The sequence below is a fragment of the Orussus abietinus genome, unplaced genomic scaffold, assembly GCF_000612105.2.
Source record: "Orussus abietinus isolate OABI.00-Male unplaced genomic scaffold, Oabi_2.0 scaffold2, whole genome shotgun sequence".
Taxonomy (NCBI): domain Eukaryota; kingdom Metazoa; phylum Arthropoda; class Insecta; order Hymenoptera; family Orussidae; genus Orussus; species Orussus abietinus.
Genome location: NW_019396012.1, coordinates 1,347,494 through 1,623,023, shown reverse-complemented (window position 1 = coordinate 1,623,023; position 275,530 = coordinate 1,347,494). Strand labels below are relative to the sequence as shown.

The 275,530-nt window shown below is 53.6% G+C and overlaps 19 protein-coding genes across 53 annotated transcripts in view; 8 read left to right on the top strand and 11 right to left on the bottom strand.

Annotated features, from left to right (window-relative positions):
* The window catches only part of LOC105700571 (epidermal growth factor receptor), an 82,484-nt gene extending 5,588 nt beyond the window's left edge, over positions 1 to 76,896 (bottom strand). For 3 of the 4 annotated variants that reach the window (XM_012426530.1, XM_012426533.1, XM_012426532.1), the window contains exons 1-7: positions 31,865 to 32,368; positions 9,878 to 10,173; positions 1,902 to 2,237; positions 1,411 to 1,795; positions 647 to 1,323; positions 437 to 569; positions 1 to 218 (exon numbers count right to left, since the gene is read on the bottom strand). The exon at positions 1 to 218 is cut by the window's left edge and continues 93 nt beyond it. In XM_012426530.1, the coding sequence (XP_012281953.1) occupies positions 1 to 218; positions 437 to 569; positions 647 to 1,323; positions 1,411 to 1,795; positions 1,902 to 2,237; positions 9,878 to 10,007 (1,879 nt within the window). In that variant the 5' untranslated portion in view covers positions 10,008 to 10,173; positions 31,865 to 32,368. Of the gene's footprint in view, positions 219 to 436; positions 570 to 646; positions 1,324 to 1,410; positions 1,796 to 1,901; positions 2,238 to 9,877; positions 10,174 to 31,864; positions 32,369 to 76,484 lie in introns of those variants that run through there. The other variant, XM_012426531.1, reaches the window with a different exon arrangement.
* Positions 76,897 to 78,115: 1,219 nt separating this feature from the next.
* Positions 78,116 to 106,127, bottom strand: LOC105700528 (protein NDRG3). 8 transcript variants are annotated; one of them, XM_012426428.2, is made up of 10 exons: positions 94,667 to 94,991; positions 92,184 to 92,565; positions 91,392 to 91,445; positions 86,087 to 86,286; positions 85,424 to 85,544; positions 84,378 to 84,666; positions 83,353 to 83,622; positions 82,914 to 82,998; positions 81,050 to 81,094; positions 78,116 to 79,788 (listed from the first exon to the last, which is right to left on the bottom strand). In XM_012426428.2, exons 2-10 carry the CDS (start codon positions 92,396 to 92,398, stop codon positions 79,643 to 79,645), a joined length of 1,425 nt encoding a protein of 474 aa, XP_012281851.1. In that variant the 5' UTR covers positions 92,399 to 92,565; positions 94,667 to 94,991; the 3' UTR covers positions 78,116 to 79,642. The 8 variants fall into 8 exon arrangements, 7 of the variants coding, with proteins under 7 accessions (XP_012281851.1, XP_023290337.1, XP_023290339.1 ...); XM_023434569.1 differs by having other exon boundaries at positions 92,184 to 92,562; XR_002762404.1 differs by having other exon boundaries at positions 79,654 to 79,788; positions 80,975 to 81,094; positions 92,184 to 92,562; positions 94,667 to 94,983.
* Positions 106,128 to 117,882: 11,755 nt separating this feature from the next.
* On the top strand, positions 117,883 to 141,381 carry LOC105700529 (FK506-binding protein 2). Of its 2 annotated transcripts, none has more exons than XM_012426434.2 (4): positions 117,883 to 118,113; positions 138,810 to 138,973; positions 139,979 to 140,091; positions 140,386 to 141,381. In XM_012426434.2, exons 1-4 carry the CDS (start codon positions 117,902 to 117,904, stop codon positions 140,566 to 140,568), a joined length of 672 nt encoding a protein of 223 aa, XP_012281857.1. In that variant the 5' UTR covers positions 117,883 to 117,901; the 3' UTR covers positions 140,569 to 141,381. The 2 variants fall into 2 exon arrangements, with proteins under 2 accessions (XP_012281857.1, XP_012281855.1); XM_012426432.2 differs by having other exon boundaries at positions 139,979 to 140,103.
* A 109-nt stretch (positions 141,382 to 141,490) lies between these two features.
* LOC105700527 (FH1/FH2 domain-containing protein 3) lies at positions 141,491 to 193,054 on the bottom strand. 11 transcript variants are annotated; one of them, XM_012426420.2, is made up of 28 exons: positions 192,928 to 193,054; positions 188,705 to 188,918; positions 188,047 to 188,538; positions 185,897 to 187,987; positions 185,336 to 185,833; positions 184,552 to 185,123; positions 184,143 to 184,365; positions 183,759 to 183,858; positions 183,639 to 183,675; positions 169,331 to 169,440; positions 157,812 to 157,870; positions 153,874 to 153,941; positions 153,640 to 153,745; positions 152,883 to 153,396; positions 152,401 to 152,657; positions 151,841 to 151,972; positions 151,151 to 151,487; positions 150,387 to 151,008; positions 148,800 to 148,961; positions 148,183 to 148,365; positions 147,981 to 148,100; positions 147,494 to 147,628; positions 147,243 to 147,385; positions 146,667 to 146,934; positions 146,440 to 146,563; positions 145,707 to 145,865; positions 144,106 to 144,193; positions 141,491 to 142,099 (listed from the first exon to the last, which is right to left on the bottom strand). In XM_012426420.2, the coding sequence occupies exons 1-27, from the start codon at positions 192,943 to 192,945 to the stop codon at positions 144,138 to 144,140; spliced, it is 7,800 nt and encodes a 2,599-aa protein (XP_012281843.1). In that variant the 5' UTR covers positions 192,946 to 193,054; the 3' UTR covers positions 141,491 to 142,099; positions 144,106 to 144,137. The 11 variants fall into 11 exon arrangements, with proteins under 11 accessions (XP_012281843.1, XP_023290336.1, XP_012281840.1 ...); XM_023434568.1 differs by having other exon boundaries at positions 148,800 to 148,958; positions 192,928 to 193,053; XM_012426417.2 differs by lacking the exon at positions 144,106 to 144,193 and having other exon boundaries at positions 145,698 to 145,865.
* Positions 193,055 to 197,284: 4,230 nt separating this feature from the next.
* Positions 197,285 to 208,259, top strand: LOC105700530 (paramyosin, long form). Of its 2 annotated transcripts, none has more exons than XM_012426435.2 (16): positions 197,285 to 197,758; positions 198,441 to 198,497; positions 199,389 to 199,475; positions 200,124 to 200,290; positions 201,583 to 201,820; positions 201,901 to 202,020; positions 202,114 to 202,263; positions 202,348 to 202,494; positions 202,574 to 202,790; positions 202,864 to 202,991; positions 203,072 to 203,184; positions 206,087 to 206,282; positions 206,348 to 206,476; positions 206,549 to 206,920; positions 206,987 to 207,446; positions 207,606 to 208,259. In XM_012426435.2, the coding sequence occupies exons 1-15, from the start codon at positions 197,642 to 197,644 to the stop codon at positions 207,377 to 207,379; spliced, it is 2,631 nt and encodes an 876-aa protein (XP_012281858.1). In that variant the 5' UTR covers positions 197,285 to 197,641; the 3' UTR covers positions 207,380 to 207,446; positions 207,606 to 208,259. The 2 variants fall into 2 exon arrangements, with proteins under 2 accessions (XP_012281858.1, XP_012281859.1); XM_012426436.2 differs by having other exon boundaries at positions 207,527 to 208,259.
* Positions 203,216 to 205,415, top strand: LOC105700532 (paramyosin, short form). Its single transcript, XM_012426445.2, has one exon. It carries the CDS (start codon positions 204,213 to 204,215, stop codon positions 204,639 to 204,641), a length of 429 nt encoding a protein of 142 aa, XP_012281868.1. The 5' UTR covers positions 203,216 to 204,212; the 3' UTR covers positions 204,642 to 205,415.
* A 110-nt stretch (positions 208,260 to 208,369) lies between the features above and the next one.
* On the bottom strand, positions 208,370 to 226,071 carry LOC105700531 (TGF-beta receptor type-1). 8 transcript variants are annotated; one of them, XM_012426442.2, is made up of 9 exons: positions 225,343 to 225,425; positions 224,861 to 225,239; positions 222,361 to 222,472; positions 220,033 to 220,187; positions 214,938 to 215,171; positions 213,655 to 213,888; positions 213,221 to 213,561; positions 212,904 to 213,143; positions 208,370 to 212,829 (listed from the first exon to the last, which is right to left on the bottom strand). In XM_012426442.2, exons 4-9 carry the CDS (start codon positions 220,133 to 220,135, stop codon positions 212,701 to 212,703), a joined length of 1,281 nt encoding a protein of 426 aa, XP_012281865.1. In that variant the 5' UTR covers positions 220,136 to 220,187; positions 222,361 to 222,472; positions 224,861 to 225,239; positions 225,343 to 225,425; the 3' UTR covers positions 208,370 to 212,700. The 8 variants fall into 8 exon arrangements, with proteins under 8 accessions (XP_012281865.1, XP_012281867.1, XP_012281863.1 ...); XM_012426444.2 differs by having other exon boundaries at positions 225,040 to 225,239; XM_012426440.2 differs by lacking the exons at positions 220,033 to 220,187; positions 224,861 to 225,239 and adding an exon at positions 221,369 to 221,526 and having other exon boundaries at positions 225,343 to 226,071.
* Positions 226,072 to 226,539: 468 nt separating this feature from the next.
* On the top strand, positions 226,540 to 227,756 carry LOC105700645 (eukaryotic translation initiation factor 3 subunit K). Its single transcript, XM_012426685.2, has 4 exons — positions 226,540 to 226,682; positions 226,821 to 227,040; positions 227,111 to 227,330; positions 227,407 to 227,756. Exons 1-4 carry the CDS (start codon positions 226,630 to 226,632, stop codon positions 227,562 to 227,564), a joined length of 651 nt encoding a protein of 216 aa, XP_012282108.1. The 5' UTR covers positions 226,540 to 226,629; the 3' UTR covers positions 227,565 to 227,756.
* A 215-nt stretch (positions 227,757 to 227,971) lies between these two features.
* Positions 227,972 to 229,493, bottom strand: LOC105700644 (palmitoyltransferase ZDHHC3). Its single transcript, XM_012426683.2, has 4 exons — positions 229,180 to 229,493; positions 228,812 to 229,093; positions 228,566 to 228,724; positions 227,972 to 228,489 (listed from the first exon to the last, which is right to left on the bottom strand). Exons 1-4 carry the CDS (start codon positions 229,290 to 229,292, stop codon positions 228,213 to 228,215), a joined length of 831 nt encoding a protein of 276 aa, XP_012282106.1. The 5' UTR covers positions 229,293 to 229,493; the 3' UTR covers positions 227,972 to 228,212.
* A 316-nt stretch (positions 229,494 to 229,809) lies between these two features.
* On the bottom strand, positions 229,810 to 233,416 carry LOC105700455 (cytochrome P450 4C1). Its single transcript, XM_012426287.1, has 14 exons — positions 233,386 to 233,416; positions 233,147 to 233,274; positions 232,768 to 233,064; positions 232,274 to 232,444; positions 231,989 to 232,095; positions 231,805 to 231,895; positions 231,530 to 231,715; positions 231,375 to 231,444; positions 231,176 to 231,302; positions 230,926 to 231,090; positions 230,784 to 230,852; positions 230,540 to 230,702; positions 230,291 to 230,470; positions 229,810 to 230,221 (listed from the first exon to the last, which is right to left on the bottom strand). Exons 3-14 carry the CDS (start codon positions 232,835 to 232,837, stop codon positions 230,064 to 230,066), a joined length of 1,557 nt encoding a protein of 518 aa, XP_012281710.1. The 5' UTR covers positions 232,838 to 233,064; positions 233,147 to 233,274; positions 233,386 to 233,416; the 3' UTR covers positions 229,810 to 230,063.
* Positions 233,417 to 234,226: 810 nt separating this feature from the next.
* On the top strand, positions 234,227 to 239,056 carry LOC105700640 (sodium- and chloride-dependent GABA transporter 1). The gene is made up of 14 exons (XM_012426676.1): positions 234,227 to 234,353; positions 235,066 to 235,364; positions 235,708 to 235,927; positions 236,308 to 236,409; positions 236,535 to 236,703; positions 236,915 to 237,047; positions 237,464 to 237,598; positions 237,684 to 237,787; positions 237,854 to 237,978; positions 238,042 to 238,154; positions 238,232 to 238,363; positions 238,431 to 238,634; positions 238,695 to 238,862; positions 238,924 to 239,056. Exons 2-14 carry the CDS (start codon positions 235,125 to 235,127, stop codon positions 239,023 to 239,025), a joined length of 1,947 nt encoding a protein of 648 aa, XP_012282099.1. The 5' UTR covers positions 234,227 to 234,353; positions 235,066 to 235,124; the 3' UTR covers positions 239,026 to 239,056.
* Positions 239,057 to 239,147: 91 nt separating this feature from the next.
* On the bottom strand, positions 239,148 to 240,277 carry LOC105700641 (male-enhanced antigen 1). The gene is made up of 3 exons (XM_012426677.1): positions 240,065 to 240,277; positions 239,760 to 239,993; positions 239,148 to 239,689 (listed from the first exon to the last, which is right to left on the bottom strand). The coding sequence occupies exons 2-3, from the start codon at positions 239,940 to 239,942 to the stop codon at positions 239,393 to 239,395; spliced, it is 480 nt and encodes a 159-aa protein (XP_012282100.1). The 5' UTR covers positions 239,943 to 239,993; positions 240,065 to 240,277; the 3' UTR covers positions 239,148 to 239,392.
* A 161-nt stretch (positions 240,278 to 240,438) lies between these two features.
* On the top strand, positions 240,439 to 241,938 carry LOC105700593 (survival motor neuron protein 1). Of its 3 annotated transcripts, none has more exons than XM_012426581.1 (6): positions 240,439 to 240,695; positions 240,905 to 241,090; positions 241,169 to 241,283; positions 241,355 to 241,655; positions 241,723 to 241,793; positions 241,867 to 241,938. In XM_012426581.1, exons 1-6 carry the CDS (start codon positions 240,672 to 240,674, stop codon positions 241,920 to 241,922), a joined length of 753 nt encoding a protein of 250 aa, XP_012282004.1. In that variant the 5' UTR covers positions 240,439 to 240,671; the 3' UTR covers positions 241,923 to 241,938. The 3 variants fall into 3 exon arrangements, with proteins under 3 accessions (XP_012282004.1, XP_012282003.1, XP_012282005.1); XM_012426580.1 differs by having other exon boundaries at positions 240,439 to 240,713; XM_012426582.2 differs by lacking the exon at positions 240,439 to 240,695 and adding an exon at positions 240,704 to 240,791.
* Positions 241,939 to 242,030: 92 nt separating this feature from the next.
* LOC105700591 (katanin p60 ATPase-containing subunit A-like 2) lies at positions 242,031 to 245,009 on the bottom strand. The gene is made up of 7 exons (XM_012426577.2): positions 243,971 to 245,009; positions 243,817 to 243,887; positions 243,294 to 243,759; positions 243,051 to 243,219; positions 242,873 to 242,985; positions 242,548 to 242,747; positions 242,031 to 242,485 (listed from the first exon to the last, which is right to left on the bottom strand). Exons 1-7 carry the CDS (start codon positions 244,028 to 244,030, stop codon positions 242,107 to 242,109), a joined length of 1,458 nt encoding a protein of 485 aa, XP_012282000.1. The 5' UTR covers positions 244,031 to 245,009; the 3' UTR covers positions 242,031 to 242,106.
* Positions 245,010 to 245,290: 281 nt separating this feature from the next.
* Positions 245,291 to 250,380, top strand: LOC105700594. 3 transcript variants are annotated; one of them, XM_012426586.2, is made up of 4 exons: positions 245,291 to 245,429; positions 245,866 to 246,041; positions 246,129 to 246,277; positions 248,352 to 250,380. In XM_012426586.2, exons 2-4 carry the CDS (start codon positions 245,960 to 245,962, stop codon positions 248,520 to 248,522), a joined length of 402 nt encoding a protein of 133 aa, XP_012282009.1. In that variant the 5' UTR covers positions 245,291 to 245,429; positions 245,866 to 245,959; the 3' UTR covers positions 248,523 to 250,380. The 3 variants fall into 3 exon arrangements, with proteins under 3 accessions (XP_012282009.1, XP_012282008.1, XP_012282006.1); XM_012426585.1 differs by lacking the exon at positions 245,291 to 245,429 and adding an exon at positions 245,625 to 245,713; XM_012426583.1 differs by lacking the exon at positions 245,291 to 245,429 and adding an exon at positions 245,634 to 245,713 and having other exon boundaries at positions 246,118 to 246,277.
* LOC105700592 (omega-amidase NIT2) lies at positions 250,184 to 252,396 on the bottom strand. The gene is made up of 6 exons (XM_012426578.1): positions 252,137 to 252,396; positions 251,912 to 252,058; positions 251,583 to 251,767; positions 251,302 to 251,470; positions 251,000 to 251,233; positions 250,184 to 250,576 (listed from the first exon to the last, which is right to left on the bottom strand). The coding sequence occupies exons 1-6, from the start codon at positions 252,180 to 252,182 to the stop codon at positions 250,482 to 250,484; spliced, it is 876 nt and encodes a 291-aa protein (XP_012282001.1). The 5' UTR covers positions 252,183 to 252,396; the 3' UTR covers positions 250,184 to 250,481.
* Positions 252,397 to 252,429: 33 nt separating this feature from the next.
* On the bottom strand, positions 252,430 to 254,572 carry LOC105700463 (G-patch domain and KOW motifs-containing protein). Of its 2 annotated transcripts, XM_012426298.2 has the most exons (6): positions 254,459 to 254,572; positions 254,251 to 254,390; positions 253,778 to 254,168; positions 253,600 to 253,703; positions 253,180 to 253,487; positions 252,430 to 252,974 (listed from the first exon to the last, which is right to left on the bottom strand). In XM_012426298.2, the coding sequence occupies exons 2-6, from the start codon at positions 254,388 to 254,390 to the stop codon at positions 252,559 to 252,561; spliced, it is 1,359 nt and encodes a 452-aa protein (XP_012281721.1). In that variant the 5' UTR covers positions 254,459 to 254,572; the 3' UTR covers positions 252,430 to 252,558. The 2 variants fall into 2 exon arrangements, with proteins under 2 accessions (XP_012281721.1, XP_012281720.1); XM_012426297.2 differs by having other exon boundaries at positions 254,251 to 254,572.
* A 2,196-nt stretch (positions 254,573 to 256,768) lies between these two features.
* On the top strand, positions 256,769 to 258,346 carry LOC105700430. The gene has a single exon (XM_012426261.1). The coding sequence runs from the start codon at positions 256,769 to 256,771 to the stop codon at positions 258,344 to 258,346; it is 1,578 nt and encodes a 525-aa protein (XP_012281684.1).
* Positions 258,347 to 258,350: 4 nt separating this feature from the next.
* On the bottom strand, positions 258,351 to 259,661 carry LOC111674371. The gene is made up of 5 exons (XM_023434558.1): positions 259,305 to 259,661; positions 259,159 to 259,233; positions 258,761 to 258,907; positions 258,517 to 258,681; positions 258,351 to 258,458 (listed from the first exon to the last, which is right to left on the bottom strand). Exons 1-5 carry the CDS (start codon positions 259,659 to 259,661, stop codon positions 258,351 to 258,353), a joined length of 852 nt encoding a protein of 283 aa, XP_023290326.1.
* Between the last annotated feature and the right edge of the window lie 15,869 nt (positions 259,662 to 275,530).

Sequence of the window (275,530 nt, the reverse complement as noted above, 5' to 3'; positions counted from 1 at the left end):
TGTTGTTCTCGGGACCCTCGCATCCTCCCACGCAGTTCTCATGACAGTGCGTGCATTGGCCGTTGTCATTGTACTTCGAGGCTGGACACTCGGGCACGCAGAATGGACCATCTCGGACGTGCTTGCACTTGTGGCAATGCTCGGTATTCGGACCGGTGCAGTTGCCGTCGCACTCCTCGTGGCAGGGCTTGCAGATCCGCGAGTCCGCCTGGTAGATCCTAAAAATCAATGGAACGATTGAGCCCCCCCGAAAGTTATTAATTTTTTACACTAAGCAGGAGCGAGGAAATAAAATGGCAAAAGCGCAACATCGAGTCTTCAGAGGGGCGAATTTACCTTCGGTCCATCGTCTGCATCGACAGAGTAACGTTCTCGATATTAAAATTCATAAACCACCAAGATTTCATGGTACCACTGGGATTTCCCCAAAACTTACCCAGGAATGGCGTTGCAGTCTTGTATGCACACGTTTCCTAAGATGAAGTTCTTGCAGGAGAGACACTGCGCTGGACCCGGGCCCCAGCATCCCTCTTTGGAGCACTGCTCGTCGCACACGAGTCCTTCCTTAACTGAGATAAAAAAAAGGGATTATTAAAAAGAATCACCGATAAAAATGACGAACGCATAGATTGATAAGACCACTCACTGCAGTCGCTCTCGTTCTTGTTATTCGAGAGCAGGCTCTCGTGCTCGGAGGACTTCTTGATCCTGGACCAGTCGATGCTCTGGGCATAGCACAGGTCCTTGTTCTCCAGAATAGCTATCGACCCTGAAGAGATCTTTTTCAAGGAGCTGAGACCAAGAGAGACCAAAGCAGTCTTGACTATATACAGCGAGGCGAAGTATTCCGTCAGGGTCCTCCCCCCGATAATCTCCAGATTCCGGAAATAGGACAAATTCGTGAAGTCCTTATGATCCCCCTGGATATTCAGGAACCCGGTGATCTCCTTGAGCGTGCTGAAGACCTCCAGGCGGTCCGGGTGCATGGATTCGTATCTCGAGCCGAAGGTAAAATTCGCGAAGATGTGTTGGAATCCTTCAAAGCTCTGGTCCAGGATGGTGATGGAGCCCTCGATGATGGTGCAGTCCTTGAAGCTGTCGATGTTCCCCGAGTGCACCTTGTCGACCCCGGTGCAAGTTTTGGGACAAGGGCCATCGCAAGGGACGCATTCCCCGTTGACGTCCTTCTTCTTCGGGGGACAGGACCTCACACAGGCTCCATTATCCTTCAGCAGGTGTTCAGGGCACTTCCGGACGCAGGTCGCCCCGTAGGCGTATTTCCCTTCAGGGTTCGCCTCCCAGGAGTACGTTGTCGGGTTGTACCTGAGAAACCACGTTATTAAAGTACCTTACCAATTAATCCTTCTTCTTGTTTTATTTTTTTTATTACCAAATTCAAAGGATGCTCACTTTTGCATAGGTGGACACTCCTGCGTGCATACTCCGTCGTCGAAGAAGTTCTTGCAGGCGAGGCAGTCGCTCTGTTTGGGGCCCGTGCATCCCCCTGCGCAGAACAGGTGACAACACTCTCGAGGATTCGAGCCGAAACACCTTCCTTGCCAGCACTGAGGGGAGCAATTCGTCTTGGAGAACATCTGACAATTTTCTGGACCCTCGCCCCAGCATCCCTGCTGGCAGCTCTTGTCGCACTCCGGACATGCCCTCTCGGGTGAGGTGAAGTTGTACACGTAAGTGTACTTGCCTCCTGGACCCGTTATAATCTCGTCCCAATTAATCGTCTTAATGTGACAGAGGTTGTAGTTATTGTATACGCCGACGCTGCCGTTGAGGATATCTGCAACGAAGGAGACAAATTTAATAGTTCCTGGGATCCATCCTCGCGCGGTGGAAGTCGCTTGCTCCCTCCTTCACGTCTGATTAAATCGGATAGATTTAATTACCGCGTAACGCCGGCATCTCCAGGTTGTACATCTGGCACATGGTGACGAAGAGGGCGAACTCGACGTCGTGGATGTTGAGCTTGAAGAGCGTCCTACCGCGGATGATCTGCAGCCTCGGCAGGACGATCTTCCTGACGTCGACGTGGCTGATGAGGACGTACCCTGTGACCTCCCTGATGTACTGCAGGAAACTGAGGTCCACGGTGTCGTTCTGAAGCCAGGTGATCTCCAGGTTGCCGTCGACGTAAGTACAGTTGGTGTACCGGTCTCGAAGATTCCGGTAGTGGTGCTGCTTGTTGGACGGCACGGAAAGGCGGCCATTGGTGCCGATGCAAACTGCGCAAAGATAAACACCGTTGTGTTATTAACGTTAATCATTTTCAAGCAGGCTCAATGTCACCTCGAACTTGCACGACCGACCCAAGCGATGCATCTCCGAGGTGGAAAACCGCAATTTAAAAATCTATCCGCAATCTAAGCCTGAACGAATCCCATCCTGACGGGTGCGAGGTCAGAGGTGATCGTAGGTTATTTTGTATTATTTTCCAGGTTATCTTCCCCCAGTGCTCTTTTGTGGAGTTTCGCGTTCCCGGAGATTTATCGGCGCTGCTTTTGTCTTCCTTGCAGAGGATAAGCCTCCCGGAGGGAGGGGAGTAAAAATTGCATCCAGCACCGTTCGCGTTCTCCAGTTCTCCAGCCGCCCGTGGCGCCACTCGACGTCAGAGACTCGTTTCCAGGCAGATTTATGCGGCCGGGAATAATTTCCATGGCGGATCCCGAAGGATTTAGCTCCAGGACCTCGGGACCTATCGGCGGTTCCCTTAAATTTCCCTCTACGGAGGTACACCTCCATCTATCCACGTTTCTTTTTCCTCAAGGGCACGGAAAACGCGAAAGAGGGCAACGCGCCCTCGCCATGACCGAGGTTTCCAAAATGGCGGCTCCAGGGGAAGAAGGAATGTTTTGTCGAATTTACGAGGGCCCGGCGCGAAAACAATACCCGGCAAGGTATCGATTACGGCCCTGGGGGCGTCAACTACGGACGTGCTGCAATTACTCGGGGTAATTACTCTCGGCTTCTCCAGACCTAGAGAATTACTGGAGGCGCCTCTCGGCTCGACTAAAGGGGCCCGATGCTTCGGGGTTGGAAATTGCCTTAGCCATTTCCCCTTCACCTGGGAACTCGGAAATGACCGTTTAGGATAAATGAAAATGTACACAGATACGTGGTACATAATACATGTATGTACATGGCTCAGGATTTCGGAAAGGCCCATTCGACGGGCCGTAAAAGGTCCCTTCTATCCCAGAATACGAGCTGGCGAAACGCGGCGGCACCTCGGCGCGCGTTTCGTGGGCCCGCCGCCTCCAGAGGCGGCACTTTGGGCCCTTAATGGCGGGCCCAAAGTAATACGAAGGAACCGCACACGCCGTCGCGGCGCCGCTCGACCGAGCTCGTAAACATCGATACCTCGCTCTTAGGCCGGGCCTAAGGCTAAATATCTGCAGAAATAAAGGCCGGTATACGGCGTATCGTAAAGGCGCGAAATAAGCGCCCGGGCCCGCGAGTGGGCCCCGGACGGGGGGGCAATTTAGGGACCGACCGCGGCTCCGGACTCGGCGTCGAGGTGTCGAAGGAACAATAGAGACCGAGAGGAAGAGTTCTTTCATTTCCCAATAAAATCTCGAGTCGACCTCGTCTGGGCCTTATGGCCAAAAACCACAGCGGGCCGCGGCCAGAGTCACCGCGGCCATTTTGGAGAACGCCCTTGAGTCTCCGCGGAGAGGTCTGGGCGAGAACTCTGCAGAATTTTATAATGGGCCTTATGGGTTCGAGTTCTTTTTGAGTCTTCGAGAGTGGAACTCCTTGCGTTCGAAAGTGGAACTCCTTACGCTCGAGTCCCATGCGCGTTTCTCGACGTTGGCCGTCCGCGGGCGTAAAAACGTCAGCGGGCCCCGACACGCGGCGGGGCCCGACAGGGAACGGAGGAGCTCGACCGCAGACTCGAAAGCAATAAACCATAAAGCTATTAATGCTACGACCTGAGACGGTTGTGCCACGGGTTGTAACGTATGCGTACGACTTATACCACGAAGCCGGGCCCTTTCGCCCCCCTCCCTCTGGGCCCCTCCGCAATTCCTATCTAGGCGCATAAAACGGCTTGCAAAATGTTTACGAACATCGGCCGAGTGCGACGTTCCATTTATCAAGCCGCGATTCATTGACCCTCGAAGGTTTAACGAGGACTCGGGGCCTTACGTCGGGCACTCGCTCACTTCCTACGAAGGTAAGGCCCAGCGATCGAGCTCGGGCCCACATCTTCTCGCATAATAAAGAAAGCCCGTCCGCTTCCTCGAGTCGCGATCGCGGGACTTATTCCCCTGGATTTCGGTTCCACCCGGGCTCGGGCCCCGGGTTTGGGCCCGGGTTTTCCGGAGAAGCAGCGCCGACGAATCGAGGCGAAGTACCGAGGGCAGAGCTCGGACAAGGAACAAATGACGGCACGTGGAATGCGCTTTGTTCTCCCCTCTCGCTCGTGCCGATACTCCTGGGCCTGAGGCCCAACCGGCTCCCGAGGCCGCCCCGTCCGACCCCGCTCTGCCCCCCTGCCCGAGCGAGTCTCACCTCGGCGGGCCGCAGCCGGCAGCGGGCCCGACCGGCCCGGCCACTCCGAGGGCGCGGGCCCCTTAAGGCCCATCTCCGAGGGGCCCTCGACAAAAGGTCAAATTCTGGTCCAAGCAGGTGGACCCGCGCCGCGTCCATCAGCCAAGTAAAGTCGCATCCTCCGACTCGGCTCGCTCTCGAAAACCACGCAAATAAAAAATTGAAAAAAATCACTGAAAATTCCAATTTTCCACATTTTCGCCAATGTCATATTTTTGCAACGTCAAGAACACGAGTTGGAGGTTACGTTAGATTTCGATCATTATTCCTGTCAACCCGTCAGGCAGCTTCGGGACGAGGATGGACCGCCTCGGAGGCTGCGCCTCGGATCCAGAAGCGGACTTATGCAGATTCGACTCGGAGGCGAAACAACGTTGTCGCGAAGGTGAGACGTATCCGGCACGGTGAATGGAGCCGCCGAGTGGATGCATAAGTCAAGAGTCCCCCTTTATTGGCGATCGATGGCCTCGGAGCGAGAGCAAGAATGGATCCGCGACCTGCCCCAAGTCGAGCCTCGTCGAGCATCCTCGACAAATCGCCCGCAACTGGGCCGCGGCATTCGTCGGCGCATCTCGAGATGCATCTCGAGATGCACCGAGATGCGCTTTGTGCGCGTAGTCACGCGTGCCCTCGACCACCCTGTCAGCTCGCCCCCTGTTCGCGCGAAGACCGCACGTCCACCAGATCGGAAGGACGCGGAATCGCGCGCGTGTAAGGCATGCCTATTCGCTCGTGGGAGTATCCGCTCTCGATCTCTGCGGATTCCGCGTAGACGGAGTCGCGAGACCCTCTTTGGGCTCCTCGACTCCTGGACCAGGAACCGTCCAAGGACTCCGCGGTGTTTAGATTCAACGATCCCAGCCTCTTTACGAGTCGACGGAGATCGCTCGGTCGATCGCCTCCGATTTTCATATTAGTTACGTAAACCCCGATGTCGGCGACGTCCTCGGCGTGCACTTTGAATCCCCGATGGCGGCCTTTTATCCGTCTGCCCTGGGGATAATGCGACCCGAGGTAGATCGGGGAAAGATAGTCAAATGCGACTCGTTCATCTCGGAGCATAGACTACTTTCCGTCGGATTCAACGGACTCGGGCTCTCGATGTATTCCCGTATCTTCGGCTAGGTTTGATAAAAGGACCCCGATAAAAAATGGATCGTCGCCCCGGCTGGATGCGGCAGATGGGAATAGTCGGGATCCCTCGTCGTGATGGAACGGCGGAGACAATTACGGCGCAATTAGAGTGCCGGGGGCCATCGGGCAAACGCAGCCTCGGCAAGAAATTCGGTTTCCCACGTTCCGCGTGTCAGCCGCTCGGATCCACTTTTCCGCAGGCCGAGCCGCATCCAGTGGCAAACGGCTTTCCACTGCCTTTACGGGGTAGCGCGTAACGTCTCCCTCATTCCGCGTTTCCTCGGCCGGGAAAACACTTTCCTCTTATCCTAGGAACCCCATGATCCCTCCCTATAAATCCCAAGATTCATTTTTTTACTTTCCAGAAAATCACTAAAAAGGTCGTCTCGATTTCCTGCCATAACGTGGAATCCGAGGAATCCGGAATCCCCGTTGGCGGTGAATAATTTAATTAAAGTGAAAATGTTAAGTAGGGAAAGAAAAAAAAAATGACAAACACGCAGAAGGACTTTCATCCGCCGACCAAAGGCCGGTCGTTAACGGGAGCGCGAGGAATTCCGGGGAATCAGGTTTGCAGGGTTTCGGAAGGCTTCCGGGCGGACGTGTCGGAGAATTCCCTCCAGGTGGCGCGCACGCGCAGGTGGAACCCGTTCGGATCGATTTACGAGTTCCACCGATTCCGCCGTTCCGCGCGGCCGAGGCGCCGGCCGATAGGTCGATGACGCGAGATGGGGATCGAATTAATTGCGAGCGTTCGTTCGATCCCGCCACCTGTTGGCCTTCTCGCGAGGCGCGAGACGCGCCGAGGAAGCGATTAATAACTCCAGGTGCGGCACGTGTAGCGCCTTAATGCCCCAACGGGACCCGGTATGAACTATCGCGCCGCGGTGTGATATTAAACCCCCTTAATCGAGTTTGCGTCCTGCCGCATAAATTCCGCGGCACGTTCGCCAGGACCTCTCGATAAATTCGTAGGAACGAGGACCGATAACGAAGGTAAATGAAAATGGGATTAGAAGAACATCTCAGGGGGAGATCCGGGGATGCAGCATCCGGATCCTCGTGTGAGTTGTGTACAGCCCGCGATCAGGAATCCCAGCTTAATGGAATTCGCGTTAAGCCGCATTTACATAGCGGATCCGTCCGCGGTGTAAGCTACTTAACGGCTGCAAGATATGCTAGGAAACGTCCCAATAAAAAGCGCTATCGGGGACCCTCCCCTGGGGATTAGACGAGCTGCCGACGACACCGATCACGGCCCCGGTGAGACTTTTTTTTCAATGCCTTGACCGATGCGGTGTACCCCCCACCAAGAGCAGGAGTTGGGAAGTGGAGGGGATAGTAGTATGCGCGCGCAGCGCGGCTCGCCGTGGTTGGCCGGCGCTGCCTCCCATCACTCGCTCAGTCGGCCACGTGACGCGGAGCGCGACTGGTGGAGGGAGGCAGCTCCCAGTAGGGGTAAGTACTGGGACCGGGGAACTCCGTCCTTCGAGGATGCTCCAGGGATCCCTTTTTAACGTCCCTGGAGAATGCCTCCCCAAAGGCAACCGGACCGACACCCGAACAAAGCTCGCCCACTGCAGTGCTATCTACGCGTGTTGGCGCTCGTCGTCGATGTCGTTTACACGAGTACCGGCGTCCTTCCGGACGTCGGTTGGCCATACTTCCTGGACAAAAAAGGTCCCTCGGAAGCTCGACGTCTCAATCCGCCTCCCATATTCCGGGAGCGGTCTATTAAGGCGGGAAGGTCTTACGAAACGATCGTACATACGATGTCGATTCCAAGATGGCGGCGCGCATTGTGCGCGTCCCCGCGTGGGCTTTCGGCGTCCCGTGGTCTTGCTCCAAGGCGACCATATATCGGCGGCGAGATATACGTCGCCGTAAACGTGTAAATTCCTAAATCTATATACGTACGAACGTATAACAGTAGCCTCAAGTAGCGGTCCAGGAGATGCCCGAACGACGTCGCCCGGGGCGGTGACGACATCGTCAATTAGCGGAAACCGCAGGGATCCCTTCCGAGAGACTTTCCTTGGGATTTATCCGCGTTGCGGGGGGACACCGTTCGATCGAGCGCGTAATTTATACGGGAATCGATGCCCATGTAACCCCATTTCTACCGCGCAGATAAGGCCGGCAGGACTATTTACGGTCTCCGGTAACGGCGGTAACAGGGGACTGTTAAATCGACGTCAGCTCGGGGCTGGTGACATCAGCAATTAACGGCGGCCCACTCGCCTCGCGGTGCAGTAAACACGTTTCCGCGACGTTTTGTAAGACACTAGTCGATTCAGACAGTGGGAGTCATCAATGGCGCGTCATACGCGACCGCCTGTAACGACTCCCGATATGGTATCTTTAGTGTTTTATAAGTTGGTCCGAAAAAAAAAAAATCATCGCAACAATTTCCGATCCTCGGGGAGGGGTATCAGTGGTAGAGGAAGGTCTTGAAGAAGGTGCCGAGGAGGTGCACTCGCGATTCCGCGAGGTGGAGGCGCGCTTTCAGCGGCAACGACCGGTAACTCACGAGAAGCTCCTCGCTAATGGAGGCGACTCGCTTTCAGCCCTTATCGCTTTAATGGAAACCTTTATGGAGGCACTTCGGGCCGATATCTCCGGCGATGAATTGGCCCCGGGGAGAGAAATCGCCGTCCGAGAGGCCCCTCGTCTCGGGGCCTTTTTTTGCGAATTAGGACCCGGCACCTCGGCCTTATTGCCGCGCGCGGAATCCGCCGCGGCCCTGCCGCGGGACGTCGCCGGGGTTTATGCCGGCAAAAAGCCGCGAGCGATCCGCTCGGGGACCGCGCTTTCTCCGCAGGCGGTGGGCCCGAGTGACGGGCCCAGTGATACTCCGGGATTCGGCGAGGAGGGGGCCGCACTTTAGTCGGGCCCGGTGATAAGTCCCAGAAGGGGATAAATCACCGGCTTTAACGAAAGCCTTTATTACGGCCACTCTGGCCGATATCGCGGGCCCGATACCGGGGGCCCACTTTTGGGCCCGCTCTCCTCAGTATGCCCGAGATCTCGCCGGGAAACGGCGACGACTTCTCGTGAGACTTCTGGCCGATAAATTAAAAGGAAGCCCCCTCGAAATTCGGGAAAAAAGGCGACGTTACCTCCGTATTTGGGACTCGTTTAGTCGCGGGTACCTAGAAGGACAAGAACCGGGTGACGGGCCGGCCGCACGAAAAGTATGATAATCGATGAAATATTGCATTTTAATGAAGCGAATGATAAATCAGAAAAAGGGATTAATCACCCCCTGGGCTCGTTTTTCGCCTCGGGGCCCGGGCCCCGTCGCGCGGTAGGTACCCGGGGCCAGAGGTGCCCGGAACGAGTTTCGAACCCATCGAAACTGGTTCCCTTCCTCGTGGAGGAGACTCGAAACGAAGAGAACGCCCGATCTGGGTCAGCCCTAACAGTCACGTGGTCGTTTCGGGCCCACGCTTTCCCGCGGAAAGGCCCACGACGGGCCCCTGCCCCGGAACCGAGATTTTCAGCTGGTGCCGCTCCGGTGTCAATGTCATTGGAGACACTTAATTATGGCCGCGGCGAGGCGGGTTTTGATTCGACCGGTTATTAAATTATGGTAACGAGATTCACGGTGAATGACAGAAGGGAAGAGTACCGGTGGAACGTTCTGCTCCGTATTTGGCCCGGATTCCACCAGTCCCTTCTCTCTCTCTCTTTGCTCGTCTAATTGCGTAAGGAGGTCGGAGAGGAAGTTCCTCCCGTGGGAGTGCTTCCACCTCGGCTTCCACCTTCTCCAAAAAGGGCCTAAGGTGGACTAGGTCGAGCAACCTACGCCCACGATACCTCGAATTCTCTACTTTCGAGTCGTCGCTCTCTACTTTCGGGGACCGACTTTAGGGCCCGCCCGAAAAGGATGTTGGGCAACCTCGGAGACGCTTTCATGGAACTAGCACTGCACGTTCAATATCATATATTACATACATATTGTATGTATTTTTAAACAATACCAATGTTCCCAGGATAAGCGCAAAAAGTATATACCTCTCCTCTATACTCACATTTTCCCTTGACGAATTCGGAGTTGAGGTGCGCGGACATATTGTTCAATGTCATATGTTACATACATATTGTATGCATTTTAAAACGATACCAATGTTCCCAGGATAATCGCAAAAAGTATATACCTCTCCGCTATACTCACTCTTTCCTTTGACGAATTCGGAGTTGAGGTCCGCGGACACGTCGTAGCTACCGACAACCACCAAGAGGATGGCGGCGGCGAAGAGGCAAGGTGTCGTCAGCGCTCGCGGGCCGCGGTAGTGGTTGAACATGATGAGCTCGCATGCCCTCTACCGACCGGCGGTCCCTTCCAGGTCGACCCTGAAGAAGGCTCTAGTGATGGAGGTCGAGGTTCTTCCAACGTCGCCGGGGACCAGCGGCGGGGCCGCTGCCATCGCGGTCTCCTCACCGGAACCACATCGGGGCTATCTCGGCATCCTGGAAGCAAAAAGGGAAAAAATTTATAATAAACAATTAGTGCTTTGGTACCTGCTTAAAAAAAAAATGGAACCGAGGATAATATACAGAGGATGAAGAAGAGAGGCAAGAGAGTGGCAGAGCACCAATTTCTTGCTCCCCTTCCCTTCGGGTTAGGTTAGATAAGAGGACGAGGCTTCATCCGTAAATTTGCAACTCCTCGCAACAGTCGTAACCTCCAATTAGGCTCGCACGTCCCCCGGGAATCCGGAGATACGGCGTGATCCGGCTAAACCACCGCCATCTTGGCGATAACTTCTCGGATCGCTTTGGGAGACCTTAGGGGTCTTAAGGCCCTCGTAAGAAAAAAAAAAAAAAGGGCCGCCTAAATCTGTACTAAAATATCCGGCATTCCTAAACGTCCTCTTCAGGATATCTTGTCTCGTCGAGGGCGATCGTCGGTCGCGTCTCCTCGGCGTCCTTCTCGCGTTTAGTCATTCTTTTCTGGGGGATAATTCTTCGGGAGGCTGGAGGGCGAAGACGCGTCAAGGATTCCCCTCGGAGGCGGCGAAGGCAAAGGAAGAAGAGGGCCCGGGGAGGCGAGTAGACAATGCCGGGAACAGCAGGTGTTTGGCCCCTCGGTGCCTCTCCCGGTTCCTCTGGGTACCTCTCGGTGCCTCTCCTCTTTGTTCCTTCGCACTCCCTGCCGGGCGACGAACACGGCTCGCCTTATGAGGAAGCGCAACGGGCGACGCTCACCGATCGACTTAAACAAATCACCTCGAAAGGCAACCGCCGTGGCTGATTGCGCCTCTCGTTAGTCACCGTCCCGGATAATCCCCCTTAATTGCGCCGGACAATCGAGCACCATCCTAACGAGTCGCGGGATTTAAGGCGATTCCACGAGATTTAGGGGGATTTAAACTGACTTAAGGTGACTTAAGGACGGTTCGCCAACCACCGTCGGATATTCCCGAAACCGCGTCGGGAAGGTGTGGATTTTTCCCGCGGAAGTGAGGTTAGAACGGAAAGAGTTGAAGAGGTTTTCGACGTCTCCGAGAGCAGAGACCGCGGGACCAAGATGGCGGCGCTGGTACCGTCTTCGTTGGGGTTTCTCGCGGGGGTGCGATCGATCCTTCGGGACACTGCGACGCGATTCCTCGTGGAACTGCCCCGTGGAACGGCGTGCACCAGGGAACCGGTTCCAAGCATTCCGTTCCGGATGACGAGGTTAACCCGGAGTTAAAACGCCGGGCGCCACCGGCAAAGCCGTTAATTGCGAAACGGCCGACCGGGCTGCGACGTCCCGCGGATAGCCGTCGACTTTATGGCTCGTAAGGTACGGTTTTTAGGGGCGATCGGTGATCGTAGAGGGTCCCGAGGACGCCGCGACGCGGTCACGGACGCGCGAGGGACGCGGCCGCCATATTGGATGCGCCGCGACTTCCGCGTCTAGGACGACACGACGAATCATCCGGAGTTTCCTTCGTTCCAGGGGAGATTTTCGATACTCGCGTTAATAAATGTAAGTGGAGTAGAGTTCTTTGAACGATATTATTCGCGTCGCGACGTCGCGGCGCGTCAAGGGTCTACGATATTCCGAGAGAACCGCGATGGGATCACGAGAACGCGCAGAGCTATGGCCGCCATCTTGGATGCGCCGCGACGAAAATCTCGATGTTTTCCTCGCCTCAGGGAAATTCTCCATACTCGTGGGAATAAATATACGTGGAGCAGAGTTTCTCGGACGGTTTTATTCGCGTCACGACGTCGAGCGTCGACGGGAGGTCGGGGCGAGGCGTTCTCCAGGCGTGAACAAGCGCGTCCACGCGTTGACGCTTTCGCGCTTCCACCCAGAGCGCGCGTAGACCGTACGCGCGTACACACCTCGGCGAACCGGTGGCCCGGCTGCCCAGGGGCTTTATAAATAATAAACAACCTGGCCTGGCGAGACCGCGCGGTGACGTCACCGGCGAACGTACGCACTTTCCAGCGGCGAGTGTGCCCGGTACGTCGCGCTTTCCTAAACTCGAGCGAGCGTTGATAATAAAAGCGAGGCGTTATTATGTGTCGAACCGGCTTCACGCCCTTGGCTAAGCCGACGGACGGACGTGGGTGGAAGGAGAGGAAATCCAAGATGGCGGGAAGGTCCTTCCGGATTTTCTGAGAGTCGGCGAATACGTGGAAGAGGCGACGCCGGTAATGGCGAGGAACGGGGCCCGTAATGGCGTGTAATTTAAAAATGATTCCTGGTTGCAGCTTCAGGGAATCGTCCCGTAGGGCATTCGAGGAAGAGGCCATTCCCGGGCGTCGCGGGGCCCTAGGGCCGGATCGAATTCCCGGGCCCTAGGCTTTTTGCAAATCGGTCCACCCTCGCCGCTAAGGGCCCCTGGAACGCGGCCCTCGGATGGAGGAAGTCCCGGAGTTTCGGCAAGAAAGGAGGAATTTCCGCGAGGTCCCGGCGAGGGGCCCGATCGGGCCCCACGGCCGCGGCGCGGGGCCCGAGTGCCGGAGATGCCAGGCCGCTCGGAAAGCGAGCGAAGGGAGCGGGTAAAAAGGGGAGGGAATAAAGGGAAAGGGGAAAAAATAGAAACGACAGAGGACGTTGGGCCCACTCGGACTAACGGCGACATCGATCGTATTTATCGACACAAGTCGGGCCCGGGCTCTCCCCCGCCGGGGCCTCGCGGCCCCTTTGAGGGAGGACACCGGCAAAAAGGCCCAGACACGCCGGGCCCCCGTGTTAACTCGGCTGTTTATGCATTCATATCCTTGTTTTCAACAACCCGGTGATTGTTTCCACAAACCGCAACAACGGGGACCCGTGTCGGCCACCTTTTTCGGCCCGTAAGGCCGGAAGCGTGGGGCCCGTCCCGGGCCCAGAAGGCCCGTTTTCGATTATTCCCGACGTGCCCGCAGAGAGAATCATCGCTTAATAAACCGAGTCCCTTATTAAATGCTCCTCGAGGGCTCGATTTGGGCCTTAACCGCGTTCCTTCCCATCAGGCCCCGAGACGCGGCCGCGTAAAAATGGAGTAAAACGGAGCGGAGTCTCCGTTGACAGACCGCAGTCCCGCCTTATCGGAATCCGTCAGTTTACTCTGGATTGCCTCTCCCGGCGATAAGACGAAGCGGAAACTTTTCCCCCTCCGTCACCCTCTGAGAAACCAGGGTGAACTCTGCAGGAATGCACGCCCGGAGAACGTGTGTACATAATAGGGAGGCAATTCGAGCTCCGATAATGGGCCCGATGTCGATACGGGGTCGACTTTGGGCCCCGATCGATGGATCCCACGACTCGGCCCTGACTTATGCCATCGACGCGCTGGATAACAAAAACTTCGGAGATGTCAGGCCCCGAGCTTGGACTCACTTTCCCATTGGGCCCTATATGGAGGACCGTCCTCGTTCCCTCTCCGCGATCGGGAGGAACGCGGGAAATGGGCCCGAGGTCTAATTCGAGGATTGCGCGATTCGAGCACTGCGAGTCTTTTGGGCCTCCCGACACCCTTTCTTCGGCGTTCTACCCGCGAATCCACATTCGGGGCCCGGTTCGCCCATAAGGCCCTCTCGGGCGGCGCCTTCGAAGGCGCGGCGCTCTTTCTCCAAACTGTAATTTTCCACCGGAGCTTTCGGACCGCGGTATCTCAGGCGAGTTAATCAGCCGGGCGATTAACCATTTTTGGCAGGTTTAGCCGTTTAGTCGGTCATAAGGCCGGTTAAACCGGCCCCTCGTCGGGCCCAGCGAGTAAAAGGCTTAAAGGCTCTAAAACTCCGGAGCAAGGGGCGATACGAGGGATCGCAAAAACGCTCTCCCACCTGATAAGTCCTCCAACTAGGCTAATCTTTCCGCAGAACGACCCGTCCCCCCCTCGCCGGAGGAGCGACGTTAAAAACCAGGCGGAAAAAAATGCGTCGACTCGCAACGGGCAACAGGTACTCGTTAAAGCAACGGGCCCAGTCGGAGGTCGGCGTCGAATTGGATCGGCGTGCCAATGGCGTTCGTGACTCGTGCTTCGGATCACGATAACTCGAGACTCGTGGTCGTCCCCCGATTCCACGGACTATATAAAAGGTGGAGTTGCCCGCCCCCTTGGAATCTCTTGGCACGAAGCGAGCGCCGGCGGAATCGTGAGCCGCGGAATCGTGACCTCGCGGGACGGGCCCTAAAGAGGGGCCCGATCCCCCCCACTCTCCCGACTATTCACCAAAAACATACAAATCCTCCTGTAAAATATCGGCAAAAAGAATGCGCGGTCAAGAGAAAAAATATTTGAAAATGATCAGTCCCCTTGCGCTGCCTAGTTAGTCTCGAGAGGACTTAGTCCCAAAATCTCTGCCTATATAAATGATTAAAAAAAATTTCTTTCGTTAGAATTGGATTGGTAGGGTGAAAGAGGACTCTGGGAGGGTCCCATTAGCTATGTGGACGTCCTGGAGAAAATCCGGAACACGATATCTCGGACGTCGCTCGATCGAGCGGGGCCCGACCGACTAGCGGCATATAGTCGGGGCCCGACCGCACAACGCCGGGGGATTTTTGCGATCGACTTTATATGTCAATCCCCTGGAGCAACATTGCCGGCGAGAAAGCCGAGCCATAATTTACCGGACACAACGACACGACGAGGAACGGTGCCGCGAGTGTCGCGGCTGTCAAAGGGCCCAAGGCCCGGGGCCCGATCGCGACCGGCGACTCCTCGAGGTGCGCGATTGTGCGCGATTGTGTGCAATTGCGAGCAATTGTGTGCGATTGCGTACAATTGCGAGCAATTGCGGGCGGGCGATGTCGGGCCTTCCGATGGGCCCCGGCTCGGAATTGATCCTTGAGAATGAGATCCCCGAGGCAGGCTATTTGTTCTGGGACCAACGCCTGACCCATGGCATCGTCCTCGGAGAAGGCTTCAAGAAGTCCCCGGCCTCGAATAAATAGACTTTAGATGGGGTAGTTCGATCCACACGGGAGGCTGTACTTAGGCCGTGACGTATCGGTTTGGGCCCGGCATTGTTGGCCGCGGAAAAATCGGGGCCCGATCTGGAGCACCGGAGGCTGCATCTCGGCGTTACTCCCCGGCCCTCTTATTATATTAATCTATATACGGATATATTTTTTTTTTCGGCAATTTCGGACAAAATGCGCCTCCCTATGTACTCCCCCCTCGTCCAGCATGTCGAGGATACTTTTTTAATACTTTCCCGGCAATTGTTTCTGTCATCCTTGGATGACGTGCGGTCGATTCGATCGCTATGAGAAGCGACCGGGACTAAGTAACTACTAAGGAAGGTCCTTCGACCCCAGGGAGCCCTTCTCCTCGGAATCGAAATTATGCCCGCGTAAGTCCCCGACTCGGCAGACCGACGGGCGAATGCAAATCCCAGAGTAAGAGGCCCCCCGAGGATGGCACGATGAACCAGCTGAGGTACATCCTGAGCCTGCGGGTGCCTCGTCGAGTTTCCGCTGGTGGGTATCCTTCCCTGCAGAGCCCTAAGCCCTCGCAGGGAGGAGGTAAAAGGTAACAAGGTTAAGCACGCCGTATTACGTCAGGACGCGGAAGAGAGGAGGGTAACGGTGCCCGGAGGTGCCGTTCGAAGGGCAAGAAACTCGACCGGCGATTATCTCCAGACCCCTATTTTTTCGATATCACTTTTTGCCCGAGCGTTAATTTCGATTTTCCTCCCGAAGACCCGGTGCCGAGAGATGGCGGCCATCTTGGAGAGAGTTGCGCGAGGAGGTCCTGCAAGTCGAGGACCCCGCGGCACGCAAGGTCGGCTCCCTGGTTCTCCAGGTCCCCGAGTCCGAGGCTCTCCAGGGTGTTCTTCAGGGAGGGAGAGGAGATGCCGTTAGAGTCCAGGAGAGGAGGGAGGCTCGAGGGGTGTCGGAGGTCAGGGTCTGCGGATGACCCGGGGAAGAGAGCGGCCTTGGATGCTGCGCCGACACCAAGGAGCGTGGGACAGGTCGCAGGATTCAGGAGCTCCGCCGTTGACAGACTATATCCCATCGACATGGCGACCCCTGAACTCCCAGGGAACCACGTGGAGGCCTTAGGATTCCAGAATTCCGAGCGTTCCAAGCCCCAGGAGACGGAGAACCGGAAGGCACCCAGGTCCTACGCGAGGATGATCGCGGACTATTCCGAGGTCCTGGATTCAAAGAGACGATCCAGTCGAGAACCTCTGAGGCAGATTTCGGGGTTAACTCTAGGCGCCGGCACTCTTACGGGGAGATTTCCACCTGGGAGAAGCTTGGACCACGTGGAGCGAGTGGTCCCAGGAACTGGGGTGCCGCCTGAGAAGAAGGAAGGTCCCTCTTCAGGGAACAAGAGGTCGGGTGTCACCGAGGTTTCTGAAAGGACGTCCAGGGACGACTCCAGGACGTCGGCGTTGGTCCCGGGACCAGGTGGGAGTTCCCTTCGGGAGATGTCCTTGGACCGCAGCATCCACCTGGATGAGGAGCCAGGTTCCGGGACCAGTGGAGGAGCGAAGTTCGGACCTGAAGAATTCGTGGACAGGCGTACCGATCGGCTCGACAAGGCGGCCTGGCAGCCAGGGGTTCCCAGGACGGAGAGGTCTTCGGGGAAAAAAGAAGACGCTCCTTCAACGGCGAGACGGACGGACACCGTGAGATCGGATGGCCAGAAGAAACGAGCCTCGGAGGCTGGGCCAACAGCTGTTGCCGAAGACAGCCAGGACCTCGTTCTTGCAGGCCGAGAGGTTCGGACTCTTCAGGGGAAGGAAGATGCCAGGCTGCAGTCGAAAATGGCGTCTGTTGACACAAACGAGGCCCGAGGCGTTCTCCAGGCCAGGAGACCGGAATACCCGAAGAGCTCCAGGATGAGCTCCAAGGTTCCTGGAGAACCTGGAGAACGGGACCACCCCCAGTCGGTCAGAATAACGATCAGCGACGTTCCTTCGGGCCAGGGAACGACTTCCACCGCGAAGAAGATTGAACTTCGCATCAGCGGGATGTCTCGCAAAGAGTCGAAGACGACGGTCACCAAGGCCAAGGAAGTCGACATCGTGACCTCGGACGAGAGGATGGAGATCCTGATCCCGACGTCCCTGGACCGCGATCAGAGAGGCCGGACAGGTAGAACGACATCCTCGTCTCTCCTAAACCTCCAGATCTCGGCCAAACTAGAAGAGCCTAAGGATGTGGACCAGTCGGTGAAAATTGACTCTCGGGTTGAAAAGTCGAATTTAACCAAAGAGAGACCAAGAAGCGCGCCGTCGGTCAATTCTGAGAGAAGTGCCTTGAAGAATGTCGCTAAGGAATTGAAAAGCGAGAAGAGAGGTGGCAAAGGCTCTTCAAGGCTGCCTTCCAAGCCTAACCCTTGGTGGACGTCGACTGATAACCCTGATAAGGATGGTGGGCCTCCTTCTAGGATGCCTCCGGGTTCGCCCGGCCCTCGACCAGGTGACTAGGAGGACTTTTTCGAATATTCTGATTGACGATGGAGGATGATCATGCATAACAATTAGTGTAAATACATTTTCAGGATCAGGAGGGAGGAACAAGGGATCGGATAGACCTGCGGGATTCGCTGGCATCAGAAAGGACATGGGCTCTTCAACGTCCAAGCCTCCAGGACCCGGGAAGACCCTGAAGACCGGACACGGCGACTTCATGAAAAAATTATCCGGAAGCGAGAATTCCACCAAGAAGACCAGTGGCAGCTCTGTTGGGGTTGGTACTGGATCTGGAGCAAAGGGGAACGCGTCTTCAACAAGGACCAAGGTCGGGATGAGCGAATCGAAAAAACGGGCCGAGTCGAAGGACCCTCCCAAGGTGAAATCTTCGGTGGAGAAAAATTCAACTTCGGATAGGAAGTCGTCCGATATGAGTGCGGCAGACATTTTGGGGAACTTGAAGGAACACCTGAAGAAGGTGACAGCGAAAGAGAAGAGGGAATCTCTGACTAGCAGCCTTGTCAAGAAGCCACCCTCGCAAGGAGCCCTGAAGACCGAGAAAGGCTCAGAGAAAACGATCGGTGAATCCGTGGTCGAAGTCGCGAAGAAGTCGACGCAGTTCTTGAAGAACAAGGTGGTGAAGGAGCCGAGTGTTGAAATTTTCCGAACTGGGTCGAGGGGCGAAAGGGTGGCGGTGCCTCATCAAGGCAGAAAAGCGACAACTGGAAAAATTCAGGATGGACCCTCTTCAGGAAATCCAGGGAAAGGAAGTGATTTCTCGAGGAAAGCGGGTCCTTTAGGTGAAAATCGAAGTGACGCCTCGAAGGACGTGCCGAAATTATCGAAGGTCACTATCACAGTGCCTGTCGGTGCTCAAGCATCGAAGTCGCCAGGGAAGAAAAAGCTTAAATCCCCTTCCAGCTCTGTAACTCTCAGTTCGGAGTCGAAGATCGTTATAAAACAGACCCCGAAGAGCGCCACCAAAGTGGCGGACGCCGTAAAACCGATAGAGAAGAAGAGGGATGGCACTTTGATCGATTACGGGCTGAAGGTACCCTCGAGGGTGAACTCGAGGAAGCCGGAGGCTGCCAAGCCTCCGATCTTGAAGAAGAGCGAGGGAAAAATCGCGGACTTAGCTGATAAGACTCGAGGAAAGAAGTCATCCAGTACGTTGAAGAGTTTAGAGTCTAAAGGCAAGGTTCTTCAGGACTTGGTCGGCTTGGATGCGAAGAAAAACCTGGGGAATAGCGCGAGGAAAGAGGAGCAGAAGAGCAACTTGAAGAGCACCCCGAAGAGCACCCTGAAGAGCACCCTGACAAGACCGTCAACCAAGGCTGACGTACCCGAAAAGAAAACCCTCCCTACGAGTACATCGCGAGAGAAAGTCAAGGAATTGGGGCGAACAGTCTCGGGAAAAGGATCCAAGAACATCCGGGAAAGTGTAGATCCAAACTCAAGATTGACCACCTCGCTGGTGACCATCCTGCGTCTGCAGGATTTCGAGGAGAACCATATTTTCTCCGGTGCGCGTGAGCGTCGATGGCGTACAGGTTTCCGATCGGACGGTTCGCCGACAAGTTCGATCCGCAAGTTCCCCGGAATGAATTCTAAGGGAAAGTCCGCCGCGAAGCCCTCGGGGCCCGATTCGAAATTCGATGGGGCCCCGAGTCGCGAGGACGGCTCGAAAGTCCCGATTTTCCAGAGCTCCGCATCCAGATCGGAGCAAACTCGCCCGAGCGAGAAGCATCTCCTTTATTCTATCTGGCTGCAGCGCTGGAACGTCGAGTTGCCCCCCTCTGGGCCCTAAGGCCCGACATCGGGCCCAGCCCCGAAGACGCTCCCGCTCGATAACACCGTGCTGTAAATACTTGAATAAATGGACGAACTGCCCGTCGAAAGCGCGACTATTTTTCAACCGCGATACGAAGTGCCAGATCGGGCCCTAATGGAGGGCCTCGTCGCTGAAGGATCGGGCCCCGTTTTCCTTGCCCATCGCGGGGCTTATCCTCGCTCCATTTTTTCCCCCCCCTGGTCGGCTCGAGATTGGGTAATTAAAATTCTCATAAAAGCCGGCGTCGGCATCTTGAAACGCGCCGCGGACAATGGGCCCGAGTCGGTAAAGCAGGGCCCGGCTTGCGGGGCCCGGGAAAGGGGCCCCACCGAGCCGGGAACGAAACTAACCGGCCGTGAAGGGAGCCGCGCGCCATCTCGTTTACATCGTGGCATCTCGTGGTAAGATTCACGTTTGCCACGGCCATTTATCCGGCACTTCGCTTCCTCGCTCTTGCTCCGTCTCCTCTTTCTCGCCCTCGGGGGGCCCGAGTCTCCCTCTCTCTGTCGAAACGGCAGGGCCCCCTCCAAGGGGTCCGATCGCGGGCCCGACCGGATCGTGACGCCAAAAACAAATGCCTGGCGAGTCCCTCCCTTAAAAAATGTAATCCCACCAGCGGGACTTAGAGGCCCGAGATTACAGCGGGAACGATCTTTCCTCGAAAGCAGCAAACGTGCATTCACGTCAATCACCGAAGATATAAGGCCCAGGTCGAGGTGTCGGCCCGTCTCTCGTGCACCTTGTGTTCCGAAACCTGTGATTACAGCACCAGGACCCTTCACCCCGTTCCTCGAGTCGGACCCCCGAAGGCGAGTTGTAGAGGCGAGATCGACCCTCGGGAAGGGGCCTTACGTGGGCCTTAACGCGATTCCCGGTTCCCCGATCCCCCCTGGTCTACGAATCATAAACAGAATTTAAATCCGTAGATAAATCAAATTTCGCCAGCCACAATTCTCAGCCATATCTGCGACGTTTCGCTTCCTAACCGGGGCCCGTTTTACTCCGTAGCGGGGCCTTAAAGTCCCCTGACTCCGGGCCTCGAAAGGAGTAGGAGAGCGAAAGAGAGGGGAGCGGGCCGACCTTCGGGGGTCGGCGATCAGCCAGGTTCGACGACACCCATCATTACCGGAGGTATCAGGGGCAATCAGGCCCTACGTCGGGCCCTTCGCGCCTGGTCGCCACGATCCGGGGCTTATTCGGGTTAGAGTGCCGCTCGTACCCCTTGAAACCCGTGATTACTCGGACAGCGCACTCGGCCTCTCTCGGGGCCGGATACTCAAGGCCGAGCCGGCCGAGCGAGTGGAGGCGCATAAAAAGAATTCATTTCTCCTGGTTTTATTAATAAATCGCGATAGCGTGGACGTACAACGGGGCCCGACGATCTCGGTGAGGGTCCCAAAACGTCCCGAAATTTGTAGGATTTTTTTAACGGGGTAAAAAAAGGTACCTCAGAAAATTAGAGTCAAGTACCCTGAGGATCATTGATATGGCGAATCTGCAGGAAACGGATTTGTTCCCACTACTCTACCGGTAGGGCCCAATCGGGGGTCGTTTAGTCAAAGTCGTCGGTGATCTCGAGAAATTCCGGGGACTTTTACGGTCCACCCGCCACCGTGGCCGGCGAGCGGAACCGACATATCAAACGCGGATAGCGACGGGAGGCAAAGGGAGCAAAACGAGGGAATAGAGGGAATCTCTCTCGGAGAGGGTTATTAATCGCCAGAGGTCGGGCCCTTGACCCCTCCCCTCGCCGGCAGGGCCCCGTCCGGGAGAAAAGGCCTCGCGTGCTTCCTCGTTGCCCCCCCGGCTCGCGTGGGGCGCGAGGAAATACCTCGGCGTCGTCGAACCAGATACGAACTGACCCCTGGCCCGGGCCCGCCCGCCCCCCNCCCCCCCGTCCCCCGTTTGATTTATCGTCCCTCCGCACGCCGACTTGTATAAATATCCCGGGTCCCTCCGCGTCCCGGTCGCCCCTCGTCGCGACCGCTCCCCGCTGATCGGGGCCCTACCTGTCGGTCGGTACGGGCCCCTGCTCCGGAATTCCGGGGGACCGGGCCCTCCCCCTCGGTCCGCGCGAGGTGCGAAGGCCCTGCGCAGAGGAAGTAAGGCCCAGGGGACCGACCGCAGAGAGTCTGGGAATTTCCTTTTGTTTCTCCCATTTACGGGGCCCGCGGTTTCGGGAGTTTTCGGGGCGTGGTAGGGCCCCGGCCTAAGGATTTTTACTTTCGCCCTCCATTTGCGGTCGGGCCCCCGCGTCGCCCCCGCCGGGGCCCGTCCCGGTGAGATCGGTTTAATTTCTTACCTAAGGGCCCGCCGAGCCCTGGGAAACTCCCTTTGTTTCATCCCCCACGGGGCCCGGATTTCCCTGGGACCTTTTGTGGGCGGGTCAGGCCCCTCTCGGGCCCACTCCTCCCCCTCTCCGATCGCTACGGCCAACGAAACCCTAACGCGACCGTGAAGGCCGTATAAATTTGCCTTCGAGATCCGCTTTAATTTTCCTTTCACGGCGCAGCCTCCGCCTCGGTCCAGCGGGCCCCAGCCTCTCCCTACAAGGGCAGAGATCTTGTCTCTCCCTAATACACCGAAAACTCCCAGTCATCCACGCGATTATCCCTCGTCCCGGTCGGCGCCATCTTGGGAAGCCCCCTCCCCAAACCATTAGAATGTCAAGAAACGTCGAATAAAGTCTCGAGACTCGTAAAACGTTCGACGCCTCGGGAATTTCTCGACCTCGCGAGGATTTAGGGCCCGAGCCGTGCGCGCGGTATATATTAAAATTCGATTTTGCGGCAAATCGGAGCGCTCGCGCCAACGGAATGGCAAATCGCCTCGGCATCCGACATCTTGTATTCCCGGTGGGCACGCGGCTACGTGTCCTACGCGAATTATACATCGGCGGGGCCTTAAGTGTCCGATGCGTGCGCGCCGCCGATATATATCCCCCCCGAGTGGGGCCCCGCGTGGGGCCCCGCGTGCGTGTGCGCCGCAAGGACGACGGGCCCCTCTCCGGCTGATTCGCCGCGCTTCCGATGGTCCTTTGTTTGTTTTAATTATGCACCAACCACCTCCTTTGACGCCGCGACGCCGGCCGCGAATCGGCGATCCACCGAGGGGCCCACTCGGCTCGAGGTGGGGGCCCACTTCGTCGAGATGCATTGGCACGAGTTTTTGTTCCCCCGATAAAACCGAGAGACGTCTTAAGTTGGGGCCCAGGCGGCGCGGGATCGGGACAGGGCCCGCACAAAGGTGATATTAATCGAGGATTACCGCCTCGGAGGGGCCCGATTATAAATCCGCGACGGGGGCCCGCGAATCGGGGACCCGTCGCCACGTATTCCCGGCGAATGACGATTTACGAGGGATTACGGGGCCCGGCTTTCCCCGGACCGGGCCCGGTTTCCGCGCCGTTAATCCCCGGGGCCCACGGGCCCGGGGCCGGTTCCGCGAACCGGGCCCCGTCATTTCGCGCTCAGTCGAATTTCATAAGTGTCTCCAGTTTCGACACGGCCGGCCCTCGTCCTCCTCGAATGCTTAATCCTCTTTGGGGCCAGAGGTAAGAACCGGCCGATATTAAACGGGGGACAGCAAAAACAGAGACGGGGGGCCCGACGCGGAAAACGGGGGGCCTCAAGGCGAGGAAGAGTCCGCGGGAAGGACGAGAGGCGAGCAAATCGTCGCGCCGTTCTCCGTAATCCTCTTAGACCGACGTGTTCACCTCCCCTGATCATCGGGATGCTGGGAGGGAATTCTCGGTCCATCGTGAAAAAAAAAAAAATCTTAATAAGTTATCCCACAAAATATTCCAAGAAATATCAAGAAATTGATATTTCTTCTCATGAAATTTCATTTCTTATCAAAAATTTTAAAAACCTCTATATATCAATTTTTTTTTTTAAATTGAAGTGCTATGGGTGTCAGGACCTTCTTTATAGCTTCCCTATTCACATTGTTAACTTCTAAGCGATTCGGTACGCACAGTTCGGAGAAGAGGTTTCATAAATGAGATCTCCTCGCGGCACTTTCGCATCGCCTTAATCCGTTTTCCCAGCGTCCCTATTTATCAGGGGGAAACGCAATCTGGGAGGAGACCTCGCGAATGGGTTGTGAAAAAGAGACAAAACGAGGAGAACCGCGAGATCGCGGGCCATAATCCTCTTAGCCGGTGCATTCAGCTTCCCTTTAAGATCTCAGCGGGACGTCCAACGCGGGACCAAATCGCGTACGAATGGCAAGAAGATATCAGGATATCGCGCTCGTGCGTGAATATAAATCTCGGGGAACGAGGTCCGCGCATCTCGAGGACGACTCTCTCCTCTCCTCTTCCCCGTCGTCTCTTCAGGTCCGCCCCGAGTCGACCGATAGCGCGGCATTAACAGAGGGGGGGACCCGGAGGGGGAGGGAATCGCGATTCGAAGGATGCGGCGCATTCCAGCATCGAGTTCCCCGGGTTGGTGGGATCCTCTCGAACCGCTCCATCCTCGACCCGGTGGGGCTAATTGAGTGCGTGGTCGATATGCGCTCCTCCATTTGTGCGTTACTTTGCGCGGCCGCGCAGGAATGCGATACCCCTTCCTGGATGCGCAGAAGCTGCGTGGAGTGCGCGCGTTCGAGGGACCGCGGAGAAATGAAAGCGATAAATATCGGAATATCGAGGGAGGGCCGAAAGAAACCGGGCGAAAGTGTCGGGGCTTGGCGCCTTCTCGGACCGGCGAGGCGACGCCATCTTGGAGAACGCCCGTGTGGTCCGGAACGGCAGGGCCCGGTCGCAACCGCGGCCGTTGCTCGTTTTTCGGCGAACACGGCCGAGAGGGGGGCCCGGCACCTCCCGGCGGCGCGTCGGGCCCAACGGGCCAGTCCGCGGGTGCGTGCGCCGGGAATAATCGGAACTCCATTAAGGCCCCGCGCGAGAAAGCAATTCGTCGGCCAATCCGTATCTGTAATGAGAATCGGTCTTCTCGCTCGGCCGCGAGTGAGTTACGGCCGATATGCCGAACGGGGCCCGTATTTACGAGTTTACCGCTGGCGGTTCTTGCGGGGCCCTGCCCCCTCCCCGCCCCCGATTCCGCGGGCCACTTTCTCGGCCGGTTAAACGCGCCTTAACGGCGAATTAAACGCGCCGATCGCGACTCGGTACCACCTCGGGGCCTTAAGAAAGGGGATGCGCGGCGAGGTGGGCCTTGACCCGGGGCTCGATTTCCGGGGGTAGGGCCCAGTCCCCCTCCGGAGGTCGGCGGGCCTCGTCGTTCCATGGGACCCATTTATTCAGGGCAGGGTAACTCCCCGCCAGGAATCGGTTCGCCTGACGCATGGAACACCCAGGAGTCGGCGGACGAGCTCGTTATACGGCCAACGGGAATGCGAGGGACTCGGTGCAAAGGTGGACCACCCTGTTCGCGGATCGGGGCCCGACTTCTTGAATTTACTATCGGCCTCTTCCCCGTAGCAGTTCGGCTTTCTTGCCGCGGGTTTCGCCGTAGCTCGGCCTCCCCCGGAATCGGCGCTCCCGGGCCCGGCGATTGGCTAACGGGCCCAGCGGGCCCCGACAACGGCTTCTTCTGGGCCCGGGTTCCCGGCCTCGTAACTCTCCGACCCACGGATCGAGGGACACCCCACGTCGCGGCCCCGTACCTCCGGTAAAAAAAGAAAATAACCGGGCGCCGCGCGATTTCACCTTGCGCAATCGGGTCCGAGGGTTCGCCAGGAAGACCCGATTCTCTCCCGGAAGTCGAAACCGGGATTAAATCGCGGAATAGAGTAAAAGTCATCGCTTTTAATCCTGCCCGAGGTGCCGAGTACCTTTTTACGCGTATTCGTACCATTTCTTGTGTGGTTCGGCCGCAGTTTCAGAGTTTTTCGCGGTCTTGTTCGGTTCTCCAAAATGGCGGCCGGAGGAGCGCGCGTCTCGGAGCCGTCCCACGGCGTCCTCGGATTGCTTTTTCCTTTAGACGTTAGGACGCGTCGAGTTTTCCTCGATTCTTTCGCTCCATCTATGTCGAGTCAGCTGGTCGCGGATGATGTCACCGTTGCAGCGTACTCTGATCGCGACTCGCGACCCGGGACACCCACTCGCCCGGGCCGCCCACATTCCGCAACGTCACGACTCCCTCCCGTGCGTAAAACGGTCGACCGCGTGTGCTGGGGCCTCTTTCCCCCCTTTCCTGCCCCCTTCGCCCCTTATCCTTTTATCGACCGGTAGAAAAGGCGTCCTCGATGGATCGTCACCGTACACGGGGGGATTCGCCCACGTCCCCGAGGCCGGCCATTAACGCCGCGTCGTTAAACGCGAGGTCGTTCTCACCGTCGGAGGAAAATGGGCCCGATCACCCCTGGATCCTGGAGGGTAGATTACGGTGATCGCGCTCTTCCATTTCTTGCTTCGGAGTAGAGAGATCGGATCAACGATGGTGAGGGTGGAAAATGGAAATTTAGGCTGGCCCAAAAATCCAGGGGCCTCATCGCGCACTCCCGGGGCCCGTTCACAGTCGATCCGACGAGCGCAGGTGGCGGCTCTCCCGATGCCGAAATTTCGGGTGTCCCACGTATAATAAGACACGAGGGACGCTCGTTCGGACACCTCGGACACGCGTCCTCGGGACGTCCCTCCGCGGTTTGGGCCCATCCGTCCGGATCGTCAATTAGAAGCGACATCTCGCCGACACGAAAAAACCCGGCCCGACTACGCGGCCAACCCCGGGGATCCGGAAGAACGGCATTAACATACCGAGAGCGGGCCCCGAATTCGCGGCGACGGGCCCCGATCAGACCCCACTCTCGCGGTCCCCGAATCGAAAAGTTCGTTCCTCCCCGTTCTTCCCCTCGTTCGTTTCCATAATTTCGAATTTCGAGGCGGGTAGAAATCCGATCGCCACGGTGGGGCCGCACGTCGGAATCAATCGGGCCCATTTTTCCTCACCTGTCGGGGCCCCTTATACGTGGGCCGGCGGCGATCGGCACGAAAGGCTCGGGTACGTACGAGGCACCGCCGCGGCGCGGTTGGTCCGTAATTGCGAGCGATTATGCTCGGTTCTGATTGCCGTGCATTATGGCGCGGTAGCGCCTAGCACGAGCTCGGCGCGTTGCGCAAAATCCCGGTAGGGCCCATACTTAAGGCCGCCGACCCCGCGAATCGGGCAGCCCGCAAAACCCGTCGCAAAACTCAGGAGCACCTAATTACGAGCGGTGCCCGCCACGCCCCAAGAGCGGCACGTATCCAGGAACCCCCGGGCCCAGAAATCAGGCCCAAAGGTTCCAATTTAAAATTTTCCAAAAGGGAGGAAACCCTTTCCTCATAATTGGGCGTCTAAATACGGCGCGATTCAATGGGGTAATTAAAATTCAAGTGCAGCTCGTCCATCCTCGGCCGAGCGGTGCGGCCCGGGCGGAGATTTCAACGCTCGTTAAAGGCACGCGCTAGCGCGCCGCGTCGCCTTGTCTCCGTCGCTCCCTCGCTTGCCCGCATCGGTCCGTCCTCCTCACTCTCCCTCGCGGGCCCGCATCGCTCCGTCCTCCTCTCTCTCACGCGGGCCCGCATCGCTCCGTCCCTCCCGCTCTCGTTACTCTTGTCATCTCTCGCTCGTCCTCGCTCTCGTTGCCGGTCGCATCTCTCCGTCCCTCGCTCTCCGCCGGCTCGCAGCGTCCCTGGGTCTCTCTCGCTCTCCCTATTCGCCCCATCTCTCGGTCCCTTCCTCGAGCCCCGCTCTTTGACTGTTCCCCTTAAACGCCACTCGGCCGCGTGTAGGATAGAGACCTTCATAGGTATGGGTAGGTACAAGGCGTCGGGAAGACGCGAGTGTGCGTCGCGCGTTGCGCGCGGTGTACGCGCTGTCCAGATATGGCCGCCATACCGGTCCAGCTCCCCGACGACGCCGCGGCGGCTGCGCGAGTCCTTGACGCCCACCCTGCGCGCGCACTCGCACTCGCGCGCGCGCATCTCCGTCAACGTCGTCAGCTAGGAGATCACCCGGGCTCTCTCTTCCTGCTCCGGCGTTTCCCTTTCGTCGGCTACCGGATGAGATGGAAAACCCGGTACACTCCCATCCCCGAGTTCGCGATTTTCCATCCCGGACTCTTCGCGACCCCGGATATCCGATTCCCGAATTCATAGGAATTCACTTTCGCGTGAAAAATATTCACCTCTTGCACCAGTCACGTGTCATTGGTCAACATGTCAAAGTCATCCAAAAAGTCAGCCAACAAAATTCAGGGCAACTTTTCGGTGATTTCAAGCGGGGGATACCTGTTTGGGTTAAACAGCTGATTCCCACGTGACTTCCTAAATCCATGATTTTTTGTGAATCCTCCCCCCGAGGGGGGTGAAATTCGGACGTCGATGATATCGCGCAGGCCTGCCGGCCGGTCGAGAAATATCTCGGCCGAAAGTCGGGTCCCGGGTCGAGAGATCGGAACCCGAGAGCCGGCGAGGCGAGCTCGAGTTCCAGAGAAACGAGCGCCGGCGATCTCTCGGGGCCCCCGGGGTCAGCACGAGCTTGACTCGGCGCGAGCGAGGAGGACGCCGCTAGCCGGCCGAGCGTACGCGCGAGAGAGACGCAACGCCAGGAGCGGAGGACCGCGGGAGAGATCTCGCGGAGATAGGGAGCAGGCCCGCCTGGGAACTCGGACTCCTCCGCGTCGAGGAGGTTGCCCGCTGGGCGAGACAAAGGCCCGGCTCGGCGAGTCCGCGGAATCCGTGGGCCCTAGGGCCCCAAGGCCCCCGAAACCCGGGATGAACCCCTCGCAAGGATGATACGGTTACGCGGAAAGCTGAATAAACCGAAAATCGGGCTCGGAATCGAGCCAGGTCGCCGGTCCAGAGGTCCGCAGCGCGCTGAGTCGCGGTCGCGTCGGCTCGCATATCCGGGAGGCGGCTGCGGCTCTCCCGGCGCGGCTCCTCCGGCTAACCTCGTTCCCGCTCGTGACGTCACGCCTCGCCTTTCCCTCGGCCGTGGACCTCCGACATCTCGGGAGATGCACGAGCGTGCACCCATCGCCGACTATTATAGGTGCAGCCGGTACCCCCCCTCGCGAGAACGCCCGCGCGCAGGCGCATCTATCTCCCATCCGCAGCGGAAGCCCCGGAAAGCCGAGCGTCGCGAAATTGCGAGCGATCATCCCGCGGAGGGGGAGAAGATCGACGCGGTGAAGAAAATACGGATTCCTCGGGAAAATCGAACATCCGAAGGTCCTGGATACGAAGAGGGAGGAAAGAACCGCGGGAAGAAATCTGGGCCTTTTTTTTCTTCCCGACCCATGTTCGGGGCCTAGATGGGCCCCGGAGACCGGTGGGCCGGAACAAACGCGAGGTGTTCTCATCCGCGGGAGAGCAGGTGAGGCCCCGGAACGGGTCGTGGTCGTCGATACCCTCTAACTAAGGCCGAGCCGACGCGCCCCGGGCCTTAGGGGGCTCCGGCGGGCCCCGAGTCTGCCCGGCTCATTTGGGCCCCTTCTCGACGGATATTCGCGCCACGCTCGAGTAGAGGTCGTCGGGGGTGCTCTCTACGTCGTAAATCGCCTCTCTCGCTCCTATCGATACGCGGCCGCGGTCTTATCACCTTTTTGCCCATTTGAAAAGAATTCAAATATATATATATATATATTTGAAAAGAATTCATATATATATATATATGCAGAAAAAGATTTGGTGTCTCTCCAAAGAAATTGTGATAAGCACGGTGAAGCGACTTCTTGGCGTTACCTTGACGAAATGACGAGGTAACCCTTACCACGTTGCCCCGGTTCCTGCGACCGCCTCCCCAGGGTGTTCCGAAGTGTTTACGATTATCGCAATTCTAATTTTTCTACGTCGTCGGTTCGCGAGTACCGGCGATAAGCCGTGTGCGGAAAAGCGTCCGGTTAACGCCTCGATCGCGGTAATCAGCGATCGCCGTCGAGTGGATGATAAGACCGACCGGGATACGGAGAGCGGTTCCGGAAGACGATTTCCAGCGAGGCCGGCCGCCGAATCGGGGCCCTCGGCACTTCCGGGTACCGGGCCCCCAGGGGCCCGAGGCGTATTCGCCGGGGGCCCGCTTTTTGACGCGCGTGTCGCTAACTCCGCCGTGTAACGACGCGGACGAGAAACGAGTCCTCCCTGTTCGTCCGTCCTCCTCGCTCCTGGGCTGGGCCTCTTCTCGTTCCCCGACTCTTCTCCACGAAGGAACGGTAAACGCGACAGAGAGAGAGAAAGAAAGGGAGAAAGAGAGGGAGAGAGAGAGAGAGAGCGCCTCCAACGGACTTAGGGCCCCGGCGACAAAAGTTACCACTTTCTATGGCGAGACGCGCAACTTAAGTTATCTTCCCGAGACCTCGAAAACTGTACACCGTAAGGCCCAAAAAATCGAATCCACCCTAAATATCTCATGCCACTGATATTTATTATAAATTAAATTCACACGTAATTAAAACAATTTTTTTTACTTCATGTGAAACTCTTGACGCTGCGGCAGTCCCCAGGGAGTGACATCACGCTTAACGCGATATAAAAAAAGGTTATTCTAGATATATTTAACACGTAAAAATATTTCTCATGCTTTCCTCCAAACTAAGTGCACCGGATCATTTAAAACGTTAATACGTGATTATGGAGGCCCCAAGGAAGAACGCGAAGCTCGTGAAATTTCATTTTTCACAAAAACGACAAGAAATGTGATTTTGGTTTTAGTCTGGACAAAATTGAAGGAAAAAAAGATTTATTTTTTTTTTCGAGAAATTAAATTTCACGAGCATCACGTTTCTTTTTTTTCTTAGGGCCTCCATAATCACGTGTTAACACCCAGCTTGGAGAAAAATTTGATAAATACTTTCACGCTTTGATGTGTATAGAGTGACCCTTTTATGTCACCTTAAAGTGTTGAATCCAATCGTGTGAAAAATGGACACCGAGGGTGGAGGGGGCACAGAGAGTAGAAGTAAACAAGAAGTGCAATCGACGCAATCTCGGCGCATCGCGGTCGCGGAATCGCTCCATCCTGGCGAGGAGCCAGGATAGGTGTGGAGATAAAACTCCACGCTCGAGGAGAGCTCGATAAGAAAACTCGTCGATGACGTCCGCCGGTCGTCGTCGTTGAACGACGAGAGACGCAGACCGGCCGACCCTATTGCGTATTCTTTGCGAGGATAAAACGAGGATTACGTCCGGCGCGTCCACCGCGTCTTCTGGGAAACGCGAGATCGGCCACGCGACGTTAACTCGGGCGGGGATGGCAAGATGGCGGCGGGCCCTTCGGGCCCGATTTTCCCGGAGTCGACGTCGGGGTGCTCCCTCGGGAGCCGGCACCCCCTCGCGCGGCAGATGTCACGTGCTCTCGGGTTGATGTTTTCCGAAAGGGCGTCGGGACGCCGACGCACGTCGGCGTTCCTACCCCGGCGTTCGAGTCTCCGCGCGTACTATCGGAGCCAAGAAAGTCGGACCGGGGCCGATGGGCCGAGAAATTCCAGCCTTGCGTAATTCTCCTCGAAGAGGAGGCCCGAGTCGCTCTCCGGAGAGGTCCGGGGGAAATCTGAGAAGTCCCGGAAAATTCCAGGGGAAAGTTACGAAGGGTAAAAAAAATCAAAAGGGTGATAAGCGAGGTCTGGATGGAGAAAGAGAAGGAAATGGGGCCTAGTCGGTTGGATAATCAAAGGATGGCCCGTCTCTCGGAAACGTCCCGGGGGTAGAGTCGACGCGCCAAGTACGCGCGGAGGGAAGATGCGTAGACGCGTGGGTCCGCGCAAGAGTGACACCCTCAATCCGGAGAGAATGAGGTGGAAGCGCGAATGCGTCGCACGGGTAATTAAAACAAGGCTTGCCCGTACGAGGAATGCTTCGAGGAAGTGCCAAGGGGTAGAGTCGGCGCGCCAAGTACGCACACGAAAGCGCAGCCGGAATGCAAGTGGTTAGGAAACCCGCGAGGCGTGTCAGCTAGACTCTAGACTCTACTTTGCCTGAGTGGCCTACTTAGAGCACTCTCGCCGGGTCTGGGATCTATAGATCGGCCGGTCGGCGCGATCGGGCCCCGACTCGGGGATCGACGGGATTTTGAGCGACAGCGGTCGGAGTCCGCCCCCCTTCCCTTCCCACTCTACATTTCGATCTTATCAACCGCGACGAGATTCGGGGTCCGGATTTGGTTCCATTCTCCAGGCCCCGACGAACTGTCCCAATGTTTGGGACCGTCCGCGGACCGATTGGGCCGGATTTCCGAAAGTCATAAGGCGAGGGCAAAGTTTACGTATCGGACCTCTAGCAAGTCGACTCGTAAACAAAACATTGATCGAGCTCGTATTCGACTCTCCCTATCGCGCGTCTCCGTATATACAGGACGCGTTACGTGTAATGGCTTTTCGTCGGGTAATTAGGGCCCGCTGATCGATGGGTCCTACGGCCCGAGGGGTCCGACTTTCAAGGGGTCCTCCAAACCCCGTTCGAGTCAACACCGCGGCGGATAAAAAGTTGAAAAACTCCCTCGTCTCGATTAACAGCTGATGTTTGGGACTTACCGGTCGTCGGGCCCCGCTGCGTCCTGGAGCGCGCCCTGCGGCCTCATCCGAGAGCTTAGCCGACGATGGCACTGCACACGGGTACCGGTGACTGGACGTCCGTCAACTGGCCCAAACACTTCGGGGCCTGACGAGACTTTACTTTACGGATAGGACCCCGCAGATCGGGGCCCTAACGTCGAACCGCCGGGAAAACTCGGTTCGGACCGACGTCCTTTGCGTTAATTCGGGTTCTCCCGAAGATGGGCCTGATCGGGCCCGGTCGGGCCCTTTAGAGGCTGATTTCCCGCCTTGTCGGCCCCGCGCCGCATGCCGGGCTGTGCATGGGCCTCTTCTACTCGCGTCCTGGCACTCCCTGCGTGTCCCGGGCCCTAGGAATTCGGCTATCGGGCGGGCCCTCCGCACTCGCCGTGGGCCCCACGACGCTCGCTCGGTATCGGGCGGAATCGGTACCAGGCCAGGGGGCCCGCGCTCGGAATCGGCCACTCGCGTCGCGGTCCGCGCGTCTCACCTTGCGGAGCGGGTCTCCGGACCGGCCATGCAGCGCGGTCCACGCTGGGTCTACCCCCTACCTTTCCACCTTCCGCGCCTCCCGCCTTCTCCGCCGCCGACGCCGCCGCCACCTGTGCCCCGCGCCCCCTGGGCCCGCTCGCCCTGCCTCGCTCCCCCCACTCCTTTCGCCGACGCCGGACAGGTAAGTCGGGAGTGGGGGTACCGGCGCGCCGGGGAGGTGCGCAGCACCAGCGACGGTAAGGTAGGGCGCGATAGAGAAGGGTAGCGCGGGTAGGTACCTCGATGCGTTCGTTATCGGTATCGGGGACTTGCGAGAAGGAAATCGCTAAGCGAATTTAAGAAAGGCTATGAGGTGGAAATCGATTTATGGAGGAATCTCGCGAGAGATGGGTTCGTCGAATGTCTATTTGCCGTCCGTCGGGCCCCAAGAGGCCCACCCCAGGGGTTGCTTTTCGCCCTAGCAGGTGCCTTTCTCTCCTGCCGTCTCGCCGATTGTTTTGTAACGCGACCCAAACCCTGAGAGGGCCGGCACCTCGGCATTCAGCCGGCGGTTTGAATAACAAAGGAAACAAATTTCGGGCCTTACATCGGACGTCGATGATGCCCAATAGGTATCCGAACAATTACGGATACGAGTTTCGTGTCCATTTAAGTGAATGGGATGATTAAGAAGGTGGGGTGGTTATTGTCTTTCCGCGGGTAAAAATTTTGCGTTACGTAGGTGAGCTTTTTTGGGCCCGAGAGGAAGAGAGAGGGCCTCGGGCGGGGGAGGGGAGGAGATACAAGGCCCGTGAAAAATTGGCACTCGAAGCGCGCGAGACTCCCCTTCGCCCTGGGCCCACTCGAGGGGTGGCTTCTCGGCCTAGCAGGTGCTTCCAGGCGGGGCCCGACGGTGTATTCCCGTGACGGGGCCCGACCCCGGCACGCCGCCCGGGACCCTCGGGGCCCGGAGGGTTCCAGAAGGCCCCGGCGAGTCCCAAAGGGTCCCAGGTCCCATTGTGGCCATCGAGTGGCTCGGCTATTCCGGGCCCATTGTGCGGCCCGGTCCACCGCCGCGGGAGGCCCGGCCAGCGGCGTTAACTCGTATTACATCGACGGGCCCCGGGACGGCCGTGCGAATTCCGCCGAAAGGACTCCTCCGTAGGAAGTTCATCGTCGTCTCGTCGCCCTCGCGCGGGGCCCTATCCCTAGAGGCGCCACATGGGCCCGGGCCCCTCCCGAAAGACGTCATCCCGAGCCCTTAAAAAATCCTACCAAATTCCCGCTCATCCAGAGGTGACCGAAAGGCCCCTGCCCGCGACGGGCGTTGGACTCTCCGCAACTCGTCGGGCCCAACCGCGGCAGGGTCGGGCCCGGTCGTCGGGGGATTAGCGGGATCTCGCGGCGTGATAGATTCGCGCGTGCATACACGCATTCCCAGGGACACGCACCTCGGCGGGGCCGCGCACCTATTGTCGGGCCCCGCGAGAACACGAGTCGGCGGAGCCCTATGGGCCCGCCACCATCGGGCCTCTCTCTCCCACCCCGCGGTCCGCGGCGCGGCCCCTCTCTCTCGGTCCGCCGGCGGAGCCGCATCTCGCCGGTGAAATACTGCCCAGAAGAGAATACCGGTCCCGAGGACAGTGGCGCCGCTCGTGAGGGCCCTCCCGAAAAAAATCTAAGAATCGTTACGGGCCCCCTCCCCACTCCGGGCCCGATTTCGTATCCCAGGCCCCCCTCTCCCCTCTCTCCCCGCTCTTGCGGCGAGAGAGCCGCGAGCGGCCGAGACCCGGGCCCGACACGATTCTCGATGCTCTCGAGATTAAGAGCGTGCTCCGAGCACGTTCTTCGAGGGTGGTCGATTTCCACCGAGAGAGAGACTCCTCGGGGTCGCTGCATATGAGGAGACGGAGAGAGGGAGAGAAAGTGCGCATCCGCGAGGGCATCCGGTTGCCGGTCCGCGGAACGTTCCGACGTTCCCCGGGTCCGATTCGTCGATTCGTCGATGATAAATTATTTATCGATCCCCCTCCCCCCGATATTCCTCCCGTTTCCCGGCGTTGATCCAATTTGCGTCGCTCGCAAACGACCGGCGACCATTACGTCGTAGGTTGCACTTTTCAAGGCGACGCGCCGCCGCGACGCACGTCCGTACGCCGACGTCGCTGACGTAGACGCCGAGTCGAGCGATCTGCCCTTCGGCCGTTCCCGGAACTCGTCGAGAATAATACCGGGGTAAATAATTTATTTCCCACCCCCGAGAGCTCGGGTAGCGCCGCTACGTGACTTACTCCGCGACAATTGCTCGCGGTCTCGAGTACCACCGAGAAGGACGTATATCTACACAGGATAGATAATCGTGGATATATGACAGGTTGTTATTAAAAAATAGAGGGGGGGATTTTTTAGGGAAAGCAGCTCGGGGGGGGGGGGAATTTTTCTTCTCCCGAGGTCGCCCTCGCGGACGTCAGCCTCCGCCTGGACCACTTCGGATCTCCTGGATGAGAGAGACGGAGAGCGAGGAAAAAAGGGGGAAGGAGGGAGAGAGAGAGAGACGAGGAGAGAAGAGAGGCACGTAGGGTACATCACCTTCGCGTGTTTACCTCTTCGGCAACCGGTTTCTCCTCGGACCTTCTCTGGTCCATTCTCGCAGCTCTCTCGCACCTCTTGGCGCTCTCTCCCCGTCCCTCCTCCTCCTCCTCCCCTCTCCGTCTCTCTCGGCACCTCCGGGTTCCTCGCCGGGGTCCGGCCGGACCCTCTTCTTCTACGATCCCTCGGTATCTCTCTCTCTCTTTCTCTCAGCCCGGTACCCGAGGTATTCAAATGACCTCGGATGATGGATACCTCGGTCTCTCTTCCTCTCCCGTCGCGGCCCAACGATCTTCGCTATCTCCGTCCTTAGTTTTGCCCCGCGGTCGGAGCACCGCGAGAGAGCCGCGTTCCTAAGTGCGGTACGTGCCGGCACTCTTTTTCTCCCTCCCTCCTCTCTCATTATTCCCATTTTGCCCCTCGACTCCTCCGGCGATCGCGGAGAAAAATCGGAGCAACAGGTGTACCCCTTCTTGCTCGCACCCACGACTCCTCCGCTAAGGATGAACCTCTCCACTGGCTACGTATGTAATACGTAAGATACCTCCATAATATATGTATATAAATGTCTAATCAGGGAATAGAATTTCCTTCTTTGAGATTGCCGGTTGCCTTTTGTTTCATATATGATAACAATGCGATTCACACGCTTCGACACCGCTTCCGGGATTTTCCACCTAAGGACTTCTGCCCCGAGTGGGCGTTCCGGATCCATTCGAATGCGTTTAACTTTCGGCGGTCCAGAGTCGGAGGCTGCACCTTTGATTTACGGAGGGCGCCGCAGCAGGGTGCGAAAACCGAGCTGCCATTGTCCGTGGGAGAGGGGAGAGGCGAGGCAACAAGGGGAGGACAAAGGAAACGAGAACCCCCCGCGAGGTCGAGGTCCTCCCTCGCTCGTGACTTTTGTCATCCTACGGTCGATGCATCGATGCACCGGTGCATTCCTCGCCAAGGAACCGATCTCCGAGACGGCGATGACGATCCGGTCACTTGGGAGGATAGAGTCGAGCGGATTTTCCTGATATCGAGGGATCGATATCGATCGATCGCGGACCCCGCGGAATCGACTCGCGGTGGGAAAATTCTCGCCTATTGCGATCCGGGTCGATTTGACGGCTGATTATGCGGACTCCGACGTCGATTCCCATGCCACTCGTGCAATCGCTCAACCCAGATGATAATGAGACGCGCGCGAGGAACGACTACCGTCTCGGTATTGCTCATTAGAACCTCCCGTACGAGTCGCGGTGCATTCCCCGAGCCGATTGCGCCAGGTCGTTACTCGAAGTCTTGCTAGGCTAGAAATTGCTCCTAATCGCTATTGCGGAGTTTATCACGGCGGATAGGTGGATGAGTCACTCTTCGACCCCTCGGAATTCGTCCGAAACTCGATTTACCCCTTTCCTCTGTCATTATCACCTCCGGGCGCGAGGTGATAACTCGACCTCCAGCTCTGGTACGCTAACGATCTCGCAGACGATCCGTTTCTGCACTCCTCCGTGAACCGCGACGTCGTGAATTAGCGACCCCTCCTCGCTACTTCGGGGGCCCCGCTCTGCTCCGAAACTTTTCTTTTTCAATGTCGGCCCGGCAGCGCGGGATAGCACGCACGAGGAGTCTCGTCAATTTTTTTCTGACTTGGGCCGGTCTAAAGGTAAAGATTTCATCTGAAGAGTTTTTCGATCAGCCGGCAAGATTCTGAATAGCGAAATTTCGAACTTCGCGAGTAGGTATCGAGAAACTGGACGTCGGCGTTGCGCGGTCCACGCGGCCCGAGTAACGAAGCCCGATAACGCGAGGTAGCTTGGACGAGGGGTCACGCCGATTTTTTTTCAAGTCAATCCGGTCCGAAGGTAAAGATTTTATCTGAAGAATTTTTCGATCGGCCGACAGGAACACGAGTAGGAAAATTCCGAGTTCCGCGAGCAAGAATCAGGAAACTGGACGTCGGCGTTCGCGCGGTCCACGCGTCTGGAGTAACGGAGCCCGATAACGCGGGGTAGCCCGAACGAGGGATCGGCGGATAACACCGGAATATCTCGGAACCTCCGGGGACAAGTCCGGATAACGGGGAGGCCAATTGCAGGGACGGACCCGCCATTGTCGCGGCATCGCGTCGTGACTCAACCAAAGCCGTCTCCGTGACACGTCTAGTCGCTAGCTCGCCCACCTTCGGCTAAGACCACGATCCTTGGCAAGATCGCCGTGTGCCTTTTACCTACGTAGGCAATCGCTCGGAACGACAGTCGATTGCCCAAGCGCCGTCTCTTTCGTAATTCCTCGATTCCCGGCGACGACGCGGTCCGGGGACGGAAATGACGCGATCGGAACGAGGAGAAACCACGCCGCCTGGGATTAATAATCAGAAACCGATAGCCCGAATCTCAAATGCCTCTTATCGACACAATATTTAGTAACCAACCCCGTAGAGAGAACATTTCATTACACGAATCCTCGAGCGATGTCCTTTTTTTCCCATATAATTTCCCAAGAAGGGCGAGACCACGTGGATCCAAGATGGCGGCCATTTATCGGCCGTCACCTATCCGCCGCGGAAGGGCGAGACCGTGTTTATTCAGCACCTGGCCGATAAACAGGCGAGCGGGTATTTTAATCCCCGATATAGAGAAGGGGAGAGAATCGAGAGAGGGCCCGGGAGCCGTGAGGCCCCTCGTAAAGCAGGCCCCGGGACCAAAATGGCGATGTCATAAAGCAGCGCGGCCGGCCGATATCGTCCGGCGCTTATGCCCGGCCCCTGGGATATATAGCGAGCGATAGGTGATATAGAGCGGCGATGTCGCGTGCTAAGGCGAAACGCGGGGTTACATGGGGTTACATGGGGTTACATGGGGTTACATAGGTAGTCGATCGGCCGGCTTAGCCGCGCCTTATCGCGGCCGGCCGCGTCGTAATCCGGACGGCACATAAGGCCCCTGCGGTACATAGCTACATTGGGCCCTACGCGAGTCCGCGGATACATGGGTGTAGCATAATGCCGATACGCCATAACGTAGGCATACGATTTAACCTAACCTGACCTATCCTCGTGGCGATACCGGCCTACTGCCTGTAATGCTTATTATTAACGCGAGGGGCCCGACCGTAGTCCCTGGAGAGATCTGGGCCCGATGCGCACCCACGGCGCAACTTTCGGAAATCGCCGAAGAATAAGGTGGAAGGAACTCCCGCGGGATGGGACCCCGAAAGTGGTGGGCGGAACGAGGCCTCGCCAGGGCGGGGGGAAACTGGGCCTCATTGGGCCTGATCCGAGGTTAGCGAGAACTTTGTATTTTATTTCTTTCGCATCCTCGGAGCGTATAGTGTGCGGTTTTCGAGCACGGGGGAGGAAGGCCGAGAAACGGCATAATACGCCGGCTGATAATCGGCCCAATGGGCGGGCTTATCGGGGCGGCATCGATACCGCGGCCATAATCGACGTCGAAGCCAATACCGCGAATCGCGGCCGGTGATACGGCCCCGGTCTCCGTTTACGCGCACTTCGGCAGGTTTGCTCGTAAATACGTGACGCCACCGGGCTCGAAGAGCGAGGTCAGAAGACGTTGATATGGAGGAACGAAATATAATATAAAAATAGATATCGATATGGGTGCACCGTTCGAGAGAAGTGCAACATGAAATAATCAGGGTCGAGTGCCCGAGTTGGATGAAATGGGCCTGGTAGAGGTAGGGCCCAGAAGTTTGCTTGTAAATACGTGACGCCACCGGTCCCGAAGACCGAGGTCGGAAATCGGTGATATGGAGGAAGGAAATGTAATATAAAAATAGATATCGATATGGGTGCACCGTTAGAGAGAGTGCCATATGAAATAATCGCGTGGCACCAGAGTTGGATGAAATGGGCCGGCTAGCCGTAGGGCCCAAATCGGCGCGAGTCATTCTCAGGTGACGGGCCCCGGGTACAATGTCGTCCGACCACCTCGAGAGTCAATGTAGTCAATGCATTCGATCGTCGCGACGGGGCGACGCATAAACGGCGAGAAGCGCCGGGAGCCATAGGGCCCAAATTAAAGTCCCCGGCTGGTGAATTTGCCTTTATTCAAAGAACGTCCGCGGGGGCCCGATCCGGCGAGCCCGCGTCGCGATGCATCGGCCCGACATTCCGGGGCCCAAAGAGAGGGCCCAAAGAGAGGGCCCAAGGCCGCCGTCGGATTTGCCGGCAAACGAGCCGCGCGACTCGCGACATTGTTATCGGCACCGGATCGGGCCCGGCAAGAAACCGCGGGCCCCGGCAGATGTCCCATGCTCGCGGCGTTCTCCAATTACGGAGGGGGGCCCACTGCGGAGGGCACGGGCCCCGGGGGACCCCGCGGGTTCCACGCGCCCCGCGTAATTAATTCCGCGATAAAGTGTCGCCACGTGACTCGAGTCACGATCGCCGATAACGAACGGCGACCTCGCAACCCTTTAGGCCCCCTCTAGGCAGCGCCGAACGCTCGGGGACCGTTGGGGCCTTAGGAATGCGACATGCGTGCCGAAGGGCCCAAACTAATCTCAACATTTCCAGCTGGAGTTAATTCTCGAGCGCACCTAAACGCGAAGCTTCGATCCATGGACTGGGTCCCAGGGGAGGGTGCGCGCTCGCGGGCCCACGGGGCCCTAAGGCCCCTCGCGAAGACGGATACTCGCGAACCGCGAAGCAGATAATGGCGGATACCGATCGGGTGCCGTTTTATTGCCGACAGATGCGTCGGCCGCGCGTAATGGCCGTGGCCGGTAATGGCTAGCTGGGTCCGATAAAGTGGGACGTCCTGGCCGAGCTCACCCGTGAGTCCCATCCCGGCAGGGGGGGCCCACGGGGCCGCTCTCCACGCGGGGAATAATCGTTATTATCGCTCGCTCGTTCTCTCGACGCCCGAGAGGAGGCCGGGGGCCTCGCGGTATGCGGATTTCGTGTGTCCGCGTTGCCGAGCGCTTTGGGCCCGTCCTTGCGACCGGGCCCCAGGGGCCCGTCGCCTCAACGACGGCGCCTCTTTCTCAGGAAGCTGCCGAACCGTGACGGCACCCGATTACGGGAAATACAGGCGCACCCGGCCTTACGCCAATTCGGGGGCGATCGGGCCCCGGGGCCCATCCTGGAATAGCTAGTTAATTCTCCATTTTTTTCCCTCCCTTTTTATCCCCCCGAAGGATAGAAAAAAAAATCCCCTACTCGAGACGAATGACCGCCGTTAAATCGACAATCCGCGCTTCTCGCCGGTTGAGACCTGATTTTCTCTCTCGGCTCCTTCTTTTTCTTTCAACCCTTTATTCACATCCTGCTTCTCGCGCGAGAGGTCCAAATGGCGAGCAGCCTCCTCTGGTCGAGCACTTCGGTCCAGGAATCCCGGGAACTCCACCTCGAGGGGGGGCGCGCATGCGAGGTGTCGGTGTTAAGAGCCGAGGAAAGGAAGAAAGGGAACCGCGAGGGGGACAGGGGGACTCCGCGTGGCAATTATCGCTCCCAGGGAGGCTAACAATGCTGCCAACTGTCAAAGTCCGCGGCGCGACCGTGAACGCGCTCGGCGCGAAGATTAGCTGCTCTTTGCTAAGAGGTCCCGCCGGGCCCGATGGGCCCAGCCGAGCACGTGCGACTCCGCGCAGCGAGAGAGAGAGGGCGACCCGGAACTCCCTAGGAGAGACGGAGATGGGAGGTCGAGTAAAACGGAAGCGGAGGAGAGGAGAGAAATCCAACTCCGAGAAGCGATCTCGAGGTGGTTCGCGGTATTGGAAATCGGGTTCGGGGGAGTCGAACGGCTCGATGGGACCGATAGGCCCGATCGACTCGGATAGGTCGAACCCAACTCGAGTCGAGCGGAAGAGGAGCGGAACGCGTTAGGAAAGAGAGAGAGAGGGAGAGAGAGAGAGCGGGACACCCGACACCCCTCGGGAAAAATTAGCAATGTTAATGCCGCGGGCCCCGTTCTCGGGGGAGTCGGGCCCAGAGCGGGGAGACGGATGGTCATTAGCATTTCGGCGACTCGTTTTTTATACGCCTGCGGATCGGAGTGGAGCCGCGTGTTTGGGCTAACGCGAGCCGAAACCGCTGTATCGGGTTCGCCCTGACACCCGAGACGATCGGCGGAAATTTCTCCGCTATCCTACGGCCCCGACCTGGGGCTCTTCAAGGCCGCGGTTATCATCGGGATGGAGTGAAAAGAGGATTAAAATTAGAGAATTACGTAAACTTTGGGCAGACTCACCGTGAAGGGACGCATCTTCTGCCTGCATCCTCGCCAGCTGATATCCGAGGTGTCGTTAGGGTGTCCTCACGTCTTCAGGGTGCCGGAATCGAGCTGCAGGAGCTTCTCCTCCGCGTCTCGACAAGGTCCAGGGAAACGTCCCTCCAGGAGACGCCATTTATTTCCCGACCGGATAAACCGCGAGAAATACGGTAGGAAATTACCGATCGAGCGATCGCGGCTCGTGCTCGAGCGCGATCGAGATAACGCCCGATCGAGACCGATGGAACCGATCGATAGGACGATAAATCGGCGAATCGATAAATCTCCCGGCTGACGCGAAATCCCGCGGGGTATCGATCGCGATTTCCCGCCGGGGGTAAATCGGCCCCATCCGTTACTCTGGATTTATTCGGCCCCCCTTTTATTAGATCCCTCGACCTCGGGATTAATTCGCCGATTAATCGAAGGCGCCTCGTGAATCCGACGTCGCTCCCGGAGGGACGGCTCTCCCCGACGTTTAGGAAATCTGCAATCGTCCGATCCGTGTACAGCGAGTCCGCGGAGTCGATCCTCGACCCTCCGTGCGGGAAAATCAGCGATCGATGCCCGGAAAAGAGTCGCGGAAAAATCGGCTTGTTTATTCACCCCTTCCCCGTCCATTATTCCCCGTTCGGTCGATCTCTCGATCGCCCGGGGCGATCCTCGCCACCCGCGTCTCTCTCTCTTTCTCTCTCCGATTTCCATCTCCCCGTCCGAATCGTAATGCACAGTCCGGCCGCGTCGAGATCGCGCAATCGCTGCGGATTTACCGTCAAAAGGGGGGAGGGAATCGCCGCGAGTGCGGAATCGGCCATTCGCGAGGAGGAGGATAAACCGCGTAGGAGGGAATCGGCGAGTGTACAAATCGTCCTCGAGGAGATCGGAGAATCGATCTCGCCTCCGGCGAGTCGACCTCCGATTTTCCGATACGTCGACAGTTGACAAAAAAAAGAGAAAAGAAAAGAAAGAAAATGGATTTCATCCAAGATGAGAACTGGAAAATAGGTTCGACCGGCGGAAGATCGGCGCAAGCGTCCTTGGTTACGGCAAGGTGGATAACGAGGTGGCACCTTTTCGAGGCTCTAGCCTCCAGAGACAAAAGTCGGGGCCCGATAAGACGAAAATCCGCATCCTCCTCCGTCGGGCCCCGAGGGGCCCAGCATCTGCCTCGGTCCAGCATAATTATTTATGCCAGATAGCATCTCGGCCTCTCTCTTCGGGAGGAAACAAAAGAGGCGCTCTTCGCTGGGACTTCGCATGGAAGAGACCGAGAGAGAGAAAGAAATATATATACATATATTATATATGTACACCGTGGAGACGCAGGAGCGACGGAGACGGACCGACAGGCCTTGACGACGTAAAGATGGCGACTCGTCCGATAATTCCGAGTTATCGAGAAATTTCTCCGGCAATCTCGAAGTCTCCAGTCCCCATGAAAAAAAAATCCCCCTCGCTGCGATAGCTCGACCTGAAACTCTCGAATGTTAATTACCGCACGGGGGAAACTTGGGGAAAATCGAATCGCACTTGCGCAACGCTCGGCCATGTCGGGTAGAATAATCGCTACGATTATTATAACGCGAGCCTGTCTCCCGCGGCGAACACAAGGCGTAAACGGCCAGGTTGATTTGCATTAACAACGCCCCGTAATCGGCGGACCCCGTGACCGCACTTTTTACCGCATTCCCCGTAACGCGGGATGCATGAAATCAGTTCTTCATGCCGCTACGACGGCGAAGTAAAGAGACCTTATCAGGGCCCTAAATGTACTCGTGGCGAGACCAATGCTACATACAACACGTCAAGGAACATACACAATTCCCTACGAGTACATATTCCCACCAAACACCCTACGTCACAATGACATAACCCTGTAACATGATATATAACGAATGTCATTCAAAAGATACATTAATATCACATAACGTCGAATAACCGTTCATTAACCTCGTTACGAACATCTAAGCCATGGAGTTATATAATATTAACATAACATATAACATGTTATGTATAGGTTACACTATTCGTTTTACGACGGTGTTATATAGCTGCGGAGGAGATAGTAACACAAGTCTTACTTATATGTATGTTACATTACACGTTATGCAACGGTTACATTATTGTTACGTAAACGTGTTTGGTGGGTTGCGATGGATAAACTCGTATAAACTGGATTAAAATGAGGTGTAAAAAAAGAAATACACCGAAACCAGATAAACGACCCGCGAAAGTGACGGATGAAGCCCGGGAAGAAACTAGAGCACTTAGACGAGTGTACAGAGCTATGGCGAGTGCGATCCGTTTTCGTTCCCCATAGGCTGGGAGGGGGCTGAAAGAAAATCGGATTAGTATCGGCGGTGCTTAAGAAATAAAATGATACGGCTGGGAACATTGGTATCGGTATCCATTCCGGGGCTAGCGTTTCCATCATCGAAAGCCCGGCTTACATATGGATTATCGTTCGGGCAGCGCGCGAGGCCTCGGCGCATGGTCGCCATAAAACGACTCGCCATAAAACCGTCGTCTGAATAAACCCGGCGTTGACAAGTAGGTGCTCGGGACGGTTATGCCGCCGTAAACGACGAGGCCAGTGGTCTCCAGGGGCGAAAGAGGAAAATCGAGGAAAGAGAGGGGAAAAAAGGGCCGAAAAGAGGGATTCCGAGATTTATTGGGATTTTTCAGCGGCGCCCCAGGACCCCTCGGTGAAGGTCCGCGCGTCGCGGGGGCGCCTCGTCGAGACCGTGGGGCCCGAACTCGGGGCCCTCTAGGGGGGCCTTTCGCGGTAAGCGGGCCCCGGGAGACAAAAGAGCGCCGCCCGAGCCCAGCATGTGGCGGCCCTTGGGCCCATCCTTGTAGAACAACTTGTTAAACGAGGACGCAGAGCGCTGGGCCCCGGTGGCGCTATCGGGCCCGCGAATCTATCGGCTCGGGGTGGAAAAAACGGAGAACCCCGCGCCCGATATCGCGACCGGCGGATGGGAAAAAGAGGGACAAAGGAGAGGGAGGGAGGGAATATCGGCAGCCAATGGTGGAGAGGAGAGAGGGAGAGACGAGGCGGGGGCGAAAGAAAGGAAAGATAGCGCGGCATCGCGGAGGGACAGAGAGGCATAAATATCGGGCCCCGAGAGCGGGACCACTCTCGGAGGATAGTTGGCATTTGCATAAATACTCGGGGATCCTGGATGCGCTTAGCGCGAGCTACCGCGCCGCGGTGCACCGAGGTGCATCGTGTGCAGCGGGTGCAGCGTCGAGGGGCTCCGCGCGCTGCATACCGCGCGCGGAGCCGCCGAGGCGGGTCAGGGGTCGCGGATTCCCCGATGATTCGGAATTCCTCGCCTTCCCGAGGCCGACCCCCGATGCACCCTAGACGCATGCCTAGATGCAGAGGTATCTCCCGCCAGAATAGGAATCGCTCGATTTCCCCTGGACGCGATCCTCTAAGCTTCTACGACTTCGTCGAGGCCTCGCGCTCCGGGACGGCGATTTTTGTCGTGCCGTTAAAAAATGTGTCAATCCGGGGCCCGACACGCGTAGCGCGTTGTCGGGCCCCTCGATCTGACCCCTAGGGTCCCCCGACAGGTTCCAGCTTTTCGACGTGTCCGAGGTTGCCGCTTTCTGAAATGACGTCCCGACGTTTCGGGGGCCCCTTCGGCCAGGTGAGGAGAGGGGCGCATAATGCATCTCCGAGGTGTATCTCGGCCTCAAAGTCGGTCCTCGAACCTACTAACGAACCCTCCAACCTCGAGATGCTTATCCTTGGCCGCGCAGCGCCGCATTATCGCGCCGAGGGTCGGTCGTGGTCCCGGTTGGGGCCCCCTGGGCCCCCTGGGCCCGGTTGGGCCCCTCGGTCCGGCTGCTCTCGGGACGCCGCGTGAACTTACCTGGAACGCAGAGAGAGAAAAAGAAGGGTTAGTGAGCGACCGGGGATGGCTTCGCCTAATTTAATTGGTTGTTAGCAAGCTTGTCGGCCCGCGGCCCGCCGAGCCAATGGGTGGACACGCCGGGGGGACCGTCCGGAAACCGCACGCGATTTGTCTTTTTCGCCCGCGCGTCCACCTTCGGCCACGATCCCGACTTCTGTGATCCGGGGCCCGCCCCCCCCCCTCCGTTATATTCAGGGAACCTCCCAAACCCACCGACAAAGGGGATACTTTTATCCCGTCGATATTAAATTCTATCAACGAATTCAACCGCGCTCAATTTTTTAATACAGAGTACCCTCCCGTGTATTCATTATTGGGCCCGTGATTCAATTACTGCAATTGCATCCGCCCTGGAACAAGGCCTCACGGGTATCCGGATATGCGCAGGGCTCGGAATGCATCCCTGTAAATTATTCATAATGGGGGCATATTTCGCGCTAATGTTACTCGCCGGACGCGGAATGACCGCACTCGTTCCGATCCCGCTGTCATTCGTATTCCGTAATGCGTCGAGCTGCAAATCGACATTCTACCGGGAGCGGATCGGCGCATCCCGCGTCCTTGCTATCTCCGACCGGTCATGCGTCGGTCATGCGCCGGTCATGCACCGGTCATGTACCGGCGCGTTCCCGTGCGTACTTGCGTACCCACTTGCGTACCCACTCGATGTACTCGCGTACCGCCTCGAGGCGCGAGCACCTAACCTACGAGCCGAGGCCGAGGCTATACTTAGGCATCGGATTGACGCTTACCCGAGTCCAATGCATCTCTTAAAAATAGGAAAATAATTTCTCGAGGATTACAAGCCTCCATTAAAATGCGTAATTTTTGGACATGCCGCGGAAACCCACCTACAACTTATAAATCTTATCCCCGACTATTTTAAGCACCGGATTGACGCGCACTCGCGTCTAATGAAGATTTAAGAAAAATTAGAAAATAATTTCTCGACAACTATGAGCGCCCATTGAAATGTGTAATTTTTGGGAATGGCGTGGAAATGTCACCTAACCTATGAACCTCGTCATTGATTACCCTCGTGCTTGAAATCTCCCTGAAAGAAATGATTTTCGGGAGCGACGTCGAGCGGAGACCGGTCTTGCTCGGTTGACGAGCATTAATCGGGCCCGCTCGGTAAAGAGCATCTCGAGATCGAGCTCGCGGTTATAATTGCCTACTCGAAGGGCACTCGAGCCGTGCTCGGTGCATTCCTCCTGCGTTAAAGTTATCGGCAAAGGATCGCCGCAGCCGCCTTGGCTACGTTCCACCGCGGTGGAAAGAAATGTCCCCGAAGAAGGCCGCGGGATGTCGGCCTCTTCCTCGCGACCTCGAGATCGGGAGGGAAAATTCCAGATATCTTGTCGAAAAATTCCGCGCACCCTGAATATATTTTCTCTGCATGGCCTATTATAGTGTGAAAGTGTAAGGAGATTCGTTAGAGGGTCAGCGGCCGGAAGAAGAACGCGTTCCGAGGTGTGCACGCCGGAGGACCGAGATTCTTTACGACCGACTCGAGAGGCATTTCTCCAGGGTCGTTCCGAGACTTCTAGGGGGAAGATCGTACGTCGACATGAAATGTCGATTATTACCCTCGTACCTTTGACTTGACGGCCCTCTGCGCTGACCGGCTCTAATTACAATAATTACCGGCTAGGCTGGCGCCCTCGCGTGTCCGTCGTTGTAGCGGAGGGACCCGAACGAGGCACGAGAGAAATCGCGAAAGGTGCAGGCCGACAAAGCTCCTGAAAGAATCGCCGGGAATTTCGGAAAATCGCGGATGACAATTCGACTATACCGGAGGGACGCGAAAGAGGCACGAACAAAAAATTGCAAAAGATGCAGCCGACAAATCCCCTGTATGAAACGCGAAGAATTTCGGAAAAACGCGGATGATAATTCGACTATACCGAAGGGACGCGAAAGAGGCACGAACAAAAAATTGCAAAAGACCCAGCCGATTAAGTCGCTAAATGAGACGCGGGTAATTTCGGAAAATGCCGGATGATAATTCGATTTTACCGGAGGGACGCGAAAGAGGCACGAAAAAAAAAAATTGCAAAGGCGCAGCTGATGAAGCGCTGAAAGAGACTCGGAGAATGTCGAAAAATGTCGGATGATATTTCGATTGGCCTTAAAAGTAGCGGTAGGGCTGCTTAAAGAGGTCGAAAAAGCGTGTCGGCCTCGTCGCTTAACAAGCGGTGCCGCATTCTGCCATCATGTCGCATGCAAATGGGCCCGGAGGCCCCTTCCGTTCCCGACACGCCGCGAGTCCTATGCCTCGGCAGTTAATTAATTTAAAATGCTAACCGCGCTTTCTGGTCGACTTAAAGGCGGCTCGGTGTGAGGCAAGGTGCCCCGTTGATTGGAAGAAAAATAGCCCTATCGGCGAGATAATGGACGGGCCCAATTTTTCAGGGCGCCCAGAATGGCCCGCCGTCGAATCCCTCAAAGTTCCTCTCACATCCTGAATTTCCTTCGATTACGATACGTCTTCTCCTAGATCGAACAATAACGAACACCGTATCCTCTTCATGGCGATTGTCATCGCGAAGGCACGAGGAAGAAGCTACTCGACTTCCTCGAAGACGCGGATGGCGACACGAGTTCGATCGCATTATGCCCAAGTATGCGGCAATGCGAAGAGACAAAACAAGAGTCACATCTCGATATGAAGTAACGCCACGAGATGCGCTTCGACTATCTACGGGTCGCAGCATCCTCGACCATTCGTCTATCCAACCCTGGGACCCGACTCTCGAGTTCATATAACCAACTTTCACATGCGAAATTGACAGTTCCGTCCAAGGCTTTCAAACCTCGAGCAATTACGCGACTTTGCAGCAGTTTCCATGGGAATATCATTCCTCATTCGTTGTCTTTCATTTTCATTTTTCCTATGCGAAGAAAATCCGGATGAACTCGCGAATCGGGTCCCCGGGCCCCAGAGGGAGGGTTAGAAAAATTCGCGAAAAATTCTGGAAGACCTGGAAGACAGGTGGATTTCGGCAGGACCGTCTCCTCCCCCTTCGAGGAGTCTCTCTGGATGGAAAATCCAAGATTTCGAGCCCTGATCACCGGAGAGACGAGGGCCAGCTAACGGACGAGACGACTTGGACGTTGTAATTTAGCGGCCGCCTGCCGAGTCACGGCTCGCCGAGGCTTTTACTCCAGTCCTAATGTCGAGATTCTTAATTAAAGCCCGACGGAATAATAACGCGCCATCGGGAATATTCATTAAGGAAGTTTAGCCAGGTCATCGACGGTCTTCGAACCGTATCGCAGCCCGATCGGCCTTCCGCCGAGCGGGGCCCGACTCGACTTTGGGCCTTGATCGCGATCACGCCGGGCCGAAAGGGGCTAAAATATGGTCGAAGGAGGTTAAAAATACCGAAAGCCACGTGAGTAAGGTGAAGGACGAGGAAAGAAGGAAGGAAGGAAGGGGGCGAGAGGAGGGCCCGAGGTCGCCGAGGGGGCCCGAGACACCCAAAGGTCCCAAGAGGGCCCAAGGGAGCGGGAGGGCGAGGAAGAGGAGACCCAGGACACCGTCCACGGGATAGGTGCGATTTCGGGGCCCTTTGCGTAATGGTCGCCATGTAATTAGGGGCCCCACGAGTACACGAGTCGGGCGCCGCCGAGGGCGGATCAAAATTCGCTCTCGGCGATGCCAGACGCCGGGCCCAGGGGAGGGGAGGGCCCGGGGACGGGAGGGGGACGGCAAAAACCTTAAAAGGTTTAAAGGCTACAAATTCGCGTCGTGATGCACGAGCCGGGGCCGCTCTTTAGCCATTATTTATGAATTTGGTGCGCCGAAAAAGGCCGGCTGGCCCGTCGGCCGCTCGGATTTGAAATCGATCCGCGGGCCCGATAAAATATTTCCCAGGGAACGCGGTTTAATGGATCCGCGGGGCCCGCTCGGTTGATTTGTGGGCTCGGGCCCCGGCAAGACCGACGAGAGAGTCTTATCGAATCTCGCGTCTCCCGGCGTCCCGGAGTCGGGCCCCTCTTCCCGAAAGTCGGGCCCCGACTCGACGAATCCCTAAAAATGGATTCCGATCGCGATTCGAGAGCGGGCCCCGGGGTCCTGGGACCCCTGCGCCTCGGTTTTCGAAATTTATGCCAAGGGCCCCCTCTCGCCCGAGGTCGTTACTCGGGGCCTTCTCCGGGGGGCCCGGAGATCACGCTGGACCGCGGGCCCGTCCAGTCCCAGCTTCTTCGAGGTCTCTTTTTATTCCTCCCTCTCGTGTACGTAGGTATGCACTCGCATTGCACAGCGGGTCCCCGCATGCGCCCCCGTTGCACCGCCTATCTCCGTTATCGGGCCTTACGCGCATCTGGCCGTGGGTCCGGATGTCGCGCGCGTGCGCCGTTGCCGGGCCTCTTCTCGAGCGCGCGCGCCGTTAGATCGCGATCGACGATCCGTTATTGCGGCTTTCCTCGGTCCGTGCCGATAAACTGGTTCGGAGGAAATCGGAGCCGGTCGGTCGAGGTGTGCGCGTGGGCCCGTAATTCTCTCCCCGGGGCCCGTATCACCTCGAAGGGGTCTAGAAACCCCCCGATGATTTTTCCTACGGTCTCCCGGGACCTCGGAAAAGACCGTGCCTCCCTCGACCGCCACCTATACCCCGTGTTCTAGATGGAGATACGTCGGGGCTTGTCGCCTCGCCTATCTTAACACGGCGATAATGATACGCGGCAGGTACCCGCGCCTTATCGGAGAACTCGAGTTGCAGCGAAAGTGACAACGGGAGCGATGCACTCCCGGGGCCTGCGCCCGTCTCGATGCGCGTCTTCCTGCCCCCTCCCTCGAGCTTATAGGTGTAGGAGTACCGTCGATCGACATTTCTTTAATCTTTATAGGTGGCGGGGGTATCGTCGACCGGCATTTTTCGATTCCTCATTTGAATTTCGGATAAGATGGAGACCGCACTTGGGCGTTCTCGGACCGACCAGGGTACGTAACCCGGAACCGATCCGCGGGGACTGCTCGTCCCGGGCCCGGTTGACGCCTGATAAGCGGATAAGCACGTCTGCCAAATATTAGCACGCGATTAGAGCTGCAGCTGCTCGGTGTAGGGCTCACTTTTGCCACGTGCGGGGCTCAATCCGAGAAGGTGAGGTGTCTCCTCCACCGGATACAACGAGTCAGTTGTGGCCCTCGTGGCCTGGCCTTGGGCACCCTCTCTAGATTCGATTTTTCGGCGATTCCGCCCGAGTCGGCGGTATCGGAAGGTGCGTTCAAAGATTAGATATGTATACCTACTCCTCGACTTATTTTTAAACCGCGCAATCGGGAGTGCAAACAGAAAGTGACTTCTGCCGACTTCGAGCCGGGGAGAGAGGAACCGTCGTCACTCTCGGACATTGACGGACTTCTTTTTCCGCCTCGAATTACTGAATATTCCGCGGTTACTTTATGAATCGCTCTTCCTCGGCACGTGTACCGACTACGGGAATGGCCATTCTCGACGTCGTTCGACTCCATTACGATCGATCAAATATTTCATTTCATGTGCTGAACTGCCGAGTCGCGCGCGCGAAGAGTCCGACCACGTGGGTTTTGACAGCTGTCACGTGACGCCGACCACGTGGGCTCGACAGCTGTGCGGGTGCGCCTACACTCAGGCAAAGAAATTCATTGTACTAAATAAATATTTTATTTATTCAAAGAATAATTATTAGGACTCAAGTGAATTCCAATAAATTGTCCCGACTTAGAAGAAATCTTGCGATCCAATTTACTCGAATTAACGAAATATTTCTTAAGTACTGTTCCAAGGAGACATTTTTACGATTCGATGGCATTTCTTTCCCAGAGTAGATGTGTTACCCTCGGTCTCCAGGGATCTCTCCAAGGAAGTACATCGATGAGAGGAGTCTAGGTCCATTTTTCAATCGGAGATGGGTAAGACTGTCGCAAAATGGCCGCGATCAGGCCCGACATCTCCCAAGTTCTCGCTCGTAATCGCAATTAACCTTTTTGCCGGCGCCTCGAGGAGGTCGCGCGTGCTCCGGAAATTGGCTAACTCAGCGAATCGAGCAGCGAAGCCATCGCCATCGGCCGCGGTTCCGTTTACAAGATTGCGAATCTCGGCCTAAGGAAAGATCGGCAAAAACCCGGAAGCCGGTGGACATGCTCCCGAAGTCGTGCCCGGTGTAATCGCTGGGACGTTATCGCTCGTATCAAGGGAACGTCCTCGAGGTCGCGAGAAAATCTCCCGAGGGGAGGAGGAGGATTAGTTTCGTGAGTTTCTCCCGGAAAATGGGAAAAAGGAGACGAGCGTTTCCCGATCACCTCGAGGAGGGGCGAGGCGCAAATGAAAGGGGACGCCGCCATACCCGTCCGAGGGATGCGTACAATTATTCGCAATTAGACTTCTTCGCTAGCCGCGCGTGCTGTCAGGAAATTGGCCGCTAACTTGGCCAAACGAGCAGCCGGCCGTGATTCCGCTTCCAAGGCTGCTCGTTGTAGGGGCCCCACAAAAAAAAAAAAAAAAACCGAGAAAAATGGTATTACGAGAGATCGGCCGCGACTGCCCGGCATTACATTCGAGTAACGCCACTGCAACTCGCGTAAAAACTCGACCTGTACTCTCGAACTCTCGAGGCTTTCTCCGATGAGTCCCAGGTTCATCACCGGGCCCATCTGCATCCGCGATAACCGACTAGATCCTCTATACATACATTTGGCGCGGCACTCTACCGAGTTCCCTAATTCCCGTGGAACAATTGAGAAAAGTCATTGCACGTCCGAAAATAAGATTTTTATTCGCCCCCTTATCGAAAGTGCGGTAACCGTCAAAAGCATCCAAAGTCCGCGGCGACCGCGAGGCGGTCATCTTGGCGGGGCCTTAAGGCCCCGCACACCTCGGCGCGACGAATTGTCCGTGACGGACGGCGCCACCGGAAAGGCGGCCTCCGTGGTTTCGCGAACGCGATTATTCGCGGCCTCCCCTATTCTGGAAATCCGGATAGAGTAGAAAGACGCAGAGAAAGAAAGCAGTTCGGAAAACCGTCAGGCCCCGTCGCAGGAAAATCTACGAGTATCTCGGGGCCCGACCTCGCAGTAGGGCCCGTCGCCTAAAACGATCAACGACGCGTCGCTCGTACTCGCACCGTGGGTAATGACTGAGAGCGCGATAAATCACACCCGCGGCCATTAATATTCATAGGGCCCCGTCGCGTCGGGGCCCGACGCGTCCTCTCGGACGTTCGGAAACAATTACCCCTCGTGTAATTTCGGCGTGCGCGTCGAACGGCGCGTGTGACGGGAGAAAAGGCGCGAGAATGGAGAGAGGGTGAGCGGGAGGGAGGGGAAGGGGGATAGGACCCCTCGGTGGGGCCCCTGTTAGAGAAAGCGGATTACCCGAGGAGTTTCGCTCCTCGGCCGTTAGGTGATGCTGGACACGGGGCCCGATCTCGGGGAAGGCCGTCGACCTCCGAGTCGTAGACGCTCCTGGGCCCGCCGGGGAGAGGGGGGGCCCAGGCGACGGGACGAGAGAAGAGAAGAGGGCCTTCTTTCCACATCTACATCCACACGCGAGCCTCGCGGCGAGTCTTGGACGCGCGAGCGCCGCGGCGCATTGTCGTAGATCCGGGAAACCCGGTAACGAGCGTCGCGGACTCGGGGCCCATAGGGCCCCATGAGAGGCCCCGCGACCGCCGCCATTTCCGGGAAAAACCCGCGCCGCGGCGTTTCCTCGAATCCTCCCGAGAAGAGGAGACGAGGAGGGGACTTCCGCAAATTGGTACTTTGGGCCCAGTTTTTTTTTTCTTTTTTTTTCCCCAGCGGTCCCTAATATTCCTGTTACGGGTTTTATGTATATCGAGGGAGGACGTTTCCGCAAACGAGGCCCGGGGCCCTTTTCGGCGTGACTGTCGAGCTGGAATCCGAACTGGGGACACTTTTGCCGCACGTTGGGCCCGAACGACGCTGAAGAATCTCACCGGGGCCCCAGCAATTCTCCCGTCTTCCCGGAAAGCGTGCGCAATTGGTATTTATTATTGCTCCGAGGCCGGCATTCCTCGGGCTCGGCTTGCGGCCGTCATTTTTCCGCGCGGTTGCGACATTCCGCGCACTTAAGGCCGTCGCGGCGCTTTTCCCGGCACTTCTTCCCCCCGGATTGGGCCCAAGGATCCCCCTGGGGCCCAGACTTGACGCGCATCCCCCCTCTAACATTTTATATACCTTATATAAACCTGAACTTTCGATCGAACTTACCCCCCACCGTACCCTATATTCCCTAGGTATTCGTCTATAACGTTTAAATAAATTCCTAATAAATACTCAATTAACAATAAACATAAAAAATTAAAGGTCGGCATGTACACCTTAGGTACCTCAGGTGGGGTCCGAGCGTGTCGCCCTCTTTCGAAGGAAGGCGAAACCTCGCTTATCCCAGTTAAGTCGGGGCTTTACCGACGCGACTAAGGGCCTCTTCTTACCGACCCCAGCTAAGGCTCTTCCAACCTCGCGAGGATTTCTATCTTACCTACGACTCGCTCTTGCTTTACCGACCTATCGATTTTACCGACGAGAAAAGGGAACCGACAGGAGTTCGAGAGGGGAAGGGTGACCGATCGAATACATGGATAATCGGGGAAAAAATCGGGCGAGAAGGAAACTAGTGAAAGCGCGTGATTACGTCAACGACGACAAGCACGCCTCTGCGATAGTCGCGATCTCTCGTTTTGCCAGCGACTTATCATAAATCGATTACGCAAAAAATCTATGTCGACACTTCCGCCGATCGCGAGATCCGATCTACGGAGCCTCGCGCCAGGACTTGGAGAATTACGGAAGAAAAGTGTAGACAATGGATTAAAAAGAAAACTATTTTTTAGGTAGGACCCGAGGAACGAGAGTGTTATGGTATCCTACGATATCGCCCTACTCGTTACGTATCGTTAAGAGCGTCATTACGGTAAATAAGCGAGCGTTCCACCTGGCAAAGGTGAGTCGGCGGAACCTGGAGAAACGGCGAAGGCCGAGAGGCGCGTAGTTAGACTTGCACTATCTAGACAGGCGAGCAGCGATTCGCGAAATGTCACGTAACATCCGGCCAAGAACTTTGCCCGAGAAAGCCCTCGATTCGACTTCCCCTGCAGTTCCCTCAGAGGGGCTGATAAGAAAGAGACGCAAGAAACCCCCATTGTGGTCCGAGCCGGAGCGAGAGCGCCGCGCGCGGAGGTGCAAGAATGCAAATTACTCCCCGGGGGGAGGAGATACGAGAAAAACCTTCCCACGAAACTTGTCGATAAGGAGTCGAGGAGGAAGTTTCGTAGGAAGCGTTTTCCCCGATTCCGTAGCGGTTTCGCGGATATTCCCTCGGCGAAGTCGGGCGCGTCGACTCGCGGAGGCGACTCACGCCGCGGACGGCCCTCTGTCGAAATCCCTCTCGGGCGATTCGCGTGCCAGTAGCCGGAGGTTCCATTCGGCTATTCGCCTCGCGTTAGCCGAACGCGGTTAGGAGCGAAGGTAGGGCGTCACGGATGAGGTAACGCGACTCGAAGGAAGGCTGGCAAGGTAGGCAAAGCGAGCCGAGGAAGACGAAGGAGGACTTTTCGACTCGCCGGGCGAAGCCGCGGGGAAAACATGGCGACCTCATTGTTTTACACTCGCGTGGCCGCGGATAAGATAACCGCCGTTCCGCGGTGTTCTCGCGACTACGTCGCGACGACGCACCGGTGACGTCCCGCCATTGTCCGAGTGGCGGTCGTAAACCATAACTCGGCATAACGCGACATAACTCGGAATAACGCGACATAACTCGGGTCCTCGAGGCACTCTGATACGAAAATTAATATCGAAGTCGGTACAATTTTCGTAAAGCACGATACAGCTGATATTCCTCACGAGTACAGAGACGAAGGCCAACTCCGAGACGCGAAGAGGTACCCTAACTCGAGGAGTTCCACTTTTCATCTACCACGAAGCGAAGATTGAAAAAGGGCGAAGATGAGGGAAATCGCCCCTGAGCTTGGTCCAGCCCGATCACTTGTATGCATATTAAATGCGTGGATTAATCAAGCTGTCAGAATAAACGATCATTTATCTCCCGGAGACGGTACGGTCGAAAAGTGCGAACAGTACCGTCTTGGTACCCCATTGTTTACACTGACGGTTTGACAAAACCTACGCCTTTAGTACGCGTACCGAGTGATCGGGGTAACCTATAAGTTGTCTTGTAAAGAGGGGAAGATCGATATTAAAATAGTGATACCGAGAGTGATTTCACTCATCCGCGGGGGAGGGGTGCAAGGAGGTGTAAGGAGACGTAAAGAGGTGTAACGAGGTGTAAAGAGGTCTAAATAAGTCTAAGGAAGCGTAAATAGGTGTAAACTGGCGCGATCGAGCGGATCTCATCGAAGGCGTCCCTCCCGAGGGAAGATTCCTCGCCCGGGCGAAATTTCCACCGAGTACCCCCGAGAACCATCTGCCTCCCTAGCCGGGCCAAGGGAGGATCCCTTTCCCACGGGGTCCAGGGGGGGGGGCGGAGAGGACACCTCGGCGAGCCAGGCGCGAAAAAGGCATCGGGCCCCCTTCGAGAGGACACTCCGGAGACAGTGTCGGGTGTCCCGGGCCGGAAACCCTCGGCGCGGAACTCCGCGAAAACGGACTACCTGGCGGAAGTTCGGAGGATAACCCTTCCCCGGGTTCCAGGATTCCTCCTCTCGCCGGCCCTCGGAAGTGCAGATAAGATTTCCGCTTCCACTTATCTGGGGAGGAAGCGAGACAAAGGATGCGACATCCACACGGTGAAACGCGAGAGCCCCCGTTGAAGGACTCGACTCGCTCGTGCCCTCGAAGGTGGAGGCGCCGGAAATCTCGAGGCGCGACAATGCGCAGCCGGCCCTGAGATCCGATATCTCGCAAATATCCCTCCCTCCCGGAAAATTTATTAAAAAAAAATTAAGATCCCAATTTAATCGAACAAATCACCGTGGAGAAAATTTTGCGACCTCTCTCTCATAGGGCGAAATCCACTAGCCACTTTCTGGGGGTTCTAGGCGCGATCGGGATTTCCCAAGATGACGTCTCTCGGCTAATTTCGAAGCCCTTGACGGGCCGTCTCGCGGATTTCGTTGAAGAGATCTCGATCGAGCCCCCGGCTAACAGCGTAACAACGGGCGCGAGTAACAGGGCTTAAGCGATTTCCGCTCGGGCGAGTCGAAGCGAGCGGACAGTACGACGGAATCCGCTGACTCGGCCAGTGCCGAACACTTGGAGGTTGTTCTACCCGGCGACGCGATCGCGACTACTCCTGGAAAGCCGAACCTCCTCGCCACCCCCTGGTAACCCAACTCCACCCACGTTTCCCCGAATTCCCGGGTGTCGAATTTTAATGACGATCATTTCTTTTTTATTTTTTTCCCCTCGCCCGATAAACCTCGTGGAATTTATTCCCTTGAAATTCTCGCCTCCTGGTCGATCTGCGGGGCCTTACGAGCCTCATGGGCCTCATGGGCCCGAGGAGCGTTCGCTTCGGAACAAGTCCCGCTTTGTGCGAGGCGGTCCGCCTGGCTCGAATTACGCGTTGGTTTTTCTTCTTTTCCCCCGTTTCTTTTTTTTTTTTCTTCTTTCTTTTTTCTTCTTTCCCTCCCTTTTATGCCGACGTAGCTCGTAATTAACATCCAGAGGCCCATCTTGCCTCTCGTTACATCACGGCGTTTACTCAGGCCGCCTTCGAGCTAGCCGGAGAGATAATTGCGCCACGCGGGTGCGCAATTGCACTACCGAGTGTATACAGTAACGCCGAATGCAAGTCGGGCCCGAATCACGATCGGACTCGAGTCATTAAACGCCGGGTCGGTCACATGGCCGATGACTCAGGTCGATTACTCGGCAATTAGTCACGTAACGAGACGATTGTGCCGGGAGATCAAAGTCAATCGCGCTCGCTCTTAAGATCGACGCTGGAAAGAAGAGCGTCGATCTCCCCCCGTCCCCTTAAGACGTCTACAGAAATGAAAAAAAAAAAAGAAAGAAAGTACAGAGCAAAAGAAATCCCGAAAGGACCCGGGAATTACCGTTCGAACTCGTCAGCGGAGAGGGATATCAGTACCAGTCGGGATTCCGTTATCACGGGCGGCGATAAGGCCCGCCTACGTGCGCCGTACCTGCGCTCTTGTCTCCGTATTTACCCCTTTCGTTGGTATCATTTCCGATTTCGAGGTGCAAATCGAGAGGGCAAATCGCACGAGTCCGGCCCACGGGGAGGCCCGCTCGCGAGGACTCGACGAAACCCTTTGAGCCCTTTGTCGGCGTCCTGGGAACCGGCGAGAAGTCTGTCTCCGTATTTCTAAGACGCGGCCGATATGAAAAGGGAGACGGAACCGAGGAAGACGGGGACACGGTGAAACGCGAGCTTACGTGAGAACTTCCCGGGGGATGGCAGGAAAACAGGTGACGCACTTTTCGGGGCCCACCTGACCGCTCCGATTTCTCGGCGGATTTTCCCTTCCTCTGGGTATCTCCTCTCGAGATAATGGCGAGGGCTGGGATGCCCGGTGCGTTGACCGGGATTGATTTAAATACACCCAGGGTCCAGGACAACGTCCGCGTTTCCGCGGCCAGTTTGACTAGCCAGGTACGACGGTCTCGCGACACACCTGGCCATTGCGACGCCCACTGCGGCGGCCGCTCCTGGAGAACGGCAGATCGACGTCTCTCTCTTTTTCTTCCTTCTTTTTTCATTTTTTTTTTATATTTTACATAATTCCCGATAGAAATCCCCAAATCTCCGAATCTCCAGTCGCGTTTAATATCCGCACTCCTTATAAAAGTGCGCGGAGAGAATCGCGCGACCGGTTTCTTTGCCGGGGCCCGCTTCCGCTCAGCGCCGGAAACGCAGAGCCGCGGGTTCCCGAAGGGGTGCGAGAACGCGTTGCGTAACCCGCGGGGCCTTTTTGCGGAGGAGCGGGGCCCGGGAGCCTTAGGATCCTCCCCGCGGGGCAGGAATGCGGAATTCTGCCGCGTTTAATTTCCACGTTACGGCTAGCTTCTCCAGGACTCCTTCCCCTCGGGCCTCGAGGAAGACGTAATTATGCACAGGTACGTCCCGCCGGGTTCAGCCATTGCGGATATGACAAAGTTCGACCCGAGGCGGCCTCATCGTCCCCAGGGCAGGGATTTAATTTTCGAGACCTGGTATCGCGCCTTATCAATTTTTCTCCTGGACTTATCATTCCCATTTCTTGAGCCTTAACGCACTCGAGCCGGTCTTTTTAGCCGTCGATCTCCTCGCTCCGTCGAATCGGCCTCTCTAAAGCACTAAATCCGATCCAGAGCCAGTTTAGAGCGGTCGGATAGATGTGGAACGGATCTCGTTATCGATGCACGACCGTATGTGGTACTCGGTACCATTCTAACATACAACATACAAAATGAAAATTCTGAATTATGAAATTGTCATTGTCCACAGAGGGAGTTCGGACGACCTGGTGCACGGAGAGTGCGGAAACCGCCGGAGCCGACGAAACGGTGGGAACGGGTCGCCTCGTTAACGGCCCTCCCATCCTTGATATCGCGTTTCGGGCCCAATCTTTATGACGTGAGCGCGGTTTACGCGATATATATATATATATATATAATATACCCATTACCGCGTATTTCGGCGGTGGGGCCGCGTAAACTCCTGGGAAACTCGGGAGCCGGGAGCACCTCCTTGGGAACTTTCACTCCGGTTCTCCGCAAGTGGAGCGGACGTGGCGAACGGCTTCGTGTCTGTACGCAAAGGTAGGTACCGGTGTATGTACGGGTGCACCTGGGTAGGTGCCCAGGTGAGCGACGGTGCACGGGGCGCGTTTCAGGACCGTCGATCTCGCGAGGTGGGAATATCGGAATCGTAATCAAATTAATATTTCGCAATCATAGAAACGCCTTCGACAGGTGTACCTCCCAGGGTAGGTGCCCAGGTGAGCGACGATACACGGGACGCGTTTCAAGATCGTCGATCAGGATCTCGCGAGGTGGGGATATCGAAATCGTAATCAAATTAATATCCCGCAATCATAGAAACGCCTTCGACAGGTGTACCTCCCAGGGTAGGTGCCCAGGTGAGCGACGATACACGGGACGCGTTTCAGGATCGTCGATCTCGGGAGGTGGTGATGTCAAAATTATAATCTAATCATTATCACGCGATTCTCGAGACGCCTTCGGCCTTGAGGAGCAGGATTTACGCGTTTCCCTCGATTTGTATACCAGGACCACGAGGTACCCATAGGTGGGCAACCTAAGGCGACACAACGTGCGTGACAACGCGCTCGATGGACTCATCCGGAATACCAAGTGGGCCCAAAATCCTGGAAACAATGGTGAAACGGCGAGCCTTATTTCCCCAGTCCTCGGGTCCCTCAAAGATCCGCGACAAGGTCGAGGAGAAAGACGAGGAGTCACCCCAGAAAATATTTCCACGATCGCCTCCACTTATTCCCGAAGATCAAAGAGGCGCTATTTCGGTCTGGACGTGGAAAGAATGGGGAAAAAAAACACCGTCCGAGAATTTTTCGATTCTCCCCGGTATCCGCGAATAGAGCCGATGTTTAGATCTCCCGATCCCACCCGCCGCGGATCCTCCGCAAATCCTCCGCGTGGTTGCCCAAGGTGGCTCGCACTTTTTTCTCCAGATATTACTTTTTTTTCCTCCCCCGGGTGACAGAATCGCCGGATTAGTAACGTTTACGCCCCAGCTCCCCCCGGGCGACCGCAGATGTGCCGCACGTGAAGAACGCTACTTCCAGGTCTTCCTCCTTTTTATCAATAATAGAGACCGCATGATTTTACTTGAAAAAGAAAAAAAAAAAGAAAAACACATCGCAAAGTGATCCGCGAGACGGAATTCCTCGTCGACAAATTTTCCCACCGTGTCCCATTGGCCCGCATAGAGACACTTTACGGGGCGATATGGGCCACTTATGGGATTCTGAACGCTCGTTAAGACGCTCCCGTAATTAACCAGACGAGCACCGAGGGTGACCATCGGAATTACCGTCGATAATCGGCCGCGTCACGACTTGGCGTCGTTAGCAACGAAATGTCAACAAAAGAAATATAGAAAAAATAGAAGGAAATCATGAAAAAACGGGTGAAATTAAATTAAGTTAAATTAAGTATTAAATTGAATGAGAAGATCGATCACTGTTCGCGCATCAAGGATGGCGAAGTTAATGGGATATTGCGCGGGCGGAAAGGAGACCGGTCGTCCAGCGATTGGCGAGGGGTTCTTCCCCCTGGAAGATCGAGAGGCGCCGCTTATCGGGAGCAACGACTCGCGGCGCGAATCGATTAACGCGAAATAAGTGTAATAACGAGGTAATAAAGAGGGGCCCGGGTCGAGAGGGGGGGCGGGAACGGGCCCGAAAGGAGTTGGGACCGCGCGGAGAGAGGTCGGCCTCTCAATTACGGAATGGAAATGACGAGTCGCGGTGCCTAGGTATAGAAATCCCTAATTAATAAAGTATAATTGAATCTCGAGGCGCCCCTCCATCGGGTTACCTCCTCCGGAGGAAAAGTCCCGTTATCGGGGCCTTTTTATCGGCCGAGAGAGCCTGGGGCCCGAGAAAGAGGGGGGCCGGCCTCGATTCGCGAGGGGCCCTTTTACCGGTGAAGATCGCTCGTACACGGGGAAGCGTAGGAAATAAGAGTTTCCTAGGTATCGCGCAACAAAATCGCCATTTGGGCCTTAAGGCCCCGGCGCATCTGCCGACCCGACGAAGGGTTGCGTTCCCATTATCCAAATAGGACTCCTCGGATAGCATTATAACGAGAGCGCCGATACGCGCGCATTGTCGGGCGGATAATCAGGAGACGCCAGGTGATCGGGCCCACGGGGCCCGACGCATCCTCGCGAGGTGGCAGGAAGATGCTCCCCCTGTCCTCCCCTCGAGCTGGCTCCCTACATCCAAGGGGCACACGTCTTACGGGATCGGCAGAGGTCCCGATACGTCCAGTCGGGCCCGAGAATGGGCGGCATCACGTTAGGGCCTGATGGGCCCGAAAACTCGAAGGTACTTCCGCCGCATTGACGAAGTCCCCTCTCTCTCTCTGTCATGATAATCATCCGTACGCTGTTCGGTACCGTCCCGGGAGCAACACTTCGGGGCCCGGTTCGCGGGGCCCGCTCCGGTTCCAGGGGGCCTCTTCTCGGTCCCCGAGGATGGCGAGGCACGCGCTAGCCCGTTACCTCGTAATTCCTTCCGAGAAAGAGGCCTCTCAGGACGTGGGAAGCCCGCGGGAGAGGCAGGACCCTCTCCGGGGCCCCAAGCGGAGGATTGGGCCCCATCGAGCCGCCCTCCACCCGTCCCATCCTTCTCACTCCATCATCGTCCGTTTCAACCTCAGACATCGAAAATCCTCCTTCTCGATCTCGGACTATCGAAAAGCTATACCGGGAAAAATGGGACCCCGAGCTTCCGAGCGCGAACGGGGCCCGATTTGCATGAAATCGATCGCGAATCGATCGCTGGGCGTGCCGGGGCCCGGCTGGTTAAATCGCTCGGTTAAACGGCCGCCCGGAGGGGCCGACTCGTTTTTTCCCCCCGAAATTTCTCCCCTTCCCCCCGGCCCGTCCGAGGGGGGCATCTGCCTCTCCTTGGCAAGCTTCCCAGGGCGACAGCCTGTTGCTCCGTCCCGCTTCCCACACCGGGCACGCACGCGCGTACACGAGGCGCTCACGTACACGCACTGCGTGCGTGGAAACGCAGAAAAGGTCTTTTTCCCGGCCCTCCCCTCGTTTCCCCCGCGACGCCCCCGAGAACGCGGCCGATTCCCCGGTGATTAGTAGTCGCGGCTTTTGTCTCGCATTCCGCCGCCGCTCCGGATAAGAGGGGGAGGTAAAAACCCGCCGAGTTAATTGCGGGCGAAAAGGTAGAGATACGGAAGAGAGAAAGAAAGAAGAGAACCTCGAGCTAGATAAAAGGTGGAAACGATCGAGAGGGGATTTTCATCGAACCGAAAATGGCGAGGCTCGCCGATTCGGAAAACCGCCAATTAGACCTTTTTAGGTTAGGTCCCGCTCACCTGGGGGAATTTCACCTGACTGGGAACGCGTGACTCGCCGATGCGGAGGTAACGCACCGGCTGATAAATCATGAATCGTTGTCACCAGTGGCGATGAGGGAAATTCCACTTTTTGAAAGATTTCCCTCCTCACTGTGGGTCATTTAAAATTAGGAAAAGTATCATATCAAGTAGGGACTTCGATCGTTATCGAGACACGACCTTCGCTCGTGCCGAGTTGATCGAGCACGGCGAATGCGAAGCGAGTGGAGGCGAATGCGAAGCGAGTAAGACGTGAATGGAAGCGAGTGGAGCCGAGTAAGATGCGAACGGAGGCAAATGGAAGCTAGTGGAAGCGAATGAAGGGGAGAAAGGGGCGAGTAAGAGGCGAGGAGAGGCGAATGGAAGCGAGTGGAGGCGAATGAAGGCGAGCAAAGTAGTCGGCTCGCGGTCTCGCTTGGCGGAGCGCAAAACAACTCGGCCGTTCTGCACGGCTCCGCCGTCCCAGCCGAATAACGGGGCCCAGAGACGAGAGACGGGGCCCGATTATCCGCGAAGCGGATCGTCTGCCGCGGGTCGGGCCTTCCTGCACTTTTTTCCGTTATCAGGGCCCGATCGCCCCGCTTGACAAGAACGCGGCCCGGGCCCGAGCCCGGCTCGCGAGCCGTTCCGCCATTCTGGCCCGCGACGTCTTTTTCTCCTCCCCCTGATTCCCTAAAAATTAACCGAGACTACCTTTTTACCGACCCCCCCCTCGGGATATCAAAATGGTCCTCCCTGAGATATGACCTTCGATCGCCGGTCCCCGATTCCCGCCAGGCGGCGGAATCGCGATCGATGGAGGGAGATCGATCGACGTACCTCGGGAACAAAGCGGGACTTACGGAGAAAGGTATCGCGCGCACCTGAGAACGTAGGTAAACGGTACCGTTCGCCCGCGGTTCTTTGCCCAGGTACTAGACTCATTGCGACGTGTCGTTATCTCGACAATTACCGGAAGCCAATCAGGCCGCGATTTCTCACCTCTCTCGCGATATCCTTAATCGATCGGTTCGAATCTTGCGACGATCGTTTCGTATCGACTCTTTAAACGGAACGTCCCTACACTGGGAAAAAAAAAAATTAATTGACCGAAAGAAATNTATATATATTGTTGTCCGAGTCACGTATAATGGCAAGAAACAATTAATTCCTTGAGAGGAAAATTCATGTCGTTGATACGAACGAATTTTCTTTACTCTTCCTGACGTTTCTTTCGACCCACTTGATATAGCAGGATTTTCTTGTAACAATGGATATTACTTCTGGTCGACGGTTTTATTTTTTTTTCTCAGGGTACAGGTGTATTGGCGTAACAGGTCGCAGGTGAAATTGGGAGGATCCCCGGGTTTTCAGATTTCCGGGCGATCGTGGGGTATCGGGAAACGGTTTTGGCGATGCATCGGAGCGGGGGGTCCGATCGAGAGAGATCGGGCCCCCCTGACGAGGGGCCAGACATTTGGGCAGGTAAAGGTGCACCCACGGGGAGCAGGGGGCGATGGACAAAGAGCCGCGCAACCTGACCTAACGACCCGACCTGGGCCAAGCCGAGTTGCGGGACGGCAACCTGCCCGAGGGCCATAGGGCCCATGGGGCCTACAAGGCCCATGGGGCCCGCGGAGATGCGCCACCTGCTCTCCTCCCGGTGTGGGAGGGCCCAGGTACCGCCGAGTTCTCCGAGGAGAGAGAACCTTCAAGCAACGAGAAGAAGAAAAAAAGAATGAACCCGGGAATAACGCGGGTTTGCTCCATTATTAATGCCCCGTGTGAATGCGCGTCGGGGCCTCACAATGGCGCCGTCTGTTCGCCTCGAGTATCGATCCCGGTGCGAAAAACTCCGGAGACTCGTCATCGAGATGAATTCGCACGGTCACGATTCGAGAGCGAAGAAGACGGGCGACACGCGGAGAACGGCATATGCAGTTATTAATGTGGGCCATAAGGCCCGGGCCTTATGGCGCCGCGAAGGAAACGGGCGGGGCCTCGTTTTCCTCGGGTGAAGAAAAAAATAAAAATAAAGATCGATTTCCCGGAAATTCTTCTCCGGTCCAATTTGCTTAAGTTCTATTCCCGGGTCCCTCGACGTGGGGAGAGAAAAAAGAAAAAAGAAATGGGCCCGATGGGCCGGGTGTCCGAGACGTTCTCAACGGGGCCTGAGACGCGCGGGTTTCCGCGGAACCTCGGAAACCACCGGCTGTATTCGAGGTGGAGGGAGAAGAGCCACCGACGGGGGCGGGATGCTGCAGCTGCCACTTGGATGGCGCATCCTGGCTGGGCCCGGTGGGGCCCGGTGGGGCCCGGTCAGAGGGGGTGGGATCCTTCGACAGGACGCGTGCTCGCACGAGAGGAGGCTCCGCGCTTCCGGGTTCGCGGCCATATTCGACGTTCACCCCGGACCAGGAGGGAGGAGGGCGCCAGGTGGTCCCTCTTCCTCTCCAAGGGGATGGGAACTAATTTCGAGGGTCCCGAATGGAGGCGTAAAAACCGCCCAGGTTCACGGGTCTCTTCTCCCCGAGGACCAATTCCTCCTCCCGTCCGGAGTTTTCGACATTTTTACGCATATATACGATTACCTCCATTTTTACGCATATACGCGATTCCTCAATTTTTACGCATCCCGCGATATTCCACCCTCAAATCTGTTCGATTTCGAGTCGTTCCCTGAATACACTCCCCATATCATTTTTCAATTTCCAACCAGTAACAATATCCGTGACACCAACAGCAACGCGAGAATCGCGACTCGTTCCGAAGCTCTCTTTTCGCTGATGAGAACGTGCCGTCCTATCGACTTCTCGAGTTTCGATTTCCTGTAGACGAGGGGGAGAAGCCCGACGTCGATCGCGAAAGGGTGGGCCCATCTCGCGGGACCCTGTCCCAATATTTACCCCGGTGCTCCTACCCTCTTGAGAGGGACACGCGCAGTAGTTCGGGGCCCACTCCAGTGGGCCCCCGTGGACCCCCCTGGCCCCTGGAAGAGGCCCCGGGGCCACTTGGCCGAGGACTCTCCGCGGTTTCTCGAAAGACCCCCGATCATCCTCTGCACACACTTTCCGAGCAACCTGGGCCCCCTCCCCTCTCCTCACATCGGGCCCCGGAAACGGGCCCGCGAGAAAAACCAGACCGGAGAGGTCGCGGCCGACTCCCGAGGCTTTTCCTTCCCAGGCCGTGGCGCCTTTCATTTACCACGTGGGACCACTCCCAGGCGCCAAGATTCGCCTGAGAAGGGAACCTTTTCGGGCCCCTTTTAATCTTCTTTTTTTCCTTCATTTTCTCGGATTTCCCTACAAAAGGCTTCCAATTCCTCCCCGGGGGGAATCGGGAGGGAAATCGATACGTGCGAGTGTATGGCTACTTATGAATATACATGTTTACCTTCCTCCGCCACTTTTAAGATTCGGGCTCCGAGTCTTGCTCGAGCGAGGCGCGCAACAACGCCGTAACGCGATCCAGAACTAGAGGGAACGCTTATTATTATAATTAATGCGAGACGAAGACGATACAGGCCGAGTGAAGTTTCGCTTACCTATTTACGCTAATGCGACGCTCTTATACGCGGATAAAACACGCCGGTGTGGGCGATAAATGGCGGTATACCGAGCAGGTAATTCAATTCCACTCTGTGGGAGAAACACAAGGCCCCGAGAACACCGGGGCTCCGATTCTTCCCCGTCGCGTTGCAAATTTCGACTATTCCACCGAATTCCGCATGATAAGTGATCCTCGCTTATCTTCCGCGTCCCTCCCAGAAATATCGCGAGTGCAATTAATTACTCCACCCGCGCATATATCCGCGGAAAATCGGTATCGAACGTAGGTGCACATTGTCGCAATTTGCTTTGCAGATTTCAAATTTGCGACCTCACCACCGAATTCCGCACGATAAGTGATCCTCGCTTATCTTCCGCGTTCCTCCCAGAAATATCGCGAGTGCAATTAATTATCCCACCCGCGCATATATCCGCGGATAATCGCGATCGACTGATCGCCATCGAACGTCGGTGCACATTGTCGCAATCCGACGCCACGCATCGATTATTCGCCGCCACCTGTTCGGCCTTAGAACGCAATCGGAAAGCTTTACACACGTTTGCACAGGTGAGCTCGAGTGTTAAATGAGATGCAAATGGGTGTATGCACCCGGTGTCAATTCGATTCCGTCAATCGGCGTCGTCGATAGATCGGCGATCGAATCGCCGCAATCACAGGGGTGTCGATTGTTCCATCAAGGAGGAAAAATCCATCTCGCGAATCGAGATAAGTGAGGCTCTATGTGACGTCCGGATTCTGATGAGTGGTCACCGAGTTATCAATCGATGATCGATCAATACACAGTACTGAAGGTCGGATCGACGTCTCTGATGGCATAGGAACGAGGGCGGTGCGATACCGTTCCGTCACTCCCGAGAAAGAAGTCATCGAGATAAAAGACCCGACATGTCGTGTACGTCATTGTCGGATTTTCGGACAGGTGATTCGTCAGTTTCGGCAATTCACCTCGCGATGTCCGATTCCTTTGCCGTACCGATGCGAGCTCGATGACTTGGGATAGGGAGCGGGTCACTCGATCGAGCACAAGGCGATCATTGATGGCACAATCGGTCTGTTTCCCTCGGCGTTGGCTTTCAGGAATGTTAAGTTAAACAGGCCAAAAGCCGTCGATAAGCGAGGGAGATTCGAGTGGAGGGCGAGAAGAGGAATCGACGGCGATCTGCGCATCACAGCGGTGATAAGTGCAATCTTGATATCGCAATCTCGATATTGCAGTCTTGCGCCGGTATCGCAGGATTTATCCGGAGCAATGCATACTTCTTTGAGGCAATCGATTTTCATTTTTCGTCTCAAGGTGGTACTACAGTCTCGATCTCGCAGTCTTGCCATTGCAGTCTCGATCTTGCGGGTGCTCTTCCCCGCACCCCAGTACCTTCTATTCCGTCGAGTCGCATTCCAGAGGGGCCCGACCGGCGAGTGCGAGCTGAAAAAGATCATTTACGTGGCCGGACCCACGGACCCCGAGGTCGGGCCCTTCGGCATTCACGCGGGATCGGACTCAAAGTGGTCCCGGAGAGAGCCCTACTGGTCCGACGGACCCATCCGTCGTCATTGTTCCCCCGAGCACAATGAGGCCCCGATTCTGCCGCGGGGAGATCTGGCCCAGGAATCCGTCGGAGTACACCCCTCGTTGCGGCATGATTTTTACCAGGGTAATAAGTCCCAGATTCGTGAAAACCAGGTGAAGAATTCTCTCGAAACGCGACTCGCGGGAAGATAATCGAGATCCATCTCGAGAGAAAAGTTGGACCGGTGTTTCAGCGACCAGTGGGTCGGGGGGAATTTTTTCGAGGGCCTCGGGGGCACAGCCTCCCCAGGGGGAGGGGAGGGCCCAGGATCTCGAGAGGGCGGATTCCCGAAGGATGGCTAACTCCGCCGGGTAAAAAGTAGGGACGAGGACTTCTCCTTTCCCATGACGGGGCCCGATGGCCTTATGGCGAGGGGCGCCCTGGAACCTCGTTAAAGCCTCGGGAAATGAAATCCCTCCGCCTGGTCATAGATTCCATTATGTCGAGAGGGAAAATAAAAATTAATAACCGCGGTATAGATCTCCACCCGGCGCGACTCCGTCGTGGAAAGCGGTGGAGGCGCCTCGCGAGTGGGCCCACTCGCCTCTCCCGGGCGTCCCTCGGGCCCCGCGCAAAAAACTCGCCATTATCGCCGGGCGCGACATGTGCTCGAGTGTCGTCGCCAAGTGCGCGAGTGCACATGGCCTGTCCGACTTTTTACCGAGCGTGGTCCACAACCTCTCCCCCGCGTCGAGCGCGAATCCGTCGAGGAGCTGAGCCTCACGCGTCGACGGAAAGGAGGGGCCCGACGAGGACGACGTTTCCGTCGTCCTCCGGGAGCAAGAAATTGTTGTCCTCTGAAAACGGCCAGCGCCGACCCGACGACAGGATCCTCCCAACGGAGAGGATTACCGTGAGAAAATCTCAAGGATGAAAATGAAGAAAAATTCAGGAAAATTCAGAAACTTAAATGATCCAAGAACCAGACGACAAACCTCGCGACGTGGTCTAGGCGACTATCCAGTAGAATCCCCCCATCGTCGGTATAAAAAATATTTCAACCATTTTTCTGCACTCTCCTCGGACTTTGGGGACCTCCACGTCGACCGTCGTCGACGAAGTCCCCCCCTAGTTCCGCGAAGGGCCCATCGTGTATCGTATTTCGCTTTGGCAGTATTTAGCCGACGAGTTCTTTCTCGAGACGCTTGCGTGCCCGTCCCTCGGTCTCTCTTTCTCTCTCTTTCTCTCTCCTGTCCGCGTTCCCACACCAAACTACCAACTTGTAACGCTACACCCGGCCGAGGCGCGACGAGGGGCTCCTGTAGCGCCGCGGTGCATCGCGGATCTTCCACGTCGCGATATGAGGTATTCCGCACGGGTGGCCTCTCGCGTGTACTGCGCGTGCGATTGCTCGCGATGCACTCCCAAGTGCCCTATATACCGATTCTAAAAAATTCACTGTAGAGTGGTCCGTATCCTCGAGGTGTCGATATTAATTTTCGAATTTTTGGACGCGGAGCCAGGAGAAAAAAAAAAAAAAAAAAAAAAGAAGGGACCAAATTCGGCAGATTCGGCGCAGAGTTTGGGCCCGGTCGCCCCGTGAAATCTGGAATCGAAGGTCGGAGGGTGTAGAGAAAAATCCCGGACATTGTGCGGGGGTGGCCGGGACGGTCCGGGGGTGTGTTCCTTGATGGGCCCCAGGGGCCTTAGGGGCCCAGGGCTGAAAGGAACGAAGGTTGGGTTACCTGGGCCGCGACACTCGGTCCCGCATTGTTGCATCGACGGTCTACCGAGCCGGGAGGTAGGAGCGGCCAACCTGCGCCCGCTCGTAGGTGGCACTGAACTTGAGAGCAGCCTCTCCCTCGAGGCGGGAGCAAGAGAGAGCGCGAGCGCGGGGCCGGCCCGCGGTCCCGAGAGAGACGCAAGGAGGGAAATAAAGGAGGACTCTCGCGGTGGACAAAAAGCTGGCGTCGGACGACGCGGTTAGTTTGCATGCACCTTGCGCCTCGACGAAGCGACCAGCTAGCGCGCGAGTCCGAAAGCACTCGCGAGGGATTCGCCTCGAATTTCAAGAAGGCGAGTGCATCCGAAAGGGACGCCACTGCGCAGACGCGAGTCGAAACTCCGGTCGGAATATAGATATAGAGTACACCGACATATCGATACCCGCGATAGCCCCTAATCGCACCGCCAACACCTCGCGATCACCCCCGTATTCCATCCCCGCAACGCGGAAACGAAGATTAGCACTTTCTCATTGTACCGCCGGCGATTCGCATGCACCTCGCGCTCCACCAGGAGTCCGCCTCGAATTTCAAGGAGGCTCGCGACGCATCCCAGCCAGGACTGACGGAATCGTCCCCCCGCTCCCAGTGCATGGCAAACCCTCGGAAATCGATCCCGCGGCGAGTTTTCCCGGATTTTAATATTCCCGGCTGCGTGGCTGGTTTATCGCCGGCGGAGGCGAGGTCCAGCGTCGCGAGGCGAGGCAAAATTCCGGTCACGGCGATCCGCGGAATCCCGGATCGCCTCGGGACGAGGTCGGGCCCTCCTCTCTCGGATCGGACCGATTCCACGGACCGGCGTGACGAGCATATCGTCGTACCCGTACGCGGGAAAATGTCGACAGGAGGTTCGGCCATTTGCCGACATTGTGTAGAAAAAAGAAAAAAAAATTAACGATTAAAGGAACCGACATAAAATGGGCAGAAAATCCCGGAAATAGGTTAGGACGTCGGGCATCTGTAAATTCGGGCCGCACTGTCAAGAAACGTCGGAAGTTCCTTCCACGTGGACTGTTACCCCTAGGGAGACTTAGAGACCAATTCCGTCGGATTTTGCCCATCGCTCCCGGGGATCGACAAAAGCCTCGCCATGTATCCAAGACGAGATAGGGTTACGGGTAGATAGGTACTCTTCTGGGCGTCTCGCAACGCTGAAGAAGAGGAAGAGACCCCGGTGGGGGGGAGAGACGCGCCGTCGCGCGTATAGGACTCGCGGGAGGTGGAAAAAGTCGCGAGACGTATAGGATGTACGTAGGACGGCACCGAGGAGGTGGAGGAGGAGGACGGAAAGGAGAGCCCGCGGGTTCACCGGTTCTCCCGGGCCGTGGACGTTCACCCCGAGGTGGCCGCGTCCCGGTTTGGTCGCGCCGTCTACGGGGAGAGGACGTATCTGGTCTGTTTTCCACCGGGACGGGTTGCCCGATTTGGTAAAGCGACGCTTCGACGCCGCCGACCGGTGCCCCAGCACCTTCGGGGTCATCCGGGAGCCTACCTCGAGGAACCCACCGGGGGAAACGAGACCCCTGGAAACGTCCAACCAGGAGTCGAAAATCGAAAGGTCGCGACGTGAGTATAAAAGTCGTCACGAGAAACGTGAAAAAAAAGAAAAAAAATAGGAATCTGGAAAATGAGAACTCCAGGGAAAGAAATCCAGGAATCGAGAGGACGAGGTCGGACCTCGGGAATCGCACTTGGGGGACATGCGAATTCCCAGCGACCGCCGCGGCGCGGAGTCTCGAGAGCGGCGGCGGCGGCGTTGGCCAAGAGAGCGCGAGAAAGAGAGGGGAGTATAGGCCGAGGCGGAAGAGCGAGAGAGAGGAGGCGACCGGCAGGGCCGGCCGCGACGAGCCAGGGGACGTAGGGAGGCGAGAGGGGCGATCGGGGACCGGGCCGAGGTCTCGTAGCGTGCAATCTTCGCCCATTGAAGACGCGCTGGGAAACTGCACGGTTATTATGCCTCAATGGGACAGGGGACGGGGTGCAGGAGGAGGAGGAATGCCGAAGGTAGCAAAGGACGGACGCAACAACCCGAGGGAGGTTCTTGCTCTTCGAGGTGCACACGCCGGTGCACGCTCGACACGCGATGCACGCGGCCGACTGCCGACTGCCCCCTCCCCCTGGTCCCCGTGAATCCCCCACCAATTCTGATATTTAACATTTAAATTTAAATTTAACATTTTCCTTATCTCAGGAAGAATCCACACCTCGATCGAGGCCCTGTCGGACTCGAAAAGTCGCTCTCCGCTCGTCGATTCCGCAGGAATGCATCCCGACACGCCCCGCCATCGCGATCGGGAAAAGATCCCGGTGAAAGAGAGAGAGAGAGATATCCTCCTCGGCTCGCGGTCTTCATGGTCTTCTTCATGGTCTTCGTCGCGCTTCCTTCCTGCCCCTCGCCGCGCGGCGTGGCTCGCGCGCGCGATGTGGGCCCGTGCATCTCAGAAGTGCGTTGCTCTTATTTGCGGATGAAAGAAGTCGAGGGACGAGTCGAGCTCTTCGGGGCCTCACACCGGATCCGACCGGATCGTTTGCCCGGGCCCGATGGCGGGGCCCGGCGTCTCGACGCCCGAACTCGTCGCCGTAGAGTCCGTCGTGCCGCGACGTTACGTCGGGCCGTGCACGCACCCGTAATTCCCGACATCCTCCGCCGATCACGAGGGCCCCTCGTCCCCTCCTATCCCCGTTTTTCATTCACCAGGGCCTTTTTTCCCCTCCCGCGGGGAAGACAACCTCGCGGTCGCCCCATCCGAAGGTGGGCCGGCCGCGCTGTCGCTTAACCCGTGGTGGGCTCGACCTCTCCCGACGCGTAAATCCGCGGCCGACCTGCCTTTCGGAATCCCTCGACGTAGGTCTCGCGAGAGACGAGAGAAGAACATCGTCTCGGCATTGAATTCCGGGCCAATACGAGCGCCCCCCTCATCAACCTCAATTAAACTCCACCGTCTCGCACTTATGCTCACTTCGCGCCCGACCGCTCCGGCCGTTCCGAGAGCCGCTGGTGTCGAGTCGCCGCGCGCGTCGCCTATCGCGATATAAATAAATAAATAAATAAATAAATATATATATATGCACCTAAGGCCCCAAACAGAGGCGGCCCTTATCGGCGCCGAAATCCTCCCGCGAGATAACCCCTCGACGCCGCCCACCAAAGAGGGATCGCGAATTGGCACGCGTCGCGATCAGTTCAAGAAATCCTGGGTACTCCCCCCGAAATTCATCCGCCGATCGTCCCCGATCCCTCGAGATCCATTGCAGTCGCGATCCATCGACATCCCACGGCGTCGAGGCGCCGATATTGGAGCGGCAACGCGCACATCCCAGGCCCCACGAGACCCCGTGAAAAAAGTCGGTCGCCATTGACCCTCTCCCAGGGTCCAGCTCCAGGACATGCGTCCGAATATCAAGGCGAGATTAAGCGCCAGGGCGACGTCGAACCGCGATAAAGGCGCTTCTCCCCCTATCTCGGATCCGGCCTTTCGAGGGACGTCAAAGAGGCGCCCCGAGGCTTTGAACTTCATGAAAGGCATCCTCGCGAGCCGACTTCCTCCGGCAAGGTCGGGCCTCCGAGATCGCCACCTCGCCGCGGAAGTTCGGACGGAGATCGTCATTATTTATCAATTTTTTTTTTTCATTAAGATCGATACCTGTCATCGCGTCGCATTACGCGGTGTCCGGGACTGTTAAGGGAGTCATCCTTCCGGTTCATTTCCCCCAATCGAGATCGATAAGTCGGCGACGTAGTTCCTAGATCCCGGGGGACACGGGTATCGCGTTCGGGGCGCGTCGATACGCGATCGATCTATTCCCACAGTCCCTCTTTCCAGGTGATCGGCGCGATCGTTATCGGCCGGCGCTCAATGAGTCTATCGACGCGGCCGATCGGTCCGGACTCATCACACCCGGGGCCCAGGGACACGAGTATCGTGTTCATCTCGGTAGCGATCCGCGGTATCGTCCCGATGCGACTCGACAGCCGTGCCCCCGGCTTCCGACCGCAGGTTCTCCTTGGCCGAGGCGACGCGGAAAGCTGGATTCTTTCCGCGGACCGGTCGGCCCGATTGACTTTATGCGCCTCCTCGAGCGCCGTCAAGAGGACATCAAGAAAAGCAAAAAAGAAAAAGAAAAGACGAAAAGAAAACCAAGAGAACGAGAAATATAAGAAGAAACCTAGAAAAGAGGAAGAGACCCGACGCGGGCAAAAGCGCCGGGTCCGCGGGACGTCGTCGAGCGGATCGCACATCCTGCGGATAATCCGCCCGGTCGATCGGCAGCTCGTTATGCATCCGCATAGGTGCATCGCGTGCACCGTCTACATCATCGCATCCTGCCCGCCGACGTGCATCGGGAAACTGGTTCGGCACGTGCAACGGGAAGCTCGGGACGTCCTTCTGCTCTCGAGGTCTATCCTGAAAGTGAACCCGGGAGTCCCTTAGGTCCCGACTGGCCGATTCCCTGCTGAAAGGGCCCAAGAGCCACCGTAGGGAAACCCTCGCCGCGGGGATCCCTCTTTCTCCCGAAAGTCCTCCCGGATACCTCGACGCATCTCCCGGTGCACTTCGACGCCGCGGCGTCGTCACCTGGTTATGCCCGATTATTACGCATATTCCCAAATTTCATTCGAATTCGACATAATAAATTTCATGGGTCTAAGTACACGGTGATACTTCCAGATAGTTTTAATGATCCTTTTATAAAGGCCAGGAAAAATCATCCACCGCCACCGCTATTCATTAGTACCGACTAGATAGAGGCTCGATCGTCCACGAGACCCAAGATCGATAGAGGTCGATAAATCGTGCCGATTACTTAGCCCACCGCGGGCTTTTTCTTCCTTTTGCGGTATCGGAGACGCCGCCAATTGGCTTGGGACTCGGTCGGGACGGCGGTGACGTTCCCACGAAATCGTAACGAGTCGAGAAGACGCGCGAGAAGTCTGGTCACCGGTTCATCGGTCAACTCCACTTGAACCAATTCCGATGACGACGATCGCCGATGACGAATCTCCACGAATCGCTAGTCGAACGGCTCGACTGCGGCGCGTTAACGGCGCAAAGATGGCCCCTCGACGGGCCGAAAAGTGGAAAAGAAAAAAAAAATCGAGCCCATCATCCAAGGACCGTTCGTTCCCTCTCAAAATCGCGAGTCCAACGGCTCGATTGCTGCGCGTTAACGGCGCAAAGATGGCCCCTCTACGGGCCGAAAAGTAGAAAATAAAAAAAAAAATCGAGCCCATCATCCAAGGACCGTTCGTTCCCTCTGAAGATTCTCGGCGATCGAGGGGCTATTAGATGAATCGGTAACGTCGCCGCCAATCATTCCGACTCTCATCGGTAAACGGGCACAATCGATTGCGGATCTACCCCCTTCGCAGCGAGCGGAGTCGCAGGGCCCGGCACGTGTCGCTCCCTCGGATTTCCATATCCGGAGGATAAAGGGCCAATTTCGGGCCCATTAGAGCCTCGGCCGTCGTCGGGGGATTCGGAAGTGTAATCCCGTGGCGCAATTGCGGCCTGTCACCTCCTAGACGGGGAACGGTCATCGTGACTTATATCACGGACGGACTTTAGCATGAGGACTGCCCGGCAATTGAGCCATCTATCCCGTGGCGTATAGCCATGGCAATCACGGGCCCGGCATCCACCTATCTCCCCGTCTCTCTCGGCACCTCTCGAGTCGGCTTCGTCTTGGCCTTCGGCACCTCGAGACCCTCTCCGAGAGCTTCCCCGTCTTGACCCCGAAAAGTACACCCCTTCCTCAATTTACGCGACCGTCTTTTCACGCGGTACATTATAACGCAATTCACGTTCATTCATTACCTTGCATCTTTCTTAAGCTATCTGAAGTAAGTATGCATTTCGAAAATTTACATGTACCAGCTATTACCTCCAACAATTTTCCTTTCTACCGAGAGACTTTATTTACGGGACTTTCAATCGCGTGAAACGGGTATACTCCGCGTAAATCGAGTTACAGGTGTGTAATCGCACTCAGGAGTCTGAATCATTTTTTTTTACAGATTTTACAGGTTTTACAAATTTTGCAGATTTTACATTTTTACGTTAAAAAGAAAAAAGGGGAGAAAGTGGAATTAAATACCCGCGTTAGAATCCTCAGCACCTGGATTTTCGCCCTTTCACCCGGGAATGAGAAAATGCCCGAAGACGAGGGATACCTCGTCTCAGAAAACCGCGGAATGTCCGCCCTCCACCGGCAGAGGTTCCGGGCTTGGATTCGGTTCTCCACGGTTGGCCGACCACCGCTCCTTCGAGCCTTTCTTCGACGAGGAGAGAGAGAGAGAGAGAAAGAGCGAGGAAGCCGGGGAAAAACGGAGTAAGAAGGGCAACGTTATTTACAATCACCGAGACGGGAGCAAGGCCCGAGCCGTGCCTCCGAAAAATACTCGCGGCTCGATCTAACCCACCCGTCCTGGTATTTATCGGTCGCAATCGATGACTCACGCGAGCGGATATAGCCCCGATTAGAGTAATAGCTAATCAAACAACCGACGAAAGTATATATCACCATCCCGCGGGAATTTCCTGAACCCCGATTTCCCAATGTCCAAAAATGGGCATTTCCGGATTTTCATTAAAAATCCTGCATTTTTTTCCCCCCATATTTTATTTCTTATCAATGACGGTGTTTACATTACCGCGCGAACCTCGCCTCGCAAGAAAGGGATTCGATCCGGTCCTAATAAAGGACGAGGGCCGACGGAGTTCGACAGCCTTATAAGAAGCACCGGTCAAGGGGGTCCGAGGGCACGCTCGGCTCGCCGGGAGTTCCTAACCTCACTTCTCGAGGCGCCGGCCGGAATTCCTCGTCGAGCTCCGGGCGAAGCGATCTTATTAGGGCCTAATTAAGCGTTCAACGAGATATATTTAACCCGTGGTGCGTGGCGAAACGCTACGCCGCGGTTTCCAGGACGAAAATAAACGATGTCACACCTCGGGGCCCTCCTTCCGAGACGTCGCGAGTCGTATCTCGGAGGCTCGCGATAACGGGCGCGTACCGGCGCGTCTTGCGCCCGCTAGTCGGACATACCTCGCGGACCGTGCGCGGCAATCGGCGCGATGACGCAATCCCAGAATCCCAAGAATGATAAACCGGGATATTTCCACCCCGTGTAAAACCAAATCCCGCCAGCGATTCCACCTGTTGACCACCTGTAGCTCGGGGTTTAAAGGGCGACCCTGGTGCACTTACGCGTTCCTCGAGTTCGAGCGAATCCGCGCGTCCCGATTGGTCGAGCGCGGTCACGTGACCCGCCGCCGGCCGCCATCTTGGTTTTTGGCTTCGCGAGTTTGGTAAGTAATTACAACCCGGGGGGAATTTAAGATCGACAGCGCGAGGGAGATGGCTTAAAGAGCGAGAGGGAATTAAAATCCCCTCGGATTTTAGCTCCTTCGTGGAGTGGGTGATCGCTTTCCTGGGGCAACAGGTGGCGGGAGTCGCGGGGTGAAATTCGAATTTGCCGCGCGGTGGACGTTAGGATTTTTTATAGGCTAACCTCTCTCCTCGGTGACGTCGGCTGCCGCCAGGTTGGACAGGACCACCAGGAGCAGCAGGCTGCGCGTCCCTAGGAGGCCCATTTTTCTCCGGAAGGGGACCTACCTCACCACTCGGGCATTATCCACCGGCACCGCACACCTTACGCGGGGACGCACTTCGCACTGCGCACCGACTCGTGCGCGGTTGCCGATTCTAAGGCGACGCGCAACCGACTCGGGATGACCGACGCGACTTAGATCGAGCCGGGGCGATCGAGGAGGCGCCGCGACGCGCGGCGGATGCTCACCCGCATGGCAAGGACGCCTCGACCCGAGGGCGGCAACTCCGGCGCGGCCGAGAGGGTACCGACGCGAGAGAGGCGAGCGGATCGGCTACGGACGGGATCGGCGAGGGCGAGCGCCACCTCCTACTCCCACGCCAGCCGAGCGACGAATGCGCGCGCCCCGTTCGACGCCGGCCGCACTTGAGCGAGCCGCCGTCGAGTGGCGCTGCCGGCGAGCCGGAGAGAGGGGGAAACGCGCCGCCCCGATCGGGATTTTCAATTAATCGCCGAAATTCGTTTTAATATATTATAAGTTTGATACGTCATGTGAATAAAATTGAAAATATTACGCACCTGCTTTTCTACGTTATATTACAACGTAGTTTCCTACCCGAGCGCGAAGTATTTTATTATTCCATAGGAATATTTACGTGTTTACGTATGTGCTGAAAGACGTGTATAAAGTAGCGAATGCTTTTCGATCAACTGTCGTTGCAAATCGGCATTTCAGTCGAATTAGGCGGTAGAAAGAGAGGTTTGACCGACGCGTAAATATGCAGATGCGTAAATATGCCCTCCCGGCGTTCCCAGAGTTCCCACGTGGGATCCGGGATCCGCAGCCGGCGAGTCCCGGGTTTTTGCCCGAGGAAGCCAAATGTGCTCTGTTTGCTTTCGTACTCCTTTACGACGCCGAAACGACGCCCTGACACTCCGAGACTCCGGTAACCCAGGATTGCGAGCACCCTTCCCTCGGGAACCATGCCTGGCGACGAGGACTTTTCGGTATTAACGCCAATGTGTTATTATAGCTCCGCAAAGCAGTTCGATTTACGACTACACGAGTGGTGGACGGAGCCGATTTCGGGACCAAAACAATAACAAGAGCCGGAACGGTTTCAAATATCCGGGGGACTCGGAAGAGCAATTAACACGTTGGATACTAAGAGCGCCTAAAGGCGCCCGACGTTTGGTCCAAAATTGCGTGCACGGTCAGACGAATTTCGCCCGTATGTCGAAATGGCTCCGTCTTCAAAGGGTCAAGCTGGGACGTGGCGACATCCCGCAAAGATGTCCGGATAATTTCATTCATTCTTCCGAAATAAGTCGCAGAATGCCGATTATTAATTTTTTTCTCCCGAAATTTGCACCCTTGTACGAACCACCGAGAGGATTCGGCTTTCAGGGCCCCGTTCTGGAGTTCATAAGATTAACTTTCCCATGCAGAAATGATAATTTCGTGTGCGATTTCCAAGCGTTTATCAATTACGCGACTTCGGAACAATGGAAAATTTGCCATTAGAGAGAAATTCGTATGAACTCGAGTGCAGAGGAGGATAGGGCGGAATGGGGGAAGAAATATCGGTGCGTCCTTTTCTAGAGTCATTTATTATAAATAACAAGGTGTATATCATGTGCACGTGTCGTTTAACTTACAGTCAAGCTCCATCTAAGTTATTCGCTCTTAGGATTAATCAATTCGTTATATACCAGTTTCGCTACGATCTAGTCGTGTTTTCCCGGTCGCCGTCGCGGCGACGTCGACGGCGGAGTCGTCGCGTGACGGTGAGCCCGACGGCCGTCGCCCTCGCGATTTTCACCTGTAAAAATCGGCATATCCGGACTCGCTCCCTCAATCCCGCGAAAGTGCACCCCGACGAAAGCTGCTCCCTCTCCGCGTCCGGTCCGGACGCGGAAATCGCCGGCGATCGTTCGGCCGAAGCCGAATGGTCTCCTCGAGACCGACCTTGGCGGCAAAAAGCCACGCGAGATATGCACGAAAGAGAAAAAGTCAAAGGACGCTTAGAAAACTAAAGCGATACACTTTAAGCTACGTACGTATGTAGCAGGCACGTCTTATCATATCACGCTATAGGCTCCTTGAAAACCCGGTCGATGCCATACCCTACCGGACCATTTTCGTAACTTCTACCTACCTACCTATCTACCAGCTCTCCCTAATCTAGTCTCCCTGCAGTACCGACCGAAACGAGGGAAGGGTGCGGACGGTGCTCGAGCGCGAACAAGCCGTCAGGGAGGGGAACTCTGGAAATCTACCCGTAGCTATTTGGGCTAGTTTAAAAAGTACCGTCGAGTAACGCCCGATATTACTTCGCTCTAAAAAACTCCGCCGATCAGTAAAAGCGTTAATGACACCCGCCACGGAATGACGGAGAAGACGTACACCCTGATGGAAATTTCTCCCGCGGTCGAATTACGGTGCGATGGCGATGGATATGATAAAAATTGTCGACGCCGTTAATCAGTGATAGGGGTAAGGACGCGGTTCGTTGGCTCGCTGGTTCGTTGTGCACGTTAGACGACGGTAGCTGGGAACTCGGGGGTAGTTTCCTAGACGTCCTTCGAGGATATCTCTAGGAGATCCCTCCCTCGGATGACTCCCTACTATCCAGGGGGTAGTTTCCTCTCAGCGGGGTCTCACGCTTCCGACACCCTTCCGAGCACCATGGTCCTTATCGCAACCCGCGACGTTGCTCGTCGACAGTGTGTACGAACACGAAAAGCAGTGTCGTGCGTGCTGCGCGTGTCTAATCGCAAGCTTCTACGGGATATCGTAACTCCTCGGTCGATTCGTCGATCGATCCTCGCCCCGAGCCCTAATGACTGCAGGAAAGAGACCCGCTCCTCGAATTATCGCCGATCGGACGTCATTCAGGGGTCGGGCCGAAAATCGACGCGTCGACGAGATATCGCTTCCTAATCCGACGAGTCGATGCCAACATCCAATCGCGACGAGGTCCGCCACGTCAGGTTAAAATAAAGTTGAGTCGTTGTTTCGGGCCCCGGATTCTGGGCCCTATTTTCCTGCGGAACGGGCCCCCCCTTCTTTCGGTAAAAATCGCGACGATAGAAACTCTCGGCAGGACTTCGGCCGCTTAACAAACCACGGCCTCTGATATGGGATTCTCGGTGATGTGTATGGTGGCTCCGGGCCAGTCGATTCTCTTGGCGCAGATGTGGTTCAGGCCCTCCAGGGACGCCAACCTGTAGTCCGCCATCTTCAACGGCGAGAGGGGTGCCACTGAAACGAGAGGGAATATTCGTGAGTCCCGCCGACCGGCGACTACGCCGACAGGCTAAACGAATTCCAATTTTTTTTCCCAATTTTCTTCCTTCCCTTGAGAATGTTTTTTTTTCCATTTCCTTTTATTTCCCTTTTTTATTTACTCTTCCCTCGCCACGCGCGCGGCCCCGGCAACGAAAGACAAGCGACATGCAAATTAAACACAGAAATTACGTGTGTGTGATCTGTTGTGTGCGTATATATTATATAGATATGCAGCAAGGCACTGTGAGCCGCACTTACTACTCTCTACCTGGTGCAATAAACTTTAGATATTTTTCAAAGAGGTCCTACCACGGTCAAGAGCCGCTATAACAAAAATGGTCATGGTCTAGAAAACAACGTTCTCCCGTTTTCTCTCTCCCCTTCGTACAATGAAGAAATAAATAAATATTTAGATATATATGTGGATCGTATAGCGGATATTCGCGAGTCGGTCGAGTGCATCGCTCCAGCCTCCTTGATAACGTTTACGCGGTTCTCCAGCCAGTTTTGGAAATTTTACTGCCGCCTTTTTTTTGTTTTTTAGCAACAAGGAGTTCGTCGCAAGCTCGACGACGGCGACGACATTCGGAAAGTTTCTTTGGAAATTCCGTCGGGCTCCCAAAATCGTCAGCTCGTGGTTCTGACGCATCCGCTCTTCTTTAGAAACAATTCCAAGGACTCCTCTCTGGGCTCCGGACCAATCGTTCACTATTCATGACTCCGGTATTCAATATTCATTGCTCTCCTCGGTGGATAGCTCGAGAATTCCGAGCTCCGTTAATCGCTTTTCTTGCGACTTATGCACCGATTACGCATGCGACCGTCACCTCCCGATAGCGGAATTAAGAGGATCGAGGTCGACCCGGAAAGGTAGACCAGATAGACAGGGGACCGTGTCGAGGAAAAAGAGTGCGAGGAGTGAATATCCAGATAAACTTTGAAATCGATCAGCCAGTCTTTCATGTAATTAGAATATCGGCACTCTTTCTCCTCGGCATGGAGTAGCACCCGGAAAGACATGCAGAGTACTCCTCACCGTCCTAGAGAAGTACGATTAGTATAGTTAGGCAAATGATAGCCGATATATACCCTGCTTATACGTAATGGCCGTTCGTTAGTCACCGATATTTCCCCGGTAAAAATTATAATGCCGACTTACTGAACACTTAGACGGGGCCTAATCGACCGACAGCGCGCTCGACTCCCTGAGGCTTCAATTCCTAATTACAATTACCTTCGGGTGTTGTTGGCGTGACGGGCTTCCGCGTGGATCTCACCACTAAAACGTATAAAAAAGCAGATTCTTTAAAATCGCTGGAAGTTCGAGCAGGCTCGAGGGTCTACGCGTTTAAAGCGCCTCTCCTTAGGTCGATCCGATTTTCTCCTCCGCACGGCGAACAACGAGTCGCTGTCGCGACTTCACGATCAAGAAATGTACCCCCTAGTGCCATTGCGTGTCATTTTTCTACACGGCGTTACACCGAGGAAGCGCGTCTCTTTGCAATAATGGTTAAAAGCGTAGAAAAAAAAAAAAAAGTCCTGGGACATCCAAGGGTGCACTCTTCGCCGTGAAATAACGACCCCATTGGCGGACTCGATTCTTCCCCGTGCACACACTCGCTCTTAAAAAAAAAACGGCACTCGCCCTTAAGGAGCCAAGTACTCGAACAACGATCCATTAACGATATACTCATGCTCTCGCTCTCTTTCTCTCGCGGTTAGCTGCAGTAGCCAATAAGCCGAAGGTAAGAGGAAAAAAAAGAAACGATCAAACGACACTTCTACGGACTTTGCATTGATCATTAAGACGTATACGTACCACTCGAACGATCCGAGACGCGTGGGAAATAAAGGCGCAAATCGGTGAACAAGAACTTACATCTCTCGTTTAATATAGCTTTAGAACTTATCCCTCCGCTAACCGGAAGAGACACTGGTAATGAGCTCGGTCGGTGGTGAGGTTTTTTTTTTTTAAATTTCTGTTTATTAGTCAAGAGACGTCTCGCGCTCGATACATGATCGCCCAGGGTCGGGGGTGGATCTCGAGGTGGATCCTCGTTTGGGGATTTTTAATTCTTTTTTTTTTATATTTCATTTCATTCATAACCCCCCAAGCCGAGATCCAACCCCGAGGGAGAAACGCGCAGCCTCTGGTACAGGGTCCAGACTCGACCGAACGTCGACGAGAGTGAGAGAGGTATAGGAACCGAGACTCGAAAATTGGCACGGGGACGAGGACGGCGATAAATGATAAGTACTATCTCTTCAGTGGTTTCGGGGGGTCGCGATCCAACGGGAGCCTAGGAGGACCTCGAGGAGCCTTGCAGGACCTCGAAGAGCCTCGAAGAGACGCGCGAACTCAAGTAACGAAGCTTTTGTGTACTGTGATTGGTGCTGGGTGTGTTTCTGTGACCAAAAAGCCAAACGCAAGAAGGAAGGGCGTTCCTCTAAACTCCCACCGGGCGCATATCTCGCGGGCTCGATTAATCACAATATTTTCTCTCCTTTAATTAATATTCGATGCCGAGCGATCTCCCCTCTAGCCGAGACCGGGTAAAAAGCGAGCGCTGCCGCAGATCCAAGCGAGGGCGTCGCGACGCATGCGGGCTGCGCCGGATGTCGAGGTTTCGCCGCGGCTCGGCCGGCGAAAAACGAGGCTTAGCTCTGGGATTAACTCGTTACTCTATTATCTATACGCCTTAGGCCAATACGGTGCCAACGAATAAACATTCAAGCAAACTTAACGCTAAATCCGAGGGGACTCTCGCCCTAGCGAGTCCTCGCTCGCGGAACACTGCGCGACCCCTTCCTTGATGTAGTATAATACAATCTTTACCTTTTTCCCGCCGCGTTCCATTTTTCGCAACGCGTAATGCCCCTGAGGCGAGGGAAAAAAAAATGAGGAAAAAATAATTCCCGTCGTGCATGCGCCGGTTTTCCGCCGATCGGGCCGAGGGGTGCGCAGCCCCCCCGCGAGGAGCGTCTCCGCGTCGAGGTGCATCCGCGGTGCATCCGCGTCGGTGTCGGTGGAGATCGATGGTAGAGGTAACTTTGTAATCGGTCGAGAGCAAGGTTTCTTTACGGCGGGGTTCACTTACCATATCCTTCACCCTGGAGGAACAGTCGGAAGGCCTCGCTCACTTTTCCCGGCTGCTCTTCCAGCACCATGCCGCAATCGGAGATCTGAAATTCAATCGGGGGAATTATTAGCACCCTCTGGAATGAGCCTCGATGACCGGGGACCTACAGGTGGCATCGTCGAAAAACCCTAAAAAATAAATGGAACGCGATCCCTCTCTCTAGTTATCTCGAGAAGGTGATTCCGGCCTCGTGGATTAAGGTGGCGTGAAAGTGCCGTCAGAATTCTCGTTCGCGACACTTTTCTCCAACCTGAGTGGACCGAATGGATGTTCACGTTGTAAAGTGCGAAACAATTCAGCGTACTTAGTTCGGAGAGAAGTTTCATGAACGATTGACTCTTCGGATGGCACTTTTACACCCCCTTAATGGGTGCAGGGCACTTCTGCAAGGGTGTACCTTCATCCAGGAGCTGTTGGTGGGGTCCAGTCTCCCGTTTAACGTGACAGTGTCCTCGACGTGGGGACTCAAGGCCCCGGTGATGTTCATCACGGGTACCCCTAACGTTAACCCTTCCCTCTTGCGCGTTGGGTCCAGCTCTCTCGTGATGTTGAGGTCGGTTCGCCGGACGTAGCTGTCGATGAAGAGAGCCAAGTTCGTCGGGTTCACCCGACGCTCGAAGTAGTTCTTGTACACCTGGACCAGGTCGTGGTTCCTCTCCTCGGTACCCTGGGAACGGTGGAAGAAATTAACAAAAACGGTTTAAAGGGCCCGCCGACCACCCATTCGAGGGTGGGCCTAGCCCAACCACGCTTAACTCGGTACCGGGAACTCGGACGAAAGGGGCATTTAGTAATTTTTAATTTCGAATTCCAGAGTCCTGGAGTCTAATTTCTAATTTGAGCCAATCTTGGGGACCCACCCCCCGATCTAGGGACGGTTCGCTTATAAGAGTGCCCTCGTAACCCGAGGCTGCTCATGGAGGGCTAACCTCGTTAAGAGACACGCGTTGCGTAAGAAGCGCCGACTCGCTTTGGAATTGCCGCTGACGCTTTAATCCAATTGTCCAGCTTGCGAGAGGCACTCGCGAGGAAAGCCTTTGGAGCTTCGGCGAAGCGCGAGACTCGTGTCGGTAATCGAACCTCCCCTAAGCGTCCTCTTGGAAGTGAGTTCGGACTTCATCCCCTGTCTTTGCGGGTCGAAAGCGAGAGGGTACCCGGAATAAAAATAGGTTACCAACCCATTTACGATTAGAGCCCGGCAAGCGTTATCAAAATAATCCTGGAAGCCTCGCGTCGAATTTCACCGCCACTCGAATTTTTACTCGATTCTTTAATTTAACAGGATATTTCTTCGGTACCATTCAAAGAAATATTTCTCTGGTTGGGAAGTTGGACGATGTTAAAAAACGTGATATTAAGAAATTCGGCAGTTCCGCGCCAAACGTTTGTCTAATTCTACGGTCAACCGAATGAATCCCTTACCCTGCCGAAGTGGTGCCACATGAGGTAGTCCAGCACCCCCTGCGTCATCCCCTGGGACCGAAGATGGCGAACGTTCAGCTTCTGGTATCCCCACTCGATCCATCCAGCTTGCGTCGAGACGCAGTTAATCAGGCACAGGGCGTTCACCTTCTCGGGATGGGCCAGGGCGAATCTCGCGAGGATGTTGGCCCCGGCGCCGACCCCGAACCCGATTACCGACGTCAACCCAAAATGACCCAGGACGAAGAGCAGCTGCTCCGAGAGCTCGTCCATGGACGGATACACGTAACTGTGGAGGACCAAAGGAATTAGTATCTCTCGTCGGCATCGTCTGCAGCCTCGACGCCTCCGTCCCCCTTGCGTCGGTGCACCTACGTGCAAGGAAAAGGGCTATCAGGCCTTCCTCGAAGGGAACCACCGGCACCAGGAGTCGGACACGCGAATGCGGCCTGCTGGGAACCTCGCATGTTAATTCGCAATGCGGCCTGAATTATTCCATAACTCGCGGTTAGGTGTACGTAGAACTGCCGTTCCGAGTCGAGGTCAACTCGATCGGACGATCGTCGTGTTCCTCCAATTTGTCGGCTCATTAATCGAGGAACGAGAGCACCGAGGGCCTCCGTTAGAACGAAGGAGAGCCTTGATACCGCGACTAGATTGCCGGTGTTTGATCTTCTATCAGGACGCGATAAAACTATTCTACGTCACCACAGGGGGACCTTATCATCTAACTCGCGAATCTCATATCCTCACGGCGTAGCCGTGACGAGGGTCATTGCAATCATTTTTAACGAGTGCACGTGGCCGGGATGCACGCGACGTCGAACCTCGGATGTCGCTGCACTCGGGGCGATGCATTTGGTACACTTGGTCCCCTGCATGCTGGATTTACGCGCTGGTCTAATTAGCGAGCTCATTAATACTGTCTAGTCTCACTCCAGTCAAAAGCTGCGGCTTTCGAGAGAGAGAGATGGAGGACCCTCGATCCAGGGAGGGGCATTTTTTACGGATTTGTTTCGTGACTTTTTTCGAAAATCTGTACTCACTCTTCCGGTAACGTCGGCGCGTTCTCCTCTTGACCGGGCGCGTTCACGTGGTACACGCAAAAGTTCTCCAGGAGGACGCGCATGTCGATGTAATTGAAGAACGCTTGGAAACTCGATACATCTGCAACGAAGAGACGGTCCAGCGGCTCGAAATATATATCTCGCGGGGGATTTTTCCTTCGTTTCTTTTCCTACCACTTCCACGTGACTTTCGAGGCCGTTAAGGCGTTACGAAAGGGTCGTTCTATATATATATCAAAGCGTGAAAATATTTATGAAACTTCTACAAACTGGGTGCGCCGGATAATCTGAAACTTCAACACCTGATGATGAGGACCCTAATTAAAGTCTTGGATCTCAGGATATTTCATTTTTCAGTAAAAATTTTTATGACTGTTTCATAACACCTCAAGGCGACGTGAAAGTGGCGTCGAAGAGGTCTCGTTTATGAAACATTTCATCGAGCTGGGTGTACCGAATCGTTTCAGACTTTACGACGTGAACGTAGAGGCTGCGAGGAAGGTCCCGCCACCCATGAAATTTCAATTTTATTTTTTCATATTTCCTGAGAAAATGAAATTTCATGGGTGGAGGGACCTTTCTTATGCCTCTGTATTCGGGTTGCAAAGTCTGAAAGCTTAAATTAGGGAGGGGGGTACTCACAGTTAAGGCCTAAGTCGTGATAGGTGAGAATGGCAGGTCTTGCGCGATTTCCTTGCCGAGCGACCAGCAGGCTTCCCTTGTCGGTCTCGACCCTCTCCTCCCGAACGGATCCGTCATCTCTCGTCAGATATCGCAGAGCCGGGAACTGCAGCTGGATGTTCTTCAGCTCGATGTCGTCCATGCTGTCCGAAGGCATCGTGCTGGAGAAAAAGGAGACCCGTCAGTCGAATTTTTCCCCCCGCAGCCCCGATTCGGACTCTCCTCCGACCCAGCGAAACTGGGCCGAACATCCGACGAACGAAGTTCGAGTCGAAATTCCCTTCGGAATATTGGATTCGTCATTCGTTCCTCCGAATGTTGGCAAATGGAAGGGTGGTCCGCTGATTTCACGGGTCCTGGGGTGGATGGATATATTCGGGGAATTTATTTCCAGCTCCTTCACACCCCACGGTCGTAATCTTTTCCTGCCCCCGTTTCCCAGTTTACGAGAGGTTACCCCCGATTCGAGCGGCGTCCGTTTCGTTTCGCCTTCGGTATATGTGCCAATAAAGTATGCAGAGCGCAAACGACTCCGTGTTACATGACAAAGAGCAACGCACGGTCGTAAAGTTTACGGAAGTCGTCCTCCCTTTCTGTCCTTTCCCGCGAGAAGTGAAAAGGGAGCCCCGGGCTCGCCGAAGCGCCCGGCTGAAAGAAGTCCCGGGGAGACGGGAAATCCCGAAGGCGCGACTCCTAAAGGATCCCTCGCTTGTTAGGAATGCCAACAACCGGCTGAACGGCCAACAGTCGAGTCGCCTGGAGCTGTCCGAAGCCAATGAACCGAAAGACAGAAAACTGGGCCACCCTCCAGAATCCCTGGGAACCCTTTTCCGAGCTCCGCGAAAGGAGTCGTCGTTGGCCCTCCCCTTAGATTTCAGATTTTCTCCCTTTTATTTTCCCATCGTCAAGCCCTCTTTCTCCAATAAATTTTCACCCACGAATTTCCTCCACTGACCTCGAGGACGAGTAATGGGAATTTCAATTCCTTGGAAAGGGTTAAAATAAGCCCGGCCCGAGTACTCCAGGTCTTACCTCCCCGCGAATGGGATTTATTCCGCTACTTTTGAAGTATTTAGTATGACAATTCCCGAATCCGGTGAGCCGCTTAAATGATTACGAAGGGGTTGGTCCATTTTATGGTCCATTTGGGGGGGTTCTGATTTTTTTCCCCGATTTTTTCTTCCGGGGCCCGGGCGCTGCGCCGATCTTGACCTTTCCCCAGGGCCCTCCCAACGATTAATTCTTCAGCAGGAGAAGATATCGGCAAACTGTCGAACGAAGTTTACAATATCCACCTCGATTTGGACGGACTCCAAGCCGCCTGGCGTCGCTGATAACCCACCGTGCCGACCCACCCTCCGCGAGTAAATCGAGTCCCTTCATTGCGAATCGAGCGATGGGACAAAATAATGGAATCCTGAGAGGATCTCCGTTTAAAGCTCGATAAAACGCCTGCCATCTCCCTCGATATCCTGGATTCTCTCCGGTCGTGGGTGCGGAGGTGCAAAAAGGGCTGCGAAAGGGCTGCAAAAAGTGCACCGGCAATTCCGTCGGACGGCTCGGCCATTAATCGATCAATTAACCTCGGTACAAGCTGCACAATGGAGTTATTTCCCGGGTAGATCGTATCAGTGGGCGGGACGATATCTCATTTTTGTCAAAATGTACTCTCGACGATACCGTCCCTACTCTATCATCGATTAGTACGAGTTTAGAGGAGGTCATCGCCAAACTAGTCGTCGGTGCATCGCGTGCACTTAGACCCCGACGTGTACAAGTTTCCGTAGATTTCTGCGATATCGATTTCGAGGCCGCGTCCAGGGATTAAATTCTGGATATGAACTTTGGAAACCAAAAGGGTGGATTTGGAAAAAATTCTAGGTTGCAGGATATGTCAACGTTGGAATCGATATGTCATTTGGCATCGATTTGGAGGAGGTGACAGGTGGATTGGGGAAGGACAGGAAGGGATGAATCTCCAGGGCCGAAGGTAGGCCGCGAGACCACGTGCCCTTTACGGCCCCTTCAAGTTCTATCGGGAAATCATAAAAGAATATCCTCGAAGGATCGATTCTGCGTAAGGTCGCAGCCACGGTTGACCTCGTAACACTTCTGGAAACCAGCTAGAAACCGCCTGGAGTCCCGAGGTGCACTCCAGGTCCTTCTAGGTCGAGCTATTAGGGAATCTATAAATTCCCAGCGCCCCAGGCTCGCGGGAAAAAATGCCTCACTTTGTCGTTTTTAACTTGCTAAAATAGGAAAACAATGAATTTGAGAAAGATCTACTCGGATAGCAAGTTAGGTTATCGATTCCGAAACCACCCTCGGCCGAGTCGACGGAAATTAGGTCGAGAGCCAATCCCGGGAGTGACACGTCGCGACCGCGTGGGTTTGACGTTTGCCGACCACGTGGTCGGTCGGAGCGTCGCAAAAGCAGATCCGCTTAGGGGTTGATCTCGCGAAAGGACGGCGTCGCGGCGACCTCGTCACGTGTTTCAGTGACGGCGACGTCGAAACGAGCCAGTCGACGGGATCGATGCGTATTTTTAGTCCCCTCTGGAAGGAGGGGGCCAAGTGGCGCCGACTCTCGACCGAGCTTAACGGGTCCGCGTAATTAAGCCGATCGAAGGCGTTGCGAAACGTGCGACGGAAAGATTTAATCTCTCCCTCCATTTCCGGAATTAAACGTCGAACCTGCGGAACGACCGACCGCGCCCCTCTTCGAGGAGCTAAGACTAAACGACTGCACTCGTTGCTGCACCGAGACAAAAAAAAAAAGAAATTCACTGAACCAAAGAAATATTTTGCCAATCCAATTAAGTTGTCACAAATCCGAAGAAACGTTGCATCCAATTTATTGGAATTTACTAGAGTCGGATATAATTATTCCTTGAATTAACAAAATATTTCCCTCGTTCAATGACATTTCTTCTTTTTTCTCAGTGTATTCGAACACGCGATCGTAGCTCATTGTTCCGTGGAATTAAATCGATCCTGGCACTATTTTACATTTCTTTCTTTTTCCTTTTCAGTAATGGAATCATCGAAGACGTCGCAGTCAATGGCGGAGGACGGCTCATTAGGTTGCCGAGCACACTCGAGCGTACGGCGATCGGCTTCCGTATCTCCGGCACGTCACTCGGCCACTTCCGGTCCACTCGCGACCGGACGTAGGAGACTTCACCCTACTTGCGATATCACGAAGCCGGATAAGCACCGGCGTAAAGTATAATTCCCGCCCAAGGCCTCGTTCCCGACTGGCCGAGCCGGAGTCGCCTCGACTAATCAGGGGTTTTTCACGAAAGGGCAGCGCCGTGAATAAAAAGAAGAAGAGAAAAAAAAAGGGAAAACCGAGGAGGAGGAAAGGAAATAGGGTAATGGGTTGCAAAGTCGGGCGTTAGTTGCCCCTTTGCCGGGAGGAAAAATTCCCGCTGACCGGAAGCGAAGGGGCAGGGTTGGTCGCCGGGAAAATGGGACATGGCGACGAGGGACCCTCGAATCGGGCCAATTCATTTAACGCACGGACTAAATCGGCCGTATCCATCGGGGGTATATCGGGGTCATGCGAATGATCAGGTACGCCGTAACGACATACACGAGCAGTCATAAAGGAGCCTTTCCCCCCGTTAGGGTGCCGTAAAACGGCGCTTTGAAGCCGAGGTAAAAAGAGTCGCGCCCTTGCGGTCGCACCTAGGAACCGCAGGGCACCACTCGATACCTCGATACTCTCGATACTCGATCCGATCGGCTTTCGTCGATCGACGAAGAGGCCCCCTCTCGAGATTTCCCTCCTCCGCGGGTTTCTTTTTTGCAAAGGTTCGCAATTCCCTCCCACAGGACGTCGAGAGAAACTCCCGGCCGCTCCTCGCGATTGTAGAAACGCCGCCTTATGATGAGGATCGCCTTAACGAATTGCCCAAGACAATTATCGCATTGCCCTAGTCGAATTGCGAAATAGGCGCCGAGCGCGAATCGCGTCCCTCGGGCCGCGTTCTGCGTCCAGTCTCGATAATGCCTCCTAATTACGCTTAATTTCCACGGTAAACGTCGCGCGGTGCGACGCGGAGTGCCCTAGTAGGCCTGACAAAGACCCGAGACGCGGTTGCACAATGCCGGAATTGGAAAATTTCCATTTCCCTAGTCGCCTACTAGTGAACTAGGCTTCCAACAAAGAGCTACGTCTTCGCTCGGGGCCTTGACTTAAAGTTTTCCATTTTCCCGAGCAAACATATCGGGTACCACGAGCTCGGGATTACCCTCGACGATGTTTCCCTAACGATTAAATTTCGGGAGGTAATTCAATAGCGAGTTTGCCATTCCCCTTGTTAGTTACAAATTCAAATGTATGTAGATGCGTGTGTATATATACGGGGGAAGGGAGTTCCCTTCTTGGCTCCGCTTAGTCATGGCCCGAGCGAAGATCAAAAGTCTTTCTCTTCTATCTTGACAACGCGGATGACGCGTTATCGCGCCCACGTAGTACTCGTTACACGAGATTAAACCCCGGAAATGCTATCGAGCTCACGGTGTCACCAATTGCGGGCTGGTCGACCTCTTTAGGGCCGCCATCCCTCGAAGAGGATCCAAGCTAATTAGGCGATCGATCGTATCAATTCGACCCGTGGATAAGATCGAGGGAAAGTCCTGGATTTTAGTGCTCGATATCATGGAAAAATCAGCTGGAAATCTTTGGAAATCACCGAAACATGGGCACGGTTTTATGACCGTCTGTCACTTCTTTCCGAATCTCATTGTTATCATATGAAATCAAAGGTAATTGGTTCTTAATGAAGGAAATCCTGTTTACCGATTTACGAGTGAATATCCTCCTCGGATAAGAATCTTGCAATTAGTGGGCCTTGGATTATCGAGGAACAAAGGAAACAGATCCTGAACCCCGATCGCCTTTCCAAGGTCCGACGTGGAGTAAGGAGAAAGCGAGCCTACGTGATTTGGGCCCGGCCTCGGGCCTTAAGGCCCTTCTCCGTTCGCGTGGAATTTTTTCGGGACCGAGGCCCTTGTATTATGTCGTTCAAGAAATCAGACGGTGGAAATTTTTCAGAATGGATTTCTATAAGTAGCGAGTACGGGGGCGAGCGATCGGTACCCTCGAGCCTAGGGGGTTGGCCATCTAAAAGGGTGTTATCTAGCGACTCGATGGAAAGGTACTAGGAGCGTATTTACATGTCCATGGTGGGTGGTTAATCGAGGTTCTTCATATTTTTTATCACTCCCTTTCCGATCCGTTTCCGAGCGGAAAACTCACCCCAACAGAGCTGACTCCTCGGCGGTGGCAGCGGTCGGCATCTTGTTTCTGTCCCTAAAACAAAATGCCGGGAAATAATGACGCACCACCGGTCCTTCCGGTTCGGCAACTAGGCCACGGTCGCCAGGAACCCATTTGAACCTCCACCGATTGCTCTAAGGAAGCCTCGAAGCTTTTTTAGCCACCCTTCGTGGCCGCGCAGAACCACTGAACAAATCCTTGCACCCACTTCGAGACTCCTTCTCGTGAAGAAGCTAAGCTCGAAGGACGTGCGGAAACTCGGAAAACGACCGGTCTGTGTGCGAAAATCATGCAAAGCGTGCGTAAGCGTGCATAAGCGTCCAGAAGTGTACAGAAGCGTGCAGAGGGCGTGCACCCTTGTTCCTGTCGCATGCGGCTTACCTCGTGGCCCGTTTAACCTAGGCCGATCGATAGTCGCGCCCCAGGGTGGTCCTAACGTCCGTACTTAACCTAACTTCGAATATTTTGCGGAGTCTCAGGAAAGATCGATCGGCCGAGAGTCGGTCTCGAGCAACGACCGAGACCGGGCGACGCCATCGCCGAGGCGGCCCGGGGTCGCCCTCCACCTCGCGTAATGCATTTCCACCCCCGGAAAGTGCAGCGCGGTGTCCGCGATGTGCCGTAACTCACAATTCTCTCTCTCTCCATTTACTTTTTTTTCCATTCCCCACCACCATAGTAAGATTTGCCATTTTTCAGGACACCTCGGAAGGGACCAGAGCCAGGAGGAGGCAGAAAGAGCAGAGGGGACGACGCCGGAGGCTGTCCTACCTTGAGACGATCGAGACGCTCTCTCTTCGGTCATCGATCAGAGGGTCCTTCTTCCGGAGCTCCACCTTCGGGGCGGCGAAGCTGAAGGCCTTCTTCACGCTCTCCAGGACGCTCTGCCCCGTGGTCTGGGTCTGGTCGACGATGGTCGTGCTTTTGTAGACGTCTTCGCCCAGGTCGCCGAGCGACCTGTACGAAGCCCCGATACCTGACGGCATGGCGGGGCCGCGCCCTATTCCTGCACCCTGGAGGCCCCTGCGCCTGGTCCCGAGTCTTCTTCCTCGACCTGGACCTCCTCGTCCTCTGGGGGGTGGTCTCGCGTAAGGACGCCCTCGGTGCGCAAATCGCGTGCCAGTGCCGAAAGCTCGTACGCCGATGCTCGCTTCTCCCGAGCGAACGTCAAATGAGGGGCCAATGTCAATCGGGCCGCGACGACGCGAGGCGTCGCGACGTAGGGAGAGAGAAGGAGACGAAAATCCGGAGGTTGCACCCCTTCAGGGTCTCGGTCGGAGCGACGGGCTCGTCCCTCCTCGCGAGAAATACTCCCCGGCGCCGAGATCGGCGCCGTCCGCTGCGTTTCCTCCGCAAGGGGACCAGTGGCCGCGAGCCAAGGTCTGGATGCACCGAACGCCTCGAGAAGTGCAACCTGTTACGAGTCTCTCACGAGGATGACCCTTCATCGACGAGCGAGGTAGCCCGACTTCCGGACCTCCTCTCTATACACACAGGATCATATACTATGTACTCGTACATAGCTCTCCTTTATTCGTCTCCATTTCTTTCCCAATCGCCGACACCTCACGGCGCCGCGGGGGGTGCATACACGTACATGTACCTACGTCAGAGAGCGCCGCGACATGCACGCCTCTCTGTCGGGGCCTTCTTAAATAATGCGTCTTAATGGTACATCCAGAATGCATGCGCGGCTACATGCCAATTACATAAGTAATACGTGTAGGTGTGCGCGGTGCTAGCGACGCCGCCGAGGTGCGCAATTAGCGCGAGACGCTATCCTTTTGTCGCCGCTCCTTGAGGCCCGAGACTGTTTCTCAGAGCGAGGATTATCGTCTTTTTCGATCCTACGAACCGTGCAATTTGCATTTAGAGGGAGGTTGGTAGACGGGAGCGATGCGTTATCACAGGTGGATCCTGATTAGACGCGTCGTCGGCGGAGTTCACGCGGTCAGAGGGCATAGGGCCTCCTGGTGGCATATGTAGGGTGTACGCGAGATCGATAGCTCGTGGGTGGTGGTCGATAGATACGCGGAAAACCCGCCGATTCCTACGTAAGGCTGGGCGGGGGCGCGCGCCCCAATTTTCCCAGCTGTTTTCCCCTTTCCGGGCTTCTCGCCGCCGTGACGTCATCGGTGACCCGAGCCCGAGGTTCCCCGAATGTTCGCCAAAGTTCGCCGAGTCGATCGGATTGACATAGTTGGTTCTCCGACCGTCAGCTGGATTCCAATTGCGCCGACGTTTCGTTTCGACCTCCAGTCCTCGTTACCAGGGTCTCCGATGGTCACCGATCGAGCGATCGCGATTGCGGTTATCAATTCCGATTTATCTGTCTTCCGACCCCGAGATGGACGCGACCAATCGATTCAAGTTCGAATCCATTGAGGATCTTAATTAATAGGGGAATTTAGTGGATTGGCGCGGCGATCGCGATCAGCTGTTGCCAACCAGCTGCTCGTCCACCAAGAGGGAACCCGGAGCCCAAGGCCTCGCGTTTCCCCCGCGGCGGCGATTTCTCCCGCGCGGCCTCCCTTTGATTGATAAGAAATATAAGAAGAAGGAAACCGGCCCATCGAGCGGCGCTCTCGAATTCGAGAAATCAGCCCCGTTCTTTACCCCGGCCCGGGGAACACATCCGAGTATTTGCCCTCGCGACGGGGGTTATTGATTTTCCGCGTAAACGGAATCGGGGTTAACCAGAGCCCGTCGGCGAGAAATGGCATTACTCGGACCCGTAGTCCAACCGGAAGTACGCTGCAATGTAAAGCAACGACGGAAATGATAAACCTCACCCTCAAAAAAAAAAAAAAAGATAATTAAAAAAGAAGGACCACCCGCGCTCACCCACCTATTTACCGAAAGCCCTTCGTCTCCCCTGGAAATTCACCGCGTATCGAAATTCTATACATATTTACATGAAATATGTATTTAAACGATCCAGGGAAAACCCTTAAAAGGTCGGAGTACCCGGGTATCGACTTTTTCACGACATTCGGGAGAAGTGCATCGCTCCGATCTTCCACGATGATAGCGCGCACCTGTCCGCGCGAACGGACGCCCAGGTGGCGCCTATGGGTTTTTTCGCCCATTTTTTTGGATAACAATTGAAGCGGCTTTTTGGGGGGGAATGGGAAGAAAAGCGTGGAAAAAGCTCGACTCGCTCGACCGTCTCGTCGCGCGCCTCGACGGCGTCGCCTCGCGTCGCGCTACTCGCTAGTCGGGATCGATCGCGACGCTTTTAGAGTTGGACTTACCTTGGTCCAGTTGGCGAGGGCCGAGCCGCCGAAGGGGAGTATCACAGCTGATAGCTGGTAGCTGGGTGCTGGGGCGTTCGCTCGCGGTAGCGCCTCTAGGTTAACACCGTGTCGGACACCCTTGGAGTGTGCTGTCGCTGCGACGACCGAGTCGCAGGCGCCTTAGGTTACTATTGGTCGGGAGGCCTCGCTGGTCAATGGGAGCCGAGTGCGCACGGTCCTGCGCAGACCGCGCCGGAAAGAACCAGTTACGGCCGGACCGCCTGCGAGGACATCTGGAGGCAGCTGGCCCGATTTCGAGGCTCTTCCCGCCGCCCTCAGGCCAGCTGGATGGATAAAAGCGCGCCGACCGGCTGTCGAGGGACCAGCTGACGACCTCTGCTGGGAAGGGCCTGAAGGAGACGGTCCAGATGGATGGCTCGGTCGGTACGGCAGAGACCATGGGTAAGGGAGTTGGATGCTTGAGGATAGGGGGAAGAGTTTGGGTGGTGAAGGGAGATGGACTGATTTTAGGAGAGGGTGGAGCTGGACCAGTTGGATGGTCCGGATGAATTGGACGATCGCGGGGGAGACTTGCAGGCAAGACGGACTCGCTTCGCAGCGTGGGTACCAACTGCCGAGTTATGGAGGAAGGATAGGCGGGTATGATAAGAGACAATTGATGCGTGGATACCGGAAAGAACCAGTTTCGGCTGGAACGGTATCGACTACATCTACGTAGATGCGAATCGTTCTCAGGTTGGGTAAAGCAGAGTTCCCGGAAGGAACGAATACCAGCTGCTGGCCTCTGGTGGAGAGGGTGGACACGCTGGGTCGATGGTGAGCTCTATCGGTACGAAGAGGACTCTGTAGTCGGATGTCGCTCGAGGAGGGTTACCGTTGTCGGGAAACTAGACCAGCGGTGGGATACACTCCGTGCTCGTGATAACGCACTCGGGGGATCCGGGGGAAATGGCGAAAAATTGAAAAACTTCCGGTATCGGTTACGAAATCATTTCTTCCCGCTTCAAACGTTTTTTTATGACATTTGGATCAACGCCAAACACGCATTTATACTCATTGTTTTGATAATAGGCTAGAGATGTACTCGTGAATGGTGCACTTGGCGCGAAACTCTACCACGTGGATGGCCGATTCGCAGTTATCACCGCCAAGGCTGTGTTTCTCGATTTTCCCCTGGGAAAGCATTGTTCAACTCTCCCGGAATAATCCCCTAGGATGACGCGGGCGAAGCTAGTTTTATTTACGCCCTGTTAAAAGGGGGTTAATAGAGGCCGAGAGACGCGTCCCGCGCCATTATTCAAGGAGACGGCAGCCGGCGCGTTTCCCCCCCGCGGGAGGAAACGAAAGAAGCTTGCGGATAATCCGCGAATGGGATCCGACGTTTCCCTTTCCCGAACCGCGTCTTGGCACGGAACTCCGTGGGGATTCCTCGAAATTCCCATTTTCCGCGTTTTCCACATTTCCCGGCCCGGTCGCACGCACCGCCCTCGACCCGCGGCTCCTTTAATCCCGCGGAGTCCTTCCTAAATCACCAGGACCTCCGGTTCTTCTTCATCGCGGGAATTTTCGGGCCATCGCCAAAGGCGTCCGAAATATGCTTGCGGAATTTCATTTCCGCCCTGGCGGAGGAGGGCGAACAGCGATTCCGCCGCGGCCGGGTAAACACCTCTCCCCAGCCGAGGCCGCAATGTAAATTCATCCTGATTAACTTGCCGCGGTTTTTTCTTCCGTTAATTTTCCGCCCTCGATGCGCCCCGGGAAGTTCCGCCCGGAATTCGTTTCGGGGAATTCTTAACTACTCTCCGTCCGCCCCGGGAAAATTCAGTTTTCGAGCAAACAACTCATTGTTTTCCGAAGACTTCGCCTTTCACGGGAAGAAGCAACCCGCTGAAATGTTTCCCTTATTAATTAATAATCAATAAGAATCTGAAAATGGATGTTGCGCGCCATAATTAGGCTGACCGGGTATTCTAATTCGAGCACAAGTACCGGGTAATTTCGGGGGGTTTGAAAAGGACGCGTTGATCGATCTCGCGAGGGGAAGCTCGAGGGAAAGCGAGGGAAAGCTTCTTTATTTCCCGCCCCGGGCGAGGAAAGAAAAAAAGCAAGCCAGGAGCTTTCTTCGGCCCTTCCGGGGGCCGGCTCTCGAGTATCCACTCCGCTCTTTGAGACGCGATGTATTCCCGGGAATATTCATCATAAAAATGTGTATTTACGTGTACTTCCGCCGCCGCGTCCGGGAAAATATTGTTCCGGGCGTGCGTGCCCCTACCTTACCCCCCTAAAGCTCCGTTTCTCGCCCTCGGAAAACCTCCCTCGGGTTATCCCCCGCGCGCGACTGCGGGAAACGGTCGTAGGTGTTTTACAGTCTCGTAACTCGGGCATATCCCTTTGAGAGAAACGGCCGCCCCCGGCCGCCCTTAAGAAAGAGTTGTCAGGGGGTGGCATTTAGTCTGTCTCGCGCATGACAGATGGCCCCTGCCGTTTCCAGGGGAAAACGGCCACAGGTTCTCGCGAGCCTTCGTACGGCCTTATCCGCGAGGAAAAATGGGGATGCGATGCAGAAAAAAAGAAAGAGAACGGAAGAAAAAGTACAGGTCTAACGAGATTTAAAGGGACGCGAGGTGGCGCCTCCTCCAGGTGCCTCTTCCGGGGTCCGCAGGGGGTATTTCGTCGCCCCCGGAATTCCCTCGAAGGAGGGGAAACCGAGCTCGCGAACTCGCACATGGAAATGCGGCCCTGGAGACGCGGGACAAATTTTAATTCACCGTCTCCTAGGACCAGCCCTTCGGGGTGGAGCGAAGTCGGTCCCGGGGGCTTCGCTTAGCGCGGACGCGCGGATGCGGCCCGCCGCGTCCGGCCGCGGCCGCAACCGCGTCCGCACCGGTAAAGAGCACCGTGAAACCACTCAAAATGGTAATGCCGGAAAGTTCAAAGACTCCGCCCGGCTGTTTGCGGCCGAGAAAACTCGGCGTCCTCCCCGGCCACCGGGAGGGCGCGACTCGCCAAGACGCCGACCTTCGGACTTAATTAGCCGCCGTGCGGAAAAAAAAAAAAAAGAAAGGAAAAGAAGGTAGGACGCGGCCCGAAGAATCCTTTGGAAATTTCTCAAAGCGCGGAAAAAAGGGCCGACGTGAGGCGCGTACCTTTCCTTGCGTTACCTTGCCACCCCTTCGATATCGGATTCGCGAGTCCCCGGCGACGATAAAACGGGATAAGAAAGAATAAGGAAGACGTTAGGGAAAAGGAAAAAAAGGGATGCAAAAGAGGATCACGAGGCGGAATTCTCGCGGGGTCGCGGCCCCTTCCGCGGGGAAGAGAGGCTCACGTAATCGTCATTCGTATTCTCGCGCGGGCGTCGGGATAAATATTAGATCCGCGAGGACACGTATACGCCGGGTACGAGACAGTGGAACAAATTGTGTATTAATATTAAATTCCCGGAACCCCGGGCGGGGCTCCTTCGACTCGCTACCCGGGAAATCAGCCGAATTTTCCTCGAGGGGATCTCACGAGGTCCTACTGGTCCGAGCCGGACCCAACGACGTCCGAGCGGACGGGACTCTCCTCGGCAATGAGGTACTACGGTCTTCCGATAAATTTTCCCCCTCGAATTACTCCCACAGGCACCCCCTGTGCCCTGTAAACTCCCTTGGCGGTGCTTCTGTGAGGAGGAAATATGAATCGAACGTCGATTAAACGGACTTCTGAATGCTTTCCGGCCCTCGCCGACCTTCAGGGAGTCCAGGGATTGATGGCGTCCTCGATCAGCTGATCGCTGGATGGACCACGTGGCCGCGTTTTGACGTTTCGACCGAGTCACGTGGCCGTCGAGAGTAGACATCGTTCTTTAACGCTGTGGGATATTGTGTTATGCTGCGTAATGTTGCGTAACGTTGTATAACGTTACGTAACGTTCTGTAACGTTGTGTGGAAGTTGTTAGTCCATGGCTACCGAGAGTTGCGGGAATTCTTTGCATTCCAGGGATATTCCCAGTTGCAGGAGTAGTATCGAACGAGCCGAGGAGCCGCCCGGTAACTCAATCCTTCGGACAGGCTCGGACGATCCGCGGCGGCGTTTAAATCATTCGCGCTCGCATAAATAATTCATCGTACGGTTCGAACGAGACTCGAGCCCCCGAGAGGAGGAGGGCGAGGGCGCGCCAAGATGGCGGGCCGCGCGGAGGGTGGCGACCGCGGCCGCCCAAATCCTTCCGGCAAACTTCGGAATTTGTACGCACAATTATGGAAATGCGGCGAATTTGATATGAGCCTTAGGTTTCGCCCCTTGGCGTGCGCGGAAAGCTCCTGAGCTCGGCTCAGGAGGGAGTCCACACCCCCGGAAGTTACCCCCTGCAAATGAGGCTCACTTGTTTCTCCAAACAAATTTGTTATTTCTGAAAGGAAGAAAAATAATGTCGGGGGATCGTTTCGATTCCGGGGCCTGTTAAGACGGAAGGTGGCTCGAGGGGGTGGTCAAGTTAGTCGGGATAACGCGGGGAATAATTGCAGCCCTCCTATCGGGGGGAGGAAGGCACCCTTCCGGTCCATCGGAAGAGAGGCTTTCTCTAGGGCGCATCGCCTCCCCAGCGAGATGCATCCCCGGGATAGAGCGTTCCCTTCGGAAATTTATGGCCAGAGGCGAGTAACTCGGCGGATGCTTTCATCAAAACGCCAATAAATTTTACAACGGTGCCCGGGGGGTGGGGGGCATCGAAGGGTGCTCCGCGAAGCCTATACTTAAAACTCGGCGACCTTACTTCCGATTTAAGGCCTCGTAACTTCCCGGAGAAAAATTCCACCGTCCCCGGGGGGACGGATAAACCGGCTGATAAAGCGAAATTAAATAACTTCCAGTTCCCTCTTCCGTCTAATCGACCCCCCCTCTGTACCAATCTCCATCCCCTTTCGGCTAGAAATTTAAAGCGGAGCAATTAATCCTGCATTGTTCCCGAAAATAGGGAGCTTTTCGTATAATCGGCGATAGGGTATGGCGGCCCTCGGGGATGATAATTAAGGATCTCGGCAGAATAATCCCGGGGGTTGTAAATAATTCCTTAGGGAACGAATTATTCGGCTCCGATCGAGCAGTTCCAGCCGAAAGGGGCGAGGGGCTGTTTGTGTTCGCGAAACGAATTCTCACGCGCATCGGAGAAAAGCCGATACACCTTCGGGGTGCATTCGGTCCAGGAATGGAGTCTGCCTCATCGCCGAAGGAGGATCGGTCGCATCGATCAGATCCTGCCGGATCGTCGTTAAACATTTACCGCGGACCAAATCCACGGGACCACGAAGAGAGAGCGGCTGTGTGAACCTGGAATATCCAGTTTGAGGCACAAACAAAATTAACAGACCTATTGGAATTTGCAGCGATGCGACGTAGACGTTCGTGCCATGTTGAATTTTGTTTGTGGGATTTTTTTTTACAAAAACCGAATCTGTTAGAGAAAAATAAAGAAATTTCGAAAATGGACATTTTGCGTTTCCGAGGTTCTGGGAGGCTCTGAATTTTCCTAGAGGATCCTTATAATATCGATCCTTTCATTCGATCGATCCTGACTCCATTCCGTCATTCCGTTCCTATTTCTGGGTGGGCTAATATCGCAACCCGGGAATAATTGACCCCGTATTTCCTATTAAAGGACATCTCGCAGGTTGTTACTAATCTCGGAACTGGCTCTTCCTATTTCGGAGTCTGACGGAGGGCCAATGATATATGCATCTCGGTTCGCCCTGATTAAATGACGAAGGTGCATTTCCTAATTCGAGGCGATTTTTATTCCAATGACAGGTTGATCATCGACGCGAAAGGACAGCTCGCAGCATCCTGCTCTAGAGAGGAAGCCGTCTAAACGGTCCAGCTTCGTATCTCCTACGGAGGAAACACACTTCCGGTGGCACTACGACTCGCGTAACTTTTAATGGAGTTTCGGAAGGGGGGAATAATAGTTGGAGGCGCATAGTAAAAAGATGGAGACGTCTCCACTCGGCGGAACAACGGACGAGACTCCGATAAACTCTTGTATCGACATTACGAGAAAAGGTAATTCCCCCCCCGCGGTCTGCTTAACGAGTATTCATAAATGTCACCCGGAGTAAATGCAAATGCAGACACCTCCGGTAGCGGTAATGCAGGTCTTGCATAACTCGCGACTTGGTTCGTAATTACGATAAATGAGAAATTTCGTAAGAGAAATTTCAATGCAGTTGCAGGTCCTACCTCGAATGATCGACGGCGAGCATATCGGGTCGACCCTCGACCTCCTCCCTCTTGATGACAGTCATCTCGCGAAGTGTCACGACGGTTGACAGGTCTATCACGGGAGAACCCGACGTCACGGAAGCGGAAACGCCACCGGGTGTGGATTCTTCCCGCGGACTCCAAGTTCTCGGCTGGAAGTCCGTCGACTTCATCTCGAGGGATGTCAAGACGGTCCGCCACGTGGGGGGCTGCGCGCGCAGTTGTCAAGCCGATCAGCTGATTTCTTTTCGATTCCTCTTCAGGCCGCCGCTTTCCAGCCTGGTCGCTGTCAGACTGACAGCCTCGACAACCGATCCCAGGTAACCGGCGCCACTCCTAACTCTATTGATGGAGACTGAACAGGTTTTCCAGGGATACCGCGGCGATAAATGGCACCGAAAGAATGCCCATTCTGGTTACGATCCCGTCATGGTGCGTTGGTCGCGAATAAACGTCAAGCCCGGCCGCGGCGAGCGTGGCGTGGAATAAACCGAGGAGAAAAAAACCTCCACCAGAGTCGTTCCTTCCCCCGGAGGGTCCGGAACCTCTTCACCCTCGAAGTTGGTGGAACTTCGCCGAGACGGTCGCGCGTTGAAATTTTTTCATTAACGCGGTCCACCACCCCCTCCGAACTCGCGACAATCCGCGCCTCTTCTTCCCTTGTCGACCCTCCTCGAATTCCACCCTGCAGTGCGTCCTTCAAGTATTTTAAGAAGGGTGGTGGGTTGGTGTAGGAATTAATTCAACGAGGGTCTCGCTCATCCGGGGGTCCGTTTTTCGGGGGTGGATCGGTGTCGTTCTCCTCAGGGCGAGCCAGGGGCCGGGGGCAATTTCACTCGGAGAAGTGCAAATTCCCGAGATGGGCTCTCGCGCCTCGTAAACGAGAGGGGCCAATTGAAATGCTCGCTGCGTCCCCGTCGCGACGGTTGGGACGTCGTCGGGACGTCGGGGTCCCGGCCCCGGGCCGGGATGCGTCGGGGGCGGAAAGCACGCGATGACATATGCCCCAGGGTTCAGAATTTATTCCATTGTCTTTGCCGGTCGCCCTGGGCCTCGGCAGCGGCGCCCAGTCAGACGACCTCGCACCCTTGGACCCCTCTCGAGAGGATGCGATTCGTTAAAAATTTATACTACCCCCTCTGGCCGCTTCTCCACGTCGAGCGACACCCTCGACTCGGCGATCGTTCGCTGGCGTCGCGCTCCTGAGAGGGCGCGACCCCGACACCCCGAAGGAGACCCTCAAGAGCGCCCCTGGCGAGCCGGATGTCGAGAACGCACCCTGGATCGCGACGTCCTCCAATGGAGCACTTGAAGGATAATGCCGGGTTCTCATGGAACGTGAACCGTGCTTTCGTACACCTTTCATCTCTACAGTCCTGAAATTTGCATTCGAGATCACGATGCCTCGAAACGAGGGTGAGATCAAACGTGTTCGATTTTTCAGTCGTCACCGTTCAGCAAAATGCTCTTTAATGAAATTCAACGACGATGAAACTGCACGTTTCCTCGATTTTGTATAAAATGGAAAATCTTCTACAAGATCCTACATTAGAAGAATAAAGGTAAAGGAATTACCGATTCTTCAAGTATATATGGATTTGGACCTAGCGTTTCAGGACGTTCAGATGAAAAGCGTGGGACGAAAGCATGGTCCACGATCCGTGGGTTCCTGGCATAAGAATCAGGATAAGAAATGAGATTAGAAGTCCTCATCGGGGGTGGCGGTGCTTCGAGGTCGCCCCCCCGGGGGTGGCACCACCAGGGCGATTGATAATTCAAGAAGGGTGCTCGGCACCGCGGGCGGCATTTAGCCGCCGCGGAATGTCAAGACTACTCGGGTAAGCCGTCAGGGGGGCGAGTAAATAATCGCGGGGTGTGCGTGCAAGTCCGAGGCGCATCAAGTTCCGAGGGGCCGAGGACTTAATAATGCACCGTGCATTTAGCATCCCCGTCCCTGGGAGGGTGGAGGGGCTCGTTCGTGCGTTACGGCATCCCTCGACCCGCCGACACGTACACACATTTTCTGGGGCGGTTTTGGGACGTGAGCGAGCTCGGTAGGGGGCCAGGGGGTGGCAGGAGCTCGTTCGCGGCAAGGGTGTGTCTGAAATTCATGAGCTCCCCCGGGAGGCGAGCTCGCGGAGTCGCTTAGGTACGCGAGGGTGGCGCCTCCACCTAAGCTACCCCTGGCTACCTAAGCTACCCCTGGCTACTTTAAGGCCCCCGCGATTTACGAGGGCGAATGCTCCCTTGACGAGTCCGCTAATTTCCCCCTCGCCCTGCCACCCTTCAGTCGCCTCGTGCCTTTTGGTTCTTCGATAGAGTATGAGAGAGAAAAAAAAAAGAGAAAAAAGAAAGAAGAAAAAGTGACCCCTCGGTTATCAAAACCCTCTCCGATCAAAGAGAGCCTGGGATGGGGCATCCACCCTCGGGGGGAGATTATCGTCCAGGTGAATGTCGGACGTCGTTATAACTTGATCCGAGTTCCCGTCTTGATCCAGGACGTATCCTTCCTTCCTTCCCCCCTCTCCTCTCGCTATTAATTAGACCGGCTGAAGTTGGATCGTCGCCATCTAACGGCGACCCCGAGACTGCTAATTACTGCAAGTAACATCGCCTGCAAGGGAGCGACACCCTCTTACTCCCAATTATTAAGGCATTACCAGCCACGGAGATCCTTCTCGCGCGGGACTCACCCTCAGGATTCCGCGATTCCAGGACCACTCCAATCCCGGCTGAGGGGGCGACTTCCCTCTCGCGGCCGTCTTAAAAGCACCCTTCGGATTTCCACCTAAGGAACCGGGGGCGCCCTCCTGGTTTACGAGCCCCTGGGTCAAGCATCCGAGGTATCCCGGGATAGCTTGCACCCCTTCTTAATTTTTCACCCCCATTTAATTGTCGCAATGATTCCGGGGCACTCGGGGCCCCGGAACGTATTTAGGGGGGAAAGCGTGTCCGGGGGTTGCCGATTCACCCCCTGGTTTACGGCCGAGGCGTGGCTCGGTAAAACGAATTCGCATCGATTGGAAAGCTCCCGTAAATACTGTCCCTTTAGAGGCCCCTGCGGGGGTGGAGTGCTCCAAGGGCCGCAGAGCTCGCGCCGCGCGTTTCGGCCGCCTCCTTCCGCCCGCGCGCGGCCGCCACACTCTTTATGGCGCTCGTGCGATCGCCGCACTTTACGAGCTCTGTCGGGTTAACCCTGGACCCGAGATGCCGAGCACGGGGCCAACCGGCACGAGGCCTCGTAATTCAGGGTAATCCACTAATCCCGGAGCGGAGCTTCTCGCGGAAAAGTGAAACTGCCGCGGTTTGCCCGCCGGCGCCGCGCACCTTGGATAGAAATTAGCCAAGGATTTGCAGGCTCCATTTAATCGGGCCGATTCCCGATCGGTCGGACTTCAGTGCATTGAGAAAAAAAATATTAATCGACCGAAACAAATATGTATATTGCTGCCGAATCAAAAATAATTGGAAGAAATAATTATTTTATCGAGGAAAAAAATTATATCATTGATTTATAGGAATTTTCTTCACTCTTCCTGATACTTCTTTGGACGTGTTTGATTTAATGAGGATCCTGTTGCGGCAATGCATTTATTTTTTTTTTTTAGTCTATCAATTTCTTTTCTTGTTTTTTTACGGTCTCGCCCAAAAGTTCACTCCTTTTTTTTTTATTTCTTCGTATCCTTGCCGGGTAATTCCGGTGCCTTCCGCGCGGAATCCGCGACCCCGCGCCGATAAAGTTCGCACTCACCGGCGCGAGCTCGCAAAGCTCCCATCGGCGTTTTCGCGCGCGGATCTCCCACGAGTCTTTCGCCGAAGATTACGGGGGGTGCCCTACCCCCCGAATCTCTCGCGGTCCCCGGAAGGGGTTGCCGGCGTTAAGCGTTGCAGAAACTTCGGGCGCATCCGGCGCGAGCTGCTAATGCAACTTTAACGATCCCCGGTACTTTAATCCATTATCCGGCCGCGAGCGAGACGCAGCCTTTCCGGACGGGTTCGCGACGAGTCGCGCGCGGAACGACCGCGGTGCTCTTAGACCCCCATAGAAGATGTCCTGGGGTTGCGGAATGATAATAAACCCTCGTTACAGGGAAAAATTCATGAAATGGGTATCTTGATCCTCGACTATGTAAGGGTTGATTCGGAAGGGGACGGACAGTCCAGGGATGGGGGTCCTTTTCCCCCATTTTGGCGTTTTATCTTTCGGAGGGATGGTTCCTTTTCCCCCATTTTGGCGTTTTATCTGTCGGAGGGATGGTTCATTCGCGGGATTTTAAGCGATAACGCCGCGGCCCGGTTACCACCCCTTCCGGGGAATCGGCCTCGGAACGCCAGGGTGGACGTCCCGGTCCATTTGCACGCGTTTCGCCAGAACTGGCCGGGACTCGCTCGTAAATTCTTAAGTTCGGATACGAGGAGGAAGGCTCAGGTGGTTCCACGTCGGGCCGGCCGTTCCCGTGATGAACCAATACATAAATAAAACTTCCCGTGAGCTCGTAAAACTCGGCATGTTCCACTCGGCGATGCGTAACTTTGTTTTCCTCCCTTTCGGAATTTTTTCCCGGGCGCTCCTGCCAGGGGTAGGTGCAGGGCGCCCGAACTGTCGGTGACCGAACTTCTGCGATTCCAGAACCCTGCAGGACTCCTCATAAATGCCCTCCGCGAGCAATTAGAGCCCGAGACCCAGAGAAGAAGCTTTCAGGGGTGGTTTTGAGGAACCTTGCACCCGGGATGTTTTCCAATCTCCAAGCGGTGCTACAAATTGTCCTGGCTCACTTTTCCCGAACTACGGGCGCCTGGAGCTTTACTTGGGATTTCTCGACCCCGTCGTTCCCTTCAGCTTCCCGCAAGTGCGAGTGGTCTCACGGTTCCATCGGGCGATCGACTCGCTCGTGCGGCCGACACGCGCCGGTTTGAGGCGAATTCGCCGGCGTAAACATAAGGATTTGCGAGGGAGAGCATTCGGCTTTATCGGAGCATTAAATTTCACGGGGGGTGCGGAGTCCGGGGAAGTCGGCCCCACCGAAAGGCGCGCCGCGAGCTTCGCGCCGAGTCTGACTTAAGCTCGCGGCGAGCCCGATCTGGAAACGAGCTTCCAGGCGATGCTCTCCCTGTAAATAATGATACACCCTGTTATTACACTTACCCCCAAGCTCCACGCTGGGAGGGACCAGACGCGTCTCTTCTCCCCGAAGACATCCTGCGCCGGAAGGATCCAGGATTCCACTTGAAAATAGGAAAAAAAGAAAACGATTACATTTCAATTTTTACCGTTTAATTTATTTCAGTCAAATAATTATTCATTGGATTAACAAAATATTTCTTTGGTGCTGTTCATTTTTTTTCTCAGTGGGTGAACCGGTGATACGATGATTATTTAACTACCCTTATTCAGGGCACTGTCGGGCTTTAAATGGTTGAATTAATAAAAATTCACCCCTTTTTATCCTTTCAGACCCATCCTCGGAGCCCCTCGGAAGCGTGCCGGCCGCGTGAACGGCGCCGCGTGGCTCCGCGTCGGAAACGCACCCGTGCGTGCGGAAAACCCTGTCTCTGGCACTCGTTCTCCGCTGAATGGCCAGGGGGAATAAACGCCGACAAGGAGCCAGGGCTGGGGGGCGGTCGCACCGGGTCGGCCCTCTTGATCCGCACGCGGAATACGCCCGCCGCGGCCGCCACCTCGGCGGCCGTGTTTGCGCCGGACCAATACGCGCATCCGTCCCGCAAATATGAATCAGCAGTACACGGATTACTCGCCGGCCGTATTTTCGGCATTAATGAATACCGGCGAGCCGGGTTTTGTTTTAAATGTTTTCCCGGCCGCTGGAATATCGCCAGGCTAAGCCGGGCGACAATAACGTCGTCCGCGGCCGCGCGGACAGCCCGCGCGGAAAACGCGACTCGCGTGATACTCGTTACACGTTAATCGAGCGGGGGTACGGATTCGATTTCGAGGGCAAAACCGAAATCGAGAAATCCCGAAATGCGGTCGCTCTGAACTTTTTTCAGTTTTTCTACCTCTTCCCATATTTGCTTTAAATTGCATATTTGTCCCGCGCCAAGCTTTTCAGCGAGAAGCTTCCTTAAGGTGTCATTCTATATATGAAATATAATAATAAAATATTTATATAATTTTTCTCCAAACTGAGTGCATCGGATCCTTTGAAAGCCTTCAGCACGTGATTACAAAGGCTGTAAAGAAGGACTCCTGACATTTGGTTTAAAAAAGAATTTTTTTATTTATCCTGGACCAAAGCCGAGATCACATTTTTTTTTTGGTGGAAAATGAAATTTCACGAGCATCGCGTTCTTACTTAGGGCATTCGTAATCACGTGGCAAAGCTTCAAATGATTCGGTGCATTCGGTTTGGAGAAATGTTCTATGAATATTCTGACGTTTCATGTGTATAGGATGTCCCTTTCATATCAGCTTAATAAGTCCGCTCTCGATTCCGCTTGAATTCTGGAGCTTCCTCCGGGAGATCGGGCCGGGAAAAAAGAGAGGAGCTCTCGTCAACGATAACGGACGCAATCGCCGAGAAGCTCGTCCTCGTCGGAGGTCCGGGAGCTTCCGGTATCCCGCGGGTTCCCGGGAACGCTCCTGTGAAAAAAGCTCCCCCTCTCGCCCATAATCGTTAGGGGTTATTCCCACCTGGTGGAATTGTACCGTGAAATTCTCCCCCGGGACGAAAAATTTCAGGTCTCACCTTAAGCCGGGTACACATCTGTACACGAATGCGTACACTGAGAAAAAAAAATTGGCTGACTGAAAAAAAAAAATATGCGCCATTAAAATCCTGCGGTAGCATACGTCCAAAGAAATGTCAAATGAAAAATCTCTCTTCGAAGATTCCGCAGAATCGAATAAAAGTATATCGTTTAATTTTTCGCAGGACGTAGAGAGCAGAGTCGCACACCTGGGGAGGTAAGGAGAAACGAGGCGAAGAAAGAATCGAGCGAGAGAAAGTGGCCGAGTTTTGAGTGGAGCTTGAGTCAAGGTCGGCGCCTCCATCGCGTTTCCGGCGATCCGACGAGAGCACCTCTTCAAGGCTGGAGCATTATTCTCGAGGTAAAGAGGAATTATTGCGAGGCCGCGGAGAAATTCCCGGAGGAGAGAGCGAGCCCGGCCTGTAGTTAGCGGGCCAACGAAGAAAAGTGACCGAGCCGACTTTCTTCGCAACAGAGGCGTATTGGCCGCCATCGACTTGGCGGAAATCGACGAATTACCGGCAGACGTTGGTCCAGGAATCGAGGAGCCCCCAAAACCCCGCGGAATTCAATCCAGCCCCCCATACATCCGGAGCAGGGTCGCGCCCCAGAGATGGTCGTCTTCCGGAGGTAATAGAAGGTATCGCCGCCTCCACGGGGAGTACTCATTACTCATGGAAGATGGACTCTCGACTCATCACCATAAACCGGAAATCGCATTACCCGACTCGCCCTGAAGCTCCCTGGAGATGGGGCGAGGTTTCGCGAGGTTCGCGAGATGGAGTCGCGACCATCCGGTCCCCGAGGCCATCTCGCGAGGTGCCCTTTCGAGAGGGATCCGAGGTTTGACGACCCTTCCCCAGCTTCATGAGCACTTAATTAACCCTCTTAACGCTTTGGATAATTTCTACAAGTGCACCGAAGAGACGGTTAGAAAGTAGACCGGCGTTTCCGTTCTCCACTGAAACCACGGCGATGACCCCTCGCCCTGGATTTCGCGACAGTGGGTCAGCCCGATCACATTTCGCAAACCCTGGAGAAGGGGGACGACGAGGAAGGGGATTGCCCCGAAAGTCCCCCGGGATTTCCCGGGAGAAGGAGAGTCGTCTTTAAGGGGAAAAGGCCGATGTCTCTCTTCTAGGATTCCGGAAGTGTCCGATGTCATTTCGCAGTTATCATCTCGTGATAAACCTCTTAAGCGAGCGACCCTCCCTGCCGGGAAGACCGTGGACAAAAGCTTCCCAGCGCTCTCCAGATAGCAGCTCCCTGACTAATTTCAATTAATTAAATTTCACGCCCGAGATCCTGCAGGAAAGCAGTCGGGATGTTCGCTATCGGTCCCCGACGAGCCGCGAAGTGATAAGTAACGATATCAGCCGCTTGAGAGTTCCCTCCCGATCGCCGGATTTTTTTTCCAGGGGAGAATGGCGCGTTTAAAGGCGAGCGATAATGCCGCTTTTGTTCCCCGTAAACGAGGGAGTCTTTACGGCGGCCAAATACCGCAGAATCGTAATGCCACTGCGGAGGGGCCGCTCAATTCGCGCGGCCTGCAGCGACCGGCATTTCGTATCTTGCATTTTTTCCGCCGCCTCCCGCCCTAATTACACCTCCCATGAAAAAATCCCCCTTACAAAGATTGCTCGAAGCGAGTCTCTCTACAACTTTTATGGGAGACATTTTTCCATAGCGGTTATCGATTCGGCGGAAAAGTCGATCCTCTCAGGGCAACCTCTCCATGGCGGGGTTTCACGACAGCGCGAGGGCGCGTCCCGGAACGCAATTTCTCCGCGGCGTCTCCGCGCGTTTCCTCGCAACCACACCGCACGACGAGCGACCGCACGCGCTGCACTCGACGCGTTACACGCGTTGCAATTGCGGAGTAAACGCGCGTTAAGCGTGGAGGAGGTGTCGGAGTCGATCGGGGCATGCGTTACGCGAGCCGCGGAAGAAACGCGAGACGCTCGCCTGCGATCGCAGCCCGTAATTACACCTGGAATTCGGATTTATTCTGGATTACACCGATTCACCGGTGAATTTGACTCGATCCGCCGTGGGGTCGGAATTGCACCCCCACCGGGTCGTTCCTACCGGATAACGATAACGACGCCGAGGACGACGTCGACGGCGACGACGCCGGTCGCAGCTCCCGAGATGCGGCCCGGAATTGCTTCCAATTTAAAAGTAATCTCTATCGCCCCGTCCGGAGAATCAAAGAGCCGCCGAGCAAGGGGTGGTCCCTTGGACCGAACGACCAGGGGCAAGGGGGAAACGACGTCCCCAGGGACGTCATACGAGGAGGAATCGTCGAGCGTACGGTCTCTATGTACCGCATATCCCGTGAAATATTTATCCCACGGTCGTTCTCGCGAACGGGGACGTCCCGTCTCCCTCTTCCTCGAATAAACGGCTTTATCCGGCGGCAGTCGATGCGTTTTCCGGCGAGGTTAGGGGCGTGCGGGGCTCGTAAAGCGGCATTTTCGCGGCCGATCCGGCCGCGGCTCTCGTTATTAGGCGGATTCAATTTAAACTTGCAAGGAAGCCGGTACGCGAGCGTGCGGCCAACTCTCGGCCGAGGAAATTTAGCGGAAGTTTAATTTTTGCCAAGGCAGCCGCCGAGCCCGGCTGATTATAAATCCCGCGAACCTGCGAACGGGAAGGGAACGCCCTCTGGTCGAGGGGTGCGAGGGAGCGGGCAGGTGCAATATTAAAAATCTTCCACGGAAATCTGTCCCGTGACGGCGATTTTGAAAAATCAGTCGCCCTCCTCGACCCTCCCTCGGGGGAAAACCTCGGAGTCGCGAGTTCGCTCCGGCGAACTTTCCGCCCCCGCGACGAGACTGAAACTTTAACCACCCCCTCGGTTGACTTCGTTTTTCCCCTTAGTCTCCTCGATCTCTCGACACTTGCCAGGAAATTTCCGGGAGAAATTATTCGGCATTCGTGGCGACGATCAGGGTTTGCTGGAATTCTTGCCGAGCCTCTTTATGGAGATACTCGAAGAGTCCTGGAAGCCCCCTCGAGCTTGGCGACATCACCGCGTTTCGGCGCATGTCCTTTGACCAGAGGTCCGTTAATAGTTCAGAGGACTTCCGGTGCACGGGATCGCCGTTCGTGCGGTCATCCGACAGTAACGATAACCGGGCAATCCTGCGGTTCTGCGCCCAATTTAACGCATTCGAATATGTCTACGGGACGAGGGAGCGCCCCTGGATATGGGAAAACGCGAAGACCGTCCACCCTGAGAATGTCCCCGAAAAGGCTGCCCCTTTGTCCGCCCCCGAGGAGTCCTTTCCAAGGAACCAGGATATCCCGGGTACCGTCAACTTTGACCCCTCCCTAATCGAGGATCTCATAAGGGGACGTGTTTTCCGGCATCTGGAATTTTCAAAGGAAGTGGGATTTCCCTCCGCGGCTGTAATCAATTTTCTTGGGTGCAATCGACACAGGGTAACGCGATTTCCCCGGCGGGGTGGCTTGTCCCCTAGGGGGTCCCGGGAGAGGGGAACTCGGGAATGAAAAAGTGTTTAACACGTCGTTTTGCCCTTTTAACCGCGTAGCCGGTAATTAGGCTGATTAAACGATCGTACAAAGTGTCGGAAGGAACACTCGAGGGGGCGAGTCCCGGGCCGAACCCTCGGGACGCAGGGGGAGATCGAACCGTGTGTACATTTTCCAGCCGGCGGACCCGTTCGCCTGTATTTCCCTTTTTAATTGGACGTACTAATTGCGGAAAAACGAGGAGGCCGGAGATCCGGCGGAAGGTATAATGCGATTTCCGGATTTTCGGGGGCGGAAACGCTACCGGGGCTAATTGGACCCCCGGCGACCCTTCCAGCCTGCGTCGTCGAGTCCAACGCGGCGTAAGGACGCCTCCGTGTCGAATTATTGACTGCCAAGTGACACGAGTGACAAGCTTCTGGGAAAACACCCCCCGAGGGGGTGAGATGAACTCGCAATTACCGGGCTCGCGGGGGGTGTCGGGGCTTACGTCGTCCCAGGGAAAATCGGCACGCGAGGGAAGTCGGGCTTATCGTAATCTTCGGGACCAAGTCCTCCAGGTAATCCGCGAGGTAATTGCTCCCCCGCGACTTCATCCCCCGACGATCTCGAGATGCATTTCGATATATCGCGAGGTATCGGCCGAGATAACGCGGCGGCATTTTCGGGTCTTTATCGACGACCAATCGGGGGTGCAATTCGTTCCCCTGGGGAGAGGGTGAGAACTCGATCACCTTAATTGCACTTGAAAAGCAAGAGAGGCGGACTCTTGACTTCTCGAGAGGAAGAATATTGTCCGGGGACTCTGTCGACCCCCGAATTTCCGGTTTAACCCTTTCCTCCACTTTTTGCCAGGAACCAAATCGGGAATTCCGCGGTAACAATTCCCCTCCTCCGACTTCGAACACCCCGGCCCCTGCAATTACGGTCAAATTGAGGCAACTCCGGGTTCGTTAACATTATGGCCGCTTAACTGCCTGCCCTCGACGTTACGCAGTCGTTAAGTAACTCTTCACCGTTGGCCGACAGGGTGCGTTACGAGCGCACCCCTTACGCAGGCGGGCCGCAGTTCTTACAAAGTGCGGGGTTTACGCAAGGGCTCGGGTGCTCTCGACCCCGCGACAGTTCCGTCGACCACTTTGTCAAGTGACCATGTCACGGGGGACACACGCTACCACGGCAGCTTTGGTGAATTTTCTAATTACACGGTGGTGGGGAAATAATTCCACTCGTTCCCACCTGCCGTGGAGGTTAATAAAAATCCGCCGAAAAATCAGGTCGCCCGAACTCCATGAATTTCTCCTCTAATAATCCCATCTTTTTCTTTCTTTTTTTCCCATGTCTCATCAGCTGGCTCATCTCCTGCCATTATTCAGGCTTGGGACGGATCTCGATCGTGGGTAGCTTTCACAACTTCCTCGGGCATTCAGCTCCGGAGAAAGCGTGTAAAAGCTCGCCCTGGGCCGACGGATGCGTCACTCTCAGTTTCTTGTTCCACCTGAAATCGACCAATATCGATGAAAACTAGGTACAGTGTTTGACCGATTCTCGGGTTCGTACAATCAACGAGTTCATGGGAAATTGACAGTCTAATATACGACTTTCGAATATCAAACAATGACGTGATATTGCAACAATGGGAATTTTTTTTAAGGGGGATCTATGCGGAAAAAATCCGCATGAACGAGAGAATAGGAGTCCTAACTCGATAAAATGGCGATGTGGCCACCTGGTGGATTATTGAATAATTAAAAGGCAGTCTCGACTCCTCTCCCCAGGCTTTTCCCTTTCATCCGAGATGTCGGTAAAGAAGCCACCTAGACTTTCCTCGGGCACTCGAGTGGCGAGTGAATTGCAGGCCACCGCCATTAAGGAAGAGTAAGCGTTTACACGGTTCTCGAGCGGCCCCGTAAGGAGGTCGATTTACAATGGAGATCACGGCCAGTGAAAGTGGTGACGACAGAGCCGGAAGTGAGCCAAGAAAAAGGAAGAGGCTTCGAAAGTCAGGGGACCTTGAAAGAAGTCCTCCAGCTCGTCCCTAATTTCCCTAATTTCCTTGAGGACGGTCCCTTCCTCGCCGTCCTCCACCCTCTTTCCTCAACTTCAATCGATCCCAATAAATCCGCAATTCGTACGAACCGAGAAACGCTAACATGACCATAATTCATCGGCATTGCAGCATCGATTAGTCGGAGCGAGCGCGCCATCGGTTCGACGGCTCGACAGAGTGTTTTACGAGTAAAATGAAAATATGGTAAAATCCGTCAGATTTTTCCTCCCCGGCGGGGACATGCCCGGAAATCGGAGGATTCCATTGGAAATCGAATGTCGAGCAGGGAGGGTACTCGGAGGACCCTCGGAAATTCGGGGACCGGGACGCACCCAGGACGCGTCCTTTGAATAATCGACGGTCAGGATTCTCGAAATTCGGGTGAAAACTTTCATGCCCGTGTAACGAGATTCGGGGCGCCAGGTATTTCGGATTACATAGGCTTCCGGAGTAACTGGGTGGACGCGCCGAAATCCGGCAGGATCGCGTCGGAGGATCGGGGGTCGGACACGGGAACTCGTGCGTAAAAAGCGTCCCGGACGGGTTCGGGACGCGTCCGGGACGCCGGCGATTAAAATCCCACTCGGGGGGAATTCGCGAGGCTCGTTCCTGGCGAAACGAGGAAATGCCTCCCAGAAGCGTCGTGGAGTACCCCTTGCCCCCTGGCCCCGGTGCAGTCCCGGTAGGTCCTGTCAGAGCAAGGAAGGTGTCATTTTCACCGGAGAGTTTCCTGCGAGAAAGTTGACCTCGGAATAACTTTCTACTTTGACGACCTCGGCTCGACGTCGACTGCCGCGTCGCATCGTTTAAGCCTCTCGACCGAGCTCGATCTCGCCTTTATTTTCTTTCTACTTTTTTTCAACCCGTTCCCCAATCGCGTTTGACGTATAAGGAAAGACCTGTCGGATAATATGACCAGCCACTTGATCAGAAAGGAATAAATTTCCGCTCCCGAAATAAAATCCCCCACGCTAATGTTTTGCGAAATCAGCCTCCACGAAAGGGTTATTCTGTACATATCGAAACGTCAAAATATTAATAAAGCATTTCCGCAAATTGGATGCACCGAATCATTTAAGAGACCCCAGCACGTGATTACGGAGGCGCTAAGGATGAACGCGATGAAATTTCATCTTTCACCCAAAATATGTATCCGTCGTTCTAGTCTGGGGTAGATAAAAAAAAATGTCTTCTTGAAAATTGAAATTTCATTGGCGTCGCATTTTTCCTTAGGGTCTTTGTAATCACGTGCCGAGTTTCTAATGACTCGGTGCACCTAGACTGGGGAACAGTTTTATCAATATTTCTGCACGTTTCATATATAGAATGACACTTTCATATCACCTTAAAGGGACCGAGGAAAACATCCTCGCCACTTTTGCTTCCGAGATGGAAGGTGGAACTTCGGAAATCTCTCGCGACGTCCTGGAGAACTCGGACGAGAGAATACTTTGAGCATTACCGGGTCGCAGGCGACAGGAGGGGGAATCGACTGCCTCCGAGATGCTCGTCCAAGGAATATTCGACGATTCTCTCCAGACCCTATCGTCGAGCGAGCATTCCGTTAGTCCCAGGAGATGTCGATGTCAATAGCAACGATGCCGGATGCATTCCGAGTTCGATCCGACATGGGACTCGGATCGACTTCGGCTCCAAGAGCTACTTCAGCATCCCGGAACGCATCGAGATCCTCCGAGATGGCTCGAGTCCTGGAAACAGCGGTGTCTCGCACTTTCGGGAACGGGCACCGTTTATCCGGATTTCCGATTTCGAGATCCTTTCCCAACAAATGCCCCGTGTTTCCTCCTTTCCCCCGGTTACCTGATTAATTCGACTCGGGAGGTTCCACTTCCTGGATGGATCCCATCGACGCGGGCAACGGGAGTTCGGATTCAGAGAACGGGTTGCCTCCACCTTCGGGAACCCTCGGGAACCCTCACCGGACCTCGCGTTCCTGCACATCCGTCCCGAGATTAAAACTTCCCTATCCGAAACTTTAAGGCGCGTTCCCCTCTTCAGGGTCGAATGGCACCGGTGGGAGACTCGTCTCGTCTCGCGATGTGCTGATCTTCCCTTATCTCCCCGTTATCGGGCGCCTGGAACGCATTATCAGTCAGGTACACCTTTGATACCGGAATCGATAATCAAGAAGGATACCGAGTTTTCGAGGTTACACCTCCCCGGCTCTCGCTGGTCGCGAGGAAATTATTAGGGTACCTAGAGTGCGTACCAAGGGAACAGGTCTTACAGTGATATGAAAGGATCATTCTACATATACATGTCAAACGTCAAAATAAGGATAAAACTCCAAACTAGGTGCATTTGGAACTTCAGCACGTGCTTTTTGAGGCTCTGATAAAGAGCGCAATGCCCATGAAATTTCATAAAAAAAAAAAATAGTCTGAGGATGTGCTGTTTGTTGCATCCAAGGAAGAAGATCAAGGTCCCAGCCTCCGCTAGTTGGCAGGTCGGTCCTCTCTTGACGCATGGCTGTGTCGCACGCAAATCGCCAAAACTTTGTCTCGGAAGGAACTTATTGCCGTCGCGCCCGGCCTCGCGAGGCGACATATCGCGGCAATCTTAAGGAGTGCTCGCAAAACGTACCGCTGCTTTCCGGAGACTCGAAGTTTCCTCCCGACTGGAGTCGATCCAGGAGAGCGAGGTCCTGGCATCGCAGGATCGTTAGTAAGAAATATCCTCCCAGGACAAAGTCCTAACCTTCGGGCACCTTGATCTTGGATTTTCCCCGCCGTTTGCGCAGTTTTATGTCCACTTATTCCGCGATAGCTTTCCTCGCTCTTCCAGAGGACGCGGCTCGTTTCTCGTTTAATCGAGCCCATTGCCTCGCCGCTCGACTTTCGGAAACTTGGACGATTCCCGTCCGCGTTTCTCGCTCCAGAGCTTAGAGAGAAACCGGGGGGAGTCGCTTTTCCCCATTCTTTCCATTTTTATCCCGGTCGGCTCGCCCATTCTAACTCTACCAGGGCTCAGGAGTTCCGGGCAAAAGGACGTGAAAAAAAAAGAAGAAAAAAAAAATGGATCGAGGGAATAAAGGGGTGCTATTTGCCTTGGATAGTGTCACCTCGTCGGGTCCAAGACTAAGCTCCGAAATTCGTTTCCATCGGGGATTTAATTTTTCGTACTCCTCCCGTTCTCCCTATATACCCGATATGATTAATTCTCGAGTCTTGCGACCGTGGGTCTCGATACATTTTTTTTTTTCTAGCTGCAGCAGGCCAATCGCAGGTCTCGCAGCCTGCTTTCCCAGTTTCTCGCCTTGGAACCAGAGGTTGTTTATAGTCCGTCTCGACGAGGAAGGTTCGAACGAGCTCCAGAAGAGAAACGGATCGGCAAAACGAGAGGACGGTATTTGGCTTGCAAATCGATCCCCTGGCTCGTCCGGCTCGGCAGGCCAGAGTTCGGGAATATTGTCGCTGCCGAGGGTCGTTCCTAAGAGATATTCAAATTCCGTCAAATTTCCTCCCCGGGACGAGAATCTCTCAAAGGGAGCGCCCGAGAATCCCGCCCAAAGAGAGAGCGCGACTCTCGGATACGTTCCTCGCTCTGTCGCTTGGGCATCCGTTCCTCTCCTTCTCCCTCTCTCCATCTCGCTTCATTTAAGATCCGGAAGATCGGACGGTGCCTGCTAAATTCCCGACGCACCAGGAGGCGGTCCCCACCTCCGCTTCCAATCTCGCATCCTCATATGAAACGCGAGATCCGGACCCTCGATCCTCCGCGTTTAATCTCGTTAAACCTCCCCGTCGTAAATCGGACCGAGAGCCTCTCTTAAAGGTATTGCATTTTCATTCCTATCCTGGATCTTTATTCCAGGCTCGACGATTGGTCCGCGCGGATTCCTCCGACAGCCTCGCCGCCCCGTCCCACCGACCTATCTCAGACGTCACACAAAGCGCGGCGCGTCGTCGCGTCAAGCGCCTCTTCTTCCTCCTCGTGTCAATTTTTCCCCTTTAACCCAGGGTTTTGCAATGTCGTTAGTATATATCCCAGCGTTCATACTCTCATTTCTGTACAGGTCCCAATATGTCGTTTCGTTTTTTGCCCTCGGATTTCCTTTCCATCTCAGAATATTTTTAATTTCAAAAAATCTAACCTTATACTTAACGCAGTTTATTTACGAGACTTTCGCATTTCCCGACGAGCATAAGAAAGAACGTCCTGAGAACCATGAACGACTTCTCGAAACGGCGATTAACCTCGTTTACTGTTTCCATTTAAGTTTTGCTCGATTTTTCATGTTCGAGGCAACGATGCGCCGCGGTCAGTGCGACACCCTACGTGTCGAAGGCTGACGTCATCTGGAGATTCTGCCCGCGCTTTGGGTAAAAGAGGTTATGTACGTATGTAGAGCGTGTGTGGGCTGGACCGCTGAACTTACTTAACGCGGAATTTTTCCTGTGTGTGCTCCGTATAAGCGAGATCCACGAGGCCGTTCTCTCTCCTTGAACATAAGGCACCTCGGTACTCCTCCGCGAGCAGCGAGCAGCAGAGGGGAGGATGCGCGAGAGCGAGCGAGAGGATATGCGCGGGACTCGCGGGTGAGCGAGAGAGACGGAGCGACCGCCACATAGGCAGCGCGCCGGCCAATGGGAGCGCGCGATGTGGCGGCGAGCGGCGGCGCGCGCATGCGCGGCCTACCGGCCGGCAGGCGGCAGCGCGCTCGGCCGAGGACGCGGGCTCAGTCGTTCGCCGGCACCCGCCACAGCACGTAGACATGGCCGCTCGTCCATCGACGCCCCTGACCCTCGCAACCGCCGCGTGGTGCCTCCTCGGACTCGCCACCCTCGCGGTCAAGGCCGACCAGGGCGCCCTTAAGGTCGAGAACATCTACGTCCCGGAAGTATGCGACGTCAAGTCGAAGAAGGGCGACCAGCTCACCATGCACTACACCGGAACGCTACAGGACGGCACTAAATTCGACTCGAGGTTGGTGAGCTCCCCCGTACTTAATATCGAGAAATAAAAAATACTAACCCGAGAGATAACGATCTTCGAATCTAAAAACGTATCATTCGTTATGGCGGTCGTAAATCCCCATGGTGTGGACGACGTCGAAGTTCCCATGACGAGATCCTCCCGCAAAAGTGCATCTGGCGCTAAACTATATTCAGTTGATTGATTTCGATCTTGTATGTATTTCTTTTTTTTTTTCTCGGTTTTTGGGGATGCAACCGGTAGGGAGTTAACGAATAAAAGGGACGAAAAATGGCCGATAATTCCCGGACTCGGTGGAGGGGCATTTTGTCGGGTTTAATCGGAATCGAAGGCCTGGCGATCGGTAAATCGCGTAACCGGCGATCACCGCGGGGCATTACGCAGAGGTACAGTAATTGTCGGGGGGAGTACACAATATGACCCGAGCCCAAGTTTTCAAGTTTGCCCGGCGCTACGTGCGGTGCACGCGGGGGTTAATCTCTCCCTATCACTCCCGGTTATCTGTGCCGGTATTTGTTCTCACCTGTTTGCCCGACCCCGCACCTGCACTCGTACGACGCCCCCAGAGAGTCGACGAACTTTGATCGCGCGCCGCTGCGTTTGCACCTCCGTCAGCGGATTTTTCATCACGCGCATTCGCAGCTAGATTTATTACTAACGCTAGCGATATTAGCGGCCGCATTAATTACGTATAGATAGCCCTCGCCTGCGAGAGAATCTCCCCTTCATCGGCGGTACCCCGATAACCTGGAGAAAATTGCGTGAAAATTCATTCATAATTTTAGTTGAATTTTCCATTCATTTTCCACCCCAAATCTCCCCTAAAATCCGATTATCGCCTTCGTGCGATCAACTTTCGCACTCGGAATTGACAATTTCATATACGACTTTAAAACGCTGACTAATGTCTTTCTAACATTGCGAGATTTCTCATGCGAATCTATTCACGCGGGAAAAAAAAAAAAAACTCCGTTTGAACTCGATCAACATTCGCACGCGAAATTGTCAGTTTCATACACGACATTGAAACGCTGCCTAATGATGTGGCTGTGCAACAATTCGTAATTTTTTTCGCGCAAATCTATTCGTATGGGAAGAAAAAAATTCCCATGGACTCGAAAATCGAGTCCTTGGTGATTGGTATGAATTTCTTGTTTCTTTTTTTTTTTCCACGCGCTGGAATTAATGTTCCTTTTCGTTTGACGTTTGGCATCGAGTTCTCGGTCCGGTGGATACGGCCGCGATTCGTCGACGTGTCTCGTGTATCCACCTGTTTTCGTACCTCGGCAAAAAGGGGGAGCCGAAAGTCAACGAACTCGAACTCTGGAGGAGCGGTACCGTTAGGCCAGGTATCCGGAGGTAGTGAGGAAAAAGTTCCACGCTGGCACCGTCCCCGAGGAGAGACCAACGTAGACCTCGATCGACCCCCGACCGGATTAATGATAAACGAGGGCAGTAATCCGGTGACGAAACTCCCGCTCGACGGTTCGAAGAGCGCGGGGGGAAACTACGGGCTTTCTCTCCTCTTTCTCTTAAGGAAATTCCGTCTAGGTTCCCGTTACAGGTGCGTTTCGGGGTGCCCGAGGCGGCGACTGGCCACGATTTCGATGAAAGGCTTTCTACCTGGACGGCGCGTCCACCTGGTAGGACGTCTCGGGGTTCCCTCGCGGTAGCGACTCTTCCCAGGGTCGGCCCTGAAAAATTGACTGCCAGGGTCCTAATCGCGTTAACCAACCTCGCCCCCTCGACCTTAGCTCCCTCGGGAGCCGTTAATTCCGACCGCGGTATAAGATCCCGGGGGAAAAGTCGGGGGAAACTTCCCCTCCTGGGTTCTCCACTTCTGGGCCATCTTCGGGGGCGACTCCGATGGATGGACTTCCGGACAGGAATTAGGGCTCGGGTGGGATACTTTGAGGGATCGGATCTATTTTTCAATTTGGGCCCGCGTTCAGGGTAAACGTCGTCTCCGGGAGGGATTTATCCTCCGGGGTCTGGGAGTGGAGTTCCACCGGTTCCCAGCCAGACTGGTCATTCTCCCGCCGCAACTTCCCGGCGACACCGCGAACTCCGGCTCTCCCTTTCCCCTCGGGGGCCGTTTCACTTTGTCCGGGATATGCCGGGTGTCGTGAAAGGGGTAGTTTCCCGGATTAACCCCGGAGTTCGGCTTCGACTACCGCGGAATCACTGCCAAAACCGGCGGCCATTTTCCCGCCCACCTCCCCGCCACGATACGACGATGCGAAATCGTTTCTTGTATCCCTGGGGTTTTTCTTATTTCTTCTCGTCTTTTTCCTCCAATTCTCTTCGTCAGATCGGAATGACCATTGACCGGGAGTCGAATTAATCGCCTCCTGAAATCGGTGAGGCTACTTTTGGAGCTGATACCGCTGGTCTCGATAACGCTATCTACGGTCAGCCTAGATACCGGCTGACGGACCTCTTTCGCCTCCTCTCTTTCTCTCTTTCTCTCCTCAGACTCCGACGTGGCAGACCGGGGCTGAGAATCTCGCCCAGGCCCTCCTTGGCCGGTCCTGGACTCGTAAATTCGCGTTATCCCGGAAATGGAGCCGGGCCTTTTCATAAATTTCCCCGCACCTCGGGGTCGTTACTTCGCTTAATACCGCGATAACGTTATCGACACTCCTGTTTGCGCGAAACGGATGTCGCCGGCCTTGTTTTCCGCCTCCCCGGTCCCCCCTCCTCTGTCTCTGAATCTCGACCCCGAGCCGGATTCCGTACTTCTCGCACCCCATTTTCCCCATTTTCAACCCCTTCCTCGGATCCATCTTCCTCGACCTCGGTATAATCATAATTAATATACTCAGCTTAAAATGACCCGGAGTTTCGGGATTTTGGTTAATATCATCGGTAGTGAAAAATTGTCACGTGACGACTGAGATACCTCGGAAAGAGTTCACAATGAAGTACCTTTTTTTGTGCCTGGAAATTCACTTTGATCCCCAGGGATGATATTGATCTTCGTCCTGGATCAGATCTAAGAAGGAACCCTTCACGGGTCTCGTGCTCGATCCGGCCCGAAACCCTGTATCGGATCGCTTATCTCCCGAGTTGGCCCGGAAGTTCGGGGATTATTGATTAATTCCTGTTATCCGGTCGTATGGAACGCTCTTTGAATTCCCGCCACGTCCCGGAAGACCCTGGTCCCTCGACGGCGCGTTTTCGGTCTCGGTCGCGACGCCGTTTACTCCTTGACACGGGGCTCGTTAATTGAAATCCGAATAGCACCCTCCCCCTCCCCCTCACGGGTATCGCCGGATTACGGGCGAAACCGAGCCTGCGTAATTCGGGGCGGAATCGTTGCGGCAAATGCGCGGCCGATATGTGCAAATCCACCGCGAGAGCGCCGACCCACTTGCGACAATTGCGGAACGTGCGCTCCGCTCGAGGGCCGTACCCGGAACGGGTTCCAATCCCGATAGAGAGAATTTGCCGCGGGGGAAAAAAAAAAGAAGAGAAAAAAAAAACAAGAAAATATGTTAAAATCGCCGATGAATATTGCCGGGGATACCGGTAATAATTAATAACCCGCGGAAAGGCCGCCAGAACGAGGGTTAATAAATCCAGCAGCTGCGAGAGCGGCGCCGCGGGAAATCGCCTCCCTCCCTGGATAATCGGCCGGCGATAATCCGGAGTTTGGCAGCAACAAATTGCTCCATTATTAACGCTAATCCGTCGCGGGTGTCGGGCTACGATGACGAATCGGGAATTTCTGACGAGAAATCCCGAGAAGTTCGTCGTAGGCGAGGCGCTTCTAAATTCGGGGTGAAATGGAAAATTTAATGAGGGAGATTTTTTCCTTCACCACCCTATTGTTCATACACGTGGGGGGGTTGTTTTTTTTCACGACATCTAAGGCATCGCCACGTGGCGAAAGCTTGTCGAGGAGTGGTCTTAAATTCGGAGGAAAATGGAAGATTTAATGAATTCAAGATTTTTTTTTCTCCACCCATAATAATTCCTACATTTTGGAGTATCTAGTGCGGGGGGTGGTTTATCACGGTATCTAATTCCTCGCTTTTTTATCCCCTATCGGGAAATAGTATCGCGGCCGGGTGATCGGCGATTTTCGGTAGGGCGATCGATCACGTCACTCGTCGGGCTATCCCGGTCCCCGGGTCCCGCGGGAAGAAAACGATATGCCGCATTAATTGGCAGATAGGAGGCGCAAACCTCGTTACGAGCCGGCCGCGTTATACGGGCTTAAAGAGCCAATTTGTAGTCCGGCGTGCAGATGCGATATTACGATACGGTTCCATTACAATGGGGGGTGCATCTACCGAGGGAGGGAATATCGCATTAAATGCGGCCCGAGGTAAACGCCGGTCGCGGCCGTGCGGCGACGTTGCGTTTCCGCCACTTCCTCGGGAGGCGGGCCGAAATCGAATTCGGCCGGCACTTTGAGACGGCTACCTAAAAGTCGTTATCACTCCCCGGATGCGCGCAAACTTGTGAAATAATTTCTTCTTTTTTTATTTTTTTATTTTTTTTTTTCCCCCAGAAGGGGATAATTTTCTCTCGTCGAGGATTTTACCGGGACGCGGGGTCAAAGGGTGGTCCCGCCTCCGTTTATTTATCGCAAGCGTCGCTCAGAGGTCGCGTTATTTATCCGTCTCGCGGGCCGCCGTCTCGTTTTAAGCACATCTTTCGCGGATTTCGCGGTTTACTCAGGCAAGATGTCGAGGGGGCCTGAAAGTCGCTCTTGGAGAGCGAGTCGAAAACGGAGGGAAAAGCGCCGCCCTCGGCAGCGTCCCGACGCATCCCCGGGATTCAATGGGAGCATCACCGGGTTTGCCGAAAACGAATAACGCCGCGGCTACGGCGGGGGTTAAAGCGCGTGTAATGCTCGAAACGCTCGAAAACGCGTTTAACATCTCACCCCACCCCCCGCGAAGGGGGGTGCGCCGCTTCGGCATATGATCTATTTATGGAGCCCGCGGTACCCCCTTCTACCCCTACAATGCAACTGGTTTGCATTTACATACCTTCCTTACAACCCCTGAGCACGCTTTCGGTCCGATTCGACCGCACTTGTCGCGGAATGAAGAACCGGGGGCTTCCTCTCGTCAACCCTTGCTTTTCTACCCCTAACCTTCCTCTCTTTCTCCCTCTCGAAATTTCGAGGGAGAACCCTCTAAGCGGCGCCAAATGACCGTCGAGGGTTAGAATATATTCTCGCATTAAACAGTCATTTATTTTCCACCCTTATTTCTCTCTTTAAATCTCGCATTATGTGCTCAAATATCTTTTCGTTGGTTCTTGTCCGAGATAAGTAGAACATTTTTTCCGAAAAGAGAAATTTCACGAGCACCGCGTTATTCCTTAGGGCCTCCATAATCACGTGTTAAAGTCTCCGATAATTCGATGCCACCCAGTTTGGAGATAAGTTTAATAATTATCTTCACTGTTTCTTATGCATATATCACACTTTCATATCACTTTAACGTTATGAAACATATTCCAATGGTGGACTTTGCGCGAAAGTACGTTTTCCTATCCTTCGATGCCTTCCGGAAGCGGTTCTGTATCGCCCCCTTTAAAGGGTTTTCCTCCCCCCGACCCCACCTCGGTACCAAACTTTTCCCCCGGACAAACTTTCCGTCTCTTTTACCCCCTTCCGTCCGTGAAAGTTTTTCAGATCGACGCTAATTTCGGGGATCGACTGTTAATTATAATTTCGGGGCCGCGAGGGAAAAAGGGGGGAAAATTCGAGGACCAGGGCTCCCCGGATTATCAGGTGGGCTCGCTTCTAAGGTACCTGGTTTAATTAAGAAACGAGGCGCCACCGGCGACCTAACCGGATGGTAGTCGAGTAGAAAACACCGCGACGGTGGCTCGTTTCCTTGCTCGGGGGGTACTAGATTTAATTAGTGCCAGCGAGCCAGCCAACCGGCTGCCCCCAGGAGTGGCGGCGGCGGAGGTGGCGCAGTTGCCCCTGGAAAGGCCGGGAGGGGGTGCGCGCCCCCGTAAATGTTTTTCCTCGCGGGAGAACGCGCCCCCCATCCCGTCTGCGCGAGGACTCTTAATGAAAAGCGTATAAAGTGTAAATTAACCGGCCGATGCGGATTCCTGTCCACGGCCCGTTAAACCACGCAATCTGCGCGGCGCGTCCTCCCCTCTTCAGCCCCCCCAATTTCGAACCACCCCGACGAACGACCGAATTTCCTGGTGGCGTTCATCGGGTTGAAGAATTTAAATCCTTTTCAATTCCTTTCTTCTTTTTTTTATTCTGCCCACTCTCCAGTAGTCAATTTAATTAATCGACACCTCGCGATCGCTGCTTCCCCCCCAATTTTTAGCCTTCTCGAGGATGACGACTGATTTTAAGGGTGTCGTTTACGAGGGAGGGGGACGTCTCTTTCGTTCCCTTTCGTTTTTCATTCTTCAACGCCTGAGTAATTGAATAATTCGACAGCTCGTTATCATGAGGCCCTCGAGGCAAAAAAGTCGTTTTCATTCCACGTATCGGGCACCGCGCTAACTCAGCGAATTCCGCGGCGAAATCCGACGCCGAGGAATCCCGCGGAAACGGCGTTGCGAAAGGGTGGCGGCGGCTTTATTCGAGTTCGTGACACCTTGCGAAATTGGCCTCTTCAGGGGCGTACACCTCTTCAGGGGCGTACGCCGCTTCAGGAGCGAGGACGCGTAGGAAAATCGGCACGTCGGATTAGTCCCGTACCGATTCGACGAGTTCGCTGGGCGCTCTTTGATTTCTCTCTTTCTTCTTCCTTTTCTCTCGATTTATCTTTTGTTTTATTTCCCTCCCGAGGTGCCGAAGAGCTCCCGGAAGAGAATCGCAAGGTGACGCGGCTTTCAATTAAGCGGCCATTGTTCGTCATAAACTAAGCGCCGCACCGAGGGCTGAACAAGTCGGCTTCCTTCCGAAAGCCGGGGCCGTGTATATTCGGGGATTTACATATGTATTCCCCCTGTACATACGCGTTTCCGTTGGAGCCTTCGTACGAATTCATCCAACGACGGCAATTTGCACCCCTCGGATGCGCCGCGGCGCCCACCTCGCCTCCACGCGTTGCGCCCTCGACGCCCCTCTTCGTTCCTCGTGGCTGCTTCTTGTTTGGCAACCGGCATTATCCCGCGAGGAGGGCAAATGGATCTCGTTCCGGAGGACGGTAATTTCCCGCGATATCGCCGTCTCTTCGACCTCGGTCTCGAGAACGCTCCGGATGAGGCTTAAGAAGTGCTCGAGAGACCGAGGCCGGCCTTAATCCGACCTGGCCACCCCCAGGAATCCTCACGCAATCGTCTCCCTCCGGACGACAAAACCTTCCCTACTTCCGTTGCCCCCCCCTTTTCCCCCCGATAAAACATTTACCAAGCCGAGTCGCGACACGGAAAGCGAAAAATCCACCCCAGGAAGGTCGACCTTCGACGCCTCCTGGCGAACTCTTCGTTAAAATCGAGTCCTTAAGGCGTCATGAAAGTGCCGTCAAATATATCTCGTTTATGGAACTTTCCTCCTAACTGGGTGCACCGTGTAGTTTCGAACTTCAACGCGAATGCGGATCCCATAAAGTTCCGACACCCTTGAAATTTCCATCTTAAGGAAATTTCCCGACATTTTTCCAAATTCTTTTGTAAACAATGGAACTTCACGAGTGTCAGGACCTACCTCAGGGTTTCCTTATGCATGTGGGAGAATTTGAAGAAACTAGATTCATAGAAATTGTTTTAATTGTCTTTTTCTCAACGACCTCTTAGGCAATTTCTGTTCTATTTCCGCGTTTTGAACATCGCCTTGTTTTTTCTGTTTCTATCTTTTTCATATTTTTCATTGAGGTTTCCGGAGACCTCCGAGGGCTCGGATCGAGTTCTCGATTTTCGGGATTTTTGAAAGGACTTCGATCGAGGTCCTGGAGAGGAGATCCGAATTTCTAGGCGCGTTCCCTCGATCTTTGGATCCTTTGTATATATATTCGCCCCAGGGGGTGGATCGTCTCGTCGCCTCCCACCCCCGTATGCAGAGTAGATCTCGCGCACATCTCGCGTCTCCGAGGGTGTTACTCGGTAAACCGTTCAATCGTTAATGCCTCCTCGGGAGGTACGGAGGAGGCTCGTTAAATTTGTACGCCCCTCCGTTATTCCGGTCGCGATGAAAGTTTGAGCGGCCGCGGCCGTTCCGCGACGCGGGCCGCACTTTTCCGCGCGACGCCTGATCGAAACCTGCGGTTTCCGATCGGCGCCGCAACTCTCGTCCGGCGTTTCCGCCCCGGCGGTCCGCGAGGGTGGTTCGACGAGTAGCAGGGGATTGCGTTATAGAAGGCCGAGGAGGGAGCCGAAGCGTCCCGAGGGAGCGGACTCAGCAGGTCCTGGCTATTTTTCCCTCCCCACATCCCGGGGCAACCCTTCTCCCAAGCCCTTGTGCAATTTGCACCTTTCGAGATGGAGATTCCGGAGAAGGGACCTACTTGCGACCCCTAAGAAATTTCGGGGAATTTTTCGGGATTCTCGGGAATCATCAGGAATTTTTAGGAATTTTCAGGAATCTCGAGGGACCCGAGATTTATTTATTTTTATATTTTTCTTTCGTCCATAGCGTCTCTAACCCTGCCTCTCCCGGGGCACTTTCTCGAGGGGTAGTTGCAAGTCTGCCGAGGTACTTAGGGTCCCCCGAGCACGGGAGATTTAGGACCTGCGAAATTTTCCTGCAGGTGCATGTCTTATTCAGCGATTTAATGGCCCGACCTAGGGATATGTGTTCCGCCGGAGTGTGTGAGGGTAGGGGGGGAATTCCCCCACGCGGCTTTGTCGAGGGTGGGCGTCGATTTTCCGAAATTCAGGCGGGGGAAAAATCCGATTTTCCCCGGAGCCCTCGCGAAAACGGCGGGGCGGCTCTCTCGACCCGGTACGTCGATGTTTCGCAGGCGTTCCGCAGGCGTTACGCTTTCCCGGTGTGCCGACACTCGGAGGCGGGTCTGGTGACTCTCCCGAACGCGGCGGAAATAATTAACGAGCCTTGTAGCGGGTCGAGGTCGCCTTTTCCGGGGCGCGTTTCCGCCGCCCCGTCGCGCGTGCGCGCCACCCCCCCGGTGAAATTTAAGCCCAGCGCGACCACCTCAAATATTTACCCTCGAGCTACCACTTCAAATATTTACCCCCCGGCCGATGGACCGAAACGTCCCCCGGTGCGAGGAACACCCCCGGAATTTTCCACTTTTTCCGCGGAAGCACACCTGACGCGCGCCGCGGGAGACTGCGGCCAGTCTTCGATTTCCACCCCCTCAGGGAACTTTTCACCCCCGCGGTCTCCATGGATTTCATTGAGTCATTTTTAGAAACATCTCCCCACCTTGCCCACACCCTCTCCTCATGCCTAGAATTTTTCTCCTCCACCCCACGTATCTCAGCTCGCGATGACGAGGGACTTCCTTCCGCGACACCTGACCGCGATTTCTCCGGGAGCTGCGGAAGGAAAGTCTACTCGTCCTCCATATAGCTCTCGCCGCGTCCGGCAGTTCCCGCGGAAGATCCTCAGGTGAAATCCATCGAGCCGTTTTCTGAGACCGTCCCTTTTTTCTTTTTTTTTCTTTTTTTTTCTTTTCCCTTGCGTTCCTCACGTGACGCAAGCCCGCGACGCGCGCACGCATCGTCACCGTGCGCGGCGTCCGCGTTGCACGCGACGACGCGGCATGTCCGCATTCCGGTCGAACTTTCACATTCACCTCTATCGGCATTTAACCGGTCCCTTTGTGTCGGCGATTTCTTCTTTGAGCGGCACTTTCGGCCTCTCGGATGCGCCGCTATGTCTGCCTTGAATCTCAATTCGGCGCACCCAAAGAGAAATCTTCCTCGAAGAGAAACCCGGACGTCCCGTGAAATTTCCGCATGCGTTTCCCCTCTGGCCATTTTTATTTCATCTAGGCAGGTGTAAAAGCGCATCGCCCGATGGAGTCTTGGAGGTCCATACCCCCCCAGAAGGGGTGGAAAGAGGGGGTTCGTTTCCCGGTGGCGATTACGAAGAGGGCGAAGGCGAGAAGGGGTGAATCCGCGGTCAATCCGGGGGGTGATTACCGGTTTTAGCCTCCGAGGGGTGGAAACCCTTATTATCGCCATCCGGAGGATCTTCCCGGAAAATCAAACGCCCATCCGAGCCGGATCTCGTTCTTCCCCTGCGCCCACCCCTAACGAAGAACGCCCCTTAACGAGACCGCTCGAAATCGAGGGCGAGAGTGGAAACGGGAAAATCGGCAATGCATCATAATGCCTCTTAAGGGGGGGTGAGAACTCCTCGTCGAGGGGGTAATCGACACACCCGATGGAAGCCACCACCCCTTCCGACGGGTTCGATAAGCCAGAGAGTCTTAGCCTCCCTCCGGAATAAAGGAGGAATTTCCTTGGAATTTTTTCTCTTCCTCGTTTCCGTCCCCCCTTCATTTTTTAATCCGATTAGGGTGAACGGGGGGTCGTATCGCTACGGAGAGGGGGGCACCATCGTCGTTAATAAAGGTTTCATCGCGAGTTTACATCGAAGGAGCTCCATTAATTAGGGCGACGCCTCGGAGCGCGGGGGTTGGCTGGTCGTGGGGTCGTAAAATCGCGAGGAAGGAGCCGCGGCGGAATCCGCAGGCGTTTACGGCCGCGGCCAGAACCCGCAGGGCGTTTACGGCTGCGGAATCCGCCGATATCGCGGACAGGCGGAATCGAGGCGGTCGATGTTGATCAAGGGGGCGTAAAACCCCCTGTATAAACCCCGGTGCGTCTTCGATCCCCTTAATCCGTTCGGCGGAAACGGGAAGGCTTCCGGAAAGAAGGAAATAGAAAAGGAAAATGGTAAATGTACAGGGAATAATAAAAGAGTATCGCAGGCGGCTGGCGGAGAGGAGGAATTATCGGAGGGAATTATCGGAGTCGGAGTTCCTGGTGCGGGGGTGGCGGGTGGAGGGGCCGGAAGTCCGGAAGCGAGCAAAGAACCGGGCAGAGGGCCCAATCCTTTTATGAACGCCCCGGCGAGTTTGGATTGTTAGCCCAAGGCGCCGCTACCGACCGCTGATGGAGCGAAATTGGAAGGAAACGCGATTCCTCGGGACGGAAGTTGCCTGCAGTGCCGGCCGAGCCGCGCGCGCTCTTCTTTACCGGCGCCAGCCGATCTCCAGCTACAGCGGAGATGAGCCCACCCACTCCGGAAGGGGGACTTAACGCCGTATACACGGTCGCCTATCTGCTTGTCTTGCGAATTACGTCGCAAAGTGCAAGACACGTGTCCCGAGTGCATCCCTTAGGGATGCACCGGGTCAGGGGTCGCCTTCCCGATGATATGTCAAAGGGCGCACGCATATATCACCTCGGTAGGGGATAATGCATGGATGTTGCAAGGGGAGATCTGTCATTTGGGAAAATATTAAGTCCGTGATAGATCACCCCCGAGTCGGCCGATAAGCATTTTCCCTACCCCCTTCGCTCGATCTCTGCCCTGCCGTGTTTTGCCACCTCCCTCCCTCTCTCTCTCTGCACTTTCTCGCCCCACCTCTTTTCCCCAGTTCTCGTTGCACTTTTAAAGCGGGCCGGTGCACCCCCCGGCGGCCCCAGGAAATAAGGGAGACTCGAAGGAAACCGGGGAATATAAATAAACCCCCTCGAACCGGCTTGTCTCTCCTAGGGGTTTGCACCACCCTTTCGCAAGGGCCACTTCCTCCTCGTCGATTTCAACCCCGAGGTGCATTTCGTATGTTTATGGAGAGAGAGAAAAAAAAAAAGAACGAAATGCATCCCTTGAAATCTGTTTACATTCACGTAGGTAGAACGTATGTTTACGTGACTGCACGTGGCTATGAAAGGGCCGCATAATTAAAAATATCGATTTATCCACGAATCAATCGTCCCACCCCCCCGGGGGTGCATCGGCGAGTGCACTTTCGCGTGTATGCAACGCGAGGTGAGACTTTCCCACGTTGCGGAGTCGTCGGCCCAAACGCCGCGACGCCCTGTACAAATGCTCTCGTATTTAATTACACGTCGGGTTAATTACGGAATTACGCCGGCCAATAGGCGGGGAAGAGAGCGCGCTCGCTCCGCCGCGTCCCGGCCGCGAGAGACGCACCCTCGAGATTGCCCTTTTCCGCAGGCGGTTCGATACCCGATTTCGACGTAAATAAATCGGATGGCATGAAAGAAATACATATACGGGAGAAAGTGCGACCGTCCCGGATAACCCGTATATGCTAATTACCGACATTTGCGCGGCATCGACGAAAGAGTCGTCTTCTATCTTATATGGGCGGACGAGAGCGTGCACCCGGAAATGCACTTTCCCATATACGTCCTCGTATGCCGCGTTGCGTAATGCGAATAATCCGCATTACGAGTGGGCTCGGTGCCGCAAGAAATATATTTGCGAAGAGAATTGATAACGCGATCGCGGATTTATCGCCTTTCCCTCTGCTGGGCATCGGGTGACGATAAATACGAGTGGTTGTTTGATCAATTTGAAATCCCTCCGCGGTGCATCCGAGTGCAGCGCGGAATCGCATTGACCGTTCGACTTGGCTGAATTTTTTTTTTTTTCCGATCATGCCTAAAATTGGCTGTATACGCATGTATGTGCACTGAAGGAAAAAAAAATAATTCACGGGGAGGTTACTCTAGCCGAACCCTACGGGGGGGTCCCCCTTTGCGGGGGGTTAATATCGCGACATATCGGCAGCACGCGCCCGCTAATATCCCCCGAGCCATATTAATTTGTCGCGTTATTTTGCATCGAAGGATTTATCGGCTCGTTAGCGCCGGAAGTCCTGGCGGAGGGGGCCTTTATGTCGGCATCCTGGACGGACCAAATTTAACACCCCCAGCCCCTGGGGGGTGCGGATCGACGCGTGCGAGCAGGATGGTCCCGGCTTATTGTAAAAGTAAATCTCCCGTACCTTGACGCGGCACTTTGCTTGAAAAGTTACCCCCTCGGAGGGGTAGGGGTATGAGGGGGCGTTAAGGTCTCAAGTTTAGGGGGTGGACTTGAGAAGTTCCCTCTCGAATCGGGGAAAATCGAGGACAATCGGGGCTACCTCGACCGCTGCTTCTCACCCCGTAACGCGACGCCCACCCCCGGGTAGGTGCTTACGAGCATCGTTAATTAAGGCGAAGGTAACGAGGGATATTAAAATTTCACCCGCCCCGGGGGCACCGCAACGCCATGTCCAGCAGGGGGCAGGGGGTAAGACACGGGTCTAGCCTCCCTGAGAGGGGAGGAACGACCCCGGCGATCGCCCGATACACCTTGCAATTCCCTTTTCCCTCGCGAGGAAACCCCATAACAGGCTGTCACACCCCCCGAGTAGGGAACAACCCTCTTAACTCGTCTACAAAACATCTTGAATTAAAAAGGTGGAGGGAGAGGGGCGGGCTTTATGACATCAACACTACGATTTTTCTCCACACTTTGGAAACCACCCCCTGGGTGAACTTAAACGGGCGATCTTGACGACCCTTCCCGGAGTGTCTCTTGGTCGCGCATCGGAGGAGAACGGGACAGGGGAATCGAATTTCCATCCGCCGACTGCCCGGATTAGCCTATCCGCAGTCGAGGGAGGGGCGGACGGGGGAGGGATGAAAATAATCGACGTCGTTAACGAAACCCGAGAATACGTCCGGGCGAATTCTATTTCGCGTTCAAACATTATCCCGCCGGATGGGGTGGCTAAATCCGTGATCGCCTCGAAGAGAGCCGAGGCATCGATCGAACAGGTGAGGCCCCCCCGCGGTTCCCACCCCCCGCGAGGTACCCGTCAGGGGTGTCGGCGACATTGATATCCCGAGAGAGGGACGCTCAGTGATAAGCCGGGAGAGAATCGTTTAGGGGAGCGCGTCTCCTCGAATTAGAAACGTTAATTCGTTAATAAGGGGTCTTAATGAAGGACCCCTCGCGGGCTCTGGGTCACGCGGAAAGGAGGGCGGAAGGGTTGCGGCGTCTTTGAAATTCCCGGCAGGGGAGGTCGCGGGGGGGCAGTTAAATGGAAACGAGGACGAAAGCCCCGGCGAGTTTTAATTCCCTTTGACCCGGACCCGGTGGCTGGCTACGGGAGGGCGCATCAGGGCATGCGGAGGGATGCGCCGGGATGCAGCGGCCTCCTCGGGGGTGATTCCTTTTAACGAGGCCGCTTAGCCGGGAGGATCCCGTCGAAGGGAGGACTCCTCGAAGAGGGCTTACCTGCCGGGGGCGTATCGCACTTAGCAATGGTACTTTCCAACCCTTTGTAATATTCACCCCCCGCACCTCCGCCTCGCAATTTCTACGCTAATCCCGACATGAGTCGCCGCTCTCTCGTCGCTGAAGAAATAATACCCGGCCCCGAGATATCCGTCCTACCCCTCGTACATGTATAATCTCCCCCTAGGCCCCAACCCCCCCTTCCTGAACTTTCCGAAATATTTACGATGGCTACCAGAGATGAGGCCGTCTTATCCGTGGAATTCCGGAAATTGGAGTGCACTCGAGGATTAGGAATCGACGGGGGGGGGTGCCACTCAAAAAGGGGGGCGATTCGCCTACCACCCCTCGATGGGTCGACCTCACCCCATTGAGATCACCCTGAACGTTATTCCGACATGGAGCCTCATCCCGGAGGAGGTGAGATTCCTCGATTCGAGGCGTCTCTTCGCGGGGGTGCGAAAGTCGATTCGCGACCCAGGGGGTGGCGGGGGGTGGCGGGGGAGGCAGATACGGAGCAGAGCCGGATATATTCCGAGGCGAGGAGCCCGCGGAATTGCAAATGTTTCGCCCAAGACACGGGGTCGAGTCGCCGGACCACTCTTCACCGAGATATGGAAATTTCATATATATTCCTAGCGCGCGCTATTGCGACGTCGCCTAGACCGGCGACGCGGCCTCTTTTTACGGACGATGCAATTTTCCCTGCACTTATTGCACATCCCTCTGGCCCCTCCCTCGCCCCTTCCCCTTACGACTCGCCGAGGCCTAGACGAGGCTGCGAGCCTCTTTGGGCGCGACTAAGGTTGCCGACTTTTTATGCGTATGTCTATGTATGACTATGTACGTATGCAAGTGTATATGCACTCGTATATAGGGCGCGTTCGGCTACCTATGAACCCCTAGACGTCGTAAGGGAGACGCGTCGCGACGTAAAACGGAAACGCCATTCTTCGGAGCCTGGGGTAATGTAATTGGGTTGAGGAAGGAGAGGGTAGATCGACCCGGGGGCGGATTTACGAACTTACGAACTTATGCCCCCCCCCCTTCTGGGTAATAACTATCCTATGGGGTTGTGTACGCGTAGGAAGCGCGACGAGCCAGGAGTCGCGTTTTCGAAAATTGTCAATCTCTATATCCGCACCCTTCTTTCTTTTTTTTTTTCTTCCATCGAGTCGGACGTTAAGGAAGAGAGGGGGACGTTTTCTTAGGGGTAGGAGATATAGCTGACGATTCTTTACGGGGTCCGAGGTACTCGAGGGGGGCTAGCTTAAGCTCTATCGAATTCGATGGCCAGTTTGTCACATACCGGCGATATGTCGGAGGGTTTCCTGGGAGGGGGATGATTTTTCGAAATCTCGACCCTCGCCCCCGTCGCCGACGTCGTAAAGGCGCGCGGCCACGAGTTAAGATTCTATAGAGCGCCACCCCCCCCCCCCCCGGGTGGGGGGGTCGCCGACGTTTCCAGTGATTTACGGAGGGTGTGGATCATTTTCATTTTCTACTCGAGACTGTCCCCCGTGAGGGACGACCCCGGCAATAAATAACCCCCCGTAGGTATTTCCTCCCGGGTTTCGCTTTTTCCCGATTTTCCTGGCACTCCCTTTAGCGGATTCGCCACCCTCGGCGGATTCCATAACGGGGGTATGTGTTTCTTACGTGTCAGAGCTCCCCTTTAAAGTTCGCGATCAGGTCGTAGGGGGTGGGGGGAGGGTTGTTTTCATCCGGCCATATTGTTGGGAACGAGGAGCTCGGAAAACCGCGAGTACTCCGAAGGACATTGCCCGATAATTTGGCTAATGGACATTTTACGGGGGGGCGGTAAAAAGAGGTGCGGATTATGGTCATGGGGCCGTTAGGTTTTACCGTTTCCGCAGGCTCTGCCGCGGGGCCGGCCGATTTTCCGCGGCCCCCTTGAAACTGAGCCGGATATAAATCCAGGACCCGACTTTTCGGGGGAGAGGTTGCACAGTCGACCAGGGGGAAGTTCCTTTGTCCGGTAAAATGGCCGGCGTTAAAATGGCCCGGTTCGTCAGGGCGTACGGGAATATGGCTTCAACGACGGCGGCGTTAAAGTCTCCGCACCCTCTCTCTCCCTCTCATCTCGCGGCCTTCTATAAATCTGATCTCGCGGATCTAATGTACGGAAGTTTGACGGGGGGTTGGGGAGAAAAAGAAGATTCGCTCATTATCTCGGAGCCGAAGTTGGGGGGGCGAAAAATGCTATCGGCAGACCGAGGGCCGTGAATTATGGAGGCCATTTCCCGCCTCGCGGAAACCGTGCGGCCCAAGGGGTACGTAATTCCCGCGGCGCCGAACGCCGCCCGAACTTGGCGAGTGTTCCCTCCATTATCGATGGCGCTGCGTCCCAAGAATTAATTCGGCACCTCGGCGTCCCTAGGGGTGCGACGTCCAAGGGATTAGAATTTCATCGGGGGCCCCGTTTCGGCCGATGCTCTTTCGATTAGCGCGTCCAAACCGCGAGATTCCCCCGGGAACAATACTCTCCTCCAGTCCGACTCCGGAAGCACTCATTTATTCACTCGGTTATTTACGAGCCCTGCCGTCAGACGGCGCGCCATGCGTCTTCTCGGCCGCAAATTTGACAAATCAACGGGCCCAATCAACGGACCGACGTCCTCATCGCTCCCGAAAGTTGGAGCAAAGGGATAACAAAAAAATATAGCGAGGAGCGAAGGTGCACGTCTCATGGCGGATCAACGCGGATAACGCATGCCCCGCCCGGGAAATTACGGTATTCCGTGGAAAATCTCACCCCCCCACCCGGGAGAGTAGTCCGGAAGGGGGTGAAAACTCTCCACCGTGCATCCCAGGTTAATCCCACCCGGCGAGAGGGGTGTCCTTATGCCCGGGATTCTTCATTTCCAGGGCGGAAAATTGGTCGCTCGTGTGCGTAAATTAAATCGGCGCAATTGGGGTACTCGGCCCTCGAGTACCTCCCCGGGCTATAAATCGGCAAGGGTCGGGAGGGTAAGTACAAGAATTAGGAATTACTCTTAACGAGGCTGCTCGGTCGGGCCCGAGAGGGCATAATCGGGCTCCTCGGGTACTCGGTGCATCGGGGTGCACTCCGGGGGGACGCGAGTGCAGGGGCGAACTCCGGAGGCCGGGCCACGCGGATAAGGACGGGGCCTATAAATTAATTAGCCTAAGTCTCTAAGACCTAAAAGCCGCCGGCGGCGCCCTATGTATGTAGATCTGAATTAACCCACCTACCGGAGGCGCCGGAAGTTTACGACGACGACTCCGCGAGAGCGACCGGCACTTCCCTGTCGGGGCGTAAAGACGTCGCCTCCTGTCGGCAGAAAAAAAAAGGAAAGATAAAAAATCGAAAGGAAGGAGGACCTCGAGGATATCCGTGCACTTGGCGCGAGACTCTACCTCCCTGGACTCCTTGACGAAGAACTTTGAAACGCTGACCAATGACGCGACTCCATAAAAATGCGAAATTCTTCACGCGAATCTATTCCCATGAGAAAAAGTAAAATCGGTATAAATTCGAGAATTGAACGGCAGGTCGAATGCCGTCGTCCGCGTCGATCCCCGGAAATCGAGGAGCCCCGATGAACCGAGACCGATATTGGGAAGGCGAGGGAATTACTTTCGACGATGCACTTGGCGCGGGACTCGGCCCGATAGCGGAAAGCCCGCCAATTCTCCGGACACGCCTCGACCGACCGGCGATTTCCCGTCGTTTTTCTCCCTTTCGGGGGCTACCCCACCCAATAGAATCGGACAGAAATGAAATATTTCTTGGCGAATTGAACCTGTGACCGGGTCAGTTACAGGAAGGCACACCTGACGCCTGGATTCGATACCGCGTGCGGAGGTCCCACCCCACGTGTCGCCCCGCAGAAAGCGCCGGCAGAGAAATTGGAAAATATCGGAAATATCGAAAACGAAGGTGCGCCCCCCCGAATTGGCTCCAAGGGCCTCTAGATGGACTTAATGGACTCCACCCTGGCGCATCCTGGTGCCCCTCTCCTCGCTCCTGCAGGACCCAGGACCGATCCGCGAGTTCCTCGAGCGGCCTCGATTTTTATGCCGACCCCCCTTTGACATTTCTTCCCCCCGTTGGGAATGTCACCGGCGGCGTAACGTTTAATGATCTCGAGGAGTCCGTGTCCTCGCAGCCTCCAGATACGCCTTATGGTTATTCAAGCTGCAGTCCCGCGGGGCGATAAAAACGTGATGTATCAGCGCAGCAGGTGCAACTGCGAAGGTATCCAGGAATACGACGTGTAACGCTCGGCCTGAATATTAATACGGCCCGAGCCGCGAATTCTCGCTGAAGCTCGGCAATAAATATCCGGTATGGATTTTTCTTTTTTTTTTTCTCCCTCGTGTTTTATATATCTGTATATATTTTCGTTCGGTGAGGGCAGTTAATTATTCGGCCCGTGGAGTGGGTCGGCGAGTCACGGGACGGGAGGGCGCAATAATTTCCGGGGGACTTTTAATTGAGAAAAAAATGGCTCGATCCCCTTGGTCGATTTTTCTATCACCCTCCTCCCCCCCCCCCCGTGTTTTGGGAGGGCCCCGAATTTTCCCCGGGAAAATTGGAGGGGGAGGGTCCTTTATGAAAAGGCAGAAGTTGCTTGCGAACCCTTTCCCGGAGTTCTCTATGAATACCTACGCGGTACACACGAGACGGTTCGCTCTTCCGATACGAGCCTCCTCTAGGAATAAATTTAAATAACGCCCGTTCTTTGATATGTTAATACTCCGTCCCCTGTATATAGGTGGCCGCGTATATCCAGGTGGCCCAGAGGCACGAAATTCTTTGATAAGTATTTCCCCCTTTTCACTTCTGCCGGTCCGTATCGCTATCTTTATGGCTGCGCACACGTTTAGATATCAGCTTCACGGTCTACCTCCGTCGGCGCATAAATCATCGCTATTGGTCGCGATCTCTCCCCCCTTCTGCCCCGTGGGTTTCGTTGCATCCCGCGATAAATAACGAACGATTCCCCTCTTACGTAAATTAAATTAATCCCGCTGATCTGAAAATCAAGACCGCTCCGAGATGAAATCCACGAGCGAGGAGAGCCAACGCCAAAGGGTGGAGGTCTCGTCCACCGGATCGGCCGAGTTCCACTTTTTGCCTCTTCCCAATTTCCCAACAGTGATTTTCCTTTCCCCTCGAGTTCTCATCTGGGAACTTTTAGTCAGATCCCTCGGAGCCTATTTTCGTGAACGGCGGTAAATCCAGCGACGCGGAAATAGAACCCCTTTCTGTTATCTCTGCGCTGTACAAGGATGGTCCTCGTGACTCGGATAAATGATAACGATTATCCCGAGGATAACGCATCTACGCGTTTTTCTCCACTCACCTGTCTGGATCGACGGGTGTATCGGGTGCACACCACAGGTGGGGGACCTCCGGCGCGGTTTCGATTCCGCGTAATTCGCGGAATTTCGCGTAATTTCGCGGAATTCCCCGGTACTCGCGGATTCGCGGGACCACTCGGCCAATCCGTGGTCTTCCTCCTCGGCGACAGTTGCCAACTGAGTTGAAAAATTGCTGCCAACCACGAGCCTCGTCGGAGCCTACGTAGCTCTGCCACGTCGCGGTCCTCTGCTGACACACGTGTGTGTGTGTGTGTGTACGTGCTCGGAACGGGCCGATAACGTTGCACAATCGGCCCGATATATGGATGGGAGAATAATTGGCGGTCTCGACATTAACATCCGAGATACCCATGCCCAGACTCTTCGATTTGCGCCATTCCCCTCGGCCATTATCTCCCCGATTATGATAACTGCCCCTTGTCTAGGTACCCGATTAAGAATCGATTAAAAATCGACCCCGGTCGAAATTAATCGAGGCAAGGTCACGATCACCGGAGGGGATTTTATCCGAATCTTATCAGCTTTCCCCTATTTTCGGGGGCCTTATCACCATCGTTAATTGCCCCGCATTTAATCGGCTCTTATTTAAAAATGGTAATTTCGTGTGAACTCGTAATTTTTATATACACTTAAAAATCTGTCGCTGGTCGAATCTGTTCTTTCGTGGGGAAGGACTAGAGTTCGATGGAGTCCGGAGTCTACCCAGGCCTCCTGGACGGGAAGTTCGTCGGCAGTTCCCGCTGGCTGAGGATCCTGCCGAGTCGGCCGAGGGGACCAATTCCCTCTGCAAACTCTACGGGAACGAGGCGCGCATGACGGATGTCGAGCTATTTACCTAGGTTCCCACCTGCCTGGTCTCGATCTTGCCTCGATCTCTCCTCGATCTCGCCTCGATCTCGATCGCATTACCCGCTACTAGGGATGCGTTTCCATTCCCGTGCGGAGTTAAGGCCGATTTCCATATCAAGCCTCGCGCGGCTCGAATGGTCCCTCAGGGTCCCTTTTACGATCTCATCGACGCTCCCCCAGGGGATAAATAGGAATATTTACGAGAGTAAAATATAAGGAAAAAAAAAAAAAAGAGTGAAGAAATCCTCCCTTTAACTCCTGGTATTTTTAACCCCATGCTTTTCGGTTTCAGCCTGGACAGGGACCAGCCCTTCACCTTCCAGCTTGGTGTAGGTCAGGTCATCAAGGGGTGGGACCAGGGCCTGCTGGACATGTGCGTGGGCGAGAAGAGGAAGCTGACCATCCCACCTGAGCTGGGATACGGAACCCGCGGCGCTGGAAATGTCATCCCAGGAGGTGCGACCCTAACCCCCCCTCAATTTCCCGCAATTTAATTCTCGCGAAACAGGGCGCGCAAGGACACTTCTCCCAGGAGAAGAGGTCGGCATAAATACGCGGCACGATTTAAGGGGGGATATTTCGCCGACCCCGGAAACCTATCCCCCCGACTGCGGGATCCGCGAGGACGGAATCGACCCGCGAGCGGTTCCGCGGGAGTTCCCAGGACCCTCCCCAAATCGTCGCGCCCCTAAGTGTTATGGACATCGACCCTCCCTCTTTCATATCCTCCCAGGCACGTGACGTGCAAGGAGATCGCGAAATATCGTCCCTCCTTCCTTCCAATCCCGAACTGGGAAACGATTTACCGGAGGGGGCGGAATTTAAATGAAAGGGTGATAAAAAGGAGAAAAGTTGAAATTGAAACCGGACGTCTCTCGAGCTCGATTACCGCGTGGGGAAGGGGTTCCCCGGAAACCGAGGTCCGGGTCCACTCGGGAATGGCCGGTAAATCGGGAATCGAAAAGGGACGAATCGGCGACTAGCTTGAGCCGAGTCCTCCCGATCCCGCGGGACCTCCTCCCGTAATTACCCGGGGGACGGCTCGCGGGGTCCGGCCGAATCGTTAGCGACCAAATTCCGGCGGGGGCGGAGGGGGGATAGGAAAAAAAAAATGTAATTGGACGGAATTCCAATAAAGCGTCGAGCATTAAATTGGACGGTGTTATCGGGTCTCCCCGGTACTCGGGACGCGGCCGAACGTGTCCGGTTTGGCCGCCTCGTCCTTCCGCGATTCGCGCCCCCTCGTTGGCGGCCTCGAGCGATCGTTTCGCCGGTTTCAATTCGACGGGTAATTATTAAGTGGCATATTTCACCCGGGTTTCGACCTCGGCAATCGATGCCCGACGAGCGAATCGAAGGGGGGACCGGCCGAGAGGGTGCCACGGGGTCGTCGGAATGTTTTCTATCTCTTATCACCGCAACTGCGTGGCGAATACTCGATTTTTCCTTTTCCCCTTCCAGGCGCCACGTTGCACTTCGACGTGGAGCTTATCAACATTAGCGACTCGCCGCCCACCGCCAACGTCTTCAAGGAGATCGACGGTGACAAGGACAATCAGCTGTCCCGCGAGGAGGTGAGAGCAATGGCAAGATCCTTTTTCAGTTTCTTATTCGGGATCGCGACCGGTGGAGGGCCGATCTTCATATGAAACGAGGACGTATCGACGCAAGGAAAATTGCTAAATCTAGCTTAAACAATTTTTATATACATGGTACTCGGTTCCTAAGTGCACTATGGATATATAAATCTAGGATTTAACGTGCTGGTTTGAGGAGAAGATTTTTTTGACGGGCTAGATAGATGCATCTCTCTGGGTGCGCGACGGTAGGGTAGGAGTTAATCTCGTTGTCTCTCGTTAAAATTTCAGGTGAGCGATTACCTGAGGAAGCAGATCATGGAGGCCGAGCAAAGCGGCGAGAGCGACGAGGTGAAGAAGATGATAGCCGACCACGACAAGCTGGTCGAGGAGATCTTCCAGCACGAGGACAAGGACAGGAACGGATTCATCTCCTACGACGAGTTCAGCGGGCCGAAGCACGACGAGCTTTGAAGTCGCCGCCGGTGATCCCCGGAAGCCTCGTCGGCCCACCGGACGTCCGGAAGACACCCCGAAGACGTGCACCCTTTCGACGAAACGACATCCGCGACCGAAAGGAAGACCCGCGTCAGTCCAGGGACTCGTGGGTCGTCGCAAGCTCGAGGGGACTCGTGAGTCGGGTCCTTTGAAGCGTCCTGAGGGGTCCTCGGCCGGGAGGAGGTCCTTCCTCCCCCGGTGGAGGTCCTCGAGGTCCGCGAGACCGCGCCCGGGGAAATTCGGCGGGGACTCCACCGTCATGGAGAGCGACGAATTGATTTTCCCTTCCCCCCCATCCGGACGATCCTTGAGGTCCTTAAGATCCCCGAGATCCTTCGGATCCACGGGGGGGAAGATCAATCCCACCCCTCCGCAATCCCTCCGGGTGCGGTCAAGCACGCGCCCATGCACACCCTCGTTACCCCCAGGAACATTCCACGACTGTACATTGCTCGAGTCACGTAAAAAGGTGCAACCCTTAGTGTAAATACCGCCCAAGGGGTGGAAGACGAGCCGGGGCCTTGTCTATTTATTACGAAGGTCCTCTCGACCCTCGGACCTCTCGTCTCCCTCCCCGGGGTCGGGACCCTCCCCCGTGTCTTTTTAAACCCCTTCCCGACGACCCTCGACCTCGACACCTCCCCCGATCGCCCTCGTCTCGGAAGCGGAAACACCGAGCGCTATCATTACTGTAACTAATGCGTTTTTATTACTACATATATTGTACGCTGTTAAAGTTGGACGAAGGTTAACAATAAATCGTGCGCAACGCGCACAGTTTGTTATACACGAAGGGGATGGTTGACGTTGCCTCGAGGCCAAGGCCGAAGAGGGCCCTGAAGGGTGATGAAAAGGGAGGTACACCTCTTCTCTCTCTCTTTCTCTCTCTCCTCGCTTCTTCGTGATCTTACGTCCTTTATTCGATGCATTCACTTATCACGGGTGTGTACGTTGGTACGGAACAGCGTGTACCTACATCTCACGGGCAAGACGGATTACGACTAAGCTTTTAAGACACTTATCCTCCCCTCTGCCGAGGACTCGACGATCCTCCCAGCGAGCGCCGTGCCTGTGCCCTATGCGCATGCGTCCGTCTCTATAATTACACTTACACCTATATTTATACGTCTCTCCGTGCGTATCAATTGCAAATGCCGACTTTACTCCGTAATCTCTCTACCCAGGCACCGCGTCTCACCCCGTGGATCGTCGCGCCCTCTTATCAGCGTTCGGCTAGGTCTTCCTCCGATGAAGGCTCGGTTCGGAGATTCTCCCGAGAGTCCTGGGCCCAGGATCCAGGACTCTCGAATGTCATCCGACATTCGAGGCTCCCTATCCCTGGTTTCCGGCCGACGGCGGCTTCCGCTCTCGCCGTGGCCCCTCTTCCGGTGCTCCGCCGACGCCGAATAAGCAGGTGCCGGCTATTATCACAGTCAGTAGCCCTTGATGTAGGCGGCGATGTGTTTCCTCTCCTCCTCGGAGAGTCCATTCTTCAGGGTTCTACGCACTGGAACGGGGTGAAAAGTCAATAAAGGCCTCCCTTTCCCACCCTTTTCTACCCCCACATGCATCCGAGATCCGTGCAACACGAGCTCAGGGTTGGATCTCGACGTCCAACCCCTGGACCACACAATGGATGCATGAATTAAGGCCAATTAAATCGCGGTGCAATCGGTGGGGTATGTGCGGGGTGGATAGAGGGTACATATCGCGTAGATCGGAAATAGAGGGTCACGCGTGATCCGAAGAAAGGCATGCAGAGGGCGTAGAGGGGTACGTCTCAAAGGGCCCATCCCGGGGTATGAACCTTTTTCATCCCCTTTAACTTCAGGTCCTCGTTATCGTCGGATTCGACTCGTAAGGTGTCGGCTCTTTAATGCACTCCTACATTAAGGGATTTGCCCGAATGCCGCGAGTTACGATTAAAGCAGGCATGCCGGGTTAACACTCTGGGTCATCCCCTTTAAGATTCAGGGTCGACTCGATTTTCCGCGCCCCCTCGGGCCATTTTCCGAGCCCTTCGACCGACCTATAGGGAAGGACTTCTTGGCTAATATTTATTTACTAGTAATTAACGACTGGAGAATCGACCCCGAGTCCGTTTAAATTGACTTGGCACCCCTTTGCCATCCCCTTTAAGGTCGCGGGATTCCTCCCCGACGGGGATGCCGGACTCGATTCGCGCTTCCGCTCGTTAAGTGTCGGCTCGTTAATGCGATCGCACTTTATACGACAGTCAGGGCCAACTCCGGGGTGGAGTCTCGAGCACCCCTCCACTATTTCCCCGTTTACGATCGCGACTTAACTCCAAGAACCCGGGAAGGCGCGACTTTATTGGACCCTCTTGGAACACTCGGGGAAAGGGTGGAGGGGTCTGTCCCACCCTTGGGAAAAATACTCAGGTCGACGTTTCGAGCGACCGCGACAGGGTTATCTCCCCCTCGCCTCGATCGACCTCGCCGACAAAGACGACGGATTAATTTTCCATCCCCCTCGCGCGGGTTGGGGGGTGCAACGTTTTCCTCGATACCGCGAGAAAGGGCCGATACTTCCCTTTCGGATCTCCTTTCTTCCGGAATTTTTTTCAGCGGAGGCGCGCACGGGGAAGGGGGGCATACCACCCCCTGGCTATTTCCCTTATTACTATCCCACCCGGCCAAGTTTCCCGGGGCCGGGAGAATTTCCCAAACTCCCCTTTTCCCGGGCGCTGTTGCAATTTCATTAACAGACGTAAACAATGACCCTCTATAACGTGATATTACGGCGCTACCACCGGAGCTCGTTTTACCAGGGAAGACCGCCCCATTTTTTGACGTTCCGGCTAACGAACATTCTCCCGACGCGCGGGTAACGTCCAATTCCTCCCCCCAAGGTTTTTTACCGCACCTTGTTTGCGCACGTGATACGGAATTATACACGGCCGGTCAAGGGATGGGGCGGGGAAGAAGCTCTAAAGCCACTTCCGGCGGAAAGCGTTGCCCCTAGAAGACGGAGGCGACTGTACTTGGTGCGAGACTCCACCCGGCGTGGACTCTAGGGTGGCCGTGCACTCCTCCCTCAATGGTTTTGAAACGTCAATTAGTGTTTCTTTTTTTATTTTTTTTTCCATGCTATTTGAATTAATTACGTATTCCTAAAACTTACACGTGTACTAGCCTCTTATTTAGCCCTTATATCCAATATTTCACCTTTCGCCCCGAACGACTTTATTCACGGGATTTTTATTCGCGTAAACCGAATCCACGTGGAACGGATACTCCGCGTAAATTGAGGGAGGGGTGTATGCACCTCGAAGTGCAGGAGAGAATTAATGATGCATGCCGGTGCAACGGGCGCAGTGAGCGGTATTTTCTTTTTTATTTATTTTTTTATTTTTTATGGTTACACGGGAAACAGCCATGCCGAGACCATGCAGCGCCGAGGAAAATTAAGAGGAGGTTTCGAGGGACCGAGGAAAAGACAAAGATAGAAACCCGGAGAACGAGCAATTTAGAAGAGGTTGAAGAAGCGAACCTTCATCGCAGAGGACACGGGGTTGGCCCTCTTCAGGGTAGGTAACCCTCCGGCGTGGTGTTGTTCTCGCGGGTGCGGGATCGCTTCACTGTCGGAGAGAGAAAAGAGAGAAGGGGAAGAACGGGGGAAAAATGTACAGGACCCCGTGAAACCATCACCTACGGGGGTTAAACCATCACCTCACCCCTGTGCACGCCACCTGGCAGGGCCGAGGAAGCAGACACACCCCGCGAGCTCTCGCGGGGTGGAGATTCCACAGAGACCGCGACAGAGAGAGAGAGAAAGACACCCTGGGGTACAGGAGGAAAAGTTCGGGGGAAATTCGAGGGAGAATCGACGGGAAGGAAAGGGACAGGCCGAGAAACCTCTCGCGCCCCTGGCGGGGATTATTCCGGGAGGGATGAGAGCAGCCATTCTCGGCACCTGCAGCCCCGGGACAAAGGCTCCGAGAAAATCCGAGGAAACTCCGAGAAAACCACCCGGGCCCGATCCGTCGAATCCTCGGAGTCGATCGCGCGTGCCGCCCTTTGGGAAAAATCGAGGAACACCCCCGAGGCATGGGGGGGCTGCGAGCCACCCCCTCTGCGTTTTCTCGACGCCGCTCTTATTTCCCGAGATTCGTGGCAGAGAGCCTTTTAATTGACTCCGGAGGAGACGTCATTCGGACTCCTCGGGGAGGGTGGAAAAGAAGCGCGATTTCCCATTTACCCTGACTCCCTTCCGCTCCCTAGGATTTTTCCAATTGAAACGCCGCCCCGGGCGACCCTCCTTCGATTCTCGCCCCGAAAGGTCGACGATCGCGGTGCAGGGATTTAATTTACACCCGCGACGTTTGCCCGGCGACCCGGGGGTTGATCCGAATTTTCCGAGGACTCTCGGCCCACCCCTGCTCGGCAGAGTTCATTTTTCGGGGACCTCCTCCCAAGGATCTACGCCCGGGAGAGATCGAGTTACAGCGATTCGCGGAGCCTTATTGTCCAGTTTTCGAGGGAATGCAATTTATCCCCCGTTCCTTCCTCCTCCCCTTCGCTGGGGGTCCTTGTGTATCCGCGTCTCCGCGCAAACCGGGGATTCCGGGATGAAGATCTCATTGAAAGTTAAGCCTGGCCGTGGCACGCGCATGTCGCAGGACCTCCTTGAGATTCAGCAAACGTCCACGTCCCCGTGCAGCGACTAGAAAAATTCCTGCGAGTCCTGCCGTAGCCCAGGATCCTGCTCCTTGTACCCGGGATTACGGTTCCCCGGGTGCGTCTCGGCTCCCTTGGCGTAATCTCCCCCTCTCTCTTTCTCTCTCTCTCTCTCTCTGTTCCGGGGCTTAGAGAACCGTTCTCCAACTCCCTCGCCCGGGAGAATCGGTACTCCGGGTAGGTAATTACCTTTGTTGGTAACGCAAAGTACACCTTGGCTTTCAATTAGGACGCCCGTACCTGCGCATTCTACCCGATTCCCCGGTGGGATCTCCCGATAAAATTGCATCTCTTGTTTGATACTAATTAAACAAGGAAAATCTCATGTCCCAGGTCGGACTGGAAATTGCGAAACGATAGCTAGTGCGGCGTTGGGCGTGGTCAGGGTGCGGGGATCGCACTTACGGGACTTACGGTCGGCGTGTCGAGTCCTTTTGCGTTCCCTGGGGGTGGTCCTGGTCCCGGGGGACTTGGTGGCCGTCTTGACGAGCGACTCCAGCAGCTCGTCGTCCCCGTCGGTCAGGTTCCCGTTGACCGACTCGTCCCTGAGGAGCGGCCCCAACGCGGTGCGCCCTGCAAGAAGGAAACACCTTTCCCTGAAGAGGCTCCAACGTCGACGCGGAAACGCGACTCCCGGTGGGGGATCGGAACTGTCCCCCGAGGCTGGTCTCCTTTGTTTCATTTCCTTCCACCCGAGGACCCCGACTCCGGGGATGGGAGATATATTCCACGTCTGTGCCTTTGAAGTCCCGATAAAAATCCTACCGGCCCGGATGAAGGACCCCTCGAAGGGCGCAAACGAGTGGGATACTCTCGACATCGAGACCCGGAGGAGCTGAGCGTCTGCTTTGGGAGCCAAAACCGAGGAAACATTCCGCTAAGAGACGCCAGACCTCCCCCTCGGGGGGAATCCGCGTTCCCGGGCTGTGATTTGTCCTCGGGCGGCTTCCGGAAACGAATGGCTGGAAGGATCCTCGAGAGGAGCCTAACGAGCAGCCGCGTTTCGCCATTTTTGCTGCGAGGTAGAAAACTCGAGATCCTTCCACCTCGACTGGCGACGATCTGCCTCTTCCTTTATTTCCTTTTCCTCTATTTTTTTTTCTTTTTTTTTTTATTTCTTAATTCGACCCCCAAGCGGAGGACTCACCGTCCTTTCTCTGCCTTCTCCAAGGCAACGTGCCGTGGATGCTCTCGACGTCGGAGATGTCACTTCCCAGGAGTTGTCTGAGCTCCGCGTCGGCTCGGTCCTCCTTGGTCCTGAACTTGCCGACCTGGAGGACGAGGCGAGAAAAGGGTGTCACTTGCACGAGAGGATGCGAGGACGCGTCCTTACGTCGAGGATAGGTTTTATCAAAGACTCTGGAAAGGACCCACCTCCGTGATCATCTTCCCCCTGGTCTTGTTCCTCTCTCTGTGATTCGCCTTCTTCTCCAGCTGCTGGATAACCCTCTCCCTCGTGGTCCTGTACTCGAGGGCGAACTCGGAGATGATCCTGCAGAACTCGTTCGGCTTGGTGTCCTGCAGCCGGTGGAGCGGTATCCCGAGCCAGAGGACGAATTTGTGGAAGCGATTTATTATGCGCCGGTGAACTATCCCGAGGACGATGATCCTCTCGGCGCAGTCGGCCAGGAAGTCGGACATCCTGGAAGAGAAGGACCCAACTAGAGACATCCGGCTGAGCGATTCAAGGTCCGAGAGACCGAAGAGGTCCTTCGGAATAATTGAAGTCGAGGACCGTGGATGGCCAGGACTCGATGAAAACCTCCACCTTCCTCGGGGGGAAAGGAATCAAGGACCGTGGAAGGTTTTACGGTGATTAAGGGGATATTCCTCCTTCCTCCCATTTCCCGGGTGGCTGGAAAAATCCTCCCGAGGACCCGAGGACGTGCAGGATGGAGAATCCCCCCAGTCCTCGTTTCTTGCCTTTTAATCAACTTCCGGGCTACTCACTTGACCTTCATCATGGTAGACCCGTCGTGCTTGGCAATCAATTTCAGGTGATCCCATGACGCCTTGCACTCGCTCTCGAGTTTTCCGATATTGGCGGCGAGCTCGTCGAAGTCGACCTTCGACGCCCTGGTGACGGCTCCTATCTGCAAGGAGAGGGCGAGAAAGAAAATTATCAAAAGAGGCTTGAAACTGTTCCCACGGCCGGGGATCTCATCTCCAGGGGTGGTGAAGAATCCCATGGGACCACTCACCTCGGAGTACAAGTCCGTGGAGTCCGGAAACTTTTCCATGACCATGTGGCAGAGATGGTGCAGCAAGGAGTGCTTGTGCACGGTGTCCTTGACTTCGGGCACTTTGGCGAGGTACTCCAGCTGAAAGCCTTTTACCTGAAAGAAAAGCGAACTTTCCGGAGGCGGGCTTTCTCTCTCTCTCCGCACCCCGTTTCTCAGCCGGTTAGAGCGCGGGGCAGCCGCACCCCTCCCGTGAGAAAAACGCAGAAGGGTAGGAATTCACCGAGAACGCCGGATAACCCTCTGCCCTAACCGAATGGGCTTTGCTCACTTTGGCCTAACAGGGAACCGCGTTAAAACTTAACAAAATCCCTCTTCGACCCCCTCACTTTCCATTTCCGTTCCTCCTTTCCACTCGGATCCGACCCCCCGCGGCAGATACGCATATCAAATATTCCGGAGGGTCGATCGAGCGGATGCCGTTCCGCGGGAATATCGAAACACCCACCTCGTTCCCATTGAGGAATATCCCGATCGAGAGGAGCGTGCTGAGAATCCCTCGGAAGGTCTTGTTCACCCTCAGCGTCTCCATCCCCTGTTTGAGGTCCATCAGCGGGTCCGCGATTTCCTGGAGGGTCACGAGGGGGATTTACTTTCTGCCCGGTATATGGAGGAGATAAGGAATCATCCCCGGGGTGTAAATATCGAACCTTCTCCGAGTTCTCGAAGTCGAGCTTGAAGGCCCAGAGCTTCAACCTGGCCGGCAGCTCCGAGATGGAGGCCAGGGTGAGCAGGAACTGCTCCGCGGATCCCAGGGGAAGGTCAGGGTTGGCGGCCTGCGCCTCTTGTATCCTGGACCTCTCCTCCTCGGTCGGCAGCATCGTCAGGAGTTTCTGTCGATAAAATCGACATCGATCAAAATAAAGCTCGACGCAAAAACCGCCGGAAGTTCTGCCAAACCTTTCCAAGATAACAGAGATTGTCCTACGGGGCTAATTGACCAATATCTGATAACTATCTCAATTTATGCAAAATATGATACACAAAAATACCATCTATTACCTTTGCGTTACTGTACGTAATTTTTTTTTGTTTTTAATAAAATAGTTTATCGTGCGTTAAAACGCCCAATCAAGTTGACCAATCGCGCCGGTGTGCATAAGTAACTTTTTCCTTAATTTATTACAAGAGATGAATATTGGACTGCAAATGGGCTCGGATGTATGCTCCAGATTTCGATGAATAATATATTCTAAAATGTCGATTATCTCACTGGCAATTAAACGTTATCAAAGACTTGGTCAATTTGTTCTCCCTAAGGTCTCACCTCGATGCCCTCTCTGTTCATGATAGTGGCGTCCATCTTCAGGATGGCCGTCTTGATGGACCTAGGTGGAGGGAGCTTGGTCATCCCGATGTTGATGGCGTTCGACCTCTTGTGGTCCAGGACGATGATCTCCTTGTTCTTGTTCATCTCCTGCTGCTTCTGCTCGACAAGGAAGTCAGGATATATCAGGTAAGAGCACCTCGTAGTGTAGGAAGCGAAGCCCGGGCGACGTCCCCCAGTCGTCGGTTCATCGGTTCATTCGGTTCATCAGCTACGCTATTCACTCGGTGTCGACTAGTGTGCAAGCTCGTTAGAGGCGTCTAATTGTCAAGGAACAGTCACGACAAGTGGGTAAGGGGGTTTTCGTCTCCCGCCCGGGTCTTCTCCGGGTCGGGCGACCTCGAGTTTTCGAAGGATATTCATTAATGCAAATGTGCGCCGCTCGTTTCGGAGGTGCTTTTGAATAAAAAAAGAAAAAAGAGAGATGAAGAAAAAAGGCGCCGCCACCTGCGGGTCAAGTCATTAAGGGGACGATTGAATGCAGTTCACATGCCATGCGGTGAGAGAGAGGGGGAGAGAAAAAGAAAAAAAGTGCAGCGGATGCACCGACGAAATTCTCCCGGCTCGCTCTCAATTTTAAAGTCACCCAGAATCCGAGAGAAGTGTATACATTCGACCGAGGGGCTATTCACTTGGAAATCGGTGGAATCGATTACCTTAGTTGTGAACCGATTGCCTTTGATTTCAAACGATGAAGAACAAATGATTCGGTAACAAGTGACAGGCGGCCTTAAAATCCTGGAGACGCATTTTATTGATTTCCAACGATTTCCAGTGATATATATCTGTCTGCGATTACCAGCCGATTTCGAGCATTAAATTCCCCGATTCCTTGAGTGACCATCTCGGTTTCGTCGCATCGAAAATTGGGGAAAAGAAAGAGATCTCGTCGGTGCTGCATAGGGTGACATGCGGTGTCGTGTACAGAGTGTCGAGTAGTTGAAACGTAATTAAGACTCACCTCCTATATAAAGTTCCAACATGCCATTTCGTTTCGTGCGTGCACCGACGATATTGCAAAGAATACAATAAGGGATTAGTCGGTTGTAGATCGATACAAGAAGAGACGATAGAAAGGAATCGACCAGAGCCACCCTACGGCGCGACAACTAGGCCCTTCTTCGGAGCCTCGGCGGTACCCCTAGGAATTTCCGCAAGCCCTCGATTCCCTGCGGGGGTAACGCGAATGCCCGATCCAGCGGTTTAAGCGGTTTGCGAGAAGCAAATAGAAATGCAGCGAGGCGCAGGTCGCAGGGGAACGAAGCCGGTAATCCGCGGCCCGGGATCAAAAAGCGTTCCCGAAGAGAACCCGGAGGCGCTCTTTGCCCCTGGCTTGCGGCAACCCGGCGTGCACCTCCGTAAGAGGGTCCATCCCCTTTAAGGGGCTCTTCAGGGTCCGTCGAGACGCATCGAGATGGGTTCGCCCAGTCTCGGGACCCTCCCGGCTTTAAAAATCCCCGATCGGATCATCGAATATCGGTAGACAAGGTCGGGGGGAATAGAGGTCGATGGGAGCGATCGACTGACCTTGGTGATGAGGTCCTTGGCGCGGCTCTCGAAGAGGTGCTCCAGCTTCTGGGTGTCGACGGGCACGGGGGAGAGCTCGTCCCAGATCATCTTGTTCTTGTCCAGTCGAGAGAGGATGATGGGGTCGTCCCTTACCTCCTTCCAGAAGAGCTTGACGGTCTTCTTGCTCTTCTTGGGCGGTTGGGAGGGGTTCTTCGGGGAGTCGCCGAAGGGGGAGGGTGGAGGTTTGACGGCCTTGAGACCGGCCCCGAAGCCCTGGGGCCCGTAGGGCAGAGGTGGTGGAAATCGGTTTCCCGGGGGCGGCGGGGGTGGGGCCCGGCCACCCATCATGGGTGGGACCATGGGTGGCGGCGGTGGCGGCACCCCGTTAGCTACGTGCACCGGGCTCAGGACGTCGACCTCGTCCTCCGAGTCGAGGTCCGTGAAATCCAGGTCGCAGAGGGCCAGCGGCCTCTTCAGCCTCTTCGCCAGCTCCTCCCAGTGGAGCTCGTTCTCCGACTTCTTCGCCTCGGCGAGCTTCGGCAGGCTGTCCCCCGTGGGCGACTTCAGGACGTCGGCCTTCGACTTGGACTTCGCCAGACCCTCTTTGGCTTTCGAGATGAGGCCGCTCATGTCGCCTATCCTGGGGACACGTCGACAGACCCTCGAAAATTCGCTCCCAGGGGAAGGGACCACCTAAACGGTTCTCCGGAAACTCCAACCGAGGTCGGAGAGGCCGAGACCTTGGAGTTGCGTTTACCTCGAGACCTTGGAATTGCGTTTACCTTGAGACCTTGTCCTCGACGGGGCTGCTGGGTATCAGGTTCTGCGCCGCCAGCTTTTGCGTCAGGTCTTTGACGGTGCCCTCCCTCTTAAGCTGCAGCATCACCCTGCGGTCCTCGTCCTCGTCGGTTCGGTTGCCCTCGTCGCACTCGACCCCCTCGTCCGGGCTCTTCCCGTACCTGGGCTTCTTTTCCTCCGAGTCAAGCTTGTTCGCCGCGTTCATCAAGGGTGTCAAATCCTTCCTGCTGGTCCCCCTGGCCAGCCGGTTCGACGGCGACTCCGAGCCCCGCTCGTATGGAGAACCGTTCGAGTAGCGGAGCCCGTTCGTCGGAAATGGGCCTGCGACAAAAGGAACAGCCGACGTTTCACGGGCCTTAAAACTAGACATTTCCGTCGTTTCTCCACCGAGGAAGAAAAGCCTCATCGGAGCAAGGAAGTATCTCTTAAAACATTACCAAAGAAATATTTTGTCAATTTAAAAAATAACAATGCCGGCGGCACACGGTGCATCCGATTAATTCCCGTGTCGAGCGAAATAATTATTAGTCACGAAATATCGAGATATTTCTTCCGTACTGTTCAAGGCAAACATGTCTTAGACCGGTAATTCGATGAAAATTCTCTTCGATGGAATTTTCTTTCTCAAGGTAGATCCTCTACTCGAGATCCTAACCCTTCGAAGGGTTACTTACTCTCCTGATCGTCCGAGTTCCCGACCGATGCTCTCATGCTCGCCGTGGCTTCCTGCTGCTCCCTGATGAAGCTCCTCTGTCTTTCGGCCCGTTCCCGGCGTCGTCTCAGCGCCGGAGTTACGCCGACGTCCACTGAAACGCAGATTTCGAGAATGCGGCGCTTTAATCGTAACCAGCCTAGAATCTCTTGCGATTCGCTCGCGAACCGGCGGTGGGCGGTGGAAATCTTGCATTCATCGGCGGAATCGTCGTTGACGGATTTACGGGTCACTCGACTCCGAAGAGTGCTCCGGAATTGCATGCATATGCATCGTATGCATCGTTATGCATCGTATGCATCGTATGCATCGCTCGGCCCCGACCTTGACCGAGCCTCTCAACGGAACGCCGCCAATCAGGCGACGCTCCTGTACCGAGGCTCGCCCTCGTGCCATCAGCGAAATGCATAGAGATGCATAGGGATGCACCGCGACGCATCGCTGCATCGGACGATCCGCATCCGTCCCTGACCCGGGCACGCGGCGAGTCCGCTCAGGTGACCGGGTACCGGATTCTCTCACCTTTGTTCTCCTTGTAGCTGCCGTTGAGCTGCACGTCCAGGCCCTGGGAGCTCTGGGAGCTGCTGGACTCGTCGTCGTCGTCGGGTAGGCTCGAGTTCATCGTGCTGTCCAAGGAACTCAAACCCAGAGAGTGGTTCAGCCTGGGGCTCGAGCGGGCGTTCAGCGTCATCGAGAGCGGCGAGGTTCCGGTCGAGTGTCTTCGGGACTTCCGTCGCTCGTGGCTGTCCACCAGGGACTTCCGGTTCCTCAGCGTCTTCCTGGGAGCCGTTTCGAGGTGCGGGATGAATCTCGAATAGTGGGAGAACGCGAGATGGGGACCAGGAACCCGATTATCGAGTTCACGCGATGGACTATTGACAACCTCGTATAAGACTTTGAAATTTCTCTAATAACGCGACCTCGCGAGGATACAGTTTATTCACGAAGAAGAAAATTCGTAGGAACTCGACATCATTGGTCGCCACCCTGGGGGACCCTCTCACCTGATGTTGTCGTCGAGCTGCCTGATAGGCGAGCCCCGGTCGTTGCCGTCCTCGTGGTGCAGCACCGCCTCATAAATCTGGAACTGCCTCAGGAGGTCCAGGTCGGTGCCCTGTTTGGACATGTACCTCTGGACGATGCCCTCGATGCCCTGCTCCTCTAGGCAGTCCACCTGGTCGTAGTAGGTGTCCTGGTCGGGGATGCCGTTCAGGCACTTGTTCACCAGGGTGGTCGCGTATATCAGGAGCTCCGTGTCGGCCGCGTCGTAGTCCTTCAGGAGCTTCATTACGTTGGTCCAGGGGATCATGCCCCTGGACGTGTCTACCGACCTGACGGCCCTGACCAGCAGCAGACTGTTCGTCTCGACGTACTCGACGAAGACCAGCAGCAGCTTCAGGGCGGTCTTCACCACCAGGCGGAAGCGACTGGCGATCAGGGTGTACAGCCACTGGACCGTCTGGCCGTGCTCCATCACCCCGTTCATCCCGTCTACGTAGAGCATCACCTGACCGAGGGCTGGAAGAGAGACAGAGAGAGGAACGGGAGGATCCGTTATTGTCTCGGTTCCCAAAGGGCACCCCGAGGGCTCTCCCGGGATAATGGCCTCGGGGAGGACTCGCGTTTTGCAAAGTCGCCTCTTTTCGCCACTCACTACGCCCTCCTCGAAGAGGGCGACGATCGGAGGGTCGACTCGGGAACTCAGAGCGGGTCCGACCACTTAAAGGGGAGCTCTATCGTTCTCCATGGAAATTCCCTCACCTCGTAGAATGTAGTTTTGGTAGTTTTGGTCGGCCTCGCTGCCGACCTTGATGAGACACGCCAGACCATCATTCTGCACGAACTCGTGGACCAGGTCCTTATCCTCCTGCGCGGAAAAAAAAATGACAATTGCACTTTTGGCAACACCCCTCCCGATGAAGTTATGCTCTTCCTCTAGGAGCAATCGCAGCAACGACGGAAATCATTATTAACCATCCCGGAAGTGGATCTCACCTGGAAGATCTGCTTCAGGGAGAAGAGCGCCCTGCGCAGCTCGCGGCCCTCGCTGTTGAGCAACTTTTCTGCAACAGAGAAGAAACCCGCAACCCTTTATTACGGTAATGCCCCGTTGCGCATTGTTGCGGGTGGGACACACTTGCTCGGTAAAGACCGGCCTGATAACGCGGCTTTGCTAAAAGCACGATAAAGAGCCGCCGGTGTATGCACCTACGGTCTTAAAGCGCCCTTTATGCCCACGGAGAAAAAGGACATTTCTGCACCTTTAACAAAGGACATCCTTGCAGATAGTCTCGCTCTTCCTGCCGGAATAATCCCACCGACAATGGAAACCTTTGCAATCACCTCGAGTCATACATGTAACCAATATTAATTTTTTCTTTTGTCAATATAAGAAAAAATAGATTCCGGGGAAAAATTTTCACCGGCTTTTTTTTCCAAATGCTCACGTTTGTCGTTGCAAGTGAAATCTCTCGTTACGACCGTGAATTCATTTTCCGCGTGCACATTGCACTTGGATGCATGTATTCCCTCTCTCCCAAGCTCGTCAAAGGGTCTCTCTTATCTGATAAGAAATCCAACCGAATGAAAAATTGCATCGAAATTCGTACCTCCTGGTTTATTGTTCCGCGTGGCGGACCCTCCGTCGCCGAATTAATTCCCGCAGAGGTGTTCTTTACGATTCGACGCGAAATTGGCCCGCCTAGTGGGTTAATCGGAATTTTATCTCCGCTCTAAAGCCGGGACATTAAACCCCGGGTCCTCCGGTGTTGCGTCCTCGACACTCGCGAAAAGGCGCACCCGCGGCCGGTGGGAATTGAATCGTCGTCGGCGAGGTCTGTATTTTCTTCGCGATTAAATTTATCGCTCCCTCCGAACGGCCTCCATCTTTCACCGGTTAAGCACTTCGTAGCAGTGCGTAAAACCTGGCGGTTTAAATCAGCCCGGTTTCGCGATATTCGGCGAGGTCCACCTCGGCGGCTTCCCTTGGAAGATAGGCCTAATCGTAATCGATCCCTATCGATATATGCCGTACCTATGACGCATACTCGCGGTCCAGCATTACGAACGAAAGGGAAGGAAAACGATTTTCCGAGGTATGGAAGAGGAAGCAGGAATGAAAATCGGTGTACGAAGTCAGATTAGAAAGTACCCTCGAAGATAGGACAATCGTAATCGATCCTTATCGATATACACCGAATTTATGAAGCATACATATCCCAAGTCGCGCTCAAGCATGCCTAAGGAAAAGGAAGAAAAGGGAAATTCCGCTGTATGGAAGAGGAAGCAGGAAAGAAAGGCGGTATACAGAGCCAGATTAGAAAGTACCGGGGGTTTAACGATCTTAACTCGGCGAAGGGTACCGATACTTACAGTGCCATTAAGTAATACCCGCGATAATGGCCGGCTCTCGCGACTGGCGTCGATAAGTCTGACGAGTTTACCGCAAATCCGGGGCGGATCGATCTAGGGATTTCTCCAGGATCTAGGATTGATCCGCGTATTCGTGAGGGGAAATCTTCCCGTACTCTTCGGGGATGTACTAAACTATTGAACAAAAAGGAGACCGACCACGTGGTTCACCGGATTCCTGGAGCAATTGTACCGTATCCGTGCCCACTTCCTGTCCAGGAGGAGAGGAGAGGACGGGTCTCCTCGGGCGAGTAGGGATTCCTCCAGGATCTAGGATTGATCCGCGTATTTGTAAGGGGAAATCTTCCCGTACCCTTCGGGGATGTACTAACCACGTGGTTCACCGGATTCCTGGAGCAATTGTACCGTATCCGTGCCCACTTCCTGTCCAGGAGGAGAGGAGAGGACGGGTCTCCTCGGGCGAGTCGGCGCATCTCGATAAGAAGCTCGGCGATTACGTAGGCGGCCGGAAGCTGGGTACCTCGACCGCCAGGAAGCACAGGTAGTAGGTAGATAGTTAGGTGGTTAGGTAGGCTGAAAGGAGCAAAACCTGAACGAGTAATTAGGACCCGGCCGCAGGGGGCCAGGGCGGCGGAGCCGCGCCTACCGCCGCGGCGGAACCTCGAGTCCCCTACGCGGCCGTTTCGCGGCCGTCTTGCGATTATCCGGGAACGAGTCGAAAGGCGAGCACCCGCGACCGGGAATAAAACTCGACGCAGGCAAAACGCGTCGCGGAAATCCGATATCAGCCGCGACACGCGGTGCTGCGACGGCGGAATCGCCAAGAGAGATTCTCCGGTCACAACGTGACGTTCCAGATAAGAAATAGAAAAATAAAAAATGAAACTAAACTTCCGATTTTATGTAACACAGAAATTCCCGTACAGCAGGATTAATTCATAGTGCGAGTTAACGTACCACGTGCCATAAAAAGTGATGATTTTAGGAATGACTTGGTAATCTCTTTTGTTTTAAATTTTCTCCTTTTATTTATTTTCTCTCTAAGCACCTGTTTGAGAGGTGCTCTTCGGGCTCGGAGTGGTGTTAGGATCCGGGACCGCATTTCCGTTAATGCCTCACTTCCGGGGTCGGGGGTTAGGGGTTAAGTCACGGGATCAGGTGCAGCTCGTGCGGGACGTAACCCAAAGCTCGGGGCCGACGAGCTGGAGGAGAGCTGGAAGAGAGGCCGAACGGGAAGAGGGAGATGAGAAGAGGAGGTACTCCCGTACCCCGAAGAGCACGGGAATACGGGAGTACCGGCTCGAACGGAGTATCAGGAACCGTTAAAATATGTAAAACGCTCAGCCCCCGCCCCCAGTCGCGCCCCGTTCGCCAATTTATCGCTCCACTCCGAACCCGGGCGCACCTCGAGCCTCGGAGGTTCAATGCACCAGGACGGCCCTGGCGCAGGTGAATCGGCCAACCTGCCGAATGCACCCGGGATACAGGTTCTCCGATCGATCCTCCTCCCCCTGGAAGCCGGGCCGCGGCATCCTCTGGAATGAGTTCCTCCCGCAACGGGGACGCCTCCTCTTCGGCTCGAGGATAAATCGCGCCGTCGGGGATGGCCTTGATTTTATGCACCTCGCATCGCGAGCCTACAGGTGCACGGAGTAATTAGAATGCCCGATGAGCGCGCGAAGAAAATTAAAAAAAAAATATGGTAAAGAAAATAAAAATAAAAAGAGAAAGATGAAATCGACTGTCCCGAGGTGGCGCCCCTCGGCTCTCGGATATCCCGATAACACCAGGAGATTGCTAAGCGATCGGTTCCCAGGCGTGTACTTACACCTACGCGTACAGGTCGCCGGCCCAGCCCGAGCGGGACAATTGCCCGCTAAATTGAATGGTATAATTTTCAATTAAGCCGACGGTTTAGCCGCCTAAGTGGCGCGGCAAAGTCCCGGGGAACGAGCGCGTGTCGTTTCGAGGGCGATCGCCGATCGGCGATCGATTTTCCCCGAGGGAAGAAGGCCGAATCGATTACGCCGATCGACGGGAATCGAAGTCGCCGGATCTCGAGTCGCCTCCGAGAGGGGAACCGGGACCAGGAGGCCGCTCTCCGTCCGATCATATTTTTAGACGTAAGTGTCAAAGAAAGCCGAGAGAGTTAAAACAAAAAAAAAGAAGAAGAAGAAGAAGAAGAGGAAGAAAAGAAGAAGAACCAGGGAGGTGCTTCACCTCCGGAGTGACATCACCGTCCGGCGATTGGCCGGTGGAAAGTTCCTACGCGAGCGAAGACCCCGTCCCTAAAAAAAGCCGCCCCGATCCCCGGCTTTTCCCGCGGGTGCGTAACCACCGGCCGAAGGCCGATAACCCTGATTACTTATTTATCCCCGCCGTATTAATTTGCATACATCGCCACGGGCCCCGGGTCGACGATATTCGGCGGGCGAAACGGCGCCCGGCGTCGGGAGCGTTTCGATCGGCCAATTACCGATGGCCGGGATCGCCAATTACGGGGATCGTAAAATCAATGGCAGGTTAAACGGGAGTCTCGACCGAGGTGTATGTGTACTCACCGATGATGGTGTGGACGCGTACCGAGAGCTGGGTCCGCAGCACGATGGAGTTTTTCCGGCTGCAACAGATCGGAGATAATCCTCGAATTAGTCGGCGGAAGATGGGCGTTGATAGAGGCGTTATAACAGTTCCCCCGGGAAACGCGTCCTGGGAAAGGCCGGGTGCATTCCCTCCCCCTCTCTTTCCTCTCATCGAGGTCGCGAAACACCCGCGACGAGTCCAGGAGTCCAGCATTCCGAGGAGACCTCGGAAAACAGGGAAACCCAATCGTCGTTACCCAGGACTATCGATTGCCTGATCTCAGTTAAATAATCGACCTTCCCCGATAACCCTGAAAATTAATTAATTCCCCGGTAATTAAGAAACAATCCGTAGAACTCGTATCACTTATCACACGTGCCCGAATAGAATCCAGGATACCCCTGGAAATGAAATAATTCCCCCTAAATTTACCAATATTCCCAAGGACTCGTATCTCTTATCAGGTGCACCCGAATTGTATCTAGGACATATCCAAAGTGCATCCGGAGTGACATCACCTTATCACACGTGCCCGAATACTATCCAAGATACCCCTGGAAATTAAATAATTCCCCCTAAATTGACAAATATTCCCAAGGACTCGTATCTCTTATCAGGTGCACCCGAATTCTATCTAGGACGTATCCAAAGTGCATCCAGGTGCATCTCGCGTGCACCTCGCAGTGTTCCCCCAAAGACCCGTTGCCCTAGTAAAGCCCAAAGGGCGACCCCATCCGCGAGGCCCCCGATCTAACGGGGTCCGTTATCTCGGTCCGAGAACCATATCCATAAGAGCTCGCCGTCGACGTTTCCTCAATTAATCGGGGGGACAAGGGGCCCGAATTGGGTTAGAGTGCCGTGTCGGGGCCCGATGGATGCAGAAGTCAAAGTTAGCCGAGCCGGCGTAAAGGCTGCGAACCTTCCCACGCGCCTGCGCGGCGGCTGGGAGCCACGAGAACAATGGTTTTCAAGTAAGGCCCCAGTCGCGGCAAGGTGGGGTGCCCATGGGGGAGGGAGTAAAAAAGGACTAGTCCGCGTGTTAATAATGTTTCCGCTCGTAAATGAGCGAGGAGGGGGAGGGGGAGGGGGGGATAAGGAGCCCCGTAATTCAGGCTTTATCGCCGTTCTTTTCCCACGAAACCTCCGCCGTAAAGGCGTAGGGGGGAGGGGGCGAGGGCCCCCTCGAGGGTGTCTCTCGGGATCGCCCCCCTGCCCCTCGTTCCTCTTGTTTACCTTTCCCCCGACCCTTGTTTTTTTTTTTTCCCCCGAATCCTGGAAACGGCTCCCCGAGGAGTATCCCCGGGACGGACCTTTTAAGGACGCGCGCCCGAGCGTTTCTCCCTTGCGTCCAACCGAGAGGGGGTGGAAATCCCCCGTAATGCGAGATTGTCCGAACATCCCTTGGAAGCTGGGATTCTTTCCGGGAGACCGTCGGCGAGATGTCGCGAATGTCACCGTTCGCGGCTCGCCGAACAATAAAGGCCGTCCCCCCTTGGGGGAGGGTCGGGCCGGAAAGTGGAGGAAGGGGAGAAAAAGGGAGAATAAGGTAGAAAAAGCTAGAAACGAAGGGAGCGAACGGGGAGGAGGCGGCCCCGATAAAGACGTTTCCTTTTTTCCCGCCTCTTCCTCTGGCGTTTTTCCTCCCCCTCCCTTTATTTCCCCCGGCGCCTGCGGCGGCGGCCCCAGATGAAATTACCAATCGGAGCCGGCGGTCCGGCGGTAAATCTCGCCGGAGAGCGCCGCGTCGCGCCGGCTGCGGAACGGGGGCCGGAGTTGCGGAAAGACGGAAATACCGGAAACCTTGCAGCCTCCTACCGGAATCGCGTATCCCGCTTGTCTTCTTTGTTTCTTCTATTTTTCTTTTTTTCTTTTTTTTCAACATACACACGTTACACCCTTCCCTCCTCGTCTCGCTTCTCCGCGTCGCGAAAACGCTCCGGCCGAAAGCGCGCGTCACGCGCCAGCGGGGAATGAGTTACGGGCGAGAGACGCTTGTTGCGCAAGCGGCTCGGCTCGGACGTCGGTCGCGACGTCAGGTCAAGCGTGTCCCTCTCCCTCGCCGTAAATCATTTAGGAATTAATCCCCCTAATTGGCGAGCGAGCGAGAGAGCGAGCGAGCAAGCGAGGCGTTTTGTCGCGCGTCTTCCGAGCGGCCCCCGCGAGATGGGCCCCGGTAGATACGTCGAAGTGGGATTTATCGGGGGGCCGACGTACCGCGAAAGTCCCGGAACTGCGGAAAATTTACGGACCCCCCCGTTGGCCCCGCATATATCGAGGCATTCGCGGGGTCATTTTTCACATTTCCGCGGGGCGAATCGAGCGGCGGCCTTTCCGCGTGCTCCTCGGCATTCGTCTTCGCCGGGGGGCATTCCGACGTCTCGGTGGTAAATCGGACGATGAATCTTTAGCCCACGAGGGTGGCTCCACGTCTCCCCTTCCCTTCGACTCCCGACTTTTCCGGAGTTATTACACGGAGAGAGATTTCTCTCGTTTCTTTGCGAGAGAGAGTTATCTGAGCCAATGGCGCGTCCAACGATAGCACGCTCGAATCCCCCCCCCCCCCTGAAATCTGGCGAGGGGCCATCCCCGCTGCACCTCGGCGCACCGCCGGGGGTCGGATATCTCGATTATTCGGGAAAATTCCTGCGGATCCTCGTACCGGGATGCACCTGTTGCACCGTCCACCGGCAGGCCCCGCGACACCTGCCGCCCCGAGTGCATCGACATTGCACCGACTGCACCTCGCGGCCGCATCGGCGGCCCTCGGACTTGGCACGGAGACTGCGGCCTCCCGCACTCGTCCTTCCCGATTCCGCCGCGGTGGATTCGCACGCATTTAACCAATTACCATGCTCGACTTGCACTCGTCCTTGGCGGGAATTCGATTAAGGCCGCCTAGAGAAGAGCGGGCCCGCAATTGAGACTCTCTTGGGGAATATTCCGCGAGAGTCGGAATGAAGAATTATTGAAGAATAAAAAAAATTAATAAAAATAATAAAATAAAAGAGAAGAAATAAGAAGGGTATCCTCGGTCCTTGAGATTCGGGAGTAAGAGCGACCCCCCCCCCCCAGGGGGTGAAGATATTTACCAATAAGGAGGCATCGGGAGTCGCCCCTCCCGAGTCCCGGAAGCACTTTCACCCCCCTCTGATGCACTTCCACCCTCCTCCGATGCACTTCCACCTCCCTTCCGGAGTCCCGGCGAATATCGAGGCGCACAGGGGTGCTCCAAATCTAACGGAGCGTCGCGACGCCTCGCCGAGTCCCGAGCGCCGACTGAGGGCGAGCACTCGTCCTCGCCTCCTCGACGGCTCTCCTCGTCGCGAACCGTCGCGACAGGGTCCCTGGTGGGAGACCGGGGAGACACCCGGCCGTCTAGAGAGGCGCGTTCCGCACGCACGCGTCCACGCACCGACGTACGCCGCACGCACCTTCCTCGGTGCGGCCGCGCGTGCCGAGGAATGCCCCGCGAATACGTGGTAAGGCACTTTGCATTTCCCGAGCCCGTAAACGTTTTTAAGGACTAATTAATTCTCCGTTGAAAAATTCTCTCGACAGCTTCGATGTCAAATTCCTAATTGGTTTTACTATTTTCCATTTAGAAATGGAAGGGGGTAATACACCTTGCGAGAAATTGAAACGTGTACACACGTTGCAATGGGCACGTAGAAAAGCACATATTTTATCCAGCCAACCGTGACCAAGACGGAGACCGATTTCGCTCGTCCCAGTAACCAGGAGACGAGGGGAAGGAGGCATCCTTCCTGCCAGGAGCCTGGAAGGACACCTGTTGGGAGAGGTCACGGATGAGGGGGTCCGGGATGCACCGGGGCGTGTCTCCTCCCAAGGGGTGAACGGAGGCCGAAACGACTCGTTAATTCCCGGTCATTAGCCAGGGCGATACCGATCGCCGAGGTTTCCCTCAGGAATGCCGGGACTCGACGCCTCCTCCACAGGATGCAGTCAAAGGCCGTTCGGTCGGTATATCGATCCTGGAAGGGGAATCTGGATTTATGCTCCCGGCGTTTTTCCGGGGGCGGATGTCTCCCGCGTGGGGTGTCTCTTCGAGGAATAGCGACCCCCCCGAGTGCCGTAGGATCCAACGGGATGCGTAAGTCGCTCGTTTACCGGGCATTCCCTCGGGAGTCTGGAGATGGACGCCGGGAATGGCGCGAATTACGAGCGACTGCAGTTAGAGAGGTACGGGCGTGCGTATGCGGGGGACTCGTTAAGAAGTCGCCGTTTCCCCCCTTCCCGGCGAGTCGGATCGAAAAGTGCCTTCGACGAAAGTTCCTCGGCACGTTATCCTCGACATCTTTCTAAGGAAACATTTTCCTCCATCGCGCACCGTTAAGGCGGAATACCGCCTCGAGCGAGCGAGCTATCCCGCGCGCCGTTGCTCGCAACCCCCCTATCGGCGGCGCGTTCCGCGTTCTCCGTCACCTCGTTAGGAATTCTCAAAATATTCCGCATTCCGCGGGCCGTTTTCCCGCGGCAAACGAGGCGTCGCAACGCGGGCCCGTAGACGCTTTTCCTGGGAAACCTCTCTCGGTCGGTCCAGCCGAGCATTCCGCGATGCAGCGGCAGGAATTCTCGAGGGGGCGATACGCGACACGGGCTGGTGCGCACCCCGGACCATCTGGGACCACCTGGGACTGCATCGGGCTGCAGCCGACTGCATCCGACTGTAGCGTAGGACCGGGCCGAGAGACGCGAGCAAAACGGCCAATTTCCGTTCCCCGTTCTCCGGCGTGTGATCCAATTACCGAGGAGTAACCTGCCCCCTAAACGAGCCCCGACAAAGAGAGCGCCTCGCGCCTCGAGTTTCCCCTTATTCAAGGCTTCCCGAGGCTCGCCAGCGGAAAACTCTTAGAACAAAACATCTTCCTCGCCCCCTGCCCGACGTCTTTCGTCGGGAACGTTTTTCCGTGCCGCGGACCCCGGCGGCGGAAAACGCCGCTGATCTCCGATTAAGGGGTCAACGATAATGGTATCTCGCGTCGGGATCGCGTTTCCTCGAAGGGCCGAGAAATGGAGAGACACTTGGCCCTGTCTCGCCCGTCGTGGGAATTTCTTCAAGGACTGGCGTGCTCCCAGGACCACCTGGGACCATCTGGGACCGTGCCGACTGCAATCGGCTGCAATGAACTGCGGTGAACTGCAACGAGCCGCGGAGAACGCGCCAGGCCTCGCAGCCAATCCCCGTCTCTCTTTCTCGCACGAGTGATCCAATTGCCGGCAAGTATCCAGGTATTCAGGTGACCGTTCCACTTCCAGGCTTCCCGTAGATATCTCTCCGACGAGCGCGAGCGTCGCCTCCTCGCCTCCTCCCGCGTGGGCGCTGGACCACATCCTGGGATGCTGGGCTCAAAGGACTCCCTCAAAAAAGTAGTCCCAGGACTCACCACGGACCCCCTCCCCAACGAACCCGGCAATCCCTCGAGCCTAAACGAAAATCAGCTAAACATTCCACTATTTTAATAAAACCACGCCACCCCACATCCTCCCACGCGGGAGACGAGTCCGACAATTAAGAGAAAATCCGGCAAAAAATCGACGAGGCAATTTTTCTCAAGGATGTCGTCCAAAAAGTGAATCCGAAATACTCTCCAGGACTTTACTAAAACCACTCCATCAAACGTTCTCTCACGCGGGAGATGAGCCCGACAATTAAGAAAAAATCCGGGAAAAAATCGACGAGGGAATTTTTTTTTTTCAAGGAAGTCGTCCGAAAAGTGAGAGAAGAGCAGCGTGGCCTGCACAAAGTGGGCAAGCAGCGTGGAGAGAACGGTCTTTCATCAGGGAGCGCGAGTCCCGGGGCCACTTCTTCCTACCGGAGCGCGTCTCGTGTCGTCGCATCTAATTGTAAGGAGGGCGCGGAAGGTAGAACCTCGGTCCGCCCCTCCTAGGTACGTACCTCGGGTGTACCTGGTGAGACAACTATCGGGTACCCGAGAGTCGGCGAAGAAGCCCGAGAGCGGTACTGACCTAGGCTAGAGGTGGGTGAGCGCTCGGGTCACTCGGAGCGAGGGCGTATCGTAATCACCGGCGGCCGAGAAACGCGGAGAATGGGAGAGAGAGGGAGCGAGCAGATCCAGGACGGAAGGGGAGGTGCGAGGGAGGCGGAAAATCGCGCGCCGAAGAGCCGGAGCGCGACGAGAGCGGGGAGGGAGGAGGACGGCGCCAAGGGAAGACCCTCGAGAGGGAGGGAGACAGAGAGAGAGAGAGAGAGGGACAGTGGAGCGGAGCCTTGCACGGCGTGGGAACGCACCGTGGGAGGTCAGACTCGAAGGATGTCCGAGGTACGCAACGGGACGTCGAGAGGACGTCGAGAGGACGTCTCGTTCGCCAGGAGAACCACCGTTAAACGGCGTCCCGAGGTCGTTTACCGCCAGCCGGAAGCGCATCTTTGGGGCCCGGGTGGAGGGGCGGATTTCGGCAGCATCCCGCCCCCGGATGGGCCTTTTTTGTCATTTTTCTCCCGAGCCTGATCTCGCGGGCGGACCGTTATAGGCCCGCCTCGAGGACCCTGCCATCAGCTCCCGGTGGAATCGATCTCGTCCTTGCGCGGTTCCGTCTTGCACTCCTCGCAAATTCAGGATCAAGACCAAGATCGAGATCGATTTTCCTCGGCGCCGTTTTTCCTTGGCATTCGCAAGAGGCGCGAACCAAGGGCTCGTATGCAAGCCCGATACGAGACCCGGCCGCAGCGGGGGCGAGGTGGCCGGCTGCCGTTCATGAAAGGCTAATGAAGACGCCTCGTTGGTTCGCGTTCCCGGAATCCTGGCCCGTGTTCCATTCCACGCCAAGCCCCCAGGGTCAGGAGGCAAGGTCCCCCCGTCGGAGGGGATAAACGACGCTCCCGAGGCAGGAGGAGCCTCCAGGATTTTTTTCCCCGGTAGCTCTACCACCGATCGATCGGATCCTTGGGGCCCCCGCGAAAAGGACGACCGGGTCCAGGCTCGGGCCCACTCGGGTATCCCGGGGACGTGCGAGGACCATCGCCGTCGAAAGTTAAAACGGCGCGGTTTAGCCGCGGCCCCATGATTTCCCCGGAGGACGCCCCGGAGAATATACGGCCGCCGGTTCCACGGGTGCGGGGATGAAAGCGGCGGGATTAATCGCCAGGAGTTCAGGAGAGGGTCCTTCCCGCGTCGGTCCCGAGACGGAAATTTTCCCGAACGCTCCATCGGCGTAATAATAATGCCGCCTCCTCGGTCGCGCCCTGGATCCCGTCGAAGATCCTAGCCGCGACTCCGCTCGAGGATTCCGCAGCATCCTCCGCTAAGTATACCGCACGGTGCCTATCCGGTACCGGCGGTGCGGCCGAAACCGGTTATTCGAAACTTGCAGATCTCCACGTTGCACCTGTACATCCTCCGTCCTTCGTACCTGGGAGGCTGCATCGCCCTCGGCCCGGATCTACCGATCCTGATCCGCGATCCTCCCCCTCGCTCGTCGATCCCCCTCCCACCTCGCTTTTCCGTCTTCCCGGCGTGATCTCGCGGTGAAATTCCGCGTCAACCGGACCCCGGATGTCTCCCAAAGAGCGAGAGACATCCGCTCCGATGGCCGGCGGAGACGCTTCTCCTCGTTGCGATCCTCCGGGGTAAAAGGAACCTTCCCCCTCGTTGGCCCCCCGCGAAGCGTGCCCGTCAATCCGCGTAACCGGCAGATCGGTTGCCCCCCAGGTCGCGGAATCGCGCCGATCCTCGAGGATAGGCTATTCACCGAAGAGTCGGTGAAAACGATTTCCTACTTTAAGAACCGATTGCCTTGGATTTCATACGATTAATAACAATGAGATTCGGTAATAAATGACGTTCGACCTTAAAATTCTAACAATCCGATGATTTCAAGCGATTTCCAGGGATTTCTGTTTGAGACTTCCAGGCGACATCCAGCATTAAGATCCAGGATTTCCTGAGGGAACAACCCCTCGGGACGCGAGATGAAACGCCGATTTTAAATCATCCCGACCAGTCGAACGGATAGGGAGGCGAGATAAACGCGGAGCTCGGTCGGTCGCGATATAAAACCCCATGGAATCGGCCCGATACGATGGGGTGGCGAAACGGGAAAAGGAAGCCGCCGAGGAGCGGCCGGACGTTTATGCACATTCGCGCCCGGGCGACATTTCAAGGGGGCTTTAATGCTCCTTTTATTGCCAGGTGGAATTGCCGGGCTTTGCCTAGGCTCGCCTCGTAAAGTTTATACCGACCAGTCCAGGGACTCGTGACTTATACCACCGATCGTTCGCCGAGGAATCCCGAGGTCCGAGTCCTCTACCCTCTGGCTCGGGACGTCTCCCGAAGGTGGACGTCCCAGGGCCGCCGGACCCGGGGAAACCCTGACCTTCCCTACGCCCGAGCCCCAGGATGCCGGGACGAGTCCAGTAACGAGGGAACCTGGTCTCCCAGGTGTAAAAGGACATTTTCTCTGAAACAATGAAAATCCACAATTCACCCCATTCTCAGGGCCAAGATTCCTATATCTTCGATCGAGCCCCATATCCCGACCCCTGGCGACGTTCCAGGTGCCCCTGTACCTCCGATAGGCGCCAGAAATGGGGAAAAATGAGATTTCGAGTGGAGTGGTATGCTAAGAGGAGATTCTGGTCCCTCCCAAAATTAAAAAAAAAATTTTGTTAAATAATAAAAATCCACATTTCACCCCAAGATTCCTATATCTTCGATTGAGCCCCATATCCCGATCCCTGGCGATGTTCCAGGTGCCCCTGTACCTCCGATAGGCGCCAGAAATGGGGAAAAATGAGATTTCGAGTGGACTGGTATACTAAGAGGAGATCGAAAAATCTCATCTCGATCGGCGACGTCCGGCGTCGTCCCCGGCTGGCACGATTCCCGAGGCCGGTCTCGTTGGCTCTTCTTCGGTTCCTTTCCTTCCAGCGACAATAGCGACGATAGATTACGCTTACATGCACCCTAGGCGAAGGCGGTGGAGGAGAAGGGGGGGGCGTCGCGGCGACAGCGCGCGGTAACTAAACGCCGGGTCGGAAACTCGGACGCGAAGGATATTTATAAAGCGACGGATCTCCGGCACCCAGACTCCCAGGCGATGCCCTGGGAATAGATCGCGAAACCCAGTTATGCGATTTATTCCGAGCCGAGGTGGTCTCTCCCGAGGTCGCGCCGGGCCCGACCTCAGGCCGACAGGCGGAAGCGCGACCGGGTTCTATTTCCTTTTCTTTTTTTTTTTTGTTCTTTCCCCACCTGTTTTTTTCTTTTTTTTTGCCGGATTTTTCCTCGCCCCTCCGCGGGACTTCCTGCGCCCTTTTCCGCGGCGCGGCCTCGACGGTGCGGCACAGGAAACGCGGAAAGAGCGGCGCACGAGCGGCACGTTTTACCCCACTTTCCACGGGTCGAGGCATTTCCTATTCTCGGACCTCTCCCTGCTCCTTCCCGATTCGAGAATCGAGCGCGCGGCTCTTTTTCTTCTCTTTTTCCTTTCCTTCCTCCCCCTCCTTCCATTTCATTTCCGCTTTCGGATCTGGCCTCGCTACCCGGTCCGGGCCCGAAAACGGGGGAGAACAGGTGACGGGAACCCGGTCCCCGCCACGTCGGGTTTAACGGGATCGAATCCCTTGATCCCGACGTACGTCCTCCGAAGTCGAGTCCCTCCCTACCACCGCGTCCGAATTAAAGCCCTCAGCTTCCGGTGCGAACGACCGCCCGAGAGCCGGAAACGCATCTTCGCACCTTACGTACTAATCACCCTACAAGACCAGGCGAAGCATTTTTTACAGCGCACCCAGGAATGCAGATTTCTCGATTTCTCACCCTACACGAGTCCTTCGATTTTCTGAGGAATTGCAGAAATTCAGGATTTTAAGGAACTTGGTCCTCGAAGAATTTCCGGATTCTTAGAGGTCGATTCTTCTTTTACGTATATATATATTTTTTTTTCACGATAGAGGAAAAAAAATCAAACATCCTGCCCAGATTCCCTCGATATCACCCTGAGAAAGAAAGGGATGTCGGTCTCCGGCGAACACGTGACGCGGTTCCGGGGCGCGCTGAAAGAGCGCCTCGACGGGCAGGCCCGGAGGCGTCGTGACGCCATGACGCGGTCGGGCCCTGCGGATCGGTAGGGCCCATTCCGCGCGCGATCTCGGATCTGTCTCACGGTGTCCACGGAAGGTGGATCGGAGCTAAGTGGACGGGAAGCGGTCTTAACGAGCGGATCGGCGTCTCGATAGGGCGGCCGATAGGCGAGTATCGGCTGGAGTATCGGTCCGATATCGGCGCGATCGCCGGCATTGTTCCCGCCAGAGGGGACCGGCACGAAGATCCGGGCCTTTCGATTTCCGATCGTTACTCGCGTCAGAAAATTTCATAATAAAAAAAAAACACACACACAGAGGAGAAAATTGATAAATCAATCGATCGTCTCTCTCTGCACTTTGAGATCTCGGAGTCGAGATCCGGGAAAGGCGGAGCGGCTTCGGGAAAGAGCGGAAGTTTATCCTCCGCTCTTGGTCCAGCGGTAATCGCATCCGCTTACACGGGCGTCGGATTAAACGCGATCGAGCGAAACGAGGGGCAAGAGGGAGAGTGGATTAACGCGGATTAAAGCGGATCCTCCGGGGTGGAGGTTAATATTTATCGAAATCCGTGGAGGGCATTATGATAGAATTTCCGTCGATCGAGCTAGTGATCCTCCGAGAAGGTATTTACGTTGATTGATTTTTATATTATTATTTATATTATCGATTCGCGTAGTGGGGGCGACAACTCACCCGAGACCCGAGGGGATGCATCGGCACGTGCATCTGCATGTGCAGATGCACGTATCGAGTGCAAGCCCGACTCCGCGGCATGCAAATCGCGACTCGGCGATGACGTGCGCGGAATTTCGCGCCCTCCGGGCCGCGGAATCGGGGGCGGAAAGAGGCAACGAGAGAGACCGGTAAGAAACAATCTACGAGATGAACCTTTCGGTGCACGGCGAGATATGGGACCGGCCGGATAGAAATGAAATAAGCGATTCGAGTGCGAGAGAGGCTGGGGCTCGGGAAGAGGGTCGTCTAAATTTAACGTCACCTACACTCCCGGTTCCCGGGAAGCCGAAAATTCACCTGCCCCTCGACTAGGATTTAATAACCCGGCCCGGTGACAGAGAGAGGGAGAAAGAGAGGGCGGCGTACTCGTCGCGGCAACCTGCGGCCAATAAATCCGCGGACGGAAATGCCCCGCGGGGTGAGACCGACCCGATCGATCCTAGGTCCGTGGAAAAGCCCGAAGGCCGCGGGTAAAATCGTCCAGGCGTTTCGCCAGAGCCGCGGGAAAAAATAAACCCGAGTGACCGACCCGGGGGAGAAAAAGGAACGAAGAGGAAAAAAAAAACAAAGGAAATAGAAAAACCGGCGATACCTATTTAAAATCGCGGGGCAAAAATACGCGTCCCAGACTCGCCGTGATCGAATCGAGGTGTTAATAAACCCTTCGCTTAATTTTCGAGGCCATTTGAAACTCACTTGGTCTGGAACCCCTCGAACTCCTCCTGCTGCTCGCTGATGGACGCCTCGAGGTCCAGGTACGCCCCGTAATCGCCATCCTTATAGAGCTGAAGTGCCGTGTCATCGAGCTGCAACAGGGCAATAACGAGGAGTCATTAACCGTTCGCAACCGCTATACGTAGACCGCGAGGTAAACGATCCTATGAACCGAAAGATCGAGTCGAACCGCTTTGCGGAATCGGCCGCAGGACCCTCTAGATTTCCCGGTCCCGCCAAGAGTCCTTCGCTAGATCCAAGGAAACCGCATCTTCCCGCGTACAATTTTTTTTCCATTTTCCCGATTTTCAATTTTTATATACATATAAAAGTTTTCATCGAAAGTTCCATATTCGAGCGTCAGAGTAGCCAGGACCGCTTTGCGGAATCGGCCGCAGGACCCTCTAGATTTCCCGGTCCCGCCAAGAGTCCTCCGCTAGATCCAGGGAAACCGCATCTTCCCGCGTACAATTTTTTTTTCCATTTCCCCGATTTTCAATTTTTATATACATATAAAAGTTTTCATTGAAAGTCCCATATTCGAGCGTCGGAGTAGCCAGGACCGCGAGCGGAATCGGCCGCAGGACCCTCTAGATTTCCCGGTTACGCCAAGAGTCCTTCGCTAGATCCAGGGAAACCGCATCTTCCCGCGTACAATTTTTTTTCCACTTCCCCGCTTTTCAATTTTTATATACATATAAAAGTTTTCATCGAAAGTACCATTTTCGAGCGTCGGAGTAGCCAGGACCGCGAGCGGAATCGGCCGCAGGACCCTCTAGATTTCCCGGTCCCGCCAAGAGTCCTTCGCTAGATCCAAGAAAACCGCATCTTCCCACGTACAATTTTTTTTCCATTTCCCCGCTTTTCACTCGATATACATATATACGCGTTTCAATAGAAAATCTCGCATTCGAGCGTCTCGACTCGGAGCAGCTGGAGCCGCTTTGGGGAAGAGACTCAGGGCCCGTTCCGTTAGCCTGAGGATTTTTCGGGCCGACAGGCAGCCACGGACGTGGACTCGACTCGGAACGAATCCAGGACAAAGCGAACCGAGTCCCTCGACTCGAGATCGAAGGTGGAGAACGGGGCCCAGACGTTACGGTCGGCATAGCGGATAAACGTCGTTCCGTTCCGCGACGCGGTTTCGCCGGGACGGTTGAAAGGTCCGTTCCTCTCTCTCTCCCTCACCCGGGGGAGGATTCCTGGTACCGGGATTTCGAGCTCCCATTGATCGAGCTCTCGGATACCCTCGGATGTACGGGATATGTATTCCGGCGATACATATCGGGGATGCAGAAGTGATAATCCTCCGACGAGGTAGGGGGCACTCGATGGGAGCTTATCGAGCCGGAGTGCATTCAACAGGTGTCACCCTGGATGCTGGGAGGAGATGCGGCGCCACCTCTCGACTGCACCCGGCATACCTTATCCGGAAACGTGGAACCACGTGGAACCACGTGAACCCTCTTCGAGATAAAAATGCTATTTCCAGATGACCGCCTATTCAGACCTCGAATAAAAATTCTATTAAATATTAACGGGGCGCATCCCTTCTCCGGTGCATGTATGCCCTGCACCGGAACGTGCACGCGAACGAGGTCGGCGTTCGCCTTCAGCGATTCGCGCGCCTATTCGACCCGAATCCGTCGACCTATCGACCGGTCGAGTTCATCCCAGATACGTTTCCAGATACACGCGAGCTCGAGCTTGGCTAGCGTGTCCCAGAAAAGAGCGTCCACGTTTTATTTCAAGGCACCCACCGTCATTTTCGACCTCCCCTACCCCTGAAGCGATGGAAACTTCTCCGATCTCCAAAATCTGACCAGCTTCCAAGGACCCAAATTTCGCTAATCACCGAGGTAGCTAAAATTTCGCCGACCTCGAAAATGTACCTAAAACTTCGCCGACCTCGAAAGTGTAGCTAAAACTTCGTCGACCTCGAAAATGTACCTAAAACTTCGCCGACGAAAGTGTACCTAAAACTTCGCCGACCTCGAAAGTGTACTTAAAACTTCGCCGACCTCGAAAGTGTACCTAAAACATCGCCGACCTCGAAAATGTACCTAAAACTTCGCCGACCTCGAAAGTGTATCTAAAACTTCGCCGACCTCGAAAGTGTAGCTAAAACTTCGCCGACCTCGAAAGTGTAGCTAAAATTTCGCCGACCTCGAAAATGTACCTAAAATTTCGCCGACCTCCAAAATACCTAAAACTTCGCCGACCTCCAAAATGCCCAAAACTTCCCCGACCTCAGTCCATCTGCCTCTCAATAGTCTCGTAACGCGTTGTCGCAACGCAAGCGGAGAAAGTAATTCCGGACAATGCCGCAACGAGGATACGCAGTCAGCATATCGCGTAGACACGCGTGTGCGCACCTTTATCCGAGTAGAGAGAAGAAATAGGAAAGAAGTAGGTGGGCGCGATTAGCATATGCATTGCGCCTGACCCGCGAAAGGATCAATGATCTACGCAAGAGGCATCTAGAGAAAGGGGGAACGTTAACGATTCCCGCTATCGATCGGCGGTCCGAGTTAAACGTGTCTTCGCGGTGTACACGCCTAGGTGCGTGTATACATACACGGGGGAAATAATTACAGGGAATGAATATGAACGTTGCCCCGTGAATGGCTCTCGCCGAGTCATTGAGAAATGCCTCTCGGTAACTCTGGGGCGCGTTTCGCGAAGGTGACACGTGGTGCCACGTGGCAGTGACGCGTTAAATGACAGTCACCTAATACAGGACCGGAGTCGGCTTACGGCATTAAGGAGCGATTTGAGAAGGTTTAACGCAATCCAACCCTCCATAAAGGGAATTCAAAGCCTCGGAGGTCGACAGACTTATCGCGTCAGCCGATAGCCGTAGGGGAATGCGGAGAGTAGGGGGAAGAGGAAATAAAAAAATGCAGGATTCGGGAATAATTTCGGGAATAATTCCCGCATAAGGAAGCGGCCGGTCGGACGTTGTAGAAAGTGACGAGAGGCCGCTCAGGTACGACCTCGGAAACGTCGGAAAAGAAAGAAAGAACGGCCCCGGCCATTGTTTCCGCGTCTGTGCCGAAGGAAAGTCTCGTTACTCCGGCCGGCTCGACGGGCCGATATATCCTCTCGGCTATTTTCTCCGGTGAATGTAATTGAAAAAGGTACTCGGCTCGGGAATAGAGAATCAAGGAGACACGAGAGAAACAGCCAGGTGTTCCTTTCCGCGGTTACAGGACCTCGAGAGCAGGACTCCGGTCGAGGGTCGTCCTCCTCGGCTGAGAATCTCTCGCCTCGTCGAAGGCGCCCTTCCTCGCCTCCAGAAATACACGCCCGCGAGTGGCGAATCGCGCGCGAAATCGTAGAATTCGTGCCAAGTTTACACGGCGTCGGGCTTCCCGGGGGAAGGTTAATAAAGCCCGGGCGAACGGGCAGCTGCGGCCGCGAAAATCCGCCACGTGGGCGGGAATAAAGTCCGTAACGGCGAGGAGGTCGCGCCTCCACCGTCCCCCAGGAGTCTGAATTTCGAAAAATCGTCCCCCTCCAGGACAGGGCCTTTAATTTTAATCCCGTCCAAATAGGATCTTCCCTTTCTATTCGGGCAGCGCCCGTCCGCCTCCGCGCATTTCCCATAATCCTCGGCTTTCTTCCCGCGAGTCTCCGCTTTCCTCGGGAGCCCCTTACAAAGCAAACAATCGTACGGCCATTTCAGCGCGATCTCCCGACGCTTTTCCCCGGGCTTTCCATTAATTTCCATTCCCCCAAGGAGCCCCCGTCAAACAATCGTCCCGCCGACTCGACGAGATATCTCCCGAGCGCCCTGCTCGAATCCTCTCCATTTTTCCGCCGATCTCCCCCGGTGCCCCCGTTGAATTTCAATTTTCCAAGGATTACTCGTTTAACGCGAATCGCGCCTCCGTGGCGAGGTCCTCGGGTGTCTTCCTCGAATGAAATCGCGGCCCCTCCACGGTGTCTATTTTCGAGGGGCCTCCACCTCTCCCGACAATACCCACGCGCGTTTATCTGCTCTCGCGGCTCTCGCAACCGACGTTTATCACCGGACCGGAAGCCGTCTTTCTCCGAAGTCTCTTCGGGTTACCGGCGAGTCGCCTCCGTTACCTCCGTGAGAAGCCGAGGCGAGATGCTGGATAAAGATGGCCGGTCGGTATGAACAAGAGAAAGAGTATCTCTCCTTCGAGAAAAGACAAAAAGAAATCCAAAAAGTGGAAAGGTAAAGAATTCACAGGCTTCGTAACGAGCGTGGGGAAAAATTCCCGGGCCTTCCTGCCTCCCCGGGGAACCCCAACGGAACCTCCTGGAACCCCAGGGGGATCGTTTCCCCCCGGAGTCTGGAGTCACCCCGAGAGTCGAGTTGCGTCCCGGTTAAGCCGTCTTCTAACGTTACTCGATACTCGATCGCTCCTCGCCGGGAATTTCGCTTCGAGGGCTTCGACCATCGATACGCGACTCCGAATCCCTCGTCGAGCATATGCCCTAGGTATATATTTTCAAGGTTCCGAAGCCCCGACGGAATCCCTGTCCCTCGCCTCGCACCTGACGAGTCGGCGCGATTCGCCGGGAATCGGGGCTGCACTTTTTAGGGCGATAACGGAAGCAACGGAAAAAAAAAAATAATAAAAAAGAAAGAAGGAGAAGAAATCAGAAACCAAGACCAAAGACGCAGCCACGAGACGAGTCGGTGAAAAAAAAAAAAATGGAGTACTTCCCACGAGGCAAGCGAACGGGACCCCTCGGCTCCGGGGAAAAACGCCGCGGAAAACGCGCCCCTCCCGAACCCCATGCCCCGCGGCACGTTTTACGGTTCGACTCCGCGGATTTACGAGTCTTTCCGCGCACTTTGAAGAGGCCGCCCGATGCACATTACAAGCTCGCATCAGCTGCAACCGCGGCCGTGGCATTGTCATAACGCGCGGATGCATCCGTGAAGTCTCGCGATTCCGCGGAATACCTGGTATGCACCTATCTCGGTGCGTAGGAAAATCCCGCGGCGGGTAAATCGCTTCCGCGTTCAAGGGAGGAAAAGAGCCCGGCAGGATTTCCTTGGGATTTCCGGGGAAACATGAGATAAGAAGGAGAAATGTCATCGGGTATGGCTTAATCAGGGCGCAGTAAGTGAAACTTGCACCCGGGATAGGTAAGGGACTCCCCTTTGCCCTGCACGGCGCAACGGCGGCACCCAGTGCATTTGCAACCACGCGGCTACGCCCAGGAGGCACCCCGTCCTGGCGAGGCATTGTCATGCAAAGCGAAGGGGCAGCATTAGCATCTTGGCCGCGCAAATAACCGACATTCCATGCCGTACCCGCCAGTTAGTCCATTAATTCCGAAAGAGGAGTCTCGCCGAATCGCGGCCCGACTTTCCGCGCCCCGCCGAGCTGCTCATCTCGTACAAAAGGAGACAATCCATGCATTACTTGTCCACGTGACGTAGGAGTTGTTGCGCACGGGTATGCCCGCGGCTGGTACCGCGGTTGCACCAGGCGAGTGCATCGCCGAGCATCGGGCACTGCACGTATCCGGCGAGTTGCACTAATCGAGCGCATTGCTGGCATGCCGGGTGCATCGTGGCCCGGAACCTCGTCCGGTGAGATGCACCCGTCCATGGGACTTCTACGAGGATAATCGGCAAAGGTCGGCCGGAGGGAAATCACTAAAGGAGACAGCCGGAATGACCGACGAGAGAAAGCTGACCGACGTCGTCGAAAGTCATGCGAGATTAGCCTCGCGATATCCTACGGTCCGATCCCTGACGATCAGCTGATAGCATGATTTCCCTCCGTTGTATGCTTCCGACAATTTTTATCATAACCCTTGAATTAGAAATTTGAAATGGAGGGCTCCAAAATGGAACATTGATGTACCGCGGCTTATCACGGACTCGCCATGTATATCTCACATCTCCGTTGTATGCTTCCGACAATTTTTATCATAACCCTTGAATTAGAAATTCAAAATGGAGGGCTCCAAAATGGAACATTGATGTACCGCGGCTTATCACGGACTCGCGATATACCTCACGGTCCACCAGTTAACCAACCGATGGTTTTCCAGGTTTTGCATTGGTTTTAAGATTTCTTCCGCACATTTCCCCGCGAGAATTTCTCCCCAACTTTTGGATCCCAAAATTTACGATCGAGCCCATCTCCGAGGCCCTTATCACGGTTATCGCGAGCTCGGTCGAGCCTCTCCGGTCCGCTCGCAGGGGCTTCCGCGTATCGCTCGCCGTCTCGCGGTTATTTGCCCCCGCAAACTCGCGAGCCCGCGAGATCGCATTTGCATCCGTTTGTTTTATTTAAACGGGAGGCCGCTTTATTGGCCGTGACGTCAATGCTAACCGGCGTCGTGGCTGCTTTATTGCCCCGGCCACTTTTTGCAGGCCGACATTCTACGAGGAATTAAATGCATCGCTAGGCATCCTCCCCGATGCACCGCGTCCGAGCCGTCCGAAGGACATCCTAAGCGAGTTCTTGCGGCCTTCCTCGGGGATCGCGAATTTCGACGGTAACCATCGTTCCAAGGTGCAAGACCTCCTCTGATCCTTAAGCATACGTTTCCGCCGAAGGAATTCATAAGATGGAAAAAAAAAATAATAAAAAGAGAGAAAAAAGGAAAGAAATCTCCTCTACCTTCAGACAGAACCTGGGGGAACCTCCTCGAAGTGCACTCCGGGGAGCCATTGGGTCGACCTCCGGCGTAGGTTCGCGAAATGGAGATCGTGAAAAAAGGAAGGTAAGGGGGCCAAGGGAGGGGAGTTTCCGGAGGCTGTTCCGCGGCTCGAGGTCGACCACGCGGCCGGTTATCATGAATATTAATCCCCCGCCATTAGGGGCGGCCTCCGCGAAAATACGTAATTTGCAATCTTCGAACGGTCCCCGGGTAACGCGCCTGTTTATCTTCCACCCGTGGCTCATGAATATTGAACGCGTTCCCGAAATAATGTGAAATGCCCTCGTCGCGGCCGGCATTTCCTTTTTTCCCGCTCCCCGTCCTTATATCCTCGTGCCCCCTCGCCGGGGAGGAGAGGGAAGGGTCCTGACGAATTAATATTTATGAACGCCCGGAGGTAAGGTCGCCTCGAGGACGCTCCTCGGGTCCCGACAAAAACCGGCAACGGTCCCCTTATGTGTACCATCCCAGGTGAGTAGCCGATCCCCTGCACCTGTCCCCGGGTTTATTAACGAAACAAGTGATAAGCAAATCGACGGGTCAATTTTTATCGACGGTTCCCTGCAGCTGGCCAGCGCATCGAATTTAAGGGGACGGCACCTTCCGGTGCACTTTTATCCAGAAGATAAGACGTGCCGGGATAATTTCAGGTGACGGTCCCGGTACTCGGGGTGGGAATAAAGGATCCAGGGTCCTTAGGGATCGCCAAGGAGTCGCCGCATTCGAGCGGAATGCAAGCAACAAAGAGGCTGCTGCCGGCCATCGGCCCTCGACTATAGTCCTCGTCGTCGAGAGGTACAGGACGTTGACTGCAGTCGTTCGACTGCAGTTGTCCCGAAGGTAGGTAGGTGGGTCGGTAGGTAGGTAGGTGCCTGCCGACCTATCAGGTGACTTCTACGTCCCTGGGATCTACAGTCCGTGCCTCACGACTCCGGGCTTATCCGCCTCTGAATGGCATTTCCGTTCCTGAATGGCCGCGGACTATAAAATTTATAAACCGCCCCTCCCTCCCTCCCTCCCCGATTAATATCAAAGAATCGTTCGGATCGTCGCGTGTAAACCGCTTTGTCAGATTTTTCGAACGGGACTTTTCAGGGTTACATCGGATCCTCCTCCTGACCTACCTCACTGCGCGAGCCTCCCAGCCCTGAAATATACGTACCGGTCGGTACATAAAACGATTTTTACGTCTCGCCAGGCCCGACTTCCTCCTATTCCAGGCTCGAACGACTTCGAGCCTCCTGCCCCTCGGCCTGTTCCCTGGGAATCCCATTTTTTTTTCTTCCTCCGACCCCCCCCCCCCTTCTTCCGCTGCGTCGTGAATCGTCCGAGAGAATGCACCCGGAGCGGATCGAACGGAACGGACTTAACGGAGCGGCATCGATCCGTTCGATTCCTCCGGCTTTAGGAGAGCCGCGTTTCAGGTAACCGACGTGACCGACTCGATAGTTTGACGTAACCCCCGAGGCGTGGAAACCTAAGTACCCATGTATATATATATATTTACATATATAAATAAGTACATACATTTCCCAAGAAAGTAGCTCTCCTCGAGACCTCTCTTCAAGACCGAACCGCGGCCCGGATCGTCCGTGGTTCCCACAATAGCGATACCTTTTTTAAGACAAATCATTCCCCCAGGATACAGCCTCCGGGTCCACGGTCGAGATCCCCTGAAGAAAGGTGCCATTATCGGGAATACGTTTAACCGAAGAGATGCTCTCGGGAGAATGGAAGGTCCGTCCGCTCTAGCTCGTATTATCACGTCAAACGATATAAAAAATATATATATATATATAATCCAAATCAGGACTCGTGGAAGGTGAGAGATCTCCCGAGGTAGAGAGATCTCTCCTAGATGAAGCGAATCCAAGGGTACAGAGAGTACAGGTAGAGCGTCGCCGGGTAAGTGCGCCATAGAGAGGGGCCATTAAGTACGCGACAAACACGGGTAACGAGCACTAATTCACATTCGAGGTGCCGTAAAAGGGCCCTTTACAGGTGGGTGGCCAATTATCGGGTGGCCGGGCTTATCTGTAAATTTACAATGGACCGTACACGCATTAGAAGGAACGAGGCCAGGTACCCTCGGTAGCGCGATATCAAGGGCCGCGTGCATTACCGGCACCTCTTGAAATAAATCCCCGAAGGAAGTGCCCCTTACCCCGACAACTAATTCCCCCGTCCCATACCTACAAGTTTGTTGTCCGACGCGCCCACTTCGCCCCCTTTCCCCATTTTCTCCTCCTTTTTCCCTTCCGTTCCGACGTAACACGGTACCCTCGCATTAGGCGCGTCCAACCCGCTCGCGAAGTTTTCATGAACTCAGGAATTACTCGAACCTGTACGCGGGAATACCCCTCGGGAGGTTTTAACAGCGCGTAAAAAGTCGACGTGTAATTTGCCCCCCCCCCCCCTCCGATCTTCGAATAATTTACATCACCAGGCCGCGCGGCTAATTACCCGCGATTTTTCCACCCGCCGAGATAATTTATCCCCGGGATCGCTCCTAAAGATGCTCGGGCATAAAAGTACGAGATAACACAGAGAGATACCCAAGCGATGTCTATAGTCTTTCCAGGCGCCATTGGTCCATGTCCATTACTCCGGGCGACGCGGTTAGGAGGCGGAAAGCAAAGAGTAGAAAAGGGGAAGAAAAAAGGGAAAAAAAATCCGCAAAAACGCCCAGTCGACTCCTCGTCGCAGGACGCCGGCGACAAAACGGAGACCCGATAACCGAGAGGGGCCTGCTCCGCTATCGTCGCCACACGCGCGGCGTATATCACCTCGGAACAGTAAACACACTTTTATCCAAACGAGTACCGAGATACCAATTGCCTCGGCATGCTCTCCAACCCGGAAGATGTAAACATCGAGTACCGAGTGTATCGCGTCAACCTCCGGCCTTCTATTCCGAAATCCGCGATATTATCCCCCGCGCCCCAGGGGCGTTAAAAGAGAGAAAAAAAAAAATATAAAAGAAAAAGAGAGGGGGCCGATTAAACGTGCACACGTGGAGTTTAAAATCGATGTCAAAGGGGCATTATCCGAGGAGCGGCTGTCGTGCCATTTGCCAAGTGAGTCCCCCTCTTGGCGACAATCGCGAGCGGTCCCACGCGTCCTGTGACTCCTGACATCTCCATTGAGACTTTCGCCGTAAACGGTCCTGCAACGAGCCTTTATGCCCCCGTAATAATCCCTTTTCCATAGAGGCCGGAGCTACGGAATATAACAGCCCCTCTTGGTCTCTTACAAACGAGGGCACCACTCGGACGATCATCGAGTACGCGCAATACCGGTCACGCTCGGCTCGAAATACAAAGGTCCATGTTGCATCCGCTGTATTCACGAGAAACACATCTTTGAACGGTACCAAAGGAAGTTTCCCAAACGATACCTCTTCCACGCCACCCTCTCATCCCCTTAAAATTACTCGAAAACCCCTCTGGTATCACAATCGCAGGTATCGAGTAGTTCGATAAAAAATGCCCAGTTCTTAGGAAATTTTCCCAAACGATACCCTTTCACGCCACCCTCTTATCACCTTAAAATTACTCGAAAACCCCTCTGATATCATAATCGCAGGTATCGAGTAGTTCGATAAAAAATGCCAAACCGGTAGAATTGGAGATTTCCATCGTAACCCACCCCTGCCCCGTTCTTCGGGGACGCACCCCCCGTAGGTTATTGTCTCACTCACCCTGTGCGGCGCGCGCAGCAGCCGATGGACGGCGGCCAGCTGATTGATGAGCGGCAAGGTCGCGCTGAAGGTGTGAATCGGCGGCCGAGGGGGCTCAGGGTAGGAGCTCGCGTACGCGAACGGGTCGACGTCGTTCAGGTACTGGACCCTGCAGGTCAGGGAGACCATGGCGGCCCCCTGCCCCCCGGAGGGAGGGGTTCGACCCAGGGCGGGGGGCGCTAGCGGGGCCTCATGGGCCCGACTCGGCGCGACCCGGGCCCGACTCGGGGCCCGCGAACCGGTCCGCGGAGCCGGCTCGGCCGCGTCGCCGCCGCTTTATTTCGAGACCCGAGCGAGACGCTCTCCTCTCTTTATCCGGCGTCGCGCGCCGCGTCGAAGGACGCGCGCGCACGCGGGAGTACCGCCGCGTGTCTTTGTTTTTCGGCCGCACGGTCTAATGGAAGTCGAGGTGCCCGGTTAGCGAGAGACGGAGAGAACGCTGGAGAGAGAAAGAGCGAGAGAGAAAAAGAGAGAGAAAGAGCGAGAGAGAGAGAGAGAGAGAAGGATCGAGCGAGAGGGGACACGTGAAGAAATTCCTGTCGGGAGATAGCGCCGAGGTAATACCGGTTCCCCGAGCCGCCGCGGCGCCGCGACGCCGCGCGACCGACCGCGTGCGCCGGCGAAGTAGAAGGGGAAGGGAGGGGAAGATAAGGCCGCGAGTTCCTAACTTCACCTCGGATCTCGGCGGAATGAGTTTTCGCGAAATGTGTTTCGTTCACCTCGAACCTTCGGAGTCTGGGCGGGGAGGGGGCGTCCGACTGCCCGCGACCGGCACGATCTCCTCGTTACTACGGTGGGACGGTTTTCTGAATAGTTCCCGGGTAACAGGGCTCGCCCTCTCTTCCGCGATGACGAACCGGCGGATTTACATGGAAGTGGAAGTACCGCGGGAAGAGATATAAATATCCTTGCGATCGGGCGAAGCTACTCCCGGGTAAACAAGGTGGGAGGGGGGTCCTGAGGTACCGGCCGGGTGTCGCGTTACGACATCCCCAGGGAGACGGGGACGGAGGCGCGGGACAAAAGGAAAACACCGCGGCCCGCCGGCTGGAATGCGCGGCAAACGCGAAATAACGTCCGCGAAGAGGCTCCTCCGTGGCTCCGGAGAGACTGACCGGGAGGGGGTACGCGCGGGGCCCGCCGAGGGTTGGTCCGGGCCCGGGTGCGCGCGCAGCCTCGGAGAGGCGGCCGCGGCCCACTCGGAGCGCGACCGCCGAGCCGCACGGAGGACAATGGGCCCGGAGACGCCGGAACCGCGCCGACTCGAAGGACGGAGACGGATAAGAGAGACAAAGAGGCCCAAGGTGGAGGCGAAAGGAAGAGGCCCCTGGAAAGAAAGGCCCGCGGCACTCCTACGTGGGCGTCGCGGCGCTCGCCTCCGCTCGCGACGACGCGGGCCCGGGAACGGCCCCGCTCTTTTCTCCGCTCTCGAAATCCGATATATATACGGACGCGCGCGTCCAGGCTCTCTATTTAAATCCGCCGAGTACCCGCTCTCTCCCTCTCTCTCCAACGGACGTCTCCACGGGTCTCGCTATCTCGCTCCCTAGCACTGGGCACCTTCTTTTCTCTCGCACTCGCGCACTTCCGGAATACCTGCGAGGGCCTCGGGCAGGCTCGGGCAGGCTCGGGCAGGCTCGGTCGACCGGACCTGCGCGCGGGGGATGCTCGCCGACGGACCTGGCTCCGGAGACGCGAGACGCCGGCCAGACGGCGAGAGCGAACGACGAGCCCCTGTCCTGCCTCGCCAGCGGCCGCCGCGACACTGAGCCCCGCGTGGACACCTGTCGACCGCGCGACCGTGCCGCCGCCTGGCGGGCACCCTTCCTCTCGCGCCGGCCAACCCGATGACGCGCGCACCGTGCGTGCGCTGCCCCGCGACCGGCGATCGATCGATCGAATCGATCCCGTATTTCGATTAATCTCTATATTTACGGGCATACCTGGGAAGCCGTCACGGATATTATTTTTCTTTTTGCACCCATATCAATGGTTATTGAATTTTAACGGAGATTTTAAACCTCGGTGGCGCGACCGCCGACCGCGCCGTTTCGAAAGGCCGTTTAATATCGCGCGACGGATCTGTCGTAAAGGGCGCGTTGAAAAGAGAGACCACTCGCCTCTCATTAGTTCTCCCGGCGCGAAAGCGCGCTCATGCGTCGACGAAATTCGCAGCCGAGGGGCCGCCGACTGAAGGGGACCGCGGAGACAAAGGTGCAGCTAGTCGCGAACACGCGTGCGCGCGAGGGCTCGAGAACGCACGCACACCTCGGTGAAAGCGTCGAGCGAACCGAGCGAGCCCGATCGCACGCCTCGCGGGGTCGCGCTCGAACGACTAATCCCGTTCGAGTCGTAATCGCAGCCACCGGGCCCGATTTCGCTCGAGCGGTTTCCCTCCTCCTCCTCGGTCGATCTTGTCCTCGGAGATCAAGAGCGCACCCGGGAAAACCCAGGGAAAGATCCCCTCCCCGAGAAAGAGACACCGTATCCTCGTAGTGAACGAAAATCGAGATTTCCCCCTCCCCTTGTCGAGACACAAAAAATCACCTCTCAGAAGAAATGTTCATCGGAAAGTGCCGGACATCTTTCGTTGGAAGAGTTTCTTTCCATCGTGGACCGTTGCGGAGGAATATCCGGATTTCTAGCGCGGGCTTTAACCGCGCCGGGAGAGGAGTCGCCGGGCGAGGCGCAGGGTCGAAAAGGAAGCGACGACCCCGGAAGCGAGATCGATGCCGGGGGCACGTCCTACGCGTCTCGGCGGAAAACAATAACGCTCTCCGACTCCTCTTATGCGGATCTCGACGCCCCGGGCTTTGAAAAGTCTCTCGCGAGTCCTCCCTCTTTGTCCCCCGGCGCGTGTCTCTGTCGGCGTCTGCAGGCCGTGCATTCGCCGAGTGGGCGAATAAGCCGAGGGTACTCGTCGCGGGGTAAGAAGAGGGTGGCCGAGGGCGAAACCGAGAACGGGGGGCGAAAGCGAGCCGGGGTCTTAAATTTCACGGGCACGGAGAAAGGGGAGAAAAATGAGAGAGCGCACCCCTCGCCCCCGCGAGGCCATTTTAATGACGTCGAGTGCTTGGGGTCGAAACGCCACTTGTCCGTCCGCTGATAAATTCGTTCCGTTTTCGATGCGACCAGAGGAACGAGCGACCAGTTGATACGAAATCGCCCGTAATTACCGGCACCGTAATTACTCGTAACGACGACAAAGTGGGTCTTAAAACCCCCGGGGAGGAGCGAAAGAGAAAGGGAGAGGGAATCGTATTTCAATCCAACAATGCTCTTAATAACGAGCATTATTTCGCGACCGGGAGGCCGCTTAAACATCCCCTGATGGATTTATTAGACGTTTATGCATTTTAAAGAAGCGCCCGAAGACCGACTACAGCCTTACCCCGCTACCGGTTCCTCCGGGGGGACCTTCCGTTCCGGAGTATTTATTCACCCTGCGCGCGCCAAGTGACGATAAATAACGCCGATTAAAAAAATAGAGTGCACCTTAAGACTCGCACTTTACGGTCCGTCCGATGCTCCCGGGGGCAATCGCGATTCAATCCCCGGATAAATTTGTCCGGCGTTCGTGTACGTCGGGGAAGGATTTGCGGCCCGGCCGAGGGGACGGCTCTCTTCCCTTTCCCTCTTTCCCTCTTTCTCTCTTTCACTCCTCCCTCGGCGAATCCCACGGTAGCGAGGATGTCCACTCCGTAAATTAACCCGAATGGAAGTCCGCCTGCGATCGCGTGCCGTGTCCTCGGATTACGCGTTAAACGCCCCGTCGTCACGCGTGTCGCGCGACAAATGCATACAGGTGCATACAGGTGCATGCGAGCCGGAGGTGCCGAAGAGGGCACCGAGGGAAGAGTCAGGACGGGGTTCTCGCACACGACTTACGGGAATGTAGCCATCGGGCCGAGTCCCGTCGGCGTCCCTGGAAAAGAAACGATCCGTTGGCGGGGATGACGATGGGGTTTCCGTCGACGTTTCCGCCGTGACTCTAGGCGGTGCACTTACCCGATCCTTCGCTGAATCACCGGCGTCCTGGCCCTGCCGTCGTGGACGATCACCTGGGTCGCGTCGATCTCCTCGCACTCCGAGCTCTCCTCGGAGGACTCTGAAGAAGAAGAACCGGGGTCAGAACCGAATACCCATAGAAAATTGACCGGACTGATAAAAATCGATGGAAATTTACATACATAGAAATAATTAGTAAAACATAGTAAAGTGGAAAAGCTACACATTGGAAAACGTATAAATACCCGTAACATTGTATATTTAACGCATTAGTGCGCTTTCACGTGGATTAGATGTAATATCACATAATTTTGACTAACTTATGTGTATGTAAATTTGTATATTGATATTTTTATCAATGCAAGGTTCCAGAGGATGACTCACCCTTTCCGAAGAGTCGCGAGGTAACCGGGCCGCGGGTGGGCTCCTTGACCTCGCCCAAGAGGTCGTCGATGTCCCTCCTCTCCCCGATGAAGAGAGGGAGGTTCGTGGGCCTCTTCCTAGGCGGCGGCCTCCTCGGCGGCAACTTCATCGAGGACCTCGAGTCGTCGTAGGACGACTCCCTGGCTCGATAATCGGTGTCGGGCGGGTCCGGAGGGTTCTCGATCTGATAACAGGAGGAGTAGAGGATGCGTCAGAGCGAGAGGACACGTTTCCGGGATCCTTATCGTCCTATCGCGGCGAATCGCCCTCCCCTCGGGGACGACGATGCCACGGAGATCGTCGATCGCGAGGACTCGAACAGTCCATCGATCCTCGATAAGGACTCTTCGCAGGGGGTAAGTCCCCTTACCCCTTCGGGGCTGGCCCTGTCCCCTAGAGGTTCCTCGGCTGGGGGGGCGAGGCTGGTGCCGAGTCTCTCGATGTCGACCCTCTCCAAGGACTCCGACGACGCGGAGTCACTGCGAGAGCTCTCCTCAACGGGTATCCTCTCGACCCCGTCGGGGACGTTGGACGAGCTGTCCAGCCACCAGGGTTTCTCCCCCGAGTCGAATCGACGGACCCCCAGGGTTCTGGGCCGGTCTTCGGCCTCGGGTCCTGGAGTGCCAGGACTCGGCGTCGTCCTCTTCGGGGACGGCCTCGCCACTGGGATGACCTCGACCCCCTCGGGCACGCTGTCCGGGTCCTCGCTCATCCACCAGGCTCGCTCCCCGGACTGCTGGTGTCGAATGCGAGTCCTGGCCTCGTTGAGGCCCCCCGCCATGGTCTCTCTCCTGGACGGCGACGCCGAGGTCCTGTCCGGGCGGCTCCTCTCCTCCTCGGCGTCCCGGCTCCTGGCGTCGGCGCCGGACCCGTCCTCGCCTCCCTCGAGCCACCAGGCCTTCTCTCCCGAGTCCTGACGCCACACTCTAAACTTATACTTTCCTGAAAACGAGAGACAATTGTCAGTGCCAAGACCGACGTCGACTAACGACCAGGTGGGCGTATCTCGGATTTTCGCACCAGTGGCTACGCCTTGCCGACCGCAGGGGCTGATTCACGTGGAGAGATAATTCGGGAATCCTGGGACAGGTGTATTTCGGGGAGGGTGTCGCTGCCAGGTCCGGATCTCCCGCCTCCGGTCGAGGGTTACTCACCGTCGTCCGGCAGCGCCGCGCTGATCGTGGTGTCCTGACTGACGTCGTCGTTGCAGCCGACGGCTTCTGGACCGCAGTCCGACTCGGAGTCCACCCAGCCCCGGTCGGTCTTCTCGCAGCTGGACCGAATTCCGTTGTCGACCCAGCCATTCCCGTCGATCCTGGCACCAGGAGCGACGCGTCTCCTGCCATCCTCGCCGCCATCCGCCGAGCTGCCCCGACTGGGGTTCCGGGATGGACCTCTGGAGACCGACCCGATCACTGCGTCCTTGGGCGACTCCTCGAGGTCCTGCTGTCTGCTCTTGAAGAGGGTGGCCACGGGAGCCAGGGCCCTCGCCAGGAAGGACTTGGCCTCCTCGGTCTTCCTGCATCGCTCGCGCCTCGACCTGGGACTCGACGGCGGCCTCGGGGGCCGATCCGAGGTCAGGGGCAGCTCGTCCGCCGAAGACGCCTGCAGGCTGGCCCTGGAAGACCCGTCGCTGCTCCTGCCCTCTCGACCTACCACGAGGATGATCGAAGGTTAGAGAAACTAAGACCCCAAAGAAGGTGCCGAAGACCCACCTTGAACCGGAGAGCCCGAGGTCCTCCTCCTGCGTCGTCTGGGGCTGCCCCTGGACCTATTCGCGACTTCGGCGTCGGCGACGATGCCCTCGCCGTCCTCCTCGCCACTCGATGACGTGGTACCACTGGACTCGTCGTCGCTCTTCGGTCTGCGACTCGGCGAGGTCGAGGGTCCCCTTCTCCTCCCAGAAGCCGAAGAGGACTTCTGGGAGGCGTCCAAACGCGACGTCACCGGTGTCGCGACGCGTGGCTCGGCGCAAGGAGGGGACTCCGCGGACCTAGAAGAGGCGGTTGCAGGCCTCGAGCTGGAGGTCGAGGTCCCGGACCTTGAGCCCAGGGACCTGGCCGAGGGCGCCGGCTCCGAGCCCACCTCGGAGTCCTGCGAGCTCGCCGAGGCGCTTCTTCGAGCTGTCCACTTCTGGGCACGCGCGACCTCGGCGCCGCTCTCCATATTCAGGACCGACTTCCGAAAGTCCTTGTTGACGTACTTGCAGATCGGCCCCAGGCCCTTCGCATTCACTGCTGCGTCGTTTCTCGGCACCGGCGGCTTGCCGAGCGCCGCGTCGGGCGAAGCGCCCTGCCTCGTGCACCCTAAGGTGCCCTGGCCGTCGCGACGCCGCCTTGACGTCGACGGCGGAGATGGCGGCGTCGGCGACGGGGTCGGTGTTCGGATTTTCGTACCAAGACTCGCCGCCGGCGAGGGGGACTTCGTCGCGACCTCGCCGGACCTCGCCTGGCGAGGCGGCAAGGACCTCGAAGAGTCCTCTGCCTCTGACGTCGGGGTCTTTCTCGAAGTCCCACTTCCTGGCTTCCGGAGACCGGTGGGACTCTCTCCGGGTGATTGTCGGCGGGATGCGGGACTAGAATTCGGAATCCGCCCTGGAGAACGGGTGCCATCCTCCGCCTCGGACCTTGAAGAAGGCCTGGAAGAGGCTCTCGAAGAGGGAACGTTCGACTCCACCTTCGACCTCGAGGCGTCGTCCTCGCTAGTCGGCGACCTTCGACCCTCGGAATTAGATACAGCAGTTCTCCTCGAGGCTGGCAAGGTGACGGTCCCCTCCTCGGCTCGAGGTCGCCTCTGGTCCGGAGACCTCGAGACCGACCCTATCTGCCGCGCGCAAGGTCTGCCCTCGGAGCTGCTCCTCGACGACGTCCTCTGACTAGAATTCTGCTCGCAGGAGGATTCGCGCGCCGTGTCGTTGGCCCGTGGCTTCTCAGGACTCTGCGTCTTGGTCCTGGCCTGGTTCCGGATCCTGGACCGCGAGCCCTCGCTGGAGGCTGGCGAAATGTCCTCTCCTCGAGGTCGCCTCTGGTCCGGCGACCTCGAAACGAGGCTCTGTCGAACGCAAGGCCTCCCCTCGGAGCCGCTTCTGGACCTCGCGTCTCTCGGCGGCGTTCTTTGACTAGAATTCCCTGAATTTGCTGTCTCCTCGTGGTGGTTCCCGAGGGCGCTCTCGTTGGGCCTTGCGAAACCAAAGGCTCCGATCCTCGAAGAGGTGGAGTTGTATCCCCTGGACGAGTACCCGACGTTGCCGCTGCTGGGCGAGGAGTACTTGTCTCGGTAGGAACTCCAGGCTGTCCCGGGGAAGGTTCTCCCTCCAGTGGAACCAACGTTACTCTCGGCCCCATTGACATATCTGGGGAACTTAGGAGCGTCCTCGACACGATCGGCCTGTATCTCCTCGTCTTTGGTCTCCAGCTTCGCCCGGGAACCGTTCACCTCTTTCTGAACCACCTTGATGGCGTCGGTCCGGCCTGACCTGACGTACGTCGTGGTGGTGGGAGGAGTAGGAGACGTCCCCCGCGTCACCATGGTCACCATCGTAATGCCGCAATTTCCTTCCGGATCGTTTTCCACTCTTCTGCTCTCGTTTCCCGAGGACTTCGCCGGGCTCTCCTTAATCCTGCTCCCCGGAGGTCCGTCGCTCGTGGAGGTCGTCTTCCCGTTTCGATCGTCCTCTTTAAGCGCCCGTTCTCCACTGCTTGCTCGGAACCGCTGCGAGCTCGGGTACGACCCCGAGAACTTGGAGCTGGGTGCGCCATACCTCGAAGAGGAGGACGAAGACGGTGTCAGGCTGGAGTCTCGAGTGCCTGGAAACGTGGGAAGCTTTAGATACCCGATAGCCAAGAATTGTGTGGCCTCGACTTACTTAGGGACGCGTTCCTGTTCGCCAAGGAGGAGATCCTGGAGTAGGTACCCAGGGACGAGGCCCACTTCGACGGCTTGACGTCCTCCTCCGGACTGGGATCTCTCGAATTCTTCCCAGAAAACGCCCTGGTCGTTCTCTGACGAGGTATCGAGCTATCCTGTCTGTCTTTCCTCTCTAGGCGCTCCTCGCTCCCGAAGGACCTCCCAGGACGCGACCCTGGATACGTGGATGAGCCGAATCTACTTCCTCGGTCCCTCGCCGTGGATTCGGTTTCCGAGGGCTTCTCGTCCCGGGATACACCTCGAGAGTATCTTCCCAGAAGGGAGGAAGATCGCTCCGAAGTTTTCCCGTTCCCTGGGTCCCTGAAGGACCGTTTCTCCAGCAATGGGGTCCTGCTCGAGCTGGACGTCGAGCCATCCAGGCTGATCTCATCCGTGGACCCTCGTCGACCCAGAGACGAGCTCCTCTCCGAGTCTCTTGAGCTCGAGACCTCTGGGGAAAAAAAATGCGATATATTTTCCTGTACTTCTCCACATCTATCTTACGCTGGTTACCGCAACCGCCTATCCAGGTTGCCCCAAAATAATTTCCATAAAAGTGGTTTTTTCATTATTCTTTTTTTCTTTCCTGTATATTTCTACCTTCTACATTTCCTCACCGGAAGGTCTGTAGGTCGATCTGGACTCGGCGAGTCGATCTCTCTCGGTCTTCGCGAGTCGGGATCCGTACGTGGTGAGTCCAGCGCCGATGGACCGATCCCTGCTGGTGGGCCTGGAAGTGCTGCCGACGAAGCCGCTGTTCCTGTAGGTGGAAGCTGCTCCTCCCGTCCCCAATCCAACGGCAGCCGATCGGTAGCCGATCCCGGAAATGCCCTGAAAGCCGAGTTGGTCAATCCCTCTAGCTCCACTATTCGTCCCAGATACGTGGCGAGCGTTTTCCGCCGTTCGATCTCTATCGACTCGTGGCGATATTGGCTTTGACAGGGTGAAAACACGCGAGGGTGTGCCCAGACCTGCTAACTCTTAACTCGAGCTGCCAAGTCGGTTGCCGACTCGAGTGTCGAAAGTCTCGGCTGCCAATTTGGCGCGCCGAAGTGGCGAAGGGGTTACGTGGGTTTCCGATCGGACATCTCGAGAGACCGTTTGCGTCCACGCGAGAGAGAGAGCGATCGGTCCCGATCACGGGGAAGTTAATTCCGAGCACGGGGAATGCGTTTCCTAGGTCGCTGTCGCGGAAATTCCCTACTCGGCCGAGCGACTCGAATTCCCGACCGGACGTCTTGGGCATCGATCGGTGATAGGGAGACCTGATATCGCTAGTCGGTCTATACAGAAGCAAAAATGATAATTCGTTCGATTAGAGCTGGCAGAGTGCCCTGTGCTCGAAATACGTGCAAAGCCTGCCCGGGAGTAATAACCTTTCCGTTTCCACGTCTGTAAAGGGATCTTGCACTCGGAAGGCGCCTTCCGCCCGAAATCCTCCTCGAGAGACGGCGAGAAGCTATTCGCGACTTGGCGGATCCGCCAAACCCCTCGCGCCCTTTAAATCCCTCGCTAGGGAGCCCGGGATTCGAGTTTCGGTGTCGTTCCTAGGTTAAAGAAATTCTTTTTCTCCTCTAGGTCTCTTCCTAGATCTTTTCGCTTTGCCGAGCGCGCAATGGGCCTTTATAGGCGTGCGCAAGGATAGGGTAGGATTAATCTCGCGTCATTAGAGAGCAAGCAGGATATGTGGCACTCTCGGTGCTTGATGAGGATATGCTCGGTCGACGTGCACTGATATTACCAGAGGGTCGGAATAATTGAAGAGTGTCAGCTCGATTTAACCTCTGCCCATTACTCGGCGCATTATTCTAATTTATGACGCGCGGCACCAGCTGTTAAGTCCGCCGATCTGCATCGCGAAGTCTCGATTCAGCGATCCAGGGAAATGGACCTCCAGGAGGGTATCTTTACGGATTAATTTCAATATTTCATGCTAATCCCAAGTGCAGCGGTTCCGTCGATGCTTACCGTCGGATTTCATCGACTCGCTCGCCAGAAATAGTTGAAGGTTAATTTTTCATCGTTATTAAACAAACCGAGGTCGGACGGCGCGCGTCCCTCCCGTCCACGGGGAACAACAGAGCAATCATCGGCCGGCAAAAGTGCAGCTGCAAGGTGCTCCCCTTATTTATTAATTTACAATGCGCCGAGCAGGGTCCTCGGGATTGTGATCGATCGGGGATTCCGCGGCGAATTGGCCGCGGACCGCAAACCCGGCCATTATTTCTGCCCCCTCGAGGCGTATGCGTGTACACGCGCACGCAATGCACGACCTAATAGAGCGGATCGAGTGCAGCGCATGACTTTAGAGCTCCACAAGCGGCTCTCTAAACTAAACTATGACCCGGTCCCTAGAAGCCGTGCAATGTCATCAGTGGTGCATGCAAAGTTCTTCCCCCTCCCGTCGATGACCTCGAACTGCATTTCCTCATCTTTTTTCATGATCACTTTCCTGAACTTCGGGACTCCTAGCCTCTCTTTTTAAATCAAATTGACAAGGCCACACATCATGCGCGCGCCGAAGAGAATTCACAGACATGACAAGAAATTTGCTGGAACCCTTGAAAACGGGCCAATAATATTTTTGTTATATTGATAAGAAAGAAAAAAAATTTATTACTTCGCTTCTTTTCTAGTGACAACAAAGGGTACATATATCGCTCGTTCGTTTCAGTGACAAGAATATTTTTTGGCGGTTGCAACAAATCCATTTGCTAATTTAGCAAGTATTTCTTCTAAAGAGATCTCGCCGGTGGTTACATCTATGATTCGATGTAATTGCAAGAGATTCTTGTTGTCGGTGTGATTATTCCCGCAGAAAGGACGAAACTTCATATATAAGCAACGCTGTTCCTTGCTGAATGTGCAAATGTCTTTTTTCCGTGCGGTAAACGGCGTCCACCACTCGAGAGTTAAAAAAATTGGGAATACAAGAAAGAGCCTTGTTATCGGGCCGAATCAAGGTCTGTCGAGATCGAGGTGGGGAATGATAACAAACAACGACGAGGACCGGAGTGCATCCGCTGACGAACTGCGTGATCGCGAGAGAATTGCACGAAATTAGCGTCAAGAGGAACGGATGACGAAGCGGAGGATTAAGTGGAGAAAATCGAAGTCGAGCCGCCAAAGAGGCGCGTCCACCTTGAGGACCTCCGTCGAGGGGCTATTCACTCGGAAATCATTTAATCGATTTCCTCCCTTAAAAGCCGATTGCCATTAATTTCATATGATAGCAATGAGATTTAGCAATAAGGAACGATTGGCCCTAAAATTATGACATTGTTTTCGTGGTTTCAAACAATTTCCAGTGATATGTGTTTGGGATTTCCAGCTGACATCGTCATGAGTTCGGGCGTTAAGATCCATGATTTTCTGAATATCCCCTCGACCTCGCTCTTGGAATTGGCTGGCTGGTCGAATTCGCTCCTGGTCCCTCCCTTCGCTCCCTTCGACTCCCGATCTACTATCTAGGCACGTTAATAACTCCTCGTCCGTACATCTCCGTGCGACTAATACCCTCAGGAACGCGACTCGTGCCTGGCGCGGTTCATCGTCTCCTGCGTTTAAATATAGTCCGGGGTCCTCGTCTTTATTTCCTGGAGTCTGAGAGGTACCCTCTGGTTATTGTTCCTGTTTCTATCGGGCGAAAATAAGGGCCTAACAGGTGGGCGAAAGGGGATTTCAAAATCACACCTGAGAGAGTGGGAAAATCAGGAGTTCCAGTCAGAGTGCAAGGTGTTCTATGCGACACCTCAGGATGGGGTCTTTTCTTTTTCGGAAGTTCAGAGCCTGGGGAATCGTTTTATGGACGCTTCCCTGATCGAGGGATCGACGGATCGAAGGATCTAGGAAGTGGAACCGAATCGCACCACTCGCTTCTAAATTTATTCGGCGAGCGTGCGCCGTGCACGCCTCCGCGCGTTGCACGCACGTTCGGGGGTCCCCGAAACGCCGCGGCAGACGCAGCAATTACGGGAGCTCGCGAATCTCTCGGCAAAAACGTATCCCACGGCCGCGCATGAATGGAAATACGGAAATTGAGCCCGGGGCAAGCCGTCTCTGTTGGAAGTACGAGGGAGAAAACTCGAGAAATCGACGAGGAGCTTAAAATAGCTCCTCGAAAGCACGGCGAATAGACTGTCCAATTTTGCTAATTAAATTTCTTCCCCGCGTGAAATAATCGCGTACGGACGAAGAGAGCTTCCCGAGAGCCGCGGAGGATGTACCACCTTGGACTTGAACGTGCCACGGAGCTTTATTTGTCATCCGGAGAAAATAAGTCCACTCGAGGACGTATTTTTAACGCAGGTCCTGCGTACTCGACGCGCCTCGCGTTGCTCGAATGTCCTCCCGGTCCACCTGAAACCGCGTCTCGTCCACCGAGGTCACTAACCGAAATCCCCTCGTACTCCATCCCCCACGTTTGACACCGGCCCAAACGAAACAAGCCGCGTTAAACGAAGAAAATACTCCGATGGGCGTCCTTCCCTCCATCCGCGTTTCCCTTGGTTCCCTCATACCGGGATACAATGAGTCCAAAAGGAGAGACAGCTCGCCACCGTTTCTGTAATGGCAAAAATAGAAGCGCAGGCAACCCCTCGACGAGTTCGTCTCTCCTGAGCGTCAGGTAGAGGTGGACAGAAAATCGACCGATCTGACCTAGGCTCAGCCAGGGGTTCAATATTTGAGAAAGCAGGTTAATCGTCACTCCACTCCTGGCACTCGAAACGTTCGCAGTCGAAGTTCGGAGGGAACGGTCGAAAGGGTTAATCGTAACGTTAAGAGTTAGGTAGAGAAGTGGAGGATCCTCTTCGGGGACCTCTTTGGGGTCTCGACTTACGTAGCTCCTGTAGGACATCCCGGGGCCTTGGCGCAGGGGGCGGACAGGTGCGGCTCCACCTGCGCGACCTGCAGCACTCGGGTCGCCGGGACCGCGGCGTCGCGACGCGCGAATCGAGGAGACGCCCGGAGGTCGGCGACGCTCCAAGTCGAACGACCGGGGCGAGTAAGAGCGACGTTTCGCCCGAGGCCCGGACCCTGAAGAGCCGGCGACCCGCGGGTCTTTCCTCTCTCTTTCTCTCCCTCGCTTTCCCGCCTTTCCTTCGGTGCGTCTCCGTCGGTCCTCCCTCTCGCTCGCGATAGACGCTCCTCCTTCGCTCGCTCGTGCGAGCTCTATTTTAAGAGTACGCAGCTCGGCTCCTTCTCTCTCTCTCTCCCTCTGTTCCTCCGTCCGTCTCTTAGTGCTCTCTCTTTCGGCACGCGAGTGTGCGTCGATGCGTGCGACAGAGCGGAGAGACCGCGAAGACGCTGATGGGGATGATGATGAACTGCCGGAGCTATTGTCGTAGGGTATACGCGTCGTCCGGAAGGAGGAGAGAGAAATATGAAGACTCCGATGAGGGCGATGAGGAAGCGTTCGAGTCCTCCAGGGGGAGATCCCCGTAGATGCCGAACGGGTTGACGATGACTTCCCTGGAAAGAAATATACAGGGGATGAGAGGCCCCTCCCTCGACTTATCGTTACCTTCTCAACCGTCTTCTACGTCTCCCTCGCAATTTCTAGCAATCTCGAGACATCTGCCTCGACGTCCGACGACTTCTAAAGGTCCGCCATTTCGAATCGCCTCGCTGCCGATAATTTCAGGCCGCAAATAAACGTCCAACTGCGCGCATCCGTCCGCGCTCTCGGATGCGAGACCACGAGGAAAGAGACGGAGAACATCTCTCGTGATTCCACGCGTTTCCACCCTCTGGAAGCAAGAAAGCAAGAAATAACAGCCGGCCGTAAAACAACCAAGATACGTGTCCTCGCTTCAACCCGTTACCCGAAATTCGAGAAATCACCTCCTGGTCCACCTTCTTCATCCCCCACCGCCGAAGATGAAACACCTGAAACCAATGAACATTTTCATGCGATCCATACATTGATATTATCTAATAATTCATTGTTTACCTTGAATATCGTCCAACGCTTCCGCGGCATGAAAGGTGCCGCCAGCTGTTGGATACTCGATGAACTTCCCAGCATTTTTAGCCTCTGCCGAAGAACCAAAGTGTCGCCGACCGTGCTGAACATCTTTTCGTGACCGAAAGTCGGAATTGGTTGACCGATGCCAGGCTACATGAGCTAGAACATAAACGTTTTACCAGCTATTGCGGAGACTTCAACGCGTGGCCCGACGTCGCCACAAGATGGCGCTACCTATCTCGTCCACAGCCGCGTTTCGCCGTCTCTTCTTTCCGACCTATCCATCGAGTTACTCGAAATTCCTCCTGGGCAAGATTAGATGGCATTGCGTACATCGTTCCTTCCCCATTACTCATTTAAAAAGACGGTACACGATAGCACTATCATTTATTAAAAAAGATCGAGTCAGCAGGACCATCCATCATCCCACGCGATTTGGATGCTGATCGTTTCGATCGCCCCCTGCCAAAACTCTGAGACACAAGTTGCTAATCCTGACGAGGCGTATTAACAATAATAGCGGGAGATAGTCATTGAAGGTGGGCGATTAAAAATAAAGTCGCTTTGTCACGTCGCTTTTTTTTTTTTCACGATCCACGGGGGCGTCCACGGATCTCTTCGGCGTGAGATCTCGCCAGCGTTTCGGTGCCGGTGACTCATACGGCGCAACGAATGACGAATTATTATATCCGCGGTTGTATATTACTTTCTACAGCTTAATATAGTTTATTAATAGTGCATTCCGCGGCCTCGCGGCGGAGCATAACGCCGGCCACGTCGTCTTCCTCCATTGTCGCGGAAATAGGATTCGGGCTAATTCTGCTTTTCGGCCTTTTGACATTCCTCGGCCGGGCGGTTTAGGTGATTTTTCATTTCTCCCCGGTGAGCCGGCGTGGAATCCGCTTTTCCTGGTGTCAGGTTACAGCACACCCATCACGGTTCTCCGGGAAAGAATCGGCCATCGGATTCTTCACCGCCTGGTATCCGTCATCGGTCTCGCGATTCCACGTCAGGATGCTCGATCTCTCCACGTATCACCTGAAAAGGGATAAAGAAGAATGGGGAGTAATCGTGGAATTAATTGGTCCCTCCTCGCATCCTTGAATCGGTTCCCTCTCTCTCGCGCTTGTTCCCATTTCGCGCTCCGGTTCGCCGAACAAGGGTGTTTACGAATAGCGGGCCACGAGTCAAGATCTCTCCCCGAGTCGCTGCGCGAGTTCGGAAGAGATTCGGTCCGCGAGACTCGGGAGGTTATATTTAGGGAATTGGGCCAGCGGAACGCATCGGAAGCTCTCGAACCGCCGTTCGTCCTTAAGGCTCGAGACTGGCAGTCGCCATTTTGGGGCCGCTATTCAAGGCCGCCACCGAGGTCGGAGGTGAACCGCGTAAAACAGGGTCGCGCCTCGAGGACGAGGTACCAGGGATCGAACTCTCGAGTTTCATACGGACTTTTTTCCCACATACCGAATATTTTCCACATGAAAAATGTCAGTTGCAAAAGTCATGTCAGTTGCAAAAGTCATGTCATTGCTCGATATCTCAAAGTCGTGTACGAAACAGTCAATTTAGTACGGGAAAATTGATCGTATGAACTGGAGAATCGGGTCCCAGGTGGAGACCACTGGGTACCATCTCGGTACCATGTCGTCGATCAAGGTCGCCTCCTGGGTCGAAGTCGGACATGAGAAATCGAGGTCGTAGGAGGGTTTGACGGGCCCGAAGACTCGTGGGGCGGCTCGCGAGAAATAGTTCCCGCTGGAAGCTGCGTTTCTTCCTAACGAGCTTAGGGCAAGCCTCGCGGTGGTTGCGCAAATATAAGGAAGTCCTACGAGCGGCTCGCCGGTCGGCTCTCCTCGGCACCCGAAACCAGAGTTATTCTGGGCACCGCGGACACGTTAATGCACGGAATTCTCTGCCAGAGCTCGCCACGAGAGCTCGCGCTAACAACCCCGAAGAGCGAGGAAGAACGACTCGGAACGGAACGAGAGAGGCCAATCTCAAATTACTCGTGCAGCTCTAGCTAGCCAGAGCGCACGTCTTCGAGGCTTACCGCCTCTGCTCGCCCCGACCTTTTATAGCCACTCCGTCGGTACTGACGGGAGGGAAGGAATCTGCGGGAAATTCAGGAAAGTCCTGCCCATGGACCTTCGTCCTGGGTTTCCTTCGCGATAGCCCATCGCCGACGCGTCGATCCCTTTCCCCGGCGCCCTGGACTTCCGGCCCGGAAGAACACCTCGAAGACCCGAGGACAACCACAAATCCATCAGCGCACATGTCATGCCACGCTACAGCCCGATTTATTAATACCTTATTAATTTATTAATAATCCTCAGGGTATCGGTAACGCCGCGGGGACATCCCGAGGATGTCGGAGTACCTTGTCATCGGCTGTTTTCGTACGGGGGGTATTTTTAGCCGGACATTTCTCCGGCGACGTGCTACCGATACTCGACGGCCGCGAGGCTGGGAAATAGCAAACCGGGTGACAAGTGTTTGGGCTATCGGCCCTGCTTATAGATACCCGGATGGGACGTCGTTGTTTATCGCGATCCCGGAACCCGAAGTAGCTCTCTCCCCGGGGGTGTCCCTGAAATCTTCGAGATGCTCCCTAAACCCTGGGAGGATTTCCACCCAGGTGGGCACTCGCCCTCCGTTCCGTGATTCTTGACACGTCGAGGTAGAGTGCCGAGATGCCTTCCTCCGACTTTGACCCAGTGGTTCGCGTACCCGGGAAGTCTCCGTTGAGAGAGTACAGAAGTCCGAGAGGACTTCCACTCCACCTGCAATCGAATTTCGTATGAATTAATCTGATATATTCGTAGCAAAGTGGGACGGCAATCGAGAGAGAGGTTGAAACGAGAAGTGGTCCAGTCGGGGCCATCTTGCGACGTGTCACCCCACGCCTACGCACCCCGTCTGTTCCGGACAGCTTTCGACAAATCGCCACCCTGAGCCAAGTCGGCCCTCTCCTGGTACTAATGAGACATCGGGTACAGGTAAAAATCGGGGCCTTAATTGAACGGTCGAGATCTGAAATTTCGGCGGGACGTTTCGCGGCACCCACGCACCGGAGGATTCCGGGCGAGGCATCCGGTAAGCCCGGCCTCTTCTTGGCGGTTCGAGTTCCTCGGGGGCGGTAAATGGCGGAGGCAGCGCGCCAGAGTGGAGGCAGAGTGGAGGCAAAGTGGGGCGCATGCGTGGCCGGTGATTTTGACGGTGCCATGAAGCGGCCGGCGCGCCATACGAACGACGACGGGTCGCGCACTACGAGTAGGGCGCTGGTCGGCTCCGAAACCCTCGAAACGCGAAGAAGAGGCTCGACTCGTGCACCGACGACCCCGCGAGGAGGAGACGAGCCGACTTTCCGGAGCACCTACGCGCGCCCCCGAAGAAGAGGGTCGCCGACACCCCGCTGACCAGGCCGACCTGCTGACCCGTTGACCAAGGGTCAAGAGCCCGCGTCCTCGCGACCCGACCCCACGTCCTCGGCAAGGAATCGACCTCGGCCAGGTCGGCGCCGCCCAGGAAGACGCGCCTCTCGGTGACAGTGCGAGTTTGACGAGGGCGCAATCGACAAGCGGGAACCATGGCTTCTTCGGCGGTGGCCAAGAGCTCCAAGTACACCTACCGCTCCACCGGCGGAGGCTCTGCCGACGTCAGCATCGAGTACAGCGCCGACCTGAGCGCTCTCTCCAGACTCGAGGTAGGAACCCCGAATTTACCGCGATCCAAGTCCGCCGAAGCGTTCTCCAGCGCCGCCATTTTGGTTCCCGCGCGAGCCTCAAGAGACCCCGAAAGGAACGATCGGACGGCCTTTTCGGCGATTTCTTTCAAGTAGAATCGAATCGGAGACAAGAGGCGGACTTTTAGAAACTCAAATTCGGTGTAGAGTCCCTCGGTTGGATAAATTCTTAGAGTAAAGTCTCTTAGATAGGGTCTAAGATCGGTCCCTAGAGGGGCTAAGGCGGTAAGGTGACTGACCGCCAATAAATAGATGGATCTGTAGATCGTCAAGGTAAATTTATGCACAGACGTCAGTGCCAAAGGAAGCGATTTGCAGAGTCGATATAGTCGACCGTTGTATTGTGGTCATTAAATCATTCACAAGAAAAACGGCAATCGGAGAGACCTCGAACTTGGGATAGATGCGGGGATGGATATCGGGCGATCTTTACAGATATCTTGGGTGGTTTAGATCTCTTTTGATTGCCTTTTCCGACACCTTGGGCCGTCTCTTTGCCATTTTCGAGATACCAGGCCCGAAGGAGATATTTCCGTCCCCGCGTTACGTAAAGGCCGAGTAGCCTTGCCGCTTCCGCTGCGAGGCTACTCGCGTTTCACAGGGCGAAACCGTCTAAGGCCGCATTCCTCGTTTCCTTTTGCAGGACAAAATTCGTCTCCTGCAGGATGACCTGGAGTCCGAGAGGGAGCTGCGCCAGAGGGTAAGCGAGACCAGAACCGATAAAATACTCTATTCAAAGTCCGATCGAATCATCAATCGATTGGGGTCGTACCGGAAACGCCGTAAATTTTTCTAAAAAATTCTCACGGGGTGTTTAGTGTTAATCGATCCGTTAATTAAATTCTGAAGGGCTCTAAAAACCTCTGACCGTTGACATTCCGCGTTACCCCCGGAAAAACCGCGAGTTCCAGGGCCGGGAAACGCGAGACGGCCGTCCGGGCCGTGGAAGGAGAGGCCGGATTATTTTCGGAACTCGGTTATCGAAATATCGTGATTTTCTCGAATGAGAAAGGACGTCTCCCGGCGCCTCTCGGGGAGGGGAGTGGGCTAAAATGTCCAGATCGCGTCGTTTCTATTTCGGGGATGCGCCTGCGGCGTCCTTTGCCGAGAGCTCTCCCCGTTCAAACATTCCTTCGTCGGGTCCATAAATCGCGAGCGATTATCGCCGCCATGATCGGATGCATAACCGAAGATCGCATAAAAAGTCGGGGGATTAATAATTAAAAAAAAAAAATAAAAAAAGAAACCACACCTCTTCCCTGGAATTCCGGAAAAGGGAGCGACCCCGATTTCCCTCCAGATTTTCAGGCTTGAAAATCGGGAGGGACCGCCGGAAATCCCATCTCCCAAATTTTCCCTCTCGCATTCGCGATAAACGTTCACTCTTCGTAACACGAATAAAGATACGGATATAGAGCCGGCCCTCCGAGTTTAGATCGTGCTATTCGCGGGCTAAAGGGGCTGACGTCACGCGTGCCCGAGACGAATCTACACGTCGCGTTTCGACCCCTTCCGCGAGCCGAGACCGGGTCGAGGCTTTTTTCATTTCTTTTTCTTCCTCGAAAATGCAGAATCCCCCTCGAAATTTCAGATCGAACGAGAGCGGGCCGATCTGAGCGTGCAGGTGATCCAGCTGTCCGAGCGCCTCGAGGAGGCCGAGGGTGGAGCCGAGTCTCAGGTGAACGACCGGAGGAAAGATCTAATTAATCAATTCTCCTCCTCCTTATCTCTCTGACGTTTACAATGATCCATGAAATTAAGCTAAGTTACGCATCTGAAGACGAATGCCTTGCACGCGCTTGAAGACGTACACCCGGATTTTTGGACGCGGACGAATTCATGCAATGATCGAGGGATCGATCCGATCATTTGTTTGTAAACGTGATAACGTCATCCACGTCCGTTCGATCCATTGCGAGGTGTCATTTATAAATTCATATCTGTATGCGTTCGTGCTCAGATGTGTACCCAAGATCAGACATCCTCCACCCCTTTGGTTCTCGACGCGGAGTGAAATTGGAGTGATAAAAAGAGGGGCTATTCACTCGGAAATCAGTGATAACGATTTCCATCGTTGAGGATCGATCGCCTTTGATTGCGTGTCATAACAATGCGACTCGTTAACAAGTGACAGTCGGCCTTAAAATCGTGGCGATGTTTCGGTGATTTCCAACGATTTCCAGGGATTTCCCTTGCGATTTCCGTATGATTTTCGCATGATTTCGAGGATTAAGATCCATGATTTCCTGAGTGAATATCTCCTTGGTCAGGGCCGGAAAGGTCTAGATCCCTCCCCTAAGTACAAGCCGGAATGTAATTCCCGCAGTTCGAGATCAACAAGAAGAGGGACACGGAGTTGGCGAAGCTCCGCAAGCTCCTGGAGGACGTCCACCTAGAAAGCGAGGAGACGGCCCACCTTCTGCGCAAGAAGCACCAGGAGGTCGTGGTCGACTTCCAGGACCAGATCGACCAGCTCTCGAAGGCCCGAGCTAGGTGGGTATACGTGATCCCCGAGATGTCCCCCATCTTCGGGTCCGACTTCCGGATCGCGATCTCGGTGACAATCGTATTTACGCGTCTTATTTATCGGCGCTGACTCGTCCCCCTCGTAGGTACGCGTGAATCACGGGAAACCGTGCGCCGTCGTGTTAAATATAGACCCCGGGGTGGCGAGAAGTCTGAAAATTTCCTCGGATTATGCTCCTAGGACTGGCCGGTGTCCAAGCGCAGAAGTCCGCGCACCTGAAATACATAGAGAGTGGTCCCTCGGTGTCTAAACATAGTCCGGCGTTCCGGTGCGCCCCGACGTAACCGGCATAACCGGCGTTACGGAACCGGCAAAAGGAGGATCCCCTCGATTACGCTAAACCGGAGAAAAGTGCCTCCAAAGCGTGGCGATTCCACCTCCGGGGAAGTTCGAATAGTTCCCAGTCCGAATAGTTCCAAGCTCGGCCGCTCGAGCGCTGCAGAGGCGGACCGCGGCGCAGCTTCCGAGCCCCGGAGAAGGCTCGGTCGGGTTTTCTCCGGTTTCTGCGGAATTCGGAATAGCGGGCACGATGGTGGACCTCGTTAAAGCCGCGCTCTCGACTTCGGTCTCCCTCCCGTGGCCCCCTCGGCTTACAACTATTTTTAACCGGGCGAGTCGCGAGCAATCCTGAACCCCAAGTCGGCGCGCCATATTAGTCCACGCTACCGGACCGAATCCCCACTATCCTCGGGATCGGTCCACCGACACCTTACACCCTCCTCCGCGCGTAGGTGGATCAAAGTGTCGTAGGAATTTTCGCCGAGCCGGACAAAAGGACGGGAATTTCGCTAGACGGAGGCCGAGGGTCCATGCATCCCTTGCTCCTCGCTCATCCCCCAAGATCCGAGATTAGGAACTCCTCTACGAGGAATTATATGAGAAAAAGCCGGAACGTATAATTAGGCACGGTCTAAACTTCCGGCGCCTTCGGAATTGGACCGTCGACACCTTATACCCTCCTCGCCGTAGGTGAGGGGGGACTCGTGGGAATTCTCGCGCCAGAGGACACGTCTCGGGGATATTCTCGTTCCGAATTCCCAACACGCTCCGAAAATAAAAGATTTGTTGGACGTTCCTCCGGATCGTTGATTTAAGGACCAGGGACTGCCTTGGCCCTTGGGTCGTCGACGCCTCGATTGTCTTCCGCACTCGTCGAATCTTCATCTCGGAGGGTGGAGGCTCGCCATATTTCACCCTGTTTCCACATCCGAGATGAACCTGGAAGGAATAATTAATGACGTCACCTTTCGTTCTTCAGGGCCGACAAGGAAAAGTCGAAGTTCCAGCAGGAAGTATACGAACTGCTCGCGCAAATCGATAATGTCACGAAGGAGAAGATACTCTCGATCAAGACCGTCGAAAAGTTGGAGATCCACGTTTCTGAATTGAACGTCAAGATCGAGGAGCTGAACCGTACTATCGTCGACATCACCAGCCACAAGACCCGTCTTTCCCAGGAGAACATTGAACTGACCAAGGAGGTGCAGGACTTGAAGGTCGGTGTCGATGCCGCTTCTAAAAACGAAGAATTAATTTCACTTAGATCATTGTTACGGATAATTTGTTATACCCTTAGGTCAACATCGAGAACGTCATCTACCTGAAATCTCAGATCGCCGGTCAGCTGGAAGACGCTCGTCGCCGTCTGGAAGACGAAGAGCGTCGCCGTTCCCTGATCGAGGCATCCCTGCACCAGGTCTGTAATATCTGTAACAACCGATTACAAGGTCTAATGACGGTCCCTCTCGAGTTAATGATTCAGAAAGTACTTACTGGATTTCACCCGTAGGTCGAAGTTGAGCTCGAGTCGGTCCGCGTGCAGCTGGAAGAGGAATCCGAGGCTCGTTTGGATTTGGAACGTCAACTGGTCAAGGCTAACGGAGAGGTGCAAATATGGAGATCGAAGTACGAAACCGAAGCGAATGCCCGCGCCGAAGAGGTGGGTACTTACTTATCGAGTAATCCTTGATACCGGACCGATAAAACTCCTTGGGAGTACCTGACGCATCGATTACCTTCCCAGGTGGAGGAACTGCGCCGCAAGTACACCGCTCGCATCCAGGAACAGGAAGAACAAATCGAGACCCTCTTGGTGAAGATCAACAACTTGGAGAAGCAGAAGTCCCGGCTGCAGTCCGAAGTCGAGGTCCTGATCATCGATCTCGAGAAGGTGCCACCTTGGTTTCCACCCCCGACCCTTGGAGAGTCCTCCGGAGACCCTGAAAATGGTATTTCTTTTTAATTCCCAGGCAAACGGAACAGCCCGCGAGCTGCAGAAGCGCGTAGAACAGCTGGAGAAGATCAACATCGAGCTGAAGTCTCGGCTGGATGAAACCGTCGGCTTGTACGAGCAGAGCCAACGAGATCTGCGCAACAAGCAGCAAGAACTGATGCGCACCAACGCCGAGCTCGACAAGACCCGCGAGCTGAAGGACCAGCTGACCCGCGAGAACAAGAAACTAGGAGGTGCCCCTTCTCGTTCCTGAACGACCCTAGAAGTCCCTAGACACTTAAGCTAAAATCCTAAAAAATCTTTCAGACGACCTAGGCGATGCCAAGAACCAGCTGTCCGACATGAACCGCCGTCTGCACGAGCTGGAGCTGGAGCTGCGCCGCCTGGAGAACGAGAGAGAGGAGCTGGCAGCAGCCTACAAGGAAGCCGAGGCTGTAAATATCGATTCCCCTCTTCAAGATCCCGATAGCGATTCATTCCGACATCTATCGAGTGCTGTAATAATCCTTTCCAGGGCCGTAAAATCGAGGAACAGCGCTCCCAGAGATTGGCTGCCGAGCTGAGCCAATTCCGCCACGAAGCCGAACGTCGTCTGGCCGAGAAAGATGAGGAGATCGAGGCGATCCGGTGAGTTCGACATCCGAATCGGTTCCTAGACCTGGTGTGCTTGTCCACCTCTAATCCATTCCTCCTCTAGCCATTTCATATCCGTTCCTCCACGCGGTGCACAATGTACAAAGATCTTGGTAAAGCGACCCTGAAGAAGCATCATCTAGCAAAGGTGGTAAAGATTCATATAAAATTAGATTCTTATCATATAATAAATAGATGAATAAGATAAAATGACAGTCAAAGTCGAGACGGGATGGCAAACGTAAAATACGAGTATCAGAGGCCTATCGCATGTATGCATCCGATCGACCAATGCCCGTCGCGACGTCTCATCGACTATTAATACGCCCGAGTTAAATCGGTCGACGTGGATATATACGATGATGAATTAATCATCGAATCGGCTCTTGGGGGTCAAGCATCTCAAGGGAAGCCACCCCATTCATCTGGATAGCCGAGCCGAGGGAAGCTGGGATTTCCGCAAAGCGTATCCAGCATCAGCCAGGACTGGGTCCAGAGTATCGGACCTTAATTTCCGCGGCTTTTCCTTATCACCGGTGGACCAGAGGAGATAGATAAAGCGAGAAACTCGGCATTCCTCGCGGCACACCTGGCAAGAGCAAACGTCTATTAATATCGGCAATACCGAGACTCGATTTGCCCCCGAGGGTCCTGATTGGACGATCTCGATCGACCCATCGATGGGGCAATCGGCAAATCGGGTACAAAAGAAAGGGCCGACCCATCAAGCGGCCCCAATTTTATATTTCACCGCCGATAGGCAGACATTCGCGTTCTCCACCCGCGAGTGGCGATACTCGAGAAAGGAGAAGGCGCCGAGCAGCGTCCTTCGATCCCGGTCGACTCGCCCCCAAAAGAGGATCCTCTCTTCCGGGGGTGCCGAACGAACGAGAAATAGTGAAATCGAAGGAAAGAAAGATAGAGGAAAAATCCAACGAGACCGAAGGACATCGAGAAGAGCGCTTTGAAACGGCCGATACTCCTTCTTCGAGGTCCTCTTCGGGGTGTCCTAGCCGAGCGAGATGTCGGGGCGGCTGCCTCTCTCGCAGATGCCGGTGGACTCGAAGTGGCGCCACGGGCCCACCTATGTCTACGACATGAATTACGGTTACGGTATGAACTATTACCAGCCGATGATCGACTATATCGATCGGAGGCAGGTCGGAGCCAAATCCGAGTATCCCCACCTACCCTGGTCGGACGGCCGGCTGGTCTGGGAGAGCAACGAAGTGCTCCCGTACACGAAGCCCGACCTGGTCAGAAGAGCGGTCGACGCCGAGTTGCAGGCGAAGCAGCACCTGGCCCACTTCAAGGTACGTCGCGCCTCTTCGAGGTGGGTTCTCCGCCAGGGTTGGGTCGAGGGGCGCGATCGGTTCGAGTTCGGCTCGGGCTCGCTCGGGCTCGCTCAAGCTCGCTCAAGCTCGCTCAAGCTCGGCGCAGCGACCGCCTGACCTTTCCGGCTTCTAATTCGGTACCGAGGCGCCGCCGGGATTCTCCTCCCCAGAGACGCCCAAGAGCGTCGGCACGGAAGACGCGCGACGTCGGATCGAGCTTGAAATACGCGGCCTGAGGGTGCAGCGTTAATTTTAATTCCTACTAATCGCGATTAATCTCGATTAGTCGGGATTAACGGAGCCGCGGTTACCTCTGGGGAAGGCTTAGCACACGAGACGATCGAATCTCCTCGAGATCGACATACTTGAATCGGGTCAATTCCCCGGATACGCTGGCGACCCCAGGGTCGCGAGTCCATCGGGTGGGTTGTCCTTGATCTCCTACCCCGTCGGGAACCTTAAAAAAAGCCTCGGGTTAGAGTCAATTCAGGAGATGGAATCGGTCGGGTCGCGATATCTCGATGTACTTTCGGAGCGCCCGGCAAGCGCTCCGGATGCCAGATCGGAGTAGCGAGACATCAAAGAGGTCTCAAAATATCCCCGGCGTGCAGAGGCAGCGGCCAGGTCATACGAATTGGCACCGGCCTCTAGAGCGCCTTCTCTCGTCGCGACTTTCCCGCCGTGGGTATCACGGAGTATTATCGGATAGTACTCCTTGATACTCCGGCATCGAGCAACATCCCGCGAAATTCCCGAAGATCGCGAGGCGTTCCGACTTCAGCCTCTCGAAGACGATCGAGGCGAGCCGAGTGACGAAGGACGTCCTGACCACGGCGACGTTGGCGAACCCGATCGTCCGGGCTAGAAGCGAGCCGCGAGAGATCGCCCGGAGGAAGAGGGTGGAACGCAACCTCGAGGAGCACCTGGAGAAGAAGATGGAGACGCGGATGCAGGCCCTGAAGGAGGTGCAGGAGGTTACCTCGGTCAGGGAGGCCCTGGAGCACGGGAAGAGCCTGCGCGGCAAGTCCGCCAAGGCCATCGAGATACAGCTGCAGGTGGACGCCCTGAGGAACCTGGCGAAGGGCGACGAGCTGGCCGACATCCGGAAGCTGCAGAGGGAAGCGATGCACGTCCTCTGGGACGAGCGGGCCCACGATAAGCTGATGGAGGACAGGTCCAGGGCCATCGCCACCGAGGAGAGGTCCGTCGAGTCCATCGCCCTCGGCCACGAGCTCAGGGACTACGAAAAGAGGTCCGACGGTTACTTTCTCGACAAGAGGTAAAGCGTCTCCGCAGGCCGGACTTCATCCCCCTAAAAGACGGTATTTATGGCGATTAACGAAATGCGACAACGCCGATACAAAGGTACTTACTTGGCTTGAAGGCCGAGGCTTTGGTAGAGATTCGGCGGTGGCCGAATTAGGTAGTCGTGGTTGTGAAACTGGTGCGGGAGATGTCTTCCATTGCACCGCGTGTCCCTTGCCGAGTCCTTCGTCCTTTGGTAGAGTGTGCACCCTGTGCGCTCGTAATGGGAGGTTTGACGTTTCCTTCCGCATTCGCAGCAAGCAGACCAGCATCGAGATCGAGCAACTCAGCGCCAGGGTGGTGGAGGCCGAGACCAAGCTGAAGACCGAGGTGCAGCGCGTGAAGAAGAAGCTGCAGATCCAGATAACCGAGCTGGAGCTCTCGCTGGACGTCGCCAACAAGAACAACATCGACCTGCAGAAGACCATCAAGAAGCAATCCCTGACCTTGACGGTGAGTCGTAGATCCTCCGTGTTCCCTCTGAACAGGCCTAGAACCGCTCGACCTCTCCGTTGCAGGAGTTGCAAGCTCACTACGACGAAGTCCAGCGCCAGCTGCAGGTGACCCTGGACCAGCTGGGCATCAGCCAACGCCGTCTCCAGTCCCTGACCTCTGAACTCGAGGAAGTGCGCGGCAACTACGAATCGGTGAGCTTCAAAGAGGAATTACGAGCGAGGATAGGACCGAGGTAGGACCCTACGACCTTCCGCTCGTTTCAGGCCCTGCGTGCAAAGAGAACCGTCGAGCAGCACTACGAGGAGTCGGTCAGCCGCATCAACGAGCTGACCACCATCAACGTGAACATCGCCTCCTCGAAGGCCAAGCTCGAGCAGGAGCTGGCCACTCTGGCCGGCGACTACGAGGAGGTGACCAAGGAGCTGCGAGTCAGCGACGAGAGATACCAGCGAGTGCAGAACGAGCTCAAGCACACCGTGGAGATCCTCCACGAGGAGCAGGAGCGCATCGTCAAGATCGAGTCCATCAAGAAGTCCCTCGAGATCGAGGTGAAGAACCTCTCGGTGCGCCTCGAGGAGGTCGAGGCAAACGCCATCGTGGGAGGCAAGCGCATCATCAGCAAACTCGAGGCCAGGGTAAGCCATCCCAACCCGCGTTCACCCCGATCCCGATCGAACCACCAATCACGTTTCTCCCCCCAGATCCGCGACCTCGAGCTGGAGTTGGACGAGGAGAAGCGCCGACACTCCGAGACGGTAAAGATCCTGCGCAAGAAGGAGCGCAACATCAAGGAGGTAATGATCCAGGTAGAGGAGGACTCGAAGAACATCGCGCTCCTCCAGGAGGCCCTCGACAAGTCGAGCCAGAAGGTCAACATCTACAAGAGGCAGCTGCAGGAGCAGGAGGGCATGTCCCAGCAGAGCGTGACCAGGGTGCGCCGGTTCCAGCGCGAATTGGAGGCAGCGGAGGACCGCGCCGACACGGCCGAGAGCAACCTGACCCTGATCCGCGCCAAGCACCGCAGCTTCGTCACCACGTCCACCGTCCCAGGCTCTCAGGTCTACCTCGTCCAGGAGACGAGGCAGGACTTGTAGAGCCCCCACATCCCCGAGCCCCGAGCGGCCGATTTCGTCGCATCGATACCACGTCGTCGTCGAGCACGTGAGTGGCCTCCAGGTCCGCCAGAGCCTGGAAAAAAGTGGCCTGGATTAATTATTAATTATCGCTCTACCTACGTTTAGTCTATCTGGTGTTACCACATCCCTGGGACATCTCCCAGCGACGCTAAATCTCCTCTTCGCCTCCTTCTCTGGTCCCCAGGCACGCCGAAATCGCGGAGACGAAACCCCCGGGACGAGTCGAAAGGACCGACCCGCAAGAGAGAGCATCGTTGTGTGTACATTTCTTCAGTCGCAATACATCACCGTAATCGCCACAGTCATCGTATTTCGTAATCGTTATCGAGTCGTCTGCAGTCCCCGACAGACGACGGCAGCTACCGCTGGTGTCACCGGTACGTCCCTCCGACTTTGGACGAAAGCGCGTCGCTCCTCGACTTGTCCGCTGTGCGTGCATGCCGCCCCCCGGCGCACCTACGAACAAGATTATATATATAAATATACATAATATATATATATATTTACATATAAATGATGCATTATGCAGAGATCAAGGAAATGGATTAATTACGTCGTGTCGATTGAAAAAAAAAAAAAAAGAAAAATACATGGTCAAGTTAAGCCAGGCCGGAAACTTAAGCGAGCACGCAACCAGGTACACGCACACATACACACCCCCACTGTGGAAAACATATACGCATCTATTATACGTACTTATATTTAAATAATTGTAATTCTATTCTATTATACATAGATAGGTATTATTGCCCATACACAAATTCTCGATGTACGACATAAACAAGTAACCTGTGTCAACATTAATTTAATAATAAACTGAAACGCGTACGTACGAAAAGTGACGAGCGCTCCACCTTACCCCTTAATATCTGCGTTCGTCCAGGGCGTTCCAACATCGGGTATTTCTTTCACTTCAGGCCAGGGGAAAAGAAGATCGAACATACCGAGTTTCCTTCAACCGGGAAATCCTTCGAACCACTGTGGCTTTATTGATAGGGAGCGCGGCATAGAGGACTTAGGATCGGACCGGGATCGACGAGTTCTATTCCTAAGTCGGTACAAATCCTCGCGGTACAAAAGTTCAACGATAGGGCGCAAGGGGGCGCCCCCCGATAAATCTAAAATTCCGAAAAATCCGTGAAAAACCTGCTCGAAAAGACCCGCGGAAGAGTTCCGAGAGCGTAAGAAACAGTCGGGGAGTCTCCGTCGGTGATTCGCGAATAAGAGCCTCGCAAGAACCCAATATCAATCCTGTAAACGGCACTGAGAATCCATCACCACCCCCCGAGAGGGTGGCAATTGGACATCAAATCAAGAGGATACCCGCCAAAAGAAACGGGGAAGCCTCGAGTCCCCCGTTTATCCCTCCCAAGATCCACCACGTGCCGAATCCTCGCTCGCAACTCCGGGCCAAGAGGAGCGACCTCGAAGAGGCAACCCCGAACTACCAAGCACCAATCTCTCCCGAAATTATTGCTCCATCCATCGTACAAGAGTGCACATCACCTCCGACCGACTATACGTCGGCCATATCCCCTTTACTTAACTCGAAATACTGTTTAAAAACCGGCTAAAAAGTGGCCCGGCCGCGGTTTCAAGAGACGGAGGTTCTCGTCGAGGTCCTCCTCGTTGGTGCCATTCATACCTACCGTTTACTCGTCTCAGCCGCACCCTTAATTCGCTACCCATTCACGACGCCGTCCCTCTTCCTCGCATTCAAATCTACAGCCGAGTTACAACCTTACACGCAACTAGTCTAATTTATGCGGATAAACCGCGCCCGGCCGATATACAAATCTCTCGGCGCTAGATCGTTTACGCCCGACTTAAGTCGACAGACTCGGCCATAAGAAGAACGAATCGACGCGAATCTCCTATTCTTCTCTATTTCCGCTCGAAGCCCCGCTAAAAGGCCGCCGACCGAAGAGAGAAAGAGAGGGAGATACAGTGCAGAGTACGTAGAGCCACCGCGCCAAGAGCTCGCGGATATAACACGAGCGACCACGTGCTGCGGAAGTACGCGCAATTTTTTACGGCCCTTCGAGGGAGCATTTACATCGGTCTATGTACAGAGTATCGTACACGGAGGAGAAACGAAGGGGGCAATAAAATTATTAACAGGAGGAAAGGAAAATACGGCGTCGATAGCGAGCAAAACGTGGGACGACTATCGACTCTATCCGCAGCTAAGTCGACGGAATTAAAGCTAAAGGAAAAAGGGAGAAAAAAATATATATATAGAGCTCAACGGAAAGTCGTTGCGAGGAACATTCGAAGGAAAAAAAAATTCCAGCGACTTGTGAAGAGAAAAAAAAAAGAAAATATATGTATAGTATAGACGTATCCTAGTAGAAATCACTTATCGAGCGGAACATCGACGAGTCGCCATTTCGACATTTCGGCCGAATCTACGCGGGGGACGTTACCTTAATGCTTATTTGTATCACCTCTTTTTTACACGTGAAATCCTCGTCGTTACACCGGGCATGCAACGGATATATTACTCTACACCCTGATCCCCTCCTGCGCGCGATTTCTCTCCCTCTCTCGTATGTACAACTTTATAAATATCTGTTATGTAAAGACTTTACACGCGAGGCGGGATAAGTCGGAGCCTACACACCTTTGTACGAATTTCCCTTCCAAGGTACCCACCTTTTCGTAGTGGTAAAATCTCCCGGATATAATGCACGATACGTTAAATTAACGCGCGCCACTCCGATAAAGCTAAAAAAAGAATGCGATGTCTATGAATAAAAAAAGGAAAAAAAAAAGATACGCGCGAAGAAGTATCTACAGTTCTGGTCCGCGCGACGGTATGGCGAACGCCATGGTAATTTATTAATAATCTTTGTACACGTCAATTTCATGTTTGTCCCACTTGTTCCACGTTCAACAAACAAGCACTAAGGCAACGAGGGTAATCACCAACCTCGGGGGCGATGCAACGAAAAACGCGTGCAGAGGTCTCGACGAGGAACTTCGGCAATCGCCGTACTTGCGTGTATGTTAACTCTTATCGTGGTTATCACGGCGCATCGGATGGCGCATAGACCCCCTCGAGTACATTATATATATATACATATATCGTATGTATAGTCCATGGGACAAAATACGTGACATGCGAGTACGCGCTAGAGTCTCGCCGCACAACCGGAACCGGATAAGAGCGATTGCGGTCAATCCTGTGAAATTACCATTAGCGCCAAGACTCGTAGAAGATCCCTCGAGGCCTCGAGGAGGGAAGTACGGATTCTACAGGAGGGCTCGGTAGAACATTTCGGTCATAGGTGTGAATCTTTTACTATTGGTCTCTCGTTAACTCTCGACGGGGGTATATTGGCACAAAATTGTACTAGCGGTATACGGAAACCTATTGGTAGGATACTGCCGGAATCGAGCCGGAAGGTCGTGGCAACGTCGACCGGGGCGACCTGCTGCTCCTAATCCATACGCGCTATCGAAAAACTCCTCGGACAAAAGTCATTCCCAACGAACCAAGGAACAACTTTCGTCCGAGGGAGTTTTCCCTGTCGCGGGCCGTTATCCCGGAAATCCACGATTTTTCGCACCGACAGGCGAGCGCTCTCACGACCCTCCGGCTCGGCAGGGTATAACAGTCGGCCGAACTTTGCGTCCGTTGCAGAAGTTCCTGATTGATTCACTTAGGGGACCTTAACGCGTTACTTAACACCTTTATAAATCAGCCTACCTGCACTGGGAATGTATATGCGTTTCACTTCAGTTTTAATATATAATATATAGACACGGTCAAAGGGAGATGAGAGAAACGGACGGAGGCCGGTGTCCGGATGACCGATGCTCTCTTTTCGCGAGGGAGGAGACGAGTATGCGAAATTACCAGTCGCGCGTATCCTCGACATTATATCCACGTTAGATGTGTATGTGTTGACGGCAATGTGTGAGTGTGTGTGTACACGCTTTTCAGTCTTGAGAAGTCGAGCTCGCGGAATTACGTGCCGGCGAAGGCACTTGGCAAATCCGTGCGATGATCCGCGCCGAAGGAAGGAACAATGGCGGCGATATGCTCGCGAATGCGTCGTACAAAAGGAGCAAAACAATATAGAAAAATACGATTACAGGCATTACGAGATCCTCGGCTCGCACCTAGGCATTTACGCGTAATCGTTAAAATCGCAGAGTCGGCTACGATGGACGATTCCTACTCCTTGCTCCCCATCTCGCTCTGTCATTTCCCGACCGTTCGTCATTTTCCCGCAACACGGACCAACGTCCTCGTCTACACTTCTCTCTTCTAGTTCTCTTCGCGCCAAGGTTCGTCCTCGGCGAAGACCGTGGTCAATACGATTCAAGACTCGACCGCGCCCTCTCTGCACGCCTATTTAGTATTTGGTATGAGCACTCGGTAAAGAGATACCTCAAGGTACATCTTCCACCTGCCTATACGTACGATCAGGTACGTACATCCGGTGAGTCCACGAAGAGCGCACTCGAGTGTCGAATCGCAGATCCTTTGAACCGGTCGAACGAAAAGATCGACTCGACGGACCTCGAGGTCGTGCCTGAAAGACGTAGCTGGGCCCAGCTTTTCGACCGTTCGTGTCAAGTGAAGCGGTTAAAAGTAACCCGAAGGAACCCGCGCTGATCGTCCGAGGCTCGACCCGGCGACATATCTATTCAATACACGAGAATCCGTAAAAAATATTATACAACGCAAAGACCTCTCCGAGCGAATCCCAGGGGCAAGGAGCGCGGGTCCCAATCCGAAGTGTCTGTCCAAAATTGCTCGGAGGCGACGATCGGAGCCGTTCGATTAGGCCTCGGGCATAAGTCTTCTCCTCCGGTACTTAGACGCGTCAAGCGATGCTTAGGCTTTAAATCGAGTCCATTCGCATGTACCGGTCGCAGGTCCGCACCCTCGGCGATCGAGCTTTCCATTTCAGGAAAATACCACGAGCCCGCGGAACGAAACTCGACCCCTTTCCCCGCATACGATGCACTGGGACCAAAGTGGGTCCGCGTCCCCCACAAAATCCGGTCCTCGTTTCCACCGTGTCTCTCGGACATGTCCACGGTGACGTAAAAAGGTACTACGTAAAGTCCTCCCAGAGGAGACCCTCGAGAGAGCCGCAACGTCCCCGGAGGGTCTCCGAGCAGCCGTTTCACGAGTGCCCTTTTCCCCATCCCGGACGCCTTCCGGTCTCGCGGGGGTACAAGAGTCCGCGCTTCGTCTCTAGCCGAAGCCGCGAAACGAATGAGAATTCGAAGAGACACCCCCGGTGCCTCCTCGTCGAGCTCTACTTCGACAACGAGTCCTCCATGATGCCGTAGTTGGCGAGGGACTTCTTGATCCTGAGGGCGGTGAGCCTGGCCGCGGCGTTTTGGTACCAGCACTCCTTCATGACCTTGGACATCACCTGAAGAGCCTGCAAGGCGATTAACGCGGATTAAAATGTTCGAGTGCCCCGCACCGTCCGACTCTTCGAGGATCTGCGCTCACCTCGATCGATTGCCATCTGTTCGGGATCGAGGGCCTCTGCCGGTCCGTGCAGACCACCTTCCTCATCTCCTCGATTGTAGGATCCGAGGGCACCAGATCGTAAAAAGGCAGCTGGTACTCGTCGTGGATCCCGCCCACGTTGCACCTCCTGGCGATTTCCCAGAAAATCAGGCCCAGCGCGTAGACGTCCGCTCTCTTGAAGGAGTCGAAGTGGTTCATGTTTATCGTCTCCTCGAGAACCTGGAAAATAGAACTCGTACGTTAACCCACCTCCGGGATCTCCGATGCCCTCTGAAAGGAGAACGGAATATCCTCACCTCAGGCGCCATGTACCGTTTCGTGCCGACCCTGTTGTTCAGCTGAATGTCAACGGTGTCGGTAATGACGTCATGCCTGACGGCGAGGCCTAGGTCGCCGATGGCGCAAGTCCCGTTGGTCTTTACGAGGATATTCTTCGACTTGAGGTCTCTGTGAGCGATCGCGGGCTTGCCCTGGGTCCCGACGATCTCCATATGCAGATGCGCGAGCCCGGTGGCTATCGACAGGGCCATCCTGATCATGCCGTTCGTGTCGACGGTCGATCGGTTCAGATAGTCGAAGAGGGAGCCCTTCTCGTGGTAATCCGTGATGAGCCAGAGCTGCGTCCACGTGCCGTTATCTGCAAAGGAAAAGAAACAAAATAAAAAATAAAAAAATAAAAATAGCCCGACCATTCAAGCGGCATATCGCGCATCCTCTACAGGTATCTCACCTTTATTATCGGCAGCGATGAATCCCAGGATATTGTCGTGCCTCAGCATGACGGTCTGGTAGATCTCGGCCTCCCTGAACCAGGACCTCTCCTCCCTTGAGCTGAATATCTTCACGGCGACGTTCTCCCCGCGCCACCGGCCACGCCAGACCTCGCCGAATCGACCCTTACCGATGGTCTCGACCAGCTGGATCTGGCGGGCTATACTCCGCTGAACCAGGAGTGGCAGTCCTACTTGAGAGAGAAAGGCATTGGAGAACGTCATTTTGGATAAGGCTCGGCCCTCGTCTTACTCTACCCCGGGAAAAAATCCACTTCGACCATTTTAAACCGCAAATATGTCCGGCGTATTTTCATACATAATTGCATCCGTTCCTCATATATATATATATGAAATTCAAGGTCCAGTCGGAATGACGTCACCTGGGAGTACCGCCGATATACCGCTACGGGTCTGCGTACCTGATTTGCGCCTTCGGGAGGAACGTCATTAGCGTTACTTCCCGGGGCGATTTGCCTCCGCGGAATCGAGGAGTCGATTTGCATAGACCCACCGATCGGGAGTAGTCGGGAGAAATCGTCGCTCTCGAGGGTCGAGAGACCCGAAGAGCTACATGCGCGGCGGCCAGGCATTAATTTGCATATACAGACACGGCATGCCGGGTCGCGCGACTAGCGCGACCTCGTCCAAACTTCGCGCGACCACTCGCCGGCGCCAAAGGCGACCTCGAGCGAGTGCGCGCGCACGAGAAAAGGTCTCCCCCCGGGGGGGAACGAGGGGGCGCGTCTCGTTCGATCCCGAAGGCGATCGGCTCTTTATCCGGCCGATCGAGCCGATTCGCTCCGACGTGCCGGCGAGAGAAGGAGCGTCCTCGATCTCTCGCCGACCTTGGCGACCTTACGGCCCTGAGGCTCCGCGGTAAACGCCGGGAATAATGCCCGCGCCGAGACATGCGCGTGCTCCCATACCACGAAGAGACCCTTACCCAGAGAGTAGAGCGAGGTACTGTTCACTTGGAGATCGGTGAAAACGATTTCCTTCACCGAGAGCCGATTGACATTGATATCATGTGATAACGATGGGATTCGGTGTTACAATTGTGAGAGTACTTCATTGATTTTCAATGATTTCTAGGGATACCCAGCTGATTTCCACGTGATTACCAGCGTTAAAATCCATGATCTCCTGAGTGAGTACTCCCTCGCTTTAGAGTCTTTCTCATCTTTAGAGTCTCCAGGGTGGATCCACCTCCTCGGTAGGCGGATTCCTCCGGTGAACCTACCCGAACCGCTGCCGCTGGTGGTCATCTCCAGCATATCCCTGATGGTGACTCCACCCAGGATGGGTCTATCGGGTGCCTCCAGGGAGTCGTCCGGGAAATGTATGACCGGCCTCCTCCTGGTCATGTGCACGTGGTAGACGATCATCACGACCACGCAGATGGCGCAGATGGGCAGGGCGATCGTCAGGGCCATCTTCCAGGTGACCCAGGTGGCATCGTCGCCGTTCGCCGACGCTTAGACACAGAATTCATGATTAGACACGGGAGAACCAACTCCGTCCCCTCGTATACATACGTAAGAAAAACCGGCCGTTCAAAAGCTCAAGATATCCCGGCTTGCGATTGCGTTCAAATTGAAACCAGAGCGGGAGGCAAAAGCCCTCCGGAGAGGGCGACGGAGAGACAGCGAGGAAAGCGCGCAAGGGAGCGACAGAGAGACCCCTCGGGAAGCGTGCGGAAGCGCGCCCCGAAAGGGGCGGAAAGTTAGTGACGGAAAAGTGCCCATGACCAGAAGTCCCATGCAGGGTGCGGGGAAATAAGCGACGAGAGGCAGCCAGGGGGACGAGGAGATGTCCCGCGTGCGGATTAGTCGCAACGGTCCAGCGCAATCTCGCTAAGAGGTGGATGAAGGAGGAGGTACTCGCGGCAAGACGCGTGCGAGTCTCGTCCGCGCGGGGTGGCCGACGCGGATCCGTCAGTCCGGCCTGCGGAATCCTGACGATCCGCGGTTGCACCGCGGGGAAGGTGCGCCGATTTCTCGACTCGCGTTCTTTTTTTCTTTTTTTTTTTCCCCCTCTCAAGGTGGACGTCCTTTTTCCTCCTCGTGGCGTTTCCGGTGCGGCGACCGGGAGTCCTCTTCTGGCCCCTCCGCCCGTTTTTCCCTCTGGCGACCCGACGGAGGCTCGCTGGTATCGACTCGTCGAACATCCCGACCGGCTAGGTCGACGTCCTTAGACGTTTCCCGGACCGTACTCGGGGATGACGTCCGGAGAGACGAAGATGGACCTCTCGATGGGTCGATTATGGTAACAATTCGGACTCTTTCGACCGGAGGAACGAGCAGGGGTTGGGAGCGCGAGGGATGAATCCGGCAGGGCCGACGATTCCTTCGTTGCCGCCCTCTCGATATCCGGATGTGCGTTTACGCACTCGGGCCCCCGTTTTCCCGAATTTCAGGCGAGAAATGTAATCCATTCCCTTCCCCTCGACTCTAAACGCAACCCCTGGGATTCCGCATGCGAGGGGCGAGGCTCTCGTTTCCTCGCCGTTCTTCGGCCCTCCTCGCCTCTCTTAACGAACGCGAGGAGCGAACGAAGAGCCTTCGCCGACGGTCCGGCACTTCCGGAAAGAGTCTCATGCTCCCCGAGCAGGTGGACACCCCGGTCGAGGCGTTCCCTTCAGCAGGCGATCGCATGCCGATTTCGCAACGAGCGAGAGAAAGAGAGAGCGACTGGGAGACGCGCTAGAGAGAAGAAGAAAGACCCGCGTTCCGCGTTGACGTACACCGAGAAAATAAAAAAAAAATAAAAAAAGAGAAAAGTTTATTAAACCAAAGAAATATTCTGCCAATTCAAGGAATACTTATTCGACTCGAAGAAAAAAATCAAATAAATCCTTACAATCCCGAAGAAACGTAGCGTCGAATTATATTCGAGTTTGTCTGAGCCAAATAATTATTTCCTTCGAATTAATGAAATATCTCTTCGGTTCAATGGAATTTCCTTTTCCTAAGGGTATATACACTCCCGAGTTAAAACAGCGATTCGCTAAAATGACGAAGATAGCGGATGATCCGAGCGACCCAGCGGCATATGGCACAAAAAATTCACGATCGCGAGAAAAATGGTGAAAGAAAAAAAAAATAAAAAAGCGTACACGCACGTCACCCGTCGGAGCTAATCGAATCGACAAGTGTCCATACATTCCGTTTACCTCGTTGAGAAAGAAAAAGAGCGAGAGAAAAAAAAAAAGGTATCCTCCCAAAGAGATGCCCTCGACACTTCGGGTATGCAAATCAGCCCGATCCCGGTATTGTCGATTCGACGTTTTCTTGCCAGCGATGCGTACGAGTCTCGCGACAAGGAAAGGAGAGAAAGAGAGAGAAATAACTTCTTTAACCTCGGAATAATAAGCCGCCTAGAGAAAAAAAAATAATAAAAATAAAAATCGGCTTGCGGAGAAAGCGCGGAATCTCGGCGCGCTCCGAGTCGAGGAGATCGCCTCGTAAAGCGCGATTAGATTAGATAGAAAGAGACCAGGGTAAGAAGTAGCGTCCTTACTTTTCCCAGATTCCGCGCGATCTCCTCCGTAGGAAGATTACCGCGGGGCCGGTATTTGTGAAAACATTTCGCCGCATCGCATTCTAAATAAATCGGCCGCTTGTTTACGGGCCCGATGAACAGACGAAACACACGTCAGCCTCCGCCGAGCGGATCCGCGATATCGATAACACGTCGTCGGCGACCGTTTATCGGCAGGGCCATTCATAACGAGCTCCGAAATTACATCCGCGAGAGACCGGAGCCTCGCGATTCCGCGTCGTGGTCCCCGCGGAACGTCCGCGGGCAAAAACACTTCCGCGTAGGAAGCGTCACTCTTCTCGTGAAACAAATCTCTCTTCCTCCCCTTCCCTCCCCTTCCCGGGTCCTACCTCGACGCCCACGAATCGACCATCGGCGACAAGGATGTGCCCGAGAAGGAAAGAAAAAAAAAAAAACAACTCCAGGGTGAACAGGAGAGCGCAGAAGACGTCACAAAAGCGCTCTTGATTGAGTGTTCCCGAGTGTTCCCAAGTGTTCCCAAAATTCCGAAAATCGCCCCCCCACCGCGAAGGTCGCCTGTCGATGTCCGTCCGTGTTCCTTAAGAGAAAGAAGAAGGAAAAAAGAAATAACGAAGAAAAGAAGGAGGAAGTTAGAAAGAAACAGTCCACGGCAGGCAACGTCCGCGGTGGGGTACAAGCGAGTAGTTTCGCGCGTCGATCGGTAGGTACCTCCGTCTTCGAGGTAGTGAGACGAGCGAGAAGGGTTTCGCCTTGGCTGAGATAGAAAAGGAAGCCTGAGGTCACGGTTGCAGAAATCGGCGTGGTCGCAGCAGGCGACCACGAATTCGCCGCCTCCTGGGCCCCTGCCGTTGGAGCTACACCAAACCGAGTACTCCGGCGCCGGGAAGAACCGCGTCTTATCGTAACACCTGGGGGCCAATGTCACCAGTCTGTAAATCGGCGCTCAAGGAGAGAGGTTGAGTACGCGTTCTTAAGGCCATCTACAGGTAGAACGACCACCGCGAACCGTCCAAAGGAGAAGAAACCTCGACGGAGGACGCCGAGTCTCCCGGAAGAGATCTCGGGGTCGTCCCAGCTCCCTTCAAGGTGTCCCTCCGGATGTCCAGTTTCGGACTTCCGCGTTCCCTCCCCATCGGGTGGGCGAAAGGGGTCGCAAAAGGAGCTAGCTAGACGCCGTAAGCGACCGAGAGAGTCCGGACCAAGACCCGAGGCCAAGGAGTCTATCTACAGAGGAGAAAGAGAGCGCAGTACCCTGGGCGAGAGTCGTAGAGGGGACTTCTACACACGTACGGGTCTACATAGGGCATTACCACCTCGAGTACCATTATCGCGTGCCGCGATTAGTTACGGCAACGCGTGATTTCGCGTTAAAGGGAGGTGGAGGAGCCTACGGGGCCCTTGCGGAGGGCGCGCCTCGCCGGAAACGCGGCTCTCTCCGGACGGCGCGTCGAAACGGCGGAAAAGGGAACGGCGTTAATTCTAGCCCGAGCCGTTTGATGTAATTTTAACGTCCGTTCGCTTCCCCGGCAGTTCACAGGCGGGAATGACCGCGAGTACCGAGTCATTCCCACCGAACAGCGGAACGGCCCATTGAGCGCGTTTCCCGTATTCCGCCGTACTCTACCCTTATTATCATTCCAAACGCAGCGCCGTCCAGGAGACGCGGATCCCCGGCGAGGGATCCGCACCCGACAAGACATGCATTCTCCTAGACAGAAGCTAACTAAATAGTAGCGCTCAACCGAAGGAGAACAGCGAGAGATCCAGACAGAGGAGGGTCGGCGGAAAGGAGTCCGCGAGTAATCCGAGGGCGATCGATCGATCGATCGGGTGATCCGGGCCGATCGATCGACGGTTCGCTGGGATCCTCTTCCTGGTCCGCCGGGCAGGACTCGGTCACCCTTCCTCGGGAGAATTCGGGCTCCCCTCCTGCCGGCCGGTCGCTCTCGTGCGCCATTACCTATAATACACGTATATATACAATGTAATATCTAATATACAGAGACAATAGCCGTGTGATCTACGGCGCGCGCTGAGAGATAAATATAAGTGTCTATGTACAGATAGTGAGAGATAGAGAAGAAAGAGAAAGGAGAGGACCGCGTGAGAAGCAGATAACGTGGTACAGGGTCCTCCTAAATATACATGGGGATCGCAGTGCAGGCTGGCAGCTAGAGGGTGCGTCACGTAGAGGAGGTGCAGAGCGAACAGATTCGGAGCGGCTACAGAGCAGAGGAACCGCCGGGGCCGAGATCGATCGCCGATCGATCCTCGATCGATCCCCGGTCCCCGGCGATCTCCGGCCGGCTGCTCGCGAGGACCGAGCGCCTTCGAAGGTGGCACGGGACAACCTGCCAAATCCCCGAGAAGGTGGGAAAACGTACGTAAGTGTACTTGGCGCGAAACTCTCCCGACTCTCCAGACCCCCCGTAACCCTAGGCGCGACTATCCCGAAGCACGAAAAATGGAAAAAAAAAAATTAAGAAAAAAAAATAGAAAAAGAAATCACCCTGTATCATGACATCGACCGAGTAACAAAGGTATAAGTAATAAAAAAAGGTCCAGGCCAAATCCACGTGGAGCGTACGGTGAAGCGAGATCGCTCCTAGGAGAGGAAGGGAAAAGGTAACATCCACCGCGAGAAAAGGGGACAGCGATATATGGGGGAGCTCGTGGGAGCGAGAGAGAGGTAGACGGGGAAAAAGGGATTAAAAAAGAGAGACTTAGAGGATAAGAATACCCGGAGGGGGGAAAAGGAGGTGCCACCTTCGTAGGTTCTTCCGCCGGCTCGTCCGGAGAGAGACAGTAGGTACCTTCTTTGTTGCGGGGGTGCAGCTGGGGTTTCAGATCTCGATTGCAAAAATCCTCTTTGCAGCACTCGATGACAAAGGTCGTGTTTATCGAGTCGCTCGTCATGCAGAAGATCAGCGGTTCGGGCTGCGACGACGACAACTGTTTCTGGACGCACCTTCAAGCCCATTTTGCATCTCGTTTGAATCGATCCACGGGCACCCCCGCGACCTGGCTCGCGGGGGGGAATCGCCGAAGGGAGCCATCCCCGCTCCCCTCGCCGTGGGATTCCCTCGAACTCGTGAGAAGACTCAAATTTCTCGCGGATCGCGCTACGGGACCGTTCCATGGACCGAGGATATCCCGGTGCACTTGGCGCGCGACTCCACCGAGTCGCCGCACTCGGCGCCAAGTGCACGCGCGAGAGACCGCGGCGTGGGATCGAGATAAAATCGGGGAAAAATGAAAGAAGGAAGATAAATATTTAAAAAAAAAAAAAGACAGAAAGAAAATTAAAGGAATCAAGAGCGAAAGAGTTTGCAAAGAGCCCAGGCCGATAAGACCGGGCGAGAGATCGCGGAGGGAGAGATAACACGGCGGGACGAGGGGGAGAAAGCGAAACGGAGAGGAGGGGGGAGGTCGCGTGATAAGAGACGAGCGATTTCCCCGATCTTGGCGAACGGAAGCTGCGATCGCGCCAATGTCCCGCGAGTCCGAGTTCTCAAACGAGGAGGGGAGCGCACGTAGGGGGTAGGTTCGTCCTCGAGGAGGAAACGTCATCCAGGGTGGAGTTCAGGGGCCAGGGAGCTCTGCGCAGGGGTCCACGCCAAACGGCCAAGGGGCAGAGGGAGAATGGGGTAGCCACCGCAGAAAACGGGTGCAGTTAATATATCAACTCGTTATCGCCTTGTCGGTTCCGGGGGTTAGTACTTAACGCGCGGCACCGGCGGTTCGATCAACCCCTAAACGGAGATTCGGGTCGCATCGGTCCAACGTCATCGATACCGTTCCTTATCAGCCCATTATTTAGAGGGCCACGTACCAAAAGATATGAATTGATATCGAACGAATGTGAACGAAGCCCCGAGAGGTGATCAACTCCACCGGCCCGGGGGAGGTAACCGCGAAAAGGGGAGGAAAAAAAAAAGGGCCAAAAAAAAAGAAAAGAAAAGAAAGGTGCATCCACGCGGGAGAAAATTCCCCCCCGAAAAAAAACCAAAAGGAGGGGGGAGGCGATAAACGTAAGACAAAAAAAGTAAAAGTCCAAAAGGGAAACACGGGGAAAAAAACAGTTAACGCCAACTTCTCTCTTGAGAAATGCCGCACACACTCTCGCCGGCCAACCCGTAAACTCAATACCTGGGGGCATTTCGCTCGTGTCGGGAGATAGTAATACCGGGATTAAATTCAGGTTGCAGTACTCGGTATCGCAGCAAACCCGGGACCGCGAGACGCCCGGCTTACCGTTGCAGAAGATGGGCGCTTCCGGTGGGAACCAATTCCTTCGATCGAGGCACCTTTCACAATGGCACAAGAGAGATCGCCGGTTTAAATCTCGAGCCGAGCCCCAGACCTTCCGTGTCACCGTCTCAGGTCGAGCCACTAAGTCGCAATTAATCGATTAACCGACCGGGCGGCTCATATCGGCCCGACCGAAGGGACGACCGCTCGCGCCATCCATTCGGGGGAGGACGCCATCCCTACGTCCAGGTGGAGGTCGGCAAATTATCGCCCCAGGTAGGGGCCATTCCGCGTGGCCCGGCAAAGGGGAGCCACGCGGGTGCAACGGACGAATCCCGCGGATGCATCGCGAGGGGGGTTATGCCGATGCAATGTTTACAGAGGGGAGGAGCACCCGGCGTGGGTGCAAGGGGTGCAGAGCGTCGGTGCCGAGAGAGAGAGCACATGGGCGCACATTTTGCCAAGACTCCCCGTCGCCATGGTTATTTGCAAATCGATCGAGTTGTCTCGTTACAGGGGCCGTTCACTCGCCGTTCACAGACGGCGAGTGGGAAAAGCCCTCGCGAAAAGCCCCGGCAAATAGGAGAATCTTGCGAAAAGGAGGGAAGGGAAAAAAAAAAAGAAGAAATAAATCGCAGTCCGACTCGACTCGCGAATCCGGTCCGCGTTTACGTTAACCGGGTGTTCGGGTGATCGCGTACCGGGTACCGTCGTCCACCTGAACTAGGTCGCCCCTTCGGGGTGGCCCGGGCGGTGCGGTCGGAAGGTCCGGCTTTGCCGCTCTCTTCGGGACGTCGTTTTCACCGTCGCGGTCTGCCGTGTATGCAATTACCGAATGCTCGGTCCTGTTCCGGGGATGAGAGGTTCTTATCGAGTTGCGAGTACATTACCTATACGCGTACGTGACGATGTCGTGGTCCAGGCTCGTGCTCGCGAAGCAGTAGCCGTCGGTGACGCACGTGTGGTTGCTCTCCACGCAAATGTCGCAGTGGCACTTCAGACCTGGAACGAAAAAAAAAAAAATAAAAAATCTCAAACCGGAGATTCGAGGCCGATAATCGTTGCGCAATATATCGGGGCCACAAAATTATGGCCCGAAATCATAGCGCAAAATATGTGCATAAATCCGAGCCCGAGAATCGAGGGGCCACCCTCGTCTACGGCCGGGTAATCCCTCAGCGCGGCCACAAAGGGTCGCTTCTCCAATAAGTAAACAAATGGATAAAAAAAAAATGAAGAAAAAACTAAAAATAAAATAAAGCGAGTACCCCGAAGAATCGGTCGCGGTGCGCCGGAATATAGCGGCCATTGTACCGCGGAAAGGTCCGCCTGGGCGCGGTTTCAAAAGAGCGGCCGATCCGCGAGGGGTGGCTCGCCGAGGGGAGGCGGATAAGAGACGAGGCCTCGTCGATAAGGGACGATTAAAAAGCGACGTCTCCCCCGGCTTGCGAATCCGGACCTCTCTCTATCTCTCCGAAATAGCCGGCATCCGATAAAACGCGACGGAAACCGCGACGAGGAGGCCGCTGCTAATTCCGGAGCGGCGGAGGCTCCTGCAGCTTTGATCGACCGAGTGGGCCTCCTCCTCCTCCGTTATTGAATTATGAAATTACCCGAAAGGAGAAAACCTCTCGTGACGTAATCGGGGGAGACGCGTCGAGGCCGCGGTTTGGCGCGTTCGCGACGCGTCGCGACGCGGTGCGGCGCGGCGCGGGAAATGCGTAGCTCCCGCGTTAAGTGGAAAAATACAGTTTACGGCGGACCGACGCCGAGTATCGCTGACCCGTCATTAATCTCCCTCTAATGCCGAGCATCCTTAAAAATGCCCCCGCACCAGCGCTCCGGTCGGACGTCAATAATGCTCGGCTGGAAAAAAATAAAAAAGAAAAAAAAATTGCGGATGCGGTTTAATATACCGAGGATCTTTAAAAATACCCGGGAGAGCTCGACAGCCGAACGTCAACGACGACGCTCGACGAAGACGCCGATACGAATACGACCTAGGGGGTATTCGCTCAAGAAATCGTGGATTTCAACCCTCGAAGTCGGAAATCACCGAGTACGGACACAATTTTAAGGTGTCACGAAAGGGTCGTTATAAATATCAAAACGTGAAAATATTAATAAAACTCTTCCAAACTGGGTGCAACGAATCATTTGAAACTTCAACACGTGATCGTGGAGGCGCTAAGGAAGATCGCGATGCTCGTGAGACTTCATTTTTTTTTTCCAACAAAAGTACACATGTTGAAGTTTACAACGATTCGTCACTTGTTATCGCATCGCATTGTTATCATATAGGAGTTAAAGGCAATACGTTCTCTAAGAAGGAAATCGGTGAGAACGATTTCAAAGTGAATAGCCTCTCGGATGGGATTTCTTAGGATCGACCAGAGCCCGAATAACTCATTATTATTAATTCGAGGCCTGGTGAAATTAATCACGCTAAGTGATATACCGTACCTCCGATTACGGAGATCACGTGAGGTCGACGTAATCCGGTGGTCGCCCTTTCGCGCATGACGGTCGCGTGCGAAACTCGGTACTCGTAATTCTCCCGTATTGCTCGAGATCAAAGAGAAAGTTCAATTCGCGCCACATACTGCGAAAGAACGAGCGAACGGTCGTCGCGTCAAATCGTTCGCTGATAATAATCGATTTCAATTAATATACATTTCTACACGCTTCATAAATGAAGGTTTACATAGGAAAAACTTGTTGCGAAAAAATTATAATTTTATCGCAATTTATTGTGCCATCGAAATGACCAATGATTCGAGATGTAAATTAACGTGGGCATTTTTATCAGTATTTTATCAGTATCTTTCGGAGCACCCGATTGTAATTTTCTAAGTTATGTTAAATGGCTGGTGCTTCGAATTCGCGAATTAGAAACGGCGGAGACGAAGATACATGCGCGAAGATCGCGCACACCTGCCGAGGGCGTTTTGATAGGACCGTCGAGCGGAAATATTTCCGCACCTATATAGGAGCATCGCGTGTACACGGCAAGACCCGAGCGGGATTCGCCATGGCGGGGAGCCGACTCGGCTCGATGTTATCAGCCCTAGCTCTGCGACCGATCGACCGGCGTCATCGAGATAAACGCGTCGTGGTTTTTTATCCGATATCGATCTCGCTTCCTGCCACCGACGCGTAAACACTCCGTCGTTGCTCTTCCCTCCCCTCGGAGAGAACCGCGAGTTCCGAGTCACACTCCGCGATAATCCAGCGAAATCGATTCTCACAAACGATCGAACCCCCCAAAGCAACATTTAGCAACTGATCGCTAAGTACATTAATTAACCCGAGGCACGCTGCCTTTCGCCATTGTCGAATGCAATGAATTTCCATTCAGTAAAAGCGCATACACGTTCTTGCATAACGTACCGAGAGAGTGGAGGAAAGCAACGGGCCAGCCACTATCAGCCTTGCAAAATGCAGGCTACGTAGTTGGTATTAATCTCGCTGCGTTAAGTAATACGACACTTATCGGCAGAGATTACGCGTCAAAAAGGAGGATAGGATACAGAGGTACCTCTCCGTCGCAATAATTTATATATACACACTTTGTAAAGATATCGTAGCACACGAATGTTTGTCAGTTGACGCAAGGACGAGACCCTAATTGGATATCGTGGCTTAGCAAAGGTTATCTCTCCGTGGAGATAACCGAGCGTCGTTCCAACCCTTCGACTCTCCTCTAACTCGGCGTAAGGTGAGCCAAAATATGAGCGATACGGGACCGACCAGTTCAGAGCTGCGTCACCTGATAATTTACGAGGCCCATTATCATAATATTCTTACGCTAGGTTACAGAGGTTACTCCGGTTGTACCCTAGGTGTACAACGAGGGACCCGGGTCAACGTACCATCTACTGCGGGCAATGCCCGCAGGAGGCAGAGGAGCGCCAGGGCGAGTATCGCCGACGCCGCTCCGCCGGCCGACTTGGACGACATGCTCTCGAAGAGAGGCAGACGGAGTACCGGATGGCGTCGGTCGCTCAACGGCGACGAGTCCTGTGCCCGCGCCTCTGCATCCCGCCTCCTCGGCGAGCGTCACCGCACCTTCTCCGGACGTGGTCGTCGCCGTCGCTTTTGGCAGCCGGTCGCCTCGGCCGACCGCGGCCCTTCACATGGCGCGACTCGCACCTGCCGCGCCTTCGGTTGTCGCTCGTCGACCCGTTACCAGGGCGGTGAGGCGGCCCCGATGCGACACGCGGCCATTTTCTAGCCAGCCGCGAGGTAGGCGCAGCCTGTCTCGTCGTTCGCCACCAGCTTCGAAACTAGTCGCCACTCTCACGCAAGGTTCCGCTTCCTCGGTTCGCCGTCTCCGCCTTTGGAACGGCCTTCTGACATGCCCGGCACTCGCGCCAACACCTCGGAAATTGTCACGCCGCGTTTACGAGTCACCGAAGCCGATCCGCAGCTGTCCACAGCCGTCGACGCAGCCGTCGCGCACCGTGTCGAGTCGCCATGACACTTTCCCACGCCGAGTGCCGGCGGCGCCCAGGTCCGCGGAGAATAGGCTGGCTGACGGTTCGGCCGCCGCCATGACACTTTTCCACCGCGCTCGACCAATCGCGTGGCTGGAAGGATTCACTGAAATATATAATAAACTGGAATGCAACCAGCGGGTTCGGCTCGAGCTGCCCTTGAAGTCATCCCTACTCCTAGGTGTACAGTCCTATTTCACATTTTTTTCTTTACAGAAACTATCCTTATATAATTACGGAGTACAATAATTAAAGGTAAATAATGCGATACGGGTTGCATGATTTTACTATACAGAAATATGACATTCTGTCAAACTATCGTCCCACCGATAAGGTTTGCCCTATCGCTTCCCTGCATTTCACTGAACTTTCCTTTCAGACTGTACAAATGATGCGCATGCATTGCTTAAACAAACGCAAGTATATTTTCTATGTGGGTGGGATAATGATGGAGAGCCGGCCATTACTTATCTCCGTCGCACCAATGTTTACTGGAACCTGTGCGACAAGGATGTAGGGACTGACAAATCTCTCTCTCTCCGGGTTAAACTTTGTCCCTCTGAATCGCGACGGTGGCAACACTGCTGTTCGTTTCCTTCAATTCCCTTGCTAGAAGCAAACACACCGTTATTTTATATTATATTAATATTAGATCAGTAAAAAATGGCCGAGGCAATGAGACAAACTGTTGCGGATATGCTGAAAGGGATTGAAAGGTATTTACGCGACGTCGCGTATATGTATTCGTAACAGTCCTGGATTTTATATCTACGAAATTTTCATAAGTTAACCTCTTCGGGGTCGTCCTGTCTTGCCTTTGCAGTTTGGTATTTTTATGTGCTTTCCGTTCCTAGGTATAATCCGGATAATCTAACAACTTTGGAAAAGTATGTTGAAATCCAATCAAGAGAAAACGCATACGACTTGGAGGCAAATCTTGCCGTTTTGAAGCTGTACCAGTTAAATCCTCATCGCTTCAATACTGACATAACGTGCCAAATTTTATTGAAAGCCCTTACTAATTTTCCTCACACGGATTTCGTTCTTTGCAAGTGTCTCCTCAGCGAAAGGATCGTAAGTACTGTCCAAAGCAAAGAGCCTCTGAATTTAAGTTTTTTATAACTTTCATTTTTTATTGCAACAGTTGCAGGATACTCCTATCAGTCAAATTATGTACTTAGGGGATATTTTGGAGCAATGTAATTTTCAATTATTCTGGAGCGAGGTGGCATCTATTCCAGAACTTTGCCATAGAATAGTTGGATTTCAAGATTCTATCAGAAAATTTGTCTGTCACGTTGTGGGAATTACTTTTCAGACGATAGACAAAAGCTTATTGATGCAGCTACTTGGAAACGTCGACGGTATGATTTTTCTCCCTTAAGATCTTTGGATGATATTTCTAAGTGTACTACTAATATAGATCGTTTTCAATTTTAGAAACTACTCTGAAACATTGGGTAAAAAAGTATGGTTGGAAGGAAGAGAGTAAGACAGTGATTTTTATTGCCAATCAGGATGAGAATATAAAAACGAAAAATATAACTGAGAAAATTGATTTTGAAAGTGTTGCTGGACTGATGGCTTCCTGTTTATAAATATTAATTGCACAAATAAGTGATTTGTATTTATATGTTTTTGGAAATACATCTCGATAAACGTAAAAGAATTTAATATTTTTTATTATAATTACACCAAAATAAAGGTGTCACATTTTTGTGATCATCGCGTAAATGATACACAAGAGCAGGATATGTACGAGCAAGAAAAATACACTGTATGTACATTAATTTCGTGAAAGGTTGTCTACCACATATTTCATTTTCTAATGAATAATAAATGATCTTGCTGCTTTAATGCAGTGGAATCAAAAAGCTACAATATGTTACTTACATAATTATTGACCTGTCATCATATTAAATCGAAGTACTATCTACAAACTGCATCCTTATTGTCAGTAATAAATAGGTTCCAATTAAAATCTCAAAGTGCACAGAAGTTGAATATAGTTTTACATTCTTATAAATATGGATACAATAAGAAAAGTAGAGAAAAATAAATAACTGTTTCTATAATAAATAGGAAGTGCATGTTTCCATATTGAAAAATATTGTGATGGAATATTATTGACATAATTCTATGTTAACTTAGTGGTTGTCGATAAATGCAAAAGTCTGCAAAGAGTGTGCATCGAGTTTGACCTCTAGGTCTTTCAGTATCTACAAAGGCTTATATGATACGTTTAATTAAACTTGATGATCAATCAGATGTGCATCTCGTCTAAATGAATAACGTGGTGGATTGTGACATGGTAACAGCCACAGTACCGGATGACCTTTTCCGCAAACTTGTGAAAGCAGAGTTAAAGCACGAGGGGCTGGTTTGGTATAATGATGATGGACTGCTTGAACTCTCTCAACTCCTGTCTCATCACCCAAGATTGCCTGAAATTGATCCACTAGGATTGCTATAACGAACAATCCAAATAATGCAGATTCTAGCACCAACATGACGCAATGCAAACTGTGAATAAATGAAATAATTAATGTACAGACTTTGCCTAGTTTATACCGCTTCAAACTAATCTCAAAAAGCTTACATTCTACTATGTTTGACAGCAATGTCATTGCTGCATTCCTGGCAGTCGTACGCCCAGGACAGGGCGACCAGAACAATGGCATATAAGGCCAAAACTCCAACATATACCAAAAACTGTATAAAATACTTGTGATTCCTTTCACCAACGCAATTGTTTATCCTTCAAAATTACAGTTGTGCTGAATACATGCACATATTCGACAAATTTCAAAGATTATTATGCATATAATGGACTACAATATTTTACCAAGGACAGTGATGATCCATTCTTCTAATACATCGTTTACAAATTCTGCAATGATGTGCTCGAGGTGGTCTATATGTTTCGCACCTTGTACACACGGTCCAATCATCTCTTTCATCGCAGTCATCGGCAGGACTGGAACTGCTAGTATGAATGTCTGAGAAATCCATTCTAGTCTGTGGTAACGGTACCACTCCTGGATCGCTACAAACTGCTTTTAAATGAGCCATCATCAATAGTAGGACGACAGTGTTGAATGCCACTACATGAAATGGTCCCCATAAGCTAAAGGAAAGAACGGTTAGCTGCATGATTTATAAATGTAAGCACGTTACGATCTAAATCCAATGTAAAATTTCCAGAGTATTAACCTGTCTTGCATGGTATTTAAAATGATCCATCGTATGACTACATAGTCAGCATAAAATACAGCAATATAAGTAACTATGATGCATACGATGCCACAGGGGTCTCTTACAAACATCTTTGTTGAATATCACATTCTCTCCTAGCGGTCCGTACCGCTCCCATCACTGACATCACAAACAATTCTTCATTTCTGACATCCTCATTTTACCAGTCTTTGAAATTTTAAATTAAAAGTCATTATCCACGCCTAGATCACGTTAATCCGACAGCTCTCTTTCCAGAGATGAGTCGGGAGATCGCTCACGAGCAGGGTCGCGCGATCGCGTCCTGTGCTGCCCCCTGGTGGCTGATGTGGATGACTAACGCACTTGCCACCTGATACCCCCCAATGGCGGCCCAAATCATTTCAAATCAATTTGAACAAAAAATGGACCCTATCGTGATCCACCTAAACCTGGACAGGGGTACAAAAGAACAAGCAAAACAGAACATTAAGAAAAATCCAGGAAGTCTGAGATTAGACAGCGAATAAGTTACTAAAAGTAAAAAATATTAATGGTAGATCAATCTCGTTAAATTGCCTGAACTGGTATTTTTCAAATCACTAAGTAGGAAAAACTTAATTTCAATGTAGTATTGACAGAATATAATCGAAATGATCGTTCGCCGTCTCTTCTCCGTCAATCCTGACAAAGTGACATAGAAAAAAATAGGAGGGACAACGTGGCCAAAAATTGGATGGCTGTCCGTTTGGAAGAACGGAAGGCCATCACATCAAGATTTATTCTATTTTCAAGCATATCATTTCTTAACCTTTACAATTTACTGTATATACAAATATTCACACATTTTCCAACCATAAGTAGACATGCAGAGAGAAGAAGTATCAAACCCGATGAATAGACATTCTGTATCCATCTTTCGAACGAACTGAAATATCAGATTTTAGCCGAATATCCTCGATTTTGGAGTTCGAGGACAACTTGTATCGTCTCACGACATTTCCGATTACCGTTTTCAAGCACATGATGGCAAATTTTTGACCTAGAATTAGATGTAAATGAGTAAAAATAATTGTTCAGCTGCTGCAAAAATGTCTAGAGTACAACTTACCAATGCAGCCTAGTACACCCGAGCTGAAAGGAAGATAAGCATAGGGATGTCTATCGATTGAATTTTCAGGGAGAAATCGTTCAGGGATGAATTTTTCTGGTTCGGACCAATATTTGGAGCATCGGTGAGTAGAGTAAAAGCCTAGCACAATGGAACAGCCTTCAGGTATAGTGCAGGAGTCTGAAACACATTATCTTAGATTACTTTAATTTTTGCCAACCGATGAATAAACAATATTATAAAAATTACCCAGCTCGATGTCTCCTTCCAGACGTCTCACTGTTATCGGTGCAATTGGAAACAGCCTTAGAGTTTCACGAACCACCATATCGGTATACTTCATGTTTGCAAGATACTCAGCAGTGATGTTGTCGGCCCCCAAAACTTCAAGGAGCTCCTGTCGTACTTTGTCCTGGTAAAAAATAATAAAAGAATCTAGACTCTTCAGGAACCTCAAGATATTGATTCCAAATTCACATTTCTAAATAGAAACCTGAATTTCTGGATGCATCGCAAGCATGAGCAAAGCGAAGGAGCTGACCACAGCGACCGTGTCTTGCGCCTGGAAATTGCGAAAGAATAAATCACTGACATTTATGACAAAAACATACAAAGTATAAAATGGCAAAATTTACAGCCGTAAACAGAGTGTATATTTCTTCTTTCAGTTCCTGGTCATCCATCGATTTTGTAGTTTCCAGCTGATCGATCAATTGCTCTAGCACCATCAATCTCGGTCTATTGGCACGAATGACTCCCCTCTTGAGAGCACTGTGTTCCTTCTTCTTTCGAGTTACTACCTGAAGAGAAAATCGGTAACAAGCTCGATTTTTCTACGATATTGATTCTTGTGGTTTGTCGGGTATACAATAAATATGCAATTACACTTTCGACGAAGCGGTAGATAACACTTCGCCCAGTTTTCTGTTGATTCCCCAGATCTGTAAGGTCGAAGATCCAATCGCAATGAAGCCACACCTTCATTATCCTCGTGTAAACCATCTCGTACATCCTTTATTAGAAAAGGAAGATTTTCAATCTTACGAAGAAAAGGAAAAAAAAGTAATATTTAGACTACACTTACTTCTCGGTCCAGTATATCAGGTTCAAGTAATTTCCCGTTTGCGCATTTCCAGGAACTCCCATTATAGTGTCTGGAAGGAGTTGAAACCAACGTCAACAGGGAATAAACACATTCTGTATAGCTGGACATTTTATTGATATTTCTGGATACCGTACCTAGCATCACGTCGACGGTGCACTTAGTAAGAAACGGAGCGACGTCGAACTCTCCGTCGTCGCATTTCTTTACCAATAAATCGGCGCAGTATCGACTGTGTTTGTCGAAATATTCCACACACACCGCCAATGATTTGCTGTTTAACATCGGCATTATAAGTTTCCGATGAGCTCTGTGACGCGGTCCTGTTAACCAGAAGGACGTGCACTTCTTTAATCATCCAGTTTAAATGTATCATCGACTAGAATGGCTAAGTTCCTTGAATTGTTAATACCTGATTCAGTAATTAGACCTTTTCCGATGAAGGGCTCCAAAAATCGGTACGTCCTATCCTTGTACTGCGCTTTAGGATTGTTCAATACTACCTACGACACCACAAGTTACAAAATTCATATTCCATTAAGACGGTTTTTTTTACATCCATTAGTTCAATAATTTTATATAATTAATTACAAAACCTCAATATCTTCGGGTCTTGTAAGCACGACGAAAAGTCTAGGTCCCAGCCAGAACCGAAACGGGGACTCATAAGTCCTGGTGATCTTATCGATGCGACACAGGATATCTAAACGAACAATGTGCCATGCATATCAATACCCGTTAAAATGATTTATCGAATTGATGTGCCGAATTTTGGCGTCAAGTATTCGGTGCCGTTCGCCCAGGCTTTTAAATGTATTTACCGCGAGATTCTCTCGAGTATCCTTATTAGGAAGAATTGAGCCATTGAAATATGTTTCTACCTTCGTGGCTGCAGGCGAAGGAAAGTGCATTTCCAATTATCGGCAAGGCAGGGGGGCCAGGTAATGAGGCGGCTAATTTCAACATCTTCACCCGCTGATGCCACCACTTTCGCAGGCTCTTCGTCAACCAGAGGACAATCGAGAAGAAAACAGCCCCGAGGAAGAGGCTCGCTGGAAAATGAGAAACAACTAGTAACGCCGCTCTTTTACTTTCGCTTTTACAAATACTCTGTAATTGCATCGTCTCCTTGCATATCCGCACGTACAATCGATTAATCTAGGACGCAATCAAGGTGAAAAATTTCGGTAACAGGGCATTGTTATCAGCAAATATGCCGATCACATAGCGCTTTTAAAATATTTCCGTCACGTTTTGCCTGCCGGGAAATATCGAGAAATAATTTTACACGTCGCCTAGGTCCTCGGAAGAGTTACAAAGCGAAGGAAATGACAAGTTGTTGCAGCCGTGGTTTTAATCCAGGACATTGACTTACCGAAGACAGGACTTATCCAGAAGCACATGTCCCTGTCCTCGACGAATCGGCTCGCGAACGACCAAATCATTTCCCCTGTCGATCACTTCTAGAACGCGTCACACTTTTCCAGGTAATGTGAATATCCCTTTCCTCTCCTTTACTACGATTAATTGATGAAGATCTTCAAAGTTCCGGGCCGACGAAGAAAGAGGAACGGAAGAGGTGTCTTCGAGTGCTCGTCCAGATTGCGACTGTCACACAGCACGTGGCCAGGATCCTTATACGAGAAAGAAGTATTTCGCATACATCCATCCCCTGCGCATAAATATGGAGCCGGCGTACGGGAGGTGAGAGCACACATTTAAAAGCGAAAGAAAGAAAAAAGATAAATAAATACCCAGTATAGGACCATGCCAGAAGAGCCTTGAGAAACGGAGTCGTTACGGTTTTCCCCATCAGCGGCGTTTTATCTCCCCTGTACCGCTTCCTTCTTATTCCAGGCAAACGGTCGACACAGTTCTTGACCTGTGGAAAATGGAGTAAAATAACAAGCACCGGGTACATCGTTTCGCGCGACACCGACCCTTGGCCAGCGGACCAGTAATTTATGCGCAAGGATGAACGAAGGTAAAGTACCTCGAGGTACGTGTCCCCATATCGAGACAAGCTTTACAGCCGTCAGCATGTAAGTCATGTACACGTCGCGTCATGTAAGCCGTGTACCATACTGCGCAATTTTGTCTGTCGAAACAAGGTACCCTTGAGCCAGGAGAAGGTCCAGGCAAGGCGAGTTGGAAGTTCCCTGGAAAATTGCAAATCACCAGTATTTATCGCGGACCAGTCAGACAATCAGAGGCAATGACGAAGGTGGCCAGGATCCACTTACCAGAAGGCAGGAAATCGTTGAGGAAGGGATACAGGGATATAATCGGCGCCCGGAAAATCAGGACGGCCTCTGCAATTTTTTTCCCCGGCAATGCCATGGCGATCTCCCCTCGTTAGGTCCCTCGTCTTGCGCCAATCGAATCGGGCGCAATTTCTTCATCCGTCCCGTTTACCAGGCGGTGGTCCATTTCCGGGCCGAATCCGAAGGACCGGGTCCACGTGTCCGGCTGTTTTTTCCGCCAGGGGCTTCGTCGAAGAAGAGAGACCAATTCGCGGCCACCGGCTCGGCCTATCAATTATATTACCCAGGGCACACGGGGGGCCCTCCGACCATTCACGTTCTGCAACCTAAATATAGAGTGACACTGTGGCACCAATTTGTCGAATGAATCCAGAGGTGTGTTGGTGGTGGTACTCTCAGGGCTCCCGGTACGATCTCTACTCCGCAGGGTGGATCGGCAGGGTACAGAAATCTCCGCACCGTCCGTTCGTGAACTCCTGGACCGCAGCCTCCGTCGAGAGAGGTGTACCCGGTCCACACATTTTCGGGATCTCCCGTTGCTACTCGTGCCCTGCAACCGCTTTCCAAGTCGCTGGGCTTCCGGTTCATTTTCCGTCAAACAATTCCGCATTTCGCCAACGTTCCGCCAACAGTGAAAATCCGCCACCGCCGTGCTACCGGATTTTTCCTTCCAACCCTCGCGTCTTGGACCTTAACAGTGAGTTTTGTTAATTTTATAATACCTGTTTAACTAATATCTAAGACCTCGCCGACATAAGAGTGAGCGTTACAGCTAGTTTTCTCTGTTAAACGCGGAATCCGGGGGGAAGAATGTGTAATGCCATCTCCCCCATTTTCTCATTCTCAGAGGTGAGATCATTACGCGAAGATGTCCTAATCATTGCAATCTATCCACAGCATCTGAACATTTGAAAATCTACATCAGCTAGTGACAAGACATTATCTACTTAACGATTATACAGCGCGCCCAAGTCCGCAGATATGGGCGCATCCGGACCAGGCTAAAGCAAGACATGACACCCACCCTTATTACCATTTTGGCCATTAAGAACAATAGCCTAATTCGATACAGCACCTCATTATCTCATGAGACAACGTCTCTTTCTCCGTGTAATAAAATGGGACAAGGTTGCACGATGGGAACAACGTTGGTCGAACAGCGATTCCCGGAAGTGGCTCATTGTCCGTCATCCATCATCATCAAGACCCTTGTACAGATACGTTTCACGTGACGACGATGACCGCGGCATGATTTAAAGAGCTTCATATCGGCGAATCTCGCATGTTGGGGGTCCTGCATCCTCGAGGAGTCCCGAACTCGCGTCCTCGTCCTTGTCAGCGAGCCCTCTTAATCGGTTCCTTCCCCGAAGTCGACTCAACGTTCACCTAACGAAAAATGGTCATTCCAGCAGGTCGAAGTCGGTAGGATGACGTGACTGGACATTGCACGTCCATTGAATGCTAAATTATGCCTTCAAGTGACTCACAATCTGCCGGTCGATCCCGGGTGGACAGGTCCACGAGTCCTCTGCCCCAGAAAGCGACCAACCCCGTGCAGGAGTTGAAGAACCTCTTCTCGGAGCCGCCTCTAAAGCTGACCAATGTCGACAAGGAGCAGGACTTCCGGTTCGAGGCCATCCAATGTCTCCAGTCCGCCGTCCACAGGGAACCGGAAGTCCTCCCCGACCGGGGCTCCTGGAGCAGCAAGGTGATCCTCTCGTTTCTCCGTCCTTAAATTATATTTTTTTTCTCCACGAAAAGGGCGCGTCGAAGAGGTCGTTTCTGACATTAACAAGGGTCAGCAACCCTGGTGGAAATGACTCCTTGTGGGTCCACTTCCATCTGGGCTGCTGAAAGGTTCCTGTGCCCATTCAGCGTACAAAGAGAGAGGAAGAATTCGCGAGTACATATATGTCGAGCATGCCTATAAACCCGTTCCGACGATTAGGCAAGACGTTACGTAAGGGTACGAATAATGACGTTTCGTCAGAGCGTCCGGATCCGAAGACTGGCCAGGGTTAAATTCGGCTATCGGTGTTCTTCCCTTGCAGGTGGAGTTCATCCTGTCGGTCGTGGGGCTGGCCATAGGGCTGGGGAACCTATGGCGCTTTCCGTACCTCTGCTACAAGAATGGGGGAGGTGCTTTCATGGTCCCTTACTTCATAGCCCTGGCCCTAGCAGGGGTGCCGATGTTCTTCATGGAGCTCGCCCTGGGCCAGATGATGACGATCGGCGGCCTGGGAGTCTTCCAAATAGCGCCGATATTTAAAGGTCCGGCTAAGAACCACCGATTATAAAATCCTTCCACGACACATGCCTCGAGTTTAATTAATTTAATTTATTTTACCGTCCTTTCTTTCATCGGGTGACTAAGTTTCCTCCGAGTAGGTGGTCCTCGGTGACGAGTTCACGTTTATTGTGAGAATCCCTTGTCGATATTTAGAGGTCCAGCCCTGCCTATGAGATCGTTCCATGAATTATGCTTTAAGTTTTAACTAATTACAATATTGTTTTATCATTATTTCCCTCACCTTAGTTTCGTCTAAGTAGGTGGTCCTCGATGACGAGTCCACGTCTATTGTGAGAATCCCTCGCCGATAGGCCCAGCCAGGCGTGGGTGGAATTGATGAGAGTGAAAATATTGTTCGCAGGAATTGGATATGCCACGTGCGTACTATCGTGTTGGACAAACGTGTATTACATTATCATTCTGGCATGGGCGCTATTCTACTTCTTAGTTTCTCTGCGCGCCGGTAAGCATACATATTTTCGATTGCGCAGATACCGAACGGTGTCTAAATGCACCGTCTATGTGTCCGCTCCGATTAATTCCAAGTCAATTAGTACTTGCAGGTGATTTATCGATGCTGCGTTTCAGACGTGCCCTGGAGGTCGTGCGACAATCCTTGGAACACGAAGTACTGCATCGCCGCAGCGGAACGTCTGAATGCGGTTTGCTGGAACGAAACAGGCGTTACAACGTGTGCGACTTCCGTCGGTAACCTTAGCCACACGCTTCTCAAGGATCCGGTAAAAGAGTTTTGGGAGTAAGTTAACAAGTAGAAGAGTGAATCCTTGAGAGGGAAGTTCATGGGAGGACGAAGAGTAGTCCTTGGCCCCCAAGGACTCTCCGTTCTTGGGATTCCTTCCGAATGCGAGAAAACCTTCCGTCTGGAAGACTTTCTAAAGAGTACTCACGCATAAACCACGTATATAAATAAATCGAAAGTTGACCCTGTCCTCTGGAATTGATTAAAGGAGGCGTACCCTGCAGATCTCAGGAGGCATCGAGGAGGTCGGCGGAATACGATGGGAACTGGCCGGAACACTCGCCATTGTCTGGATAATGTGTTACTTCTGCATATGGAAGGGCGTTAAGTGGACTGGAAAAGTAATTAAGTTTGTACATTTCTTAAGGGATTGTGAAAGTGGCATCCGAGGGTTCGATCGTGCATGACGCTTTTCTCCTAATTGGGTATACCGATTCGTTTCAAGCTCTACAGCGTGAATATGGAGGCTATAAGGAAGGTCCGGACCCCCATGAAATTTCACTTTTTATAAAAAAAATGTTTAAAGTGTCTATGACAAATTTAAAAAAAAATGGAAATTTCATGAGCTTGAAAGGATTCGGTACGCGCAGTTCGAAGAAAAGTTTCATGAATGTCTTTGATGCCATTTTCACATCACCTTAATTCCAGGGAATCTTAACAAACACGTATACATGTAATACCGATAACTGGACGAGGAAGTAGAAGTCAATGCGATTAATCAGCGGTCTCTAGATTTAAAGAAGATCTTCGTTCGCAGGTCGTCTACTTCACGTCGTTGTTCCCGTACGCTTTGCTAGCTCTTTTACTAGTAAGGGGTCTAACGCTTCCAGGAGCCATGGAAGGTTTGAGGTACTACGCTACACCTAACTTATCCAAGCTCGGAGATCCAGAGGTAGTTTCGCAGTACTAGTTCTAGGTATTAAATTAACCGAGCGACGGTTAACGAGAATTAATAATAAAAACCATGTTTCGACCAGGTGTGGATAGACGCCGTGACGCAGATTTTCTTCTCTTACGCCCTGGGCCTCGGCGCACTCGTCGCCTTGGGCAGTTACAACAAGTTCAACAACAACGTTTACAAGTAAATTAAATTTCCTTAGAAGTGTAAACGACAATTGACATCGGTAACGTGAATGTTCCTTAACAGGGACGCGCTCATTGTCTGCACCATCAATTCTTGCACGAGTATGCTCAGCGGTGTGGTGATCTTCTCAGTAGTTGGTTTCATGGCCCATGAGCAGCAAAAACCAGTGGCTGACGTAGCTGCTTCTGGCAAGTGTTTCTTTGTATTTGGATTTGTCTAATTAATTTATTTTTTAATAATTTTTCTTTTAGGTCCGGGACTAGCCTTCCTGGTTTATCCCTCCGCAGTGCTGCAGCTTCCTGGAGCATCGATCTGGTCATGCTTATTTTTCTTCATGCTTATCCTTATCGGATTGGACAGTCAGGTAAAATACTGCATGGGGTTCTTGGTTGAGTTATTAATATGGGGATAGATGAAAGATAAGAACAAGTCTTATTTTAGTTTTGCACCGTGGAAGGCTTCATAACTGCTGCGGTGGATGAGTGGCCTCGACTTCTTAGGAAGCGAAAGGAGATTTTCATTGCCATTGTCTGCCTTATCTCTTACCTTGTTGGACTCACCTGCGTTACAGAAGTAAGTACGATGAAAAATGGTTAATGCATAAATGTAATCATCTTGGTCGCTCTGATTTCATTCGCAGGGTGGAATGTACGTTTTCCAACTTTTGGATACTTATGCCGTCAGTGGATTTTGCTTGCTATTCTTGATGTTCTTTGAGTGCATCGCAGTCTCCTGGGCGTTTGGTGTAAATCGCTTTTATGATGGTATCAAGGAGATGATAGGATACTATCCTTGCTTTTGGTGGAAAATTTGTTGGATGTTCACTACACCGGCAATTTGCATCGTAAGTTTCAGCAATCGACTGGACCAATGTATAAGCTTGAATTAAATCTTTGTGTCCTAGGGTGTCTTCACATTTAACATTATTAAATTTGTTCCTGTTAAATACTTGTCATATGAATTCCCATGGTGGAGTCATGTACTTGGCTGTTTCGCTGGACTCTCATCGATGATGTGCATCCCAGGTTATATGATATATGCCTGGTGTGTAACACCTGGAACTACTTCCGAGGTAAATATTTTTCATGTGGGGTAATTTATATCGGTTACTAATTTGTAATGATTAATTGCAGAAATTTAGAAAACTAGTGAGAATAAAAGACGACATCGCCACACTGAGAAGAAAGTTGGCTGCATCTAAAACCACTGTTTCCACGGCACAGTGTGAACTATAAAACGGTTGTGTAACTGTGGTTTAATACAAGCTATATTGCTAAAAGTGTGAATGACAATGAGAACTTATTAAACTGTTGATATCGATGCGTGCAAGAGGCATGTATGTACATTAGCAACGTTATAAGGTACAACAAACCATTTATATTTAATATAGACCATATGAAAAACCTTAATGTAAGGCAAATAAATATTACATGTGAATGATATTAGATTACCTGATAATTACACGACAGAATTATATTTAGTACACCTTGCTAGGTAAGTTAAATAATTCCAAGTGGATAGTACAACTTAAACAAGAGTTTGAAAAACTCAATAAATTTACTAATATTTTTAAATTGGACATTTGGTAACTTAACATGCAGCTTATTTATCTCTTTGTTGTATTTCCTTAATACGATCCATAAGACGTTGTTTCCACTGATCTTCCGAAACGGTATTGGCCCACTCCGGGATCGCGACATCAGGTAATTGAATAACTGTCATCAATGACTTTACTTGATTAATTTTTTCAGCATCTAAATCAATGTCAGGTCGATGGTTCTGAGTTGACCAAACTTGGATGGTTTCTGAAGGAACGTTCTGTGTCATTTGTTGATCTCGCATCGAAGATTCCGTTAACATTTCACTTAAGTCACGCGATGGCAGAGCCCATTCGTCATCCTTGAAAGAAATTAAATCTATGAGTACAAGGAAAGGAATAAACTATTTCTTCAAATATAATATTACATACCTCATCATCTTCGAGCATTGGTTCGGAGTCAATAGGGATTTGAGATAGTGGCATGTAACCTGCCATTGCCATGTCCTCTTCATCTTCGCTATCGGAATCAGTTAAAGCTCGCGCTCCGATACTGATATCAGGTGCATTTAGATTTTCTTTTACTGGTTCTTGCGTTGGTTCGGGAGACATCATTTAGCGTGGAGTTAAGAATTACCGAATACAATTGAATGATCGACAAGGTTTCTAAAAGTCATACGGATGTATAGTTGCCATGGGTAACTGTACAAATAAATTACGTTTCTTGGCATACTTACTGGTTAACCTATACAATTTTGACAGATGACTTTCAATTTTCTTCCTTTCCGAGAATTGAGTAAACTTCGATACTTTACTCGCCTTGATTCGAAGGAAATAGACAGAATACGTACGTTTCTGCGATACTTAATTAAAATGATTATGTTTAAATATAATTAGTTGATATCCGACACAATAAGCTTGCAACTGAAAACAAATACCACGAAGCACCGTTACTAATCCTTTAACTATATAAATCAAGGAGCTACTTCTGATGACAATGAAGCGAATAAGTTAGTGCTGCCATCATACGGCATAGCTTTGAAACCTATATACTTTTTTAGTTGATCATTCTCTTCCATTATTCTACAGGGTCAGTAGTCATGTTCTGGCACGTTCAATCGGGACGCAGACATATCAATTGATTGTTAACAATTGTTAATCTGTCTTGTTTTTTTAAAAATACAAGCAAGTGAATTTGTACCAAAAGCTATTTTTTGTGGCAAAACTTATCGCGAACACGGTGTCGTGAGATTATAAATTGAAAATACACGATTCAATTAAAAAACTGACAATTTACGCTTCTGGATCCGCTGCTTCTATCAACAAATATATCTTTACATTGAAATGGCAGATGAGAATGTCTTATTTGTAAGAGGAAGTAATGATGTATGTTTCGTTCTCTGTGATGGTTTTATAATTCCATTTTGGCAGTAAATTGATAATCATTCAAGTTTTCAAAAAGAGGTTATAATAAATTGTAGTTGGATCGATACCAAACAGTTTACTACATAGTTAATTGAGTTAGAGTTTATTTTTAGAACTATACGGTAAGTCAACTCTTTTATTAACGCTTTCAGAAAAGTAGCGGTTCGGAAGAGGATGTTTGGGATGATACTGTGCTTATAAAAGCGTACGACAAAGCTGTAAATTTAGCTAAGGAGACAGCAGCTAAACGAATGGGAATCAAACCACAAAATCCTGTCACAAAACACACTGGTAAACAGAAATCACAAACTAATAAGACACCAAAGAATACAAACAAGGTTTGCATATTATAATAAATCCTTTCACCAGTTGTTTTAATCAAGAATTTTGTAATTGATTTATTCTATTTATGGCAGGTGTGGGTTACAGGGTCTCCGTGCCGTGCAGTGTATTCCGAAGACCAAGAAGTTTACGAGGCCATAATAACAAATATACATGACGATCATAAAACGTGTACCATTAAATTTATAGGTAATACTTCAGTTTCTCTGAATCTTCATCGATTAACGTCGGATGGTATAAAATTTTAATTTACATTCTAGGATATGGTAATACACAGACAGTGGAACTTGATTCACTTTTAGAATCAGAAGGCTTGGAAAGTCAAATACTTCAGCAAAAAGAAGCACTAGCAGGTGCAAGTAATCAGAATGGGACAGAGTCTGCTTCAAATTATCCATATCATTCAAAAGACACTAATGGCACATGTGGAGAAAAGATGGATTGTGACACGGAAGACTCGAAAGTGTTCAAAAACATTTTTTCTAACCCCACTCAGTCTGTTAGTCCGATGTTGGGTTTGATGCCACCTCCTCCGCCAATGCCACCACAAATGATGGCTAGGTGAAATATGTTGTTTTAATCAATAACAATACAAATATAAGTTACAAAATAATCAATTGCTTTCCAGATTACCGGAAAACGATGCGGATGCTCTCTCCAGCATGTTAATGTCATGGTATATAAGTGGCTTTCATACAGGTAATTGCATAATTTTTAGTAAAACATGTATGCAATGCTCTTCAATAACTAAATGTATCGATCGTATTTGCAGGATATTATCACGGCTTAAAGCAAGCTAAAAATAAAGAGAAAATGAGTAAACAATAAACGATCTACTTTTGAAGAAATTCAATTTGCTTATTATTCAAAGTAATGTCATATTAATTATAAGAAGTCTCATGATGTAAGACGTTCTATTTTTATTTAAACTACGTGTTACTCTGATTCATTGATTTATTTGTTAAACAGAAGTAGTAATTAAAATTAACATAATACTTTGAATTTCTGCGATTCATGTAAGATGTGATTGCTGCCATTTTCTATACTTGTCTACAATTTTTATATCTAGAGGCTTTACACTTTTCAAAGCATTCGTTAGAAACGATGTCCTAGTAATTAAGACATCGGTTGGTACATCGTTTAATGTAATTTTCTTGCTTTCTAAACCTGACCAAATTGGACGCAGTTGATTCATCCAAGCTTCCTTGCATAAAAGCTTCAAGTCTGCACATGAGAATCCCTCGGTCAGACTTAAAAGATAATTAAATTCTTCCGTGAAGAACAGATCAACATGAATGAAGGATTGTAAAAATCTAGAGCGACTGTGTCGGTCTGGCAAATCAACGAGAATTTTCTTCTCCAACCGCCTCAACAACGCGGCATCCAAATCCCTGTAATAGAATCGAGTTCATTGAGTCCTGTAAAATTACATTTCCTAGAAGAAAGTCGTTACCAAGGCACATTTGAAGCAGCCAGGAGTAATACTCGGGCACTTTCCATAGACAGCAATCCATCGAGTCTTGCTAAAAGCTCTGCTCTAAATCGTCTCGATGGTTCAGAGTTTGATGATGGCAAATCACCAGTCGCAGTCCAATCGACCTCATCGATGAAGATTACAGTAGGTGCGTAATACTTTGCAAGGTCAGAAAGCACCTAAAACAATTTTCTTTAATTGTAAGAGAAAGAAAAAAAAAATGTATACTTCACGTGGAAAGAACAATATTTTTTAGGCGATGTATAAGTACAAAAAAGGTTTACTTTAAGGTACTGAAACTCACGCGAATGTACTTTTCAGAATCGCCCCTCCATTTGCTGACGATTGAACTTGACGTGATGTTAAAGAATGTACTCTTGCACTCGGTTGCTACAGCTTTTGCTAGCATGGTTTTTCCTGAAGAAAATAATTATTTTGGTATGACAATCATAAGCAACGTATATACAGAGTAATAAACGTACCTGTCCCAGGAGGGCCATACAAAAGAATTCCTTGCCACGGAGTCATCTTTCCTTGAAACAAACTTGGATACATCATAGGGTATACAGCGGCTTCCTTTAAAATAGTTTTGCATTCATCCAAGCCTTCTATATCGTTCCAATGTACATTTAAATCGGTTATTACGATCTCCTACAAAGAGAATATATTAAACGTATTAAAAGAAATATAGCTTTCTTCATCTAATTCGATATTCCATGACTTACCCTGCATATAACATCCGCCAGTTCACGCCATTCGGATCCAACTGGATACAAGTCCCCAATTGGCTTTACGATCCTCTCATTGTCGAATACATTGGCCTCGAAGGTACTTTTGTTCTGCGGTTGTTCACAACTGGCGTAATTTGGAAAAATAGGAGTGACCATAATTTCAAGATTCGGTTCACTCGAAGGAACGGCGTTTTCCTTTAGCGTTGATTTCTGCTTAATCGAATGATTATCCTCGTCCAATTTTCGGATATTTTTATTTATCTTCTCTTTTTTGTTATACTGGGAAGCGCCTCCATTAAGGACATCCACCTTCTTGCATATCTTCGGATACTTATTATACCTCGCGTAATAATACTCCGAGTATTCCAGTAAAATAGTTTCCAGGTCGACGTTATCACATATCCGATAGTCATCCGACAACTGGGCTTCCTTAGCTAAATTCCCGGCGGATTCTAGATACCTGGAAAATATTTAAGTACAAGAGCCATTTCCAAAATCAGAGAATGTTATTACTTACCGGTTCTCTTTCAGATAATCCGCGATGAGGTAAATCAAGCTCCTACGCCGTTCCTGGACTCGTTTCTCCGCCTGTAAATACAAAAACAATTATCTCCGCCGAATTCGGATTAATTTCTATTAATGGCTTAATAGTTATCCAAGAGTTTACTTGCCTTCTCGCGTACGAGACAATTAACTTTGCTGCTCGACACCTGTAACGAGGCGCAATCCATCGCGAGAGTAACAGGTGAGGACGGAATAAGTAGTCCAGATTAACGGCGGAATAGTTGAATATCCTTAATAGACGGAGATAAAACCGTATCGCTTGTGGAAGCTTATTGAAATAGCCAATCAATGAGAAAATTGGTTGCTCGAAAAGCAGCGTCGATTCGTCGCCATGGCAACGCAAAGGTTGTTGTTTCCAGTGGCTACTCATTTCCTGTCTCATCATTTCACCTGTACACGGTGCCTGTTAAATCCTCGAGTACTCGATCCAAAGGTTCGTCGGTTCCTTCCAGTTATCATCCACGGATGCAATTACAATGAAAGATTATTCCCCGAAGTCGTTTCACGCTCTTCGCTGACCTAAGACAATCAATTCGACCTAATCCAAGGTTTCGGCCGAGAATTGGCACCTGCCGTAGAAGTGGTTACTTCGATTCGATGCATCACACCTGCATTCTAAATTTCCTCCGCAACTCGATATACTTCCGTCCTCCCCTAACGATCTCTTTCCTCTCGGTCGAACGTGTCCTCTTAACAGAAAAAAAAAGAAAGGGAGAAATTAAGTACAATACTCGACCCTCGAGACGTACATTCTTTCCCTCTTGGGAAAGACATGGGATCATGAACATGTCTTATGGCGTATGTAGCCCGAAAAATCCCATGTCTACCCCACGAGGGAAAGAATGTACAAGGACGAAGTGCTCGATGAGCATGAAAATGTACAGCGATGTTAATTTTCAGGGTGGACAGAGAATGCGTTAAAAAGCAATGTGAGACTTTTTACCGATCCTTAGCTATAAGACGTTCATGTGAAAATCAAGGAAACCTGCTTGGACCTTTTCTATTTATCCGTTTAGTCGGGACGGAAAGTGAACATTGTGGTGGGCAAGGATTCCGAAATACAGGGGGGAGACTCTTCCCCCACGTGTCGAGAGCTTTTAATTGTCGGTGCAGCGTGCAACGCGCGGCCGCGACCTACGTCAACGGGTCCCGAATGCGACGCTACGTGGGACTTTTAATTTGACTTTGGCGGGGGTGCGTTGTGCTTTCGAGGGGAAACGCGGCCCGGCGGGGTGGCGGCAACGAGGCAAGGATGCAGAGAACGTGTTCGATCGACCCATGAACGTTGCTCGTTTTCACTGCGTCACAGAGTAGTAGAGGCGGGTGCCTGGAGCCGAGGCACAAATCAGTGCATCCCGAGCTTGCAACCTGGAACGGTCGGGTTGCAGGGACCTCGGGGAAGCCAGCTTGCAGCGTGCTTCCGGCGAGGAAACCGGGAATTCGGGAATTCGCAAAAGTCTCGAGCCTTTGGCGCCATCGAAATCACTGGAAAAAAAAAAAAAAGAAACGTGAAACCGAAATTCGAGGGTGCTTTCGGGGTACCCCGGATGAGGAAGCTTTCCGAAGGTAGTGCCTCGCACAAGTCGAAATACGGCGATAAACGCTGAGATTTTTTACCGGTTATGTCGTTACGTAGGTGTTGGGAATAATTAAGTTCCCCTTTATGACTGGCACTGCCCACGTGGGTTTGACAGTTCGCGTTCATCCCTCTGCGTTGGGTCTCTCTGCCGGAGCTTTGAATCCAAACCAGGCTTACGTCGGATTTCTTAACTCCTCGTAATTTCAGATCGACTTGGAGAGAAGTCTCGAAGAAGATGTTCCTTGCAATAGTTTCCTCGGATGATTCCGAGGTAACGAGTCGAGTCGGTTTGTTATTACCGCGATCACGCGACTCCCACATGCGGCGGATCGGTCCAGACCCACGCGGAATCCGCAATATATGCTAAGCGGGAATTATTCCTCCGATTCTGGCTAATCCTTGGCAATTGTTACTCGTGTCCAGGGAGCATGTTCCTGCCGGCAGTTCGCGGGAAGAGGCTGCTCGTCTAGCTGCTCCAGAAGTCGTCTTAAGGACCCTACACGCTTCCGGGAACACGATGGGGTCCTCGAGCGTCCACCTGGGGCTGCTCGGAAGGATGTTCCTTTTGACTGCCTTTCTTCTCGTACTTCAGAAAACAGGTGACAGACGTTTACCGCGTTTTCCGAACCTTTAAACCAAGCTATGCATGATTCGGACACTCCAACTCGAGATAAGTCTTACCTTAGATGCCTTGGAGGAGAACTGCACGGACTTCCAAGGGAGCACCGTGAGACACGGACTTCTTTACGTGCCTGGACCAGCAGTGTGCAGCCTCTGTGTTTGTTATCATTCGGAACCCATGTGGTGTCAGGCGATCTACTGCTCTCCGCCCTACGTGAGTAATTTCATAAATGTTTCGTACGCATTCGCGTAATCGAACCAGCCCCAATTCCCGATGAGATTTATTGCCGTCCGTTCTATGTGACCGGTCCTTATTGGAAATTGCTCCGCTCGTTGCACTCCCGGTACGTGACCTATTCTGTTGAGGTATTCGAGAGGAAATGATATGTCTTTTCCATGCCTTCTTAGATACCTTAAATAACTGGTAGTGCCAGGACAAGAGCGTCGATATGGGTAGTTCATTTATCAGTTCCCCAAGGATTACGTAAAATGCCTTAATGCCTACCTGCATAACTATTTCCCGAGCTCGCGTGTTCCTTTTCCCGTATAGAAATTCGATCGCTCCACTTCGTCATCGTGGAAAAGAGTCCTTTCCGTGCATCGAGGTCGTGGAAAGCTCGCAACCTTCTCGTAATCGTAATTTACTTCGATACCGTGCACGGTCGATATTTTTATCTCCATAATTGCGCTCCGAGTTCAGCTCCGGAATCACTGAAAAAAAAAGAAACAATATAAATAATGTTCACGTAAAAAGAAATCCCCTCCACGCTAAGTCCTTCGGGGGATCTTTACTAAGTGCGAGGGAAATTGCGGGTGAATTGATAATTCCATGACGCGATGAACTTTTTTTCCGCATTCATGAACCGTTTCCACTTAGTTATTACGTCGTTTGATGTTTGCAAATGCATTCGGGTTTGCGTACGATGGAAAATGAAAATGCAGCTATTTTAAGAAATACGCGGCGCATTTAAGCGCCGCAGTTGAGGCATTCTGACGATGCCAACAACGATACATATTCATTGCGAGTACTCGCAATGCCGGCGAACACCTCTCGTCCTCGGCCGCGACTTCGGTAGGAATAAAAATTACAAATGAGGCCCATTTGCCTCAACTGCTGCCATCCTGTTTTCCCCTTTGATTCCGAGGAAATGAAATGGATCATTCCCTAATGCATCGTTCTACGCGGATAAAAATGTCCCTGTAAATTTACACAATCATTGGTTATTTCGATGCCACGATAAATTCCAGTAAAATTACATTCTCTCTGTAATATCACACTCAGCAACCGAGTTAAATTATAGAAAATTATAATGTAACGTTACATTAAATTCAAGTAAAAATGCGCCAATGCGGTAAATATGCAATTTTAGGAATACGTATACGCTTTCTAATCTGTAACTCTTCCATTTTACGTTTTTCTACGCGAAACTTAAGTTACGAGGCGTGTGAAAATGTATGTAAATTTTCATCGATTTTTATTGTAACAAGAAAAACGTGGCGTGAAATTACAGGAATTAATAATAAATATTCGGAGAGTCAGCAGGAAATGACCTAGACATTTATTTCCTGGACAGAGGATTAGATGTTGTAATACTTGTAAGCTGATTAGGAAGACCCTAAAGGAGCGTGAATAAGAATAAACACGACGTTGTCACGTGTAATGGGTAAAGTCAATTTACCGTTTACTCTTCAATCCCATCTATATTTTTCATCAACCTCTTCCGGACATATCGATCGCGCACTATATAAATGATTGCCACTTTAAACCTTAATTGCCCCGGTACGATAATTAGTAGGAGTTCGTGGGACGTTGCTTGTTAATTTCCGTAATTAATTTCTTGCGTTATCGGCCAATGTCAAAGTTCTTAATTATCGGTTTTGCCTCCCGGTCCCGGTCGAGGGGGGGTACGGCAAGACGTATAAAAAATTGGGTCACGAGGAATACCCCTCTATTCGTACATGTATTTCCACTTCCGTACATACATTTATGTATCTACTGAGCGATTCTTCGTGCCTTCATTGGCACACCGCACAAGCTGTAAAATGTAAAAGCTCGCCACTAGAATACCAATGTCATGCAAAAGTGGGGACGGTACATGTCGGCTCATTTATATCTTCATTTTCTCCACGTGGTATCTCATTAACTCGTTAATGATCTGTTTCCCTAGTTGGTGAAATATTCACGCGAAGGTCCCTTGGTCTCTTACTTAGATATTTTCGGTATCGACTGCAAGCTAAGGTCACGGATCGTTTTCAATGGCCATTATCTAATTTGCATCTGTTATCAGAAATGCAAGAGGTTTCGAGTCGGAGAGCGTTGTTGCGAATTCGAGTGCCTGGACGAGACGGATGCTGATTGGACCGGTCCCGATTTAATCATCGCCGCAGGATCATCGAGCAGACCGAAGCTGAGTATTTTCAGCGTCCTGGCGATCCTTGCTCTTATTATAATCCCCTAATTTAATTCGGTATCTCCTTGCTCCTTTTCTTATAAAAGTACAAAGTCAAAAGCGCGCCTGACTACGGTAGCCGTCTGCTCGCGAGAATATTTATAAATCATTCAAGCGGGTAATAAAAACCGAGCGGGCGTCCGGAGTTTTTTAATAGGCTAGGCGAAAATAGGGGAGAATCGACCGCGTCTAAGTGCCGCGTGCATTTCCGAAGGAAACTGCTTTTGCAAGATACCTGCAATTATATGCAGTTAATGGCAGCTTCGTTAAGTCTTTCGACGAATTTCACGCCTATTGAGCTCTAAGCGAGTCGCTTCGATTTTTATTCCAGACTTGGATCCCGTAGGTCGGCTTGCGAAAGAATTCAGAATAGCGATCGAGCGGTCAGACTATTTAGAATGTTAATTACCCCCTGGGCCATTTCAAGGGAATAATCGAACTTGGACTCGCAAATCGGCTGGGCCGGTTGAAAGAAAATCCATCCACTTTTTCTTTTTTTCCCGAAGACGTTCAACGATTTCTCATATGTCACGTTTAAAGCCGACGCGTCGGGGAATTAATGGGATTTATATCGGTATGGGGTAATGCGAAGAAAAAAATAGGATCCACTTGTTAAATGGCTAATTTGTACATTTTAAGACGTTTAAAGCGGGACCCACTTAGGTAATCGACGAGTACATATCCACTTGTATAGAATTTGGTGCTACTGATGGAGTGAAAATATAATTGAAATATTTATATAGCCTGTATGCGAGAGATTAGACTAGTTAATGGCGAGGGTTCCAAAGGACCGAACGTTGCCTAATTTTACGTGATACGAGAACCTCGCTTTAATATAGTTTAATACTTTCGCATAGAAATGGAAACAACGCGACATATCACGCCATTAATAGGTTTTCGCTTCTGCGCTATTGCAAATAAGATTTTTCCACTACCCTATTGAAAGAAAATTGAAAAGCAAATATCCCAGATTGTGGAACAACTATGTATAGTAATTCCGATTCTTTCAATTTGAAAAGCTGGAAGAGAGCACGTTTCTGTTTAATCTACGAGCGTAATCACATAATGGAATAGAAGATTGTAACGTTTGGATATTATATCTAAAGGTGAGCTTAAGTTTGGCCATCTTCGGCAGGTGCCTTTTCGGAAACAGCTCAATGATCGAACGAGTTCACCTGTTTCTCAATCTGGGAACTATTTTTCGCTAATATTTTTAATTCGTGACAGGGTAAGACGTCTGTGTTAGAATAAGGTCGCGATGCGATCGACGGGGCTAGAAATACTCGTGTGTAAATAATTCATAGGACGGGAAGGACGTGCAAGGAACGGTTCATTTTATCGGTCAAAAGAGCCCGAATGCTCTATAAGCAAATATTCCTTTCCATTTCTATATCTCTTCTCGCTTTATAAAAAATAAGCTTGAAAGTACGATTGTTATATCAAAAGGCCCACCCTAGGTTGTAATACCTGGGACGAGTCCCGACTTATAAGTTACATTTTAGTACATCTCTTTGATCTAATCAGCCAATTACCTCTTCTTGATATCGATTAAAAGACGAATGTAAAAGTAACGAAAAATCAATGAAATCGTCACGATGGAGAAAGCCATAACGATGCTTCTAATGTATACCGATTGACCAATTTCTCTAAGCTTACGATTAACATTAATATTTACACGTACGAATATTTATTACCCAGTACCAGTGTAAATACATCGATAATGATTCTTGCATATCATTACAACGTGTGATTACTTCTGACCATAATTCGGATTATATAACGATAAAGGGGCCTTTTATGTATAAACGATAATTATAAATTCACCGCAATTATCGACAGAAGTCACATTAAACGAATTTGAAAATAATCCTCACTGTTTTCTGAATACTCCCTTAATAAACCTACAAAATGTATTTCTTCTTTACCGTATCAAGTATGTCCACGATTATTCCGTGGAGTGTAATAAAATTAGTCCTTCTTCTTCCAGACAGTTTCATACAAGTCGGTGCGCCTTTGACGGAACACTGGAATTTGTGCTCTGACTTCGTCCACTTTTTTCAAATCTGAAAGAAGAATATTTAAATTGTTATAGACGGGTATATTGAAATGAAAGTACTGTTGAAATTCCATTTTCAGGGGCGACGAGAGATGATATCTCGATTTTTAAAACGACAGTTCCAAGAGCTTTAACGAGAGCGAAACTCCGTGCGAACGCGGACGATCGCCTGTGTCATACATGACATTTTCACTGACGAATAATCAAGCAATGTCCTCATTCGTGACGCACAGAGAATGAAGACGATTTAGCGCGTGATTGCGACATGAGCTATCTGCTTTTTGCCTGGCTTTGCCACCCCTCAAAATTGGCCCTAGCAAACTGTCGTCAATTTATCGACAATCATGTGCAGCCAAGTGGCCAGCAAGTCATTCCGAGTACGTGTTGGATGACTGACCATGCGTGTCTCCATTAATTTCTATCTCCTCACCTACGTCGGATACGATCATGTCCTCTTCGGCATCCAACTCCGCAAGGATTTCGCCCCAAGGATCGGTAAGTTGGGAATGACCCCACGCAATGTATCCAGCACCTAGTCCTCGTGCAGGAGATATGCAGGCAACGAACAGCTGATTGTCATTTGCTCTTGCCCGTTGAAGAAGACTCCAGTGCAGAGGACCAGTTGTCATATTAAACGCCGCCGGGTATATCAACATTTGGCAACCTGATGACAGGATATTTCCGTTTGACGAGTACATGCACTCTATGTATTCAATTTAAATGGAATTTTACCTAAATTTCTGTACAACCGTGCCATTTCCTCGAATCTGATATCGTAGCAGATCCCGATACCGATCTTGCAGCCCAGCATGTCAATGGTCGTCAAGGAATCGCCTGCACTGAGGGTGTCACTTTCTCGGAATGTCATTTTTCCTTTAATGTCAATGTCAAACAGATGCATCTGCCGATTCATCATGTTTTTATATCAAAAGCGTGTACACTCGAATTGGACGTTTATGTGAAAGTATATGTAAAATAAAATAAAATAGGAAATGGAATTAAAAATCCCGTACCTTCCTGTGTTTCCCTATGAGCTTTCCTTGTGGATCCCAAACGGTACATGTGTTGTAAAATTTGTCCCCATCCTTTTCGGGTATTGTGCCGCCGATCACGTGAATACCATTTTTTTTTGCTGCCGCAGACAATGCCGTACATGTCTGACCGTCTGGGATAGGTTCTGCGTACTTTGGAAAATGGGCTAAAACCCGAATATATTATTTACGTGATCATAATGAATAGATTTTATTTAGTTCAAGTCTATCAATGATCCGTTGAATGTTTTTTTTTTTAATGGCAAAATCTAGTATACTGGTATACAGTTAAAATGTAGAGAGGTGCTTACCAGTTCCATAAGGAGAGTTAAAACATTCAGGGAGAGCAACCATATCAGCTTGTTTTTGCTTTGCACGTTCTATGAATGAAATTGCTCGAGAAACATTTTCTTCCTTGTTGCTGTTTACCGCAAGTTGCACTAGGGCGACTCGAAAAGCTGAAAAATCGATTACATATAAAAAAAGGTATCAACTGCAAAACTAAGAAATTTATCCTACGAAAATCTTTAACATACTTGACATTGTTGCGTAGAACCGTTTGCTGATTAATCTGGATAGCATGTCACTTTCGATTTGAGGTTATGTCATAGCAGATTAGCACCAGTGACGTACACTTCGGTTTATGTAAAATATGGGAACATGTTATTAATTTGCATTTATGTATAAAAGAAATATTCGTATAAGCCTTGAGGGAGATTTAGGAAAAAGAATTTGTTTCACCTAAGGGAATAGAAAGTAGGAACGATTCTTACAGAACCTTGGAAAGTACGGTAGATGAAATGTAGGATACATCTACTGTATACTGAAGTAGTAAGAAAAAATAAGTTTTATTACAAAATTGTATAAACGAAATTGTACAATGGAGTCAAACCTTAAAACTTTGTCTAATATTTATCATCGTCATCTCATGGATAACTGAGATCGGGGTTTCTATAATTTACGATTTTTTACATCCAGATATTCGGTGACTGCTTCGGTCTTTTCTCCTTTCTCGTTCCTTGTCTTTCTTTCTACTTTTTCTGCTCGCACGTTCAGAAGAACTATCTTGCCTTTTGTGCTTTTTTGACTTCTTTGATTTCTTCGATTTTCGATCACTGTCACTATCGCTGGTATCTTTTCGTTTCCTTGACTTTCGGTCTAAACTGCTGTCTTCACTGGAAGAGTGCTTTCTCCGCTTTTTTGATTTTGATCGTTTTTTTGAACTTTTAGATTTCTTGCTTTTATTCCTAAGTTTATCGTTGTTCTCGTCTGAACTCATATTTTTTAGGTCCCTGTCATTTGATTCCTGACGAGTGTCTTCTGGTTTTTGGTCGTTCAAGTGTTTGTCTTTGTACTTTTCGTACGATGATGAATCTGAAATTAATTCAGGAAAATATTAAAGCCTAAATCTTCTGATTTAGAAATCTTACTTTTGAATCATGAAAATGGGACTTTTAAAGAGAATGTGGATAATTGTTACTGGTTTCTACAATTACATAGCTGGAAAAATCTTCAAATATTTGACAAAATTTCAACTTTCTTCTCATTAAAAGTCCCGGTAGTTGTACGGAATACACACTTAAAACTTTAGCATTTTTTGAGTATTCGTCCTTTGTTACTGCTTGAACCATGAATTCATTAAGGGAAACAATGTTTCCCCCAAGGGCTAATTTGACTATTAATCTTCCGGCGTCATCATCCAATCCTTCAATTTCTCCATAATTATTGTTGTATTTTCCAGCAATAATTTTCACGAAAGCTCCCTTCACTAGTTTCAACTGTTCTTCATCTTTCCTTTTGACTTCTTTTTGTTTTTGCAACGTTACTTTGTCTGCACCTAGCCCCATACCTTTTGGCCGTAATTCGGGTATTGTTGCTGCGACGACTCTAAACATTTTGCAAATCTTATGTTACCAACATTAAACCTGAAATTTTAACGGCTATGTCTATAGTGCAATAAATACACATGCAAGAGTAAAATATTCAAACGAGACAGTACTTTTCATTTCTCCCAATGCCCTTCCCAGGTTGCCATCCCATTCCTCGCAGCATTGCTACGCCAAACTTATCAATGGGAATTTGCTCGTAATCTTCTAGCGTGGACTATAATGCAGAAAACAGCTGTTAATTACGTCATCGGTGTAATGACATAAAATATTTAGATTTTAATCACAAACCTCTTCCTGACCAAGCAGAGATTCATTTTGTGGAACAGGTAATGCCACGTCGATATTGTTTTCCACCTTAACTTCAGCAGTTGTAAGCTCTTCGATAATCTCCTTTGCAGCTTGTTCCTCTAAAGTTTTAGTTGGTTCTTTAACATCGTCATCTATTTCCATTTTAATTTCAATACGTTCCGTCGATGGCAGGTTACATTTATTCAAAAGAACCCCATTGTCAGTGATGTTTTCAGTTTTCTTCTCATCTTTAATCCGTGATGCATCATTTTCGCTCAATTTTTCTTTAGTTTCAAAGATGTCGGCATCTACTTTGTTAATAATTCTGTCATGCCACGTCTTTGGTCCCAGCATAGGAATTACAAGAGGCTCATCTTTCTTTTCTTCCTCTCTATAAAATAAAATAGTAAAATACCCTGAAAGAGGTTATGTCCTACTCTGCATTTTCTAACCAATCTAAATTTCTCACTCACCCGAAAACCTTGATAGACTTTTCGTCCAGACATTCGATGTAATCGACTTTTTTCTCTTCGGGAAGCGGAACATTTTTCAGAGTAGGTTTCTTTAACGACTTTGAAAATCCGAAAGACACTTTCTTGCCTTCCTCTGCCATCTTACCCCGAATAGTAATTACTATAAATTATACTATTCAACTCCCTGAACGTTAAATAATATTCTTACAGGTAAAGTTACATCTTGTCCACAGCAGTAAACTCTGCGACTTCTTTTTCGGAAGATTTTAAGGATAAAGGAATCTTGCTTCACACCATCACTTTACATGAATTTTTGGCACTGTTTGGCACAAAGCCGCACATACATACACGAAAAGTCGATGCATTGAACCGATGAATTCACATTTTCTTAGACCCGGTATCAATGCAAAACCGTGAACACATCTAAATAGTTCCGCAAAGTGGCGCTGCTCTCCAAGTATCCTCGAATCTACATTCCACGCTGAAGAAAGAAATAGAGCTGGATAAAGAAATTAAAAGTATCTAAAACTAAACCAATGACTTCCTTTAGATTAAAAGCTCCAAATACATTATATTATTATAAACTTCGCTAAATACTCTATAAAAATAAACATCTCGGAATAAATTTTCTCGCGGCGAGAAGAACGAGAATCTTGTATTTTTTTTCTTTTCCTTTAAGGAAATTACTCCTTTTTCTGCCCTGCAGTTCGTTTTCGCTCTCAGGAATCTGGTACTGTTATGCAAAATGACGCGAGTGCGTTGCACCCGCAAATGCCTCCTGGGACCTAGACAAATACATGGGTCACAGCGAGATGCGGTTTCAGTCAGCATCGTTCCACCCAACTGACAGCTTCGTGTCTACCGGGTCCGCAGTTTATCCCGAAGTAGGTAATTAAACCCTTGTTACTCAGTCCTTATTGCTAGTTGCATTTATTTTCCTACTACCTGTTAATTTAGTTGCTCAACAAGTTGGCATCGTTAGACGTGATTATAGTGTCCCTAATGCGGAGGGATCCGCGCAAGAGTTGTGGATTCCCGGAAACTTCGACCATCGCTGGAGAATTTCGAAATTTGCATGGAAATTGTCATGCAATCTACCGAGCGGGAATTATTAAACGAAATAAAATTAGGCGCGTCAAGATTTTTATGCGAATTCCCGAGTTTTAAAGGATTACCCATCTACCCGATATTTGGGCATTTTGAATCGCGTTCGATTCGATCCGTTGCAAATTCACAATCGACTTTGCCGTTATCTTCGACTCTCGCGTATCGCAGATAAGCGGGAATTTTTAAACGAAAAGAAATTAGGCACATCACGGATTCGGGATTTTTAAGGATTATCCATCTGGGCATTTTGAATCGCGTTAAATTAGAATCGTTAGAAATTCAAGATCGACCGTTGCCGTTATCTCGAATTCGCGTATCTTAGTGAATTCGTCGACGCCTTCGTTACACGTTTCGTAATCGGTGATTCTTCGGTGTGACGGACAGATAATCGTAAGCGCGCGGTAATGAAGTCTTTAATTAAAAAGTCATCCAAGGTACGTTGAACCCGCCCTAACTGTAAAATCCGGACTGTAACTGTTGAACAGTCGAGGTGCGGAGATAACGGCAGGACGAGAGGGAATTATCCTGGGGAGATTTGTTCCGCTATACAGCGACATCCCGTGTTCTTCCTGTCTCTCGGGCCCGTTTACAATGAAACCGCCGCTATGTGCGACATGACCGATCGTTGAACCGTACAGAAGGTATTTCAGCACTCGACGAGTCCCGGTGTGCTCACATTTTGCTCTTATCTTTCGAACAACCGCGACGGGACATATCCCGCTTCTTTAAAGTGCCTCTATCCAGCCGCGATCGATTAAATTCCCGAACAACTAGAGAATCGATCGACTTCTCGAGTTCAGGTGAGTCGAGCTATTTCGGGATCCTAATATATATTTTTGAAAAGTGAATGTGGGATTTAGAGGCATTTTAGTATATTTAACAAAATTCAACGCAAGGAGCGTTTTGGTCGGTGATTTCAATGCCGGGTCGTCGGTGGTCATCTAACTCGTTCTCTGGTCACTGTACGTTTAAACGACCGGACAATCACCGGTTGGCCGGAACTTAGTATAATACCGCGGAAACGGCTGGGAAATTATATTTGTTATAGAGAATCGGTGGCTCGTCGGATGGGCATTCGAATTCGACAGTCGAGGCCGATGAGATCTAACCGCAAACCGGAAGCTGCACATTGTGTCCAGCCCATTGTCTATTTCGGTGAAAATCCAACCCGTGACATTCATTCTGGTCAGACGTGACGTTTCGTTGGGTCCCAAGGTCTGCCTCGATTGCACATCGCGATAAATTTCCCATTACTCATTAGTGATAAGCACAGGTCTAATTTGATTTTAAAGAAAAAATGAATCGATACACCCAGTTAGGAAAATAGTTTCATAAACGAAACCTTTGACGCCAGTTTAAGATTATGTAAAGCCTGAAATAAAGGATTAATTTCTTTTTAGGACATTTCGCTATGCCTCCGGCCTTGGAGATGATTTTGTTGCTGCTCCTGGCAGTGGGTGCCAAAGCTGGAGGAATAGGCACGGCGTGGGACATCTCTCCGTCGACCGTGGAGGACACTTCTTCCCATCGTCCTTCCTGGCCTAAACTGGAGTCCTCCGCCTTCGAGGTCCACAGCATCAGCGGAGTGGGACGACTCTCGACGGTCGAGAAGCACCAACCGTTGGAGAATTACCGGATCAGCAAAAAAGACGTGGCCGACCTTAACGGATTCTCAGAAGTGGGCGAATATTCTCGCAGCGGTAGGCAAAGCGAGGACTTCGAGTACGAAACCGAGGACCTCGTCTTGGAGGACCCTTCTTTCGACGAGGAGTTCTTTCGCAGTAGAAGGGATCTCCAGGACGCGGATCGGAAGGAGTACCTCGTAACCAGGAGCGAAATCCCGGACTCCGAGGAGGAGAGTCTCAGGGATCAAAGAGAGCCCGAGGAAGTCTACAGTCAAGGCAGCTCCAGCAGCAACTTGGTCCACGTCCCGGAGGTTGAGAGGTCCCGAGTAAGGCGCGAAGCGGATAAGGATATGGAGAAAATCTCTGGGACGAAAAACGTAAGGGAGGCAAGACTAGGTTCTCCGGAATCCTGGTCAAAGCAGCCAGTATCCGTGGAGTTTCGCCACCGCGTAAACCTCGACCAGGTAACTCGAGATAATTTCTTGCCGGTCGCGGGACCTAACCGAATGCCTCCAAAGACGGATTTCGTGACTAGTCAGAGAAGGGATTTCCCGGAGACCAGAGAGTCCCGAGATCTGCCGTTCTCGCGGTCCTATGACGATTACGTCCCTATGTATCCGGATAGGGTGCAAGAACGAGTGTTCGATGTCCATATACCGCGAGGCTACTACCCGGATCGTTATAGGACGGAGAGAGATTATTATCCCAGAGGATTCGAGTCCCAGTACTATCCTAATCGCTACCACGAGGACGATTTAGACTCCATGTTCGGCAGGGCCAGGCCGAAGCCGAAGAGAGTCATCTACTACGCCACGCTTCCAGAGGTGGTGCGCAAGCCTGTAGATTTGAGAAACTATGAGAGGCCCTACGAAGGTTCCAGGTCCCCGGCCGTACCTTTATCCAGTGCAGGCTCGCATTTGTACAAACGAGTGCCTGGCAATGTAGATCCGAACAGGTACCGCTACAGACCGACCTACCTGTACGACAACTACGACCCGTACTCGAAGAAAATGGACGGATTTTACAGCAGGCCCTATCCTTCCTATCTGGCCAGAGTAGAAGACGACGGCCGTCCTCTCCTAGAGTTCGAGCGAGTTCCCACAAAGGAGAACCTTCGAGGCAAGGAGACTCCTGACTCGAGCGAGGATCGTAAGCTGGAGAGTCAGATCGCCTCTAAGGACTACGCCAAGGTACCCTGGCCGGTTCACATCGGGGCCGAAGTGAACGTCAAAGACGACGAGAGGATCCCCGGGAGAAAAATCTTGGGTCAGGTTGACAGTTTCAATGGCGCGTACAACAGTGCACGGCTGCAACAATCCGAGGACTCTGCCAAGGCGAGAGACGGTCGTCTTCCTGGAAATTAATTTCTCACTCCTCCCCGACCGTCGCGGACTTCTCGAAGAGAAACTTGGCCAGGTCTTCCGCGAAGCCGCTCCTCGAAGTCACCTTTTGCAGCTCCGTTAGCCAGGACTTGATCTGCAATCGGGCAATGATTCACGGAAATGATTTGAGGATTTTGCTACCTTCGTAACACCGTGCTCGATGAACCGGCGTTCATGAATCCGGACAGTTCACCAGGCGTGATGTTCAGGATAGAGCACGCCGCCTCGTGAACCTCTCTATCACTGGTTTCGCCACCATTTGGACAAGCCTCGGATTTCTTCTTGTGGTCGCGACCATGAACCATTGCCAGGAACCCCTGGAATTCCTCAAGGTGTAAGGGAATTCGTCGCGAATGGATTTGGGAAAGTTTCGGGGGAACTCGCAGCGACGAGTACCTTTATCCCGTCGTGGTACTCTTTGTTGCGACTTTCCGAGATGTTCATTTTCGATTTAATTATCCCGACAGCCTGGTCGCACTTAGCTTTTACCGAGCTCATCTCCTGCTGCATCGATCGCTCGTACTTCAACGCTTGCGTCTCTACCTGATGATCCATGGAATCATCGCGAACTATTAATTTCATAAGTTATGGTTGCTAGCTTGGACATATCAATTTGGGAGGTACAGTAGTATACGTTACGCGAGTTTGCGCGATCCTTATAGGTATTTAGTTCGCTCGGTTAGTTACTCGAAAGGGTTACCCTCGGGTCTATGTGTCAGTATTACGTGTATGACGAATAAAATAATTTATTCCCCTCAACCAGAATGTTCCCAATCCGAATGGCATTGTCTTACCCTCTCCTTCACGCTCGATTTTGACTTCTCCGACTCCAGAGCTAGCTTTTCCTTTTCACTGTTTAACAACGATATCTACGGTGACATTTTGATATCAAGACTCCTACCGATATGATAACCATCAAAGTTCGTAATGATACTCATACCTTGCCTTTCAGCTGAGCATTGCTATTTCGTAAAAGAACATTTTCACTTTCAAGCTCCTTACACCTAGATACTTCCTGTTCCTTTTCTTTAGTCAGCTCTGCTAATTGTGCCTTATAGTTGTTTATTAAAAATCCCTTGTTAGCGTTGGCAGACTCGGACCGAAGTAATCTACAAGTAATAACTAACGAAGTAATCTTCGTTTCAAGTTCGGAAATGATTCTATCGTGCTCCAATTTCGAATAAACCTCGTTGTCATCGTCGGTGCTCGTTGACTTCTCCAGCTGATAAATCGCGCACGTCGAAATTTCTACGACACTCTTATCGTTCGCATCTTCTGAAAACCTCGATTTTATCATTTCCACCTACGTGGGTGTCTGCGTATACACGTGAATTAATTCAGGGATGTCTCCACCTGTATAAAATAATTAATCTTAACCATAAAAGTGGCCTCCTCAAATTCAATAATTAAATAAGAATGCAAGAATTAAAATGACATTGCAAAAATTAAAAAGATTTCTATAATTTTTCCGGTTAGGATCCAAGCTGTTATCGACGGAGCGTCGAGTAGCCGAGCGTTCTGCAAGGTACTGCCACCTGGCGTAGAACTTTCCAACAACGTCCCCAACAACGGACGTATGTATGTAGCGAATATGCTACAACAAATACTAATTTCTAAACAATAAGTCATTTCAAGTCCAAAACACACGAGAGGTTAACTCTTTAATGGCCGAGATAGTAATAAGCGTAATTAATATTCTTCTCGAGATAAACCTTCGGGTTGACTCAAAGGAAACGCCAGATGGTGCATGATCGAAGCGTGGGGAGTAATTCAGAAAGGGTTAAACGGCTTGAACGGGTGAAGAGTGGGTCAAGCTCCGTGGTCGTTCCGCCGGGTTGTGGCCCTTCGGAAAAAAGCATTGGAAAAAATTCCGAAAAATCGGCCGATCGAGTTTCTGAATTGCCTTTAGAGAGGCTCAGAGCGAGAGAGCCCGACTGGGGCCATTATATTATCGGACATTATCGGGCCATATGGAATTTGGGCCCGAAAATAGTGCCGTGCAGGAAATTGCTAACGACTTAAACGCCGGGGCGGTACCAGGGTCTCTGGGTCCTACGGACCCCGTGATGGATGGTCCCTGGCACTCTGTAATTTGGAGGCGTTATGTGTGTACCCCCTAAACACGTAGGTGTGCACCAAAGTTCCACATGACGCCGACCGTGTCCTGCACGGACCGACATCCGAGGAGAGGCTGTCAACCGAACGTCGAATCCTCGACCTCGGGGATTTTCTATTCACCAAGTCGCAGCTTCTCAAGTTCTCGCTTTTTCGGATAATTCGCGTCGGACTAGGGGGAGAGGAAGTCACGAAAGGGGAGAGAACCTCACGAAAAAGACGAAAGAAAAATTGAAAAGGGGAGGAAGACCTCCCAGGTCTCGCCGACTCGGAAACGGACATGTCACGAAAAGGATCAAGGAAGTGTCTCTTGACATTTCGGACGGATATGGGGAATGGTCCCATTGATTTAGTATGATATGCAGGATGGATTAGGATATCGACTGGCGTTGGATTAGTCTCAAGTGGAGACGGTCGTTACGGGTCGAGCCCGTCGTCTCCGGCGTGGAATCGGAGAAGTGGAAACGCTCGGCTCGCGGTCAGCCGGTCGCCCGTAACGTGGAATTATTCCGGATAATATGTGGATAGTTAGTCCGCGATTAGTCTGTCCGGTGGATTATATTCCTCCCCTTTTCATTCCGGCGTGGGCCCGGAGGGCACCTCGGGACGCCGCCGTGATAAATGACCGAATCCTTTGGAGTTTTTAGCCGCGGACCGCTTAGCTCTCGTCTCGGCCGAAGGTCGCTGCCACAATTTCGCCGTAAATCACTGTAAACGTTGACGTAAACGCCAGGGTAATTAGATACACTTACCCGCGGTAACCCGTACTTCTTGCGCGTCGCTCCGGACCACTTTGTTCCCGACCTTTTGCTGCCGGACAGAAAGAAGAGGAACCTTTAGAGTCACGTACCCCGATCGGCTCGTCACTATCGCTCCATTCCCCGGGAACGTTTATCACTTCTCGGTAATAATTACGTTATTCGTCGCCCGGAGACGTCCTCGCGGTCGCCTACGTCGACATATTCCGCGTCTCCCGGTCCACTTCGAAAGGACGAGCCGTCCCCCTCGCCTACTCCGAGTCACCGCAACGACATTAATTTCCTTTAATTACCGGGGGTGGCGAACCCCAGGATTTTTCTAACGAGGGTGGAGAGGTCCCCGAGGTCTAGGCATAAAAATTAAAAGGACAGCTGACGCGTCGAGCTTGGAAGGAAAAAAAAAAGAAGGAAGAAAAGAGCCAGCGAAAGGGAGCCTCCCACGCCCATAGCCTCGCTCCTGCTTTCGGGGCCATCGGCGACCCCGGCTCCCCCGCGTCTACTCCGCCAAGGGATCTTTATGCAGATCAGCCCTTCGTACACCTAATTCCGAGACTCACCGTTGTTTATTGCCGAATCCTTTTAACCTCGGATGGGGCGGCCCGCTCGTTGGACCCCACTTCCCGTAGTAACGAGAGTATCAAGGAACACCAGAGTCCCCGGGTAAGGTCTTCCGCGAGTAACGAGACTCTCTACCGCGAGATATTAAAAAGTCCCGCTCCCACGACGCCTAACGACATTCGCACTTAGTTCATTTACGGGGCGGCGAGGTTCTCTTAGGTTTTAATGGGGCCCGTTTAGGCTCGCGAGAGCCAACGCCTGCCGATCTTCTCTCTCCTCGCGCCGAGGAGTCGTTTCGACGAGTCGTTAGTGACACGCCTTCGAGGATATCTCCAGGACCGACATTAAAATCCCATTTGCCGTTTCCAGGACCCCCGGGACCCTCGCGGATCATCGATTCGCCCTCGCGTCCGAAATCCATTCTTCCTCTCCCTCTCGCGTCCCTTTATTTCGACGTAAATTCGCGGCAATCTCGGGTGCGGAGGAATCGCCCCGGAGTCCTCGGGTCATGCACGAGACGCGGGGGCAAAGCTGTCCCTCGATGAAGATCTTCAATAATTGCAATCGCCTCGCGTCGACAGAGGAGCCGCCGGTCGGGGGAGAAAAACGTCGGCGCTACGTTGGGTCGTTTCATCAGGCTCCCATAAGAGTACACCTATAATTTGTAATGCGGCTCAACAACGGCCTAATGGAAAAATGCGTTCCGGCCAATTTTATGCGCAGCCGTCAGGGCAGGTTGTTGGCCGGAGGAGCGAGGCAGGAGCGAGCGAGAGGAGGACGTCTCCGGAGGAAGGAGGAAAACGAACAGGAGGTGCAGGAAACCCGTGGTGGCGTTATCGAGAAGTCGAATCGACGTCGATTAGGATATCGGAGGTCCTCCCGCGGTCGGTGGTCCAGGAAAGGGCCTCGAAAAAGGGATAAAAATCAAGAAAAAATCGAAACCGAGGTCACGTAGATTTGGACTAAGTGTCGTCGTTAACTCGACCGGCGGATGTAATTTCGATGGGGTCGATTTTCCGTTGAAATTCTTCGCAAACCCGGTATCACTTGCACCCCCTGGCATCGCGAATGCGAGATGCACGCGCATTTTCATTTTCCAGGACGATGGGGCGGAGGGTACGAGTGGGAGGGAGAGGGACCGACGCCCGGGCCCGGGGGAGCGACGCAGACGGCAGGAGGAGAGCACCGCCGATTAACGCGCCCGCGGCCGCTTTTGTAAAGACAATTATTTAACTCGTCAATATTGAATACCGTTCAATTAGCGGCGCACCTACGCGAGCGGTGCTCCATTCGTGCCGACTGCGGAGCCGGTGCGCGCTCCGACCGACTGCCCGTTCAATTCTTCCTCCTTTTTCGCCCTATTCCCCCCCATTTTTTTTTTCATTCGACGCAATGGGGAAAAAAATGGAAAAATGTATCACTGGCTCGATCGAGGTTTCGCGCGTAACGGGCGGATGGTGGACTCCGAGGATCCAGGGTAAAAGTCCGAGGAACCGGTAGTAAATTTTCAATAACACCCCCGTGGTACCCCGAGGTGTAGGGGCGGCCCGGGGCCCAGGTATTTAAATGTTCCTGCGGTCCCGTCGTTATTGCCCGTGGTCTTTGATTAACAACGACGCCTGCACGCGGTATCGCGGACCCATGCCATAACCGAGTAACGAGCCAAGCACTCGCGGACGTAAAGATGTCTCGGCAGTCGGCTCGGTTATATCTTCATTATAGCCCGGCCAGAGTTACGTACTGTGCGGTGCCTCGTGGTGCACAAAATTATGCGCCGCCCGGAGTTATCATTGCCTTCGGGTCGGCCGGACGAATAATTGGCTTCCACCCATATAATACGCCGAGGCGCCTCCTGCGCGGAGCTGTCCCACCGACGCCGAGGATCGCGGACGAATCTCGCGGGCGTAGGTGTTGCTTTGATCGAAGACAAGCCGGAGAGGGAGGAACGGCAAGGAACCCGAGCGCTCCCCTTTTCCTTCCCTCCACCCGCAGTTTCGGCCGCCGCGTTTTTCCCCCAAGGGCGCGGAATCGGTTAACGGGGTGCAACGCTTAACAACGGGGAGGATGTCATCGGCGACCCTCTCCCCCTTCTTAGGGAGCTTATCAGACTTATCGGACGAAAATGGGATGCACACGTATTTCCGCGAGGACCTCTCGACCGCCGGGTTTTTCCCCCAATGGCGCGGAATCCGTTAATGGGGTGCAATGTTTAACAATGGATAGGACGACGGCGACGGTCAACGGCGACACTCTCCCCGCGCTCGGGAACCGAGTCCCGGAATGCACCGGCACCGCGGCTTACCAAACGAAAACGGAATGCATAAGTATTTCCGGCGATATCCCCCGAGGAGGGAGGATTCTCGAGGCGACTTCCGGTTGCGAGGCGAGCTAGTGTCCCTAATTACCGTGTCGGTTCATGAATACGATTGCCGCCACGGCACGGAAGCTAGCGTGGCGTCACTGGTTGTTACTCGCTCATGAATTTATGCATTTGCATCCTCGAACGCAGTTCGAGCTGCCTCGGAGATCCCCAGGACAGTCTCCGACCGAGCGATCGATCTGGGCCGAGGACCTTCGAGGATCCTCTTCCCCGGGGAAGAGGATCCTTCCTTGAGCTCGCTCCCCTTTCTCGCCCTCCGAATATCGTCGCGACGGTCCGTTTCCTCTCCCGGAATCGCTTTCGAAGACTAGGAAACGACGATCCCACTCGTGACCCTTATCGCGTCCATCCGAAACGCCTCGATAAGCCGCAAAACGCTGGGGGGTGCGGTCGATATCGGCGATCGGCCGCGATAACTCGAGGCGAAGGTAATCGCGTCGCGAGTCGCGTCTCGCCGAGTACCGGGACCGGACAAAGGGGAAACCGTCTTGATTTAACATATTAGCGTTAATTAAGGCAATTATGTCCCCGCCGTGAGCATGAGAGTGTGTCCGCGGCCGCAAAGACTCATCCATATTCAGCAGGCATTTCCGACCGAGGACGTTATACCGCGCGCAAGAGAGAAAGAGAGAGAGAAGACTGGTCGCTCCCCTTGGCAGCGCCTCGGCTGCCACGGCTGCCACGTTGACAGTCATCGTGGGACGGTAACGCTCGCCTTCGCAGGGAACGGATCGAGGACGATCCGGCGCCGTTACTCGTGTACGTCGAGACACGAGTCGCTGTTATCGGGAGATCAAACGACGTCGAGGACGGCGACGCCTCCGGTCGGGCGAAGGGGAACCGAGAGCCCTGGGCCTCGTTTCTGCGGTTTCCGTCGCGGTGGAGGACTCGAATGAACCGGGCCAAAGACGATCCACCCTACGGGGACCCGTGAGGAGGTCCAGGGCGGAAGCTGCGCGCGGGAGGAGCAGGAGGAACGCGTCTAGGTCCGCGATGACCAATGGCGGACGGGGACACAGCGCGCGCCGGTCGTATCGATCCCGCCGCCTACGGAGGGAGTCCCGGGTCGCCTCGTCCTCCGTGGGTTTCCGTCTCGAGGTCCTCTTCCTCCGGACCGGGGATGGGGTCCAGAGGTCGAGGGGATGAGCGGGATTGTCCAGGTGCCGCTGCACCTCGTTCCTCTCGCATTTTGTCCTCCCTATTCCGGGATCCTCCTGCGTCGTCGCGAAGCCGAAGAGTCCACCGGGTGCGTCTCTCCGTCCCTTTTTTTAAGGAGACGTTATTCCGCGCGTCGTTCTTACGGTCGATGCCGGCGGAGAGGACGCCGTCGGGACGGCGGCTCGAGGCGAAGGACGCATGCGCGCCAGGGAGGACCCGGGAGGTCCCTCCCAGGATCGGGCTGGGATCGTTGCTCGACGCCGCCGCCAGATTCGAGAGTGTGTCACCGCGTCGCGTGTCGGCGACACCGCGGTGACATTCTCGCGGGACATGCGTACTGCCTCGGCCTATCGGTGCCGGGGTTATTAAAATTTTCTAACCAATCAGCGGACATGGGCCGTGCCTGCGCCCTGGCGTTCCTAGTCCTGCCTCGAATCCCGAGAAGGGGAGGTTTCTTCCGTCCACGGTGGACTTCCTTATCCTATCGAGCGAAGAAGATCGTCTCGATCGAGTACCGACATCGGAACGACACCTCGCGACCCCTCGGAGGTTGTCCCTCTAGGTTCCGCTTATTAGGCTGAACCCGATGTCCCGGGTTCTCTTAACCTGCTCCCGCTTCCTCCGGGATGGCTGCAACGGATGTAATCTTCTTAACGCGAACGGAGCGCTGATTTATTGCCCTCGAGATAAGCGCTCTTCCGCGGAAGATCCTCGTGCTCCTTCGTGCGGTGGGGAATTTTTTCCTCGAGCAATCGTCGCCCATCAATCGCACTCGCCCGGAAGAGGCGCACTCGTTCGCGAACTCCGGTTAGCTTACGCGTGGGACCGGCTTCGAGGATCGACGATATTGGTACCCCGAGCTGGGAGGCACCTCACTTTTCGGGGTCGACCTACCCTATTTCCTCGTTCGTCCCGGGGTAACTTCGACCACTCCGACCCACCCTTGGTCCAACTTTCCTATCCTATTCCAGTCCCATTAGCAGCTTCTCCGGTTTTTGTCCCGAGCTTGGACCCTCCACCCCTGGCCGGTCCCGATCCACAGCGCCGATTCGCCGATTGCACCTGTCAGGACGTCAAGGGTTAATTCAATCAACATCAGAGGTCGGGACCATCAAAGCCGCTTTGCCCGGGAATTCCTCATCGGGAGCGGAATCGGTCCTCCGTCGAGGGGGCGGAAGAGAGTCGGGGAGCGGAAGGAGAGAGCCTCGTAATTACAGAGACGCGGGAGAGGAACGCTCCCTCGTTTCGGAGCCGCTGTCCGTCGAGGATGTCCTTCCAGGTCGTGATCTCCGTCGGAGCTGTCGGCGGGCCCCGGGAGAACTAGGATGATTTTATGGTCGTGCGGCCGAGGCAGGGTCGTTGAGTGGCGGTTTTTGTTGCGAGTCTTCGCGAGTGGACTGGACCGGCCATCCAGCATCCTCCGTGGACCGCCCACTCCATTATCTCGGTGATGATGAGTGCGCGGGCGGGTAGGCCTCGTAACACACATCAGCGAGGGATTACCGACCGGGACCGGGTTCTCTCTCTCTCGCTTTCTCCACAGCTGCCCTCTCGCTCCCTCCTAGCCGTCCTTTCCGACCCGATATCGTCCAGCGTGGGCTAATGGGTAAAATGATTTGCGAGCAAAAAGTATATTGCCCGAGAATGCTCGATGACGGAACCGAGCGTTCCGCCTTGGGAGCCGTGTCTCTCCGGCAAAGAAAAACTGGGCCCGAGATACTTTTGCCGTATTTCATCCGGGAATCGCGAGACGGCCGATGCTCGTGAAATTTCATTTTTCACGAAAAAAAAAAAATAAATAAATGTGAGCCATCGATTGTAGTCTGGGATAAATTGAATTTTTTTTTTTTTGTTGAATGATGAAATTTCATGAGCATCGCGGTCTTCCTTAGGGCCTCCATAATCACGTGCTGCGGTTGTCAACGATTCCATGTGTTCAGTTTGGGGAAAATTTTTATTAATATTTTGATGTTAAGATTTTTTATATATTGAATGACCTTTTATATTAATTTAATGGCAGCGAGGGTCCGCCGGACAATCTTATCCGAGGCGAAAAAAAAATTGAGACGTCGGATGGGCACCCTTTGTGCGAGCACTCGGATACGAGAGGCCGCGGGCTGTATCGGGTTCTGCGCCATCCGATGTCGGGAGATACCAGGACCTGGATGCGGTTTGTGCGTAATCGGAGCCCTGTCCGTACCGAGGGCGTCCCGGGGGGAGCGGGACAAATCGGCTGCAACCGAGACCGTAAACCGGGTAACCTCTCCGACTGCCGGCCACATTGCAAGTGTGCATTTAAATCGATCGACCGAACGCGCGCTCGATTTGGCTCCGTTTGCGCGGACGTTTGATCCGCACCGCCTCCGCCGAGGTCGAGGCGGAAGAACCGCGGAGGAAATTTTCGAGCCGGGAGCTCCGCGCGGTCGGAGTCGCGCCGAAACCTCGGGAGGGAGGGAATAAAAAGAAGAGGAAAATGGGAAAGAGGAGGAAAAGCGAAGCAACGCCCCGGCGTTGGGTGTATTATTCCGTGAATATTACATTTGTGACTTGGTGCGGGATGCCGGTCGCGCGGAAAGGAGGGGCTGTTTGCCCGCGTTTCCTAATTTCCTTCGGGAAACGCGAGTTGCGTCGCTCGCGAATGCAACACCGACCCTCTGCATTATTAACGGAACGTAGAATTGTCTTTTCCGAGGAGCGAGAACGACGTCTCGGGGTGAATATACGCGATCGGGCATCCCTTTCTCGGGATGGGAGCGCTCTGAGATAGATCGATCGATCGATCGATCGGTTGATAAGGTTGCTTCTAAAAATCCCCATCGATCTAGGGAAAGAACGCGACTTTTGCGACCTCCCGCGGATGAGGCCGAAATTTATTGGCTCGAGCTTGCACTTCGTTAGGAAGGAGAGAAGGCGCGCCAGGAACGCGTTTTCTCGTTGTCACGGCGAACGAAACATTTCCGAGGAGTTATGATTATAAATAGTCTTCCTTCAGGAGCAGTAAAGAACGGGGAGGCCGGGGCCGAGGGGGTTTGTCAGCTAGAGGCAAATGAAATTGTATTAAAGTTTCACCTCGCAGCGTGGGGCGGAGGGTGTGTCGGTGGCGTCGGGACGCGCCCCCACGACGTCGGATATTAAACTTGTCGCTTTTACGCAAAATAAAGCGCGAAGACGCCCCGGAACAGCCTTCGAACGGCCCTACCCCCGAGGTGTCTTCAGGGCCTCCTAAAAGGGGAGAACGGGCTTGATTTTACCCTCGACTTTGGGCGCGGCGAGTCGTAAACGACTTATCGAATCTTGAAGAGGTGTCCTAGGGTCTCGCAATTTTCCAAAAGTTTATTGAAATCGGGTCGACCGATCTTTTTAAAAAGTCTCCCCCGAGCCGTGCCGAGCGGCGAACGACTCGCGACTACGTGACGCGGTGGCGATTAGTCGGTCCGGCATTTTTTCGGAAAAGTAACGCGAGCTTCGAACGACCGGCCCCGTCTATTACTTTGAAATTTATGCGGCGATTACGGATCGTGATGCCAGGTGTCCGTGCTCTCGCGTGGGCACCTCCGTACACGCTGATGACCCCTCACGTCGCCGCAAGCATTTTTTCCGCAATTTCCCGTTACCGCATTAAGCTCGCACGCACGTTTAACAAAATGCGAGGGTAGGAGGTGAGGATTTCGCGAATTACAGAGGGTCGTCGCCGGTTTGGAGGAAAAAGGTAGACCCATGCCGACCATTACCGGATCCGACCTCGAAACTTGAACCGTGGGAGTTGCTCGCGTTATCCCGCCCCCGATAAGAGATTTCCAAAAATGATTCTCGCTCCTTTCAAAGGAGAGATTCCCCGCAGCGGAGAATTAATTCCCGGATATTTTGCGGCTAGAAGAGAGCGGTCGAGTGGCCTCGTGCTTGGTCGAAAATTTTTTTAATATAAACTTCTAAGTGACTTTCCTATCGAGGAGATGAAGTAATCCGCGCCAAGAGGCGAGTCGGAGGAAACTTCGGAAGGTCCTCCAGGCCGGCGTTAATTCCGCCAATGACGATTGCGCGGAATCTCGCGCCGCAAATCCGCGTTTCCGAGTGTCCTCGAAGTCGCGACTCGCGAATCGAAGTCGATGGTTCCGGTCCTTACGAAATATCGATCCCAACCCCGGGGTTACCCTCGAAGATCGCTCATCCGAGCGAGGAGAACAGGTTCGCTAACGGACACCTCAGCTGCCAATTTACCGGGCGCACGCAACTAGGTAGTCATATTTTATTTACGATATAATTGAGATATATTGAAACGCGAGATACAGACGTCCCGCTGTGCCCGCGCCGAAGAATACGTTCTCTCGGCCGGCGAGCTATAATTTAACGTTCTCGCAAAAAGACGCCTAATGCATCTTATTAGACGGAATATGGGAAATAAGTAAGAGGCCCGAGTCGCGCGGCGGATTCTCATGATTCCTCTGTCTGCCCGTGACTCGAGTCGAGCCTCTTTACCTTCGTCGTCACGTAACTCGGCGATCGCTCGAGACTTTCATCGATTAGCGTCTAAACGGGCCCGCTTTACGGGGAAAAATTTCTCCCTCGAGAAGAAAAACAAGGAAAGAACAGGAAGATGGCAGGAAACCGGAGCCTCTTCCTGGAGATTTCGCCTAAAGAAAAAAATCCTTCCCGGTTGGTAGACAAAGATCAGACCGTTAAATGGACTTCTCGAAATTCCCGGAGGGACTTAAATGGAGTTATCCTCCAGGAAAAAAAAAAAAAAAATACGAAAATCCGGCAGAGAATCCTCCCGATCTGCGCCTCCCTGGAGAGAGACGTACACCAAATCCCGTAAACGTTTCCTCGAGGGAAGGTTTCCTCCCTGTCCCTCTTTTTCTCTCCCCGGATTTCCTTCCTCCTCCCTCCGGCCGTCTCTCTCTATCTCCGGCGCGTAAGAGAATGAATTTTCTCCGAGATTCCTAACTGGCTGGCAGTAACTCGGGGAAAGTTAAATTTTAAAAGCGTTTAGCGTCCACCGACCCTCGTAGCTCGCTCGTCTTACGAGCCGGGGAGGAGAAGATGGCGCGGGGTGCGAACATAACCTACTTCCAGGGGGCCGTCGAATTTTAATATCGCCCGGCATCGATTTTCCATTTTGACGCCCGGGAAGGACCCTTCCTCGTCGCGCCGCGAAAATTCCCCGAATCGGAGTAATCAAGGGAAAGGAAAGCGCGGAGGAAATCCTTGCCCTTAAGGCGATGTCAAAGTGGGGCCGAAGAAGTCTCGTTTATGAAACCCTTCTCTAAGCTCTCCCGAATCGTTTCAAACTCCTCAATGTGAATATGGAGGGTAAGATTTCAATTTTTCAATATTTCTTTACCGATATTCTCAAGACTTTGTGTAAAAGAATGGGATTTTACGAGGGTCAGGACCTTCCTTACGGCTTCCACATTCCGAGATACCGCTTTCACGTCCCCTTAATAAGCAAGAATATATGCCGATTGGCCGCAACGGGGTGTATTTAGGGGTTTGGCCCTTGCAATTTGTAAGCCGGGGGGAGTCGCATTAGAATTGGATAGACTTTAGCGCTACCGCGACAAGATTTATCCGCAGGTACCGGAGTAATCACAGGGTTAGACCTCGTAAGCATTGTTATTGGTGAATTTTAATGACGCGAGTTCAACGGGGGGGTGTTATTATTCTTGCGGTTTTGCGGTTGTCCGAGAAAATTATCGGTTGGCCGAGGCGAGGGCGGACTTCTAGGGCGGGCGGAACTTTGAAATCCATCTGTCATAGCGGGGCCGTTTGCCGAAATTTGTCAGTCCCTGCAGCCGGGATATGGAAGGTAATGCACCCGCCGACGAGGTGGCCGGCAATTTGCGAAAGGGGAATTTGCATGGGGCCCGGATGTCCCGCAGCGACAAGACCGTAACGGCACCTGTCGCGGAGAGACACGTGCTCCGGTCCCTTTAACGAGCAGAAAGTCTGCCGATCAGGTCCCTGGAGGAAATAGACCGAGGAAAGCCATCTTTGCCGAAGTCGATCGAAGCGGCTCCCCCACGTTTAGGGGGTCTTCGAGACCGTTTTGGCAAACGTGGTCGCGTCTCTTCAAGGTGATCCAGCGACTCCTCTTGTCGGTGGGATTCTCGCGTCTAGGCTAGGCCGTCCAATCGGGACCATATTGAATTTCGGATTCTCATCAAGCGGTTGATCGCCGAGCTATCTTCCTTAATTACAGAGGTGGCAGTCGATAATATCCACCTTGGAAATGCCATAACGACGGCGCGGCCCGGGCGAACGTCGGGTTTGATTTATGTCCGGGAAATGGGTCGTGCCTTCCAGGCCGAGACGGCTGCTTTTCGAAAATGGCCCGGCCTATTAAAAATTTGGTAGCTCAGCTCGGCCAGGAGAGCGTGCAATTATCGTTTACTGTTTTGCAACGGCACACGTTGGATATACGGCGCGCTCCCTTCGTCGTTTCGCCCGGACGGTGCGTGCCCCCGGCCCCTTCTCCTCCTTTTTTCATAATGTTTTGGCAGCCATTTTCTGATTGTCTCGACCCGGTTGCGGGAACAATTTGCAAGAGCTGGAATATTTAAGAGCCACGAGAACCGCGCACCGAATCCCGACGTTAAGTGCGCCCGCGTACCTTGCGCCTCTCGTTGGAAATATTTCACGAGGACCGAGGTGCTCCTTTCCGACGGGCCCGGTTATCGGTGAAATTCAGAATTATACTTCCGTTTTTTACGTCGGTCCGCCAAATTACGATTTATTCCTCCCCCGATTAATTAGATTCGACCGGGTCGCGTCGAGAATCCGAGCTCGGTCGGCGCGACCGACGCGATGCTCCCAAGCTCGTCATAAGTTTAAGTCTCGCGTCGCGGAATGTATTATGCATTTTCTGTCCACCCGGTTTCCAGGCCGCATTCAGGCCTCTTGACAATTATCTTTCCGCCGGGTAAGAAGCATGTAATATTCATGCCGCGGATGTAAGTGGACGAACGGCCGGCCGCACAATACCCGGAGATCCCGAGATTGCGCGCTCACCGTGACACTAATACCGCCAAGGGAAACCGAGGAAATCGGACTTAATTGGTGCGCCACTCGGCAACGACTTTTAATTCGATGCACGAGTGGACTTCGAGTCATCCTCGGGAATAGCCGGGGCGAATCTTGCCGTTTTCTCCGCGGCTCTCTCGCGCCGAACTCGGGGAAATTTCGCCCCTCTCTCTCTCTCTTTCCCTCCGCACCCGAGAGAAAAGCCCACCCGACATCGCCGTAGAGTGAAACCTCGGAGGAGATAAAAATTTCCCGGCTTTTCCGCGAGAACGCTCCTCGTCCCGCGAGCGGTGAATAGAAAACCAGCCGAAGAATCCGCCGTAAAATCGCACCCACCGGCCGAGAGGGAGAAGATACGGCATCCAGGGTATCTCCCAAGCCGGTCGCGATTCCGCGGCGGATTCCTGCGGAGATTGCGCGCCCTATCAAATGGTCCGCGTTTCGGAGTAATGGGTTCGCCGATCCGACCTCGTGGATGTTTTCTTTTCCCGGGACTCCCGAGCGCGTGGCTTCCGGCGCGTCCTGCCCGCGTCCAGGTATTCCCTCGGGAATGCCGGCACAACGTCATTGCCTCGGCACGAGCGTGCATCTCGGGGATAATGTGACAGGCTCGCTCCCCAGGGTGTCCCTCCTTGCCTCCGTGGTTATTTCGTCCAGCCGGCGTGCAATTACTTTCCCGAAGAGGAGAGTATAAGGCGCCTCGCGTGCTCAAAAAACGAGGATCCCCCCGCCGCCGTTAAAGCGTTTATCCTCGCGCTATTAATTTTAATGCTCGAAAACGGCGCGTAATCCGTTTCGCCGAACGCATTACGCTCCGGGACTGGTTTTCCCTCGGAAATCGCCAGGGTGGCGGAGGGTCCGTCGTTCCCGAGAGGCCTTCGATTTCCTCGTTAAACGACACCCCGGACCCTACGTCTTGCCGATTCCGCGGCGGGTCCGCTAACTTACTTACACGCCTTTCGAGACGCGTTAACGCCACCTTGGATTCTCCTGCACGCGACCGCAGGATCCCGAAATCGGCGCCCTTAGTCGTGGCGATTCCGATTTATCGGCGCGAGAAAACTCCAGGAGGGACGGGATAGACTTTTCGGGTCTCCTTCGATTCCCTTGCCCAGGGGTCTATCGACCTCCGTTCCCGGACGAAGCAATTATAATTCCTCCTATATCGCCACCGTTATAATTGGAGCGAGGCTCGATAATGGGGGTCCAAAGAAGATTAAGAATAGGATGCAGCGGCCTGCACGTAGTGGGGTGTGCCGGGGGACGTGGGGCAGCGCAGGGGCAGCGCAGGGGTAGGGTAGGACCCCTAGGTAGTCCCGATGACTTATGTGGCTCTGACGCTATCAGCGCAGCGTCTCTGGAGTCCGCAGTCCGGCCGCACCGCACCGCACCGCGCGGGTCCTCGTAAATCATCGCGAATCCACCCACGCCCGGTGCCCTCTCGCGATCTGCACTTCGCAACGCTCGGGAAGATACGATATGACAATTAACGGGGTCAGGGGGCGAGTTTGCCTATGGAGTCCTTCGGCGCCCTCTCCCGCAGGATCTCCTCCATCGATCGGAGCCCGAGATACGCGGCTGTACTCTCGTTGCGACTCGAACATCGAGAGGTCCCTCCACCGGGGATCGGGGGTTCCTGGAGTCGCGGGAACCCCCTGGCACCCCCGGGTTTCCCTTCTTCCTGGGGGCGACTGCAAGCTCTGCCATATCTCGGTACTCCACGAGCGCAATGCCGTGCTCTACAAATATTGCCGCGTAACCACCGGGAGATACGTGCACGTGATACGTCACGGCGTACGGCTGCACGTACGATTATACTTAGTTTCTCTTCCGCGAAGCACTACCGTTCCGAGGTGCGCACTCGGTGCCTGCCAGGATTTATGGCGGTCGTTTTCGAAAGCTTATCCCTCGCGACATTCGGCGAACGCGTCTCCTGAGTAGATATATACCGAACGCTGCACGGCGACTGCAGTCGACCGCACGCTACATTTTCGTACCCCGTGGCGTAAGGTACCTCGGGGTTATCAGGGTACTTAGAGGACGGTAATTGCTAATATATATATTTTGGGAAGGCGTGACGAGCAAGGTGTACGCGAACGATGTTCACTTCGGGTATAAATTATGAAAATATAATAGAATTCATGTAAAGAGATCCTCCGCCGTAGGAATTGCTTCGCGACGAGGCTTCGTGTAAGTGAAATGGGGAATAAAATTCCCGGAACGCAAAAATGGGGGAAAAAGTCCGGCCATCTTCGGACGGGCCGAGATCGCCGGATAGCTTCGACACGCTACGCAAAGTGGGAATAATTCCCTTTTGCGGACGTTCCGTGTCAGCGGCCAATGACGAATCGACTCTTCCAACTCCGACGGTGATTCGGTTAGAGGAGCCGGCGCTTATTAAGCGCCGTGCGCGTTTTAAGTGGCGATTATAATTTTACGCGAAAGGGGCCAGGGGATAATTTCACGGTCCCAGATGTGGAGGCGAGATAGTATCGAGATTTGCGGCGTTGTACGCGGTTAATTATATGATGCACTGCCGGTTACGCATTTGTATCCCGCGGTGGGTATCGCGAGAGGTAGGCGCTTCTTTAGGGGCCCGGGAAACTTGTTATCGACTTGGTTGCTTAATCATTCCGCGCGGTGCTTAGAACTTTGTTACCGGGAGCACCCCGGTCTTCTAATTAAAGAATAACAGCTTCTGGAGTAGGAACTTCCGCCGACGGATCCCTACTTCGATCCAATCGATCGAGACATCGACCACCTCGTCGGTGGAGGTGCGATCGCTTCAATTTTTCTTTTTCGTATTTCCGGTCCCTCACGACCCTCTTTCGAGATGCAAAATCGCACGGTATGTACGATATCGAGGGACCAGGGTGAAAAGGTCGAGTCGCGAGAACGAGCGGGATTTTCGGCACAGAAGGGCCGCGCGTCCTTACGGCGGACCCCTCGCGGAGAAACAAACGACGAGGCTAGCCCTCGGTGGACTACCGTATTCCGGGGTATCTTTAAGGCGCATCGCGACTCCTTTTTAGGCTTCGGTCCCATCCGCATCTCGCGTCTCCCTCCGCAAGCGCGTACCGCGCACACGCGTGCGGTATGCGCCGCGGCGCACCGACGTTTTTATTAGGCCAATTCAGGTTACCGACTCCGAGGCTCGGGTTCCCGCCTCGGTTTAAA

Coding starts and splice junctions, on each gene's coding strand:
- LOC105700640 (XM_012426676.1), top strand. CDS start 235,125: ATGCCTTCAAGTGACTCACAATCTGCCGGTCGATCCCGGGTGGACAGG. Junction 237,048..237,463: donor GCGTTAAGTGGACTGGAAAA/GTAATTAAGTTT, acceptor CTTCGTTCGCAG/GTCGTCTACTTCACGTCGTT. Junction 238,635..238,694: donor CTACACCGGCAATTTGCATC/GTAAGTTTCAGC, acceptor TTTGTGTCCTAG/GGTGTCTTCACATTTAACAT.
- LOC105700594 (XM_012426583.1), top strand. CDS start 245,678: ATGTTCCTTGCAATAGTTTCCTCGGATGATTCCGAG. Junction 245,714..245,865: donor TTTCCTCGGATGATTCCGAG/GTAACGAGTCGA, acceptor ACTCGTGTCCAG/GGAGCATGTTCCTGCCGGCA. Junction 246,042..246,117: donor TCTCGTACTTCAGAAAACAG/GTGACAGACGTT, acceptor ACTCGAGATAAG/TCTTACCTTAGATGCCTTGG.
- LOC105700644 (XM_012426683.2), bottom strand. CDS start 229,292: ATGTTTGTAAGAGACCCCTGTGGCATCGTATGCATCATAGTTACTTAT. Junction 228,725..228,811: donor ATGGATCATCACTGTCCTTG/GTAAAATATTGT, acceptor GTAATTTTGAAG/GATAAACAATTGCGTTGGTG. Junction 228,490..228,565: donor GCTGTCAAACATAGTAGAAT/GTAAGCTTTTTG, acceptor ATTTATTCACAG/TTTGCATTGCGTCATGTTGG.
- LOC105700527 (XM_012426417.2), bottom strand. Junction 169,441..183,638: donor GGCCCGATGGCTACATTCCC/GTAAGTCGTGTG, acceptor GCCCTGTTGCAG/CTCGATGACACGGCACTTCA. Junction 147,629..147,980: donor TATTCCTCAATGGGAACGAG/GTGGGTGTTTCG, acceptor CTTTTCTTTCAG/GTAAAAGGCTTTCAGCTGGA.
- LOC105700530 (XM_012426435.2), top strand. CDS start 197,642: ATGGCTTCTTCGGCGGTGGCCAAGAGCTCCAAGTACACCTACCGCTCC. Junction 202,495..202,573: donor TGATCATCGATCTCGAGAAG/GTGCCACCTTGG, acceptor TTTAATTCCCAG/GCAAACGGAACAGCCCGCGA. Junction 202,992..203,071: donor CCTACAAGGAAGCCGAGGCT/GTAAATATCGAT, acceptor AATCCTTTCCAG/GGCCGTAAAATCGAGGAACA.
- LOC105700532 (XM_012426445.2), top strand. CDS start 204,213: ATGTCGGGGCGGCTGCCTCTCTCGCAGATGCCGGTGGACTCGAAGTGG.
- LOC105700645 (XM_012426685.2), top strand. CDS start 226,630: ATGGCCGAGGCAATGAGACAAACTGTTGCGGATATGCTGAAAGGGATT. Junction 226,683..226,820: donor ATGCTGAAAGGGATTGAAAG/GTATTTACGCGA, acceptor TTCCGTTCCTAG/GTATAATCCGGATAATCTAA. Junction 227,041..227,110: donor GTCTCCTCAGCGAAAGGATC/GTAAGTACTGTC, acceptor TTATTGCAACAG/TTGCAGGATACTCCTATCAG.
- LOC105700528 (XM_012426428.2), bottom strand. CDS start 92,398: ATGCCGTCAGGTATCGGGGCTTCGTACAGGTCGCTCGGCGACCTGGGC. Junction 91,446..92,183: donor AGCGTCTCGATCGTCTCAAG/GTAGGACAGCCT, acceptor ATTTTGTTTTAG/GGACAGAAACAAGATGCCGA. Junction 82,999..83,352: donor CCAACAGCTCCTGGATGAAG/GTACACCCTTGC, acceptor ATTGAATTTCAG/ATCTCCGATTGCGGCATGGT.
- LOC105700531 (XM_012426437.2), bottom strand. CDS start 220,358: ATGGAACGGTCCCGTAGCGCGATCCGCGAGAAATTTGAGTCTTCTCAC. Junction 213,889..214,937: donor CACCAGCGGCAGCGGTTCGG/GTAGGTTCACCG, acceptor TTCTCTCTCAAG/TAGGACTGCCACTCCTGGTT. Junction 213,562..213,654: donor CATCGCTGCCGATAATAAAG/GTGAGATACCTG, acceptor TTTCCTTTGCAG/ATAACGGCACGTGGACGCAG.
- LOC105700463 (XM_012426297.2), bottom strand. CDS start 254,390: ATGGCAGAGGAAGGCAAGAAAGTGTCTTTCGGATTTTCAAAGTCGTTA. Junction 253,704..253,777: donor CTCTGCTTGGTCAGGAAGAG/GTTTGTGATTAA, acceptor TCTGCATTATAG/TCCACGCTAGAAGATTACGA. Junction 253,488..253,599: donor GGCATTGGGAGAAATGAAAA/GTACTGTCTCGT, acceptor CAAAATGTTTAG/AGTCGTCGCAGCAACAATAC.
- LOC105700430 (XM_012426261.1), top strand. CDS start 256,769: ATGCCTCCGGCCTTGGAGATGATTTTGTTGCTGCTCCTGGCAGTGGGT.
- LOC105700592 (XM_012426578.1), bottom strand. CDS start 252,182: ATGCTATCCAGATTAATCAGCAAACGGTTCTACGCAACAATGTCAA. Junction 252,059..252,136: donor GTTCTACGCAACAATGTCAA/GTATGTTAAAGA, acceptor TCGATTTTTCAG/CTTTTCGAGTCGCCCTAGTG. Junction 251,234..251,301: donor ACGGTTGTACAGAAATTTAG/GTAAAATTCCAT, acceptor TCCTGTCATCAG/GTTGCCAAATGTTGATATAC.
- LOC105700641 (XM_012426677.1), bottom strand. CDS start 239,942: ATGATGTCTCCCGAACCAACGCAAGAACCAGTAAAAGAAAATCTAAAT. Junction 239,690..239,759: donor CAATGCTCGAAGATGATGAG/GTATGTAATATT, acceptor ATTTCTTTCAAG/GATGACGAATGGGCTCTGCC.
- LOC105700529 (XM_012426432.2), top strand. CDS start 117,902: ATGGCCGCTCGTCCATCGACGCCCCTGACCCTCGCAACCGCCGCGTGG. Junction 138,974..139,978: donor TGGAAATGTCATCCCAGGAG/GTGCGACCCTAA, acceptor TTCCCCTTCCAG/GCGCCACGTTGCACTTCGAC. Junction 140,104..140,385: donor GCGAGGAGGTGAGAGCAATG/GCAAGATCCTTT, acceptor TTAAAATTTCAG/GTGAGCGATTACCTGAGGAA.
- LOC105700593 (XM_012426580.1), top strand. CDS start 240,672: ATGGCAGATGAGAATGTCTTATTTGTAAGAGGAAGTAATGAT. Junction 240,714..240,904: donor TTGTAAGAGGAAGTAATGAT/GTATGTTTCGTT, acceptor TAACGCTTTCAG/AAAAGTAGCGGTTCGGAAGA. Junction 241,091..241,168: donor CACCAAAGAATACAAACAAG/GTTTGCATATTA, acceptor TATTTATGGCAG/GTGTGGGTTACAGGGTCTCC.
- LOC105700591 (XM_012426577.2), bottom strand. CDS start 244,030: ATGGATTGCGCCTCGTTACAGGTGTCGAGCAGCAAAGTTAATTGTCTC. Junction 243,888..243,970: donor ATTGTCTCGTACGCGAGAAG/GCAAGTAAACTC, acceptor TTGTATTTACAG/GCGGAGAAACGAGTCCAGGA. Junction 242,748..242,872: donor ATTCTGAAAAGTACATTCGC/GTGAGTTTCAGT, acceptor AAATTGTTTTAG/GTGCTTTCTGACCTTGCAAA.
- LOC111674371 (XM_023434558.1), bottom strand. CDS start 259,661: ATGATAAAATCGAGGTTTTCAGAAGATGCGAACGATAAGAGTGTCGTA. Junction 259,234..259,304: donor ATGCTCAGCTGAAAGGCAAG/GTATGAGTATCA, acceptor ATGTCACCGTAG/ATATCGTTGTTAAACAGTGA. Junction 258,459..258,516: donor ACGCCGGTTCATCGAGCACG/GTGTTACGAAGG, acceptor GCCCGATTGCAG/ATCAAGTCCTGGCTAACGGA.
- LOC105700455 (XM_012426287.1), bottom strand. CDS start 232,837: ATGATTTGGTCGTTCGCGAGCCGATTCGTCGAGGACAGGGACATGTGC. Junction 232,445..232,767: donor CTGGATAAGTCCTGTCTTCG/GTAAGTCAATGT, acceptor CTCATTTTCCAG/CGAGCCTCTTCCTCGGGGCT. Junction 230,471..230,539: donor GGAAGGAGACATCGAGCTGG/GTAATTTTTATA, acceptor AATGTGTTTCAG/ACTCCTGCACTATACCTGAA.